Below are 281369 nucleotides of genomic sequence, written 5' to 3'. Positions count from 1 at the left end.
TAATTGGGCGGCTAAGTAAAGTGTTGGCTCCACGTGGATCCGTATAGTAATTGTGTGCTAATTAAAAATACATATTATATCATTAATTTAAAAAAAAAAGGCATATTGACATAACAATATTTATGTTTTTATATTTTCGTACTTTTGTACGTTACTACGTTATACATATATATTTATAAATAGGTAGTATTATGTACTATTTTAAATTAAAAAAATGATTTATTTAGTTGCACATGACACTACAATTATTCTATAATTTCGATCACGACGACACACGTTGGTGCCTGGTTCCCTCCGCTTTGTGCTGAATCTTTTTGCATAATGGCTTTGTGCCAAATTTTTTGCCGTATATTCGTACTCAATGTCGGCCACATAGCCCCAAATAGGCGGCCGCAGTACAATACGGAAAAAAAAATTGGTACAAAGCCATTATGCAAAATGATTCAGCACCAACCGTTAACGGTCCTGTAAACAAAATTGAGTTTTGCTTGAACGACCGATAGTGTTAATGGTTCTGTAAATTATCGCTTGCCTGACCCAATGGCGCCAAACTCATACATCAAGTGAAGCTTCTCAAATGGGTGGGTGAGTAGATATAGGTGAGTTGTAGGGAGTATAATATAGCTGTTAATGGGACTTAGCCACTTAATTTAGACTTAACATATACTTGACAAAGTTAATGCAGGTGTTTTATACAACATTTCTGTATTTTTATATCATAATATAAGATGGCTAAAAAAATGTGAATGGGTGGGTGGGCGTAAACAATTCTAGATTTTGCTTCCTAAAAAAATTTTGAGTTCGGCACCGCACTGACCGGATCTGTAAATAACAGAGCAGATTTTGGTTTGTTAACTCATATATATAATTATATATATATATATATATATCATTGCGATGTTATTTACAATGTTAGTAGTGGTTTAATAAATTATTGGTGATCACGGTTATCAATAATTTAATATTTCTTTATGCAACACTACACTATCACAGTTTTACACAAACATATTATTAAACCTTTATGATTCAACTGTTCTTTATGGAATTTACCTGCCCTTCGGCGCAGATGGACATTTGAACAAGGGGGTGCTTAAGTTTCAGGTTTTTTTTGTGACATAATGGGACCTAACTTTTTAAACAATTTCTCAGGGTGCTAATTTTGAGTTAGGGGGTACTAAGGACCCAAAGCAACCCCTCCTAGTTGAAACAATAATACCCATCCTAAGGGAGACGTCCATAAAGATTATGCTATTATAGTTTTTAAAATTTAAATTTTTATATATGATTATAAAAATGTTTTTAGGATAAAATCTGAAACTCACGATCAGAAACTTACGACGGCTGGCTATGTGGTGCTGACGTCACAAAATGATAATATAGTGTTAAAAAAATTCATAGTCCGTCGGCAACAACGGCCAAAAGGTATAGACGGTATAGTTGTGAGTGGTGAGGTGACATAATTTTGTGTCGAGTGCATCAAAAATAATGATAATAATTGTATATTAGGTATCAATTAACGCGCGTTGATAAGCCGATTTGATGACTTTTATATTTCCGTCGGGCGTTTGTAATAATATTATGAAAAGCTGTTCGCAAGTAAGTTTTTATCATTCGTGTACAACTTACTAATAATAAATTATCATGCGATTTATGATATTAATTCAAACAGCGTATAGAGTCTTTGTCGAATTGTCGCGTATAGCATCGTTTAAAAGCGACGACGTTTATACTTTATACAGTACCAAATCATTTAAGAGTTTAAGACTGACTATGGTAAAACGTTGAAAAATATATATTATTATTTTTTTTTACATTAAGCATATTCTCTTGGGTAGAACTCTTAAATAGATATACCTAGGTTATTGACAGAAAAAGTTATTTCTCCTTTCCTCTTAAGATTAATTAACTTCGAGGTCCTTCGACGAACTATGCGATTCCACGCCCCTTTTTTTCTTCTTTGCCCTTTAATTATTTAATTAACGGACCACTAAGAAGATTAATGTCTATTGGCAATATCGACATCCAATCTTTGCCATAATAAATAATTTGAAATTATATGATATCATTACTTTTTGTTAAACACAAGTGTTCATAAGAAAATTTGTACTTTTTATGTGATATGTTTAAAATTTAAAATTATGCTATAACAAACCACAATGGTTCATATTTTATAATAATAATAACTAACATAACGTAAATGTACAATTAATATCTATCCCAAAATTATAATTTCGTTAATCGTAAAATTCGAAACGACCTATCACATATTATGTACCTATAAATATATCGAAATCATTTTTGAGCGTCATATCGGGTTTGTTTTTTTCGGGCGTGCAAGTATTAATGTAGTCCAATTTTTAATTAGCGACGCAACTTCAGTGTATATTATATTGTATAGTTTTATGTTCAATTCGTATTTAGGTAAACTCGACGCGATCGCTGCCGGAAGACAGATAAAAATATAGCGAAAATCAATATTTCAAACACGTATTTCTACCGTGAAAGAGAGGTTATTTTTATGTCTCTGCTCGACCATCACCAACGACGGAGAGTACCAACTCATACCTACTTAAATTACGGCGATTTGATGATGAGTGTATTATGTATGAGATCGAAAAACTACCGAGGGCGGGAAAACTATACCCTCGACCAGAAAATATTTTATTATTGTTTTAAATATTTCATCAGCGCTCGTACCAGCTATTTTCCGTGTAGATCTTGCGTGTACCTCACGCAGACAACTACAGTTTAAGTGTCTATTTTCAAACAGTCGTGCGCAAAATATTTTTTAAGCCATACATCACGCACACATCTTATAGTTTTACGCGTCAAGTCTTCACCAGGACGTATTTGTATGCATTACGTACAAGTGTGCTCTACGATTTGAACGTCGTTCAAAGACCGCTGAAAACGGTATATACAAAACAAAAATTAAATATTATACCATATAAACAGCGTATAGGAAATATGCAGAGTATTTCCTGAATTTTGTTGTTTTATTTAATTGCATTATTAAACTATTATTGTATATCCAAAATAAAAAAATACTATAAAATTGTATTTCAATCACGATAATGAAATTTTCGTTTAAATCGCAATAAAATTAAGTGTGCAGTCCGAAATTTTACAAATAGTAGGGCTTGGTCTCCATCCATTTTCATGAATGTTCACAAATCCTCTTCGGGATGGATATAACTTTCGTTTCGAACGGTCTTTGGTGTTGAATTATTGTCAATCTATTCGAACAGTCTGTTTTGAAAGCCAAATGTATTTGTACTAATAATCGACCTTTATATTATTAACTTTCGAAATTTCGTTAAAAAAAATGTGTATAGATTATCTACGATGCGATAATGTCAACCATTTTATAGCTTTAACTCTGATGAAATTTTCAAGGAACAGTAAATACTGCAGAGATCGACGATATTTCTTGGTACCTACCTAATAATAAATGACAAACAATATTAATAATTTAATAATAAAAACTTAAAATGTTCACCTCGTACGATTGTAAAAAATTTCACATTACCAAATGTCCAAATCTGTATATGTATATGTATAGTACGATAAAATGTAACTCGGGTCATAACATTTATTCGAGAACATATAAAACAAATAAAAATAATGCACCTAGCTGAAACTTCATGATAAAATCATATAGATAATATCGTCATATTAAAATCAGAGCTTGAAACCGTACATTTTCGATTATATAATTATTTCACTGTCAGTTATCAAGATTTGTTTTTGTCTGATTTAAATTTAAAGGTTAATGTCAATAAATAAGCAGAATTGGGATTTTATAGTATTTGCATATTTCTTATGAGATGCTTAAGAAATAGCAGAGTAAGCTTAAAATGCCTTTTATGATACAAAGAACACAAATTAAAAATTTTATTCTGTTATTTTTTGCTTATTTTGCAATTTTTTAGTTTTTAGTGTTTTTTTTTTTTTTTGGATTTTCACCCGTTTTGAATCAAAATCGGTCATATTTTATGAAATTGTATTTTGTTAAACGTGTTTTTAGATTTTTGTCAATCGAAATTGTAAATGTATAAAGTATAGAGTAAGTAAATAGACCGATTACACTGATGCAACGCGTCGTTATATACAATTACAGCGATAATATATAAATATAATACAGTCAAATTCATCTTTTGGGGACCTAGGGAATCTGAACGTTTTAACTATAGGTGCCGGGATTATATTCTTTTAGAATAGTCAAAATAAGATGCTAATATTCTTTAAAAAAGTTCAAAATATTCTTTAAAAATCACAATAAAATATACGAAAAATATGCTTTTTTATTAATATATTCTCTTGAAATAAAAATATTCATTTATATGCAAAATAATATTTAAAAAAACTGATATAAATAAGAATATGATGAAAAATAATATGCAAATAATAAGCAAAATAATACATGCTAAAAAAAATTGATTAAATTATGTTAATAACAATAAGGTATTCTTAATTACGAAAATTTTTGAGAACAGTTAACAACTATATTTCGCTCCATGTGTTCTGGTGTCATATTTGTACCATAGTCTGTTAATATGTTTTTATACGTGCTAAATGAACGTTCGACGTCAACTTTACTGAAGTTACGGGAAAATTTATTAAACATATAGATATCCTCAAATATACTTTATTGTACGAAATATTCTTTTATCTTGAAATATTCTCAAATGTGCTAAAAAAACTTTTGCCATTAATTAACCGGTCTCACGATTTTTAAAGATTTCGAACCCCCACCTGACTGCATAGCCTCAAAAAATATATGCAAAAGAATATAATTCCAGCCCATAGTTATAACTAAACTTCGTTATATCCGGATCATGAAAAGTAACATGATTATTTTGAAAAGTGTATTTATTAAACACGTTTTTTAGTGTTTAATTTAATTTAAGATTACATATTTTAACATTCAAAGTAGGCATTTATATGAATTTTACTTAAAGTACATATATTATAATATGTAGCATATGTTTACGATTTGTTTGAAAATTGTTCTATTTACGAGAAATCTGTCAAATACCTAGTTTGTGTGTTTCATCATATTTGTCGTCACGTAAGCTGTGGAATGGGCCTAAGAAAACAAAATATTTTGTACTACTTATAGTTATTAGTTATTACTTATATTAGCTATAACTGAAAAATATTATACACCTATCGTCAATTTGTTGAATTTCATATCGACTATTTATTTTAGATTCTGAACGATTTTACAATAATGTGTGTTTTTTTTTTGTGTCTGTGTATACAGCATAACTAGTCGAAATAATGCTTAAATTTCAAACCTTGGGGGTGGTTTCCGATGGGAAATTGAATATCCCTGGTGCGTTATACAGGTCAAAAGTAAACATTTTCCAACAGTTTTTAAAAAAATCGAGAAAAACAAAAAAAAAAATGACAGAAAAACGGGAATTTTTACGCAAAATCAGTTTTCGACCAAATCGATTTTTTTATATGGTTGTAATTCAAAAACTAATCACTGCAAATACTTGAAATTTTCACCAAATTTTATGTTAGTGTTATCTATATACAGTTTAATTTTCAAAAATGTTTGACTTTTTTGAGTTATTTATAGTTTATAGACCACTGAAATTTTCAATTTTTTTGAGAATTTTTTTTTGAAGTGTCGGTAAAAAAATGTTGGACGACCATAAAAACTTTAAAATTTAATACAAGGTTCCTTGTTTTTCTTTTTCTTATTATAGCTAAAAAAAATTAAAAATCGTAAGTCACAATTTTTTTTAATAAGCGTTAGACGAAATCTGTCGAAAACGCGAAAATTTGTAAGTAATTTTGAAGTTGAAAAATCATAAAATTTTTTTCGTTTATAACTAAGGATTAAAAATACAACACTAAGTTTTCCTTCTAGTAGCTATAGAGGAAACTCGAAGCATCACTATAGGAAAAATTTTAAGTGCGTTTGAATTTTAAATATTTACGAAAAAGCGTATCGATAACAATTTATCCTGAAACGATTTTAAATATTTGTTATTATTCAAAAAGTATAAGTCGTAGATACTTGAAAAGTTTACCAGTTATTTAGATTGGCATTTTCTTTATAGTGATTAAAAAATGTTAAGAATACATAGTCACAATTTTTGTCTATTAGCATTTGAAGTTCAAATATTGACAAAAATTCGTCAAAACCATGAATATATTTTTTTTGTATCTGTCATCTCGTTTTGGGTGAGTAAAAGTGCTTCGATTTTTGACTTCAGTACCTGATTCGATCAAAAAGTGAATCTAGTTGGTACTTTGGTGGTCAAAAGTAAAAAATTTTTATATATTTTTCTAAATAATCGGGATAAAAAAACTAAAAATTAAGGAAAAAACGGGAAATTTTACGCACAATAAGTTTTCGACAAAATCGATTTTGATTATTGATGTAACTTTAAAACAAATGACCATTGATACATGAAATTTTCACCGAATGTTTTTATAAGTATATTCTATCCGCCATGAAATTTTCAAAAACTTTTGACTTATGTTGTACTATTCATAGCCTCATAGGTATATGCAATTTTCGATCATTATTAGTTTTTTTTAAATTAATATCGATAAAAATTTATTTTTTGGGTAGAAAATATTGAAGATTTAATACAAGGCTCTTAATTTATTGTTACAATAGCAGTTGAAAAATAAAATAAATTCATAGACACTATAAGCATTCAAATTTTGAATTTTGACATAATACGTAATAATCACAAAAATTCGCAAATTGTTTTAAGCTAGAAATTCATAAAAAATTTTCTTTTTAAATCTAAGATTTCAAAATTTAATACAAGATTCCTTTAAAAATTTTCAATCTTTATCACAAAAAAAAATGTCCACCGGAAATTCAAATTAAATTTTTATTAGCATTTGAATTTCAAATATTGACAAAAATTCGTCAAAACCATGAATATATGCAAATTATTTTGTAGTTCAAAACTCATAATATTGTTTGTATTTATATCTAAGGTTATAAAATTTAACACTAAGTTTTGCTTCAAATAGCTATAGAGAAAATTTGAAGCGTCATTATAGGAAAAATGTTTTGAGCGTTTGAGTTTTAAATTTTTATGAAATCGCGTAATGATAACGATTTATCCTCAAACCAGGTATTCGTATATCTATGATAATATAAGGTATATTATGATTTATGAATTATGATAACTACATGATAACTACACTAATTGATTAACCATGCCCTATTCAAAATGCGTCCTAATTGAAAAATAATTTATTTGTCTCAAAATATAATAATATATGACAATATTTAAATATAATATATCCTAGACTGACAAATCATCTCCGTTCAGAATCGTTTTTCGTATACAATGATACCTATCATTGCATTCAAATTTAATCCCATCCATTACAGTAACCTACAGTACAGCAGAGCGACATCCACGACTTACCCGCTTTTTTTAAATTTTAAATCGACTTATGTATAAAAATTGTTATAAAACGATTATTATTTTAATGTATATATTATTTTTTTTTTTAAATATACATTTTGACTATCATTGAAAACATTAAATTTTAATATAACCCATGCATTTTTTTTGGTAAGTATTTTAAAAAGATTTCAAGCCTTGAATTTATAACACCTACTGTAGTTATTCGCTAATAAATTAATATATTACTGCGGGAAAATACAATTATTTTATAACGCAGTTAGTATATTATATACATTATAGTATTGTACGTCCGTAGAGGTTCAGTAGACCGAAAACGATTATTTAATTATTTTTTTTTTACTCGTTCGGAGTCCAATAGCACAAAACAATTCATAATAATAAATACATTTAAATTATATGAAATTAAAAATTCCACACATCCATGGCCCTATCCGTCGTACTCCTCAAGGAAAATAGAAACCGCAATAAACAGAATGCGAATAGGACACACATGGTTAACACACCAATATCTGATGAAAAAGGAAGACCCTCCCATTTGTGCCAGTTGTGGTATTCCTCTCACAATTAAACACATCATATCCGAATGCCGCATATACGAAACAAACGGGAAGCTGGTGTAGGTATCCAACATTTTATCAGAAGCCCTACACCCAAACAATATTAATAATTTGATAACATTTATAATTAAGTCCAAGCTTATAAATTGTATATAACCTGTAAATAATTGTATATATATATTATGTAACCTATTGTAAACCAACGCCAATGGCCTTTGACGCCGAAACTTAATATAAATAAAAAAAAAAAATAAATAAATAAATACATTTGAACAACATGAAGTAGTAATCATAGAATAAGTAACAATAGAATGAGCAGTTAGTACCTACCTGTTGCTCGATCGTAATTTAAACGACTCGTCTTCACCGTTTGAGGCCGTGTGACAGGTGGGTGACTTATCGCCACGTTCTATCTGTTTGTCGCCTACCCATCGAATGCGACTACCATGATTTTGTTTTCCTGAATGCCGTTCAACAAAAACATATGCTATGATTTAAATGTTGAGCCTAGGTATGATGCTTACCCTTGCTTACCCACGTGGCATCATATACAATTGGAATATATTATGTATTGTTACTATTTTTTTTTTTAAACTCACTACCTATGTAGAGTACGATTAAAATATTGAGTTTCTCCGGAAGCTTGTTGGTCATAATATTTACTATTTAATTTAGCATATTTTTTAATAGCTTAAAAATGTATCTATATAATATTATAATTTACTAGCTGAACCCGTGCACTTCGTAGCCTGTTAAAAATTCTATCTCTTTTATGGTCCATAGTTCATATTGTGTGTTAAATTCATTTCATGTGATGATGCTATTAGTATGTTTTTATACATAATGATAGATAGTGGTTAAAATATATTATAATGTTACAACGATATTCAAATCCGTATATCATTATGTAATTATCTCCGTTTTTTCAATATAATGTTGACAATTTAAATATTCAATTCAATTAGGCATAACACTTTCTAACTTACCATATCTTCTGCCCATATGTCTAATAAAATCCTGTACCAAATTTTGTTGCAATCGGTCCAGCTGTTTAAGAATGTATATAGGACTAACATCATAAACATATATAACCATCAGTAATAACCATCACTAAAGCAACCATTTATAAATAAACAAAAATGTCCTTCCTAAAAATAAGTCCAGCTGCTCTCGATAGCACTTGTTTGTTTAAATGGTTGCCTTTGACTACCAAAACATATTATTATTATTTATTTTATTTTTTACTGGGCAGATGGCGCCACTTTAATTTCATCACACCCTCATCATATTTCTCTAACCCGATAACTTTCTCAAATTTTTCATCCGTAAGAACCTTCTCCTGGCAATTACGACCAAACAAAAAAAGAGTGAGCGAAATCGGTTCAGCCATTCTCAATTGATGAATTGTTATACATTTTTATATATATAGATTTATAGTGTAGCTCTCGATGAAAATAACTCCCTGGGGGCCTATACATTTATTTCGTGAAAAAAAATGGAAAAAATGTTTTACTCCATGGCGGCATTGCACCTTAACCCGGCTCTGACTGTACTAAGAATATAATAATTATATTCATTCGGACAGATGACACACAAAGTGTATGATAGCTACACAAATATCAAACAGGTACAGGGCATAACCGACTGTCAATTTTATATCAAAACTACAGTAACATATAATATAATTTATTTAAATATCTCAACGTAGTCGTAGTCTTTCGCTGATCACTCTATACATATACAGCTTCCTTGTGAATTGAATTATTATTGTTGTTGATATTGTTCTCCACAATAATTTTATTGCCGTGCTTCGTCAACCGCACTACTGAGATCCGACACCAACGCGTGAACCCCGTTAAAGTCCCTATAATAATACACTACCCACATTGAATTGACCGGTAAACACGAGTTTATGTCGATTTGTTGTGCACATTATTCACTGTGACGCACGCCGCGGCCGCGTAGCGTCGTTTTTAGTTTTTCTGATAACAGGTCACGGCTTTAAACGGAACACCCACACATGTAGGATTGGACAGAAGCATTTTTAATAACATTGTTTTTTTTTTTTTTTTTTTTTTAATTTTCTGATCTACACTTACGAGTAAGGTTGTTTGAATTTCGTTTTGAAATTATATACCTGCAGATAAAGCTAAAACCATGCAGATATTTCCGTGTCTTCTTGTCGTTTTCAAAAACTCCAGTGTAGCGCTAACTTATATTAAATCATGCACAATACTAAAACTGAGCTAGAACTGATCTTCCTGTTTCCTGCAGAGGTATATAATATATATATATATATTATACGAGATTTTTATATATTAGATTGTGACCTGATAGATTTTTATCATGAAACTTTAATAATAAAATTACAAATTACAATTTTCTAAATATTCCTTTCACACTGTGAGAAACATCCCGATGGGTATTGAAAAGGTCATCCTAGTTTCAGAGCCAATTATAATTTATATTTCCAACAACAATCTTTTTTAAGATAATTTAAGCATGTGTATTGTGAATTAAACATAATAGTTTGGTCAAGTTCGCGAGTCCACAATCGCAAATATTATGAAACCGATCGTTGGCTATTATTTTCAGCTGAAAATTGTTTTCATCAATATTTTTACTGAATTCAATTGTTATTATTATAGTGGTGACTAATGATCATGTTTTTTTTTTTTTTTTATATATATACTGTATCTGAATAATACGTCAAGTAAGTAAAAAAGAATGTGAAGAAAGATTAATGATTCACCGAGCGGGTGTGACTAACATCAATGAATTTATTTTTCACACGATAATTCATAATATTTGTGTTTTTTCCTTCAGATGATAAATTAAATGGATAGAATAAAACGTGGAATTAATAGTTGTAAACAATATAATATAATATAATTATCTAATGTAATAACATAATGTAGACAAATAAATTAGTTATTATGTAGTTCCTTTATACAATCAATAAAATGTTTATTTAACGTCATAGATATTAACTACTAAATAAGTCATCTTAAACAATGTTAAATAGCAAAAATCATATTTTATATAGTAGGTATTAATTTCATGCTACGGTAATCTTATTAAAAATAAATTAATCAAAATTTAACGTATTTCTTTTTCGTCGAAGAATTTAGCCGCCACCAAAGTTCGCTCTGAAACAATAAATGCATAATAAATAACAATCGACATTATTATACGTATGTTAAAAATCGGCCGACCAACAATATTAAGTTTTTAATCATAAAATTTGTAAAAAAAAAAAAAATGTAAGGCACGTACGGATTTAAGTGAGTATACATTCGAACAACAATAGGGAAACAATCAAATATTATTTTGGGACCAGCACGCGTTAAGTGCGTGTTTTTAATAAATTTGTCATATGCAGTGTGTTTTGTTATGTACATTGAGCAATATTTTGTTTGTGAAGCTAAAAATTCCGACAGACCTCATGATTTAAGTTTATAAAAATTGCACCTACCTATGTTTATATAGACTGGTAAACTTCAATAGATGTATATATATATATTATATTGCACTCATCCAAAATTAATTAGTTAGTGTTAAATGATTAAGATGATAATATGTAATACAACCTATATAGGGACAAAAACCTACAAGAAAAATCTTGATTTCTCGAGGGCTTAAAAAAAAGCGTATTAGTAAATTATTAACTATTAGGTATATATTATATTATATTATCGTCACCCAAAAGATGTCAATAAGAGGTCGGTATTATAAATAGTTAATAATATTTTCCGACAAAAACTTTTTGGAACTTTAATTTAAAAATACGTTGATCGTTATGTATCATACCAAAAAATCTATACAGTTTTTTTTGTAGCTTAGTCGTTAATAGTATGTGAATATTATATTATGTACCTATAAATCATGTTCGTTTTATTGTACCAAAACGTATCTTGTTTATGAGTACCCAATCATTCTCTGCTTTTCTAGGAAAAATTATGATTCCATATCCAATAATATATATTTTATGTTATATTTTTATGTGTCCAAACGTTGTCTATTTGCACCCAAATTGCCAAGCGTGTAAGATTTTGAATCAAAGTGTCCAAACTTCCAATCCACTTAGTAAATTACTTAGTTTGAAATTGTGTGTTTGTCTAGGTTATAGAGAAACTCTAGTTAAATCACATTCTAATAAAATATGAAATACATTAAACTGCCCGTAAAATGTTTATACCAATAACAATTAGTATTATTAATATTGTCCATGGAATTTCACTGCACACAGATTGAGAAACACTACTCAATATACAGCATGGCATAAAACCAGTTAACGTCTAAATCGCCTACAAGTGCCACTTGTCAAGGGATAATACTCAATAACAGTTAAGTATTCAATATACTCGTATTACTATCATTCTACTAGATATAAGTGTTCAAGTGGGATTGTAATCCTTATAAAGACAGAACCGATTAATTTATCGCATTTTCGTAATAACCATATTCATTTTAAATATTGCATTGATAATGCAAAATGTAAGGATTTTGTTGTGTATAATATTGTAGTGACGTGATGTTTAAGTAAATTGAAAAACATTATTAATTCAGTTTTATCGTAAATTTATTTAAAATTAAGTATAATTAATTTCGGTTAATTTTTTGTTCTGTCTCGAACCTTACTCACGCCTCATCCATAAATCGTATCGAGTAAACCGACGTTGCCGTTGTGGTCAGTAAATACATATTAGTGTCGTTGTCGTAAAAATAAAACGCTCACCCCGGTCAGATAGTTCTGACTTGAGTTCGTCGATGATCCTGTACAGGATGTATATCGGAGATCCTTGGACATCCGCGTCCACGGTGTCCTCGTGGTCCGGCCACTTCTTGCCGCGGACGCCGTAGAACGCGTTCGCGGACGGAACCTTCTTGCCACGCATGCCGAAGAACCCGGCCGCCGAGCCCTTGTTGTTGCTGTAGTAGTCCTTCTTGCCGCGCATGCCCATGAACCCCATGCTGGCCCGCTTGAAGCCCTCCGCCGGACCACCGCCGAAGCCGGTACCACCCTCGAACATCGGGTGCCGGAACACCAGGGTCCGCTTGTCCAGGTCGACCGCGGTGGAAGTCTCGTCGGCACCACTTCCTCCGCCACCACTACCCTGGTCTCGGTCTTTTTTGCCCCGCATGCCCATGAACCCCATGCTGGCCCGCCGGTCCACCGACGGGTCGGCCAACACGGCCGCCGTCAGAGCGGCCAGCGCCACGAGGCCCACGTTGATTTTGTGTGGCATTTATCGGGCTCTGCTGTACGCCTCCTGTGCACCGAGAATTTTAATGACAATTATTCATTTATTTGTATTTTTATAATTCAGTGGTCGGCAACCTTTTTGGCAAAATTCACAAGTTAAAAAGAGTCGGACGAATTTTTTTTTTTAATTGAAAATGGAGAAAAAGACAATATATATAATACACATAATTTGTACAATAAGTCATTGCGATAACAATAATATTATATTATATGAAACATAAAATGGGTCACTTGATAGGGGAAGTCACCCACAAGCAACACCTGCACCCCTTGTAAAAGTTTCTTAGATTGAATTACTTATCTATAGGTGTAGAAAAGGTGATTGTGTGGTTCTATGTTTGTTTTGTCAGAGTAATATTCTAGTTTCTTTTCAGTCTGGTGGAAGTTGGTCAGGGATAAAATTTGAGAACATTTTTTGAATCAAGGGGTTAATGTTCGTTGACAGTTTTATTCAGTGAGACTTATAATGGCGTTTTGAAAGTACATTTACTGTTTCTATTAGTAAGTCGTTGTGTAAAGATTGATTTGTTACATATCAGGATGCACCAGCGATGGTGAGACAAAAATAAAAATGTCATATTCCAAATTATTAACTATGAAAATAATAACCGTTTCAAACATTAAAATAATAAAATTTAAGAATTTAATTTTTATAGACGTTTGCTCAACTAAATAGCTCTTGTGTACATAAATAAATGAATGGTAAATTATCCTGTCTATAGATGGGTCCCTAAAGAGGATAAACTTTAAAAATTCCAGATTTTGATGCTAGAAATATAATTAAATTCAGTTGAGGGTACCTACTGCCTATCACAGATGCCTGTTCTAAATTTTTTTTTTTTATTGATTCAGATAATTATTTATTTTTTGTATATTCATTTTAATTTGTACAATCTGTAAAAATATTTTAACAATAAGCCTAATAAAGAGCTTGGTTGGTTCGATTGAAGAAACTATATTCAATAATAGTACCTACCTACTTCATGGCGTGAGCAAGCACTAGTAAGTAACGGTAAAAGCTACGCTTTAAACGTAGGCCAAGGTCACCTGGATTCACATATTAAATTTAAAAAACACATCACTGTGAAATCAATACATTCTGCTCAGAATCTAAAATTAGTCATTTACGCATTATGAATAGCAATAATTCAATATTCCATCTCAATGCTAAACGGTAAGCTACTGAACCACTTAGTCGGATTAAAAATAATATTTAAAAAAATAATTTATGAATCTGGTCAGCATTCACTTATGATATTCGAGTTAAAAACACTAATAACAAAAATGTTTTTCAACATAAATGAAATTATACGATAACTATCAATAAGTATTTTTTTAATTTTATTTACCCGATAAGTAATTTCATTATTTGAATAAAATTTTTGAAAAATTAAGAAATATTAAAACTACATTTATCAAAACTAATGGTAGAAAATGAAAAGATTTGCATTTTTAAAACCACGGCCATTGATGAAAATATACAATATTATATTTCTAGTTTATTCTACTATAACTTAATAGTATATAGAAAAATATGAAACGTTTTATATTGTTGAGCCGCCTTATTAACAATTAAATACTCATAACTAATAAGTACCTAGAGATTTGTCTATTCAACCTAAGATAACTATGTTTCACTATAATGTGCAATGTATTTGATTAGCACAGGACGACATTTTATAGAAATGTTTATTTGCATAAACGTTGATCAAAAATAATTACTTACAGTTGCCCATATCATAATATTAAAAGCGTTGGTTGTATATCTTCTGATTTCAAAATTATAGTGAAAATTAATTGTAAATTTATAACATGGTGATGCACGATGGTATTATAATATTTAGTTGTAATGTTGTTACTACTGTAGCGTTACAGTTGCAATGTTTAGGTTATGTCTGTGTGTTATTATATTAATTGTATACACACACACACACACACACACACACACACACACACACACACACACACACACACACACACACACACACACACACACACACACACACACACACACACACACACACACACACACACACACACACACACACACACACACACACACACACACACACACACACACACACACACACACACACACACACACACACACACACACACACACACACACACACACACACACACACACACACACACACACACACACACACACACACACACACACACACACACACACACACACACACACACACACACACACACACACACACACACACACACACACACACACACACACACACACACACACACACACACACACACACACACACACACACACACTCACATACTTTTTTTTTTACTTATTTAGTATATTTCTAAATTAATATACGAGTATTCTCTTCTTCTTTATATAGCGATTGTAATTCTTTGTTAAAATAATATTTCATAAAAAGCAATGCTTTCAATAATGTTAGTGTTTTTTTCATTTTCATTAATTGGCATAATACTTATATTATATAATGTAATAATATAATAAAATAATAATAATATAATAATAATCGATCTAAAAGGAATTGCAGTCGATTTTCGTGAACAGCCAACGATGGAAATGTAATGTAATAAAATGGTCAAACAAGCAACAGTATCAACCAGTTATTTGCAGTCGGGAATATCTCATTGATACGTTAAATTATCCATATTTCATAATTCATAGTAATATTATAAAATATTATAATTTAAATATTTGATTATTAAATATTGCAAAAAATTAGATCTCAATAATTTGAAAATAGGTTTATATATAGCGGCATTGATAGCCACGGTCAGAGCATATTTTAAGCAATGTGAAACCAAAATGCAGTCCTAGTGGTGACTTCAGTGGTGGGGGGGGGATAGTGCCACGAAATTTGTATGTTAAAATAATATGCCACTGGCCACGGTAGACGTACATGGAGTATATGTGCATAAATTTTTTGCCTCAAAAAATGCTAAAACAAAAGAAAAACGCTATATACATATATACACGTGTATGGTAAATTAAATTAAATTTGTATGCGTTTTTTGTTTTACGACCCTTGTCAGTGTAACGACGAGATGTGTGCAAGGAGTGTTATCAGCACTGTAATGCTATACGCAGGCCGTCCTGTACGGTTGTACGTGATGCTATTCCCTGCTGGACCGTTTATAAGAGCTGAACGGGCGAAATGGAGAAATTCATTGTACACGTAAAAGATATGGTGGCAGATGATGATGGGGGTGGTGGTGGTGGTGGTGGGAGGCGGGAGGGTACACCGCCATGGGTACGATACGGCGCTCTGTACGGAAGTATAAATATCATAGGAATGGGTTTTTTTATTTTTTTTTTTTTTTTACCGTACCTCGAAATTAGTCATGGATGTTAATCGAGTTGGCCTCTGTCGGATCTGAACAAATATATTCCTAACGGTTCTGATTAATGGCCAACGACGGTATTATACGAATCGCCACTCTGGGAGAAGTTAGATAAAAACATTTCACGAAGCTTGCATTGAAAAATGCTACTTACACGTAGGTATTTACGTAGTTATTTTTCTATAATTATTCTTTTATTTTTTTTTGAACCTTTTCGACTACACGATATATCGGTTCGAGCTATTTGGAGACAACACAGTACCTAAACACGAACTCTGAAGGAGTCAACCGTCAAACGATTATATTTCGATTAAAACGTCAGTCCAAAAGAAATTTACAAGTAACATGAAACGTTCCTCAATCAACATAAAAGCGCATAATATAATCACGTGACCTTGGCATATTTTTGGTTTTTTCGTTTACAGCTTTTTTTTTACGGCTATCATCATAGCGTTTTCTTTGATGCAATAATACAGTTTTGATAGACGGCGTCTTGGGTAGGCAATCTAATTACACTGTCAATAGTTTTTTCTGGATAATATTTAATATTTTATCCTCTCGTATATTTTTAAAATGTATGATGTATGTTTTTATTTCACTATTAATTTTAATTTATAACAGACGAGCACACTGGTGAGTATGCCGCTATATCCGATCGGCTACGGATGGATTACACTTTTACCATCAATTTATCAGTATGGAACGTCCGAACTTGACCAACTAGGATATATAGGTAAATAATATTATGTACTTAAAGCCTGTACCATTTGACTCCGTTGACCTGGCCATATTGACGAAAAAAAAAAAAAAATAAAAATAAATATTATGTACCAGGTGTTCCGGAGCTACAGTAGTATTAGCGAGGGACTCTAAATTTAATGATTTACCAATATTTGTTCAAAGTATTAACATAAATATAAAAAATTTCGCTTTCAAAAAATACAAAGAAAAATTCGTATTTAAACGGGTGGTATTGTATTAATAAAGTATGTTTATATACATTGCTTTAAACAAACACCTCTTGGTGGTTGAGACGAAATATAATGTTGCTCAAACGAAAGCCTTTTATACATTTTATAAAATGTTTAAATAGTTACTGTAATTTGTAATGTCAATATATTACTATGTTCAATAATTTTATTATTTTGTATAACCACTGAGTATTAACGTTTTATTAATGCACACGTGCATATATTTTCTAGAGCGGAAACCATGATGGAGTTTTTCATATTTTTATCATTATATATATTTTCTTGGTAGATTTAGTATAATTAACTTTTTTTCATATATAAGAGATTTCTTGGACAAAGAGCTGCATTATAGGATTTCGTTTTATAACTACTCATGTTGAGATTGATTTGTATGATTCGAAAATATTTCTCATCGCGAATAATATTTTTGTTTAGATGTCAACTTATCCAAACAAACGTAACTATTTTAAAATTAAAATAAATTTAATATGTTTCCAAGTCATTTATATTACCGATTTATTTGAATATTATCGATAGATAAACACCCTGTAACTATGGTATGTATATGGATCTATACTATTCTTTAAACGTCATGATATAATGATGTCTATGTAGTATGTAAGTATTTCGTTTTGTATAAATATGTTGAAAAGAATTGTTAACAACAAGAATTATATTTGAAAAATTTAAAAAATCAATCATTTTTGTTACTATTTTTACCTAACTAATTGTAATTATAATTATCGACACGCGTAATTATTTCGACGTACTCACATATTATTCAGATATATAATTACATAGTCTGTGTTATTTATCATAGAAAATATGATTACGTTTTGAATACACTGCAATTTCTATCAACTAATTGTAGTTCATTGAACCAACGAAAATGTCAAGAAATTCAATAGGTAAGAGCAGTACACAACAGAGTGTGTAAGTTTGTAATTAAGTGGGCAACAGTTTGATGAGATCAAAGAGTTGGCTTGTTTTAAATCCAAATTTGAAAAAAAATAACACATAGTTATTACACGAATTCTCTATAAATAAACCGTAATTGATGAATTAATCCTTATAATGATCGTCAAATTTACAGACACGTCTAGAGAAGTGTTTGAACTTGAACATTCCACACATAACGTGAATTCCATCAATGAATAATTTACATAGTCATTAGTGCTCATTCTATTAAGTTATTAATTACCTCTACATGGTAATTAATATAACTGATTCATTTTACTAATTAAACAATTTCTATAAAAAAATTGCACTGCTTTTCATTATTTCAACTGCTGTAATACTTTAGACCAAACTTAATTTTATCCCGCAATTATTATACAATATTTAATCGATTCGCTATACTTTAAATGTATGCCGTGGGTACATCATACAATTTTAAATAATTAAACGTTTTATTTGATTCACATTCATTTTTATTTTTTATTATTTGGAATATTTCGCTATAATTATACATTCATCACTCAAATAATACATTTATTATAATCAAACTTTAATGATTAGAAATGGGTTTTTGATATTTGACTATGAAAATTTAAAATTACCTAGCTTTTCTCTAAAACTCCTAGAAATACGTATTACGATATTTCAAAGTGAAACATATATTTTCATTGTAGTCTGCTTAAAGTACCCATTTATTGTATGGTTTATTAATAAATCTACGTTTATAAACACAATGAAAATAATAAAAAGCTGACCTTTATATTTATTTGAAATATTTTTCTACCGAGTTCAGATGATAGGGAAAAAAATTTCCGCGTAAAATCGATTTTAAGAGACATTTTATTGTGATTAAACTATATTGAAAGAAGATAATGCGGAAAGGTTAAACAATTTTATCTTTTGAAATCAAACATTTATAGAATTTTAAATACAAAGTGAATGAATCAAATAAATATAACGAATGATAAAAATGTACTGTAGTAAATTTAAGTTAGATATGTTTTATGAAACAATATAACTGTATCTATATCTAAAGCCAATTTAATGTTTTATGATTGCAAAAATTTATTGTGGTCGTACGTGATTTCGCCGATTTAACGTCTATGGTCACAATATACACTGTATGTAAAGAATGCTTTACTGATTTAATAATAATATTTTAATGAACAAATTAAAAATTAGTACCTACAAAAAATAAATATATTTTTGGAGATGAGTTATGACATTTTAGTCAAATCATAAATTGTTTTAATTATTATATTAATTAAATAAGTATTTAAATCATCAAGTTACTTAATGAAACTTCTTCAAACATAACAATATTACTACATATGTATTTCAAAATTATTATTATAACTATGTTTTAAAGACCAAACATTTTCTAACCTAAGAAACTCGACCGATATCTTTAAGTCTTAAAACGTTAACAATAAATTTCGGAGAACGTCATCGTTTTCTGCACAAAGGAATCAAATAAACAAAATTGATAAAATGAAATGTCGAACTAACAGAAATTTCCCCCATTAGTATGTATGTATAATAGTTCACTTGTTTAGGTTATTTGAACATTTAAGCATCACTTATCGGACTTCGAATTAAATTTTAAAACTTGTAATAAACTGTTCAAAAGCATAAAGCGTTGTCTGGGGAATCAAATTTTTAATCGTATATAGAAAATATATATCAATGAAGGACAACTACAATAGTTTGATTTAATTCCAATAGTTGAGCTGAATTTATATTATTTCACGAAAATACATTGGCATGCGACGAAATGTGTTTGATGATCTACTTACAAACAAGTTTTGAAGTATTCTGTGCAAATCAAAATGTTTCATGTAAACAATATTGACACATTTTGAAATGTACTCTACGTTAATATTTTAATATATTTCAGCATTAACTGCAATTTGTTTTTATTACTTATTTCATATATATATACAATTAAAAGTCATAAAAAATTAATTCACGATTTTAATTACTTTTTAAAACTATTTTATTTATTATTTCGGTATATATAATTAATCTACTTTCATTTTATTAACTTTGTACTTTATTTTTAATTCGTAATTTATTATGTTTAAAATGTTTTGATTATTTCACTTTTGAAATACATTTTATAATCTGATTGCGATAGTCCGGATTAGAAAAAAAAGTTACAAGTTTGTTATTTTTTATGCATATGGTTATATAATAAATTATTGTAAATTGTGTTAAAAATTCGTTTTCACGTTTTCGCTATAACATTTATCTATAATACTGTCACGGAAACTTATATATTATTAATTATTAGTATTAATGTATTACTAATCATTCGATAGTCAAAAAAAAATAAGATTGAAACAGTACTGAATAATAATATCCATAAAATCGAAATAATGCGCATTTATTTTTAAGTTTGTAAAATAACATAAAAACTATTCGTGACCAAGCTAAATGTTCCTATTGAAAACTTCATACGAGGTTGTCTATCTACTCATTCAAATTCTCTCATCATGAATTTGTTATCTCTTGTCATCACAGGTAGCCCAATCCGACTGAAAGATAAATGGTCCATAGATTTATTACATAAAAAAAAAATATTCGACCATCATAAAAATGGCAATTTCGAAGATATCAACAAAATGTAAAGATCAAAGTTGTTAAAAAAAAAATAAAGCAATCTGGAGGAGAAAATTATTTCACACTCGGGGGCGCTAAATTCAAGGGGATCATCCTTGGCCTACAATGTTTCACTCTGAGAGCGTGCATTCTAAATTACGTGATTCACGGTCACGATAAATAAAAACTTCAGGCTGCTAACTATTAATTCACGATTGCGCTACACCCACATTCAACCTACCCCAGAGCCATATTGCCGACTCCCTAACCGTGAAAAGCTAACGCATAAACGGTCTGGACGAAAATACTCTCTTTCCAAAAACCACACAGATATCCATTACAACCACACAAATGGACGTTCATAATTTCCTCTGTTTTGGGCATGGAGTTTGCTGGTTTCTAAAAGCCACACGCTTGTCATTGCACAATTAACGTTAGGCGAGTAAAACGAGCGGGGCAAAAAAATAACCATACGGAAACAAAAACGATTTACTACCCGCCGTGGTCGGGCTTTGCACGCGATTGAAATGCTTTACAGTCGAAAAACACTGGAATAATAAATATAAAGAAAGAAAAAAATACGAGAAAAAAAGAAACATACAATTTTAATAAGACTATTGAAAAAAAACTAAATGTGATCAAATATAAAAACCGTTTAAAATAATAAATATATAATTATTGATTTGTCTTATAAATTACTGTTGGGAAATAATAATCTAAAAAAGTGTTTGCTTATAAAAAGCGTGAAAAAATTAAACCCGAACCGCTTATTAAAACCACATTATTAAAACTAATAAAAGGGTAGGTTTTAAATTGAATTTCCACTAACAAAAAAAAAAAAAAATTAAATTAATATTTCTAAACAAAATAAACTTGATGCTATAATAATATAATCGTATATACCTACTGTGATTATAAATTAATAAAGGCACTTTATGCTTATGTTTCTATAAACTCAATAACAAACAAATATTACTTAACAAGAAACGCATTAATTTTATAAAAGGTCATTAAGTCGTTAAATTAACAATGTTTAATAGTCGAATATTGATTTAAATCAAAGATTTCAACTATTTATGATATTTCAACTAGATTTCCCCTGACGATAAATTTAATAACATATCAAAATAGTAAGAAAAAAAAAAGCTGGTAAGTCGTGGATGTCGCTCTGCTGTACAGTATAGGTTACTGTAATGGATGGGATTAAATTTAAATGCAATGATAGGTATCATTGTATACGAAAAACGATTCTGAACGGAGATGATTTGTCAGTCTAGGATATAATATATTTAAATATTGTCATATATTCTATTTTGAAACAAATATTTTATTTTTCAATTAAGTCGCATTTTGCATAAGGCATGGTTAATCAATTAGTGTAGTTAGTGTACTTTTGCATCGGAAACCACCCCCAAAGTTTGAAATCGAAGCATTATTTTGACTAGTTTTGCTGTACACAGACACAAAAAAAAATACACACATCATCGTAAAATCAATACATTCATCACTTCGTTCAGAATCTAAAAAAAACGATGAGTAACTTTCAAACATTGAAAATAAGTTATAGCGACGAATATTGAACAGGTAATAAACGAATTCAGTGTTCTTAAATTGAGCAACTTTTCTTGTTAGAATTGTATGCGAATAGGTACATATACAATTAGGGCAACAAATTCCAATTTCTTTCGAATTATACGAATATGTCCTACAGGCAGACTAAAACCAACTATAGAGGTAGGACGGAATTACACTAACGTGTGCTACGCTACAGTTCTACAGAAATAATAAATCTGAAGTTATACATTTTTAAATTTCGAAGTTGGAGTTAATAGGTCAAGACAAATTTAATATTTTATTTCGCTATTTAAGTGTTATCTACCCATTAATTCAACTATATAGGATACATTTATTTATTTATTAAAAACGGACAGTTAAATACTGTTGAATGTAAGATATTACGTGTCAACTAATGTACTATTTTACGCATGGACTGTAGTAGAACATAAAAGAAAATATAATACGCGTACCTAAATAAAGAACATAAAATCACATTATCAACTTATTGTATAATAAAGTTGACTTACACAATTAACAATAAAAAGGCGGGTAAGTCGTGGATGTCGCTCTGCTGTACAGTAGGTTACAAGTGGATTACTGTAATGGATGGAATTAAATTTGAATCCAATGATACTATATCATTGTATACGAAAAACGATTCTGAGCGAAGACGGTTTATCTGTCTAGGATATATTATAGATTATTAAAAATTTTCAAATCTTAGATTTAAAAAGAAGATTTTTTATGAATTTCTAGTTTGAAATAATTTGCAAATTTTCGTGATTTTTACATATATTGTCAAAATTCAAACTTTGAATGCTTGTAAAAAAAAATTGTGACTACGCATTTCTTTTATTTTTCAATTGCTATTGTAAAAATACGATAGGAGCTATATATTAAATTTTCAAATCTTAGATATAAAAGGAACATTTTTTATGAATTTCTAGCATAAAATAATATATGAATTTTCGTGATTTTTACGTATGTTGTCAAAATTCATACTTTGAATCCTTGTAAAAAAAAAATTGTGACTATGAATTTATTTTATTTTTCAACTGCTATTGTTAAAATGTGTTAGAAGCCTTGTACTAAATTTTAAAGTTTTTCTACCGAACAAATAAATTTTTATCGATATTTTTAGAAAAAAAAACTAAAAAAGTTGAAAAATTAAAATGTCAGTAAACAGCTCAAAACAAATCTAAATATTTTGAAAATTTTATCGAATATATGAAATTCCTATATAAACATTCAGTGAAGATTTCAAGTATCTGCGGTCATTTGTTTTAGAGTTACACCAAAATAAGGAAATCGCTAAAAGTGAAAATCCAATGTTGTAAAAATTTAAATTTCAAATGCTCATCAAAATTTAATTTGAATTTCCGGTGCAATTTTTATTTGTGATAAAGATTGAAAAACTTGTAAGGAATCTTTTATTAAATTTTGAAATCTTAGATTTAAAAATAAAATTTTTTATGAATTTCTAGCTAAAAATAATTTGTGAATTTTCGTGATTTTTACGTATTTTGTCAAAATTCAAACTTTGAATGCTTATAAAAAAAAATTGTGACAATGAATTTATTTTATTTTTCAACTGCTATTGTAACAATATGTTAAGAGCCTTGTATTAAATTTTCAAGCTTTTCTGCCTAACAAATACATTTTTATCGATATTAATTTAAAAAAAACTAATAATGATTGAAAATTTCAAATGCCTATGAATAGTTCAACTTAAGTCGAAATTTTTTGAAAATTACATGGTGGATAGAATATTCTCATATAAATATTCGGTGAAAATTTCATGTATCTACGGCCATTCGTTTTAAAGTTACATCAAAAACCAAAATCGATTTTATCGAAAAATTAGTGTGCGTAAAATTTCCTGTTTTTCTCTTAATTTTTAGTTTGTTTTTCTCCATTATTTAGAAAAGTATATAAGAATTTTTTACTTTTGACCTCCCAAAGTACCAACTAGATTCACTTTCTGATCGAACGAGGTACTGAAGTAAAAAATTGAAGCATTTTTACTGCCCCAAAACGTGATGACAGACACAAAAAATAAAAATAAATAAATACCTAAATAAAAAAAAAACACACATTATGGTAAAATCATTTAATGATATTATATTAAATCAAAAAAAGTACGCTTATTATGCAGTGAAAAATTAAATGTCGAGTAAATATGTAATTGTAAATACAGATTTGAAAATTTGATAGATCAACATGAAACAATTTTTTTTATATTTACACTATAACGAGCGCTGAGTACTATACGCATAGTTAGAAGTGAGGTTTTGAATTAGTCAAACGTATTTAAATATACATTATGTTTTAAGGCACAAAGTGAATAAATAAATCTAAAAAAACTTTTATAAAAAATAAATCTACGATATCGAGCAATTATTCCGATTTTTGTTTTTAACTATTTGTGAGAAACAATTAATGAGGCGACATATTATATTGCATTATTCTATTAAAGAAACAAACTTTTTTCAATAAAATTCAAACATTCTATGTTACCTATAGAAATAATATTTTTTTCATAAACCTTCATAATATAAAAAAAAGGTTCGAAAAAATGCAAATACCTGAGTTCTCAATTTTTCAAAGTAAAACTTTAGAACACACAGCATGTTATAAATAATGTGTGAACATTATTTATTTATATTTCTGGATATTTATTGATATAATAAACATTGGTTTAAAAATACTGTTATATTTATATCATATAGGAGCATTCAAGGTAGATTGGCGTGTAAGTACATATATAGAACATAATAAATAATAAACAATAACACAACTCTGCATTGAACAAAAATGTATTTTTCACGATAACACGTTATATACACTACAGATATTGGTTTTGGACCAACAATTTATTCATAACGACATATTATTATTAACGCATGTTGTGCGTGAAAAACGAACACTTAACTTGCGACACAAGTTCCAATGGTTTGATATCGTAATAAAAACTTGCTAGGTAACGCGAAGCTTGTTGTTATTAAAAACTTTTGATTTAAGTTATGCGCATTTTTATTTACACGCGATAAATGTTTAAGAATGTCATTGTGTTTTTTGTTTGAAAAACTATGTAATATTATAACATTATAAAAATACATAACCAAGGTAAAAAAAAATATTAAAAAGTGATTTTCACAACAAAAAAATTTCGAATAAACAATATAATGCTTCGTAGTGCACGCTATACATAATAATATTTATCTCTTCGTTTACCATAATATTATTTTTATTATTTGTTTTTATAAGTTACCCATGATATAATATAGTATTTAAAATTGTGTGTTTTCCTAATTATTATAACCATAGCCTATAAGTTAAATATATATATATATCAAACCTTATATTGAAAAAACTGAGTGGAGTGATATTATTATTATTATTATTATTTGAAATAATTTGTTATTATTGTTATTATTATTTTAGATTCTGAACGAAGTGATGAATGTATTGATTTTACAATGATGTGTTTTTTTTTTGTGTGTCTGTGTACAGCATAACTAGTCGAAATAATACTTCAATTTCAAACATTGGGGGGTGGTTTCCGATGTAAAAGTGAATATCCTTGATGCATTATAAAGGTCAAAAGTAAACATTTTCCAACAGTTTTCAAAAAAAATGGACAGAAAAATGGGAATTTTTATGCAAAACCAGTTTTCGACTAAATCGATTTTTTTATATGGTTGTAATTCAAAAACTAATTACTATAAATACTTGAAACTTTAACCAAATGTTTATGTCAGTGATATATATATACAGTTTAATTTTCAAATTTTTTTGACTATTTTTGAGTTATTTTTAGACCACTGAAATTTTCGATTTTTTTGAAGTGTCGGTAAAAAAGTTGTGGATGATCAAAAAAGTCCAAATTTTTACGAAATCTGTCGAAAACGCGAAAATTTGCAAGTAATTTTGAAGTTGAAAAATCATAAAAATGTTTGTGTTTATAACTAAGGATTAAAAATACAACACTAAGTTTTCCTTCAAGTAGCTATAATGAAAACTCGAAGCATCATTATAGGACAAATTTTAAGTGCGTTTGAATTTTAAATTTTTACGAAATAGCGTAACGATAACGATTTATCCTCAAACGATTTAAAACATTTGTTATTATTCAAAAAGTATGAGTCGTAGATACTTGAAAATTTTACCAGTTATTTAGATTTGAATTTTCTTTACATGATTTATTTTTCAAAATATTTTGACTTTTTTGAGGTATTTATAGACAACTAAAATTTTCAATTTTTCTGAAAAATTGTTTTTGAAGTGTCGTTAAAATTTTTTTGGCACTATCAAAATAATTGAAAATTTAATACAAAGTTCCTCATAAGTTATTCTTATAGTAATTAAAAAATTATAAAAATACATAAGGACAATTTTTTTTTATTAGCATTTGAAGTTCAAATATTGACTTAATACGTAAAAATTACGGCAATTTTCAAATTATCTTAGATAGAAATTCATAAAAGTTTTTCTTTTTAAATCTAAGTTTTGAAAATTTATACAAGGCTCCTTTAATATTTTTACAATAGCAGTTGAAAAATAAAAGAAATGCATAGTCACATTTTTTTTTTTACAAGCATTTAAATTTTAATTTTGAAAACATACGTAAAAATCACAAAAATTCGCAAATTATTTTAAGCTAGAAATTCATAAATAATTTTCTTTTTAAATCTAAGATTTGAGCATTTTTAATAATCTATAATTTATCCTAGACAGATAAACCGTCTCCGTTCAGAATCGTTTTTCGTATACAATGATACCTATTACTGCATTCAAATTTAACCTACCTAGTCAGAGGTCCACCCCACCTCCTAATGTACAGCAGAGCGACACCCATTTACCCGCTTTTTTTTTTTATTATTTTTAAATGAAATCTTAAAACAATTGAAAGAACACAGGGGTTTGACGATAAAAAAATGGGTACTAAAAAATGTTAGATTGACGATGAAAAAATATTAAGAAACGCTGAATTCAAAATAAAAGATTATAAATTATAAATTTTTAAAATTTTGATCGTTACGAAAAACAAAACAAACCATTTCATTTATTTGTGTATAAATCATGTCTGCATAGCTATTTAATTTTCCGAAGTAATCTGGCCGTCAAGAAAAAGCCAGATCTAGATACATATTATACACGAACCGGGATTTCAAAAATTGCATGTTGTTGTTTTTTTTGTTAAACAATTTACGGTGATTTCATAGGTTTGAACAGTGCATGTCCGAATCAAAACAAAATGGTAATTACATTGATTCGAATATTGTTAAACTATTTGTCAATATATTTTTTTATTAGCTTTTAACAATACTATTACAGATAAAATATTATGTACAACACATAATTAACTTAACGATAAAATATTAAACGAAGATAAGTACAAAAATTAAAAAATTAAATACATAATATATATAACCACTTTTCAATCAGTGCTTCTAACTGAAAAAATATTATATGATAAATTGATAACTACTGCAGCAGAGTTGGTTATTGCCACTTGCACAGCTATACTAGCCTACACGGGCTTCATCTATGGATAACGTATCTGCCAACTAAGATATAAAAAATGAATAGTAATATCATTGTCAAAAACTAATTTGTTCGTCACACCGCTCGGGATCCAAAGCTGTTATTATGAAAGTACTTTTTCGAATAAAACTATTCGTTAACAAACTATAAAAAAAAACACTTAAGAAATATGTCGGCTCTTAGCTGCGTAATACATATAGTCGGTATCTACCATAGAAAATTCGAATTTCCAACGTGACACGTCTGTCAGTCGTCGCATTGAAAGCTCTCGTAATGTTATTTTAGTACTTTAATACATTAAAACGAGTTTTTAATATATTATGTGAAAAGTTCTTTTTTCCAATATTTCACCATAAAATACTCAATAGAGTGATTAAATATAATTTACTCACCGCCTCACCGTGTATCGTCTATATATTTTACTATACGAAGACAACAAGTCGTGACTGGTATCGAGAGTTTCTATACATAATGTTTTGTAACGTAAATTATATAGCTTTTAGTGGATAATTATATAAGTTTCGATTAAAAGAAAAAAGAATGTTTTAACAATCGAAAATATATGTCTTAATTGATTGAGTGTGTTGTCTATTAACTGTTGGTAAACAGCGGTGATTCAGCGAGCATAATATACTAACCCCAATTTTATTATTCATATAATAACCAATTTATTGAAATTCTGGTTTTCGGAAATTAAAAATTAATTTAAATGTTGTTTTCAATACTAATATAGAGTATTTCGTGGCAATACAAACTTCTTTTTTCAATAATTTTGGATTTTTTGGATATTTTTTTTGAAAAATTTGATGCAATTATGTAAGTACCAAAATTAAAAATTTGAATGTGTAGTTTTTCAGTTATTGAAATGTTTATATTACCGATATAATAACGTGCTTAAAAATAGTTTTACATATAGTCATATAGATGTTCTTTTCTATAACTATTGACTTATTATTACCAGTAGTAGTTACACATATAGTTAAATTACTCAAAAAAATCGGTCGTTTGAATATTGATTTTAATACGTGAAAATAAACAAATAGTTTAGTATGGAAAAGGGGGTTGTCATTTGAAAAACAGAAGTTTATGTCTACACTTTAAGTAGTACAAAAAGAATTTTAAAATACGATATTTAAGTATATAGGTAACTAAGTATTATTAATTTTAAGGATTTCAAAAATCAAATTTTGAATAGCAGCATCATCGAAGTTGAAAAAATAAGGGTAATATGTTTCATGAATCATTTTATACAAAACCTTATTAGAGCTAATATAACATGTTTTTTCATTCCAAAAAATAGAAAAAATATTTCATAAGTTTTGACATTTTTTTCTAAAACTGTGATAAGAATTAGACCGAAGTTATATGGCCAATAGTCAATACCACTATATCGGTATAATACCACTAGTCTATAGAAAATTCGAACGATAATTTTTATGTAAATTTTAAAGTGCACATTCGTTAGTGTTCCATTTATAAATGTGTGTAATACGAAAAAAAAACACAAAAAAAATTGGCGCACACTCAGTAAGAATATAATAAAATATGCATGTTTGTGCATTCAAAGAAGAATAACATTAATATTTGACTCTGTTTAGGGTTTACCTTAAAACAACGTTTAAATGTATTTTTTTTTTACGAGCTCTGACATCACGAATAACATGCTTAACGTGACGTGGTTACGTGACGTGTTGACCTGTAGGTTGATTTTTTTAAGACCAGTGTTTTTACACGATTGTAAGACCAAATCGAACAATAATTTTATTATTATTTTAATTTCACACATTAAATACGATTTATCTATACCGACCAGTAACCTCAGAACTTTTCCGCGATGGATTTTTAAAATAATTTAAACTATTCAAAATATGTACGACTAGTGTAGGCATGTGTACATTTTCAGTAGATGCCTTCAGTAGGTAATTATTGCTTTTTAGTATTCAATGCACACGTTACACTCAGCTTTGTATTATTCTATTGACGAGTTTTCTGTATATTTTAAAATAATAATTGCGGTGCGCGTGTTTTGCCGACGACGCGATAAAATATTATGTTTAAACATGTAGGTAGAATATATTATGTATACTGTATAGACTTTTAAAAAGTGGAAGCATTTTTTTCCATTCAACTCTTTGATTTTTAAATTTTAATGAAATAATTTAAATAGAATGTCTGCGCATTATTTCTTTCCTCTCTCTCTCTCTAACTTTTGTGTAATATATATCGAGTTTGCATTCATCAGGACAAACCTATAGTGTTGTTAGCTTTAGTACCTATTATAGACATTGATGGTTCTAAAATTAAACTGTTGTCAAACTTAAATTTAAGAACATTATCTATTTTTGTTTTTTCACGATCTTTATTTTAAAGCGAAATTTGAATAGATATTCTTTAGTCGTAACACTCTGTATAGGTACCTACCTGGCTACCTACTCTTAGCTCACATTAAAATTCAAATATCGTAACAAATCTAAATGAGAACACAAAAAATATTAAAAAATATAATTATGATAACAGATTAATTCACTATATAATACAAAAACAAACGACACAAGGTTCTGCTAACAATAATTTAACTCCGCGTGTTTTGCATGGGTTAAGAGAGAAAAAATAAATAATGTGCTGACATCCTCTTAGAAAACTCTTATGATTGGCTTTGATTAAAATTATTGAATGTCAAACGTCGAGTGCACGATCGATATAACTGCAGCAGCAGATGCAGTCATGTTGTCCACGCCAATGAAGCAGAATTTTACATTTAAAAAAAGAGAGTGAGTATCCACACTCTGTGCAAATACGTCGGTATATGTATACAAGGTGTAACAGACGGAACTGACATTTGGAATAACTTTTGTTCAAATTAATATTTTTTATTGATTTTTTTTTTTATTAGGTGACCCTAAAAACCTTGAAAATAAAAAATTTTAATTTAATAAAAAAATGTTTGGGTAAACTAAAAATTGCATATTTGTGAATCTGATTATAAGAATAATTTTAATGGTAAAAATATTTATCTAAGTCAAGTAGTTTATTTTTTAGAATTTTTTTGGTTAAATTAATTTGGAACTTAATACATTTAAAAAAAAATCGATTTTTGAGAATTTGCTGACATATTTCTTAAATACAACAATATCTGACTCTGTCGGTCTCAACACGATTACTACACAATTAACACTCTCGAGGTGTCGCACAAATGTATAGAATTATCCCCGAAGTCATAGGACATAAACATGTTAAAAAAAGCGGGTAAGTGGATGTCGCTCTGCTGTACATGGGGATGGGGTGGACCTCTGACTAAGGTAGGTTAAATTTGAATGCAATGATAGGTATCATTGTATACGAAAAACGATTCTGAACGGAGACGGTTTATCTGTCTAGGATATATTATAGATTATTAAAAATCTTCAAATCTTAGATTTAAAAAGAAAATTATTTATGAATTTCTAGCTTAAAATAATTTGCGAATTTTTGTGATTTTTACGTATGTTGTCAAAATTTAAATTTAAATGCTTGTAAAAAAAAATGTGACTATGCATTTCAACTGCTATTGTAAAAATACGATAGGGGCCTTGTATTAAATGTTCAAATCATAGATTTAAAAAGAAAAACTTTAATGAATTTCTATCTAAGATAATTTGAACATTGCCGTAATTTATACGTATTTAGCCAAAATTTGAATTTTAAATGCTTATAAAAAAAATGTGTGACTATATATTTCTTTTGTTTTTCAACAGCTATTGTAAAAAAATGTTAGGAGCCTTGTATTAAATATTTTCAAATCTTAGATCTAAAAAGAAAAACTTTTATGAATTTATATCTAAGATAGTTTGATAATTGCCATAATTTTTACGTATTAAGTCAATATTTGAACTTCAAATGCTAATTAAAAAAAAATTGTGCTTATATATTTTTATAATTTTTTAATTACTATAAGAATAACTTATGAGGAACTTTGTATTAAATTTTCAAGTATTTTGATAGGGCCAAAAAAATTTTATCGACACTACAAAAGAAAATTTTCAGAAAAATTGAAAATTTCAGTCGTCTATAAATATCTCAAAAAAAGTCAAAATATTTTGAAAATTAAACTGTAGATAGATATCACTAGCAATTAGCATAAACATTTGGTGAAATTTAAAAGTATTTATAATGATTGGTTTTTGAATTACTACCATATAAAAAAATCGATTTGGTCGAAAACTGGTTTTGCGTAAAAATTCCCATTTTTCTGTCATTTTTTTTTTTGTTTTTCTCGATTTTTTTTGAAAACTGTTGGAAAATGTTTACTTTTGACCTCTATAATGCACCAAGGATATTCACTTTGACATCAGAAACCACCCCCAATGTTTGAAATTGTTGGGTGGTCAAACATTTGGTATCGCACAGTTTTGTAATCATCCAATGGTTATTAATACAGAAAAAATGTATTTTATTTAAATTCATATACATATATCATGGAATTTTATTTTTTTTCTATTTTCAATTACATTTTTATCAAAAAAAAAATTGTATAGATATTTTTATGATCTAGATAGTAAAGATTTTTATGCTGCTGTCAGTGTGGAAATAAAATCAAGAACATTTTAATTTAAATCATTACTTAACATTATTATTAATTAAAATCATGATATTGTTTTTAGGCGATTTTCATTTTTATACCGAAACTCCCACACGATGTTGTAGTATTACCCGATTCGATTGTTTTTTTTATCTTAACTCCATTATTAAGTACAATACAGAACTCTATAGAGAATTCAAAATATTAAATTTTAGATATTTAATAATCAAAAAAATGTATTGTCCTATTTATTTATTCCAAGCCACTCAATATATTCCACTCGAGGGCCGTCCCACGCATACCCTAAATCCACCGCTGGCTATGACCATCTTTGACATAAACATAATAATAATAATAATAAAATAATATATAAAAGTACAACAATGGGGTTTTAAAATAATCGAATATTGTACGGTAGGTATATTACTACGGAGGTAAAAAAATGAGATAAACAATAACCATGGTAAATCGTATAAAAACTGATGAACCATAATATCATGACGGACATACCATATTCATCACAAAAACTTTCCTTAAAAATAAGGACCAAACGGTGACCGACAAAGATCAAATCCATATCAGCACAATATATTTACAACTGCAGTGATGATATTGCGGCGAGTTCGATTAGGTGCGTAGTCGATACTTCAATATTGAACTGCAGCAGAGCTCTATTTAATAAATTTTTCATCAATTTTTAGCACGAAAAACGGAAAGGATCTAAGCCCACAATGTAAGTACCTACAATACTTGACAGGAATTCGAAGTTTTTTTGATAAAGATTCAACTTGAAATACTCTGCAAGTACACAACGCAGCATTGTTACCATTAGTCATTACTATTGTGCGGTTTGCCGATTTGGTTTCGCGAAATATATTTTTTATTCGACTAAAAAATACACGACCAACATTTTTTTTTATTTAGCGATTTTATTTTAATATTTTGCATGCGGAATAATATAACCGTTTTCGCTTCTTAATGGTTTTATAATGTTGGCGTAATTGGTGTTTTTCTTATTTATTTCAACAGGAAATAGTGTTCGCAATGTCTGTTTACACGTCGGACACTTTAAAATTTTTACAAGTACGCAATAAACATCGCTTTTAACGATTCGTCGTTTAAGAGACGAAAAAATATCATTTCCTCCGCGTAAATTTTATTCTATACATATACAACAAGATAGCACATATTATTTTAACAATAATTATTGCGGCAAGAAGTCTGGTTGGATTCGAGTCTTGGCGAACATAAGAGTTTAATGAGTGAAATATCATTCTCGATAGGTATATAATATAACATCATAAACCGAGCTCTGTTATTATGTAGGTAAAAATCCAAACCAACTTTTAAATAAATGAATTGGACGTTTAAAATATTTAATGTACAATTACCTATTCACTGAGGTTAAATGTGATGGAGCAGTAAAGATCTCCGAAGAGTATAAATATAGCAAATAATTAAAGACCATATTTACTGACGAGTAGAGGGAATAGAAGCGGAAACGGATGGTTATCGAAAACTGAATGAATAAGTACATCATAAATAAGTGTGTGCGGAGACCGCGTAGAGATGTGAAAATTACAAAAAATATATTCAATTAGGTATTTCACTGCCATATGTTCAGCGAAATTTCTGTAAAAACAAAAAAATAAATATTTATTTATACATATTATACTCCACTATAATTTACTGTCTTAAGACCAATATTCTGTAATTATTACAGGCTAATGACCCCAGTTATTGGAAGCCTTATTAACCCCCCCCCCCCAAAAAAAAAAAAAATTATAATATTTATAAGAAGGTTTGCAGTTTGCCCTACAAATAACGGAGTCTGCGTTGTTTCCGTAGATTAAAAATTTTCAACGAAATACGTGTATCGTTATTAAATTGGGTTCTGTAAATGTTGGATGAAAAATTCAACAATGAGTAATGACTAATTGAGTACCGTTTATTCCATTTGAATTTGTTGCACAAAATTAGTATTAACGGAAGCTTTTTTTTTTTTAAATTAAAAATCAATAATACGTATACATACATAATAATATATACAAATACATATATTTTTTTAATACAGTTATTCCGATTTCGAATTAAAATAATTTTGATTTTTATAGTATTTACGATATTTATGATTTTATTATGGTCTAATAAACATAAACGTATTACTCAAAAAATATCAAAAATGTTAACAAACAATATTACTCAAAATTAAATTAAATTAGCAGATTATAGTTGACCTGCAGGCTGCAGCCAATCAGTGCTATATCGCGTGCATAATATTTTAAAAAAAATCCATCAGCGGAATACATTTATAAAAAAAAATTTTACATTAACATAGTATATACCACAGCGCGCTGTTTACCTACAATTTTCGAAACAAGTATGTTTATGTTTTAAATTGATAATACAATAACCGTCATAACAATGAAAAAAATTTTAAACATTAAAAAGTTTTTCTTGTGTAGTTTTTTACACAAAGAGTCGTGCGAGAATGTGCGCAAAAACTTTGAATTGGTATTTTAAAAACTTAAAAACAGCGATTGTACCATTGATAGAAATAACTTCGAGAAACTTGATGGCATACAAGATACAACAGATTATTTCTAGTGGATTTAATTTTCGGGAATCGTTTTCCTCGCGATACATATCCTCACCAAATAAAATGAAGTACACAGGGTGATTCTTTTAAGTGGGCACACTAATTATCTCGAAAAGTATTTACTTTTTTCAAAATATTTTTTTACATGGTTTCAAGTTGTTAAAAAACCAACGTTTTTATTAAAAAATTATATTTTTAAATATTTTTTTATCCTTATCATTTTTTAAATTTTTTACTTTTTTGAATGACAACATAGACTTTTAATTTCATATTCCAAAGCAGAATATTTTTCTAAGTATTTTGATTCATAAAAATCGTATTTAGGACGAGTAGTTTATGAGTTATATGTATTTAAAGTTTAGTCAAGCGGAGTAGTGGACAAACATTTTGCGGGGTAACCCCGTACCACTCCACTCTGCCAATTTAAACTTTAAATACTTATAACTCAAAAACTACTAACCCTAAATTCGATTTTTATGAATCAAAATACTTAGAAAAATATTCTGCTTTGGAATATGAAATTAAAACTCTATGTTGTCATTCAAAAAAGTAAAAACTTAAAAAATGATAAGGATAAAAAATATAGTTTTTTAATAGAAACGTTGGTTTTTTAACAACTTGAAGCCATGTAAAAAAATATTTTGAAAAAATTAAATACCTTTTGAGATAATTAGTGTACCCACTTAAAGGAATCACCCTGTAGACAGATCATAGATCATATATACAGTAAAATATCACGTGCTACATACATAGGTATATTACATCGATGTTGAAAATTTTATTTATAAAATACAATTTTGTATTACAGTGAAACCTCCTTTAACGGACACTTCCCAATAGCGGACACCTCCAAATAGCGGACGTCATTTAAGCGACTGAGAGTGTCCGGTATTTAGAGGTTTCACTGTACACATTTTATACAAAAAACTCTCTATAAATGAATGTTATACGGATAGGACGAGTGCTGTTTTTAACGAATAAAAAGATAATATCTTTGTGCTTAATTTAAATTATACATTACAATTTGTACCTCTGAGCGAGTAATGGGAAGAATGACAATTTATAACGGAACCTGTATAATATTTTCTATTAGATACTTAGATGGTAGGACAATATAATTCATTTAAAATTATAAAATATTACGTTAAGTAATATTATGGTGATCAATAAGTTCGTTTACTTGCAATTAACAACAATTATTTTAATGATAATAAAAATATTTAAATATTTAAAAAATACTAACAAAACGTCAGTTTTACAGATTTATCAGTACTGAAGTGTAGTCCACCGTCGAATGACGTTCAAAGTTTGGGTATTGGTGTACAATGTAGAAACACGAGGATTGAATAGATGTATACTTATCGATTTATTGAATTAAACACGGTATAGAATATAAATGAATAAAATATTAACACTGATAAATTAATACTATGAGAGGCTCTGATTAAAATATACGTGACGCTCTGTAATAAAACTTAAAAGATGCTTTGCAGAGTAACGCTGGCGTCGTTCACTCTTCTCATCAGACCTCACTCGACCGACTCCCGGGCACCGCCCGGGCCCGTCGCAACGGTCTGTGCGGGGACTTTGGTATGTGCTGACCCAGCCGAAAATGGTCACGTAGGCCATCGTGAGAACCAAAATGGTCACACACTCATTTTCCCCTGAGTCAACACAACTGAGCGTTTATATGCAAGCCTCCATACACACTACGTACATACATGTATACATAATATATATATGTACACACATACATACTTGCCTACATACACACTCACCCATATACAACATACCCCCAGCGTTAAACTGGAGCAGTCCCTGCGACCTAATTCATTACTTTTACAAATCTCTTAAACTACGGGTACACCTAGTTACAATACCGCCACATGGTGTCTGTAATGCTTAAATTAACTTAACTTAACTTTTATCTTAAGGCAATACAAAATATATATATTTTTTTTTTATATAAACTTAAAGGTTATCTTGGTCATTATTTGAAAGATTGTCTGCTACCTCTGGACTATACATTTTTACAACCTTATTTCTAAACTTTATAACTATTGTACCTATAAATATTAATAAAAAGGTTATTGTTACATAAAGAATGGTTATGTGGAATTCTACTTTAAATATAAACAATGGTGCTATGGTTTTGGGCTCGAGTTTACTCGATTCTATCGCTTTATGGGCTAGGGAGTTCAAATCCTTAAAAATTTTTACATTAGTGAGGTTCTGCGGTAATACAGAGCAAAGAGTTTCTGTCAACATTGATTCTATATTAAACTTTCGATTTTCTGGAATTATATCTATCTGTATATCTCTATTGGTCTTAGAAAATGGTACGAGTACACAGCTGTCCGTATGAACTTCGCAAGACGGCGAGGCGGTCAACCTACCCACACCCGAGATCTCAACTCTAAAGGTCTGCGGAGGATCTGTGCACGTAATTGTACATAGGTCTGGTTTAGTATAATACAGCCAAGAGTTTGCCTTTGATAACCGATGCCAAATAGGTGTCTCTAATGTTACCAGTTTGAATCTACAGTCTTTCAGGGGGTTAAGAAAGTTAGTTAGATGTGACAATTCACACAAGTCGGATCCCGTTCGGTAGTGGATCGGTTGATCACCCTTACAAAGTGTATATACCCCCACCTTGACACATGATTCCCATTGACTAACCTCTAATGCAATAAAATGTTCGTTATCATTACTTAATGCCAGGTAGTCGACCTCAGGGGCAATTAGGGCTATGGTATTTTTATCATATTGGATGGGTAGTGAAATAGGGTGGTACATTGTATACTCCTCAACAGATATTAAAGGTATTCCTATATAGAAAACTAAGTATTGCTCTTGATGAAAGATTGTTAGGTCCGAAATTTGGAGGAATTCTGTTAGAGATTCTGTTTTAATGTCTAATGGTAATGCTGTTCCAGCTGGTAGATTCATCTTAATTTCTCTCAATTCTGTAAGGAACCTCTCCGATGAAAACACGCTAGTATGTATTTTTCCATTCATCGCTGAATTGATTATGGACATTAAATTTTGGGTTTGGTATGAGTATTGGTTAAGTAGAATTTCGAAAAGAAGTGCCTGTTCTAGTAACCTTGTCTTGAATTCTATACGGTCGAGTTTTTGTACTATTACTTTCGTTTGCTCCTGTAAATATTGAAGATTTTCTTCGAGTTTTTCCTGATGCTGTGAAATCTTTGCTATCTGATTATCTGTTTCCACCTGCATGATCCTCATTCTTTCTGAATTTAGGGTGATGTTCTGACTTTTGCTTTGGCTCAGGGCTAGTATTTTGTTAAATATGAATTCCATATCGATATTGGAGCACATGCCATACAAAACGTTTACCATCCGTTGAACTGTGTGGACCAAACTTCGTCGTAACCTAACTTCCCTCGTGTCCTTATTCCCAATGGAAAGCAGCATATTACGGTGACTGGTTTCGATTTCATATAGGTAAGGTAATGTTGCCCTTGCAAATAACTGCACGAATTGTTCACATGCATCCGATATTTCTGTACTTCCGAATCGCTGTGTCATTAGTTCGCAAATTCTTGCCGTAGCTTCATATTGTGACATTATAGCTTGGTATTTATAGCCTGTATCTGCAAGGTTCACGTAGGCCACTAAATCCCAGTTGAAGTGTGACATCTTCACTAACCCATGGTTTTCAAAATACAACCCCTGGTGACCTTGGAACGTCGTGATGTTGTAAGCGTTATTGACTAATTGCAGTTTCGTTTCGAAGTTTACTTGTCCCGTGGTAGGTACACTGGATTGAATCAGAATCTTGCGGACGAATTGCGACTTGATGATATCCACTGGCGAGGTCTAGTGTGGTGTAATATCTGGAACGTCCTAGTTGGTCCAGAATCTCATCGATTCTTGGGATTGGGAAAGCATCCCCGATAGTTAACTGATTAAGACGACGGAAGTCTACGCAGACTCTGAATTGCGGTTTTCCATTCGCATCTGGCTTCTTAGGTACTACTACAAGAGGTGCATTCCACGGTGATTCTGATGGTTGAATAATGTTATCCTCTTCCAACTTTTCCATTTGTTCGACTATCACCTGCCGATGAGCGTAAGGAAGCCTATATGGCCTGATGTTTACTGGAGCTGTTCCCTCCGGAATTTTAATCTCATGTTGAATTGCTGTGGTGAACGATAGTGGCTCCCCCTCGAGATGGAACAGATCCTGATACTTTTTACAAATTCGCCACAGGCTGGCCTGTTCTTCAGGATTTAGATGCTCCGTCTGGATATATTTTGCTAATTCTGTCATTCGGTTAGCCTTGCTTTCCTGCTCTTCTATTTGATTACAGAGATAGACGCTTGATTCCTTGAAGACTTCATGTTGTACACCTCGTAGCGGGGGTGGGGAGAATTTTATGGAGTCCTCTGATGGGTTTATTATTGTAACCACAACTTGTCCATCCCTTACACAATTGATAATGTTTCCCAATAAAATTCCCTCTTCTCCGATGCTCTGTGCATGTATTATTAGGGTTGTTCCCTCTTTTTCGTCTGTCAAAACAGGTACGAGAGTTTCTGAACGTGGTTGGATGATTAATGTTGGTGAAAACTTCTGAGGTTCTGGAGGTTCTGGAGGTTCCGGCTGATTTATAGGTTCTATCGACAGCGTAGAGGTTCTGAAGTTAATATTCATTTCCTTGTCCCGAAGGAATGGGGTGCCCAAGATTCCTGCTTCTGATATCGGAAAGTTGTCATGTATGACCTGGAACGTGGCAGTCGTGACATTCGTTCCAAGTTGGACACTTAGGGAGACTGAACCTAAGGTGAACACTGGTTGTGAATTGATTCCTGTTAGCTTGTAGATGGTGGTTTCATCGACCAGAATATTTTTTTTTAACTCTGAAAGCTTTATCATGTTGACTTCACTACCGGTATCCACCAGCAACTTTACTTTTTCCTTTATACATTGAGCAATCCTGAGCGAGATCGAATTATTTATTAATGTGGCTGAGAAGTGGAGGGCCGTTGCAGGCTTAAGACAGCGCTTTGAATCTGCTGAACCGAACGCGCGCTGATTGTGCTCGGCTCGTGCCCGTTTTCCGCTTCCTGATTCTCTGTTGCCTTCTCTTGTTGATTCTCCTTTTTGCTGTTAACATATTTCCTTTTCCGGCACTCTTCCAATTCATGTCCTACTTTCTTACAATACCGGCATATTAATACTGTTTTAACGGCATTTTTTGAATTTTGGTTTCCGCTCTGCTGGCTGGCTTTATACTTTTCTTGGTCCCATTGTGAGGCTCTGCAATCCTTAGCGAAATGGTTAGTTCTGCCACACTTGAAACAACCTTTATTGGCGCTGACGTTCTTTCTGTTCTCATTTTGTTTAGACGTTCCGGGGTTGGGTTTGGGCGAATGTTGCTGCTGATTTTTGGCATTAAGTTGCAGGCTAAATAATTGTGTTTCCTTTGCCAGGTTCTGTTCCGTTTCCTCCTCTAAAGCGAATATCAGTGCGTCGCTCAGTTTTTTAGGGCTTCGCGCTTTTAATAATATTCGATAAGACTCGGGTAGACCACTTATAAACGCGTTGAGCACTTGATTGTGTAACAGCCTGTCAATGTCCGTTTCGTTCGTATAACCTCCCCCTTCCATTGTTGCGCCGATTAAATCGTGTAACAGTTGCTCCATTTTGTTGTAATACTCCTGTACCCCTTCGTCAGGAATCATTCTACATGTTAGTAATTTCATGTGTAACTGTGGAAGCAGCTTCTTCGTTTCCGACATTTCCACAATATTTTTCCGGAACTCCTTATAGGTCGTTATGTCCTTGTACCTCAATGATCGCAATGCTCTTCCTGATAGCTTTATTATCAATCCCTGTACTAGCATCTCTATCTGTTCTGGATTGACCATCCTGACTGCAAAATCGCATGCCCTTAAGAAGTGGTATGCCTGGTCGGGGCTCGCCCCATCAAAGTTCGGTACTACTCGCATTGCTGCTTCGACACTTACTCCAACCTTGGGTGCTTCCGTCATAGAATCTGAAGTTACAGATTTGTGCTGGTCATCCATCTTTCTTATTTGTTGCTCTGGGTTGTTCTGATGTTCTGTCTTATGTGAATATTGTTGCTTTTCACGATTTGGTCGAGGTTCTGGATGCTCTGTTTTTCGCTGATGCTTTGGAAGTTCTGAGTTTTGTTGATTTTCTGTATGCGCTGCTTGTTGTTGATTTTCTGGATGCTCTGTAATTTGTTGATGCTCTGGAGTTTCTGTGTGTGGCTTGGTCTTTCGACTCCTTAATAAATACCTAGTTGACCCTAGCAGTTCGTCCGTTCGGTCTATTGTATCCCTTGCCCTTTGTAAGACCCCACTACTTGGTTCATAAAATTCACCACTAGACGGCTCACTACTAGAGCTATCCAAATCTATTAAATTTAAATCAATGCCATCATTTGACCCTGAGTTCGACATGCACTAGCAAAAAGGCCTGATTATTAGATAAATTAAATATACTGAAGCCAATTATTATTATATTTTTTTTTTTTTAATTAAATTAGCAAAACAATACGAGCAATACTAGATAAGGAAAAAAAATAATAATAATAACAATAATTATTATACTAAAGAAATAAGTACCAGATAATTTTACTGCCCCAAGTAATTACAAATAAAACTTACGAAACGACGTATAGTAAATACTGTTGCATCATGATTGTGTTGACACTTGATTGTTGTTATCTACCGCGTGATAAGATTGTGCGCTGTATAATTGAATTGTTCCACTGACCTACTGCTTGGTGTCGTTGACCCACTGCTGGCGACGTTGACCTTGCCCCTTCTCGTGCTGCGACGGTGCGTACCGAAACGAAGACTCCTCCCTGACGGTGACACCGTGTAACACGGCGGCGGCGACGACGACGACGGCGGCGACGACGACGACGACGACGACGACGACGACCGAACTCTCCCGTAGATGTGCTCGGAGCGCTGTCTAGTATCGTAACGTAGTAACGGGTTGTCCCGGCGGCGGCGGCGGCTGCGGCTGCGGCGGCGACGACGACGACAACGACGAAGCCGACCGAACTCTTTTCGCCCGTGCGTACGGTGCGCTGTTTCGCAGCTACTATGTATTAGCGACGCCGCGTATTAAGATTTAAATATTATATACGGCACGCGACAACGAATGTAATGACGGCGCGTATGGTACGAGTTACCACTATTTTTTTTTTTTTTAAAAAAAAAAAAAGAAAAATCTTACGAACTCTGCGAACGGGTAGCCTTGACGACGGCGCGGGACGATAATGTCGGCGCGATCGTCCGGTGATATAATGACACTGAATATACGTATAATGTATATACCCGAGTGTATATATATATATATATTTAATATCGTATACTCCGCTGGTCAGATGTAACGACAAGTAGCTACGACCCTACTGGCAGTAGCGCGTATGTTATCGATAAACACTAATACACTATATTACTTATATTATATGTATATTATATACCTTATGTCACTCGTGTCTCTGATTACTGAACGATTTTCTGTAGGTTTTCTGACGATTTTCTGTAGATTTTCTGTAGATTTTCTGATGATTTTCTGTAGATTTTCTGTCGATTTTCTGTAGATTTTCTGTCGATTTTCTGAAGATTTTCTGTCGATTTTCTGTAGATTTTCTGACGATTTTCTGAAGATTTTCTGACGATTTTCTGTAGATTTTCTGTCGATTTTCTGTAGATTTTCTGACGATTTTCTGAAGATTTTCTGACGATTTTCTGTAGATTTTCTGACACCAAAACCGATTGAATTCAGACGGCGGTAGCTTACGTAGGTTCTTTAGAGATCTCCAAAATTGTACTATCGCAAAATAAATTACGACAATTTTTCCCTTTTAGAGATCCCACCGCTGCCACCAATGAAGTGTAGTCCACCGTCGAATGACGTTCAAAGTTTGGGTATTGGTGTACAATGTAGAAACACGAGGATTGAATAGATGTATACTTATCGATTTATTGAATTAAACACGGTATAGAATATAAATGAATAAAATATTAACACTGATAAATTAATACTATGAGAGGCTCTGATTAAAATATACGTGACGCTCTGTAATAAAACTTAAAAGATGCTTTGCAGAGTAACGCTGGCGTCGTTCACTCTTCTCATCAGACCTCACTCGACCGACTCCCGGGCACCGCCCGGGCCCGTCGCAACGGTCTGTGCGGGGACTTTGGTATGTGCTGACCCAGCCGAAAATGGTCACGTAGGCCATCGTGAGAACCAAAATGGTCACACACTCATTTTCCCCTGAGTCAACACAACTGAGCGTTTATATGCAAGCCTCCATACACACTACGTACATACATGTATACATAATATATATATGTACACACATACATACTTGCCTACATACACACTCACCCATATACAACAGTACCTATACATAACAGCACTATTATGGTGACAAAATTTATGTCATTATCAACATCAATTGGATATGGTAGTTACGATGTTTTATTGGTAATATCGTATTGATGTCTTTGAATACGTCATCGAGTACAAAATCAGCTTTCTAAATGCATTCTGATGACGCGTATTTGAATTAATTCAGCCCGACCGGAATTACGAGCAGTAATTTAAAAATTTATACTATCGATGAAACCATTGATAACACGAAGAAAAATAAAACGTTGGACGTAAAAACGGAGTATAAATAAAACGTAGGATATTATTTTCTAACGTGGCTGTCCGTTTAAGTTCGAAGAAAACATGGTGGCATGAAGCTCGCATGAACGATTCGATTCCGGTCTGTTAAAATATTTGCCTGGAGGCTATTTTCGTACACACTCCGACGATCACGCGGACCTATCGTTTTCGCACTTCTTGATGAGTATACTCGTGGTTTATTATTATTACACGCATGCTACAGTTCTCGCGATAGTTCTTTTTATTTTCGTGTTTTCGACTCTTGCAGTACCCCACCAACAACCCTCCCCCCCCCCAAAAAAAAAAAAAAAACCCCGGGTAGACATGTCCCGCGTACAGGATTTGATTAAAAAGAAACTTTTACAACTGTTTTCTACCCACACACATACCCACAAACGCATTACATCGATACGACTTTGCAGCCCCGGTGCGCATCATATATATATAGAAGTTTACAAGAGTGCTCCGTCCTCTGATACTCGTCGTCATCAAACTCGCTGGTCCCTACTATTAATCCCCGATTTCGTGCATTGAAACACACTCGCTTGTATCCGGTCAAATCGAATTGTTGTCGAAAAGTTTTCGGTACACATCACGATAATAACAGTATAGGTACCTATAGTCGTCCGATGAATAGCACGAGCTCCGACCAACTCCGAGTGGATTATACGGTTCGGCTAATTCGTATACACATTGGCGTTTATAGAAATAGCTGAATAATATAAGTGTCGTTTTTTTCTCGCCCACCCATACACGACGCGACTCGTCGAAACATCCACTTATTGCGGTAGAATAGTATGAAATAATCTGTCGCATTTTAACATCGTATGGTGAAACTATGTACTATTTTTATTATGTATATATATAATATGAAGCACCACCACCGACACGATTTTAAACGATCTGTGGACGACTTACTCTTCTCCCAACCCTACTCCACCTCGCCATCCATTCATTCAAACTTGCAGAGCACTGTAGTCACTGTAGATTCATTCTCACACGCACTCTATCGTTGTCTCCCCTCGCTCATTCACTCGCGCGTGTTTGCTCGGTTTCTCGACTCCCACGCATAATCATTACCTAAGATTAACGAGAAAGTCCATCAAAGCGAGATTAATTAAGAACAACATGATATTACGTACATCTATTACCAAGAGTACCTAATACAATTATTTGGCCGTACGTTGGTGGTTTTTAAGCTTTCACACGTGATTTAAGAAAGAAAGAATATCATCTCCGCTTAAAATTCAGTAGAATTGTGTCTAATGATAATATTCGAAAATTATTTCATAAAAATTACATTTTTTTATTTTTAGGAGTTTATTAACACACTACGTAGTGTACACTGTTATATATTAATTAAAACGTTAACACATTAAGTTTCATTTAAGCATTAATAACGTGTATAGATTATATTCAAGGAGTATTTAACAACACGATAATTCAAATATTTTAAACAGTTAATAGCAAAATCGTATTTACTAGAATGTATTTCAGTTATGAGGCAATGTCATTTTCATATATTTAAAACTTTTTAAATAAAGATTTTCAATTCAAAAAACGACATTCAATTTATTTTGAAATTAATAATTGTGAAGTATATATATACAATATATTGTATACCACGACCAAAACTTAAAATTAATAAATCATTAGTGTACAAAAGATGGTTCATAATTATTATTTTTTATTAGATATCTAAGTATATATTATTTTTTTTAAGCTCTAAGATTAATATATGAATATTAATTAATATTATTATTAAGCCTATAAACCGCAATTCTGGTAATTGTATAGATAAATATACGTAAAATAAATTATAATACTATTTACATCGACGGAGACTAAAAAATAATTACATTAATAGTATTTTTACAATAACCAACTTTGAGGTACTTACAAATTTTCATAGATAATAAAGCGAATACTATTGATTCGTTAAATACAGTTGTGTTAAGCAAACATTTTACTCGTGAGAAAATTTAATTTAAAAATTGGTTACCAAAGAAATTAATAAATAATATAGGTATCTAATAAAGAACACATTACTCAAACTAATTCTAAACGTTTTTTGATAAGCTTATTTTTATTACAATGGAGGGAAATTTTCCTTTAAAATTAAGATTTTTTTTTCTGATACATAAAGTTCAGTTTAATTGTATTTAATTTGAAAATCTATTTTAAATATATATTTTAAGTGAGTTTGATTGAAATTATTTTTAGATTACTGGTTATAATAATATGCGCAGGAAATTATAAAACACAAGCAACAAAAGAGTACGATAATAAATTGATACCATAAAATATTTGAATAAAAGTATAAAATTATATTATATTTTCTTACACGTGTTATTATTATTATTGCACAACCCCTATTATATAATGTTATTTGCATAGAAAAAAAATATACTATAATATCCACCAATACCTCTGTGAACATAAAAATAAAAATGATTATTATCGCAACACATAGCGATTTAAGGACATAGCTATATGTTCAGGGTATGTGTACAAAATTATTAACTATTATAATTTTACACATTATACAATAATAATAATAATATAATGTATATTATATTTTGTATTGTTGTGCACACTATTGCTGTAAGTTGTAACTTGAAGTACACTTTATTAGTATCTCATTATTGCTAGACTAGAAAAACACGTCATGATAAATTCTGAACGGCAATCGGATATATGAAAACCGGTAGTCACTCCACTGTATATGTACTAGGTAGTAAACAATATGATATACGTAAATGTAAGAAGTTTCAGGTCCTTCTCGGCTACCAGTAAATTTAGTTTTAAATAAATAGTTATTGAGTATTAATTGTAACTTTTAAGCTATAATTTCTAGAAACAAAGTCTATTTTTGTCGGAAACAGGTTTTTCGTAAAAATGCACACTTTTTACCAGACTACTGAAAAATGAGAATCCTTATTATGAAGAACCATCTAATTTGCTACATACCAGCAAACACCCTAAAAATAAAAGGTTGAAGTATTTTTACTGCTCCTAAAGGTAACGTTGGGCAAAAATAAAATACAAACATGATTGTAAATTTGTTCATCATCGGTCCACTCAAAATATAAAACATAAAACTAGCGAATTCGTAGAAACGACCAACTTCCTTTTAAATATATTATTTCATATATATATATATATATATATATATATGTACTAAAAAGTGAACAATTGCTTTGCAAGGTAAACTTCTTCGGGTCTCAAATAAAAGGCACGAAAAGTAAATGTGTAATGGTGCACTGCTCGAAGGCGCCGAATTCCCAGTGGATATATTCGACATAGTGGAACGGGGTGGATGTCACTGAAGCTCAAAATAAACGAGGAGAAAAAAAACCATTTAGACTCGTGTGGCGTAATGTTAACAGTTTAACACTTTTTTTCCAAGACAAATAAAAACCAAGCGTATATTAATTTAATAATATTCTTCCGTTACCGATATATATATATATATTATTTTTTTTATAAAAAACTAACCACGAAAATACAATAATATACTGGGAAGATAAAAATATTTTACCAATAGGATTTTGTGTGTATAATAATACTATAAAAAACAAATATATAGTTTGTAATGCTGAAATATTTCAAGAAGTGTTTCACAATTTTAAATTTTGTGAAATTTTCAAACACTAAATTACTATATTATTATGTATACTACGCATATACTAAGTACTGAATTAATTATTATTATGATGATTGGTGTGACGCGGCGTTTCGTGTATGCAATTTTAGTGCACAACTGACATTGATGTACCTAATACCGACTACCCGCGGCTGCGTAGCGATCGTCGCACGCACACAATAATAATAATAATAACAATAATGATGTGATACATTACATTATCCTCTCCGCCGCCCGTCAAACCACGCGTAGGTATATTATTATACACTAATTGAAAGCGTGAGATACGGACCCCATTTGCAGTGGCTCGGTATAACAATAATAATTATTATTTGAGTACTACTACACTAAAAAGCAGTTAAATCCGAAATCCACCACCGGCGGGAGTGGCGTCTGGGTTGATTTATGTGTGCGTGGTTTTTAAGCACCCCAAAAATCGTCCATGGCAGATCCAACCACACATATCGACCGTATACCAATATTAATACACACATATACACAATAATATACGGTTTGCAAGCTCCGTCCACATCAATCATTGCGTAGATGCCAAAAGGTTTGCAGCCAGGCGATCATGTACCGATCGTAATATTCGTATGTATAATATATTATCGTATTTTGTGATGCAATAAAAGAATATATATCACTGCTGCAGTCGATGATTTATATGTTTCGCGCACACGCTTGATCGTGTGTAATATTATTATGATATATATACGTGCGAGCGTGTGGCAATCGAAAATTTGCATTTTTCCGGCATTGTCCGTATTAAAATACGTCCCGGGACGTATAATATATATTAAATATAGGGCGATTCGCCAAGCACACTTATCCACATTTTCCTTTCATTACTGAGAGTTTAATCACTTTGTGATTTTTGGCATTTTTAAATATACTTTAAGACTAAAAATCATATTTTCAAGTTCATCAAATTCTAAGTAGGTACAACAACTTAAGAAATGTCCTGTGATGATAAAATAACACATTTGTTTTTCAAATGACAACCCGGCCCCTTTATTATATTTTAGTGGATAACTTTTTTGAAAATTTTAATGTACTTAATTTTAAATTCGAACTAGAAGTTTTTCGGTTATCGAAATTCATATATTAAGGATAGCCCTTAAAAATGGGTTAATGGAAATATAAAACAGGTTTAATAATGGATTTAGATTTATTATATTACTGGGGCCATTTTTACAAATTATGAATATTGATAAATTAATATTAATTACTTACATTTTCAAATCCCCATAGTCCCCGTCTCTTACAAATCCATTATCATTAGTACAAATAAAAGTTAAATAACTCAAAAACTACTCGTTAAAATTTTGACTTTGATGCATCAACATTTTAAAAATTATTCGTAAAAATGGTTGGTTTTCGTTGAAACAAAATAACTTTGTTATTAATATTATGTTAAATAGAACCCTATTTAAATGGTACAAAAAAAAAAAAAACAAGATTTTCAAAATATGGTCTTTAAGTATTTTAAAAAATTACAAAAATCAGAACTTGAAGACATTATTAGATGAAAAATAAAATAGCGTTCTCGACGAATAGCCCTGTATATATATAGGTATGCTGCTAAAATCATAATATTTCGGTGATTAAGTGCTACGGCGTACTCGCGATAGCTGATACCAATATATTATTATTATACAATAATAAATCGTTTTCGCACGCGCACGATGATTCGAATCGGTGACACGAACAATGCGTTTTACAACACACATAAACGCGATTAATCGAAATTATAATCGCGATTGTTTAATAATTATTGTTTTCATTCACATATCGTGTGTGGACTTAAATATTATGTTATAAATTATATATAAAAGCGATACACACGTCATTATAATTTCATTATTATTATTACTATACGAATAACACTAATAAAAATATAATTTCATAGCTAGGTATCATTATCGTACACTTACAAAATAAATCACGTAAAATAAAAAAAAAGTGACAGTGTTAATATTGCATTTTATACTACGCAGTCACGACGACAATAATTTAGTCATTAACAGTCCCTTTGAGCTTCTCAAAAAATAAATTAAGAGCGATTTTACATGCCAATTAATAATGTATGAATTTTAATGGGCACAGGACATATAATAATATAATCACATAATTTTATTTTTAATATTTACCCCAACGCGTTATTTGTGCACATACTCACATACATAGTCCTAACCTATTCAAATTTTTATTAATATTTATTTATTTATACCCTAGGCAACCCAAGAATGGGGCTTACAGAAAAAATAATAAATTACAAAAATTATAATATTATACCTGCTATTGCTGTCCTATTTTTCGAAATTAAACCTTCGTAAATAAGTGTTATTATAGGACATAAGTACGATTTCAGCTGATTATCGAGTTTTCAAATAAACCTATTTTCAATGGCAGTGGACCGAACTCTGCAAAACAGTGAAAGGATTTTCATGTAAGCGCTTAATATTATGATGTCTTCGTTTTTCCGGAACAGATTTTTATCAACGAATCATAGCCTGTAGGTACATAAAGTGGTTGTCAATTGACTGCGTTGACTTAAAAATCATTTCAACAGCAAACTGCGAATGACGGATCACATCGTCTTTGTGAAGTTTTTTAAAGAAGTATAAGTACTCTATAAGTGACACACCCACACACTAACTGCACACTGCATTTTTTTTTTTTTTAACGGACCTATACTTGACTTTAATTGTGTGACGTAGCAGTGGTCTAAACAGTATAATATGATACAATGGATTCCATAATTACTAATTAAGTTATATTTAGCAAACGAACTAATAATAACATTTTTGGATAAAATTTAAGTTATTTACGTAAAAATGTTAATTACATTTCACGTATATAACTTAAATGTTAATTTTTATTTTTATTACCGTTAAATAACGTCATCATGATCATATACTATTTACACTCATCGCCATAGATACGTAGGTACTACAAGTATAATATTATGTCCGTAACTTTTTAATCATTACTTCTATATACAGAACAGAACTTACTTAATGAAACATGTGGTACTCAATAAATACGTTAATTAAATTTCTGAATTCCTTCGACACATAACTTACTGAACACATCGTGATAACAACTGTTAAAATCACATCAAAGTTTAATACACTTTACTGCGGTCGTATTATACGTGTACATCGGATACCGTTAATTTTGAATTCCTTGCATTTTTGAAAATGAAACGTATCACGGCGATAGCATTTTTCGAATGAAACTATTTTCCATACCATTTCAGTACTTGAATATCGAACATATATTATTAAAACAAAACTTCCGAGTTAACTTAAAATTTCAGTAGGTAGCAAGAAAGTTTCACCTTAAATAACATTATGCTAATGGATGTGAAAATAAACATCATGCATGTTACTACATAATATTGTAACTAAAATGTTTTGAAATCCATTTTGTCGTGAATTAGGCGATTGACAATTATAGACACAGCATAAAATGTATTACGATGTTAGCCTTCGAGAACCGAGTTAAATGAATAATTCACATCAAGTACTCAACAATGTACCTAATAATTAATTTGAGTTTTTGCATAATTTTCATTTCCCCTCGTATCTTTATTTTTGTGCAACAGGTTAGGTGAAATAAAGACAAAAACACTTAGTGCAGTTTAATAGGTAATTAGATAGTAATTTACGAGACATTGCAGTGACCTGCAGTGTTCTCAGAAAATATATTTTTTCAATACTAGTATTGTATCGAAATAATATCCAAAATTTCAAAACTTAACGATGGTTATCATACGTTAATTTTTATAACGTAGCCGAATATTGGATAAATATTTTAATCATCGTTTTGCAAAAAAAAATGTAAACCAGGATATCACTGAAAAACGAGATAAAATACTTCATCGTCTTTACCCCTAATGTAAGAACTAGTGAGTATAGAGTAATGCTATAAACTAATATAATTTTACAAAAGATAATAATATATGTATAATAGGCAGAAATGGAAACTATAAATACCTACTACTCAACGATACACGTTAAAATTTTTAATTATTAATTGATATGATTTTCGTGTTGTTATGATATCATCTTGAGTAACAACGACACAAAGTAAATCTTTAAATAGTTACAATATTAACAATTATGAGAAAATTTAAGTATAATTTCACAAATGTTTGATAATTGCAATCTACTAAAACATAAAACTCAAACGAGTCTAATATATTATTTAAGGGAATTCTTTAAAAGATATAAACTCATTTTCTCGAAAAATATTAACGTTTTTTGTAATTTTTTTTTACACATTTTTAAGTCACGATAAACAACATATAAAAAAGTGGTTATAATAATCTGATCATTTACTTTTAAAAATATACTGATTTCGCATACAAATCATGCACAATGTACTTTTAGAATCTTTTAGAATTATTGTTTTTCTGGCGGCGACGACGACGGTCTTATCGCCCATATCATTCAGATCGGTGTGGGTCACGTTGTCTGCCAATAATACGTGGACAAAATGGCAATAGACAGGTGGTCGTCCCGCGCTCAGGAAATTATTTCTTGTACACATGCGAACATCTTATCGAGATTGTCGATTAACGGCTATTAATCTTGCTGCGACCGTACAGACGAAAATGATTTCCCTGGAGGAAATCACATATATCGACGTCAGGGCAACCAAGTCAGGACAAAAGAACCACCGAGTGATGGCTTTTATTAATGTATGATATTATTGTATACTCAATGCTGGAGATTTTAAAAAAATACGAACGGACAGTGCGATCGCGAAAGTATATTTTAAAAACTATTCAGTGTGATCGTTACTATTGAATATCACAGTTGGGTGACCTCTTATTGAAATGGGGTTTTAGGGAGGTGATTGGTAGTACTTAAATACATACTTTCAGACCAACATCAAATTTTTAGCTTTATCGGTACGTGCATGTGCAATACAACTTACTTTTTTTTAAATGGTAACCCAAATTTTTTTCTTTTAAACATTTATTATATAAACAGTTTTTTTTTATATTTTCAAAACTGACCTAGATAGAATAAGTCAAAATTTGAGTACAATAAATGTTTAAAAAAAAAATATTCTATTCGAATCTGGAGAAAAAAATTTGGGTTGCCATTAAAAAAAAAGTTAGTTGTACTGCGCATGAGCGTACTGAGAAAGCTAAACATTTGAAATTGGTCTGAAAATATGTACTCCCTATTACTTCCCGAAAACCCCATTTAAATACAAGGTCACTCAGCTGGGATATTCAGTGGTACCTAATATCGTGATCACACTGTATACGATGAAAACCAGAGATATATATTGCCCCTACATATACTTTTATTACGGGTTTTTATTTTTTTCATTCGTATATACCTTTTTTAAGGTGGTGGCGAAAATAAATATAACGTGGTCAGGTTTTGTTGTTGTTGGACGATCGTGAATAATTTCAAAACACAAAAGAACGGGTACCCAACGTGATGGGTTCCTGCAGCGTACAAACGCATAATAAATACTGTTTTATTATATATTTATAAATACAGTTTTATTTAGATAATACTAAAATAGGTATACATTAAAACTGATATATTATATTATATATTATATTCACATATATATATATATATATATATATGTATATGAATGAGTGTATATGTGTAAGAGAATAAAGTATAATATATAACGGCCAACGGTTCCGCCATTATGTATATATATTATAATATGCAAAAGGTAACGTATTTAAGTTATTTCTTAGTGTATTAAATGACAGCGCTTTTCTGTATATCCGATGTTTACAATATTATTATAAAATATTATGTCTTGTGTTAAGACTCTCTTCTGGTCGTGTATTTCTGAGTTTCGAAAAAATATAATTTCACTTCAAAGCGTATTTAAAATAATATTTAAATCGTTATCGAACATCGTTTCGATATTACCTACTCGGATAAAATTACAGAACAGATGTACCATGAAAAATGTAAATCATACAGGTGTATACAAAGAGATTCTCAGAACATTCTCAGTGTTTACCCCTCCTTTTTTGTCAATTATTTTATTCAAACTCTAATTTTACAACATCGCATCTTAAAATCATTGGATAGGTACAGTTTAAGGAACAACTTTTTTGAAACGATAATCTTTTTTCATTCTGCAAATTTTTATTTTCACGCACGTGATATTTGCAAGTAGTTTTTATCATTTTTGAATTATTTAACGTTGTGTATAGCTATGATATTTAATGGTTTCGAATAAAATATATGTTTATCACTCTCAGAAAATGTTTATCAATTTTAAAATATTTATTTTTATAATAATATAATAATAATTAGGTATTAATAAATACAAATAAAATAAATGTTTCATATTATAGGAAATATTTGGATGGAATCATGCATATTATAGTGAACCATCAAGTAAAAAGTAATACAATAAAATAATTTGAGAAATAGTTACGTATTGTGCATACCAACTTAATAATGAGATAATAGAGTATTAAACACTTAAAAAAACGCTTCAATAGTATAATTACGCATATTAAGTTCATAATGGTTTCTTTTTTTTATAATAATATAATAATAACGAGCAAATTTCAATTAAAATGGATGTGTTTTTACAATAATTGTATGTTTAAAGGTAGGTAGCATATTGTTTTAAATTATTACAAGCGTATTCGTTAAAATTACAAACAAATAAGTATACCTATTGTATTTAATAAAATCAAAATTTTAGTAAAGCAATAATACATTATTTAAAATGTCTAACAAATTATGTTATAAATGTACACAAAACAGCAACAAAACATAACTATTTATGTATTATAGAATTATATTATACATATTGTGTGTTGGTAACATGCCACCTACCTATACGTAAAATATAAAAGTCAGTTGGAATCAAAATAAGTAAAATAAGCGAAGTTTAGAAAAACTCTTTTTGTCGTTAAATTATTTAAATGATATCAAATTCATTTGAGAGAACAATTTATTATGATTAACGCTTCTACGAAAGGGTGAACAGTCATCCGGTCATTTGGAAATACGTCGTAAATAATTAAGTGACTATCATAATATTATATTCAGAAACCATAAATTATGTCTACGCTTAGGTAATTATTTTAAAATACAACTACGCTCTCTTCTAAAAACCAAACTAAGAGTTAACAAATTAATAGTTAATGCTGAAATATTCGATTCATATTTTTGATCAAAAAACACAAATACGAAGAAGCGTACAATAAATTAAAAAACAATTTTTCTTCAGTTAGGTACCTAACTATTTAAAACAGTATTTTTTGTATTTTATAAAACTACAAATTTTCAATAGTTTATCTGGCTTGGTGTTAAATATATAGATATTTGTATTTAAGATATACTCAAATCTTTTCCTACAGGTATTTAATGAAAAGATACTCATAAGGTTGATATTAATTTAAATTAAAGAACTGCACACAAAGTTTAAAATAATGACTTTAATTTAAAGAAATTAGGGTAATTGTGATCGAAGTCTACGAAAAAATAAATTTCAATTTTAGGAATGAAAAGTTCGATTACCTACACTAAGTGAATGTGAAATGTTATACAAATACAAAATCATTATTTAAATAATTTTTACAATGTTTTCGCAGAGTTTATATTTTTCCATTCATCGTCTGTAATAAACCTTTGTTCCTGCCATAGGTTTATTGATAAACCTATTATATGCATCATACACAAAATAACATATTTCTAAAATCGTATTATAATAATTCATGCAAGTCTGAAACAAAATAACTTTAAAATTAAAATGGCCTTAAAATTATTTGTATGAAAATAAAACACGTTCGTAAGAATTAGATTTTTAGGATTGGTCGTAAGAAGTTATTTTACTATACCAAAATCGTAAATAAAAAGCACTATACAATTTATGAATTGAATAGAACATAACTACGTAGATTACATTTAATATGGCAAACATGAAACAATACTATGCATACCGAATCAAGGAATCGTAACCAATTATTCGATGACATAATATACGACATACTTAGACCAGTTTTTCCACACCAGACATATTCATTTTCCTCCAGGAGACAGTATTGCACAAACTAATTTAAGCTCCAGAATAGTATACTATTTTATAGTTTAAGCTCAAATTGTTTATTAGTATTTATTATTATATAACCTTTTTAATGCTATGGAATACCTTTATTAAATACTTTATATTCTCTCAATGGCCACGATGACGAGGGTTGTCTTTGGAAAAAAATAAATACATACTATGCATACATCATAAATGTATGGTAATTTTCACTTGTGTAAAAAAACAAATTTTTGAATTTGAAATACTATTAAATATTACGACGACAACTTACATACATGCCGATACGACCTGTATACTATATTCTTCTACATCAAATCAGTCGAAAATCAGTCGAATATGCACAAAGTCGACACACTTATCTACGGTTTAATATATCGAAACATTTGAAGCACGCACATCGAAAACACAGTCACAATGAGGACGTCTCCTTTTTGCCCTATACATCGCCTACAACATTTCTCCGAAGAACCATTAATGCGTAACGCTAAATGTGTTAAAATATGTTTCAAAGTCGACGATTTTGTGGGAGGAGGTGAGGGGGAAGGGTTATAGGAGAAATTATATGAGCAACACATCCGACCTAAGTCGATAATTTCGTGCATCACCATATATGCAATAATGAAAAATTTAGTTCGACTAACAAAGTTTAATACATTTTTGAAGTTAAATCGACATAATACCATTATTAATACCTATGCATGAAGTGTCCCAATTTTGGACTCGTACTATAATATCGTCTGGCTCGTGTTTAACTCGGGGCTGGGTCAAATAGGAGTGAACAATTTTTATTTTATTTTTATAAATGATTATATATTTCACACGTGGCTCACTTGCCATCACGCAATTATTTCGGTATAGACCAATCATCACATCGTTATTCTATTTCACTAAACAAACTTTTTTGTTTTTTTCCTCAAACTCTCAATCATAGAAATATAGAATACCTAATATGAAACATATTGAACTTCAAATCTTTTAAGGTACCATTGAAGATTTTATCCATAGAAAAAAAAATCGTTCATAAAAACATAAAATATTCATGATATATTCTTAATCGAATTATTATCTTTCATAGTAAATTTATTCAAATTCTGATTTTTAAATATTGAATTATCTATACGGCTATAAACCTATACCTATATGTATTGTATATATATAAAAAAAATAGAGTATACTTGGAAATGATGAAAATGTAATTTGTATAAATTATAAACTGTTCATTATTAGCACATTCACTGATAGAATGTCGACAGTTCAATGAAAAGCGCATCGAACAGAAAATACCGGAAACCGTTTATTATTAGATGTCACCACCCACTCACGAGACGTCCAAAAAACTTATCAATTTTGTCAACAAAACAAAACTGCGTCATCTCATTACAGAACTTGAAATAACAATGCACAAACTATGTAAATATATGTAGTAGGTAGAAATTGAGTTATTCAATGTAATGTAATTTAACGTAAATTTTTTAAAAATGTAACGCCGCGCCATCTAATAACCTTATGTTTCTGATGCCTTAAACAATTATTATTTAACAAAAAAAAAATCATTATTAATGATAAAAAATGGAGGTGAGCATTCCTATCACGCCCTATAATATATGATATCCACAAATACGATTTTAGACATTCCGATGGGGCTGGTGTAGTTGTATTCTCCAATCGACGAACTACGTAACCTATATTAATAATATAGGTATCTATATAGTATATTATATACGTACTAACAGTAAACGCATATAATCTAGGCAAGTACTCTAAGTAATTATGTGTTCGCGAGCTGGCCGCCCCTGACGAATCGTTCGATTTGAAAAATCGGTCAACAAGTGCAACACTTGGCGGAACGACATTCGCGCGGGTGGGTGACGATGATTACCAGAGTAGAAAGTACGTTGTACGCATGTTATATGGCTGCGGGTTAAACTGTTTTGGATTAAATATTTGAAACCGTCCACATACACGACACCGTGGTTTATACCGGCACACTGCTTTGATAACCAAATACTCGGTAGTCAGTCGCGAAAACGATAACTGCTGAATCGCCAGTAGCAGATCCTTAAAACGGCGAGAATCAGCGTATTACAGACCGCGGGGCCCAATAAATAAGGCGTTTTTGTCCTTCTACCCAACTGCAACAATTTTTTTTTGTGCATCCTATTTTAAGCCTCTATGGCTTCTCTCTCTCAATTGGTTAAAAATAATAATGTAAGTATATCGCATTTGTCATTAATACATCGATTTTGATATTTTTATAAATACTATATATTATACTAAATGCCAGTATAGATAAATCTAATGAAAACTAAAAATAAATATAGTATTTTAATATTATTGTTGTAAAATTGTTCATTATAAAATTTGTATATATTTACTTATTTGTAAATATGTTTTTAAGAAATTGTCCTAACCAGTAACCACATGTCTTGTCCAAGTCTTACTAACGCAATAACGTCACAAATTTTACTCTGTTGTTTTTAGTATTATAGTGAATTGAATTATCATATTGAAGATATACATGCATATTATTATGTACTTTAGCAAATATTTTAAAACTTTAAAAGAATGTTCATAACTTATTTTAAAATAAAAATATTAAACAACCACCGTGGGTCCCTGAAAACAATTCTTCAATTCTTAACTTAAAATTTGATGAGATATTAAATTCTTCTAAAATGTAAAACACGAGAATAAAATGAACAAAACTTAAAAACCTGAATTTAAAATTTACACTCTTTATTTCTCTATATTCTAATATTATTGTAATAAAAAATAGATCAGTGGCGGGAAAATTAACAATAAGAATTAAAAATCTAAAAAAATCTAAATAAAAGCTATGATTGCTGATCCCTCAATCCCTCTTGATGTTAACCCTGCACAGAGGCGTAATTACGGGGGGGGGGGGGATTTGGGTGTCGTATCCCCCCCATGACCTTTTTTTTAAGATTGATTAACTACATACCTATGCGTACTTCATTATCTAATAATATTATTATTTTTTTTTTTATATAAATGTATATATTGAAATCAAATACCTCGGCGAATTAATATTATTATAAATAGCCTATATTTTATACTTTATAGAAATAATACAAAAAAAAACAAATCCTTTATGCTAGTTGTACATAAATACTTCATACCTAGTTCGTTTTAAATGCAGCCACGCAAGTTTATAAGTATCACTATTGCAATATGAATATGTTTTGTGTAAGTTTTGAGTTTGTTTATGCATTGTGTAGTGGTACAAAAATAAACCACCGAGCAGTAAAGTGTTATTTTATCGTGGATCGACGACGATCGAAAGAATATTGTCATATCTGTCCTATCTTATCCTATCCTAATATTTTTCCGTAGTCCTATTGAACTAAAAATAACTTATCGATTTGTACACTTAATCGGAATTTATTCCATGTCTCACGTGTACATAAATAAATTACTCTGAATTCTGAAAGGTGCTTATAATAAGTACTTTTTATTTTTTTTATGGGAAAGGGTATAGCCGTATAGGTAAAATGTTAAAATATTTTATCCCCCCCCCCCACAAACATGGTCAAATTACGCCACTGCCCCTGCACCGATGTGCATATTATATCCTGAAAAATATGATGACATCATAAAGAAAATATTTAAAATTCAAATACGCGACTAAAAAATGTTTGAAAAAAAACCTTTCGGAGGTTAGTGCACGGGTTTCCAATTCGAGCAGATCTCGCCAACTAAGTAGGACTGTTAATTGAAAGACCCCAATCTATTCACTAGCACCAAAATCGCTCCACTGATCGTGAACATATTTTATTCTAAACAACACCGCCAATGACGACTTACAGCACTGCAGCAGTCTCGAACAATCGCGTATAATAGAGGTTAAGTGATCGAATAATAATTAATGATGATCTACGCGCATCCACATCATTACACCGCCGTATAAAGTCCGCGAGCTTATTGACCGTCAAGTTTTAAATTATCGCCATACGGATTTACTGCGGTGTCGCCGTCGTTTGGTGGCAGAAGATTTTATGGCGTCGTCGTGTCTGCAGCAACGATGATCGCAAGAGACGCCCTAAATGTGCGGGCGCCGAACGCGTGTGTGTTGGAAATGGTCTTCGGAACAAAGTCGGTGCAATCCGCCGCCGCCGTGAATGCTGTGCTGTGTGCAGTATACACAAATACAGTATAATTCGTACGGCCGTTTTATTTTTATTAGCATTCGAACATCGTGCGATCGAAATGGTCGCAAATAAATGCAGAAAATTATAAGCCACGCAAACATACGATAATAATAATATAGGGATTAGAGATGTCGAGGTTAACGCATCTGCAACTGCCGTTAAGAAAATGTTCAAAACTATAAAAGTATAAAACGAAATCGCGATAACGATACAAATGAGTTGATTTTTTTTTTTTCATCAACGAATCTTGCCATCTCCCGTTACAAATAGCTTCCCTGCATCTAGGGTTTTGATACCTAAAAATCGTGAAAACCGCACTACAAAAACGAAGTTAAAAGTCTCAAAAGATAAAAAAATTCCCATAAAGCATTATTATGAATTTAAAAAGTAAAATCTAATTAACTTTAAACGTGGCATAACATATGTAATATTACCTGCAACTGTGCAGAAATCAAGATACTGAAAAAAAACTATAATATAGAGTTGATTGTTATCGCCTTTTTTTATAGTTATTGTATAAATATCAGAACGGTGTTGATGGACTTGACGAAAATCTTACATAATATATTAATATACTACTTATCTACCTAAGACACATTCACCACTATCTGCAGGCCCTTATGCACTCAAAACAGTAACTAGGATTGGTTTTAGTTATAAAAATGTATAATAATAAATTTCAACAACAACTTGCAATCGATATTTTGTGAAAATTCCATAAGATTAGTAAAATATGAAATTTGTTAAAAAAATTCCAAATAAAAATTATTTTGAAATAATTACTATATCACATACAACACATTTTTTACTTACGAAAATATTATGATTAAAAACGCCAAAAGAAAACCAAAATTACATTGCATTCAAATTATAGTTTAGATCAATACAATTTTTTACGATATTTATTTTAAGCAATGATTACTAAATATTATGTTAACAATGATTTCAAGATTAAGATAGATGTGTGCAATTTTCATAGTTATTACATACAACAAAATATTTTTTTGAATTTAACAGCTTTTATGAAATAATTTGGATAGTATATAAAATATAGTAATCGATTATTAGTTTTTCCTCAATAATTACAGATATAACTGTAACTACCGTTACCTTTTTCGTATATCCTGTGTTTGTTTCTAACATGACAAAAGTGTAAAAGTTCACAGCCAGTAAGTTACTGGCTACTGACTACTAACTAACCGGTTACACATTTACTAAGACACTCAATAAACACTGTTTATTAATTAATCATAGTTTACGAGGTAGCGTTAAAAAAGTAGGTTTCTATACCAAAACTACCTTTTGGTATATTATTCGATCTGAGTACTACACAATAATATACTTTTGACGAGTCAACAGATTTTTCAAACTGTAAATTATAATTAATCGTTCAAATACTTAGTGTCATTATTTTTTTTTACATATATTTCTCGTAAATACGTTAATTAGGTACGACGTTGGCGTCATGCTGTCATTGCACATTTACTACTTTATTAAATTATGACTTATATAATAATGCATTTTATTGGTTGTTTGAAATACCCTGCACTTTTATAGACAAGAGAAATTTTCATCAAACAAAGTCCAATGAATACTTTTTCACTATTATACGTACACTAAGTTACCTACTCAAACACATCATTACATAATAATATAATTATTAATTTGATATGATATAAGTACATGAATTATAGCGTACAGGTACACACACTTCATGTCTTCATCTATATGAATGACATGACACAAGTGTCATAAAAATCTCGAAAAGAATATGAAACTTGATGAAATGCGTACAGCATTATACATATAAAACGATATTCCTAATTATTATTTAATAAAATAACTTCGATTTGAAGGGAAACCGGAGTTAATAAAATAATTTAATTCGTATAAATTAATTTTAACATACCTATTTAATGAATATATGATATATGATTCCAATTCTACGCAAACGAAGTTACGGGCGGATGCTATAATTAATATGGCAAAACGACGTTTGCCGGGTCAGCTATCTAGTATACAGAGAAGTGTTGAACAATTGAAATAGGTAAATATAATATCAAGAGAGCCGATTGAAGTGTTGAACATATATGTCACATAACTGTTACTTAGTAAGTATTCACCTACTGCATGGACAACGCCGGGTGGGACAGCAAGCAGACGTGGCAGAACCATAATAAATGTTTATGTGTAAAAAATATTATACTCATAAAAATAATAAATATGGCTATATTGTTGAAAACTTATGTATATTTTCAATAATAAACGATTTAGTAATGTAATTTATTTGAAATTATTATTATTAATATTAAAATAAATATTTTCCAAGAATGCGTCAAATCTGATTGTCATATTATATTTCCATTTTTTTAGGACAACGAAATGCACGGGGTCAGCTAGTATATGATTAATAGGTAAAGTGGAAAATCTCGAATCGGATGTGATATATGTATTTTATAATCCGTTCAAAATCTTTGCTATGATTTATGTATATTATGATAAAACCATATCATATACTAAGATAAATAAGGGTATGATTTATAGAAAAATTAAAATAAGTGCACAGATCAAAGTTAATTCTTTGCACTCGATGAGTTAATAATTAAGTTAATGATAATAAAACAAAATTAACTTATATTAAGTTACAAAGTTAAATTGACTTAACTTTAACTTATTAACGCGTTAATGCCCACCCTCGGATGATAAGATATAATAATATTATAATTTTTTATTGATTTATTTCGTAACATTTCCGTTAAACAGAATAAAAATTTAAAAAAATATATTATTATTTTTAAAATAAATGAATTTGTAAAATTAAATCGATTTAATGTTTTCATTATTAATTATATGATGAACTGTACACAATGCAAATATGACATCGACATCTTTTTATGTATTTCTTTATGTGTTAATCTAATAGCTTAGAAATAATAATAAATTAAATAAAAATAAAGATGAAAAGTCTTCAAGTTTTTTGTCAAATAGAAAAAAAAATGATAATAATATACAACAAAAAATACATTTTTAAAGACTGAAAGTCATCTAATCTTGGGAGTTTTTTTTTTTTTGATACTATATAATGTTAATATCCCAAATTATTATTGTTAGTTCTTATATCTGTAAAAACTTAATCAAAATTGTTTTAAAAATTGTTCTTACTCAGTGCCCTTAGATTTATATTTTTTTAATTTATTGATGTTAATGCGTTAAACCATCTGCACCGGATTTCATCGGTTAAACAAACTAAAACAACATACCTAATAGTTGTATAAGGATTATTTTTTGTTCGATATTAAAATATATTATTCAAGCGAATCGTTTTGAAATTTTGGAACGTCAAATCAGAATGTTTTACAACGTTTTTCCCTTACATCGCTATTATAGTTGTATAATACTTCGTATAAAATTAATTTACAATCGTCCGCGTATATATAAGTGCCCCAGCACTATTATAGGTACCTACCACACCGATATGAGCTAAAAACGTTTTCAATAATTATACGTACCTATACCTAGGAGGAGCTAAGGACGAACTGATTAACGAAAAAAAGTTTTTTTTTTTGTTTGGCATCCTAAGTAAATATTCAACGCTCGATGCAGTGTTATCGCCCCACCACATATAAAAAACCGTCGTACGTATGTATATACACGACTCACCGAGTAGAGAGATACCTCTACACAATAACTGTGATCCCCGAGGTTCGAAAAGGTCTCTGCCGCCGTCTCCCCGAGAATACATTTACTCGTCCTATCCGCGATAAAATAAGTTGTTAATTAAATTAGACCCGTTAGTGATGGTAATCGCACGCCGCGCCGTTCCTGTACATGGCCAACGACAGTATACGCCGTAGGTACACTGCAGTCGACACAACTACTGTATAATATATAATAATATATATATATCAGTTGTCGCCGCAATATATGAAAGCATTCATCGAATCGACGTCGCGGCCCTCGAGAGAATTGATTAGGTTCGATGATACAGCAACGACCGTGCAGGCGTATCGGACCGTCCTACTACGCGTGGGAAAAACGGATAACATCCACATAATATTATGCATACAGATAGAGATGCGAGTACGTCATACTAAAATCAGTATAATAATATAATAATGTGTTATGTGATACCAATGTGGATATAAGTAATACAACAATTTGTATAGAAACGGTTTCAAATAAATTATATATATTATGATTACATGACAAATATCGATCTCGTAAAAGGTACGCGCGCAATAAAATAATTTTAATACGGTTAAAAAATATTCGTCCTCGATATTGATATTATGCATGATATAATACGATTAATAATTTTATTTATTGTACAACGGGAGGGGAGGGGGGCGTGTACGACGGAAGAACTCATTTTTAGTGGAGCATAATAATAACATCATGTAATAATATGTACAACGACAATAATAATAATAACAACAAAAAAGTTACGAGGGCGGCACGTCATTCAGGCTCCGGATCAAATCCAACAATACCGTCCTCGTAGATTTCGGGCTATAGAGTGGCCATTATAATACATCATCATATTAATATTATATCGAAGTAATTTAGTGTACGAACGTACAAATTCATTATACGATCATACTATTATTATCATCAGTATCGTACATCGACGAATATTATACAGTGTGTATAATATAATAATAATAATATACAGAGATATGGCGAGATGAAAATACCATATTACATCTTCCGCCTATATACAATTGCATATTATAGAGCATTGCGATTTACGTTGCATGTATTTTTCATTTCAGGCACGAGACAGACTTGGGATACGCCTTTAACTATTTAGCCCGAATTTCCGTAAATTTCTCGTCCACGAAATTGAGGCAACGCGTATAGGTGACAATGTGACATACGTCATGTAAGTTGTTAAAAAGTAGTTAGTAAGTAGGTATAACCGGAAACGATCGTATATACAAGTAAGATCAGTCTACTTGACCGCATCACAAGTATTACTGTAGGTGCATATTATTTGAAAAATAGAAAACAAGACTAAAATTTGCATGCTCGAGCATTTTCACGTCCAATTTTTCCATTAAACAGTGAACTTATTCAAATACTATAATATTATTTAAAAATCATGTTTTCATTTATTTAGATACGCGTAACAATGTATCATGCCGTTCTATAAGAAAATTTCTGTGGTTTTACAAGTTTAGTCGTTTGTAACCTAACAATTAGAATGCTACGTATTATCTCCGAGTAACATATTTAGCTATATTTATATATAGAAAAAATTAGGGATACCAACTAAAACTTCGAATAATGTAACCCAACGTGTAAAAAAATTAGCCATGAAATGTAGTTCATCGCATGCGCAGTTGAAACTATTGATGATGGAACAAAAAAATGTTCTACAATATTAAAGAAGAGCGCCCATCTGTCAAAACTTACGGGGGTAACAATCATTAAATGAATAACTAGAAAACTAATAAGAATAAATCAAATTTATTATATTAAATAATGAAACAAATATACATTTTATGTGTGAACAAAAATAATATTTTAAAGTATAAACTGTAAATTGCGTTTTTTCAAACCAAATTTTTCAACAACTTTTTACAATTGCAATATTTTTTTCTAGGGGTTGCCCTTCCACCCACTTTAGTGGACTATAACTACTTTTTTATATTATAAAACGAAAAACTCGTTTCCCTGACATCGGTATTTAAAATTATGATACGTTAAATCTATAAATCCGAATATTTAAGAGGCCTAATAAAGCAATGATTCTCAATCAGTGCGCCAAGTATTGTATATTGTTGAAAATACATATTATAAACTATTCATGATTCATATTATAATCGTACATATAAGGATAATGTGTATAGTGTGCCCCAGAATTTTCATAAAACACTCGAGATTCCGTGAACAAAAAAGGTTGAGAATCGCTGGTCTAAGAAACAAAATATTCGGAAGCCTAATCCCTTTATATATATACAAAAAAAAAAAAGTCATCGCGGTACTGCTGTTATTACTATACATACCTACACAGTTTTGCTATGTTTCCCTATTCCCCATTTATGTTTTTAAAACTTGATAAATGATTATGATTCCCAGAGGCAAAATTCAGTTAAGTCCCCTGACCCCTTCCTCCCGTTTTTCGTATTATAAATACATGCGAAGAACGCGGGCGGAGTATTCGCAAAGTCCCAATTTGACGACGAAAAGAATTAGCGCCAGTTTTATATTTCCTTATTTTAAGCCCGTCGCGTTTCAACACTTCCTCGAGGATCTCTGCATTTCCCCGTTTTCATTTTCAAAAACTAGATGATACGCCAAAATAGTTCCCATTGCTACTATTATTACACTAGTGTACCCAATAGTTTTTTATTTAAAAAAAAAAAACCAACATTGCAGGTTTCGAAAGTCGGAAATACGACGGACAGTACAACATGATTAAAGTTATCTCCTACGAAAAAATTAATAAATACCTACCACAAAACTACAATGGCTATATTACTATATTCATTTTAAATCTTTTAAGTATTCCGTTTCCTTAAAAATAATAATTCAACATTTCTAATGTATAAATATTTTCATGAATATATTTTATATTAATTCCACATTATAGTTTTTTAACTGTATTTTTAATATTGAAAAATTCAAAAGTATGTCTAAAAGTTAAGTCTATTTAAAAATTAAAAATAAATACATTTTAAACATAAACCGAATTGAACTACAAAATATTTTACTACTTAATTAATAACATGATTTTTATTATTATAATCAAAATAATAATAAAAACTAATTCTTAATTCAGTGTTTCATAATATAAAAAAAAAAAAATTCAATCATTAAAGGAAAAATGGATTCTAAAAGAAATAATATGTTTTAAGTAATTCAATGTTAAACATTTTAACTATTCTCAATTTAAAAATTTTGTTATTTTGTACCTATTGCCAACGTAAATTCTGTTAAATTGAAATTAATATATTGGATACGAAATCTCATAAAAACATTTCTATAATATTCTATAATAGGCATAATATCTGCACCATAATATATAATATAATATATATTATTTCTATGTAAAAAACTTAAAAAAAAAAAATAATATGCTATTGTTTGAACTGAGCAAACGTTCTATTTGATGGGGAAGTGAATTAAGTGGTCTATTTCTAAGACTGACAATTGAAAGCTTTCACATTGTCACTTGTGAGTTTAAGTTTTTTACTTTCATTTCTTGATCGTAAAAAATTGTTTCACAATTGCATCTTTCCTCGAACAACCAGTGGTACATAAACTGTACTTTTACACAATTCCGATACCTTTGTTTCTTTTAAATAATATCACACGTGTAAAAACAATCAAATTACCTAATAATTGACTTTATTTTATTTTTATGAACAACTACAGAAATAAAACGGTGGCTTGGTGTAGCCACTCACGTGCGGGCTCTGAGTGTATGCGCCGACTAGCGTAAATCCCGGATGGGTGACCAGCTGGGATTTTTAACAACAAAATCCATGTCACACATACATTATGTATTCCAAATAAACCGCTCTCTCATAAAAATAGCTATTGGCCATAGTTGCCGGGATTATGATTAATAAAAAAAAAAAAAACTGATGACATTTTAAAGACACTAAATTTCGTAGTGGTATTAAGTACTCATCAGGTATTTCATAAATGAATGTATGTTATTGTAGATAATTATATTTTCGATTGGGTTACGTACGATAAAATATGATTTAGGTTTCTGGAAAAATACACTAATTGACAATATTATTGTATGTTTTGTTTAAAAAATATATTTATGTTAGAATAAAATGTATAATTCTTTTACGACTCAAAAAAATGCATAGATGAATATACATAAAAATAAATGTCAAAGAATTTATAACATACAAAACACTAAATTAAACGGTATTAAAAGAGATATCTTTGACATATCTGTTTTCTATAAAATCGTTGTCAAGCACCTGTCGAAGAATCGGGAAAATTGAAACTATATTATATAGCCGGTAGGTATAATTTGTTGGCGAACCGAGACCTCGGCAAATTAGACTGTCGGCGAAATGGGAACGCTTTTGAAATATTTCAAAACTGTTGGCCAGCTGAGCTGTCAGCGGTTTGGGGATTCGGTACAGTGGGCATGGATCTTTTATACCAATTCCTCAAAAAACATAGTGCAAAACGCACCAGTTTCACTAAATATACTATACTATTACAATATAAAGTACCTGGCTTAAAATATAAGAGGTGAACATGTGACAGCATATGTCGTTTACACGGTTATGGTTAGGTTAGTCTAGTATTGAATAATGAAATTATAAAAATGCAGTATTTTAAATTTTTTCGACTAGCGTCATACATTGATGTGATTTATCAAAAAAAAAAAAAAAAAATGAATAAAAAAATTTTCATGTCTATAATTACCAATGTTGGTAAAATTGCACTATATTACGACGTTAAAAGGAAATTGGTACATTTGCAGATTGAGGAGAAATAGTTATTTTTTAAGTGCCGAAAACAGCTGTTGAGAGAACTGGTCAATGCTCACTTCAAATACCTATTAACACACTAATCTCGAAAGAAAAATTACATTTTTAAACATTACTCTCGTCAGCAAAGTCATTGATGTCTAGGACCAACTTCATGAAATATATACAAAGAATTACGTGGCAAATTCAGTATTATCACGATCGAAACGCAGGTAAACAATGCGTGATTGTGCGGAATAGACGTAACAAGTTTTTCCATTTAACTTTTAGTAAGACTTAATCGCGCGTTTACATATTATTTAACATTGATACTATGTATATATATTGTAAGGTGTATTATCCTATATTGTACTCGGAACACAGTTCGAGAAGTTACTTTAGTTGCTTTATGTATGCGACCGCATCGTTTGATAATAATTTATTTAATATCTGCAGAGTTCCACATGCCACATCACACGCCATATTCAACCATAGCCATAAACCATATAGTTACAACCTAAAAGATTTATGTGTTCTATTCGAAGTACTAATAATATATTATTATTATTACGAGTATTATATTATATATATTATTATATGGACGAAAAATAAAAAGGACGAATAATGCGCAGGTATATAATATATAGCTAACAAGAAAATATATGAGAGGTGATTCGACAACGAGCTATGATCTTTATTTCATTTTGAAATTATGAATTTTTGAAATGTTCAAGTTTACTTTTGTCCATCATGTTTTCAGGTATAAATATATTTTCTTAGTAGTATAATGATGCATAAATTTATTAACACAGTATTAACTATAGAAGTACGTTCTAATTAAATATTAAAATAAATCGACATAATATTTAAAAAAAATCATCTGGGTACAATAAAAATGGGAAATTCTCATTTTATGGATAAAAAGTGTTCACCTATCTCTAACTTACTCCTCGAATTTCATAGAAGAATTGTGAAAATGCTCAAACAATATTATAGTGTTTGAATGTATATGAAAACAAAAATCAGTCAGAATATTTTACCAGATTATGAATAGAAGTGCCATGCTTGGCGATTCAACTTGTATATTATATCATTATGTATATTAATATCGGTCATAATATATAATTTTTCCTAATATGCCACGATCGAGAATCGAACTATACAAATAATTATGTTATACAGTTAAAAGTTAATACGGTTATACCGTTAACAGTTTTCTTGGTAACATAATTCATCAAAAACTCATTTAGAGTACATTATTATATTGTATACTGTTTGAGATGTCGCGACCCTACACAATTAAGTAGTAAAAATTAATTATGGCGTGAGACTTAAATTTATTATTACGATGATAGCATAATTTTCTTATACCGCTGTGGCTTCTGTAACGATGGTTTGAAAGTCCATGGTGTTGCAGGGGTGCCATTTTTTTTTTTGGGAGGGGGGGAGCAGGGTGTGCAAGTACACACCCTGAATTTATTATTTGCTATTGACCTAGGCGTCACTGATACACGGCCTTGCTGCCTTGGCCTTAAGTTTTCCTATCTTTAACTTTATGGTTTAGGTCATAAACTGCTTTTAATGATTGATTTGTATTTTCTATTTTTAATGATATTCTAATTTCAAATATAGGTAGGTACCTAACTATTAATTAAATGTATGCGTTAAAAAATTTCAAAATAGTAATAGTTGAATGGTAAGATATCTAGTACCTAAAATATTAATATTAAATTTATTAATTTGTAATGTTTTATACTTTTATGTATGAAAGTCAAATGTTTTTTTGATACTAAAAATTGTATAGAAAAAATACGATGAGAGACGTTTTTTTGACAATTGGCCTGGTGGTGGGAAAAAATTTGCCTCTTTAATTGCATGCACACCCTTAAAAAAAACTGAAACGGCGCCCCTGTGGGGTTGTTTTTATTATAATATATTGTTACGCAAGGCAAAGCTTCGTCGTTGTTAGGATGACTCGATTGACGGTGTTGTTTTTATTGCAGCTCGTTTTAGGTATTTTATTTTTTTCGAGAAAGTTTCATCATTTCCGGATAGATTAATATATATATATACATTATACATAATTATAAATATTGGTCGAAAACTGTTTCCATATAAATATTATGAAATCTCGAAAGTAAAAACTAAGTTGCACGATACGACATAATAATAAACGCCGAAAGTCGAGACCCAGTACCGGTCGGAAAGTAAAAATTCGTAATACGCGCGATATAATATCACTGGCTGCAACTCGGTGAAAACAAAAATTACTCAAACATAAATGTGTTTATTATTTTGAAACTCACGCCCCAAATTTTTAACGCCGATTACTCTTCGAGGGCAATTCCTCTCACTGCTCGCAGTCGTCTTTCCACGACGATTTTCTATTTTTCGAACATTAGCTAAAATCATTTTAAGCTTCACATAATAATTTATAATATGTGCCTCTCGAAAGTTTCGCGTTTTTATTGCACTGAAGTTAGTTCGCACAGTTAGTTCGTAACAGATTTTATACGGCACGAAAGCACAAAAATTAAAAATTATTGCAATTATAAATACTCAGCAGTTGTGCGACTGTCGATTGTTACTGCAGGTCAAAACATAATATTTTTTTTTTAATTTTTAAACGCTGCAGTCGTGTTATTTTTGAACATTTTATGTTTGCTGTCACTAACTGTAAGTTGTATATGATTGTATACGCAAAATAAATCACAAACAAAATTTGAAAAAGACCGTTTTCTTGCTAAAAAGTCATAGCTTTTTTTTTATTCTAATAACGCAATGGCGAGACAAAGATTTTAAAACAGGTTATATTATAAATTCTTCGTCTAGTCTTCTTTAGATCCTATACTTTCAGATTTTAACGAGTTTGAACTTAAGCTTATCACAATTTATTTTAAAAACTTTCCAGCATAAACATTTATAAATAATATTCAACTGTGAATTATGATTTTTCCAATAAATAAATGGAATTCAAGGAAATACATAGAATTCAATTACGATTTAAAATCCAAATTTATACAATTGTTATATGATAGAATAAAAATTAAACAATTTCTAATTTCTAGTATAAATGGTCCTTACAAAATGTGAATTTCAAATCTCCTTATTATTTATTTATTATTAGTTGTCATAATAAAATGTTAGGTCTGTTTTTGCCTTTTTGGTAATCCAATCGGCAATCATAAAATCGTTTATATCGATGGTGAACAATTTTAATGTCTAACTAAAGTTAATTATTAATTGAATTACCAGAATTACCAGTAGATGCATACTAATATTATACTTATTAAAACACGACTACGGTATTTAATAGTATTAATAAATTTCAAAAAAAAAAAATGGTAACTGATAATTAATATGCGATGGAAATAATAATATTTAGAACAGAGACAAATATGACGTATAGGTAGTTTAAATATTTATATTATATTTAAATTTCAATTGTAAAAAACTGCGAGTGTGTTATGGGGAATGTTTCGATTCCGTCATATTCAATAACATATTTTGTAAAGATAATACCTGAAAATAATTAATATCACCAAATCGATTTTAAATACATGTACATGTAATAATAATATTATGTTTGATATAATTTTTTTTTAAATTTACGGTATAATTAATAACAGGCATTTTTAATAACGTTATGCATTTTAGGAATTCATTGTACTTAAGACCACTATTAGTTTTATATATTGTAAGACATATTATTAAACCAAAATAATGTAATTTATACCCATTATAAATTGTGAAAAGTAAATAAAGTATACTCTAATAATGTAGATTGCAATCAAATATTGTGTATGTAGGTATTTTATTTCGGTTATTAAAAATAATAATATTATAGCAATATGTAAACCGTCCTGAACAAACACGTGAATATAAGTAAAAAATATTGTATACTTTAATAATTAAAAAGATATTTTATAGTCGTTGGAAAATACACAATTTTTGATTGCATAAAATATTACTCTTACCTACTTTGAGATGTCAAAAACTTAAAAATAATCTAGAAAAATGTATCATTCGAATTTGATATATTAGTGTAAATGGATAAATAATATTGCTGTTAGGTATAAAGTTTTATGAAAAACAAAATATTAAGTTTTAGTGTGAAAATAAAACAATATAACATACTTAGAATACAACAATCAATTATCTTTTTTATTTTATTTTTTGTAACAGAGTTAACAGAGAATATTAAAAATACAATTGAATCGACTTAATTTAAATATGTATATTTTTTAAATTATAATTGTAATGTTCTAATTCATTAGTATTTTTTTCATTTCAAGTTTAAAATTCAAAGAATATTAAAAATCTAAATAATTTTGATTCTTGAAAATTAGTGTAAATAATTTAATTGAACCAGAGATACCGTGGAGAGTAATAGCGGCAGAAAATAGAGATAGATGGAGAGAAATTTGTTTGGCGGTATGGTCTCAATGACCGCAAAACCAAAAAAATTAAAAAATTAAAACTGTGTGAATCAAAAGGTCCGTTTTATAATATTGAACCTACTTTTTTTTTTTGGACAAATTCGAGTGATAATCAAAAATAATAATCAAAATAAATAACCTCACACTTTATCATAAATCACATCATTGTATCATCATTCACAATACTAAACCGAATGTTTGTGCATTTAAAATACGGACTAAAGTGGATATTGTGAAATTATAATTAGATTAGGAATAAAATTCTAATAATAAATGTTGACAGAAAAAAATATATATATAGTATCGTAATATATATAAAAACGAGTGTAATAATAATTATAATCAATTAATATATATATTAATATATCTAGTCAAAGAAAATTAAAAATAAAAATAAATATATATTATTGAACGTTACCTTGTTCACTAGTGTCCGGTAAGGCGTATATGTTACCCCGCAAAGAGTTAAATAATTATTAAATCACAAGCAGCCCAAAAGCCGGTACTTTTGTAGCCGCGTACAACGGTCTCGCGCATCTCCGTCCACGCACCAATCGCGTCAGCACGTACAACTCTCCGCTCAAAGCGCCTTCAAACTTTCGGTCGTTTTGATATTACACGTCATATAAATAATATAGGTATACGCATGCATTTTTTATATTTTTTACGAACACAACGGCGGCGTTTAATGAAAACAAATATAAATGAAAAAATGGAATACGCATTGGAAATTAATCTAACGACTAAATACATATATATAGTCAATAGTCATAGTATATAATATTATGCGTATGTATTTAATAGCAGTTACAGCGTGACAAAAAATGATAGAACTCGTAGCTCGGGAATAACGCGGAATTTTACAAAAAAAATCATCACAACGAGCCCGTATACCTTGGGGCCGGGCTTGTGCCAAGTTTGATTTTGATAATACCTGGGCATTATTATGTATATTTTTAATTATTATTAACGATTGTTAATCATTATGAAAAAAAGCTTTTTTTTATTATTATTATTGAGCATATTTACATCGACAACAAAGGCCATTAGTTACACTTATTTATACAGTAATTATATAATATAATATGTATTGATACAATGGAAAGTTATTAATTTGGATAAAACATTTTTTTTTTTTTTTTAAATAAGATTGAACAATTTTGTTTTTCTTAAAAAATTAATTATATCTAGGTTTTTATCATGAATAGGTCCGCGAGTTTGGAGTCGAGGTTGAATGATATTTTATGTTCGGCGCGTTCTTGGATGTAGATTAGACAGTCGGCTATTATATGTTTTACTATTAATGCAGTACCACGGGTTTGACAATAATAGGGGGATCCTCTTTTGCCATAAGGAAACCATGGGTGATTCTGGTGTGTCCTATGCGAAGTCGGTTAAGGACCGTCTCCTCTTTCCGGGTGAGTTTTAGGTTCGTCCACCGGCGGATGTCTCTTTTAATTTCGTTTAGTTTAGTGTTTTGTAAGTTCCAGAGTCTTTGCCATACGATAACGATATTTTCATTTTATTTATTCAATAATAAATATATTAATTTATAATATTATATGTATACTGCAACATTTATTTAATGGGTACCTATAGACCGATGTACCTATTGTTTTTTTTTTATGTAGTCGTCTTTCTGATTTAATATTTTTTTTTTTTGAATTATTGTAACTGTATAGGTACCTAGTATACGCAGTAGCAGCGCGTTTTATTCTATGGGTCAACATTTATAATTTAAAACATCATATTTTTAATATTATTTATCCTGCATTATATTATACTAAACAATATATATTTTATCCTCCTGATAGATTTTAAACGTTTACAAAAATTCAATAATATTATAACTGTATACATACTTCTGAACGCTAATAATTTGCATATAAAATGTAAGGTCGAGTATATTATCTAGAACATAATAAAATTAGGGTATTGGTAACTATATATACTATATTACTAAAAATTGTACATATATTTACATATGTACGTTCGGCCATACGTCGTTTTTTACGAAAACTGTTTATAAACGCATACCTTTAAATATCTTCCTTTGCATAATATACTATATAATATATTAAATTCAGTTAAATACCTCTTGTAATATCACAATTTTATTTCGTAAAAATTTTGTACCACCGAAGCGTGTCTCACGTTTAAAAACAATGCGACAATGATATTGAATTTAAGTGTATAGAATAGAATAAACTACAAGTACAAAAGTTTTAGCCTGTGTAAATCGAACAATGCATTTAAATGTAATAAATTTATCTCTTAGAGTTAATTGTGCACACTAATAGATAACTTGAAAAATCACGATAGCTATTAAATAATGACCAAATGCAGTAAACTATATACGTCGACTTTAATTAATTGAAAAGGTGTACCAAGGGAGGGTGGTTGGAACTGGAGTATTGAGGCCCACAAAAATTATTTGTAATTTTCGAAACTTTGATAGGAATACTTTATTTTGTTTTAAATAATAATAATAACAATAATTTTAAAATATCAAAATATTTTAAGATGTAGATTTTTTTTTTTTTTTTTTGATTTTTTAAAGCTCTCAATATAAAATTATTACAGCTTGACAATTAAAACTAAAGATACATTAATAAGAAACGGTAAGGATGTAGATTAATTATCTAGAAATTATCGTATATGGGACACTATTGTATCAGTCATATCGCTTGTAATGAGTTATGTTTTATCATTGAAAATTTTGTACTAATTATATTTTCAAAAACAACACTAAATATAGTTAATAGAAATGCAAAAATAACCGTATTATATATAATAGTGCACAGAATTCCTCTAAACTTTATCAATATTGACCGTTTATGAATAAAAATGTACTCCTGTGATATTGGATTCTGCTATTATATACCCGGCGATAATTGCACTTCAAAAAGTCATGTCAGCAAAAATTCTTAAAAAAAAAAAACCACTACATAAAAATTACTAAATGGTAGAATGCGCTCTTTTAATAATTACTTTTTAGTATTGAATTGCACAAGTACTTACGATATGTGGAAAATGCGAAATATGTAGTACAATTTAAATCTGCAGGAAGAAAAATCAAAAGCTGTATCGCCTGTATCAATAGAATATTATATTCCGCTGGATGATTCAATAGAAACACATGTATATGAGTATATAACGCGTAATATATTAATCAGAAAAACTGCATAATTTTCAGGTTAAGACGTCGTTAGGTATAATGTCTCACTGAAATTTATTTTGACATGACGTAAGCTTGAATAAGAAACCAAAGTGTTAGTTGATTAAATCAGAACATTAAAATACTAATCGATTAAAAATCTTATTAATCTTATATTATTAAATCTTACTTTGAACCCGTCCAACCGATATTAATTTATTAAAACACAGAGTTAATTTACCACCCCCCCCCCCCCCCCCCATAACAGACAAAACTTTATACCCTATCAGTCTATCACTTCTAATTCGATAGCATTCAATAGTAGCAGCTATGAAATAAATGTATCCCTTTAATAACCTAAAAAACACAAACATTTCATCTAAACCGGTTTACGTATATGGATTAAATTATCTTTACTTCTTTAGTTATTCACGTATACCTAACCGATTACCGACCATTCTTATGAATATTATTTGTATCACAGCAGCTATATAGTACAGCCAAGGAGTAAGGCAAATATCTTCTTTTGTCCAGTGCCGACTTAAAGTTGTTGTAAATGTTAGACTAGGGCAAATGACCAAGCTGCCCCCCCCCCCCCAAATGACGCCACTGGAGGTAACTCTTGATACAGTTAGGCTTTATCATATCCACTTCTTCTCACCTTGTAAGGGCTACAGACATTGTCTGAAATGTCTATATGATAATGATATGCACACTAAGATATTATATATATCATTATTATTATCATCGTTGTCGTCATCGTCTAAATGTGAACGTTGAACGTACATTGACTAAAAGCGTAACTATACATATTATAATTTATATACAACCAGCTACGCGGGAGTTACATATAATTTATATTCGTTATCGTTGACTTTCCGCTACTAGTGAGCCATAATTGATTCCCGATAATATATTACCTATTATTCTGTCGTTCAAACTCAGTTCATGATATCCACGGCGCGCGATTTTGTAACGATCGCAACTTTTTAGTATATAAAAATATAGCTTTAGGTTGCGTTGTCTTCGATGGATATAATATAAAAGTACAATAAACATAGGTAGATATAATAGCGTGCGTATCACCACAAATGTGTAATATACGCAATGAATTGTTAGCGTCACTTGATCAATACTTCGTCTTAGCGTAAGACCGTTTTTATTTTCGAATTGTTTTTGTTTTACATTTTGTGTCTCGTGCACAAACTATATATATATATACATCAGATACGTTTGCCACTGGATTTCCCCGCAATGAATCGACGAATGAGACTGGTGGAGGTGTAGGCGATTGTGTTGGCGGATGAAGTGGAATACTTTTGTTACAATCTACGTCAAATCTGACCACGACTTTGGATGCCAAATGATGTGGTGCTATATCCATCCTGTTATTCGATCTTTGTACGAAAAAAGTGTATATACATCTTTATTTCGATAATATTGATGTACCTATAGTTGTTATCTCGTGCAGTTTCGATACAATCCGTAAACTATATAGGTATTTTATCATAACGCACCATTAGGAAAAAAACCTCAATTAAAGACCAATTATTATGATGTTTTATTGTTTTATAATAATGTAAAAGTTAGAACTTTTATCATTTATTATCGAAGTCTCTACTAACTATATATTATCTAACAAGCGATTAATACAATAATATTGTTACCTATAATATATTCTGCACTTTATTCATATATTTATTTGGACACGATATGAAAGTACAAATTCAATGTTTGTCTGAGCCATTTAAGTTATAAGAAAAAGTAATATATACTACCTAATGAATGTTTGAATAAAAAATGAACATTTATAACTAAAGTTTATTTATAGATTTATCAAGAAAACCATGGTTAATTATAACAATTAACCATTAATATTTGATAAACCATTATGAAAGAAACCTTTTATAAAGTTTGACACGGTACTCCCATGAGTTATATTACAGTAAACGATCAAATCCTGATGAACTTTTCGTAAAAAGTTAATTTTGTTATATAAGTATTATAATAACAACCTATTTACAAAACTGTATAAAGTTTTGTTAAATTATTACACAATTATTATTCTAGATTTTAATCCAAATATAGAATCTCTAAACTGAAATTGACATTTAAAGTATTAAACAGCAGTTAACTGAACAGATCGGTTTTAAAAAATAATTTAATGTACCTAGTTAAATCAATAACACAAGTTAACTTATATATTTCATTTTAATTCTTCACTTTTTAAAATTATTTCACAAGACATATATTATAAAAATAAAAATCATATACTTATTACTTATCATACATTCATATAAAATGTAATAAGTACATATTTATTATCCGTTGTCTATTAAATACTTCATAATTTTCAAAAACATGTAATAAATACTATATTTCGATGGATTCAAATGGGTCTTATGTCTAAATTACCTTTAAGTTTAAATCGATAAAAAAATAAAAAAAATAAAAATACTATTACCATATATTATATAACAACGAAATTTAATTCAACTATGCACATATTATGTTTTCTAAAAATAAATATAATGATTTTCCGGAATATAGTAAAATAATCAAATAATATTTTGTAGGTAGCATAATGTAACTTCTAATTGTTTCTAAGACAATTATAGAAGAACTGATTCCAAAAATGAGTCAAAGAAATATCATAAAATTTTGATAAGAAATTCGAAACTATAATACGCGTAGTTCAAAGACGCGTACCTATAACATTGTAACAAAACTTCTTCTCATTTATGTGTACGAATTGACTGAAAAAAACCAAATACCTACATCCTTCTTAAAAGATTTTGAACGCATTGTTGGCATATATACGTACAGAAAGTTTCTTTTGTATACCAACACTACTGTAATATGTATTGCCTATTATTACAACATATAACAACACTCGTGAAAACAAATTTGTCAGATTTCTCGCACTTGAAAAGGCCATTGGTTTTAATTACTTTATATCCTCACGTTTTTAACTCGACGAAACCCTAACTCTGGGGTACTTACACACATGAAGGAAAAAGTGGAAAAAAAAAACATAAAAGGTTAACCAAGTTCACTTAGAACTCTCTCGTGTCCATTGTTAATTAAAATTTTTTTTCTTCAATACGTTAATTGTGTAGTCAAGGTAACCAAACAATATAAAAACACATTTCATTTCCATTATTATATATTGCTAAAAAAATGGACGGCGACGTAAATACGTAATGCATTGTACTCGTTGTACATATTATAATTAAATATATAATTATTAAAGTAATAATATATTGTAATGGTTTTCGAAGAACTACAATGTCAACGCAGAAAAAGATCGTTTACCCGGAAACAAAAATCAGAAGTGTATCGAGTTAGTCTCGAAAGTGATTATTGGGGCTTCTATTTACTGCTGCGGCAGTGGTCTTTTAATAGTACCTACACAAAACAGTTAATGTCGGTTTATTGTGTTTTATTTTTAATTTTATATAATTTTGACCTTCCAAGTAGAGTTCACAAAATGTAAAATGTTTTTTTCACCATCCATTGCTCATGTTCACACCGTGCATATTTTGTGAACGAAAATTCATCCAAGTTTTGATAGATCAATTAAAAACAAAAAAAAGATAATTCCTCAGCAAGAAGGGGAAATGCATTCTTTAACTTAATAATAACAATGTAGTCCATTAATTTTTATTTTGACAATCAACGGATATACTCATTCTTGAAAACCAACAGGCTAACTTTTAATTATTTATAGTTTTTAATGGAACCAATTTTCCCAACGACGTGTACCACGGGAAATTGATAAGCGGATCAAAATCCCCGAGAAATTGAGCAATTTATTTTAAAGATAACAGCTTTACAAAAAAATATTTTGTTAAAGCCGTTTGAAAAAAAAATACCTTGTTAACGAAAGCTTTTCATTCGAAAAGAATAATAATACCACCGTTTAAATAAATTATTTAATTGTAAATCGTGAATTTATATAAATTTAAATTTAAAAATCGAACTTCAACTACATGCGTTTTAAATTTAATAAACCCATGGAAAAAAAATAGTATTAAAAAAGTGTACCCATTTATTTTTTAAAAATACAATAAAAATGTATAAAACAGCAGTTAGTTAAAAAAAATGTATACAGTAATAAATTGTTTTAATGAGTGTGAAATTATTCGTTATATTTGAAATTCAACAGGTACCTACATACATGACGAATATAGCTGGTACGAGCATGTTAAGATAAAGCAGACGAAAAAAGTGCATAATTATTATTATACAACTCAAAACTAATTATACCACATATATTATATTTACAATAATAATATTATCTGTATACATTTATATATAGGTATATTTATTCCCATACCTCAGCTGTGGTTAACCAATGATGAGCGTGTTTATCAATGTGGTAAGCATTACTGCATTAGTCTAGTTACACATTGCGTATACATGCATACATATACCGTGGAAAATGGATTGGAATATTCATGTAATCAACGAGCGTAATTTAAACACTATGACTGCGCAACATATTATTATTATTATTATGCACAATCAATTTTGTCCGGCACTCAACCCACGCAGAAAGATTAATGGAAGGCACTTTTATCACGTGGTGTAAATTTTACAGTATAAATAAATACTAAATATTAAGTGATTTTTTTCAATGAGTTATAATTTCTCGATACGATTGTAATTTTTCGATAAACAATTTTACTCAAGTCGTTTTATGAAAATATTTATGAATAACAAATAATTTTTTATCATTATTTCGATTTTCATGATTTTTATTTTTTAAATATCAGCTAACATTTTTATTTTAGTACTTCGTAGGTTTTCGAATTTGTTTCCGAACATTTTGATAAACATTAAAAAATAAATTTCGACCCAGTATACACCTATATAAGTGTTTAAGTTTTATGTTTAAATTAAATAATAAATATTACTGAGCACCTAGTAATTTAAATAAACCTAATTTAAGCAGTTGAAGCTTACATGTATTGCACTGTAGCAGTCTTACATTTTACCTAACTTATAACACGACCGTTTTAACTTTTAACAATACGATTTAGTATATTTTATTAGTAATCGTATTTTGTATAATATTGTCGTTTTAAATTGAACGGGGATGCCTATAGTATATATTTTTTATATCTTCTAGTTTCAACTAAAATTATATCCCTCCAATCCTATCTAGATCGTTTAACCAAATCTCTATTGCTCTATCCGATAATCCTTTTAACCACGTTCAAACGAAATTTAGGTAGGTAGGTAAAAACTTTCGGTTTAGTCCTGCATATCGTTAAAGTTTCTAAATTACAATAAATAATTGAACAAAAGTTCATTGCATATTACTTATAACTTTAAGCGTGTTTTGTGATACATATACATATATCCATGAAGGTACTGTAGTGTTTGAACATATTTATTCGTTGCAGGTGTCTAATTTGTTAACTACAACAATACGTCTGATTTAACTTGGAATTGCATTTCTCGCCGCATACGCAGTTACTGTATGCATCTGTTTAAAACAGAATTTAGTCAATTTTATTTTCTCCTATTTCAGGCATTAACATAAACATTATTTTTGTAGTTTATTGTGATCCTTCGACAATAATATAGCCTTTAAATTAGAGTGTCTGAAAATGTACGATAAAATAGAAAATCTGGCATAAAAATTACTGAAAACGTGATTAAAAATAGATAAAAAAAAATATATAAGAACATATTTTTTTATTTTAAATACATTAAAATGTAAATAAAGACTTTAGATTCATGTAAATCATGACGAATATTGATAATTTTAAATTATATTTTAATACTGAAAAATTTAAAACATGCATGTATTTACGCCCTAATTTTTTTCAGAGAAATAACTGACAATTTTTGATTTTTAAACAACAACCTTGATATGCATCTAGCTACTTATAAAAAGTTGTAGTTTCTATAACACATTATAACTAATTTAAAAAAAGTAGCTTAAGATATCTAGGTAATAAATATGTAAAATCTAATATATCAGTAAAAAAAAAACTGGCATGACGTAATATAATCCATATGAATATATGATCATAAACGTAATAATAGAAAACTAAAAATGAAAAAATAATGAAGAAAAAAATTTGTCAGAAGTGGGATTCGAACCCACGCCCTCAGATGAGGACCAGAACGCTCAATTCAACCTACATGATAGGCCAAGGGATACCCTTGAGTCTGGCGCCTTAGACCGCTCGGCCATCCTGACATGTGTAGTTTTCGTGACATTTTAGACTATGTAGGTTAATGGCTAATTAAATTAAAAATAGCATTAGGAAAGTGTTTTTAAAAAAAAGTTTACAATGTCATAATCAATGTTCATAATTTTTTAATAACTTATATTTTAACTCCACTATAACAAAATTATTGTAACAAAAATAATTATTGTTTAATGTGCCAATGCAATCATGTAGATAATATTATCATCGTTTGTAAATAGTTATAGTACACAGTACACACCATAATATAATACTATTATGAGCAGGTATTAGATGCATAAGTGTTTAAATTTATATTGGATTCTCGAAGAAAAACTAATTATTTGGATTTAAATAACTTAAGTCCAAAACATTAAGGTTTTTTATTACTATAACGATGCGTTTGATAATAAATTATGGATTTAACCCTGATTAGCTAATCCTAATTTTAGATTCATTATTTCGTTCACTGGAAAGTATTTTTTATAGATACATCACCAAATGTTTATGGATATCATGTGTAATATAATATTAATGAAACAAATTGAAAATCTTGAAAGTTTTCAATTTTTAAGTGTGATAACCTATATAATATGATAGTAAATAAAAGAAGAGATCGGAGGTCGATTATTAAAATTATAACTTAAACAGGTAGGTATAGTAATTACGTACAATTGAAAGGTTATAAAAATTGTTATGGGTTTTTAATATACATTTACTCTTAAAATATCTAATAGAATTTAATAATTTATAATAATATTTTGTTTAAGAAATGTGTGAACTCTACTGCCTACTGGTGTATATTATGGATGGCACACCTTTAACCAAATTATGAAATGACAAGCGGCAATATGTGATGTCTAATATGAAAAATGTATAGGCACTATTTTTACAATAAATTTTAGATGTGATGTTCACACATAACTTAATATCTCTGATCCTCAGATTTACTAATATTCAAAAAGATATCAAAAATGTTTAATTCATTTGAACCATATCTAATATTTTTATCATAACAAAACAAACATTTGAAGGTAATATATAACAGCGACTTTATACCTAACTACTTTGAACATATATTTTTATTATTATTATTTCATATTTGTGTTTTTTAGATACAAGTTTTAAAAGTTTAGCGGTACTTTTTTAAATATAATAAAAATAATAATATAAAACCTGCCAATTTTTAATAACTACACATTGCACGTAAGTACATATTAATATGCCAGCTATAGCTTTAAATTATCATTATAATTTCTACATATAACCATTATTTTACGAGCATTGATAATACATATTTACTAAACTATATTTAAATAAATATTATTTTATTGTACCCATGCATGCCTAAACGGGCTAAACGGCTAAACGATATCAATAAAATAAGCAGTTCACTATTTATAAATAAACCTTTAAAAATAAAAATAATTACATTTTTCCTATATCTATAGTTATATATTTGTCATTAATTCTTTAGAATTCTATTACATAAATGATTATGAATAAAATAGCTAAATTCTGTGCCATTTGATCACTCTATTCTTCATTTCAAGTTTACTCAACATTGCAACAGACGTAAATTTAAAATACACACATTGAACAACAATTAATATTATAGCATTTTCTATAAAAGCAATCAAACAATGTTTTTGTTGATGTTTTGTATCTATTTCAAAAATAAAACTTGTGTTATTTGGTTCAAATGTTTAATATTGGAACAGATTTATAACAAATAGAAACTTGTTTAATATTAATTTAACTTTACCATGACAATTTACAATACTTGCTATATAAAAAAATAATAAGTACTTAGAACACAAACAAATTTTAGAATTTATCTATAAATACGATAATTTTTACCAGTAATATACTTATATAATCATAAGATGATATAGATAATTTATATATTATAATTGCATTTCAAATAGTTATAGTATATAATTTGTATATTAAAATTTACTACAAGATTTTAAAATTATATATACTTCATTTGAATTTGGAGTTATATGGTTTATAAATTATAATCGATTTTCATTTCTATTTGAATTTTAAATGTTTTATACAAACTACAAAGCAATATTCTATTTAAATATGTCTAATTGTCTAAAAAATGTTTACTTTATCGATGCCCAAAACTTATCCAAATAATAATGAACAATTTATTTGGTTTTACATTCTATTTATTGTAAACTATTATAGACGGGAAATTATAATAGATATTGAAATTTACTTACAATATCAGTTGCTTCCACAGGCGTAGATATTCAAAGCCGCACTAAAACAAAAATTATTTTCAAGAACTTTTGAATTAAAAAAAAAAAATCATTTACTCACAAGAGTATAGTGTTTAAAAACACACTTTTTAAACTTCCACTCAAATAAACACGTTTAGACATCATTAATAAACAAAATTGTAATAATTATTGAAAATAAAAATATAGATATTAATATATGAGTAATAAGTAACAACTTATAATATGTATATAATAAAACTGGAAGACTTAAAAAACACAAATCATATTTTAAACAATAGATTATTCATTAGTAAGTGTAATAAAACTTTAAAACTTACACGATATAGTAACTGCCCTGAATATAATATTCATATAATAATTGTGCTGCAATTATTAGTTTATCACAAACGACGACCGTTATGATTTCAATTTTCAAGCAATAATTAGGCTTCCGAAAACTAAATTGTATATTCAAAAAATAAACGTAATTAGTAATTACTAATTTGAAATGTAATACCAACATACATTTTAAATGTTATAAAATCAAACCAGAGCCTTGCACCCGATTTAACCTGAACCCCTAACCACCCCTAAACACCTTTGAAAAATCAAACACCCGAAACCCGTATAACCCGAGTGATTCTGTTTTCAAAACACCTGTATTAACCAAAACCCGAATAAATATTCGGGTTAACCCGAAATCCCGAATAATTTTTTTTTCATTCTTCATGCGACAAATCATTTCGTATGTATTTCTTGTGGTGAATTCGATTTTGTAGTTAAATAATCAATAATAATAATATCAGGAACAATCTTACAAACAATCATAGGTAATTTCTTGAAAATAAAATCCATTAAAATGTTTAATAATTTAATTGATTCTGATTAAAATATTAAGTATTTAATTATTTTTTATACCTATTATATGATATAATTTATTACATTATTAGTAAAATAAATCCAAATATATCCAATAGCAATATAAAAGACGTCTCAACAAAACTGGAAGTATTGACAGCCGTGACCAAAATACCAAACACTAATAACTAATAATAACACGTGTTATTTCATTATTTGCGACGAACTTCCAAAGCGGAATTACCTATGTCCTATAATATCTAATTTAGTATCTCGAATATCGTAAAACGCGGCTATATTTATTATTTACCAGTTTTTCGGTAATCACGAAATCATAATTTATATTTTATTTTATTTGTCAATGGCTCAGCAGTCAGCGCCCCTATGGCCATATATTTTAAACATTTTAATATTTTATTATTTATTATATCCGTTGGCTTGGCATGTGGTAAATTGTACATTTGTAATTTGTATCACATTCGGTCTACGAGTCTACGACTATTTAAATAGCCATTGAGCTCCAGCTCTGGTTAGTAGTTAATGTAGGTATTTGTTAGGTTATTTGAGTTAACACTTAATATCAATGTTTGAAATAGAAAACAGATAAGTATTTGGAAACTTATATAATGTTTGTTAAAATGTTAAGAACTTAAGGTACATATAGATATGAAAAAAGGAATTTCGTGGACTCTAATGCCTATAATAAAACGAATTGGTATTAAATAATTAGTTTCCCATTGTCTTATTTCTTATAATTCATAGAAAAAGGTAACTACTGTACATTAATTAACCTATAGTTTAGTTAAAAACAAACGTTGTGAATTTGAATAAAACATTTATATTTTATTATAAATAACATAAACATGAACACTTTCTGTTGTTTTTTTTTTTGGGGGGGGGGGGTCATCAAAAGTTCTGTTTTATCCAGATTTCTCAGCACCCATATTAACCAATATTAACCCGAATAATAACGGTTTTGAAAACCCAAATGCTTATTTAAATTTTTCATTCGGGTGTTTGAACACCCAAATACATCCAACACCCGAAACCAGAAACCCGAATAAATGATTCGGGTGCAAGGCCCTGAATCAAACATTATATTATATCCACGGTAGTTTATCTTATATCTACCGTTATTACCTATATCCAACTCATAAAATATTTATCATGACATTTATTATTTAGGTACTAATAATTATTGTTAGGAATGCATGACTAAAAATTTGGTTGTTTTCGTGTTGTATTATTGCGAGTGGCTACACTGAATTTTAAATATAAAATTGTCCCGTACGCGTTGTGGGCTGTGGCGTGCTGGGGTTTTTTTTTTATGGTATTTTAATACTTTTTTAAAAAATATCAACAAACATGGCAATTGCGTAAATTTAAGATTTGCTCTTTGATATTATATACCTTTTTAATAGTCCGACCGAATTATAATTATTTGTGTTTCACCTAATCACAATATCATTATGTACGTTTTGCATTACGGCGGGCAGCATCTCTTCATAGAATCGCAGTAAAAACAAATCCAAAAGAGTACGGTTCATAATTTATAATAATGGTTGTCTATAAGACTATATATGATAATCTTATCTTTAAATTTTATTAAATGTCAATTCAAAAAATAATAGATACCATGGTAGTGCTATGTCATCGGTGAACGCGATAAACATTTAAAACCTCTAAGACTTTATAAATATTTATAACTACTTATACCTATAATAATATACCTATAAAAGTATAAATCTGTGGCACAGACAATTTAATATAATCTGTTCGGTTAAATGAATAATCTCATAAAAATCAGTATTCAGTATAGGTATATTAACATCCATTTCAAAGCGGCGAAGATGATGCGTTTAGCGTTCGTAACCGCACAAACAAAAGTTTCACTAGAAGAATCAATGTTTTTGTAAGTTTTTTTTTAATATTCTTTTGTTGCAAATATAATATTAATATAAATATTTCAAAACGGACGAGCGTCTTAAATACCGAAGCGCACAATACATAAAATACACGAAGCAACTATATACAGCAGCTCGGCGATTGTCGAGTTATTTTTTACTCATTATTTGTACGACATATCCCACTCATAGAATATTAATAATTATTTTTGTAAATAGTATTAAAAACGGTAATCCATAGGTACACCCTTATGCCGAGTAAAATTCAACAATTACTATTTATATTTCACGCGTAGGTACCTACATTTTATTCTAAACAGAAAGTTTTCATATTATTTCCCCAAACCAAAATAAATAAATATGCTTAAAATAGGTATAAATAAATCGTATACTCACGAAATATTGTAGATTTTACTATTTATGAATTTGTGGACTATAGTTTGTACGGTTAAGTTTGGAATCCGACAGCAATTTATTGTTGTATTGTTATTTACTTATAACAGTTATAAGTTTATAAATTATTATCGGCGACTGACGTATAGAAAATAGTTCGTTGTCTGGTTTTGGACCAAGACTTGTACCGACGTCATGGCTTATGTTTAGTTCTTCTCTTAGTTTTTCATATATTTTGCATTCTATGAAGATGTGTTTGTTGTGATTGTGATGGTTTTTGCCATAATTGATTTATTATAATAAATATTAATTGTTAATTTCGTATTCGGAGAAAATGTTTGACTTGGAATTTTACAAAATAGCTGGCGTCCGACATGGTCGGTACGGAAATTTAATGCATACACTGTAAACTTTAAAAATCAGTAATCACGTTTATTTTAGTCAACATTTGTATTCAATAGCTTATGAAAAATATGTATGGGCTTCTAAAATTCAAAAACCATCGATAATCTATAGTCAAATAAATAAATTTAAAAAAAAAAATAATTAAAATAATAGCAAGGTACTTTATGAATATATTGTTATACGTAATTTTAATTTAAAGTTAAACATTATTTTATTAGTTATCACATTTCATTATTTCAATGAACAAATTGTATACACGGACATCGTTGATATAAAAGTTGTGTAATAATATATTCTGTGGATTTATCTGATTGATTTAATATAATATAATCTATGGCAATTGCCAAAATCGTTGCGGAAGACGGAGTCGAAAAAAAAACATGATCGATTCTAACATTTCAATTAGATAGCAAAGCAGACATGGACGAAAAACATACTGCTTTCCGTATATTTTATTTTTTTTCATAAATGGCATTATTTTTAGACTTCAATTCAGTAATATCTGATGCGTTTCCATGTCAGCGTCGGAGTGCATACACATCACGGACTCCGACAAAGCCCGAAAGAATTCATATTTAAGGTAAGTTTGTTTTCATACCAATTCTTTTGCGGCTTAAAATTATAAAAAATTGAGGTACACGTTCGTACACTTTTACAATGGTGATTTCGCAAATAGTTCTTTACCTATGCATTTGAAACTAATAAAGTAATAACATTAATACTTGCAAACATATTTTATATTATGACTTTTTCAAATATAATAAAATACTCCCTTGAACCCAAAAAGTCAGACTTAAGGCCTTTTACAATTTTTTAAGTAAATTCTAGACTGCCATATTTGATATGTGGCTGTATTGCATACATAAATTGATTTTCAGACATACCAAAATATGGCATTATTGAATTTAAGCTATGTTTATTTTTGTGCCATACCTCCAATTATGGCAGTATTTAACTTTAAATTACTAATAAATAATAAAATATTATTAACTGTAAGTTTTTTAAAATTTGATTAAAATTGTTATATCATCATAATCTTACAGTTAATATGTATGTCAATTGATTATTTAATAGTTGTATGTAATCAATATCTTTTAAACAAATTTACTATAAAACATTAAATAAAAAAAAATAATTTTTGTCATTTAGTTAATAATGTAAAAATTAAAAAAAAATCTTACTTGATAATAACTATAAAATTATCAAATGTATTTGAACAACAAGACTAACATTATGTATACATTTGAATGATTTATTATTATTTTAATAATATAGGTAATATTTTTTTGAAATACAATGTAAAAAAAAGAGAGAATAGTTATTTTTTATAATTATCATGACCATACTAATTTAATAAGTATAATTTTATTATATAAATTAATCACTATCTTCGTAGTTTTTTTTAAAAAGTTTTTATAAAAATGATAGTAACTAGGTATAGGTATTTAGAATAAGTTTTGCTTGGCATAATGAAATTAAATCTTTTTTTATTACTCTGCGAGATTCCAGGCTCTTCAGTAAATGCAAATTTCAAAATTATGTTTGATGGTATTATTTTTGAATTTCTAGTTTTCTTTAAAACTATAATTTCTTTAAAATCTGCTTGCCCATGATTAACTTAAGTTGTTGTATAAAACAATCTGTAAGGGAATTCTTTTGTAACTTTAAAAAATTTTAAAATCTCTCCATAAAACCATTTGACTCATACTGTTTATGTTAAAGTTGTTATCAAAATCTTTACTAAGGAACCTTGTTCATTAATATGATCACTAGTTAAAATGTAATCACATTCTGATTTAGACCTTACTGATGATGTTTCTGAGCTTCCGTCTTCCTTATAGTCCTTGTCTTTAATAGTTTAATACTATCATCAATTAATTAATTACATTAAGTATTTATTAAGGTAATATACAAAATATATTATTCAAAGAAATGTTATATATATTTATATTCATATAAAATTAATAAGTTCTTGAAAAAAATATTTAAAACACTAATTAACACATAATAATAAGATAGATACGATAAACATTAAACATTAAACGGGTTGTTTAGCTATATATTATCTGTAATGGTTAAAAATGAATAGGTCATAAAATATTATTGAACATTTCATTGAAATTTCAGCGATGGTATTCGTCAGTGAAAATTTGCCAATTAAATATCATATTCAGACGTGTGGCTTGTGTGAAATGTGTTAACAATGTTTCGAAGATAAAGTTTTATATTAGATATTCATTCAGATATGGGGTAAGTAGTTTTCTATTTTTAAGTAGGTTTCTTTTTGTTAATGGATCAGGGGATAAATTGCATGCAATCTTAAGTTAATTGTTCTGTAACCATTTGTAAACACTATATTGGCTAACAATAAATTCATGATAAAAATAAGGAAGTTGATCAGGTATAATATTTAAAAATTTTCAATATTTAATTTAATAATTCCGAATACGTAGGAAAGGATCTTGAATTGCAAAGGTCACTTGACCCTTTGAGTCAAACTACCAGATTAGGTAAGGTTGTAAACCTTCGACTTATGGGATAGAATAAAAAGAAAAGGTTGGATAGGCAGGTTAAGAAGATGTCGGTGCAATTTTTTCTCTCCGACCCATGTGCAATATATCAAATTATTTGTTCACAATAATTTTGATATTCTTAATAATTTCTAAAATTAGAGTGAAATGAATGGTTAAATTATTATCTAGAGCATATCATAGGCTTTTTATTATACTTTAATTATTAAGTGAGTTATGAGTATTTTAAAATATTCATAACTCGCTTCAAAATTTAGCCTGTGAGATGCTCTAGAATCATAAGTACCTTAACATTTTAAAAGAGGTAATTTCACTCTAATTTTAGAAATTATTATGATTATAGTGAACGTAATATTTGCTATGTTGTGCGTGGGTCAGAGAGAAATAAATAAATGCACTGACATCCTCTTGAGTGTTATCAAGTCAAAAAAGCTCTTGATTGTTGGTTGTTTACATTATTATAAGTCTTGTAAAAAGTATGATTTTGGTCATTACATTATATTTTGTTAAAATATCACATCAATCAAATGAATATTTTATTTAAATATTTAAAATAACAAATTTTATTTATATTTACAGATTTACAATCTCATTAAACATATTATAATTTAATTTGTCTAAAAAACAAAAACGATTTTACAACTTTGAAATAAATAATATTAAGTTTTTATAATTTTTTTTGAAAAAAAAATGTTAACTTGTTCTTTGAATTCTTTAAAATAAAAAAGAAAACATTAAAAAAACGCAAATACTATTCCAATTATGAAAAGTATTGAAATACTCAATAAAAAATTATTACGTGTTTTCGTATGATTAGTAAAAAAATAAGCTTGAAAGTAGGTATGATTGGAAATAAAAGTAGCAATTAATAAATGTAAAGCGAAGACTTTTAAATTATTAAAATTTCATCAAATATATTATGCAGTTGAATTTTTTTTTTAAATGGAAACCCCTATTATTAAATATCATTTTCGGATTAATCGAAATTTTACAAGACATTTTGATGAATCGACTTGTGTCAACTGAAAATTGTTATAATATAAAAATCTTGTTAAATTTAAATGTTTTCAAATTTTCTTTTTTAAAATTCTTAGTATTATTTTCTTCTAAACACCGTAATGTAATCAAAATTATTATTAATAAGTAATAAATTATTTACTATTTATAAATTATTATTCCATTTTATTAATACACGTCATTATGAAATAACATAATTTAAACAAATATTTTCAGGAAACAAAATTACAAACTTATAATATTATAATAATTTTAATTACATCACAGTATATAGAAGGAAAAAATACGAACAATTAAAAAAAAAAAAAAACATTCATATAAGATTTTTAAATTATATCAATAGATCTAATTTACCTAATTTTGAGTTAACAACACAAGTTGATTCATCAAAATGTTTTGAAAAAATCGATCAATTCAAAAATGATATTTAAAATAGTGATTGTCATTTAAAAAAAAAAATGAAGTTTTGTAGTGCATGTACAAAATACACGAGTTAAATGAATTTAAAGTCATATAGAAATTTATGATTGATTAGTCAATGTTTAATGTTCCGCAAACAGAATTGAAAGATATTTACAGGGTAATCAGCGATTAAGTGTATCCTGTTTTTTGGGACACATATATTTAAAAACAAAATTAAAGAGCAAGTAAAAATTTCATTTTTCATTCATATTTAATATATTTAATATAATTATACCTTAATTCATAAAAATATTTACCAAGTCCTTGATTTTCGATAAACTATCAAAATATGCACTAAAAACATTTATAATTTGATCACATACATTTTGAAATATGTTGTGTACTACTACTAACTTAGAAATAAGCATACAATAAAGCTTACAAAAAAGAAAAAATACACAAAATTCATAAAAAGTTCCTGCTCTAGTATACATACATAAAATGATGTAAAATAAAAATTCGTAATAGTAGTTTATCCAGATAAAAGAAAAACAACTTTTGAAGGTGATTAAAAATCATAAAAATTTCGTTACGAAATTAAAAGCAACTTCTATAAATAGTTTTTTTAAGATTAATCTAAATCTATAATACTGGGAAGAAATAAGATCTGGTGATAGGTAAATTTTCTGAGAAATACAATCATTTTTAAAGTATTATTTTAGTCAAGTGCTAGAATCTATACTAGTTTTAATCGTTTACTTTTTTAACTAGTCTAATTGACTTTTTAAATTTAAGATTTTAGACATTTTTAAAAAAATTATAGTTTTTCACGTATTTTAAATACATACATTAACTATATTCAATATTTTAAGTGACATACGTGTTGTTATTATTATTAAAAAGTTAATTTGGGACCTGCAGGCGTGGTACGGTGGATGGCCGAAGTCATTTACTTGTAATGAGGTCAACGCATCGCATGGCATCACTAGCTCCTGGATGCGTGACCACCTGGGTTGTTAGTGAAGAATCTTCGTTCTATTTAAATGTGTTTTAAACCGAATAATAAAATCAGGCTAAGGAGTTGATTCCTTGAAAAAAATTGCCTCTGGCCTGGTATATGTATACAGTAGTCGTATACTAATGTAAGAATACCAAAAAATAACATTTATATTTATAATACACTAAAATGTATTTTGGGGCCTGGTGTGGCGCGGTGGTTTGCCGTGGTCAAACATCGCCTGGCGTCACTAGCTCCTGGATGGGATGACCACCTGGGTTCTTAGTGACGAATCCTTACCCCACATGCTCACGTGTTTCAGAAACAAACACAATATGTAATATGATGGCCATAGTTGCCGATGGATTTGTTAAAAAAAACGTATATTATGTAATAATAAAAATAATACGGATCAAATTGTACATCGATTAAGTCTATATAAGATATTATAGTCTATAGTATAACTTTTCATTAATAATAACTAACAATAAGTATGTAATTTGAGATATTTTAAATGATTAAACTTTCTTCTGGACACTTGATCTTTATCACATAAAAAAATACAGAGACTGCGATGTAAATATTACCTATCACACAGCAAAATGTTATGTTAAAATAAAAAATAATAATATTTTATCGTAGAAAAAATTGCGTAAAATTTTTTTTATAGTTCATTTCACTTAAAAAATATTCAAAATTGTAATAATTCAGCTTCTGGTTTCGAGGGTCGTTTTTTTAGGTACCATATGAAAAAAAAATTATCATGATGTCACATGACATTTTTGGGGCCAGAAAAGCATAATTACTATAATTTTAATGTGTTGGAAGGGGCCACAATTTAGATAATACCCCATTTAAATAATTAAATTACAAAAGTTGTTTTGCTTTAATGTATTCAGTTATTTTTACAAGTGCAAGATATATTAAAAATTATGTTCAGCAATTACCAATAGGATAATCGAGGTTTTTAATAATAATAATAATAGGTAAATTCTCTTCAACAGGACTTTTGTAAGTCGGAGACAATACAAACAGATAAATTTTTAATACTTATTAGTTATTATACTTCTACAATTTACATCCAATCACATACTTCCGTGTTTAGATCATATTTTTTGATTAGAACTTGATAGTATGTACCTATGGATGAGCCTATATTCACGACAGTTCCCCTCACGTATACGCATATATGCACTCATCATGACTAAACACTCGTCTTATAAATATGTGCTTAATATTATATACACAAACATGTTGGGCATGGCTCTATCCATAATATATACGTATTATCTAAGAGGAAGTGGCACCGAATTCCTAAAGATCTAGTATTGGATACTAAGATCTAGTAAGGGTATTGGAGTGTATAATACTGTATACACTATTTCCCTCTCCAAATCCTAACCCTGGCTACGGCACTGCCTTCCCCGCGGACGTGCAGATGGTTAAATAAGTCATAAGAAGGTTAGTTTAGGTTAGGTATCTATAGCAAGGTAAGGTTAGGTATAGCAAATGGTAACTTGAGCTCAGTTGATGATAGATGACTATCATCACTGGTCGTGAGCTTTGCATTGATCTTTTCCTACTAACTATCAAGGTATTCGATATTGTAAACATAACAATGAAAGAAAATACTTAAAAATTAACGAGGAAAATATTAATAATATACTTAATATATTAATAAAAAAAGCAGGTAAGTGGGTACTGTTCTGCTGTACATTAGGGGGTGGGGGTGGACCTCTGACTTGGATAGGTTAGATTTGAATGCAATGATAGGTATCATTGTATACGAAAAACGATTCTGAACGGAGATGATTTGTCAGTCTAGGATTTATATTATATTTAAATATTGTCATATATTTTATTTTGAAACAAATATTTTATGTTTCAATTAGGACGCATTTTGCTTAAGGTATGGATAATCAATTTCTCCAAAAACATTGCATGTAGTTATCATAATTCATAATACCTTTTTTATCATGTATATATACATACAGGGTGTCCCGCGAGGATTTACCCAATGTGATATCTCACGAAATAATGGAAATATTAAAATTCTGGTTTTATAATAAGATTCAGAGGGATAAGAACTACAATTATTTCAGTTTTTAATTTATTTTAATGTTTTTGAACAAATTTAAGATATTTACTTATATATTGTAACTAATAATCTATATGAGTTTTCAGTTAAATGTTTTAAAATAATAACACCACGACTTGATACAAAACATTTATTATTCAATAATATTACAACCTCGATTTTTATATAGAGAAAAACTGGAATACCAACGGGTATTTTTTTTAATGAAATTATAGACTATTAAACTGTATAAATAACATGTACAATTAAATTTAATTAGGTAAGATATTATACTGCGGTTTATGACATTAATTGATGAAACTACTTTTATTTTATTGTTAATTGTAATTAACAAAAAAGTAAAAGCAGGTACATGAATTAAATATCATACACCAGAGTAGATACTTTACCTAATTAAATTTGAATTGTAAATGTATAAATATACAGCTTAATAGTCTATAACATTTTCATTAAAAATCATCTTCTTCATCAAAAAAATAATTGAGTATTAAAACGGCAATCTTCTTTTTGGCTGTTTTTTTTTTATGGTTCTACAAAATTAAAAATTAAAGGTAATGTTAACTAATTATTATAGAACAATTTTAGATATCAATACTTAAATTCATCCAATACAATACAAAAATATTACCGTATGCACAAAAAGAATATCCATCTATCACACATTCCACCTTGAACTGTGGTGGAGAATTTTTGGCTAGAGTTGTGATAATGTTTAAACAGGGGAATAACTCATTTAAAAAAAGCACTGGATGGTTTTTTCTTTTATCATCAAAGTTCTTCGTCTTCTAAAATAAAAGAGCTCAAGTTATAATATTTACTATTAAATAATATTCGTAAAAACAAACATTAATTAACATTCATATTCTTAATCTTATATAAAGTATATTCTTCGACATTCTTGGTCTCGTGCTGGATATACTCGTAATTGATTCGGTATCATCTTGTATGTCCTAAAAAATATAAAATACCATTTATAATGATGATATTTGCAATAAATCTGATAATTTACACAAGTAGTTTTTTTTTTTAAATCCCAACTCCTATTTTATATATAGTTAGATAACGGTTAAAATATACTAAGTTATAATCACACATTCAATGATATTCAATTTAGTTAAATTTAATGTAATTGAATTAGTTTTATCGAGAACAGTATGGACAATTCAAATATTTGATTGAAAGATATTTAGGTCTATCGATATTTAATTTAATCTATATTCTGACCATAAATCTAATATATTTCTGTACCAAATTTTTTTCATAGCAATACTTTCAGCCATTTAGAAATGCATATAGAACAAGCAGACAGAATTCCATTTTTATAAAGATAGGTTTATAAATATAGCTTTAGAAGTCATCGTCCAAGGATGGGGAGCCGGACAGTGAACGAAACAGTCCTGTATGTTTGCATGAGTAATTTCACGGGATAAACAAAACATTATACGTACCTATCGTATTTATTGCATATTCAAAATTATTATGTTTATATATTAATTCGTATAAAATGTTACACACAGTAATAAGCTAGGTAAAATTTTTATAAAAATAGTATACTTTTATTATATTATTATAAATCATTGTTTCTCTGCCATAACGGCCATTTATAAATTACCGTATCTACATTAAATTCATTATTTGAAAATAAGAATAATACAACTACAAACATTAAATCATGTAATATACTATTCAAAAAGTACTACCTATAAAGTATAAACTTTCTATTATAATCTAAAATCAATTGTTACCACGAATGTTGGAGATGGAGACACTGGTCTTGTAATCTCTTTCACTATGGATGATTTTGATGGCATTACTATTTTCGTGTTGGTTGGTTTGGTCGGTTGATCGATTTGAACACGCGAGTTTGGTAGATCACTATCTTTTGACAATTGCTTTCGCTTGGTTAAGTAATGATACAATAATCCTACAGCACTTATAGTGCCAAATGTAAGACCTGCAAAGAAAATCCTTTTTGACATTTTTTTAACGTTTTATTCACAGTCAACGGATGTATTGAAATGAACAATATTAAGGTTTCAATTGAATGAAATATTAGCTCATTCGTAGTTATGTATTTATTATACAGTAGAGTCCCGCTAATCCGGACTAGATGGGACCGATTGATTCTTAGTTCGAAAACTATAACAATTATTCAGGTTGTAGGGACTAATATGAAAAGTGGACCTATCCAAAGTGGATCACTTTCTGCAATTAGGGATTAAAATATAATAATTTATCTTCCTCCTATGGCAATTATATTCCATAATCTGTATGCCGTAACCAAAAGCAACTATTGATTTTCATCTTAAATCTCAAAATATTATTTCTTAAACGTTCAATGAATATATTGAAGGTAGCCTATCAGGTTAAGATTGTTATGACTTATTATTATCAGTGTATTTGTAATTGTATGATCCCTATTATGTCAAAAATTATTTATTTTTTTTATTACTTTAAAACATATAAGTTATTACAAATTAAAATTACACACACATGATGTGGAGACACTGGTCTTGTAATCTCTTTCACTATGGATGATTTTGATGGCATAACTATTTCCATTTTGGTTGGTTTGGTCGGTTGATCGATTTGAATACGCGAGTTTGGTAGATCCACTTTCTTTTGACAATTGCTTTCGCTTGGTTAGGTAATGATACAATAATCCTACAGCACTTATAGTGCCAAATGTAAGACCTGCAAAGAAAATCCTTTTTGAGATTTTTTTAACGTTTTATTCACAGTCAACGGATGTATTGAATTGAACAATATTAAGGTTTCAATTGAATTGAAATAATAGCTCATTCGTAGTTATGTATTTATTATAATAATATTTGTCTCCAATCAGCGTTGCCCGGACAAAAATTTGTTTTTGTTTAAATGCATGAGCATTGATTATAAATAATGTACAATAACATTGTTATTTTTTTTTTATTGATTCTAAGTTCGAAAACTATAACAATTATTCAGGTTGTAGGGACTAATATGAAAAGTAGACCTATCCAAAGTGGATCACTTTCTGCAATTAGGGATTAAAATATAATAATTTATCTTCCTCCTATGGCAATTATATTCCATAATCTGTATGCCGTAACCAAAAGCAACTATTGATTTTCATCTTAAATCTCAAAATATTATTTCTTAAACGTTCAATGAATATATTGAAGGTCGCCTATCAAGGTTAAGATTGTTATGACTTATTATTATCAGTGTATTTGTAATTGTATGGTCCCTATTATGTCAAAAATTATTTATTTTTTTGATTACCTTAAAACATATAAGTTATTACAAATTAAAATTACACACACATGAGATGGAGACACTGGTCTTGTAATCTCTTTCACTATGGATGATTTTGATGGCATAACTATTTCCATGTTGGTTGGTTTTGACTGTTGATCGATTTGAATGCGCGAGTTTGGTAAATTCTCGTAGAAGGGAATTTCAAGTTTATTTTCTGATTCACTTCCTAAACGAACGATACGCTAAAAATATTGTTAATTACTATTGTAGGTTGGTCGATATAATATATATTCAGTATTACTTTTTATAGATTCCACATTATTGTTGGTTACACCATCGTCCTATTAATAGAAATGATACTGTCAATATTTAGTTCTACAAAATAAGTAATCTCATATATCAACTGCTTTACACATAGTTTTTACCTATAATCTAGCCAACCAAACCCTCTAAATGTCCATTTATACAAGACTGTACAAATCAAAATAAATATGGCACAAATAAATAAATATTTTTATTACCTGTACAATTTGAACGTAATTATCATTTGATAATTGTAAAAGTAATTTAATTCGTTTTATCGAGAAAAGTATGGACAATTCAAATATTCGATTGAAAGTTATTTAGGTCTATCGATATTTAATTTAATCTATATTCTGACCATAAATCTAATATATCTCTGTACCAAATTTTTTTCATAGCAATAATTTCAGCCATTTAGAAATGCAAATAGGACAAGCAGACAAAAATCCATTTATATATATATAGATTTATAAAAATTGCTTTAGATGTCATCGTCCACGGGTGGTGAGCTGTAAAGTGAACGAAACAGTCCTGTATGTTTGCATGAGTAATTTCACAGGAGCAACAAAACATTATACGTACCAAACTTATTTATTACATATTCAAAATTATTATGATTATATATTAATTCTTCTAAGATGTTATACACAGAAATAAGCTAACATTTTTATAAAAATAATATAATATTATTATATTATTATAAATCATTGTTTCTCTGCCATAACAGCCATTTAGAAATTACCGTATCTACATTAAATTAATTATTTGAAAATAAGAATAATACAACTACCAACATTAATTCGTGTAATGTCCGGCTCTTAAGATAGTTATTAAGAATTTAAATTTTTAGATACTATTCAAAAAGCACTATAGAGTATAAACATTCTATTATAATCTAAAATCAATTGTTACCACGAATGTTGGAGATGGAGACTCTGGTCTTGTATTTCCTTTCACTATGGACGATTCTGATGGCATTACTATTTTCGTGTTGGTTGGTTTGGTCGGTTGATCGATTTGAATACGCGAGTTTGGTAGATCACTATCTTTTGACAATGCTTTCGCTTGGTTAAGTAATGATACAATAATCCTACAGCACTTATAGTGCCAAATGTAAGACCTGCAAAGATAATCCTTTTTGACATTTTTTTAACGTTTTATTCACAGTCAACGGATGTATTGAAATGAACAATATTAAGGTTTCAATTGAATGAAATAATAGCTCATTCGTAGTTATGTATTTATTATAATAATATTTGTCTCCAATCAGCGTTGCCCGGACAAAAATTTGTTTTTGTTTAAATGCATGAGTATTGATTATAAATAATGTACAATAATATTGTTATTTTTTTTTTTATTGATTCTTAGTTCGAAAACTATAACAATTATTTAGGTTGTAGGGACTAATATGAAAAGTGGATCACTTTCTGCAATTAGGGATTAAAATACAATAATTTATCTTCCTCCTACCTATGACAATTATATTCCATAATCTGTATGCCGTAACCAAAAGCAACTATTGATTTTCATTTTTCATCTTAAATCTCAAAATATTATTTCTTAAACGTTCAATAAATATATTGAAGGTCACCTATCGAGGTTAAGATTGTTATGACTTATTATTATCAGTGTATTTGTAATTGTATGGTCCCTTATGTCAAAAATTATTTTTTTTTTTATTACCTTAAAATATATAAGTTATTACAAATTAAAATTATACACACACACACACATATATATATATATATATATATATATATATATATATATGTTACCGTCATTGTCGGTAATTCCGGCCATAACGGTAATGCCAAGGCAATGTCAGTAATGCCGGTGCATACCAGTCACTTATTAGCTGTTGTCACCGATGTTCAAGATGGCTTGTACAAATTATGTAAGTGGTTAAATTTAAAAATGAGAAAATTATAAGAAAAAATTAATTTTTTATTTATACAATATTAGGTACAGAAAATGGTTTCTTAAAGCACAGATACACGAGAACAGAAATCGTACCATGTGACGAAAACTTTCTCGATTTGAAGGAGACTACAAATTCAGCAAAAGAAAAGGAAATTACTCTCCGAGAGGCTGCCGGGCATAACAGTATTGCTGGGACTCAGGGATATGAAAGGTGTCATTGTAAAACAAAATGCCAAAATAATCGATGTGCTTGTCGAGCAGCTAAAAAATTATGTAATTCAAAATGCCATAGTAGTTTATCTTGTGAAAATAAATAAAATATATTTAGATGATAATAATAATAATGGTTATGTTGATTTAAATTATATAAATAAATAAATAATATATTACACAAATTAACTATCGATTGTAGGCATTTTATATATTGCCTAGCCATTGTCAGTATTGCCTTAACTAATTAGCCATTGCTAATATTGACTAGTCATTACTGATAATGGCTTATTTCCGACATTGACGGTAACATATATATATATATGTATATATATATAGTATACAATAATATGTTATCCGCTTAAACTACATGATAGCACTTTTCTTATAGAAGTTAAAGTCAGAATTATTTTGATAATTAATATTTACTTTAAAAGTAAAGCCTGTTTATAAATAAAAATTAAAAAAAGCGGGTAAGTGGATGTCGCTCTGCTGTACATTAGGTGGTGTGGTGGATGTTTGACGGTGGAGACTCGTTTGCGCACATTTTAATATATTTTTTAAATTTACGACAACTCGTTTGCACACAAAATAGTAAACAATGAAAACCAGCTTTTAGGTACAGTTTTGGGTGTACAGGATGTCTTAAGCTGCCCAACACGTTCAATATTATTGATATCAATGATCACCCGTTAAAAATATTGAAGTACCTTCAATACAGCCAATACACGGTCAATATTGATCGTGTATGTGACGCTTTATCAGACAGGAGTAGTACCGTATATTCTTAAAGCATAATGTGATTTCACATCAGTTTTTATGTATCAAAAATTGCATTAATGCTCGCCAAGTACACGAGTCGTGTAGGACAAGCTATAATCTTTATTATTGATATTATTGCTATATTTCCACAATACAATTTCTAATCTTACACAATTTTTGTTAAACGTCTCCGGTGATAACTGATAAACCTTATAAACAAATCTCTTCTATACATTTTAGTTTAGTCTCCGATTGCGATTTGCGGTGTAATAACAATGGACGTTATAGATGATACTGAAAGTCCTAAGCCTTTTAAAGGGTGAAGGAAAATGTTGTTTGACTATAATAATTATTGTCCACTATCAGTGTTGACTAAATTGAAAATATGGAGGTACGCTCAAATTATGTACACCCTATTCGTGGATCCATTTCTTGGAAAAAAGGTTTCTATTGTTTGTAAATTGTGCTCAAATGAGTTATGTTTTTGTGCGCAAATGAGTTGTAAAAAAGGTAAATGTGCGCAAATGAGTTGTAGCCACGTTTGACTAGGGTAGGTTAGATTTGAATGCAATGATAGGTATCATTGTATAAGAAAAACGATTCTGAACGGAGACGGTTTATCTGTCTAGGATATATTATAATAGATTATTCAAAATTTTCAAATCTTAGATTTAAAAAGAAATTTTTTTTTTGTATTTCTAGCTTAAAATAATTTGCGAATTTTCGTGATTTTTACGTATGTTGTCGAAATTATAATTTAAATGCTTGTAAAAACAAAATGTGACTATACATTTCTTTTATTTTGCAACTGCTATTGTAAAAATATTTTAGGAGCCTTGTATTAAATTTTCAAATCTTAGGTACAAAAAGGAAATTTTTTATGAATTTCTAGGATAAAATAATTTACGAATTTCCGTGATTTTTACGTATGTTGTCAAAATTAAAATTTGAATGCATGTAAAAAAAAAATTGTGGCTATACATTTCTGTTATTTTTCAACTGCTATCGTAAAAATATATTATGAGCCTTGTATTAAATTCTCAAATGTTAGAATTAAAATAACTCAATTTTGAATACTTCTGAACTATGTATCAACATTCAACACCTCCTCCTATTTGGGTCTAGACTTTTTAATCACTAAAATAAAATATAAAATAAATATAATCTATTTCTTTTTATGGCAATGGTTAATTTTGCCAATAAGAGGAAAGAATAAGGTTTGGGAATAGACGGCCAGTTTATCAGCGTATAAGACAAGTACAGCGGCGCTTACTATAATCAATAAATCTTTAAGGATACATCAAAGGTGTAAAAATTTAAATTTCCTTTATGATTAAAAAAATAATCATAGAGTTAAGAAACCATATTCAAGTAAAAAATTATAATTGACGAACAACTTTGAACAAGGACTTAACCACAAGGCAAAAAAACAATTATATAGTACGCAATGGGAGCAACCAACGAGAGTTACATGTGCTTAAAATTGATAAGCACTTAGAATACATCATAATATGAATAGAGTATAGTAACATAATTTATTAAAATAATCTAAAAATATAGTACAAAATAAGTGATAATTTATTAAAAGAGATAAGTATGTCATACATCATCAAATAGCTTAAATATAAATTTTAGGTATACAATTTCATAAAACATAGAAGACAAATATTACAAATGTTAGCAATATTAACTATTCCTTTTCCCTTTAAATGTTAATAAAAGCAAAACGTTTTTTCACGAACTCATTAATTTAGCTAATCCTAGTCAATATAATTAATTAACATGATATTTACAATACATTTGTCTTACTAGATTTTACTATCAAATAAATAGATTTAAGAATTTTAAAACAGGTTTATGATAAAAAAATAATAATATAGTATAAAAGTAAATGTTTATAACCAAACTATTAAATTCTTCAATGGCATCAGTGTTCTGAAAAAAAGAAAAATATGAATTTTAATTCGATATTTCCATTAGAATGGATAATTAATAATCACAAAGTAAAATTGTATAGAGTAAATATAAAGTAACTCAATACACCAATATTACATAAATATATTTTATTTATTTTCACAAGATAAACTACTATGGCATTTTGAATTACATAATTTTTTAGCTGCTCGACAAGCACATCGATTATTTTGGCATTTTGTTTTACAATGACACCTTTCATATCCCTGAGTCCCAGCAATACTGTTATGCCCGGCAGCCTCTCGGAGAGTAATTTCCTTTTCTTTTGCTGAATTTGTAGTCTCCTTCAAATCGAGAAAGTTTTCGTCACATGGTACGATTTCTGTTCTCGTGTATCTGTGCTTTAAGAAACCATTTTCTGTACCTAATATTGTATAAATAAAAAATTAATTTTTTCTTATAATTTTCTCATTTTTAAATTTAACCACTTACATAATTTGTACAAGCCATCTTGAACATCGGTGACAACAGCTAATAAGTGACTGGTATGCACCGGCATTACTGACATTGCCTTGGCATTACCGTTATGGCCGGAATTACCGACAATGACGGTAACATATATATATATATATATATATATATATATATATATATATATGTGTGTGTGTGTGTATAATTTTAATTTGTAATAACTTATATATTTTAAGGTAATAAAAAAAAAAATAATTTTTGACATAAGGGACCATACAATTACAAATACACTGATAATAATAAGTCATAACAATCTTAACCTCGATAGGTGACCTTCAATATATTTATTGAACGTTTAAGAAATAATATTTTGAGATTTAAGATGAAAAATGAAAATCAATAGTTGCTTTTGGTTACGGCATACAGATTATGGAATATAATTGTCATAGGTAGGAGGAAGATAAATTATTGTATTTTAATCCCTAATTGCAGAAAGTGATCCACTTTTCATATTAGTCCCTACAACCTAAATAATTGTTATAGTTTTCGAACTAAGAATCAATAAAAAAAAAAATAACAATATTATTGTACATTATTTATAATCAATACTCATGCATTTAAACAAAAACAAATTTTTGTCCGGGCAACGCTGATTGGAGACAAATATTATTATAATAAATACATAACTACGAATGAGCTATTATTTCATTCAATTGAAACCTTAATATTGTTCATTTCAATACATCCGTTGACTGTGAATAAAACGTTAAAAAAATGTCAAAAAGGATTATCTTTGCAGGTCTTACATTTGGCACTATAAGTGCTGTAGGATTATTGTATCATTACTTAACCAAGCGAAAGCATTGTCAAAAGATAGTGATCTACCAAACTCGCGTATTCAAATCGATCAACCGACCAAACCAACCAACACGAAAATAGTAATGCCATCAGAATCGTCCATAGTGAAAGGAAATACAAGACCAGAGTCTCCATCTCCAACATTCGTGGTAACAATTGATTTTAGATTATAATAGAATGTTTATACTCTATAGTGCTTTTTGAATAGTATCTAAAAATTTAAATTCTTAATAACTATCTTAAGAGCCGGACATTACACGAATTAATGTTGGTAGTTGTATTATTCTTATTTTCAAATAATTAATTTAATGTAGATACGGTAATTTCTAAATGGCTGTTATGGCAGAGAAACAATGATTTATAATAATATAATAATATTATATTATTTTTATAAAAATGTTAGCTTATTTCTGTGTATAACATCTTAGAAGAATTAATATATAATCATAATAATTTTGAATATGTAATAAATAAGTTTGGTACGTATAATGTTTTGTTGCTCCTGTGAAATTACTCATGCAAACATACAGGACTGTTTCGTTCACTTTACAGCTCACCACCCGTGGACGATGACATCTAAAGCAATTTTTATAAATCTATATATATATAAATGGATTTTTGTCTGCTTGTCCTATTTGCATTTCTAAATGGCTGAAATTATTGCTATGAAAAAAATTTGGTACAGAGATATATTAGATTTATGGTCAGAATATAGATTAAATTAAATATCGATAGACCTAAATAACTTTCAATCGAATATTTGAATTGTCCATACTTTTCTCGATAAAACGAATTAAATTACTTTTACAATTATCAAATGATAATTACGTTCAAATTGTACAGGTAATAAAAATATTTATTTATTTGTGCCATATTTATTTTGATTTGTACAGTCTTGTATAAATGGACATTTAGAGGGTTTGGTTGGCTAGATTATAGGTAAAAACTATGTGTAAAGCAGTTGATATATGAGATTACTTATTTTGTAGAACTAAATATTGACAGTATCATTTCTATTAATAGGACGATGGTGTAACCAACAATAATGTGGAATCTATAAAAAGTAATACTGAATATATATTATATCGACCAACCTACAATAGTAATTAACAATATTTTTAGCGTATCGTTCGTTTAGGAAGTGAATCAGAAAATAAACTTGAAATTCCCTTCTACGAGAATTTACCAAACTCGCGCATTCAAATCGATCAACAGTCAAAACCAACCAACATGGAAATAGTTATGCCATCAAAATCATCCATAGTGAAAGAGATTACAAGACCAGTGTCTCCATCTCATGTGTGTGTAATTTTAATTTGTAATAACTTATATGTTTTAAGGTAATCAAAAAAATAAATAATTTTTGACATAATAGGGACCATACAATTACAAATACACTGATAATAATAAGTCATAACAATCTTAACCTTGATAGGCGACCTTCAATATATTCATTGAACGTTTAAGAAATAATATTTTGAGATTTAAGATGAAAATCAATAGTTGCTTTTGGTTACGGCATACAGATTATGGAATATAATTGCCATAGGAGGAAGATAAATTATTATATTTTAATCCCTAATTGCAGAAAGTGATCCACTTTGGATAGGTCTACTTTTCATATTAGTCCCTACAACCTGAATAATTGTTATAGTTTTCGAACTTAGAATCAATAAAAAAAAAATAACAATGTTATTGTACATTATTTATAATCAATGCTCATGCATTTAAACAAAAACAAATTTTTGTCCGGGCAACGCTGATTGGAGACAAATATTATTATAATAAATACATAACTACGAATGAGCTATTATTTCAATTCAATTGAAACCTTAATATTGTTCAATTCAATACATCCGTTGACTGTGAATAAAACGTTAAAAAAATCTCAAAAAGGATTTTCTTTGCAGGTCTTACATTTGGCACTATAAGTGCTGTAGGATTATTGTATCATTACCTAACCAAGCGAAAGCAATTGTCAAAAGAAAGTGGATCTACCAAACTCGCGTATTCAAATCGATCAACCGACCAAACCAACCAAAATGGAAATAGTTATGCCATCAAAATCATCCATAGTGAAAGAGATTACAAGACCAGTGTCTCCACATCATGTGTGTGTAATTTTAATTTGTAATAACTTATATGTTTTAAAGTAATAAAAAAAATAAATAATTTTTGACATAATAGGGATCATACAATTACAAATACACTGATAATAATAAGTCATAACAATCTTAACCTGATAGGCTACCTTCAATATATTCATTGAACGTTTAAGAAATAATATTTTGAGATTTAAGATGAAAATCAATAGTTGCTTTTGGTTACGGCATACAGATTATGGAATATAATTGCCATAGGAGGAAGATAAATTATTATATTTTAATCCCTAATTGCAGAAAGTGATCCACTTTGGATAGGTCCACTTTTCATATTAGTCCCTACAACCTGAATAATTGTTATAGTTTTCGAACTAAGAATCAATCGGTCCCATCTAGTCCGGATTAGCGGGACTCTACTGTATAATAAATACATAACTACGAATGAGCTAATATTTCATTCAATTGAAACCTTAATATTGTTCATTTCAATACATCCGTTGACTGTGAATAAAACGTTAAAAAAATGTCAAAAAGGATTTTCTTTGCAGGTCTTACATTTGGCACTATAAGTGCTGTAGGATTATTGTATCATTACTTAACCAAGCGAAAGCAATTGTCAAAAGATAGTGATCTACCAAACTCGCGTGTTCAAATCGATCAACCGACCAAACCAACCAACACGAAAATAGTAATGCCATCAAAATCATCCATAGTGAAAGAGATTACAAGACCAGTGTCTCCATCTCCAACATTCGTGGTAACAATTGATTTTAGATTATAATAGAAAGTTTATACTTTATAGGTAGTACTTTTTGAATAGTATATTACATGATTTAATGTTTGTAGTTGTATTATTCTTATTTTCAAATAATGAATTTAATGTAGATACGGTAATTTATAAATGGCCGTTATGGCAGAGAAACAATGATTTATAATAATATAATAAAAGTATACTATTTTTATAAAAATTTTACCTAGCTTATTACTGTGTGTAACATTTTATACGAATTAATATATAAACATAATAATTTTGAATATGCAATAAATACGATAGGTACGTATAATGTTTTGTTTATCCCGTGAAATTACTCATGCAAACATACAGGACTGTTTCGTTCACTGTCCGGCTCCCCATCCTTGGACGATGACTTCTAAAGCTATATTTATAAACCTATCTTTATAAAAATGGAATTCTGTCTGCTTGTTCTATATGCATTTCTAAATGGCTGAAAGTATTGCTATGAAAAAAATTTGGTACAGAAATATATTAGATTTATGGTCAGAATATAGATTAAATTAAATATCGATAGACCTAAATATCTTTCAATCAAATATTTGAATTGTCCATACTGTTCTCGATAAAACTAATTCAATTACATTAAATTTAACTAAATTGAATATCATTGAATGTGTGATTATAACTTAGTATATTTTAACCGTTATCTAACTATATATAAAATAGGAGTTGGGATTTAAAAAAAAAAACTACTTGTGTAAATTATCAGATTTATTGCAAATATCATCATTATAAATGGTATTTTATATTTTTTAGGACATACAAGATGATACCGAATCAATTACGAGTATATCCAGCACGAGACCAAGAATGTCGAAGAATATACTTTATATAAGATTAAGAATATGAATGTTAATTAATGTTTGTTTTTACGAATATTATTTAATAGTAAATATTATAACTTGAGCTCTTTTATTTTAGAAGACGAAGAACTTTGATGATAAAAGAAAAAACCATCCAGTGCTTTTTTTAAATGAGTTATTCCCCTGTTTAAACATTATCACAACTCTAGCCAAAAATTCTCCACCACAGTTCAAGGTGGAATGTGTGATAGATGGATATTCTTTTTGTGCATACGGTAATATTTTTGTATTGTATTGGATGAATTTAAGTATTGATATCTAAAATTGTTCTATAATAATTAGTTAACATTACCTTTAATTTTTAATTTTGTAGAACCATAAAAAAAAAACAGCCAAAAAGAAGATTGCCGTTTTAATACTCAATTATTTTTTTGATGAAGAAGATGATTTTTAATGAAAATGTTATAGACTATTAAGCTGTATATTTATACATTTACAATTCAAATTTAATTAGGTAAAGTATCTACTCTGGTGTATGATATTTAATTCATGTACCTGCTTTTACTTTTTTGTTAATTACAATTAACAATAAAATAAAAGTAGTTTCATCAATTAATGTCATAAACCGCAGTATAATATCTTACCTAATTAAATTTAATTGTACATGTTATTTATACAGTTTAATAGTCTATAATTTCATTAAAAAAAATACCCGTTGGTATTCCAGTTTTTCTCTATATAAAAATCGAGGTTGTAATATTATTGAATAATAAATGTTTTGTATCAAGTCGTGGTGTTATTATTTTAAAACATTTAACTGAAAACTCATATAGATTATTAGTTACAATATATAAGTAAATATCTTAAATTTGTTCAAAAACATTAAAATAAATTAAAAACTGAAATAATTGTAGTTCTTATCCCTCTGAATCTTATTATAAAACCAGAATTTTAATATTTCCATTATTTCGTGAGATATCACATTGGGTAAATCCTCGCGGGACACCCTGTATGTATATATACATGATAAAAAAGGTATTATGAATTATGATAACTACATGCAATGTTTTTGGAGAAATTGATTATCCATACCTTAAGCAAAATGCGTCCTAATTGAAACATAAAATATTTGTTTCAAAATAAAATATATGACAATATTTAAATATAATATAAATCCTAGACTGACAAATCATCTCCGTTCAGAATCGTTTTTCGTATACAATGATACCTATCATTGCATTCAAATCTAACCTATCCAAGTCAGAGGTCCACCCCCACCCCCTAATGTACAGCAGAACAGTACCCACTTACCTGCTTTTTTTATTAATATATTAAGTATATTATTAATATTTTCCTCGTTAATTTTTAAGTATTTTCTTTCATTGTTATGTTTACAATATCGAATACCTTGATAGTTAGTAGGAAAAGATCAATGCAAAGCTCACGACCAGTGATGATAGTCATCTATCATCAACTGAGCTCAAGTTACCATTTGCTATACCTAACCTTACCTTGCTATAGATACCTAACCTAAACTAACCTTCTTATGACTTATTTAACCATCTGCACGTCCGCGGGGAAGGCAGTGCCGTAGCCAGGGTTAGGATTTGGAGAGGGAAATAGTGTATACAGTATTATACACTCCAATACCCTTACTAGATCTTAGTATCCAATACTAGATCTTTAGGAATTCGGTGCCACTTCCTCTTAGATAATACGTATATATTATGGATAGAGCCATGCCCAACATGTTTGTGTATATAATATTAAGCACATATTTATAAGACGAGTGTTTAGTCATGATGAGTGCATATATGCGTATACGTGAGGGGAACTGTCGTGAATATAGGCTCATCCATAGGTACATACTATCAAGTTCTAATCAAAAAATATGATCTAAACACGGAAGTATGTGATTGGATGTAAATTGTAGAAGTATAATAACTAATAAGTATTAAAAATTTATCTGTTTGTATTGTCTCCGACTTACAAAAGTCCTGTTGAAGAGAATTTACCTATTATTATTATTATTAAAAACCTCGATTATCCTATTGGTAATTGCTGAACATAATTTTTAATATATCTTGCACTTGTAAAAATAACTGAATACATTAAAGCAAAACAACTTTTGTAATTTAATTATTTAAATGGGGTATTATCTAAATTGTGGCCCCTTCCAACACATTAAAATTATAGTAATTATGCTTTTCTGGCCCCAAAAATGTCATGTGACATCATGATAATTTTTTTTTCATATGGTACCTAAAAAAACGACCCTCGAAACCAGAAGCTGAATTATTACAATTTTGAATATTTTTTAAGTGAAATGAACTATAAAAAAAATTTTACGCAATTTTTTCTACGATAAAATATTATTATTTTTTATTTTAACATAACATTTTGCTGTGTGATAGGTAATATTTACATCGCAGTCTCTGTATTTTTTTATGTGATAAAGATCAAGTGTCCAGAAGAAAGTTTAATCATTTAAAATATCTCAAATTACATACTTATTGTTAGTTATTATTAATGAAAAGTTATACTATAGACTATAATATCTTATATAGACTTAATCGATGTACAATTTGATCCGTATTATTTTTATTATTACATAATATACGTTTTTTTTAACAAATCCATCGGCAACTATGGCCATCATATTACATATTGTGTTTGTTTCTGAAACACGTGAGCATGTGGGGTAAGGATTCGTCACTAAGAACCCAGGTGGTCATCCCATCCAGGAGCTAGTGACGCCAGGCGATGTTTGACCACGGCAAACCACCGCGCCACACCAGGCCCCAAAATACATTTTAGTGTATTATAAATATAAATGTTATTTTTTGGTATTCTTACATTAGTATACGACTACTGTATACATATACCAGGCCAGAGGCAATTTTTTTCAAGGAATCAACTCCTTAGCCTGATTTTATTATTCGGTTTAAAACACATTTAAATAGAACGAAGATTCTTCACTAACAACCCAGGTGGTCACGCATCCAGGAGCTAGTGATGCCATGCGATGCGTTGACCTCATTACAAGTAAATGACTTCGGCCATCCACCGTACCACGCCTGCAGGTCCCAAATTAACTTTTTAATAATAATAACAACACGTATGTCACTTAAAATATTGAATATAGTTAATGTATGTATTTAAAATACGTGAAAAACTATAATTTTTTTAAAAATGTCTAAAATCTTAAATTTAAAAAGTCAATTAGACTAGTTAAAAAAGTAAACGATTAAAACTAGTATAGATTCTAGCACTTGACTAAAATAATACTTTAAAAATGATTGTATTTCTCAGAAAATTTACCTATCACCAGATCTTATTTCTTCCCAGTATTATAGATTTAGATTAATCTTAAAAAAACTATTTATAGAAGTTGCTTTTAATTTCGTAACGAAATTTTTATGATTTTTAATCACCTTCAAAAGTTGTTTTTCTTTTATCTGGATAAACTACTATTACGAATTTTTATTTTACATCATTTTATGTATGTATACTAGAGCAGGAACTTTTTATGAATTTTGTGTATTTTTTCTTTTTTGTAAGCTTTATTGTATGCTTATTTCTAAGTTAGTAGTAGTACACAACATATTTCAAAATGTATGTGATCAAATTATAAATGTTTTTAGTGCATATTTTGATAGTTTATCGAAAATCAAGGACTTGGTAAATATTTTTATGAATTAAGGTATAATTATATTAAATATATTAAATATGAATGAAAAATGAAATTTTTACTTGCTCTTTAATTTTGTTTTTAAATATATGTGTCCCAAAAAACAGGATACACTTAATCGCTGATTACCCTGTAAATATCTTTCAATTCTGTTTGCGGAACATTAAACATTGACTAATCAATCATAAATTTCTATATGACTTTAAATTCATTTAACTCGTGTATTTTGTACATGCACTACAAAACTTCATTTTTTTTTTTAAATGACAATCACTATTTTAAATATCATTTTTGAATTGATCGATTTTTTCAAAACATTTTGATGAATCAACTTGTGTTGTTAACTCAAAATTAGGTAAATTAGATCTATTGATATAATTTAAAAATCTTATATGAATGTTTTTTTTTTTTTTTAATTGTTCGTATTTTTTCCTTCTATATACTGTGATGTAATTAAAATTATTATAATATTATAAGTTTGTAATTTTGTTTCCTGAAAATATTTGTTTAAATTATGTTATTTCATAATGACGTGTATTAATAAAATGGAATAATAATTTATAAATAGTAAATAATTTATTACTTATTAATAATAATTTTGATTACATTACGGTGTTTAGAAGAAAATAATACTAAGAATTTTAAAAAAGAAAATTTGAAAACATTTAAATTTAACAAGATTTTTATATTATAACAATTTTCAGTTGACACAAGTCGATTCATCAAAATGTCTTGTAAAATTTCGATTAATCCGAAAATGATATTTAATAATAGGGGTTTCCATTTAAAAAAAAAATTCAACTGCATAATATATTTGATGAAATTTTAATAATTTAAAAGTCTTCGCTTTACATTTATTAATTGCTACTTTTATTTCCAATCATACCTACTTTCAAGCTTATTTTTTTACTAATCATACGAAAACACGTAATAATTTTTTATTGAGTATTTCAATACTTTTCATAATTGGAATAGTATTTGCGTTTTTTTAATGTTTTCTTTTTTATTTTAAAGAATTCAAAGAACAAGTTAACATTTTTTTTTCAAAAAAAATTATAAAAACTTAATATTATTTATTTCAAAGTTGTAAAATCGTTTTTGTTTTTTAGACAAATTAAATTATAATATGTTTAATGAGATTGTAAATCTGTAAATATAAATAAAATTTGTTATTTTAAATATTTAAATAAAATATTCATTTGATTGATGTGATATTTTAACAAAATATAATGTAATGACCAAAATCATACTTTTTACAAGACTTATAATAATGTAAACAACCAACAATCAAGAGCTTTTTTGACTTGATAACACTCAAGAGGATGTCAGTGCATTTATTTATTTCTCTCTGACCCACGCACAACATAGCAAATATTACGTTCACTATAATCATAATAATTTCTAAAATTAGAGTGAAATTACCTCTTTTAAAATGTTAAGGTACTTATGATTCTAGAGCATCTCACAGGCTAAATTTTGAAGCGAGTTATGAATATTTTAAAATACTCATAACTCACTTAATAATTAAAGTATAATAAAAAGCCTATGATATGCTCTAGATAATAATTTAACCATTCATTTCACTCTAATTTTAGAAATTATTAAGAATATCAAAATTATTGTGAACAAATAATTTGATATATTGCACATGGGTCGGAGAGAAAAAATTGCACCGACATCTTCTTAACCTGCCTATCCAACCTTTTCTTTTTATTCTATCCCATAAGTCGAAGGTTTACAACCTTACCTAATCTGGTAGTTTGACTCAAAGGGTCAAGTGACCTTTGCAATTCAAGATCCTTTCCTACGTATTCGGAATTATTAAATTAAATATTGAAAATTTTTAAATATTATACCTGATCAACTTCCTTATTTTTATCATGAATTTATTGTTAGCCAATATAGTGTTTACAAATGGTTACAGAACAATTAACTTAAGATTGCATGCAATTTATCCCCTGATCCATTAACAAAAAGAAACCTACTTAAAAATAGAAAACTACTTACCCCATATCTGAATGAATATCTAATATAAAACTTTATCTTCGAAACATTGTTAACACATTTCACACAAGCCACACGTCTGAATATGATATTTAATTGGCAAATTTTCACTGACGAATACCATCGCTGAAATTTCAATGAAATGTTCAATAATATTTTATGACCTATTCATTTTTAACCATTACAGATAATATATAGCTAAACAACCCGTTTAATGTTTAATGTTTATCGTATCTATCTTATTATTATGTGTTAATTAGTGTTTTAAATATTTTTTTCAAGAACTTATTAATTTTATATGAATATAAATATATATAACATTTCTTTGAATAATATATTTTGTATATTACCTTAATAAATACTTAATGTAATTAATTAATTGATGATAGTATTAAACTATTAAAGACAAGGACTATAAGGAAGACGGAAGCTCAGAAACATCATCAGTAAGGTCTAAATCAGAATGTGATTACATTTTAACTAGTGATCATATTAATGAACAAGGTTCCTTAGTAAAGATTTTGATAACAACTTTAACATAAACAGTATGAGTCAAATGGTTTTATGGAGAGATTTTAAAATTTTTTAAAGTTACAAAAGAATTCCCTTACAGATTGTTTTATACAACAACTTAAGTTAATCATGGGCAAGCAGATTTTAAAGAAATTATAGTTTTAAAGAAAACTAGAAATTCAAAAATAATACCATCAAACATAATTTTGAAATTTGCATTTACTGAAGAGCCTGGAATCTCGCAGAGTAATAAAAAAAGATTTAATTTCATTATGCCAAGCAAAACTTATTCTAAATACCTATACCTAGTTACTATCATTTTTATAAAAACTTTTTAAAAAAAACTACGAAGATAGTGATTAATTTATATAATAAAATTATACTTATTAAATTAGTATGGTCATGATAATTATAAAAAATAACTATTCTCTCTTTTTTTTACATTGTATTTCAAAAAAATATTACCTATATTATTAAAATAATAATAAATCATTCAAATGTATACATAATGTTAGTCTTGTTGTTCAAATACATTTGATAATTTTATAGTTATTATCAAGTAAGATTTTTTTTTAATTTTTACATTATTAACTAAATGACAAAAAGTATTTTTTTTTATTTAATGTTTTATAGTAAATTTGTTTAAAAGATATTGATTACATACAACTATTAAATAATCAATTGACATACATATTAACTGTAAGATTATGATGATATAACAATTTTAATCAAATTTTAAAAAACTTACAGTTAATAATATTTTATTATTTATTAGTAATTTAAAGTTAAATACTGCCATAATTGGAGGTATGGCACAAAAATAAACATAGCTTAAATTCAATAATGCCATATTTTGGTATGTCTGAAAATCAATTTATGTATGCAATACAGCCACATATCAAATATGGCAGTCTAGAATTTACTTAAAAAATTGTAAAAGGCCTTAAGTCTGACTTTTTGGGTTCAAGGGAGTATTTTATTATATTTGAAAAAGTCATAATATAAAATATGTTTGCAAGTATTAATGTTATTACTTTATTAGTTTCAAATGCATAGGTAAAGAACTATTTGCGAAATCACCATTGTAAAAGTGTACGAACGTGTACCTCAATTTTTTATAATTTTAAGCCGCAAAAGAATTGGTATGAAAACAAACTTACCTTAAATATGAATTCTTTCGGGCTTTGTCGGAGTCCGTGATGTGTATGCACTCCGACGCTGACATGGAAACGCATCAGATATTACTGAATTGAAGTCTAAAAATAATGCCATTTATGAAAAAAAATAAAATATACGGAAAGCAGTATGTTTTTCGTCCATGTCTGCTTTGCTATCTAATTGAAATGTTAGAATCGATCATGTTTTTTTTTCGACTCCGTCTTCCGCAACGATTTTGGCAATTGCCATAGATTATATTATATTAAATCAATCAGATAAATCCACAGAATATATTATTACACAACTTTTATATCAACGATGTCCGTGTATACAATTTGTTCATTGAAATAATGAAATGTGATAACTAATAAAATAATGTTTAACTTTAAATTAAAATTACGTATAACAATATATTCATAAAGTACCTTGCTATTATTTTAATTATTTTTTTTTTTAAATTTATTTATTTGACTATAGATTATCGATGGTTTTTGAATTTTAGAAGCCCATACATATTTTTCATAAGCTATTGAATACAAATGTTGACTAAAATAAACGTGATTACTGATTTTTAAAGTTTACAGTGTATGCATTAAATTTCCGTACCGACCATGTCGGACGCCAGCTATTTTGTAAAATTCCAAGTCAAACATTTTCTCCGAATACGAAATTAACAATTAATATTTATTATAATAAATCAATTATGGCAAAAACCATCACAATCACAACAAACACATCTTCATAGAATGCAAAATATATGAAAAACTAAGAGAAGAACTAAACATAAGCCATGACGTCGGTACAAGTCTTGGTCCAAAACCAGACAACGAACTATTTTCTATACGTCAGTCGCCGATAATAATTTATAAACTTATAACTGTTATAAGTAAATAACAATACAACAATAAATTGCTGTCGGATTCCAAACTTAACCGTACAAACTATAGTCCACAAATTCATAAATAGTAAAATCTACAATATTTCGTGAGTATACGATTTATTTATACCTATTTTAAGCATATTTATTTATTTTGGTTTGGGGAAATAATATGAAAACTTTCTGTTTAGAATAAAATGTAGGTACCTACGCGTGAAATATAAATAGTAATTGTTGAATTTTACTCGGCATAAGGGTGTACCTATGGATTACCGTTTTTAATACTATTTACAAAAATAATTATTAATATTCTATGAGTGGGATATGTCGTACAAATAATGAGTAAAAAATAACTCGACAATCGCCGAGCTGCTGTATGCCTGTATATAGTTTTAAGATCTTTAAATTTTGTTTATTTAATTTTATTGAACATACAATATTTGCATAGGCTGATGAAACAGCTTTAAAACTGGCAGTTATTGAGATGGATGACTTGGGTGATTTGGAAACGGGACCTAAACATCATTAGCTATCGGTTTGTCATTTTTCAATATTTAATTTATATTTTTTTTTTAAATTTTTTTATACTTATTAATGTTGAGCAGGTATATCCCAGAACACAATTTGGTCAGCAAAAAAGGTCTTTTAGTAGTGAATACTTCAAAGAATACCAATGGTTAGAGTACAGTATTAAAAAAGATGCTGCGTTCTGTTTTCCTTGCAGAATATTTGGTGGAGGCAGTGTTAATGGAGATACTTGGACCAAAAATGGATTCAACAACTGGCAAAAAGCAAGTTAAATATTATGTTTATATTGTACTATTATATTGCTTTAATTTATCATTGTGTTAGGTATTGAGCTTTAATTTTTTTAATTTATATAAATCATAAATTATAATTAAATAAAAGTGCAAGTTAAATTTAAATACTTATGATGGATTAATAGTGTAATTATTATTATTATTATTTTAATCAAAGTGTTGTAATTATTGTTTTATAGTTGTGTGAACGATTAAAAAAACACAATATTGCTCTTAGCCATATTACATGTGTTACAAAATTGTCATCATTTTATTCATGTAAATCAAAAGGATCTGTTGTAGCTCAACTTTTGTCTGCACACAAAGAACAAATTAGAAAAAATCGTCTGTACATTTCACATCTAATCGACATATAGTGTTGATTTTAGGAAAACAAGGTATTGCCTTTAGAGGGAATTATGAGAATGATGAATCAATTAATCAAGGGATATTCTTCATAATATAATAAATATTGCTAAAGTTTTTATTATCAGTTGATTTTGTGTTTTAGGAAATTTTAAAGAGTTGTGCAAATTGTATGCTAAATCTGTACCAGATTTTGAAAATATGTATTCTAAGGATACAAATTATAGTAGTTGGAGAATACAAAATGAACTTATTGATATTTATGCCAGTTCTATAAAGGAAATCATACTTAATGAAATTTCAACCACTGGTTTTATTGCTATTATGTGTGATGAAGCTAGGTAAGTATTTTAATAATCTATAAATCTAAGGAAACCAAATTGAAATTCTTTTTGTGAACTAATAATAATTGTATAATATAGAATTACATAAAATTATGTTCATTTTTGTCTAAAAATTGAAAATACATGTTTTAAAACAATAAAGGGTTATGTAATTAATAATTGTCAATTATGTCATTAGGAGTTATGAAGAAGAACAGCTCTCATTATGTGTACGATATGCTGTAGGATTGAATGTTTTTGAAAGATTTGTGGGTTTCATAGACGTTTCCAGTGACCAAAATGCAACACAAATTTATTCAGCTATAATTCATTACTTTGAAGAACAAAATATAAACATGGAAATCGTTCATATAGTGGTTCAATCTTACGATGGAGCTAGTGTCATGTTCGGTCATCTAAACGGAGTACAAGCTAAAGTGCAAAAGCAATATCCAGCAGCCATATATACACACTGTATGGCACATCGACTTAATTTAGTTGTTTTAGATTTATGTAAATCAATAAAGGTAATTAATTTTAAAAAAATGTGAGTATTAAATATTGTAAATGAAATATATTTTTTTTATAGAGTGCACAAAAGGTATTCAATATATTAGAATCAACTTATATTCATTTTTCTCGACCATCTAAAAATGCTGAACTACTTGATATCCAAAAACAACTTGATCTTAAAAAAGGTCAAGTAATGAGAATTTGTCGTTATAAGAACTGTGAAGCAATTATTTATAATCATAAAGCAATTATTGTTACTACTCTCCAAAAAGAAGTTGAAGATCAATATGACAAAGATGTAGTGCAAGCAATGGGTATTGTATAGAAGTTTTAAATTTTATTCGTGAAAAATTAATGATACATTTCTTAAATTACACTATTAGAATAGTATAGTTACTGTCATATTATGTATGAAATAAATAAATAAACAATTATTTATAGGTATTTTAAATTCAATACAAAACGGTGATTTTGTTGTTGATGTATTCGTATTTTATGAAGTTTTATCAATCATAAATGTGTTAAGTCAGCAGCTTCAAAGCAAATCGGCTACTTTGGGTAAATCTGTAAATGTCATAAAAAGTGTTATATTGTCTTTTAACAATTTACCTTCCAATGATGCATTTTCTGTATTCTGGATTAAAGTAAAAGATTTTTGTGAAGTGAATGATATAGTATTAACAACACCATCTACCAGGGCCGAATTGGTATATATCAGCCCATCGAGATTTTCACTTCTAAGCGGCCCATTTACATATTCACTGGCCCAGAATTTGGGTCTATTATTTTGTATTGGTTTATTACGTCTAAAATCATTACGAACTTATTTACTTATCCTAACATGTATTTATTTTCACCCACGCTCTGACACTACCGGCCCTAACTTTAAGCGGCCCACCGAGATTTTCTCGGTAGCTCGCCTAACCAATCCGGCCCTGCCATCTACAGGAGGAGGTTAGTTAAACATATTATTAAATTAACATCATTTTTTTTTTAGATCTTATTATCTTAACTTTATAATAATTTATATATATATATAATTTATATAATTTATATATATATGTATAATTTTATATAATTATAAATATAAAATATAATTTTATTTATTACTTTTATTATTATTTTTTTTGTTCTAAGTTCAAAGTCAAAAACATAAAAGAAGAGAACCTGTAGCACTTCAAAATTATGCTTTAACTACTCCAACAGGGGCCGCATATAATATTAATGAAGATGCATGTGTATCTGTTGATATTTATTGGCGAAGAACTGTATACTGCAGAATTATTGATGATGTGATTTCAAATTTGAATAAAAGATTTTCAGATGAAAGTCTAGAATTAGCTACATCTATTGATAATTTTTTTAATTTGAATATAAATGATAGTTTATTTTTTATGAACAGATATATATATATTATATATAATAAAGTATGTTGATTGTTGATATAAATGTATAATACTATGCTATTAATGTTTAGTTTATATAAATATTAAAAATTATGCTTTTTATGCATAATGCATAATTTATATTTTCAGGATGTTTTAGGAACTTCATACAAAAGTTTACACGCAGAGATGATGGTGTTAAAAAATAGTCTAGTTAATAATTATTTGCTAGAAGATCTCATGTGTGCATGTAATCCAGAAATATATCCGAACCTGTACAAATTAATGTAAGTTGTGTTAACCATACCAATTTCATCGGCAACATGTGAAAGGTCATTTTCGTCAGTGTCCCGCATTAAGAATTGGTTACGCACCAGTATGATGCAGAGTAGATTTACTAATCTGTCATCATTATGTATAGAAAGAGAACTAACAAACGGGCTAAAAAATGAATGTACCTATATATAATAGACAAGTTTGCTAAAAAATCTAGAAGATTAGACTTAATATAATTTGTTTGTAATTCTTTTTTAATATTCGGTATTCCTATACTATAATAATATTTAAGTATGTCATACATTAGGTAATTATTTCATAAATTTGTATAGTATAATATAATGTAACTATTGTTTATACATTAATGTTACCTATATCGTATATAAATATACAGTGTATTAATTAGTAAAAATTGTAGTTAATTTATTTAACATTTTAAAGGAAAGTATTCAATAGATTATATTATATTGGACATACAAGATTTTTTTTATTAAAAATTTGATTTACTACTTTAAATATTTTAAATGTAGTAGTTAGTAATATTATTTAAGATTTAAACTACTTATGGCTGGTATGTATTATTGTTTAGGGGAATGTGGGGGGCAAAGCCCCCCACGGGTCACTTTAGGCTAAAACATTTTAGCACTCCCAAGTTTAAGACTGAATGTGCGCCTATATGAATAAATTATAATACTATTTACAAAAATAATTTTTAATATTCTATGAGTGGGATATGTCGTACAAATAATGAGTAAAAAATAACTCGACAATCGCCGAGCTGCTGTATATAGTTGCTTCGTGTATTTTATGTATTGCGCGCTTCGGTATTTAAGACGCTCGTCCGTTTCGAAATATTTATATTAATATTATATTTGCAACAAAAGAATATAAAAAAAAACTTACAAAAACATTGATTCTTCTAGTGAAACTTTTGTTTGTGTGGTTACGAATGCTAAACGCATCATCTTTGCTGCTTTGAAATGGATGTTAATATACTGAATACTGATTTTTATGAGATTATTCATTTAACCGAACAGATTATATTAAATTGGCTGTGCCACAGATTTATACATTCTATACCTATATAAGTAGTTATAAATATTTATAAAGTCTTAGAGGTTCTAAATGTTTATCGCGTTCACCGATGACATAGCACTACCATGGTATCTATTATTTTTTGAACTGACATCTAATAACATTTAAAGATAAGATTATCATATATTGTCATTATAATATAGACAACCATTATTATAAATTATTAGCCGTACTCTTTTGGATTTGTTTTTACTACCATTCCATGAAGAGATGCTGCCCGCCGTAATGCAAAACGCACATTATGATATTGTGATTAGGTGAAACATAAATAATAAATAAATTTTTAGTTCTCGTGGGATCTCTAATTTTGTTCATTGTTGGTAAGATGCCTTTCAACTCTTTTGAATTTACATTTGCTAAGACTAAAAGTCACTCTAGTTACTTCAAGTTCACATTAACCCCTAGAGTAATTGATTTAAATGACTTTAACGGCTTTTTATGTAAAAAAAAGTATTTATCATTATGTATAGGTTTATGTATTAATTATTATCATGTATAAAATAATGAATATTGAAAAAAAGATATGTTTTATCATATATTAAAAGCTTATATTTTTGCACCACCAGAAAATCATAACAATTTGTATAGGTACCTATAGTTTCTATTTTCAAAAGCATATATTAGTTAGGTAATTAAACAAGTATCTGTAAATATATTTTAATTGTCATCTAAAGTATTAGAATAAAATCATAAAAATTTCCAAACTATTTTAAGTTAAAACTTCATAAACATTTTAGGTTCTGAGCGGAGCGATGAATGTTATCATTTTACAGTGATGTGTTTTATTTTTTTATGTCTTTGTAAGTTAATTTAAAACAAATGACTATAGCATTTTCTATACACGATACAATTTTCAAAATATTTTGATTTGTTTTGAACTTACTGTCTACGGACATTTCCAGTTTCCAATTTGCTTAGTTTTTTTTGTATGATTGTCAATAACATTTTATTTGTTTGGTAAAAAAGATTGACAATTTAATAGAAAGCTCCTAATATATTGTTACAAAGGCAGATGAAAATATTAAAAATACGCAGTCACAATCTGACATTGTCAGCACACTATTTGTTTTCTCTCTCTGGCCCACGCGCAACTACATAGACAAAACGCATTTACGCAGAATCGTTTTTTATATGTTTTTAAGTAATCTTAGAATAAAATCGCCCATTACAAAAATGATAGAGAATAATATTTTTGAGGGAGTGAAATATGGATATTATATTTTATTGTTATTTGATTTTGTATTTTATTTTCAAAATACACAAAATTTTTTTGTAAATTTAAATTATGTTTTAATTGTTTTAAGACAATATTTAGACAAATCGATATGTCATTCTCTCAAAAATATTATTCTCTGCTTTTTTGTAATGGGTGATTTTACTCTAACATTACCTAAAAATAAACGATTCTGCTTAAATGGATTTTGTCCATGTTGAGAGTGGATCAGAGAGAGAAAACGCATAGTGTGCTGATATCCTCTTAACAGTTAATTACTTTATATATTGTATGAATAACTATAAAGGTAATTTAATGATATCTTATTAACTGTAATAACAAAATTGACAATTTATGAATAAAACAAAAATTACATAAATATTTAATGTAAGAAAAAAATATTGGATCTTAAATATAGTGAAATAAACAGAAATATACACTATAGGTATGGTGACCAGACGTAGGTACTCTTTTTCGCAGGACAGTACTCTTTTTTTGATGTGTGTCCTAGTGTCCTTAACAATAGTGTTAAGTACATGAAATTGTACTCTTTTTAAAAAAAAATATAAGCTAATACGTGTTTATGTGTTTTATGGTTTTTTATATTTTGATTATTACCACCGTTTAGATATTTACAACAATGGATATAACCAAATAACTAACATACCTGAAGATAATTTTAGAAAATTTTACACGTGGTATTTTTACCTTTAAACAATAATTTATACTTTAGTTTAAGTTTACCTAAAAAATTTTAAATTTAAAGTATTTTCATCTTAGACACACGCCAAATGAGTTGACATAATTTCAAATAATAAGTTTTAATTGTTGATTGTAGGAAAAAAATAATAGAGTAATTAGATAAAAAAACAAATTATACAAATAGAGATGACTCATGGCCGCTAATAGCTATGGTATGGAAAAAATGGGTAGAAAAGCACAAACATTGGTTAATTATGACAGAGGAGGACCTAAGTTTTAAATTGTACTTTTTTTTGGATTTTTATATCTGGTCACCTTAACTATAGATATATCAGTCGAATATAATATATAAATATAATATAATAACAATAATATTTACCTATATATATTTTATTCGAGATGGTGCAAAAACAACTGATTGAATTATATGAACTATGTTTTTTTATACTAAGAAACAGAACAGAAAACTAAATATAGAATTTATTGAAATTTTAAAAAGTTATGTATGTTTATGTTATCTATTATATATTTAAACGTATTACGTTATAAATCAAATGTCAATGTTTGATCAAGACTATTGATCCAAATACGCAATCGCTGCATACACTGCAGTATGTACCTATATTTTTAATTTTTGCGAGTATTATAATATTTAAATTTTCAATAATGCACATATTATAACGATATAACACACTATTTAAAAATTATATGATTCAGAGTTTAGGTGGGGTCTAAAGCGTATTATATCAAAACATTAAAAACTAAAATCGATCACTATTTATTATATAATAGTAGGTATTACATTAATTTTAAAAAAAAGCGGGTAAGTGGATGTCGCTCTGCTGTACAATTAAGTGGTGGGGTGGACATCTGACTAGGGTAGGTTAAATTTGAATGCAATGATAGGTATCAATTGTATACAAAAAACGATTCTGAACGGAGATGATTTGTCAGTCTAGGATAATATATTATATTTAAATATTGTCATACATTCTATTTTGAAACAAATATTTTATTTTTCAATTAGGACGCATTTTGGATAAGGCATGGACGCATGGTTAATCAATTTTTCCAAAAACATTGCATGTAGTTATCATAATTCATAATAACATAACATGCTTATCATAGATATACATGTACCTGGTTTGAGGATAAATCGTTATCATTACGCGATTTCATAAAAATTTAAAACTCAAACGCTCAAAACATTTTTCCTATAATGACGCTTCAAATTTTCTCTATAGCTATTTGATGCAAAACTTATGGAAAACTTAGTGTTGAATTTTATAACCTTAAATATAAATACAAACAATATTATGAATTTTGAACTACAAAATAATTTGCAAATATTCATGGTTTTGACGAATTTTTGTCAATATTTGAAATTTAAATGCTAATAAAAATTTAATTTGAAATTCCGGTGGACATTTTTTTTTTGTGATAAAGGCTGAAAAACTTATAAGGAGCCTTGTATTAAATTTTCAAATCTTAGGTATAAAAGGAAATTTTTTTATGAATATCTTTTAATTTCAATTGCTATTGTAACAGTATGTTAAGAGCTTTGTATTAATTTTTCAAGATTTTCTACCAAAAAATAAATGTTTATCGATATCAATTTAAAAAAAAAAAAGGCGGGTAAGTCGTGGATGTCGCTCTGCTGTACAGTACTACAGTAGGTTACAAGTGGGTTACTGTAATGGATGGAATTAAATTTGAATCCAATGATATTATGTCATTGTATACGGAAAACGATTCTGAACGAAGACGGTTTATATGTCTAGGATATATTATAGATTATTATAAATTTTCAATTCTTAGATTTAAAAAGAAAATTTTTTATGAATTTCTAGTTTAAAATAATTTACGAATTTTCATGATTTTTACGTATGTTGTCAAAATTCAAACTTTGAATGCTTATAAAAAAAATTGTGACTATATATTTATTTTATTTTTCACCTGCTATTGTAAAAATTTGTTAGGAGCCTAGTATTTAATTTACAAATCTTAGATTTAAAAAGAAAAACTTTTATGAATTTCTATCTAAGATAATTTGAACAATGCCGCAATTTTACGTATTTATTCAAAATTTGAAATTTAAATGCTTATTAAAAAAAATCATGCCAACGTATTTTTAATATTTTTTAACTGCTATTGTGACAATGTGTTAGAAGCCTTGTATTAAATTTTCAAGCTTTTCTACCGTACAAATAATTTTTTATCGATATTTATAGAAAAAAAAAACTAAAAAAGTTGAAAAATTAAAATGTCAGTAAACAGCTCAAAACTTGAAAATTTTATCAAATATATAAAATGCCTATATAAATATTCAGTCAAAATTTCAAGTATCTGCGGTCATTTGTTTTAGAGTTACACCAAAATAAGAAAATCGCTAACAGTGAAAATCCAATGTTGTAAAAATTTAAATTTCAAATGCTCATAAAAATCTAATTTGAATTTCCGGTGGACTTTTTATTTGTGATAAAGATTGAAAAACTTGTAAGGAATCTTGTATTAAGTTTTTAAATCTTAGATTTAAAAAGAAATTTTTTATGAATTTCTAGCTTAAAATAATTTGTGAATTTTCGTGATTTTTACGTATTTTGTCAAAATTCAAACTTTGAATGCTTATAAAAAATAATTGTGAGTATGAATTTCTTTTATTTTTCAACTGCTATTGTAACAATATGTTAAGAGCCTTGTATTACATTTTCAAGCTTTTCTGCCTAACAAATAAATTTTTATTAATATTAATTTTAAAAAAACTTATAATGATCGAAAATTTCAAATGCCTATGAATAATTCAACTTAAGTCGAAAATTTTTGAAAATTGCATGGTAGATAGAATATACTTATATAAACATTCGGTGAAGATGTCATGTATCTATGGTCATTTGTTTTGAAATTACATCAAAAACCAAAATCGATTTTGTCGAAAAATGAGTGTGCGTAAAATTTCCCGTTTTACCCTTAATTTTTAGTTTGTTTATCCCGATTATTTAGAAAAATATTGAACATTTTCTAGTTTTGACCTCCCAAAGTACCAACTAGATTCACTTTCTGATCGAACGAGGTACTGAAGTCAAAAATTGAAGCACTTTTACTGCCCCAAAACGTGATGACAGACACAAAAAAAAATTATTCATGGTTTTGATGAATTTTTGTCAATATTTGAACTTCAAATGCTAATAAAAAAAAATTGTGCCCATGTATTCTTATAATTTTTTAATCACTATAATAATAACTTATGAGAAACTTTGTATTAAATTTTCAAGTATTTTGATAGGGCCAACAAAATTTTATCGACACTACAATAAAAAAATTTTCAGAAAAATTGAAAATTTCAGTTGTCTATAAATACCTCAAGTAGTGTACCTGTAACAAGTAGTATCGTTAACAACAATTTGAATCAACGTTTAAAGAAAAATTATTTCGGGTATTAGTCGTTCCCCATTACATTATAAAAAAAAAAAAAATAGTAGAGCGGCTCTACGTAGTACTCACGCGCACTCACTCCCGTCAATTTAAGCTCTGGTTATAAATAAAAATCATTGAAAAAGTACAAAAATTTTATATTTGTCAGAAGTGGGATTCGAACCCACGCCCTCAGATGAGGACCATAACGCTCAATTAAGCTCGTATTAGCAAGCCAAGGGTTACCTTGAGTCTGGCACCTTAAACCGCTCGGCCATCCTGTCGTACCTATATATTACTTAAGCTATTTTCAAACTTTTTATTATTCTGGCCTCTGGAAGTTTGAACTACAAATAACACGTATTAATATGAATATTGAGTGAAATTCAAATGTAAAATTATTATATTTTCTTATGTTTTGTTAAAATTAGACGAATAATTTTCCATAATAATGCCCATAGTGTAATATTACGCAATTTAGGTTACAAAAATGTGGAAATGTTTAACTTATTTCAAAATATTGTAAATATAAATTTTAATGCTATTCCTTTAAAATTTGACTTTCTGTTCATAATTCAAAACGCATAGAATTGATATATTATGTTTTAGACTTCCCTGGTATTAATTTAGATTTTAGATTAAATTAGATTAACTTTCAATAAACAGAAGAGTACTTACATAAAATGTAGGTAAATAATATTTTTCTTCTTTAAAATCAAGTTGAGTAGGTATATTTAAAGTATGATTTATTTTTAAACACAAAAGCATTTACCAACATGGAAGTCTCAATATAACTCTCAATGAATTAAAAAACTCATAAAAGATAATGTGAAACGTAAAAACCTTAGATTACCTACTATAAAAATATGTGAGTAAAACATTTTAAAATAATTGAAATAATAATTAGTTGACATAAAAATTTTGATACTATACACTTAGATAAATATTTATATGCCATATTATGTGTATGTTGTTGTAAATACAAATATAATAATTCAATAAAGAACACATTAAAAATATATAAATCGTTAAATCAAAACAAATTAAAAACCTAGGTACTCAAACAACAATAAATTATTATTATTTTTGATGAAAACAAAATTGTAAAAACGAAATAAGATTTTAGTCGCTTGAGTGTGATTCACAGAAATCTGAAGATATCGGTATGTAATAACAATACGTTTTAATGTATACATACGATTTCACAATCATGGATCAGTGTCACAAATGTGAAGGTGTGGCATGTACTTGAACAGGTAGTTTTGAAATAATGATTTTAGTAGGTATAAATGCTTTAAATTACTTTATTGCATGTACCAGGTGCTTATTAAATTTTTCTTTTATAACACAACACTTAAATATATTTTATGTAAATACTTAAAGTTATACCAAATTACAATGTGGTGTAGGTACATTAGAAATTCTCAAACCATACGGTTCGCGTGATCGTTGTCAACCTCGTTTTTAATTATATATCTAAGCACAATCATAAAAATATGTATGAGTAATGAATTTACATCAATCGTGATTATTATTTTTAAGATGAAAAATGTTCATGTACGTATTATTGTAATATCGATTGAATATTATTATATTATACTCTAATTATATATTAATAAGCTAATGTGTATAATTGTTTAAAATATAAGTGATTGTGATGTTGTTTAATAAAACAATAATTTACTGTTCGTTTTCAAATTTCTTTCTATTAAAATTGAATGAAATAAAAAAAATAAAAATATTTTTTTGATGTAACATCTAAGATAATATGTACTCGTGTAATATGTATTTAGTTTTTAATATTATACATTTATACATGTGAAAATCATTAGGATCATTTTAAATAGCAGTTTATATATATTAAGTATATAACTCTATCCTGTGGCGAATTTAAGAAAAGGCGCGCGGTCTCTGATAAATTCTCACCCAACCTATTTTTTTGAATTTTATTTTTGGCGTTCCAAAATCAAACAAAACATAACTTAAACATTTATAAATTTACGGTTAAAATTATTTTCAAATATATTTTATTTATGGGTAGTCAATCGTGACCCAAAATTGGGTCGCAAGATTTGTGTCGACTCGCAACACATAAGTTGGTAGTTGGAAAACACTACACACTACATGTTCATACGTCATACGTCATATACGCAAAGTATTTACTTGTATATAATACACAACATTATCAAATAATAATACAATAATGTACGGCCTGGTGTGCATTAAGTTGTCGCAACAATCATGATGATATGCGTTAATGTTAGGGTTAGCATGTCCATTACCGTATTATTATTGATGACGATGACTTGCCGTGTTTAATATGGATGTGGACACCTTTCAACCAAAAGTGCAATTAGCTCATCGTCTACTAATAATATAATATACGATTGATATTATCTGTATTATATCTAGGTGCCTACTATACGATTAATTCAAACTATATCGATATGTTTATTGCAACCAAAATATTAAATGTGGCCAAGTTAATGAAATAGTTAAAATAATTAACTCGAGTTAAGTCAAGAGCGCACGTCATGATCGATAAGTTAAAAGTTAACGACAAGTTAAAATGGAAAAAAATATTAGCTTGACTAAGATTAAAAAAAGGGAATACCTATTCTTTGAAAATTAAAATGTAAATCGCTTAAAGAGTCGCTGTGTTTCTGTCTAATCTAATAAAACATAATCAAAAATTATTCTATCAAGAAAAATAATAGAAATGTTTGTGTTATTATATTATTGGATTGTTTTTATTTTATGTTAATATTTACGTATAAAAGAAAAAATTTCAAAATGTCTTCAATTTAATGGATTATTTTTAATTCAATTGAGAAAAGCTAAGTTATTTCAACTGTCAACTGTCAATTAAACTAGGCAGTTAAGTTCATATAATAAGTTGATTAGAAAATAAACTAATGAGTTAAGGTAAAAAGTTTAAAAAAATTACTTTTTTAACCTAACTTTTAACTAGTTAACGTCAACCTTTGATTAAAATAATACGGAATAATCATCACACAAGCTCAAATGTGTAATTATTATTATTATGTTCAAAAATTCTTCCCACAATGCTGTTGCACTACTGAATTTTAATAAAAAAAAATAAACCTATAGTATTATTATGAAGAAGAAATAAAATAAAATGTTATAGAGTAGAATTAATCTTGAACAATAAATTATTGATAAAAAAGTTGATTTATTTATATCGTGAAAAAAAATGCAAAAAAGATTTGTCAGAAGTGGGATTCGAACCCACGCCCTCAGATGAGGACCAGAATGCTCGAATCGACCTGCATTACAGGCCAAGGTGTAACCTTGAGTCTGGCGCCTTAGACCGCTCGGCCATCCTGACATGTGAACAATCGTTGAAAATTATATCTATTAAGCTAAATTCATAAAAAATCAAATCTTTTATAATATCGTTACGTTACGCGAAGTCATAATATTATTAGGTACAACGTGTGTAACAGACAACCACAAATTAAGATATTATTATTTATTATATAATATAATATAATGACTTGATTCGTGGTGACAAACTATCAACTAACAACAGCAAACAACAATATTATATTTCTGTTATTTAACTATAACGGTTGATATAGTGTTGATACCAATTAAATTTATATTTAAATATTTAATGTTTAATCCATGATATTTTACCCTTTCACGTTGATCACAAAAACTTTACTTATTATGAGAAAAATATTTGATAGGACTTACTCGACAACGACCGTTTGCAGGTGCACTTTTTGTGACCTTTGCAGAATCTGATGATGATGGAAAAAAAATTAAAACATACAACCTGTTCAAAAACAAATAGATGTGTTTAAATCTCACTATTTACAATATTTTGAAATGATCCGTTGCACGGGAAAAAGAGGTTTTCAGAATTTATTTGTCATTTGAGGCAATGAGGCTATAGTAATAAATTAGATGGCAGCAAATATGCTTTTAAAAGGATACATTTTCAATCACAGTAAGATGATTTCTAGGCAATTGTATGTTGAATTTTTTCTAGTATCGGTTTAACTTTTATGACTCATAATAAAGCTTTGGACTAATGAAAACAATTTTTTTCATGCATACTTAGACAAAATTTTAAGTCTACCTTAGGTATATTAAAAAATTTAATTATTTACCTACAGTCTTGAAAGTCTTTTCAAAGTGTAAAATTATATTTTGTTGAGTATTACATTTTATGTTATCGATAGAAAAAAGGTAGGTACTTAATATTATTGTATTAGTACATAAAATAAAGTTTCTTTGACCATTTGAGATGAGTCCATAGACCACCAGTTGGAAACCACTGCTTTAAATCCTAATTTTTGCTTTTGTACATAGATACTTAAATATTTGCACTTGATAAGGGTTGTTCGATTTACATAGCGCTAAAAAATTATATTTGGTAGTATTAATTAAATTATTTTACATTAGTAAACATTTTATTCCTTTGTATATTTTTAATTTAATTACATTGTTATTGTAGGTAGTACAAACATATCTATAAATTATTTATCAGACATCAGTATAATAATTTTAAAACCTATGTCGTTATAATATTTTCAACAAATTCATTGTTCTAATACCTACTTGAAAATACAATTATTTAAATAACCCTAATAAAAGAGATATAAAGCCTGCACTCTAGTGGTAGATTTAGATCTACCAGACAGTTATTAATTTATTATAGTTGAAGAAGCTAAAATGTCTTACAGAAAATTTAGTATTATTATTTATCACACTATAGGTATTATTGCATTAATGTAATAAAAATATTTACAATAATTGCATAATACTATATTATAATTTATAATAGAAAAAATAATAAATATTTTTTAGTACACAACAGGAATATTATGATGCAAATAGTTGGTAAATACTGATATAATCGTCTGTTACAATTTAATATCGCTCTTATTCAAGGGCGCCGCGAGGGGGGTGCAATTGCTCCCACCTGGCTTGAAAAAAAATTTTTATGGTATTGAAAAGATTTTTTTGCATAATAAATTATCTATTAAAAACTTTGTATCCGACAAAAAAACAAAAATAACTTTGTATCGTCATATCTCATATAATTTGAGAAAAAAATTTCTACGTATTTAACTAAAATAATTTAAACATTATTTAGAAATCAAAGTATACTATGCACGATCATAGGCGTGCGCAGACTTTGTTCACAGAGTATGCGGCTGATAAAATGTGCCCCCCGGGCCCCCCACAGATATAAATGCTCGTAAAATGAATGTGCATAACATTGTATTATAAACTTATGGCTGCTACTTTACTGCTCTTCTGTCACTTCTATTATATTCTATATGGTATCAACTACTCAACTATAATAAACATTATACATTATTATATAATATATTAATTATATCAGTATTTAGACATCATCTTTTCTAGGAAAATATAAATAGTAAATACCTACCTATCCAAACAATAAAACCCATATTCGGCAATATTCCCTTAAATTATTGAAAAACGTCCAAAATGAATTTAAAAACAATTCCATACTCCATATCGATGTCGTATTACTATTTTATAATCCAATCAAAATTATGAACTGAGACATTGTTCATGTGCCCCCAAGCGTCTGGTTGCAGGGTGTGCAGGCGCATACCCTGCATACCCCGTGCGCACGCCTATGTGCACGATGCACCCCCCTGACAAAATTCATGGCGGCGCCTATGCTCATATTACGTATGTCGAGTATTACTTCTTAGTAACTATAATTCCCCTCAAGCATTCACTAACATATTCAGTAATTATGTTTATAGATTTTATATATTGTAATAAATTTGGGGTATTCAACATTATTTTAATGTAAATACTGAAACTCATAATTTTTATATAAAAAATATAAAAATATTCTCACTGTTACTGCTTTAACAAGCAGACAATTATTTAATAAATGATAAAAAATATTAATTGCTAAAACTTTTCTACTTTAATGTAATATTTTGATGGCAGTTATCAGATCCTTGCACCTCCTCACCAGTAACAAGCTTAACTACAACATTAAAATATAAAATATAATGATATTACAGATTATATTTCCTTATCCGTAATTACAAGATATACACTAAAAATTTCCAGAAAATTTCAGGTGTTTAGTTGTTTTTTAAACGTCAATAGTGTCTAACGAACAACCCAAGCTGCTTAAATTTTTACTCATTACCGTATGCAACCAATAATATAATAATTTATAAAAAAACATGCTATTGATTTTCTTAAAAAGTTATAACTATAAAAAATTCAAATGAAAATAAAAATATTGATATTTAAAAAAAAAATTGTTTAGGTTGAGGTTCCGAATTATTCTGATTTGTCAAATCCGGATTTCATGGATTATCTGGAGTATCTGGATTATTCAATCCATTTTGCTGTTCAATGACTCTTTTTTATTATACCTACTAATAATATTTTAATTCTATAACATAATTTTTAGACATAGGTATACCAAATTTTGAATGCATTTTAAGCACCAATGATATCATAAAACTTGAGTATTTTTTTTTTGTTAAATTTTCATTATAATAAAATAAAATAATTTATTTTAACATACATTAAAAATAATTGTAAGTCTTCAGTTGCATTAAGCAAATCCATAATTCCGGATAATCCGGATAATTCAGTAAATTCGGATATTCGGATAATTCAGATATTCAGATTTCATGCCCATCCCTATGAAATACATCACGTAAATATATTTTTTCAAAATGTATTCAATTGTCTTTATTACTAATACTAAAATAAATTACTTTAATAGCAATAATGTACTTAGTACTATAGATTGATAAAAGAATCATCTTAGCTCAGAATAATTTTTTTTATTCTATGATTTTATATCACTGATTTCAAATGTTACATTAACATAACAGTGATCTACTCAACACCAACCATAAAGCAGAAAGTACCTACTTAACCATCTTTTTTTTGATTTGTTTAACATGACAATTTGGGTTGGTCAGTCATTGTACAGTAATTAGCTGTCCTGCCTAGCATTGCTTGTGAAAAGATTTTTTTTATAAATATTTTTACTAAAAAAAATGGCATGTGCCATATTACTAGTAATTATTATAATAGTAATATAATATGTAACCAATGGCAACCATTTAAATAAACAAACAAATTATGTGTGACTGTGAACTACCCTTTAGTATTACCTGTAGGAGTTTAAAAAAATAACTTTAAACACTCTCCAAGTCTCAAGGCATCAATTGAAATAACATTTATTGATTTTTATATTATAACAGTCCAGTAGCTTTTGAGTCTATAAACTCTACCTGCCCGAGTGTACAACTTGACTTCACCTGTGGCTGTCCCCGTCGCAAAATAATAATTATTTCATTGACACAGTGTTTTAGCATAATATATTAATATGTAGTATGTACCTATAGTTAAACAATAATACATACATGAACACTTAAGTGTCTCAAGTTAAGGCTGTTTGGTTTCAATTATAAATGATCTCTTTATTTAATTATTTAAAGTTGTATAGTGTATTATCAAGTAGATTAGTAAAATACAAATACATTACAGTTACCTTATGGCTTAGGTACACTTATAAATAATACAAAATAAAATAATAGTTACTACACATATTATACATAATGAATGAATATTAAAATACAACATATTACTTATGTAGAAACAATTAAATCATTATCAAATATTTAAATACCTATAATGAATACAAAATAATAAATAGTAAAAATGTATGTTTAATACAAAACTGGAAATATGCTTAAAATTACAAATCTAAAAATTCATGTGATTTAATTATTCTGAAATTTTTACACATGGTGAATGTGTAAAAAAAAAAATCCCGGAACAGATTCAGAAAATAATGACAGAGAGTACTCAAAAGGTTAGGTAAAGTATTAAAGGTATTGTAATATATAATTTTAAAATAAAGAATTAGTTTTACCTTTCTATTTTAGATAATGCAATTTTGAATACAAATTTATTTCATTGGTGACTTAGACAACAGAGGGTGCCCAAGCACCTATAACCCACCCTTTTGTTAAATAAATTGAAATTATCAACTAATTCATACACATTGTCATAAAAATCTCACCTACATAATTTTCATTAATTTCTATATTAATTATTTTATTTACATGCTTCATCCGACTTCCAAAACGTAAATAGATATTTGCGCTTCTGTATATAATATGATAAATGTTTTCAAAAAATAGAAGTGTAAACTGCTATATATATATATAATTACAAATTGCCTATCTATCATTGTTGATGAATTATGTGGACTCAGAGCTAAAGCATCATCGAGCAAATACTTTTGCTGGTTTAAAGCATTTGAGAACATTGTATTACTTCCATAAATTATCTCAATTAATGTTTTATAAATTAAACATCAGAAGCACAATATTAAATTGAAATCCAGAAAAATATGTAAAAAATTTTAAAAAAAAACCAAATAAATTGTCATAGAAAATGTTTTAATCACATAACCTGGGCGCAACTTATTATATCAACAGTTTTCTTTAACTATGGTTTCCTTTCGTAATATTAATATCTGAGATACAATAGAATACCAATGATTTTAAATTCACTTTTCATTTTATCTGCTTCTAGATTTAAGGTATTTTTGACTTTCAGCCTAGCTCTTCTTAAAAAGATATTAATATTTAAATTACTTAGAAACTCTTAAGAATCCTCTTCTATAGTTCCATAAATATTTAAAGGCTTGATCAAAACTTCGGATTCACTGTTTGCTAATATCTTCTGTACAATAAGATAAATACAGATTGCAGATGATCAATCTCAGCCATTGGCACAAATTCAATTCCAATGAAAAGTGTTGTTTAAGTCTTTCATTTTCTTCAAGATAAGAATTTTTATCAAGATACTTGATTAGAATTGGAATCTTGAAGAAGGCGTAAATGAAAAACAAAACCAACAATTTTCATTGAAATTTTATTTGTGTCAATGACTGAAATTATTAATCATCAATCTGTTATTTACTTGATTGCACAGAAGATATTGCCAAACAGTGAATCCAGAAGCTTATATCAGCCATTAAATATTTATGTAACTATTGAACAGGATTCTGAAAAGTTCTAAGTGATTAATTAATATCTTCTGAAGAAGAACTTGGTTCAAAATTAAATATGTATGTCAAAAAAGAAATGAAAGAAATTTTTTGGTTTTAAATAGCGTAATTACAGGCTTAACATATACAATTGAATCCATAATTACTTTACTATTTTGGAAACTAGACATGAACATAAAGGATATAAACAACAAATGACATTTTGCAAAAATACAGAACAAGCAAAAATGATGAGAGATGTAAAATATTTTTGCGGCCATAACAATTCCAACTAAACACTGTCTCTCCAATTTATTTTACTTCATGAATTAAACTGCTAAATTTAAATAGCATGCAATATGTGTATGACACTAATATGATGATAAAAAAAAATTAAATACAGGAATAAAATGACCATCCACATTAACACGAAAAAAGAATATTTAGATTTATCTTATGAATCTTTAAAGGAAATCATGTAGGTACCTATACAATAAATTTATATGGACTTCTTAAACACAAAGGTCTATATTAAATACAATTAATGTTACTACAATCATACACATACACATCAAAGATAACAATACCCATCTATAGAAGTATCAAAGAAAACGTAAAAACACGAAAAAGCTCTATTCTAATGATTTAAACTTGCATACTGAAAACATGTTGAATGGGTTAATATCAACTAAACCTACAGAAATTCACAAAATCTAATACTAAACAAAGGATACTTATATGTTGGAATAGCGTGTGTTTCAAGTGACAATACGGCAAACAGAACCATTCAACTAGAAGTTGTGACCACAACAAAAATTATGAAATGACAATATTAAAAGAGATATAAAATAGAGAATCTAAAGAATTATTGTAAAATTGAATCACTTAGATGAAATATATCAAGTAAACAATATGAAACAGCTATAGATATTATTTTGTTGGACTGGCTTATATCATTAATTGTTATTACATTATTAATTTACTTATTAAATATGAGTAAATTAACTTATGAACACTATCAATTACATTTTAAAATTCAAATATTAGGCTCTACGAATGGAACGACTCAAATAATTAAAACAAAGAACAAGCTTATTGTTTAGAACTAAAATGAACTAGAAATGATGCTTAAAGATATATTTGAAAAAAAACCAAAATTACCAAAAATAATAAACATTACAGATGAGCCATGAAATATTGTTGCGCCACGTAAATCAATAATCAACGTTTTAGGGGACATCATATATAATGAAGTAAAAAAGTATATGAATACAAATGATGTAGACATGGTATTTAATAATATTACTGAGCAAAATCTTGAGGAAACGAATGAAGATTATTTTTACACTTAAAAAATAAACGCCTTGAGAGCAACTTAAAACAAATTACATACAACAATATTTTGAACAACATTATAATGGATACTTAACATAATATGGTGTGGACAATTGATGAACACAATGTCCAAACGGCAACTTGAATTTACAGAAAAATTATCAATACTATAGCTAGAACTGGAAAAATTTTAAAATCTATTTTAAACCTACTTTCCTTAGTAAAATGTTTGTTTACAATTCCAAACCATGTGGTATATATTGTAAATCACATTATATTATTTAAATTTAAAAAAAAAATGCATTCTATGACCTATGAGGGTCGTTTTACAAGAGAAATCTTTTAACATAAAAGTACTATTAAACTGTTTGATAATACTAGAGCTGATTAACTAAAAGAAAATTGTCCATAATTTTGTATTATCAAGAACATTTATAAATCTTGGACAAAACTTTTTTGTAATAACCCATCTAAAGCATCTTAAACCCCAATTGATTAACAACAAATCACATGTTTTTAAGATTGAATAGGAATCAGATTTATTAATTATTATTAAAAAAAAAAAAAAATAGTGCAATCCATTGTAGACTAATATTGTTCAATAATATTATCATATTGAGCAGTGACTTACCATACTTACCTACTACTAAGTTTTTTTCTTATTTTTGTCCACCACCTTTGACTTTTGAAATTAAGCTGACAATAATTTTCATTCTGTACTATGCATTTTAGTTCACTGTGGTCTCTTAATGGAAATGTTCTTTTTGCTATTAATCAAATGAGGCTTAATTGCTGTTGATTGATTAAAGATTCCAAAAACTTCTTGAAATACAGCATTGTGTAAAAGTTTGGTATCATCGAACAGTATAATCTAACTTAAGAGTTCCTCTTGCAAAGCACCAATAATAGAATGCATTTTTTTCTGAATTTAAATATTATTGTGTGAGTTACACAGACCGCACAGACCGCATAGTCTGTTCAGGAAAGTAGATTTGAAATAGATTTTTCACCTCTTCTAGATCTAAGCTTCGTTTGTTTGATATTGATTTTTATAAACTTTTGTAGGTTTATTTGAGGTCTACCCATTCTACATATTTCCAGTATGCAAGGTTAAATTGTTATTATTGAGCTTTTTCTAGTTTTTGCGTTCCATTTGATACTTCTATAGTTTGGCACTGTTGTCTCTGATGTGCCTGATTTAGTAACTAATAATAATTGCATTTAAATATTTGTGTTTAAGAGTTATATAAATTGTATACATGATGGCCTTTAAAGATCCATATGACGAATCTAAATATTTTCCCATCTCGATGTGAATGGACAGCTTATTACTACATTAAATCCTTTTAATTATTACCAAATTCGAATCATACACATAGTGCATGAAATTTAAATTTAGCAAGTTAGTTCATGAAGTAAAATTAATAGGACTGACAGCGTTTTGTTTGATGTTGTATTGGCCGCTACAATATTGTTCGTCTCTCATCATTTTGCTTATTCAGTGTTTTTGCTAAATATCATTTGTTGTTTAAAGACTTCAATTTCAAGTCTAGTTCCCAAAATCGTGAAATAATTATGGACTCAATTTTATATGTTGAACCTTTAATGACGCTGTTATAAACCAAAAAAATATCTTTCACTTCTTCTTTGACATACATATTTCATTGTGAACTTAATTCATTTGTTATGCTATATTACATAATTGTGTTGAAAACTTGTAATTATATTGTTCTGATATCAGTTTTATTATTAAACAAGCCTAACACCAACATTAAAATAGATAGTACTATGCGGTCTGTGATGGGTCTGTGCCTGTAATGACTCTTAGATGGTGAAGTCTTAATAACCCAATAAAGAAATTAATATATCACCTTCATCTTTTTACTTGAGTAGATTTTATCTCCATGATTAATTTTGTTTATCATTTTGAAAATTTACTATTTTTAATTTCTTTGATTTTTTATTTTCATATTCAATGTTATTACGATGATTTAAAAGTTGAGATTGGTGACAATTGTGAAGACAACTTGTAGCTGGATTGTTCTGTTTTTCACTTATTTTGGAAGCACACATAACACCAACATGTAGGAATTTTTTATTTGAATAAAAGTTTTTGAATTTTGATGGGTAGTTGATGTCAACAAAAAGTGTTGTTTTATTTTGAGTTTGATCTTCTTTGAAATGAATTTTATTTGTTTGTTTTTTTCACCTAACATGTCAGCCTGAAACAATAAAATAACAATGAATATATAAAACTAGCACAGATTGGCTAGTAAATATATAAAATGCTAATTTCTTCAATTATCAATAAATATTAAATATTGAAATGCAAATAATTGAAAAATACTATTTTAGATTCTGAATGGGACAACAAATGTATTGATTTTCAATGATACTTAGATTTTATTTTATTTTTTTGTGTGTTTGTGTACATAATTTATGCTAAAATAAAATGCTTTGATATTCAATTGAATATAACAAATATAAAAATAGCCAATAATACTATTTAAAGTACCTACATTTAGGGTAATTCAACATATTTTATATTAGACATTTTATAACAACATGTCTAAATAGTAAATATTCTAAATAGAGATAAGTGAAGGTATACATAAAATAAAAATTTTTTGATTTTGAAATTTCTTAATATGTGTTAAATTTTATATTTTAAGGGTAGTTTTGAGAAGTCAATTTTTGAAAGTCAATGGAAACTCACACTTTTTTCTCAAATTTAATATGAAGATATGTTTAAAACTCTATGCTTGAACGCTTGAAGTTAATTAAAAATTTGAAGAAATTAGTAAATTACTTTAAAAATGCATCATATAACGCACAATATTTCCAAAAATTTACACATGTAATCATAGTATTAATACATTTAGTGTTTATCTAAAATGTGTAATTAACACTACATATGAATAAAAAAAATTTTAATTCAAGGTTTTAATTAACTTAAAATTTAATTTAAAATGTTCTTACAAAAAATCGAATTTGTATTATAGTTTTGTTAAAACGGTAAAAAAAAAACCTTAAGTATATTTTAACTTTTATTGGTAATTAACTCATTAGATACTAACAATAACACAATACAGCAGTGACATGGGGAGATCTTATGTAGTAGATACTTAGGTAAAATACATTGTGATTTGAGATTCTATACTTGAGTACTATGACTAGGACTTTGGATGTTTATGAAATTGAATATGTTTTTCTATTTATCTAATTTAATGCTAACCTAGGTATAAATTTAATTCATGTTCAATTGAATCAAAATATAATACTATTTTTATTTTGCACATTTTTGCATATTTAATGGTTTTGTATTTTAAATTTAAATTGTATATTTTGAAATTTAAAAAATAAAAATGCATATTTAAATTCACTTTAAAAAAAAAAAAAAACAATTCAAATTAACTATCTATACAATTAATTCCACAATTAGTGTATAAGTTTTTTAGGTGGTAACTGCAATGTACCACACATTGACGTTAAACATAAATGTTTCATTATCGTGTTTGTTCAGGACTACGGTACTTTATTAGATACTTAATGTATCTAGCAATAATATAATTTTATATACAGCAATGACTGGACATGTATTAGTACGACTTAATTGTCGTGTCGGTCAAAACGTGCATTGTTGTTGTTTAATTATATTAAAACAAAATAATAAATTAAAATAAAATAATTATGTTTTATGATTTATAATAATTTTTTATATATCATTGTGTTTTTATTGGCTAAAATGCATATTTTATAATTTTTAGCGCATATTTTGTAATTTTTTAGTGTATAAATGCATGCATATTACATTAGTGCATAAATATCCGAGCCCTAACTAGGTTAGGTTGATCAACCTAACCTAACTTGAAAACAAATATTTGAAATCCTAATAAATTAGCACACAGGGAATAAAATTGGCAGCAATATACTACATAACTATCCATTTAGTTTAAACAAATAATTTTTGTAGTTTGAAGATTATGATAAAAAGAAATGTATATAATTTAATAATATTGAGTTAAATAAATAAATCACAGTTTTGCTTGTAGTTAAGTAAGAAATTACTTAGAATTATTAAAAAAAAATAGTTTGAAATATATATATTAATATTGTTATAGATGCATAAAAATTGCATGTTAACATGATTTGTTGTTAAAATTAGAGTTCAATTTATGAACTTTTTTCTTTTTTTACACACAAAATTACTGATTATAACAAATTATTAATCACTTAAACATTTTAGAAAGAAAGGAAAAATATTGAATAGGACCTACATTTACTATAGGTTGTAAAAAAAAGGTTATTATTTACAGGGCTGAGAAAGTTAAGAATTTTTTTTAACTTGATAAGAAAATGTAAGTTACATAAATTAAAAGTTACTTTTCTTTTTTATAAACTTGTGAAAGTTACAAGTTGACTAAAAATAAAATAAACTTAACTTAGTTAAATATCAGTTACTTATTTTTAATATAAATTAAAAATTATACCTTTTTTAAAGCAAACAAATAACATAGCAATTTTATAGAGGTCTTGAAGTTTTAAATAAATGTATGCATTAAAATTATTTGTTATAAATACTAATATACCTTACAAAAATTACTTTACTAATTTACTTTAATAATTTATCAATAACAAATTACAAAATCCAACAAAATAATCATTACAAGTACATATTTGTTTAAATACATTATATTTGACAAGTATGTCTATTAAATTGTATTGTGTAGATTGTGTAACAACTACCTATACTAAATTACTAAAATAAGTTATTATTTAGACCCCAATATGAATCCCTCATTCCCTCCCTATTTAAAATTCCTGACTATGCCACTGAGTCTTGAATTTTTAGCTGTAATTATTTAAAATATATTATATGTTTACAGTTTTCAGTTTACTTTATCTACATCAAAGCCCCAATAAATTAAAAATTGTTCAGAATCAGAATCTAAAATAGAGTACATCTTCATTTCATTTTAAATCCAATCTTATACGCTTAATATTATCTTTTTCTCTAATGAAAATATTCTTGTTGCATTTATATAATTTAATAGGTAGCACACTACATCTTACTATTTTGCACGCTAACAGCAACAACACATATCTTCGCATTTTCGATTTTTATGTCATCACTTATATTAAATAATTCAAAATGTTTCTATATGTATATTTATTTAAAATTTTTGATTATTGTAAATTAAATATAAAATATGTTTATAAATTATATTATTTTCAGACAAGTGATTATGTTTTAATGTTAGGTTAGCTGTTAGCAACCCTAACATGCAAACATATTTATAGTTAGAAGATAAATAGTTTTTAATCATAATAATTCTTAACCAATCGTTTTTCAATTTCCACTAATAGACATAACAAATGAGTCAGTACACAAAAATAGTTACGGATGAACAAGTAGGTATACCTAATAATTATATTGTATTAGTATTTTAATATGATGGTTTTGGAACACGCTATTAAAATCATTTATCTAGTAAAATTAGACTTACATAGTTTGTGAGGACGGGAGTTTTCGATTATCGAATTAAAAGAAATTTTGAAGGGACTGGACAGCTTTCCAATGGGGGTCACAGATTCCTCTGATACTCTCCCATTTGTGGTTAACATCGCCCGATCGCCTGATATCTACGTGGATGCCAGTCCACAACCATAGTCCAGGCATATCCGAAACGCAACCGTAACAAAGTCCCATAATAACTATTGATCACTAGAATCGAACAAAAAGGTTCGGTTAAGTAATTGAATGACAAATCATAGTAAAACAAAAATCAGTAACGTGTCAACCATTTTTTAGCGTGGGCAGTGAGCAGTGGGTGCAACAGGTGGATGAAAACACTCGCTGCTTGCACACAAATATAGGTTGCAAAAAATGGTTGACATCATACCCGCAAATTAGCGTCGGGTACCCGAGAACGAGTAACATGCGTATACAATATAATAATGTGGATTAAAACGAACTTACATTGTTGGAACCGATGTGGTTGATGACTGGAGCTTTGAAGTATTTTTAATTGGATAAACGGGCTGAGGTGGCTATTGATCTAATGACGCTTCACAATTTGTATTTTATTTCATTACGATACGTGGACGCCTGAAAAAACAACAGAAATACATATAATATGTATAGACAATCAGTGATGGGCGTGTAGGTGATTCGACATGCCACTTAACCGATGGTGGGAGAGAGGGTGAAAACACGTCATACGCACCAAACACAGTGGTGTCCAAAACTATCTATTGTTTAATGGCCGACGGGATCCAAGCGCAGCGACCGGCCAGCCTTTCGGTTGTTTGGTGGCCGCCCGATACTACCGAGAACTATCGAATTCTATACAATATTAAACGGGCATACGTTTAAGTAAAACAGACTTACGTTGATGGAATCCGTGATGTCCACGATCAAGTTATAGAGGATTAAGTAGAACAGCTTGCTAATGTTGTTTACGGGAATCAGGATACTTCAATTCTTGTGTTGACGTCACCGAACGTCGACTTTTCCTCGAACACCAGGCACAATATGAAAATGGCAGCGATTCTCTTGATCTGCACTAGATCAGAACAAAATGCGTTGGTCATATAAATAATGAACGTTAAAAACATGGTAAAACAAAACGAACGTCAACAAGTTGGTCATTTCTTTGTATGGCAATCAGCGGTTGGTGCAACAGGTGAACGCGTCAGTTGATCGGGTGTGGGGGGGGAGGGTTAAAAACGCACCATCCCAACAAACACAGGAATGCCAACCACTGGCTGACGTGGCACCCACTGAACAAAAAGCATTGGTCACTATGTTTAATGTACATACGTAAAAACATGGAAAAAACCGGTCCGCCGACGGCCATTTGCAAGCGCTAGCAAGCCCATTGCGGTGTGCACCACAGGTAATTCAATGGGAACGAAAAAATACATGCCACACGCATCCACACGAAGGCTCTATAAACTGTCCGACATATATCTGCCGAAGGGCGTCTGGTACCCGGCAAAAATCGAAATTTAAAAAATTCCATACGCACCAAATACAGTGGTTTCCAAAACTATCCAATGTTTAATGGCCGACGGGATCTAAGTGCAGCGGCCGGCAGGCCAACTGATCGGTTATTTCGTGGCCGTCCGATACAACCAGGAACTATCGAATTCGATACAATATTATACGGGTATACGGTTAGGTAAAATGGATTTAAATCGATAGCAGTCATCGATGACCAAGTAATAATATAATTTGAAATATAAAATAGCTTTCCGACGGCGATAGTTTGAGTGGCGCCATTTGTTTGCATCGCCAAACATGTGCTCGAACGCTAGGCACAACAACGACGACTCGGAAAACCTAACCTAACCTAAGGACGACTTTTCATTCGACACATAGCGTCGGCTACAATAATGAACGTAAAAAACAAAGTAATACAAAAGTAAGTCAACCGATCAGCCATTTGAAAATGTGACACATGGGAAAACTGCAATAGGTGATTTTACAGTGACAAAAAAAAAAAAAAAACTCTATCCTAGCAAAATGTGTAATTGTTAAATAGCTAAGTAATACAGACTTACGTTTATTAGACAGGTGTTGTCAAAAACCAAGTTATGAGTTATTTTGAGTTGAAACGACTTGCTGAAGGTCACCACTGGCTCCGAGATGCTCCACCATTTTTATTTCATGTCGCAGGACTCGTGCGCGAACGTCTGCTGACACAACAGAAATACGATGTGTGAGAGTCGGTGGTGGACGCAACTGGTGGTTTGACGCGTACTTGGCAGTTGGTGGTGGCGAAGGGTGGAAACCACCCCACGCACTACAGTGGTACCAAACTGCCAACATATAATATAGTATCAGCTAACTGGGAACTCTAGCATCCGGTAGGCTTTCAGTATTCGGTGCGTCACGGACGTCCAGCACCCAGAGGGCATTTATCGAATCTTTAAATAAACTAACCCTTAGGTAAAAATTTTAATGAAGACTCATTCTAAATATTATCCGCATTATTTTTAGATTCTGAGCGGAGCGATGAATGTATTGATTTTACCATGATGTGTGTGTGTTTTTTTTTTGTGTCTGTCATCACGTTTTGGGGCAGTAAAAAAAAATGCTTCGATTTTTGACTTCAGTACCTCGTTCAATCAGAAAGTGAATCTAGTTGGTACTTTGGGGGGTCAAAAGTAAAAAATTCTTAATACTTTTCTAAATAATTGAGAAAAACAAACTAAAAATTAAGGGAAAAACGGGAAATTTTACGCACACTCATTTTTCGACAAAATCGATTTTGGTTTTTGATGTAACTTTAAAACAAATGACCATAGATACATGAAATTTTCACCTAATGTTTATATAAGTATATTCTATCCACCATGCAATTTTCAAAAAAGTTCGACTTAAGTTGAACTATTCATAGGCATTTCAAATGTTCGATCATTATTAGTTTTTTTTAAATTAATATCGATAAAAATTTATTTGTTAGGCAGAAAAGCTTGAAAATTTAATACAAGGCTCTTAGCATATTGTTACAATAGCAGTTGAAAAATAAAAGAAATTCATAGTCACAATTTTTTTTTATAAGCATTCAAAGTTTGAATTTTGACAAAATACGTAAAAATCACGAAAATTCACAAATTATTTTAAGCTAGAAATTCATAAAAAATTTTCTTTTTAAATCTAAGATTCTAAAATTTAATACAAGATTCCTTACAAGTTTTTCAATCTTTATCACAAATAAAAATTCCATCGGAAATTCAAATTAAATTTTTATGAGCATTTGAAATTTAAATTTTTACAACATTGGATTTTCACTTTTAGCGATTTCCTTATTTTGGTGTAACTCTAAAACAAATTACCGCAGATACTTGAAATTTTGACTGAATGTTTATATAGGCGTTTTATATATTTTATAAAATTTTCAAAATATTTAGATTTGTTTTGAGCTGTTTACTGACATTTTAATTTTTCAACTTTTTTAGTTTTTTTTTTTTATAAATATCGATTAAAATTTATTTGTTCGGTAGAAAAACTTGAAAATTTAATACAAGGCTTCTAACACATTGTAATAATAGAAGTTAAAAAATATTAAAAATTCGTAGGCACGATTTTTTTTTTATAAGCATTTAAAGTTCAAATTTTGACTAAATACGTAAAAATTACGGCAATGTTCAAATTATCTTAGACAGAAATTCATAAAAGTTTTCCTTTTTAATTCTAAGATTTGAAAATTTAATACAAGGCTCCTAACATATTTTTACAATAGCAGTTGCAAAATAAAAGGAATACATAGTCACAATTTTTTTTTTAAGCATTCAAAGTTTGAGTTTTGACAACATATGTAAAAATCACGAAAATTCGCAAAATATTTCAAACTAGAAATTCATAAAAAATTTTCTTTTTAAATCTAAGATTTGAAAATTTTTAATAATCTATAATATATCCTAGACAGATAAACCGCCTTCGCTCAGAATCGTTTTTTGTATACAATGATATAATATCATTGGATTCAAATTTAATTCCATCCATTACAGTAACCCACTTGTAACCTACTGTACAGCAGAGCGACATACACGACTTACCCGCTTTTTTTTTTTTTTTGAGAAAGCATTTAAAAACCGTATTTTTATAGTGGTGGGGAGGGGGGATTCAATGAAGTCTGATTAAGTATATTTATTCCCAAATTTTGAATAATAATAATAATCCTGGAACACATCTGAAACCCACCCGTTGTGTCCCATGTGATAGCTGGGGCGCTGGGCTCATTATTTATTAATTAAAAAATTACTGTACGTATACTAGTAGTGCTGGAAATTTGTTTGTCTATAATTTGGAGATTCTATAAAAAATAATTTCTTTTTTTTATGTATACTGTTACCATTAATTGCAGACAATAAAATAGTTTTTGTCAATTGGATAAAACTTTCATTATTGAAAACGAATTTGCCACACATTTTGAAATTATTAAACTTATTAACTCTTCGAAATCAGGTTTTTAAATTTTTTAACATTAATAATTTTAAAATGTTAATTACATTGAAATTCAAAAATGTAAGAAAATCGTAATCAAGTAAATTTGATAACAAACTCAAATATGTTTTCAGAAATTTTATCGGATAAATAGGTTAGTAAAATAATATATGGCTGGCGTAAAACGGCCACACGAATGCTGTAATGGAATGCGTCCGCTAGCCAGCTGTTATGATCGTCATCAAACTGTGGTGTTTGGAGTGCGACTCTTACCCCCGACCACCATAATAGGGATTTATTGGTATTCTTATTTTCCTGTTGCCGAAAATCACACATATTTTTACACAATTATATATTATTATAATTTATTCAGTAATGATAAAATTGTAGGACTCATACTAGCAGTGGCGTATTTTGGGGGGTGTCCTCCGTGTCTTGACACCCCCTCGACATTTAAAAAAAAGTCCTAATATATTGGACATTAGTGATGTCATTTATTTTATAGTATACTATTTTTATCAAATGTAAAACTTCTTGTCAATTTCTAACATGTTAATTTGTTAAAAAATTAATTCAATGTCTTTTTACATTAGTAAATAATACTAAAATTTTTTTTTGTGAGGTTCAATAAATGTTGACACCCCCCGAGAAATCATCCAAAATACGCCAGTGCATACTAGCCTATAGCATAATTTTTTTAATATTATAATTAAAAAACTAATATTTTTTTATTTTTTACAGTGCTAGGCATTACAGTCACAGGCGCTATTTTTTACGAGGCTCTGGGAAAATTTTTTTTTTTTTTCATTATTATTTTAAGTTATGCAATATTTATTTATTCGTTACTTGTATAGGCTAACCTAATTCATAATTACCTATATTATAAATAATAAATCAGATTGGATACTCAAAGCCATTTGAGCCCGAAATCTTTATGGGCCCCAAATTCACATAAATTACATTTATTTTATAATTTTACATACGTACTTTTTTTCTTAAAATGTTTTTAATATAAATCTCAAACTAACAAATGTTTAAATTAGTTTTGTATTCCTAAAAAAATACAATTTGATTCATTTCCATAAACCAGACCGTCGCAATTCACATAAACATCTAATTTTTCCGTGTGTGTGCGTTTAATTTTAAATTGAAAAAAACTAAAGGAATTTGTTTTGCTAAAGTAGAATTTACTCTTAACTTAACATTGAACAATTTTTTTATTATTATAATTATATACTGAAAAATTAAACACTTAACTCAATTGAAAATAACTATTTAAAATTTAAATGCGATTCCTATTATCAGCATACCTATCTAACAGCTTAATTTGTTTTGAAATTGAGACACAATACGAACTCGATAAAGCAGAATCCAGGAATCCAGAATACTATACCATACTATAACAGCTTAAACCAGTGGCGCCCACAGGTTTTTCACGAACCAGTGCAGTTATAACTATAGGGCCCCCAAATTTATTCGTTTGCATATTTGGCACTGCCAACTCTTTACGCTTTATTCAACGATCTAAATATTCAGACGGACCAGATGAATAGTTATGTATTTATAGTGTTTGATCAAAAGACAAGAGTGGGGCCCCTGAATGTATGTAGGCCCCGGGACCTATGAGAAAACAGTGCAATTGCACCACTTATTGGTACCCTACGTGGGTGCCACTGGCTTAAACAATAAACAGTTTTAATCATTTACTGATAAAATGATGACGCTTACATATAATGGCATACGACTGTGAAATATAAATCATAATTAATGAAACCCCTGTTAGAATATTTTGAGAAATATTACTAAACATTACTATATTAGAATAGGCGGTAATATTGGTAAAATGTATCAGTTATTCTTTTGGGATTTATCATCATTCATTTTTAATTTGAATAATAACGATATTAACGCGATTATGAATTAAAAATCGAATGAAAATAATAATAATATAATAAATTAATGTTTAAATAGTTTTTCACGTGACAAAACTATTCTAGGTGTCAAATGTTCTATTTTATGATATTCTAGTTCCAACCATACCGAGTACTGACCACTAGTTTTCAATTATTAACATTTGTATTATCAAAATATTATATTAGAATATATTATATACTATTAAAAATGCTTGCGTTTACATTATTAGAATATTAAATATTAAAATGTTATGTTAATTTGTAGAACCATTTGGAAATTTCACTTATTCCTTGGACGTTATATGTTAGATTAAAATGTTTAAATGAAAAATGTTGCGATTCGAACTCAAGTGTAAACCGCTGGTAAAAACATAATACGTCGCAAAAAATATCTTGTTTATAGATTATGTTAAAATATATATCGATGAAATTTCTTAAAACGACACCATAAATCCGATGTGTTCCATATCAGTCTTACATACGTTCAACATCGAAAAATGTGCGTTAGTTCCAATTTCAGTGTTGTTAGTTTTATTATCAAAGCGAAGAGATTTATCAAACCCAAAGGAATAAAGACCCATAATCAGATCTGTAATCTTTCGTTAGTTTTTTATGATATTTTAATTTTTAAGAGAAACAATGTAAAAATGCTGATATAAATAATCGACAGAGAGTAAAAATATTGTTAAAAATCAATGTTCCATGTTGTGCGTTTGCAAATTTGTAATGCGTTTCTTAATTATGACAAACTAATACCTTAGGTATTCAAAATAGTGCCGAAGCCCGACGGAAATAATATTTTGATTTTTCGATTTTTTATAAAACCCACAAAAAATAGCTTAAAAAAACTTAAAATGATTTCGTTTGTCCATAAGTATAAAGATAGTTGGACTCATCTTTACGAGAGGTGGCGTGTTAGCCAAATACGCTTTTTAATCCAATATATTTATTTTGAGACTTCGGCGACTGTAGGCGAAGTAAACGAGTTGCAAATTTTGTAGGCATTATTGTTGATTGTGGTCATTATTAATCGTTTTCAATATTTATGCTACCTAGTGCTAATGACGGAAAATGCAGTTTGTACGTACCTGTTTAAACTTATATGTAGGTAGGTACCGCGACTGCAGCAGTAGACTTGTTGTACGCGTCTTATTATTATCCATATACTCATTATACATATTATAAGTCAGTTGGTTTACCTGTTATTTTTAACTGCGTGTTTTTTATATCGTATATTATTTATTTGCAACATTACGTTTTTTTCGTTAAAAAAAGTTCGTTTTATTTATTTGTTTTTTTCCAGACGTGAATAACAGGCATGACCTGCGAAATTTGTTCAAACTTAAATTGTAAATTTCGGTGCATAATATAAACCTTTTTTTTCTCAATTTCTTAGTTCATATATAATTTTTTTTTTTTTGATTGTGGATGATTCAAGGGTCCCAAATCCTATCAGAAATTAAAATTTTTTTTTTTGAGGGGGGGAGGATTGGCAGTTTCCCCATCCCTTAGATATGTCACTGACCTTTGTTGTGCATGACCTGCTAATGAGATCTGGACTTGCCTATGTTCCTAGGTAACCTCGGTACTTTTTGTAGCTGGTGCCTGGTATACGATGATACCTAAGTGTATAACATATAATACCGAATCAAACCAGTAGAATAATAATTCGTGGCACTACGCGTACTTCCGAGTTCATAAAATTTATAAATAAAAAAATATTATAGCATTGAAAATTGATTATTATATTTCGCAACATACGTACTATATATATATATATTATATAGTCTAATAATTAGATAATAATATAGTAATTATTACTAAACCAATAATACGAGAATTTTATTTAACGAAATCATTGTTTTTCATACTACAGTTTTTATCATAGACCTAAAAAAGGTGTGTTACCCTGGCACCCCAAGGTCAAAATTTCGACTTGAAAACTGTTTGGTATTATGTTATTTATTATGTAACATTTTGTAACCGCAAAAAAAAATTTTGTAACCACATCAGTGCCTCGGAAAACGGCGTTACGAGTGCCAGTGTAACATTACTTTATTAGATGTATAATACAACAGCTCAAAATGTTGGTAGGTTAAAAAGCTTGACAATTTTATACAAGTTCCTCCATAAGTTGTTATTGTTAACATTTAAAAATATGTAAATACTTAGACTGCAAATGAGCAAATGCTGCATAGGTACAATTTTTTTTCACAATAATATTTGTGTATTGTGTGGTGATACTTGAAACATTTAACATACATATATTTTTATATTTTATAATAATTGTGTTATATTTTACATTTTAATGCAAGATTTTAGGGAAAAATGATTGCAATCTACCTATAATACTATAATAAATTACTTTAATTACAATATTATCATAAAATACTTTGTAAATATATTATATAGGCATACAGGCCGGTTGTTGACTAGTTTCCCTCAACGGCTGTTTTTTGCATTTTAAAATATACCATTTATACCCTCAACCAAATGTACTATTTGTCATTTGCTCACAAACTAATATACCGGTGGCGGATACTCTGACATATTTTAAATTCAGGTTTATAATACCAACCCGTAAAATAGAGGAGGTAAATAGGTAAATAATAATCAAAGTATAAAAATAATAACTCAACTGGTACAAAGAGAATATTTTAACAGTAGAGTGCTTAATTTTAGATGTGTGTAAGTGTAATTATCATTATTGTTTTTATTATTTTATTATATCTACCTATTCATATTATTTTTATAAATTTAACCTATCATTTTATACAATTTTTTTATTAATTGCGTTTTTTTTATGTATTTATTTATGTATAAGGTCTATGTTTTTTATAGAAAACATATTAATCATCATTTTATGTATCTGCTGGTTTTAGTATATGGCCTGCGCTCTAGTGGTAAAATGAGTTCTACCGAGCTATTGTAGACGAAGAATCTACAACGAGAATTCCGCGATGACTATTATAATATTACCATCGTGATTTGTAATAAAATATAATGTTATACTAAATACCAAACAGTATACTTGCACATATTATCATTTATAATAATTTAGCAACAATTACAGTCCTAGCTCCCCAGGTAAACACCACTTACGGACAATAATTTATTGTCCACTTTACATTAAAACAAAGTTATAAGAAATAATTTGTCGTAAATAATAATATATACAAAATATATAGATAATATGGTAAAAAAATAGTGGTTAAAAGCCAGTTTTATACAAGAGAATATCTATTGGTCATATTTTGTCATAAATTTCAAATATTCTAATTTAACTTATTTTGTTACGAGTGCAAATTTGTAATTTACAAATATTCGGTGGATTGACAGTCGGCGCCCGGCGGAGTCGAAACGCGACACAATCAATAGATTTTTTACAAGTAAAAAGGTAATTTCAACATAATTCATATATACACCCTATTGTGCTATATATAAGTGTTATTTACGTATTTGGCCGGTACAACGTTTGTGCACTATTTTATTCTATCTAATATATATTTGTTTTCCTCGTCCTGTCGACAACCGGTGACCGTCTAAATGAGCTATTTTGTGGTTATTATTACTATTGCCTAATCAATAAAAAAAGATACAATTCATAATTAACGATTGACATTTATTGCATTATTAATTTTAAAATTAATATCACTAACTCGTTTTGTTTATACCTAGCATAATTATTTTATTTATATTAACATTTATAGACTATATTACATCACATTAAACTTTTTTGGTGATCTTATATATTCAATAAAAGTACATTTTCATGCAGTAGCGGATCTGAAGATCATTTGAGGAGGGGGCGAATTGGTATCATATAGATTGGATAAGTGCTAACAAAGACGTAACTGAATACACATCTCCGATTTTCATATTTAAAAAAAATACCTACCTTTTTTTATATTATTTATTCATGAGTTTGAAGTTATGGTTATGACTTATTAATTTCATATTAACTTTATCATACGGCGCTATAATTCAAGTAAAAAAACAAAAGTCCTAGGTATCGCCACGCCATCCTCTCCCCTCAAATCGGCCACTGATGAGTAATATCGATCATCATTCATCATCGTCGTACATTATACCATTGATTATAAATTCGTAAAGGTGTATAATCAATGATTATACGTAAGGTATAATAGGTAATGCATAAAATAATTTTATATTACACTGTTTAAATGTACATCATTGTGTGACCGAGTGATCAGATGTGGTGTTCATTTTATTTTTGTTCCCGATTTACTTTAGTCCACTGCTGTTAAACATAAGGATCAAACAATATTATTTATTATTATTTTTGGCGATCTGGTGTAGGTATTTTTAAGACCGTCGCAATACTAAACGTAAACTAGATGGCGTCTCGGTGTCTCGCACATTGTGTAGCATATACATTAGAACAACAGGTGTCGCTGAAGTGACCGAAATACGCATGAACAGTCTTTTCTCGTTCTTACGACGTCCGTACATAAAAAATAATTATATTTGACGATGATATCAATAGGTACCTATAATTTGTAAATACATCGAAAACACCAAAAACGCAAATAATATCATAAAATTAACCTTTCACATTTTTATTATGACGGTTTAAAAAAAAAAAAAAACATATAACACACTGAAAATAAATCTTTTTAAATATTATACACGTTCGATTTTTATACACAAATAATATTCATTGAAGGTGGTACATAATAATATTATCATAAAGGTACTGTACACAATACACATTCTATACACAATATAATAATAAACACAATCATGTGCGTGCAGCGTACATAATAAATAGATGTACAATATTAATCATGGGCACGTAATTATCGTGGTAATAATCTGGAAAAGTATCGCGAAAATCATTCTGTTTACCTAATTAATATTTGAAGATATACCTATTATACAGTAGAATCGATCGTCGTTTAGGTCCTGTTGTAGACCACACATTATTTTTTTTTGTTACAAAAAAAAAAAAATACCTACCTTTTTTTTACACATTATTACACCTACATAAAAACATACAAGATATCCGTATAAACGATAGATACAGTCTAAACAATAAAAAATATTTAAAATTATAACGGTAGATCATATTAGGAATAACGTACAGCGATAAGTTATTATTTTAGAGAGCATATTATGAATATATAGACGACGTTAAGATAGAGAAAGAGAGAGAGTGAGAGAGGTAGAGGTAGAGGTAGGTATAGGTAATATTCGAACGTTAGAGAAAAAATCACGATGTTTACTGTAATAATTCTATATTTTGTACATTACAAGTCGAAAAACGAAAATCCCGCGAACAGACGGGAAATGTCGACGTTTTGTCGGGGATAGCCAATCAAAAACTTGGACCACTCTATTAACGTGCGCGCGTCATCTACTACGTCAATAGAATGATATTATAATAATTATTTTATTATATACAAAACGAGGAAGGAAAGAATATTTCAATACAACAAACCAGCAAGGACCGTATTTGAGAGACGTTTAACCCGTGAAAACTAAATTTCGCCTTATCGTTTATTGTTATCATTTTCATACCTATATATATTTTAGGTATAGGTATACTGTAACTAAATCGTGACAAAATAATATAGGCGTAGGTATTCATTTTTTATTTTCGATAACAACCACAGTGATCGTGAAATGTTTAACTCTTTAAACATATAATATTTTCATATTTCAGAGTGCGTCAGATTTTTTTTTTTTTTTTTTTGGAAAATTGGGGGAGGGGGCGCGTAAGTCATTTGCGATTTTTCAAGAGTTTGAGGTAAGAACATAACGGCCTTGCGTCAACGTTTTTAATATTATAAATATTTTATTACAATAAAAGATACAATCGCGTATAATATAGAAAATAATGAATATGATGCACACGTCTTTCCTTCTAGATCGTTTTTAGTTAACAATAATATTATAGGTACTACAATCGAAATACACAATATTATAACAATGAATAGTGCGAAAGTATTAGCGAAAACGGTTGTCACGATGTCGTAATATATTATATAGGGACAGTGTGGGTCCGCGAGACGTTTTTTCCGTTAAAATGTCGATCAAGTATGGGTAAAAATCGGGCAAAAGACCCGATATATATCGTTTCTGATCACGCAGTACACATTTATGCACGTTTTATAATACTAAATGTTAGGTATCTAATGAAAAAAAAATACATAATAATAATAATAATATGTATAATAGTATACCATTAGTATAGTCTATATAATAATAATAATAATGTTAAATCATTTTTTTGTTTTTTTTTCCCCGAGTCGCTTTTTTAAAAATTATTTTTAAATGATTACTTTTTCACTACACACGGACAATTATTTCAATAATAACAATTACGATTATCATTATCATTATTACACACACCGAGGCTAAAAAAAAAAAAAAAAACAAACACAATAATATTAAAACATACAACAGCGGGCGATCATCCGTTCGTTTATGCATTTGATCGTTAATGATTATTATTTTTTAATAATATTTTAATAAAAACTACTGAGGTTTTCGCTCTAACTGGGCGCCCTGGCCATGGCGGTGGTCGTAGTGGCCGTGGCCGCCGTCTCGTTGTCCGTCGTCGGCGACGTGGGCGGCAGCGACTCCGGCGTCCGGGCCGTGACCACCTTGGACTCGGCCGCGTCCACGCTGCTGTAGCAGCTTTCCGAGTCTTCCAGCGACGAGTGGTCATCGCCCTCGCTGAGAAACTTGGCGCCGGCCGCGGCCTTCGGCGAACACTTGGCCAGCCCGCCACCGAGTGCCGCCGACACCGCCGCGGCAGCTGCTGTCGTCGGGTCCGCCGATTCCGTCGTCGTCACGGTGTCGTGTTTTTTCCACTTTGTCCGTCTGTTTTGGAACCAAATCTTCACCTGTTGACAACACGAAAAACCGTTAGTTAATAAAAAAAAAAAAATAGTTTTTTTTTTACCATAATATAAGCCATCATCGTATAGGTGGTACCGTTTGGTTGGGGTTGGGGGGACGCATCCCGAAACGTAAATGAAAATTAGGATTTTTACATCACTTTCATCAAAAGCAGTACGTTATTAGACACTAGGATCTTAGTGATCTTACAGTTTTTACTTTTCACACGTCACATCATCGTTGATAAGTTTGTAAAAATAAGCCAAAACCCCATACTATTATTATTTATTAGTAACAATAATAATGATTATAATAATGTGTAAGCTTTAATTTATGTCGAGTTAACACGACAGGATATTATATTTTAACATTTTTACATATATATATATATATATATATATATCATTTATATGTCATAAATACTCATAATACATTAAAATAAATGCATTGCAACGAGTAATAATGTATTTATTATAACATTGAATTTGATTTGAGAATATTATTATTTGTATTTTTTTATAATTGGATAGTTGATATGCGTAATATGTAATTCATAAAATAGGTATATAATATTTTAAATAAATATTAAAATGCATTTCACGCAATCAAAAATAACCCTAAAATGGTTATGATATTATGAACCTTTTAGCTCCAACTCTGTTCAATGACATTCGACGGTACCTGCACACTGCAGTTTTGTTTTGCCATGGTTCCCCAGCGTATACCTAATAAATTAATTACGTGCAGACGATAAAAAATATTATTATATTAAGTATATATTATTATGATTTAGATAATACGATCATATTTCGTCCCTTATTTGAACCGTGCCAAACGTGACACATATTGTTCGATATCGAGTGCAGCTATACAATATAAAATAATGTATGTACATGCATTATGCACATATTATTACAATTGGAGAGGTATACAGTATATAAGAGGCAAATATAACATAATATGGAACGGACGAGGGTATTAAAATAGGTAGCGAGTAAGTAATACACAAGCACGCGAAATGCACTAAAAACACCGTATTGCATTATTCAAATCCGAGTAAACATCTATGTCATATATTATGTATATTATAAACCGACACCTCTCAGTATAATATATGTATTATGCATGCATTATGTTAACACCACCCCCGAAGGTCAACATTTTTTTTTCTCCAAATTTCCAAACAATCACGTACACGCCAAACAGAAGATGTTATTATCCAACAACATGTTATATTATAATATACTTCTTTCGACGAACATACGATGAGCTGATGCGACATCTGCAAAAGCCGGTCGCCGAAATTGCAGTTATTATATATATACGAAGATAATTGCATCAAATATAATACGCTGCAACATGCTATTATATTATGAACACACCAATACCGTTGCTTGTAGGAGAGATGCCATTAAGGACTTATTGAATAGTTTGGGGGGGGGGGGGGGGCTAATACGAATTATCGACTACTTTACAAGAATTTCCGTAACTATCCCTAAAGAAATGTTTAGCAGTCCGAAAAATTTCGGAAACAAGAATTAGTCCTATTACCTTATTTAATTATAAATCGTAGAGTAAACAATTATTGTATATAATATTATACATATTATTATATATTGAAAATATGTTTATGAATATTACATAAAAGTTTATTTTTATAATCTACCATCTTTGATTTAACATCACCATTATCATTACGTCCCACTCAAAGCTGATAGATAAAAGTGGCCCCACCCTCACGTTGAAAATCCCTGAACCCGCCTTGACATAGGTAGGTCGTAGGTATTGTTGTCCTAAACTACCTCCCGCATGAATTTAGTAAATATCGTTTGTTCAATAATTATAAAAAAAAATCCAAACACAGTTCGTTCATAAAAAATTCCACTAATGGTCTGGATTGGACGTCCGTTTGAATTGTGTAAAATTGGCGTATTCCTCCTTTACTATCGGAAAAACGAATTACTGCACGGTGCCATTATTATTATTATATACCATCAGCCGAATGAAATTATTATGATCGTTTGTTTTTATATTTTATAAATCAAGAAACAACGTATACCTACGACGAAAATAATAAAATGCTGCACTGTTTTATAGAAAACAGTTTTCCAGTTTTCGATTCTTCATTATTTATTTCCATTCGATGTTATACAACAAAACGCAATGGGTATTGGGTATATAGAATCGCAACAAGCAATTTCTCCGAATACTTTTCTGTCAAAAACAAACATTTGTACTGTTTTTGTCACGCCTATATCGGCTATATCGATTTCACGAAACGAAACTATATTTAAATATAAAATAGCAATCGAAGAAGAAAAAACTTGTATTTATTTTATACTTCTCTTTGAGTAAATAATAAACATCTGACGACAAATGGCGCTTAAATCAATGTATTGTATACTTTAAAATCGCATAAAAAAATAGTATAGGTAGGTTAGGCATATATGCTACCTACTTGGCTTGTTTTTTTAATGATAATAGATAATAAATTGTAAATAAATATAACGATAAGCGAACAGCATCGAGTAATTTATTTATTTTCGTGTTTATAATAATAAAAATGTCAACAATACCTATGTGTACTTATTAATAAAAAAATTTGTGAATACAATTAATAAAAAAATGTAGTAAAGCAGATATTATATTCCTGCACAATTTCGTGGTGTTTATAATATCGTATATACAAAATAAAATATACATTTTTGAAAAAAAATAATAGCTACCTAATAATATAATGATTAGTAACTTTAAACATATTATATGCAGAGCTGTAAAGTATTTGAATATTGGTATTCAAATACTTTTTTAAGTATTGAATACTTTATTTAAATACTTTTTTTATTTCTTGTATTTAAATAGTATTTAAATACCTTTTTATGGTATTGAATACTAACGTATTTGAAATACTTTTATACTTATGAATATATTATTTTATTAAAAATCAAAATGTCACATCTCGCAAATTGTCAACGAAAAAAATATACCTATATATTATAAAACTAGATAAATTAAATGATTTATTTCATAGATAAAAGTTTAAATGAAGTGATTATGAATTTTGAGAACTAAAATATTATGTTTACGACTGCGTGTCGCCGTACAATAGTACAATAGTACTTAGTTATCGCATAATATTATCTATAAGACTATACAAATATAAGTATTGTATTGCAGCCTTTGGGTAGGTACCTATGTGGGCTATGAGTTATGACCTACCTAATAAGTAATAATATATTAAATTTGTCCGTCACCACGTAAAAACCACAGCGGATAATCCCACAACTCACAAATAAACCTATTACCTACGACTCGTTCTCGGCTTTATTGCACGTCGCACGAAACACAAGCAGTTAGCACATCAGCGTCTTTGTAGTTTGTACTGATATTCCGTATTGACCGTATTCGTTTATTAGTTTATTACCTACCTACTTTGTGCTATACGTTTAAAATGAACAATATTGTTGAAAATGTACCATTTCCATTTCCGATGTATAATGCACATTTTAAAGTTATATGTGTACTTGAAGACAAAATTTATTATAAAAAATTAAAAGTAAAATGTGTGAACTGTCCGGGAACAAAGGAACTTACAATTGACACACGCTCAAATTCAAACATTCGTAAACATTTATCAGTAAGTACAGGACAATACTCAATACTAGTTATACCTACCTATATTCTATCATTATTAGTTATTACTATTATTATTCATAATTGGCTTTTTTTAACTTATAGAATCAGCATCCAAACATTTTGGCAGATATTGATAAGTTGGACAAAAGTCTCTGGAATAAACAAGGACGTTCTACAAAATCAGCAGATTTGATAAAAAAGCACTGTGGTGTTTATTTGAAAACACCATGTGAAACACGTTGGAACTCGTGGTATGATGCTGTGTCATTTTTATACAAGTATCTCAACAAAAATGAATCTAAGTTCAGATTAGCTATGGACGAATTAGATATTGTCAGGTTAGAAATTAAATAATTTTAATTGTTATTTCTCATAATAATATATATTTAATATATTTTAATACCTAGGTTTAACAAAAACGATATTGAGTTTTGGGAAATTATGAAAAAGTATTACAACCAATTTCCATAAGTCTGGACATGCTTCAAGGAGACAAACATATGAACTTTGGATTTTTACTGCCAACAATTGAAGAACTCTCTTCAAAATTTACACTTATGTCTCGAGATGATACCATTTCTAAAAGTATACAACCTCTTGTGTCTGCTTTGCTTACTGGTATGTTTAATTTTAACAGTAAAGTTAGTTTAAGTTAGTTTCTATACTAAGTTAATACCAAAATAATTTATCTTTCAGGCATTAATAAAAGATTTGGGGATTTATTACAAAATAAGTTTTTAATTATTGCATCAGTGAGTAATCCTTATTTTAAAGTGGCATGGATTAAAAATGATGTAAGAAAGCAAATGGCTATGGATGCATTTAGAAATGCTTGTTTACAAATATATGAAAAAGAGTGTGTTTCCAATACTCAAGAACCTAATATTGTAGAAAGTTATGATGAACCATCATTGGACTTTTTTACGTGGTCTTCTTCAAACAATATGAATGGTATAGATTCGGTAGATATTGAAATTAATCAATATTTTAGGACTTCACCAACAAAAAACTTGGATTGTTTGCAATCACTTCCTATACTTAAAAAAGTACATATACATTTTTTTTGGTTCTTATGATAAATATGATAAATTTAATTAATTTTTTATTTCTGTTGACAGGTATTTATTAAATACAATACACCTCTCCCCAGCAGTGCTTCGGTTGAAAGGGTATTTAGTGTAGGAGGAGCTACGTTAACAAAAAAGAGAACATCAATTAGTGACAAGCATTTTGAACAAATAATGTTTTTAAAATGTAATAATCAATGCAATAATAAATAATAATAAAATGATGAATAAATTGTACATATTTTTTTTTTTATAAGTATTTGAAAAGTATTTCAAATACATTTTTAAAGTATTTGAGTAATACTCAAATACGTTGGATAAATAAGTATTTGAATATTACTTTAAATACTTTTTTCAACAATATATTTTTTACTTACTCAAATACTTTTTAAAAGTATTCTTTACAGCTCTGAAACATAAATTATTTATATGTTTGTAAAATAAATACAAATTAACCATTCACAGCAGAATTTACCGTGAATATTAATTACTTTTAAAGTATTATTTGTTATATAAATAGTACCTATTTATCATAATATTATTTCTAGAATAATTTACTTATATACTGTGTAAAAAAGTTGTTTCCTTTTGAAAAAAATCAGTCATCGCCATATAAATATAAAATAGGTGGGTAGTACCAAAATAATCTAAAAATCATTTAATTATAGACTTTAATATTTTAATATATTATAGAGCATAATATAAAATATTAAGTGACCATTGATAAATGACGCACATTAGTGAGCTGGATTTCGAAGTGTAATATCAATACTTTTTAATATGCAACGAGAAAGAGTATAACAATTAATTCCATCTAACAAATGGGGTCAGCATTTTATTTTTTCTAGACTTTTCGATCGCATTGCTCTTTATTTTTGCACGAAAGCTTGTTCCGTTTCGTGCCCATTTGTAAACACCCTTACTGCTGCAGCAACTGGACCATAACGGTTCATAACGGGTTCGTAAAAAAAATACCACTGCAAACTTTTTTACCATCTATTATTTTATACACGGAGAGCATTGTCTAAACACACAAACACACGCACGCACGCACAATATAGGCACACGCACAATATATATTTATGAAAGCCCCATAACTCACTAAGACATCCACAAGTGTTATTTGCAATTCAAAACATTTCTCGGTATAAAGCTAATTTATCCAAGATCATAATTTTTTCGCATGAATATTTTTTTAACATTAATATGTTTCCTATGAGTACACACAAGTCCTAAAATAATGTGAAAAAAAAATTAAATAGTTTTAGCCAAAAAACTTTGGAACATTTAATTTTAAGTTTAACAAGCATATTTACTGTTAATAATTTAACTTATTTTTCAGGACGTACCAAACCAGATATACAAACTATAATATTATATACCGATAGTTTGTTCAATATATATATATTTATAATATATGTACGGTCGTTTATGTAGACACGAATTAAAAATATATTCAGGCATAAATTATAATTTACATTTGATTTAATTGAGAACTAATAAAAAATAATTAAGTCGCAAGCCCCCATCAAAGTGGTTTTGTGATTTTTAAATTTTTTCTCTCTATATATAATATATTAATTATACAATTCGAAGTTTATAATTGAAACGTAAATTGTACGAATCATGGTATAAACAATTCGCAAAGAAAATCCGTTTTGTGCTTAAATCGTATTGATTAGTGGTCGTGTTACAGTATAATATTATAATGTCGACCTGTATAGAAGGTATAACGAGCACCAATTAATTTAAAATTTAAATTTAAACTAATATTATAAAGAAGTTAATAATTAATTTAATGAAATTAAAATTTTTTATAGCCTTCACTGCCGTAATTCATTTCTATTACACGAAGATAATTTTATATTAATGATATATTATATGCGTATAAAATAATTACCGGTAGTACAAAATACAAATAGCATAATTACACATTTTATTAATTAATTTTTACGTCGTATTCGTTTTAATTATTTAATAAACGGTTTAACGGTGAGACATTATTTGAATGAGTAGATTATTATTTTTATTCGTTTTGATGGTTCAAAGTATTTATCGATAACACTTGAATGATATATAAGTAAATCGTATTATAAATAAATTGCCTTAATAACTCATTCATATGATATTAGTTTATTGGTTTATTACATACCAATGTTATGGCTAAATCGGTACCTAACTACCATATAATTATCACTTGATGGTATTACGCTACCTACATCAAGTCCTATTAAATTTATTATTCATTTTAATAATATTGACACAGTCGGTATCATAATAACAATCTCTTCTAATTCACTTTTACATTGTTTAACGCGTTTGAAAAATGACATGATATATAGGTCAAAATTGTTTCACCAATAAAACGTTACCAACCGCACTGTGTGTGGGTCACATTTACGAATACCGTTTTTTTCAACCGCGACCTGTTGGTACAATATAATATTGTTACTTTAAACGAAAACAAAATATTAATCAAAATAATAACCACTTGACAATATTATATTATAGCTTTGAATGCGTAATGCGAACCGGTAGCGGCGGCATTGCAGCAAGTGTTTAATAGGGTCTCGTTAATAAAATATTGAACAGCAAAGTAAATTGCTCTGCACACGTCATGCACTGTAACACAGCGAGCACAATAATCTAATAATATATAACTATATAAGTAAAGGCAGGTAGGTAGTAGGTACCTACCTACAACATATTATCATAATATTAATAATAATAATAATAATCGTCGTTTCGAGCAGCCACAGCTCTGCTACATAACATGTAACCCAAATCCGCAGTTCTTTAATAATGTATGATGGTCATATAACCTAATCTACATACAGAGGCAAAGATACCACTCTTGTTATACCACTACGGTTACACCCACCCGCGTTATTATTATTATTATTATTATATTGTTAAACGAGTTAACTTAATATACTAATATATAGTAATATAGTAACAATGCTCTCCCTCCACGGAATTGAACGTGTTGGTTTTTTATAATTATATTATTTCATAAAAAATACTTTGACTTGTTGTACTCGTACCTATATGACTAATAATAAATAATATTATAAATACATTTTGTACTTGTATATCAATTTACAACATGTTTGGGTATAATTATAACTTATAACTTTAAAAGGTTGCAATAAACATACCTGGGGTTAAATCGCAGACAAAAACAATGTTATAGGAACCGATCTAATCAGCTTTATTTGATATATATATTTTTTATATATAATACAGGTACGAGTTGAAGGATGTAATGATTTTCAAAAATAAACTTAATACTATACGGCACCTTTAATAATAGAAAAACGTAGAAAATAATATCCCATTAGGATATTATCGACATAAAATGTATATACCTATAATACCTATGTAATGTATATTTTAGAGGTCTTCCGTTGATATTTCTGTCACGTGGATTGAAAATCGTACAACACGAAATCGAATACTATACACGTGCAGTGTATAATGACGTCGATTTTTATTTTTCTATATTTTTCGGGAAATCGTGCGATCGTGTTGTATCCTCGACGATTTTGTCTTTCTATTATACGCGAAGATCAATAAAATAACATAACTGAAGCTATACAGTTATGGTAATTTCATCAACAATTATTATTAATTATTCTAATTAAATATTACAGCATTAATATACCATTTCAGTTAAAACTCTTACACTATGATATATATATATATACCGCATGTTCACCAATTTAGGGAACACTGAATTTCTCGGCCAGATTATGTTGGAAAAAAAAGAATTTTTTTTACAAACCAGTGGTATATAAAATATAAATACACATTTTCAGATAAATTTCAAATTTTTAATACCAAATTCGGACAAACTGAATTTTTTTAAGTCATTTTGACCAACCAACCATGGCTCTAAAACCAAAATTGACTGAATGAGAGCCATTCAAATTTGAATAAATCGATCGGTTTTGCGCGAAGTCTAGTGACTTTTTTCCGTACCTATTTACACCTACCATTATTATACAACAACAACAATAACTAAATTGATTCGATAACACGAATAAGGAATAAATACGGAAACCCTCTGCAGACGAACACCATCACGCTACACCGCACGCGTTGGCACCACCACCCTTGACGGCGATCGGTCCTCCATCGGGCACATGACGATTGCACGCGGTTTGGTAAATACGCTCACGTTTCGATATTTTACCATTAGCGTAATGAACCGCGCTTGCGCACAAATCACAACTTACGCGCCACCTCGAATAATGTTGGAATCATATAATATATATTATTTATTTATTTATTTATGATAATTAAACGGACAAAGTCCTTAAACAAATGGTTTAAATTACAGCAGTAGGGTTTACAATTATGATAATTATTAATTAGTAAAGTATACAATGAGAAATATACAAAAATCAATATGAATAATAATTACAAAACTACGTGTTATCCAGGAAACATAATAATAATAGAGATAAAGTTAGACAATACAAAATGAACTTAACTAGTTAAAATTAAAAGTATAAGTATTTCCAGCAATCATTAACTGATTTGCAGGACTATTTAATATATAGTTTTTATCAGAATGGATAGGATAAAAAAGTTCAGGATTTCTGGTATTAAAGGAATTGATTTTAAATTTGATCAAATAAAGTAAATCAGGACAATCGATTAAGCCATTAATTAATTTATGAAGATCAGTTGTAAACGTCTAGTTTTAAGTGGAATAAGATTTAAATAATTTAAAATATTATCGTATGAACCATGTGGTGGCCTATGTATGTTAAATTTAAAAGACATAAATCGCAAGAAGTTATTTTGCACAGCTTCAATACTATCATTTTGTTTAGACATGTACAGCTGCACAGCGGTTGCACCACAGGGGAGAACTCCGCTCGGAATTTCCAGCACGGATTGATGCCACAATTTATTATATTTATTTTTCAACTCAATATCACGATAATGATAATACGTCACGGGTCTATTGAATCTGCTCACTAAACTAAAAAACGTGTCTACACGTCGTGCCTGCAAAATTTATTGCATCGAGAAGCAACAACTGCGATGGTTTTTTGAACTTACGAAAAACTCTTTTACACACAGATGATCGTCTTGCAGCTCTTCCAGACGACATGTACAAATACGACTACTACTGCGGCCAGAAATGTATTAGAAAAATAAATATTGTTTTCAACAACGATAATAATGATAATTGAAAATCGGGCGCAGAGCCAGATGATTTGACGCCGGCCAACGGATCAATTAGAGCGGTAAAAATGTTTTTGTTCCGATATAAATATGTCCCCAATAACATATTACTACGATTTACGATAAATAACATTTAAATTTTTTTTTTCCGAAACGTTAATTGCTTTATGATGATGAGACGTCGTAGCGGCGTAGCGCATATAAATAATACCTTAGTCATACGGTAATAAAAACATAAAAATATAATATGAATAACACAATAATATAATGCATAGTTGTCAAAAATATTATGCACCTTTATCGCTATAATAAATAAAAACAGTAACAAAAACATCAACTAGGTATAATGAGATATTGCGTGCCGAAAACTTGGTGTCAAGTTTAAATAGCTGGTACGCAGTCCATTTTCAATATTAGGAGGTGATACACGTTTAATAAAAATAATTATATATAATAATATTTAAAATATTTTCGTAATAAAACACACTCGAGAACATTATTATTAGTTAGTCATCAGTCGAGATTAATATAATATGTGATGTTCAATCGTTCTCAGAAACTTTGAACGATATTTGATTAACTGCACGACGCGTATTTTATTATTTCGTCACCGCTCATTTGGTATTTAGAGAGTACTTGATATCCAATAATCATGATATTATTATACAGTTTCATATTTTTTTTATTATTCCACAGGATTTATCGAAAACAAATATTTCGTAATTATCGCATTCGTTGTGCTATAAATACGCCTATGGGTAAATACCTACCAGCGGTCTTTCCGTGAACAGTAATTACAATATTATATTTACCTAAAGTATTATAATATTATGTCATAATAAATAATAAAACAAGTAATATAATATTATTATGTACCGTAGTAGGTATTATAAAAGTATAGTTTCGCATTTATTATTATTATTATAAATCTTTATAAATCCAAAAATGAACGCAGTCACACACCGATATAAGTACAACATAATATTAGATTTATACGACGTATATACTATATAGTTACTAGTTATTAGTATACGCGAATATAGTTCGACGACAACGATCATTATTGTGCGAGTTTTTATATTAAATATGTACGTACTACATAGATTGCTGCTGTATAAACTATAAACACGAACCGCACGCGATTTGCCTTTAGTTATTTTTTATTTTTATTGTTTTCGTAAAAAGGTAAAACACGATTTCGTGGAGGATAAAAAAAACGAAATCCAATTACCATAATGGTGATTCCTATATATCTATATATAGGTACACAGAATTATGTATATATATGTGTGTGTGTGTGTGTGTGTGTGTATATTGTAATTTTTTTTCGGCGTGCTTTAATCGTTCCGGGCGACGAGGGCCAATATATAGTGGTGAGGGAAGGGGATGGACCGACGCGATTGATTACCTCCTCGGTAAAAATAAAAAATACGACTACCGACACGGAATATGCCAACCGATGATACTATGTAGGTTCAACGGTCTGAGACCGGGCGGGGTGGTTATAATCGTGTCAATCCCGCCGACATCGCCGGGGCCGAATTAATGATCTCGCGCGCGCGGAGAGTCGCCTCAACGCCACCACCTCACCCCACCGCATCGTCCTGAGCACATCATCGCCAGTGCCAATCGTACTTTAACTGCTGCTGCACAGTGTCACTATTATTATTATTATTATTATATATTTTTGAGAGAGATCCTTCGTCGACGTCGGAGGGCGCTCTGCGCAAAGGAGGAAGTGCAGGAAATGAAATGGCTTCGGCGGCAGGTCGGGGTCGTTAATTCGTATAATATGTATACATACGAAAAATGTCTGTGAGTGTGTGTGTGTGTGTGTGTGTGTGCGGCGCGCGTATTGAGCCATTAGCGTGTTTTATGTAGTTATAATAGTCGTCGCCGCCGCCGTACCCCTCGCCGCAACCCACCCCGAAACACTTTGCCGCGCCACCCTTCGTTGTTATATACTCTCTTGGCGGCGGCGAACAGTTCGTTTTATTGATCTCCCTCCGCCTCCGCCGCCACCGTAATGCCATCCCCACCCTCCCCGCCACCTAAATCGTCCGTATACCCCCACCGGAAAAGGGGTGGATAGGAGAAGGTATACGAGTGTGTGTATATATATATATATAAACGATATTACTACGAGTCTTGTTAGAAAACCGTTTGTACCGAATAAAACGCTCGTTTTAACTCTATTATATATTATATATATATATATACCTTTTGTGCCACGCGCGTGCTACACTTTCGGTGTATGGAGATAGGGAGGGTGGATGTGTACAGTGAGGGCAGGAGCGGTGGCGAGGGAGGAGCGGCTTTGTCACGGCGCGTACTGGCTGCACGCGGAGCACCACCAGAAACTGCGAGCGGGGTTGACGTGGCAGTAAAGTGGGCGGCGGCGCAGCGCGGTCGTCCGTCGTTTCCCGAAAACTCTTTTACATTATTATTATTATTATTATTTTATTACGAAAAAATAATAATTTTATACAAATGTATTGAACGAGAATGATTATAATATTATATATAGCGAGTTGTATACGTCAGCTGCAGTGGCTTAACGCAATAACGCCTACATTATAATGTCTGTATCGTACAATAATGATATAATTTATTACACATATATGTGTAGCTCGGACGATTTCGCCGCTAAAAAATAATAATCTCACACGATGGTAATTAATGTCCGTCGCGGTTTTTGGCTGAAAACACATTTTCGAATGATATTTATATTGTTGTGCGGCGAGAATCATCATTAATATAATAGGTAGGTACACGTGCGCAATGCTGAGTGCCCTCTCATATTGATTTTTTATTTTATTATTATATAATACGAGTAATACGACCGACACCGACGCCGTTTTATTAACAATAATAAAACTCATGGGCCCGTGAAAAACGTTTTATTTGTTTTCCACACTCGCTCACGCACGCATCACATAATACGTACATAACGAACGAGCAAGTTTATTATGACATGTATACATATATGTATGTGCGAACTTCAGTAGACGAGAGTGGTGTTTTTTTTTTAACGTTTAAGTGTTCGATTTTTGATCCGACCGGCACACACGGTATGTGTATGGGTAATAAATGGAATAATATTCTACTGCGGCTATTACTACGTCGATATTATAATATGTACGCAGACTCCCCATGTTCACAAATCACAATAATAATAAACATATATATCCGCTAGACATCGTCGTCTGCTCTTTAAAATTCTATCGTATTCGCTCCCGACACCTAACCATATGGGCACATATTATTATTATATTATACAGAGTGATTCACCAAGCATGTTCATCCCTTTTTTTTCTTTAATAATGAATATATTCAAAATCTGATTTTTGGAATCTTTAAATATACGCAATGACCATATTTTCAAAATTCTTGAGATTTTTTGCACCACTTAATGAATGTCCTACAAACTTTTGTTTTTCAAATGAGAACACTAATTTATTACTGTAAATTATTTAGCGGTAATTCTTTTGAGAATTTGTTGCAGATGTATTGAAATCAAAATTCTAATGAGTAGTTTTTAAGTTGTTAAATTTTGTGGTCTAAAGATAAAAGGTCCACATGGTTTAGGTTTGTAAGATATGTAGTCACAAATATTAGTCATTATAATATTAATCTATCAACATTAATAATTTGTGTAGAAACGACCCGAGTATTATAAATATTAGTTCCAATAGTTCGTGTATTTTATAAAACGAGTTTTAAGGACCTTAGTACAAACATTTTAATAACTAGGAATATATAATAACATATATAAAACGTATAAATCTCGCGAGACTGTACCCGTCTAACCTATATACATATTATATATAGGGGCTTTAACAACCGCAATATTATTGTCGTAGTCTTGTCGTTGATTATAATATAATATAATATAAATCATAATACGGTCGTTGTGCTGCAATTCGCATTTGTCGTTCTCTATCTGACCGTATTATGTATATATACTGAAAAAATCGTACAAGCACAAATACGCATTTATCAACAATGAGATTCGGTCATAATGATTTGCTTCCTAGTGTTTAGAATGTATTTTAGGGGCTACGAAATCGACGGCGGCCCGGAAAATTTGAGAGAAGCATTTATTTTATTATTATTTTATTATACTTGTGGCGCGTAGAAAATCGAAACCGTACAACATATAAATAATAAAAGCGAACGTTTTATCGGTATAAACTGTTATAACTTTATAAGCATTAAGCATGTGACGACCTGTTTGTATTATATACACAGGTAAGGGTAATTATAGGCTATTATATTATAGCAGCCTGCAGTAGTCCCCTTTTATTTGAATATTTTAATTTTTTGACACCGAATAAATAATTACTAGCACTGCGTCATACGATAATAATGAAAATATTTTAAACGGCGCATTCAACAGGTCTGACGTTGTATGATGTACGTATAATACGCTCGAAATGTCAATGAAGCACATAAGATTTTCGTTCACTTAAAAAGAGCAATATTTTAAAATCGGTAGCATAAAATCTAAGCTGCAAGTAAAAAGTTATATACATATTACATAATAATAATATTATACTTTTGTTAAAATTAATGATTTTTATTTATTTTCATTAAGTGACCCTAGTGTTTCATGTATAATACATTTTTTAATGTTTATTTTTTAGTACTGAAAATAAAAAAAGCCTATTTGTGAATCTGATTATAAGAACAATTTTGATGGTAAAAAGATTTATGGTAAATTCATTTATAAATTGATACCTGAAGGTTTCTGAGTATAACCAACAATGATTTTACACAAAATGTAAAAATTATATGACATTTATAGTCTAGTGATCATCATATACAGACTATAAACAATTTACATATATTATATTCAGAGAAATTTTACATATCATACAGTTTTAAAATATTTTTAATCATTATACATTATTAATTCGGTTCTTAGTACTCTCTCAAATATCACAATTTTTAAATTCTTTTCACTTAACTTTGACTGGCGTGTTCCGTTCTTGCACTACCTACTAATTTATTGAAATCTCCTATTTTATCTATCCAATAATCATTACTATAATTTTAAAATTATTATGATAGGTCACTTTAGGAACTATACTCGTTCGAATCTCGATTTACATCGACATTTTCTATAGAAAGTCATTCCCTTAGATATAAATTTTATATTAAAATAAAAAGTTCTATCCATTCAGTCCTTTAATTGTATATGCAGTCTAAGAAAAATTGATCTTTGGGTATGCTTAAAAATTCTAAAATCCAAATTTGATTAAAGGAGGGATTATAGGGGTAGTTTTACTTTGTGAATACTGACGTATGTAAATTTTCTGAAAGTTTGATTATGATACGAACCCAATTAAAATACCATTATTTTAACTGTCTGTGTGAATGTGAGTAAAAAGTAGGAATTATATACATATTATAATATTTAAGCTATCCAGTTCGTTTATACATCTACGTTAGGGACTTGGTTGGATATCTACGCGTTATATGTGGGCGCAAAAGTGTTGGCTTATACAACGAAATAAAAACAGGTTGATAAAATCATAATAACATAATATACAATTACTGAATAAATAATTTTCGACACTTGTGTAATGTCCCAAGAGAAAAACAACATAATAGCAGCTGTGTTGTATAATTTCAACATAATGGTAATGTTACAACAATAATGTAACTGATTTTTTGTCAAAATTAATAACAAATAACTGAATAATTGAAATAAGAATCGTATAAAAAGTCGAAAACACTCGAATCGTCGTAAAACAAAGAAAACACAGTATTGTTATTATTAAGTAAGATACAGACAACATTTCATTTAAACTCTTTAAATAATTCCAAACAATATTACCATAAATACATAAACGTTTATCTTGGGGTAAAATAATATCACCTATACACATGAACGCAGTGTATATTATATACATATTATATGTATTGATACGCCTATATGCCAGGGGCGGGTCCGGAGTCTTGATTGAGGGGGGGAAGTAATAATTTCACAAAACTTTCCAACAAAAAAAAAAACAATTTTTACAACATGAATTACAGTCTTCTATTTTTAGAATTAGTAAAAATATCAAATATATTATGATCTATTTGATCTGGAACATCTACTTCATTATAAACATAAATTGGTATTGATTAGTAAACAGTTAGGTTATGAATCATAAGGTCATCATAACTTATGATCAATGATATTGCCGCATTGGACAAACAAGCGACGCGCGACGGTCTACAACATTATTTATAAAATAAGATTTTAGCAAATAACAATAATATAATAATAATAATATACTAATAAATAATGTACTGTTACATCCAATGGCCATAGACGCCGCGGATAGTTGTTTTATAAAACAAAAAAAGAAATAATTCTTATCAGTTATCTAGATAATATTCTTAGTATTTCCGTAGTTCGTACAGAAATGTGTGTTACGCAATTCATGTTTCGAACATACTATCATAGTATCATACCATGGTATATTTTATATTAATATATATAGTTTATTAATAGTCTTACAGGTTCTTCATAATATAAATAGCAGGTACATCATACATACCGTCATACCTATATCTGCATACTTGTGCATGTCGTACCTATGCTTTCTTTTAACAATATACATTTTTTTTATATATATGGGCTTGGGGGGCTCTTAGGGCCCCCTGGAGCCGCCCCTGCTATATGCATCGAATACTTACCATAACAAGAGTTTAAATCAAAGTTTTTAATTTGATAAATACTCTCGGTTAAAATGTTTTAACGTTTTAATTACAACCATAAAAAAGTTACTCTTGGTCCGACTTATTTCAAAACAACGCATTTATTAATAAACTTAATTCATGTGACTAATGGTCATTTAATTCTGCACGAGCGAGCTGCCAAAAAAACGATTTAGTTTATTTTAGTGTTACTAATTTATTTTTAAAAGCTACCATAGTAATACAATAACGTTTACCTCGAACGCATATAACATCCAGTTTATAATATTATACGATGATGTATTTTAATAATTATTATCATCATCATTATAAAATTGTCTAAATTGTCTAAATTGTCTTGATTGTAGCACCGATCATCTTTTTTACACCTGCAGCAACAATACGGTAACATAACGGTCGCAGGTTTTCACTTTTCTTTATTCAATCGCTGCAACTTTACTGCGCTCGCTGACAAATGAATCGCTAACTGCAGAAAGGTGACAAGTCCATTTTTATCAATTCGATTTTATTATAATATATAATTAAGCACGCATAAAAAATACATTGTTTACTGCAGAAAAGAGTCAAATCCATACGCTAAATATAATATACACTACACACTATAATATATACTTGCTCTGAACTGGAGTATAATAATTATGTGTGTTTTGAGTTTCATTTAAGTGTTTAACAGTCAACATCAAACCTATATATATATAATAAACGGACCACTCGAGAAATAGTAAATTATTGACCAACTGCTCTCTCTCTCTCTCTCTCACACACACACACACGCACATAATCTTATACAACATAATATATAATATATGAACTGCCGTAAAGGTACGACCTCTTAGCATATTAGATATACTTTTTCTGTTGGTTACACTCTCTCCCTCGGTATACATTATATCAAGTCGTTCCCGCGCGCACATAGAACAATGGAAAACAAAACGAAAAGCAACCCCTTTAATACGCCCGCAGACTCTTGGAGCGACATCTGAACAATTTTACAAAGAACATAAAAGGAAGTTACATTTAAACGTAAACGTGACGTCAACAAACGAGTATAATTCAAGTGATGAAATATAGTGTTTTCCGTGCGGACGTTTCACGGTGCAGAACCCATGAAATTCTTGCATATTTTTTTCTGGCACTTTCCGAATTTCATTTCGAGCATTTTAACACCAAAAAAAAATTTTCGTAGCCCTTTTCGACGGTCCGTTGCCAAAATATGCAGCCCGCATTCTTCCGTTTTAAATATTATTATACGTAATCCTCCACTCCTGCAGCAGATTCGTGCGATAATGATTTAAAATCATCTGCGGGTCTTATGGACTTTTGCCCGCGGCCCAAGTCTCCGAGTTAATATTGATTATATACAAACTATTCAATAGTGTACTGCAGCAGCGAGAAAGATAATTTCTGAAATTCAACATATTATAGTCTACATTCTTATACGATAATGTACCGTATCTCAATAAATGTATACAACTGTGCCATCATTATTCAATTGTATTATGACAATTGGATAGGTGTCGAAAACGGCGGGAAAAATTAAATTTATTAAATAAGACCACGATTAAAGATATACAGGTTGCACATCGTCCTATAATAAACGGCTTTCAGATTGATTTACAAAGTGACTATATAAAAGAGCTGTAAATAATTAACTACTAGCGCCCATGTGTCAAAATGCAAAACTAATTTTAAAGTATCTCGCATATTATTATGATAATTTGCAGGTGATATAATATACTTTACCGCCTTTTTATTTATTCGAATGACAAGTATTTCGGTATTCGTAATATTTGTTATTAATCGTAGATCGGTATTCGTAATATTTGTAAGTGACTGTAAATCGGTATTCGTATTTACTGAATTTTAATAATATTAAGAACACGATTTAAGATATACCTACATTACAGCATTTATAATATGGAATATTTCCGCTTGGAGCGCTACACATTAATTATTGCAATAGTCATATCCACGGTCTTATATACGACCGTGGTCATATCGTATATCACCTTATCAGTAGTCGATGTGCAACCTATATATCTTTAATCGTGGTTAAGACACAACGTCTCTCGAGTGCGGTGACAAACTGCGTAATAACACGTCAATCATGGCGCATAAAACTGCAGCTTTCGCGTAAATATAGTCATCCGATTCTTTAACGCATTACAAGCCGTGAAAACCCCAATAACATGAAAATGAATTTGAATATTCTATTTATATAGTTCTTTTCGTCACTGAACATAACCGAGTATTATGTAAATTATATATTTTAATACTTGTTATCTGTGTATAAAATATAAATTATGTATATTATACATTTCGTGCGTGTTTACTGTTTATTATATATAAATACTATTAAGCGACGACGACGACAACACACTTATACCAACACACACATTTAATATAGGTACCTATATGAATAATAAATATACCCGTTATACGAATATAATATAGTATACGATAAATACACTGCACAGTCAACAGTAAGTAAGTGTTCTAAAATATGAACCATGAACGCGGTATAAACAGAGGTTAGGTTAGGTTATCAGAGGCGTATTTTAAGGGGGATTCGCTCACTCCCCTAAGAATGATGTAATAAAAATATGATTTTAACGTCATTAATAATTAAGAATTATCAAATAATTCATTTCATAGGTATAGCCGGTATAGGTTAGGTATTGTATGTTTTGTTATGGCATTATTATAACATCTTTCGAATGAATTAATATTATATATAGGTATGAGTAAAACATATTAGGAAATATTATGTAACTATACACTTTTTTGTACAAGAATTTATTCAAATTAAAAACAAAAACATTATTAGGTATTATGTATAGTATGTTATGGCGAAATTGTTAAATAATTGTACATTATTTAATGTAATGAAATTATAGTTGAATTTTTCATCATATCTTGGCGATTTAAATGAATCGTCATAAAGTATTAGATTTCTTTTAGTTCAAATACATAAAAAAAAAACTTCGGTTGCAATTATCATTGGCAAGTGCGGGTAGAGAATTAGTCACTTCCCTCCCCTACCCAATAAATAATTTACAGTTGAAAAGGGCTTCCCGGTTCTCGTTTGAAAATTAGAAGTTTAAGACTCTGCAATATATATATTCTTATGGATAGTAAGAAGTGTGAAAAATCTCAAGAATTTTAAAAATATAGTCAGTAAATATGTTTTAAAATTCCAAAAATCAAATTTTGAACACACGATAAAACATTATTAAAAGATACAGCATAAAGTGAGCTTGGATCATACACCAATACACTATTGCTCGTGATCAAAGGACATGAGGAGGTAGTTACCATGCTTAACGAATCACTATGTATACACACGCAAGAACCGTTGTGACGAAGCGTATACGAAACGGTTATAATGACGAAGATTGGGTTCGTTGTGTTACCAGCAGAGATGATAGCATATAAACGGTTTGAGAGAGTTAGAGAGCCGAGAGAGGGAAAAGTGGTTTTAGATTGCAACCATAATATTATAAACGGACTGCTGCTGCGGTAACGTGCGGTTATCTCTGATCGGCAATTAAGTACACCGGCCTACCTATTATAAACATTAAATTGTTATAGCTGCCTACCTACCTACCTATAATACCTACTTAACCCACCCGTAACGATGTGGCGCGGGACTCGGCTATATGGATTTGCCCTCGTCCCAAATCACGCGCCTTACACACGTAATTTTCTATACATAAATAATGTAATAATATATATGACGTATATTGTAACAAGTATATTTATATATTTCATAGGTATCGAGAACGCACTACACTCGTATAGGTATACACAATGTATCTATATATTATTATAATGTACCAACAACATACTAATAATAATAATAATAATATTGTAGGTGTGGGTATAAATAGGTATTATAAAAATATTATATCGAACGGTCGTTACGATGATATCTTTTCGTCGATATTCGATCGATCGGTACGCGTATACCGCCAATCATTAATAAATTATTATAAAAAGTATATACTCGTATTATTACTACTAGGATCCGGATTACAATACAATGTGCATACTTATTTGGTATCTTATGCACAATGCTTTTTAAGTACATAATTGGTTTCATGTATAACGAGTGTTTCAAAGCTAAACATTTTATTTCGTATTTTTTTTTTTTTGCATTTTTCGAGTATTTTTATAACATTATCGGGCCTTTTTGTTGGGTATATCTGTTCAATATACTATATACAAATTTAACCTATCATACAAATGTATATTTTGGTATGTTTACAATGAATAACATTGCCCCAAAACATATGCGTGTCAACTTCATAGCACCATCAAATCAATTATTATATGTTATTTATAAATTCCAAATTAAAATAACAATTTTTTTATATTAAAAATATATATGGAATTTTTAAGGTAATTTTTTTGGTAAAATGCATTTTTGGCTATTGTTTAGAGCATATTTGTATAGAACTGAAGTGCAGCGTTTAAATCGGGCTCTATAGTTATTACTATAAACTGCACGGTATACACGCGAGCATGAATATTTTATTATATTATATTATAATATTAGTTTTTTTTATTTTATCTCCTATGACTTTTCAAACATCCGTCGACGCTGATCCGACATGCCATACACTAAACAATTACTCATAATATATCGATGTACCTAATAAAATATATTATTTTATCGTCGTCCAAACATCATTCATGTCGAATGTGTATTTTTATACTATCCAATATCATTTAGCGCCAGTCGAGCGATTCGCCCGCAGTAGTTTTTCTTCTTTTTTTTTATCGTTCTCGTTGTCGAATCGGAATTGGCAATTTTTTTCCGCTTCCGTCCGACGGCGGAGAAGCACACTCACTCAGAATCTGTGCCCGAGGTCGTCGTCTACGAAATACGTTTAGCGCCACGCGTGTGTCTAACCTATTGGTAACCAACCCGCCACTGATTCCACCAACACGAGCAATTACGCGTGTATATATATATATATAATATATATGTTTCCCACACTCGCCGAACTATAAATCCGTTTTTTATTTATTTTTTTTATCATTTGAAATTCAAAAATCACATCACGTATCCACAGACACGACCATTGTTCCGTACAGTATTTATTAGTTAATAATGATGATGTTCAAATGATAAATCTATATAGGTACTGCAGGGCTCCGGGAAAAAAGGTGATGTGTTGTTGTTGCAGCTATTGAGCTACAGTGCAAACCCGTGGCCGGTGCAGTGTGATTTCGGAGAGGGGTAGAAGGGTGTATACTATAACACTGTGACTGTGCCGTGCACTGCACACGACGATTTCATGGCACATGGCACGTCATGTTACTATGGCAATAGGACATGAACCCTTCGGCCTGCACCACACCACCAATCGTCACGACGTCGCACTGCAATTTATACAAAATTATTTTTACAAAGTTCTATAATGTTGTACATTAGACAATATGAATAATCACGATACCCGTATATACGTGTATATGTATATATAACATAAACTCGTCCAACAATAATTAACCCTTTCCGAAAAAAAAGAAAAAATGAGAGCGACGACGTCAGCGGTGGTTTGACGGGTGGAGAGTGTGGGGCGAACAATTTTTGTGAAGGGGTGTTAAACGTTTAGACCAAAATCGTAGGTACCAATAATAATATATACTATAATTATACTATTCCGACACCTGTAATGTAGACTAATAGTAAACTAGAGAGTGTTTGATGGTAAAGTCTATAACCCTCGTGATGGTGTATTTCAGTATTTGTTTTTAAAAATTCGCCACATGCCCCAGATTTCCATAATCATTACGAACTCCATCATGTATACGGTTATACGTTAGTTATCATAATATTATAATCTATGCAATGGATAATAATATTATTTATAAGACATATTTTATAACAACGAAAAGCTGTGTTCGTCGTCCAGTTCAATTCGGTCAACAAAGGTCGACAATATGGATGACGAATTTTCGGAATATCGAAATGACATGATGGTGGATGTGGGATTATAGCATCGCTTTAGTTCCGACCGCATACCGCCAACGATGCTCACATCACATTGCATAACTATTATATTATGTTCGTCCATGTACACATAATAATAATAATAATAATAATAATAATAATAATAATAATAATGATAATGATATCCTGCAGAATATCGGCAGGGCGTGCGATTCCAACGAGGAGGAGCTATTATAGAAAAAAGGCCGGGATGGACCGGCTGATCGGTGTGGGCATTTGAGTTGTGTACGTAACGCAATGTCGCAATATACATCATTATTGTCATGACCTAAAATGCTCGACGAACACACGTGACAGGTAATTCACTCACAGTAATATTAATAATAATAATAATTAACCCCGAGACCGGAATACTTTACCATAATTAGCGGCGTACAGATGGAATGTTCGGCTCGTTAGCGAATTAATATCCGTAATAGCGACGAAACTCGTTTCGGCACGCAACGCTCCGATGCACATCGCATCGACACGAATATCTTACGCCTACGCCCCCCTCCTACCCGACAACAATCTATACACACGCGCGTAGGCTTAACTTTTGATCTATATACACCTGAATGTGTGTGTGTAAATTACACGATAATATATTATTTACACGAGACAGAGCGAGTTATCAAGTTGCGACGCGTTCTACAATAATCGACGCACTGACGCCGGCGCCCGACGAATTGGGCGTCGGTTAGGGGCTGCAGTTATCTGCCATCCTGTTGTTTATTTCACGATTACGAACAATTGTTTTTGTTTTAAATTATATTTTTATGGTCGTATTATAGGTATACAGGGTTGTCCGAATAAGCTGTTTGAAAATTTCTAGGGATTTTATGCGTTAAGAGGACGCTACACCTGCATGTGTTGTCTCCGTCTTACAAGTAAGTAACATTGCAAAAACTGTTTCGCGCGGGAAAGAACCGAGAAGGCTACAGTCATAACTAAGAAACGAAATTCTCACAACAGATAAAAGGGAATTTCAACTGTGCAACGTTGTTTTTATTTTTTTGATATTAGAACTGAAAAAAGTTATTCGATTTTGAAAAACGCAAAAATAATGAATTTTGAAACAATAAGAACTATTTTTCTATTTGTGATATCGAAAAATTGAAAACAACGTTGCACAGTAAATGTTCTCCTAATTATGTGGTGAAAATTTTGTTTCTTAGTTATAACTGTAGCCTTCTCGGTTCTTTCCCGCGCGAAACAGTTTTTGCAATGTTACGCACTTGTAAGACGGAGACAACACATGCGGGTGTAGCGTCCTCTTAAGTTACCAACAGTTTTTGTATAAAATAATGCATAATACGATGCGATAAACGAATTGAAAAAATGACAAACCGTACTAAACAAAAACATGTTTTTGATCATAATTATAGGCACATATTTAGGTACATATTTGACAAATTATCTTCTATATATAGGTTACAAGCTGCTAGCTCAAAAGATTAAACTTATTCTATTGGTTAATTCATGTTACAACGGATTTGGAGGCGATATATCCCGCCATGACCTTTCGTCAATATTAATAATAATAATATTATACATTATTGATATATATATTTTTATGTAGTTTGATAAAATTTGGATAGCTATTTACGATTTGTTGTAGATAACAATAAATATAAATACTGTAGAAGTTTGCAGTATTTATTAAATTTAGTGCACATTACTACATTAGTCTTTAAGCTAAAAGAAAATATTTGTAAGAATAAAATAAGTATTAAATTAACTGTTGGAATGTAAGATATTTACAAACAATTATTAAACTATAACTTTTTTGGGTTTTTTTTTTAATTTCTTGTACATATATAGTTAAGTCAAAATTGTAAATTTTAAGTTATTAAATGTTAATCATTGTAAAATGGTCGTGTTATTCTAGATGAGTCATATTGGCTAATTTACGGGCTGTTCATTGCGGAGTCGTAAATATAAGCTCACGTGAAGTATAAATTAACTGGAAAAATAAATAAATATTTACTAACAATATAGGTATAAAGTTGTTGGCTATTGATTAACTTTGTTAGTTTTCATTTATAATTAATATAAATCGATCTATAATTCTTAAATTGTGTTTTTAATTGCCCAAGTGCACGTTAAACAATCAGCCAGCTCAACGCTCCCCGTGAAAAAATAATTTGACCGCTACTAATTGTCTGGTCGGTAAATACAATAATGCATGTATTTGGTAATGAAGTATAAGCGACAGACCTCCCCAAAAAAACGATTTAAAACGCGCGGGTTTTCGCTCAAATGGGTATATCATAAATGTAATATACTTTGTTTATATATATATTTCTATCAACGCATTCTAGAAGTATAAATAAGTGTTAATTTTCGTCCGTCAAAGCGTAGGCGTGCGCAGAGGGTGTGCAGTATATGCAGCTGCATACCCTGAAGCTCTTTGATGAGGGTCGAAAATCGATACTAGAAAAAAAAACATTTTTCGTGCAAGAAAAATAACGTAGGTACGTATTTTAAAATATTTATAATGATGATAAATTATTAAAAATGAGAGAAATTATATCAGACTAACAGCAGTGACCAACGTTTGATTAACGTTTATAAAATCATAACAAGGCATTTGATATGCTAACCACCGTCCGACGTATAAACCTATGACCGGAGGTTATTAGCAAATTGAAACATCCAATTATTAGTTATTAACTACCGAGTATTTGTGAAATACATATTTTTTGTATTTGTTCGTGGTATTTGTTACAATATTTTTTTTTTAATTAAACAGTAAAACTTTTCAACATTTGTATATTGTGTATATAGCTATAAAAATTATCAGAATTTTACACGCTTTAAATAACTTTCGGGGTACGCCAGTTGCAGTCTTTCGCATACCCTGAAAAAGAGGCCTGCGCAAGCCTGTGCATCAAAGTATATAATATATGAAGTAATTTATTTTACTATTATTATATTATGTTACGACTTACAACGGATGAGAATATAATTAATATAATACGACACGTGTTACACTACATAGCTGTGTTTGATATACATAATATGAGTATATTTGTATTGATGGATTTTTATTTTTTATTTTTTTTTTTGACGTGCGCACGTTAAATAACCAAAGGATAGACAGCAAACCACTTTTTTCTTTATCATTCGAGAACGATATTGTTTTTTTTCGATAAACGTTTGTAATATTGTTCGAAAAAATATTAAACGTCGTCGTGGGCGTACATGACGCGCAGCTCAGAGATTATCGCCCACTGTGTGCACACACGTTGCTATAAATATTATTATTATTATTATGAATCTTTTTCTCACTCGGTATTATAATTTGTTTTAATTTGATAGTTTTTTTTTCCTGTCGGACCATCTCGATCGTTATCATCCATCTCCTCTCACTGTGTGTACGTAATTTTTAGTATTATTATATATTTCAGCCTATATATATTATATATGTATCGTATTATAGTCTATTCGGCACGATATAATAATATTATATTAACAATATATATAACATAAAATATTAAACCTCATAATAAACCGTCGTCGCGTGTATATGTGCGTACGCCGCATATAATAATAACATAAAGCACATACATATATATATATACGCGGGGGAGGGAAATGTTTAACATACGACGACGTCTAGATAAGATAAAGGTCCATGCGAAGAAAACAAAAATTACCATTTAATAGTCCACGTCCTTATACATATATGTATGTTACAATACAAGTGGGCGACGACATAAAAATGCTGCCGAGACGACAATATCGTATTGTTCGATACAATAATATTACACTATATAGATATTATTATTATTATTTGAATATATGTATGCGACGTTTAGAAAGCGAATGATGGTGATGACGTCATTTTTTGTGAACGATGATGCATATATCATGGGGATATTATTATTATTATTATTATTATTATTATTATTATTATTATTATTATTATTATTATTTTCGTATTTCGCGCTGTCGTCTGTTGATTAATTTTGTAATACTATCACACCTTTGGAACGTCGGCAAAAATATCAATAATAGGTAGGTATATTTAATTGGCCAAATCTGTTTTTTTTTTTTTTTGTCCAAGACTGAGCCACGTGCATTTTGGGTAAACGGTTGAAATGCAGCTGTGTGGAAACTACTGTTGCAAGCGCAGTGATGAATATAATATTATATAGTTTGAAACACGGTTTTACAAAAGCTAATACGTTTAGTGGGCGGGATAAAGCGTTATAGGCTGGACACGTTTTTATTGTGTCATAAACAGCTTACATAAATGTAGGCACGTAAAGTAGTGAAATGGTATGTATTATTATATGATTTAATAAAAGTATAATAACCGTTGCAAAGCGATTTGAAATTATTTGACGCATAACACGATGGGACGAAGTTGTAATATATACATATATACGAGCTGTAAGTAAACCAACAACAATTTTATAACAATTGCTTTTCTATGTATATCGTTATAGAATGTATTAAATAAAATAATATATAATACTTGATACCATATTTGATTGAATATATAGAGGAAGGTACCAGCAGGTATGCGCGAGACTCGATAATGGATAAAGTAAAAGATTCAAACGCCGTTTTTACAGTGCAAAAATAAGTCTGTGTCTTACAAAAATGTGTGTGTGTGTGTGTGTGATAATATATTTAAAAAGCGTCTAACGGGAAATGATATGATATACCACCTATTATATATTCTTCTATTGAAATACGATTCGGAATTTACACATCAAACGAATGACAAATATTGTCGTATACTTGAATAGCATTGTAATTATAGTAGTAAATACTGATATTCGGAGAAAAAATCGCCGGAATAAAAACCCCCGGAAAAAAAATCCACAGGAAAAAAAAACCCTGGAAAAAAAAATCCCCAAAGTTTACTTTGTCGAGTTTGCAAAGTTTACTTATATAATATGATTGTACATCCTAAACGGAGACAAACAAAATATGTCGGTGTAGCGTCCTCTCAATAAACGAATTAGTCAAAAGACAAAATGAAGACAACATAACCATTGGGGAATTTTTGACAGCTGTGAGTAATAACATACGCAAGAGAACCGATTAACTTTTTATTATATACATGGATATTATTTTAATTTTATGCGCAGTGTGATATTTTATATTTTTACCATTGTTCATTATTATCATAATTTTACTATTTTTAATTTTTTAATTTTTGACAGCTGTGAGTAATAAGTAATAACATACGCAAGAGAACCGATTAACTTTTTATTATATGTATAGATATTATTTTTATTTTATGCGAAGTGTAATTCAAAATTTTATATATTGTTTTTTATTATTAATTATTATTTTAGACATCTCTTTGTTCATTATTATCATAATTATTTTTAATTTTTGCGTAATCTAGCTGTGTGATCAAAATAATATTTTACCTAATAGTTATCATTCAAATTTTATATATTTTTATTATTATTAATTATTATTTTAGACAGCTGTATCCAACAATTAGGTAATTTAGGGATTTTTTTCCGGGGAATTTTTTTCCTAGATTCGTAAATACTATATTAGGTAATAGGTACCTGGTACATTACGTATATAGGGAATAATTTTTACGTACCACGTGTACATTTTAGATTCTGAAAGAAGTGATGAATGTATTAATTTTACAATGATGTGTTTTTTTTTTTGTGTCTGTTTTTGAGTACAGCATAACTAGTCGAAATAATGCTTCGATTTCAAACTTTGGGGGTGGTTTCCGATGTAAAAGTGAAGATCCTTGGTGCATTATAAAGCTCAAAAGTAAACATTTTCCAACATTTTTCAAAAAAATCGAGAAAAACAACAAAAAAATGACAGAAAAACGGGAATTTTTACGCAACATCAGTTTTCGACCAAATCGATTTTTTTATATGGTTGTAATTCAAAAACTAATCACTGTAAATACTTGAAATTTTCACCAAATGTTTATGGTAGTGCTATCTATATACAGTTTAATTTTCAAAAATTTTGACTTTTTGAAAATTTAATACAAGGTTCCTTATGAGTTGTTCTTATTGTAGCTAAAAAAAATTAAAAATCGTAAGTCACGATATTTTTTAATAAGCGTTTATAGTTCAAAATTTTACGAAATCTGTCGAAAACGCAAAAATTTGCAAGTAATTTTGAAGTAGAAAAATCATAATTTTTTTTTGCGTCTATAACTAAGGATTAAAAATACAACACTAAGTTTTCCATAAGTTTTCCTTCAAGTAGCTATAGAGAAAACTCGAAGCATCATTATAGGAAAAATTTTAAGTGCGTTTGAATTTTAAATTTTTACGAAATAGCGTACCGATAACGATTTATCCTAAAACGATTTTAAATATTTGTTATTATTCAAAAGTATAAATCCTAGATACTTGAAAATTTTACCAGTTATTAGGATTGGCATTTTCTTTACATGATTTAATTTTCAAAATATTTTGACTTTTTTTGAGATATTTATAGACGACTGAAATTTTCAATTTGTCTGAAAATTTTTTTTTGAAGTGTCGATAAAAATGTTTTGGCCCTATCAAAATACTTAAAAATTTAATACAAAGTTCCTCGTAGGTTATTCTTATAGTGATTAAAAAATTATAAGAATACTGACTTAAAATATTGTTTTAAAATACTTCAAATATTGACTTAATATTATGTAAAAATTACGGCAATTTTCAAATTATCTTAGATCGAAATTCATAAAAGTTTTTCTTTTTAATTCTAAGATTTGAGAATTTAATACAAGGCTCATAATATATTTTTACAATAGCAGTTGAAAAATAAAATAAATGTATTGCCACAATTTTTTTTTTTACATGTATTCAAATTTTAATTTTGACAACATACGTAAAAATCACGAAAATTCGTAAATTATTTTATTCTAGAAATTCATAAAAAATTTTCCTTTTATACCTAAGATTTGAAAATTTAATACAAGGCTCCTTACAAGTTTTTCAACCTTTATCACAAAAAAAATGTCCACCGGAAATTCAAATTAAATTTTTATTAGCATTTGAATTTCAAATATTGACAAAAATTCGTCAAAACCATGAATATTTACAAATTATTTTGTAGTTTAAAATTCATAATATTGTTTGTATTTATATCTAAGGTTATACAATTTAACACCAAGTTTTCCATAAGTCATTATAGGAAAAATGTTTTGAGCGTTTGAGTTTTAAATTTTTATGAAATCGCGTAATGATACCGATTTATCCTCAAACCAGGTAATCGTATATCTATGATAATATAAGGTATTATGAATTATGATAACATTGATAACTATATGATAACTACACTAATTGATTAACCGTGCCTTCTGCAAAATGCGTCTTAATTGAAAAATAAAATATTTGTTTCAAAATAGAATATATGACAATATTTAAATATAATATATCCTAGACTGACAAATCATCTCCGTTCAGAATCGCTATTCGTATACAATGATACCTATCATTGCATTCAAATTTAATCCCATCCATTACAGTAACCTACTGTACAGCAGAGCGACATCCACGACTTACCCGCTTTTTTTCTTTTTTTACAAATCACGTGCTACAATATAATATACACAAGTTAAAATATTTACGGTATTTGTATTGTATACCTCGGAAGGGTGTAAGGGCACAATCGTATCAGTAAATCGCGTCTCTTCACTTCAAAGAAAAACCGTTTCCACGTGACGAAAACACGCCATTACTGCACACACTCGCAATATCACTACATTACACATAATATTATTGACATAATTTTTTTTCAATATTGGTTATATATCATAATATTGTCGATATGTTTCGAGTTAAAATCTCAATAAATGGAGAAAAAAAACATTCACACGCAAATAAGTACAAACAGATTTATACACGACGTCCGAACGTATAACATTCTAAGGCCTCTCCGCAATAACTGTGTTTTTCGCATCAGAGATTATATATATATGTTTATACGTATTTAAGTTCCGAGTATATATAATATATTATTAAAGGACATATTAATATTATGGACTTTGCCGACGACTTGCAATATAGCTTCCTGCACTCCACACTGAACACTCCTTCAAATCTGCACAGTACATCCATTTCCGTTTCCAACAACGGCTCTAATAGCAATAATAATAAAAATAATAACGTGTTTAAAAACGTGTTGATCGAACACATCGTAGAAACGTCGCCGTTTATCTTATGGCCGCGGAAGTAGTTTACTCGTTTTTTTTTTTTTTTAAATCGTCGGAAAAATGCGGCAGTGATAATAATAATTATCATTGTCGTCTTGGCCTGACTATACAGGGTTTACCGCGAGGATTTACCCATTACCATATTTTCCGTAATAATGGAGATATCAAAATTCTGGTTTTATTATAAAAATCACAGGGATAAGAACTATAATTATTTCATATTTTAATTTATTTTAATGTTTTGGTAAAAAAATTAAGAAAATATATTTTTTATATAATTATTTCCAAAAAAAAATAAGTATAGCCATTTTGTAGTTTATTTTTCTGAAAATGTTGACGTTTCAAAATTTTATTTTCCCAATTTTCAATTTTTTTTTTTTTTTAGTTTCGAGACAAACTGCGAATTATTTAACACCGTAATGCTATCAAACATGTGAAACGCCACACCACACGCTTGCTATTACGGTCGGTCGAACGATTTCAGTGTGCCTATAGTTATTATTTTATTTTATTTCTTCAAAACTAGAAAAAATATTAAAAATCGGGAAATTAATGAAATAAAATGTCGAAACGTCATTATTTTCAGAAAAATAAATTCTACAAAATCTGTTTTTAATTTGTTTGAAAATAATTATATAAATACTTATATTTTTTTAAATTTTTTATCAAAACATTAAAATAAATTGAAATAACTGTAGGTATTTATTATCCCAGTGAGACTTATAACAAAACCAGAATTTTGATATTTCCATTATTTCATGAGATATCGCAATGGGTAAATCCTCGTGGGACACCCTGTACAGCTGCAACCCGTTTTGTAAAGTGACGTAGGTAGGAATAGACATACATAATATACGATATACTGTCTCGACATTATTGTCACTATTATTACGACGAATGCCAATTATATTATTATTACATCGATTCGACTGGGAATTGTTGTGCGGAAGATTAGTTGAAGAGTATACAATATTATAATATGCGTGCACTGTGAAAATATAGCAAACGTCGATTTCTATATATGACATAATATACGCATTCAGCTCGTTAATTTGAATTAATTGGAGACGAAGACTAATGACAGCGTCTAAAGTCAATAGACATTCGCGATTGGTCCATATTATTACAGTACTTCTGCATATTAAAATGATATAAAAATATATTATATATATTATATAATATTATCGAAAATAAGATTGGCACGATGATGATTTTCAACATCACCCAAAATGATGGATATATAGGAATTACACAAGTCCGGCGTACAATTATTCAACACTATATAGTACTTCGTATCCCGTTAAAAATCCTATACCTCAAATGTCTCAAACTGCAGAGTGTTAAATTCGTTTCCTGTGATTAAGCTAGCAGTATATTTTTATACATACCTATAAACAGATAACGGTTAAAATTTACCAAGTAAATAATCTTACAACGTTATTCAATTTTTAGTTAATAATTGTGTAGTTTTATTCGTTTTATCGAGAAAAGTCTGACAATTCAAGTATTCAATTGAATGATATTTGGGCTTATTGATTTTTAACTCTGCCTATATTCTGCCCATAGCTCTATATTAATATGACCTATAATAGACAAAAATTTGCATATTGAATAAAATAAAAGGTTCGTCGAAAGAAAATATATAACAAACAGGCGAAACATCTATCTAACTAGTGAAAATAGTGCAGGTGGACATCATAATAATAGTATAAGTAACTGACAAAAGTCGAAACCGACCAAACTTCTTCTGAAACGCACAGATGAGGCAAAACAAAAGAATCTTTTCTCACGGTAGGTATATTTGTGTTATCCTATTCACTGAATAATTAGCGTATATGTAACTTCAGCTTTATGTCCGGATTAAAGCTTTGTTTTTTTTTTTATGTTTCCCAGTTGTAGGTATCATTAAACAGTACTATATTCTATCGTAAATAATAGTAAATAATATATAAATACCTCGAAAATGGAAATTTCTGAGGTTTGTAAGATTTAGCCCGTTTAATGTTATATTATACCGTACGTACACATAAATTGTTATTCATTATGATCATGGGTATACGACAGAAAAAAAATAACACAAATTATTATATTATTTTCGGACGACAGCGGGAAATGAAAAGTAAAAGAAAAAAAAGTCGAAAGTTAAAAACGTACAGCTTCACAAACATCACATCAACATCACATACCAATTGTCTATATAATATTGATTTAGGTGGACCTATACATTATATAATATAACTGGATACGCCGCCGTTGTTAGGTTTAAAACTATCGATAAAATGGCTTTATTAACCTCTCACGAATAATAATAATAATAATACACATATACCTATATAATATATATATACAACATTATAATTATATACATTCGCGAACGTTTTTTCATTTGTACTTTTGTACAGTTATTATTCGCATATAAGTAAACACGTGTATTATTATCTGATAATCTGATGAATATATTCATTAATACAATGAATGTTTGCACACGTTGAAAATGTTCTTTGAACACGCAACAATAATGTAACAAAAACTATTTATAATATAAGCTCTAAAGAGTTCTAAAAACATTACATCCGGTCATTTTGGTTTTTAATATTATAAAAACATAGCACGCCGCACGCGTGAACAATGGAAACGTTTTTAGTCGCGACAACAAGCACTTTATTATATTCGATTATATAATATATATTATACCTATACAATACATGCACACATTTTTGCTTATAGAAACGAAATTAAATGGTATTTTAATTGAAAAATAAACATTTATTTTTAATCTCAATCATAATGTAATAATGTATAGCATAAACGCGCATTATAATATTATAATTATACATACCTACCCACCTACCTACCACCTATTATGTCCAATAATATTGTTATGATCATTTTGTTACATAATAATATATAATAATATGTATTTGATTAAAAATGTAGGTACATGTAGTTATAACGTTGTGTAATTGTGTTTGAAACAACAACGGTGCAGCGAAACAAAATATGATCGTTTTATCGTTTGGGACACGGCGCGGCGGCTGCAGAATTACGTTTTATATAATCGAAACGGATTTTCCTATATATAAGTGTGAAATGAATTATGGAATTTCACATTTTTGTTTTGACGGTGATTTATGCGTCCGGTGGACCTATATATAAAATAATGTAAATATATAATATCAGAAATATTATTATAATAACAGTTTTTATTTAAATCTTTTCATATCGGCCCGATCGGATAATAAAGGATAAATTCCCAATTATTCCTCCTCTAGAATCGCGGGATTGAAGAAATCATTATTAAATACATTGACAAATACCTGTAGTTCACTTTAGGTTGTACATCATTAAAAAGAAAAACTACCGTAACCGGCCAACAATGTAAAATTATTATTATATTATCATCACTTCATCAGCTGTGCTATCCGACCCAGTCGACCAACTCAATAATAGTATTGCCACCGCCGAGGTTTTCCTATAAATGAAAAATAAAGTAGTAATAATAATACGCTTATATACAGGGTGTAACAGAAAGATAAAAAAAATTATGCTAATTAAACGTACAACAAAAATTGTTAATATTATTATATGATGGGTAAATAATTAAAGATCTATAATATATTCACCACAAAAAAATTCTCAAAAATCATAATTTAAAAAAAATTTAAAAAAATAAAATTACTTGACTTAGATAAATCTTTTACCATTGAAATTGTTCTTAAAATCAGATTCACAAATTGGCTATTATGAATTTATCCAAACATTTTTTTTTCAGTACTACCTAACAAATAAACAAAAAAAGATATATTATAGGTACTTGTAGGGCTAGGGTCACTTAATTAAAAAAAAACTAATAAAAACATAAATATGAATAAAATTTATTCCAGAAGTCAGTTCTATTTGTTATATTACTTATTATATTATGTTTCATTTATATATACTCGACTGGTGGCGTATATAGAAATAATTTTGATACTTAAAATAATGAGTATGATCGAGCACCTCGAGACTAGTAGGTATGTATATTTAACAATAATTACGCTTTGTAATTTCGGGGGGAGGGTGGTGGCTGCAGCCCAATAGGTCCCCCTTATACTCACCACTGCAGTACTCTGAGTACTCGACGAATATTCAGAAAAATACAAACAACCTCCTGAGTGGTATAAAATAAAAATAATGGAAATCGATAATCTCGTATTTATTTGATAAAAAAGTGTGAGTTATAAACTTTTAATTTGATGTGCATGTGCGCATTATAAACGTATTTTTACCAATACATATAACTATATAAGTAGAACGTGTTTTTTTAGCATCCAAATTTGAATATTATAATATATACGCAGAACCAAATCAACAAAACTCAAACGACCGACTTGGCGACTTATACAATAAATAATCAATAATTTTACATATTCAATTTTATATCTTTATTGGTGTCATATATATTTCATATCGAAACCGCCGAACAAGGTCAATTCACCATATTATTATGCATTTTTTATTTTTATTATTTTTATAGAGGAACTGTATGGTAGAATTATTTTTTTTGTATATTATATACAATAGATAAATATATATATATATATATATAACCAGTTAAATATTATGTTTAATCGGACAGTATTACAGATACCTCTCATTATGATAATATTGTATATTTATTATTTAATACGTCTTCAAAAGGGATTTTTTAAAACCGATTGCGATATGTTCACGAATACTATAGCTATAGCTATAGCACTATAAAAATATCACACTGCTATGTGTTTATGCTCGTAAATGCATAAAATTGTTTGTAAAATTGATTTTTTTTTTATTTCGTTAACACATAATAAAACCACTTTCGTCCACGAGACCACGCGTACAAAAAAACTAAACACGAGAGATAATTATTAAACATTTTGATTTCATATTCAATTTCCATTGTTTCAACAACACCCAGCTAGACTTAGTTATCGCTTTTTTAGTTTTTTATATATATATATAAGCGAACGTTAATTCGATTACGCGTGTATCGCATAATTAAAATTCAGCGTTCAAATAATTATTTTATTGGAAATCTGTTTTCCGTCCAAATACTTTAAACGATAATCGATAAGTGATGATGTAATATACTACACTTATAAGTACTTAAATTTATAACTCTACAAACGGTCGCTTTTCAACTACACACACGCCATTTGTCGAGTTCTCACTTTATTACTGCTGCCAACTTATAAGACCATCATGTAAAGTTTCCGAAAACTTTTCGGTATAATTAAGTAGTGAACTTGTAACTTATGAGTATTATATACTGTTATAATACATTTAAAATATTTCACCCAAAGTCAATTATTTCAATATTGAATATTTAAAGCGTTTCATTTATTTATAAAATGTAATCAATAAAATTGAAAAGGTACTTCTACATAATATTCAGCCAAGTATAAAGTACATATATTATTATCTACGAATATATAATAAAAACCCGATAAAAGTAAAGTTCTAACAAATTATACATACACTATTAGATAAATAGATGATTAAATAATACATTCAATTTAACAAATAAAATGTTATTTTTTTTATCACCTACTCTAAATATACCGCGTAATGAATGAAAATTCCAAAAACGATTTTAAGACTTTATATCGCTAATATAATATTATATCAAACCGAGATATCGCTATGCACGCTGCAGTATATACCTAATATAATCGAACGAAACTTTGAATTTTAAGATAATAATAAAATAGTTTAGTAATTATTTTGTTATATTAAAACGTTTGATACGAAAATGACAGTATACGTAACACCTGAGATTCGAAATAAGTAGATATATATATAGCTAAGGCCAATGATGTGTGATTATTACTTCTTAATCGTCATTATAGCATTTCACAATTCGGATATTATTACGTCTAACAAAATATATAACATAATATGAAAAACAAGGACGTTTGAAAATTATCGAATTATCGATTATTACACATAATACGGCTGCAATATCGGTGTCGGTAGAAAAAAAAACTAACCGAGGCGTGAAAAGATTATTACTTCTGCAGTTGTACCTATATGGTCGTATATTACCATATAACAATAACAATAATAATATAATCGTATTTACCTATATATATACCTCCTACACGTTAAATTGACAATACGGTTTAGTGAAAGCAACTGATTTCGTGCCAAATAGATATATATTGTTAACAAAACTAACTATATCTGCAGCTGAACAGTATTATGTTTATTATATTATTTATAAGATATCATAGGTATAATACCTCTATAGTATTCATATACATGCTGACCGAGAGAATGTTTAGCGATTAATAATTATTATGTTATTGATGGACATTTGATCGCGAAAAGTGTAATAACTAATAACCTAACCTAACCGGCGAATTATAATAAAATAAAATATAATAGATGAAGATGACTGGTTCCTGTCGATATCAAAAATTTAAAATATAAACGAGATGACGTGTTCATGATATATTATGTTTTATGTAATAATTGATTGATTTTTACAAACTCAAAAAAACAAAACGCGATACCAAAACACATGTTGTAATAAAACGCATTATACAAACGAAATCCATCCAAATACATATTTTATTATAGCCTTTCGACGCGTCCTGTCACGCGTTACTATAATATTTTAAGGTGGTCACTAATGGTTGGATCAGTAGATTCATATAATAAAAAATACAAACGATATATTTTTATTCTGTTTTGACAGGTGCTTTAATAATAAAGATTTAGATATATTTATAGGAAGTTATTGTTATTAATTATGTTTAGAAAAAAATCGATTTTTAAACGAAATTGATTAACTTATAATAATATGCTAATGTATTGTACACCATAATATAATATTATGCACTATTTCTATACACTCGGAAAACATTTATTTTGTTATTTTTATTTTATTAATGCTGTATATAGCCTGTTGTTATTATTTCTTAACTACACATTATTTAAAACGATTTTAAATTTCATTACGCTTTTAATATTTTTAATGTAATAGCAGGTACCTACCTATATATTGTGTATTAAGAAAATACGTACAACGACGTACCTACATACCTACGTCATACACCATAATTGAAATATCTTTAAGAGCTCTCGAAATACGTCGGTACTTATGTTACAGAACCTCACATGACATATTATTGACATTACGACGGCTCTGAAATCTGAATGGTTATGCCCTCTCAATGTAAACGAACGTAAAAAATAAATAAAACATTTTTTGAGGAATTACAGCAATATTTTTATATTGAGATACCAACAGATGATGAGGACTTCGTTTCATCAGATATTATTCCCAATATGAACCTTTTATAATAGCTACTGTATAATATAATATCACCAATATGCTTATAAAGACCTACATAACAAATTATATAGGTAATAATAATATAATCTCTCGATAATATTGTACATTATAAGTATATAGGTATATTATAATTTAATTGTATACCGTCGTCGAGTGTATGTTCGAATACACATAATATTACATATATATATATATTAATATATATAGCAATATAGCATAGTGCGAAAAGGTCGTCGACATCAGACTGCAAGGGTTTATTTATTCTTTACGATAACCTCCGTCAATATTATATATATATATATATACGCCAGTTTAATTCCTATTATTATTACAATGCGTATATATATACGTAGTACGTACACACACATTATATCAGCACGAAAACCATCACATACATATTATATATATATACCTACGTTAAGTATTATAGTAATTAGCGGAACAAATGCTATATATTGTTATATGCGATATATTATGTACATATATGTACGATGTAGAACGCCCACTGAACGTTAAATAACTTTATTTACATTAATACCTATATAGCAATATTAACCATACCGGGAGAGAATACCTCAATCTATACGTAATAATAATAATATATTGTACACACACACACACGCGCGCACAACATATTATCATATGAATATAGATTGTATATATTAACCTGCAGTAAATGCCTATGAGTACCCGTAATATACTATATATACATTATTGTCAGTATTTAGCAGTCGTCGGGTATTAAACACTTCAAATTATTGGACATAATTTCTGACTAACGTTTCCTGCTGCAATCTCTTTCTGCTAATTACGTGAAAATACAGAACCGACGATGGATTTCCAGTCATCATAATGGCATACTATATATACGGGGTGATTCTTTTTAGTGGGTACACTAATTATCTCGAAAAGTATTTACTTTTTTCAAAATATTTTTTTACATGGTTTCAAGTTGTTAAAAAATCAACGTTTTTATTAAAAAAATACATTTTTAAATATTTTTTATCCTTATCATTTTTCAAGTTTTTTACTTTTTTGAATGACAATAAAGAGTTTTAATTTCATATTCCAAAGCAGAATATTTTTCTAAGTATTTTGATTCATAAAAATCGAATTTAGAGCTATAGTAGGTAGTTTTTGAGTAATAATAGTATTTAAAGTTTTGATTGTCAGAGTGGAGTGGTACAGGGTTACCCCCCAAAATGTTTATCCACTACTCCGCTTGTCAAAACTTTAAATGAACCTAGCACTACATGTATAGTAAATTTTTTTGTTTTTATTTTTTAGTAATGAAAATAAAAACAAATTAATTTAATAAAAACAAATTTTGAATAAATTCAAAATAGCCTATTTGTGAATCTGATTTTAAAAACAATTTTGATAATAAAAAGATTTATCTAAGTCAAGTAGTTTATTTTTCTTTGAATTCAATATTTTTTTGGTTAATTAATCTGGAACGCAATAACTTTTTAAAAAAATATGATTTTTGAGAATTTCCTGACATGAGTATATTTCTTAAATTATTTATTTATCATATAATATTAAAACATTTTGTCATACGATGAATTGGCATAATTTTTTTTTTTTTTTTTTTAGTCAGGTCTTTCTGTTACACCTTGTATAGGTAAGTACGAATATGATAATTCCTGAACATTCTCGGCATTATCATCGCCACGGATTTTCCATGAATGCGATGATTGGGAAGTAATACAATATATGATATAGTGCCATAAATATTTATAATATATAGGTACATATAGGGGGCGTAATTTACGAACTGTACGTGGTATGCAAGCGAAACCAGAGACGAATTCTCTAAATACTTTAAGACCCTAAAATTATTAACATTTATAAACACAAAATTTCAAAATATTGTAAGAGCAGAATAATCATTTTTTGATGATAAACACGTAAATGCATTATTAAATGCCGAAATATTAAACATATATTAAACTAATTATAAGAAATCCTTGACAAACATACAAGGTATAAAAAGAAAGATAGTAAAAATTTAAAAATGCTCATTATAAAATTGTCTAAATGTTTGAGTTAGAAAAGTGTCTATATCAATTCTTTAAACTAATCTGTAAAATATACAGATCGGTACACACAGCACTAAAAATATATAGCACACTAATTGTGTCATAATTTCGTTCGTAAAATTATTCGAACTTAAAATAAATAGGCCAATGTTCGGATATTATCATATTAATTCATAATTGTGGCGATTTAAGCGAACGTTTAAGTCGTAATATTATTATTCAGTATATTCTACATAAATGATGATATTTGCTGAAGCCCCGCAGGCCACGGGTGCAGTATTCTGTACAGGTGGCATATATAAATTCATACAATATTATTTATTTTTACATCAAAGTGCAGTTCAACAGAACAGATTTCAGTAGGAGAAGAGATCCTTTTGAAGTTTTGACACCTCGACGACTACTAAATAAATGTCATCTCAATCGCATATAAATAATACAAGTAATACAATAATTAAATGTATACGTTGACACGCAGCAATTAATACAGTATCGAATAATAATTATAGTAATTCAGATTATGATTTAAAAAGTTATTTTTATCTAAAATATTTAAATATTATAATATCATATTATTATTCGAGTAGGCAGTTCGAATCTATAGACATAATATGTATAATATTATACAATTCCCGGTTGCGATAAGATAGTTTTTTCAAAATAATCACCGAATACACTGAACATTGTTAAAAGGTCGAAACTCTTAAAACCAGTGCAAACACAAATTATTATTATTAATATTATTAGGACTGAGATTTTTATGCAAAGGCGTCTTTTTTTCTAGTGTTTTGAAACGTCAAGTCCGTATAAGTGTAAAACGGTGTTTTGGGCGATACTGATTATTTAAAAGTATTTTTTTGACAATATTTTAGTGCATTTTCTTAGTTTTTAAAGCATTTTTCACTACTTGTTCATAGTATGAACGAATATTGTTGCGACTGACAAGAGACTTTCGACAAACAACCAACAGTGCGAATAATAAATTATATATAATATAGCGTCAATAAAGGTTTTATTATAGCTAGGCCTTTCAGTTCGAATTATCGCCGTAATATATAAACCTACCTATTTTTAAAATTTTTTTTTGTTATACCATACATAAAGTGAAAAAACGGAAAAATTCATTACCGTGGTATCATTTTAAAAAGTGTTTCCAATATTTAAGCTATAATAATTTAAATGCAATTTTTGAGTTTTTAAGTATTATTTAAAGGGTATTTTTGAGATTTTTTCAGACATGAAAATCTTAGCCCTAATTATTATATATAGTATCTCATAGATACTTATTTACTTTTGAATAATAATATATTCGTTGGGAGAGAAAAAAAAACAACGATTTGAATTTAGAAAACCTATTTTATCTATCGTTGCATGCATCATAATGCGTACCTGTTGTACGGCCAAGACGACAGATAAATAATATGAATCCTCTATGTATAGGTATCTCCTTGCAGAATAGACCCAAAGTATATAATATAGAAATAGGTACCTATAGCAAGAACACGCAAGAAAAAAAGTAAAAAAAAAAATTGTTTTTGAGCGAAGGAGGAGAAAAAGGACCTTGATGCAACTCGGGCGGGATCGTTTTACGCGCGATCCAGAGTAAATCGGATGACGCTCGTGTGGGGCCGTCCTGTAGCGGCATCATTCGAAAGACATACACATACTGCTGTAAATAATAATAATAATAATAATAAGATACACACCCGACGTGTAGTTTTGTGAACACACAAAACGATGAGGTTCCGGGAAAAAGAAAAAAAATACTCCCAAACGGAATTCCAGATAAACAGAACACACACACATGAGCTGCAGAGTTGACTTTATTACAACATAATAATATAACACGTATAAAAAAAAAATCGGAATCAGTCGGGACGCCGACAACCGCCGCTCCTCACCCACGCTGACCACCGTCTCCTCATCGTATAATAATATTTTAAACCGATAAACCTACTTTCTTTAAACGCATTCAGTTAGTTTAATGGTTTTTTCATTTTCAAAACATGTTAATTACCTATGTACAATGTCAAAATTAAATAGTGGAATGAACTCAAAACACCTGTTAATAATGTGCTTATGATAAACCAGCGTTCTCCGATTATGAAAAATTAAAAATATTCTACTGCCGGGACAGTCGGGAAAAATTGAAATCCCTAAACGACGGTCACCATGACAACGAAATGTAGGTAAAGCGAAAATGTTATGCCGTTTGCTACGCGCAAACACTGTTCATACAATAAATGTAAACAATGTTTATATGGGTACTTAAAATTAATTGAAAACACAAAAATTCGATTAAGAAAACGGTATAATACTCTTGTTAAAAAAAATAATAGCTGTGTAATTAGCAGCTATTTACTTTCGACTAATTAGTATCAATAATAATTTAAGTTATTATTACCGGTTGTCGGAAAACTCGCGCCGTGGGTGGGGGAGGGGGGTACGGATGTACGACGTTTATTTTATTATTATAATAAATCGTTTAAAATTCCATTTCGGCGAGCCGCGCTTATTAAAACTATATGCGATGATTAACTGCTGTTGCCGGCCGTCAAGTATAATAATAATAATAATAATAATAAACGCGTTCAAAAATATTGTTATCACCCTGTATAACACACACAAAATTACAGTTTTAAATTATCAAATTTTACGTTATTCTGCAGCTTTAATTAACCAAGAATAGAATAACACAGCATTCTTGCTCAGTGCATTGAAATTTTTCATTTCGGTTAAGCTACTAGGCTAGTAATTTATGATTTTTGCACTCCGTATGTGCTAGCTATTATATGTATAGTAATGTAATGTATAGTAATGCGTATTGTTGTGAAACGGCGGTAGACAACAAAAGGGCGCGAGAAAAAGTTACTAACCTTTGAAAGGAAGGTCCTTAGAAAAATATAAGGCCCTATTTACTACGCGGGGACGGAGCAATATGAATACCGAACAAATGTGTAGATATCGAGAGACTTTAATATGCAGCGCTGGTTAGATCGGGTAAAGGTAAGTCAAATCCAAATGTAGGAAACAACAAGTATATGCGAAATGCAGATTACTGCAGAGACAGATGGAAAAATTTGGTAAAATCAGCAAAATGCCTTATACTGGCATGCAAACAAGCTTAAAAAAATAATAAGTGCAATACGGTTATAATATGATATAGTTTGTGCAGTGCATTCGAATCGCGGAAAAATGGAGTGGGCGTAATATATATATATATTATATATACCTATATATTATATTTAATGTGAAAACCGTCCACCATTTGGGCTCGTGTGATGCATAAACGACGACAACAGCGGTGGTGCCAGTCAATTGGTTTTTTCCCACTAATTGCCCCCTCAACCCCCACCCTCGAAGACTGATCCGAGCGCGACGAAAATAATAATAATCAATCAACGCTCTGGGCCGCCGTCGTCGCTGCTGCTGTTACTGTTGCACTCTGCTGCAGTGCAATGCAGTCGGCGGCGGCGGCGTCTCAATTACACAGCGGCGGCGGCGACAGTTGAACAAACAAACCGAAACGAGAAAACGTTAAACGCACTATTATATATTATTATTATGTATGTGAATTCGCCTGCGGGTCAGATCGGGTTCTCTGCTTACGTTATTTATTATATCTTTCCACGTTGTATACCGGTGTTGCATGCTTGCATGGGACCTATATTATGTATATATGACCGGTATAGGACGGTTGTAAACATAAAGGTACCTACATGTGTGTCGCGTTAATCGATTATTGTCCCCGAAGCGTATCAGGATTTTTTTTCTCCCTCGTGTTTTCTTATTCACATATTCTTATTTGCCATGTTTAACGAAATACATATACCGCAATATTATCAACGCGAGTTTTAAGCGCAAAATCGACAATTTCACTTTGGTACGAATTATTTATAGTGTACATATTATTATATTTTTATAGGGTAGCCCGAACTATGATTTTGCGATTTCCAATCAAATTAGTTTTAAAATATTTAAATGCGAGAGCATCGGAAAACTGCAAAGGTAACCTACAATGGCACATACATATACATATTATTATGCGTTTTGTTATTAATATAATAAAACCCGTTATCGATACGTGCACGCGACTGATTATGACACATCATAGATTACCATTTAACTGCACAATAATGTTATGCTGAATTCAATATTATAATATAATATATTGTAAATTAATATTAACGATTGTGCGACGACGCACATCCCATAAAAGGCAAAACTCGCGAAGAAAATCGTGTCCAAAGGTTTCGATAATAACACATTATGAAATACAATATTATATTATGCCTATATTACAGATTATAATATTATAAATTATGTAGCGACGTATCGATGACAGAAGACGTAAAAAAAAAAAATATAATATGCTTAAGATATCGATAAATTATTATTAATACTACGCGTGTATTAATTACGAAGGTATATACAATATACATACCGTGTTATATAAATTGTTGTCCATCATTTACATAAAAAATAAAATCGTGTAATGACAAGAGTAAATATTACGACGACGTGTAGTCTGTGAGTTTGCTGGTTCACCCCCTTGGTCGCCGCCCCTAATGTTCGTATAATAATGCATAAGTGCATACTTAATAATATATATATATAAATAAGTGCCCCCGTACTCTATATTTTACGTATATTATTTTAATGTGCGAAGATTTGACTTTAAGCGGTCTACTAATCGACCATAACATATACATTATACACACCTATCTAAACGCATTTCTTGACTTTAAAGTTTGCTTTTTTTCTCGTATTTATATATATATATAGTTACCATAGAATATAATGTACTATTGTATTACAGTTATATACCACTACGCCCCCATTTAAGTTGTTTGTGGTGAGACATGTACATATAATACTGCAAGCGTGTCAGTAAATATATAAGTGAATCGAGATAACGCATTAAATTTAACGATCGATGATGAAACAGAAAAATAAATTTAAACCTAGTTTTAAAGATCAACGACGATCGTCGTGATGCGAAGCAATAAAACCACTGCAGAACACACATACTTATATTATTATTATTATACTATATTAAATCGTTGTTCAGATTTTTATTCTTTCGTTGAACTTATCATTTTAAATCTCAATAACATCTCGGTTTATTTATAGTGATGAAGCTCGTTAAAATATCAGTCAAGAAATCAATCGTCACAAGTCGATTTGATGAACGAAACCATCGAATATTATATGTGCAGTGTACCGTACACTGTGTACGTATATGTATGTATGATGTACATGCCCACAAGTTAGACTAACAGTCCACACTAAGACAGAAAACCCGTTAAAAATATATTATTTTCTTTAATATTATTATTATTATGCATAAAATATATCGCGGCAGAGGCAAAAAAAATAAACGTCACTTATAAATATTGAGATTGTGTACGGCCGGTGTCCGTTTCGTTGGAATATAATATTATTTATGTTTAGTGGGTAGATTACGATTACGTAATTTTTTATACACATTTTTGGCGCTGAGTCGTTGTCGGTCGGATCAAAGAAAATTCATATTTTTTTTTATACAAAAAAATTACTCGAACGAGCTAAAAAAGCGCAATGCGCAATGTTGTTAGATTTCTGCAAAATAGCTAAAATAAGACATAGTATATACATTATATAATATATAGTTACTGAATAAACCGATTGTCAGTGTATATTTTATTATGTTCAGATGGATCTTATGAAAATATTAAAGGAGTGGTTGTTAAATATTTCAAGTTCCTGCAAACACTGTTCATATAATGTATATAAAATATTACCATATATTTTGATGGTCAATAATGGGCATAAACTAAAACTATAATCATATAAGTATACAAATACTATACTATATGTATATATTATTACATGTAGGTATTACAATTAATCACATATAGGTGTTAAAATTAATTTTCTATATATACGCCAATATTGTAATAATATTTTAGATGTTTTTCCTCGATATATAATATGTAAATAAATATGTAATAAACTAATAAATATATACAAAACAAATCCTATTTTGAAACAAATCTCAGCCGCACGATCGTGCCTATAATACGATACAAAAGACATGCATATATAATAAGAATAAATTAAACGTGAACGCGAATAAAGGGACAAGCTCACACACACGTCCCACTCGCGTGTCAAAAGGCTCGACGACAAATCCGTCCCAAACGAACGATCGATTCGACGCGCGTGTCTATTTGTGGGTCCAGGTGCAGTGCACTTATTCCTCCTCTTCGACGTACAATATGTATATTATATTTATATAGGTACTGTATTCACACAAACTTATATAGAGCGCATGTAATCCGTCGGCGGCAAAGAATAACGACTGCCTATTATACTAACACGCATTTCACAATCAGTATAATCAGTTCATCACTCGCAAAGTTTATTGTTTAATGTTTATTCTAATAAAGTCTAAAACCACCACCGGAGCGGATCTAAAGGCAATACGCAGCAGTTCTATAGAGTTTTTGTGAGGGAGAAACGACGGAAATATTTGAAATATTTCAGCTTACGTGTTGATTGTCCACAAAAACATAAACTCAGACGCCGAAGAAGTTAAATTGATGAACTATCAAAGAAAACATCAAAAATTAAATCTCGATTTATATAAATCGTGTTTATTGTTAATTATTGTGTACGTATAAAATGTGTTGTTAAATAATTAGTTTCAATTTAAATTGTTTTTCTGTATTGTATTAAAAAATATAGATCTACTGCAGCACGTGAATGTGACGAAACCTCAACAATATACACCAACAACAGTCATATACCTAATAATATGTGAATAAAATAAATATAAATTTAAGGTGACTAAATAGGTGTATATATTTTGAAGTGATAATGCATAAAAATAAAGCATAATATAATATAACTATGTTTATTGGTATTTACTATTTGTATAATAATATGCTGATCACCTAGAAATTTACTTTTTTCTAACATAAACTATTAATGATTTGGTTTCCCAATGGTTGTATAAGTTATTAGGATACATAATATGCAAACAAATTAAAAAACGGTAATCAGGACGATATAATTAATATTATTCAAAAATAGTTTTATTTTTTTTCCGAGAGGAAGTCGCGTATACAATGTTTTATATGCGTGTATGCGTTATTATTACAACCGGGACGACGACGAAAAGGCGCACGGAGGTGGTGGTATAGCTGACGGCGCAATGAGGGTATGTATTTATTATTATTATTATTATTATTATTTTACGAATATATTATATAATAAGGGACAGTTGTCGCACAAATAGCACGGGCCGCGCGGGAAGAAGGGCAGGACAGCCGCCGCCGCTGCCCCGTCGTCATCGTTCGGTCGTGCTGCAACTAACTCCCTATGACGGGTCTCCTGCTCGGGGCGGCTTAATTGGAAGTGCAAACTGCTGCGCGCAACGAGAGAAAACGTTTAAAAGGGTCGGCCACGACGACGAAATCGGAGTGTGAGAAGAACGAACCGCCGGCGGTCGATGGTATATATACGGTCGTGTATTATATAAGGGACGACGAGATTACGCGCTCCGTCCCGCGCGCGCGTAATGCATAATTGCTTACAAACAGCGCGCGCCGTAGGTCCTTCCTACCCGCGCGTCACTCACTCACTCACTAACTCATTCGCCTTTGCCGAATCCGCGCGAGTCGCGCCGGCCATAAATAATTCATATCGCGTAGTTATATCCGACGCCGCTTCGTTCTCTCTTCATCCCCTTGGCCGCGACCGACCGACAGTAACACTGCACGACCATCAGAATTATTATAACATCATAATATACGAATATACAGGGTGGTCATCAAAACTCAAATACCATCATATTATATATAGCCAATATTATATATCTGCCATCGCGCAGTATGCGACTATTTATCAATCAGAAATTCGAACATGTTATTATTATTTAAACATAATACGAATGCGGCATTACTTCACCATATTATATTGTCGGTCATAACATGCGAGATAAAAAAAAATAACAATATAATTATTATTCCTAAATAATTAAGAACAATTTTTGCACAATCTAAAAATGTACGTTTTAAAATTAAAATCATAAAAACTTTTGTAATCCAAATAATTTTAAATAACTCGTTATTGATAGGTACTATACTACTCAAGGTGGATTGATATGAATTGAATATGGATTGAATCCACCTTGATACTACTATAAACTATATAGTATTCCTCAAGCAGAACGTCATAAATGATAAGATTAACTATAAATAGGTATAGTAATATTATTATCAACTCAATCTATACAATAATCAGTTATAAATATGATATTTCAAAATATATAATGAATTTGAACAATAAAATAAAACTCAATAAATCCTATCTATCTTTGTAAATATTCAAGATATAATGGCTGGAATTTTTAACGCCCCTGAAATCAACATTATGTATTTAAGGTTTTCGATATTTTATCGGCTTTGTTTGTTTCTCCGTCTGATGTAAGCGCGTATATTCCGATCTATAGATATAGCGAGTTTTGCTCGTCCAATCGAAAATGGGTTTATTTTTCATCTCACAGCGTTACTGCAGCTGCGTGCGCTACACCATCTTTGAAAAGATTTTTTAGTAACAAGAATTCTGAAATATAGAATCATTCGCGTATATATATTATTTTATCTACATATACCTGCAATAGCTGCCAAAGCGTATGCGCCCCTTTGAAATACACACACGATTGTAATAATTAATGTTTTTAGACACAATCGTTTGTCGATGATATAATCCACACGCGTATATATATAGGCGAATGGCGGCAGCGTTGCAAGTAGATAACACCCTAGGGTGCGAGTCGGATTTCATACTCATTTAGGGGGTATAAGTATAAATTATATATACACCGCGCACGAGATATCTCGCCGCGTGCTCATAATCCGCGTCGACTTTGCGCAACTCAACCGCCCTATATAAAAAATATATAATTATAATTATACATAAACGACGATACATAAACTACGTTTATGCACATTATCATGTTACCTAACCTATGGTATATACCGCAGTTATACCGTCTACACATCACACCGTCAACGACGCGACTGATTTTACGTACAATATATATATTATACCTTACCGTGCGCAATCGACGTGAACCCAATGGAGACGAATTTATTATTCGAAATACGTACAGCGTTATGATTTAAATTACAATATAATAGGTAACATTTTAGCCATAATACGCGCTTTTGAAATAGTGTATATCGAAAAATTTGATATCGGTAATATCTATAGCATAAGCCCGCACATAATATAATTAGCCTTTTACACTGCAGCTTTAACTGCATAGAGGTGCATACTGCATAGCCATGCTGCAGTGCGCGTGGATCGCGTAGATTATTGTTTTTAATTTATATAATACTAATGCGGAAAGCCAAACGATATAATAACATTTTTACCTACAGGTAAGTTGTAGATATATTTTTTATTGTAGCTCTGGGCTAAAAAAAAAGAAGAAAAAAAAACCGTTGTATTAATTATTATCATTACGGCCGTAGTTGTTTTATTATTGTTAGGTATAATACATATAATAATATATATTTCAGATTATCGAAAAGGAAGTCTTTTAAACAATATTGTTATTATTGTAGTCGTTCACCTTTATTCGCCGGCGGACATTAGGCTATTTTTAAACAGTTTTTAATTTAAACCATCAACACATTAATTATTCACAACTGCACACCACCGTCCGACCGCCGTGCATTGCAACAATGGGCCATTGTTCCGACGAGTATTTATAAATATAAATTATATGTATAGCTTATAATAATATTATATTATTTTATGTACGAGGTTAATTCGGTCGTCAAATATCAAACGTTTACACCGATCGATTATAAAATAATTGTATATACAACAGTAGTCTTTTCAACGTAACAACCATGACAAATCAATTAGTTGATAAGTAATTATTATTCGAATGCAAAATTAATTTATGTATAATATGAAATACCAGCTATGCATATTGCATTATATGTATATTATCCATATGGCACAGGGAATCGCTTTTTCGCCAGATTTCAACATGGCAACTTTGCAAGTATACATAAATCCCTGGAAAAGTGGAAACTCCACAAACCGATACAATAGAATCAATAGATACATCATCAGTTCCGCCACGAGGGACTTGACGCGCACAAACTGACATTATATTCACATTAATAGTCCTTACCGGAATATTTCCGACAATATTCGTCCAGTAGTCGTCGAAAAATATTATTAAAATTTCATAAACAATACATCACGAACGTGTAAAATATACATAATTTAACATCTGGAATAAGCAGGGGAAAAATGTCTTGTCGGTATAGGTCTTGTGTTTTTCGTCGTGAAAATGTCGTTTTTTTATAATATTATATTCCGATTATCAGCAGATAACGTTCGTCGATTATTATCGTACAATTTTTTGGTAAGTATTGAAGGCAAGAGCTACTAAGAGCAATTCAATACACGAAGTTACACTTACACAACTTATCGTTCGACTCCAAACAAAAGGAGAACAGCAAAGTACAAAAAAAAAAAAAATAATAATAATAATAATAGCTTGGCTGGTTTCATAATTTAAATTGAAAAACAAAATAATGATTTTCCAATTCAGTAGGTATTATTATATTCATATGTTTATAATTGTAATTGTCGAAACTAATGGTTCTCACCAAGTTTCTTAAATAAAAAAAAAATAATAATAATAAAGCAACGCTAATTCGAGTGTCGATAAACACGCACATTCGCGATATTGTGAGTACACAGGCGATCGGACGAGCACAGAAACTTCAACGAGTTAGTTGACTGCAGAAATGCGAATACAAAATCGATGAACGAAAAGGCCACGTCGAGCCAAACGAAAAAGGCGTGCTCGCGCGAGGCCGGTATCGAAAGAGAAAGAGGCATCGTCGATCTGGACAAACACGTCATGCGCTGACCTCTGGCTCTGCAGATTCGGTGGAAACAAACGTCTCGTTACGCAGCTACCAGCTCGGGCGGTCGTGGTTCGCGGGTTGAGCGAGGAGTCTGAGCACGATGGTGCCGTGTACCAAATCGGCCGAAGCTTGTTCGACGTCGTCGGGCACTTTGACTGAGTTGCGCAGCGCGAGTATAAGCAGCTTGGCTGTTCTGCACTGTAGCGGTGATTCGTGCGTGATGGCGTGCGGTGAAAACGTACTATTATACCATCACGTTAGCCAGAGGGTGATACGCGGTGTTCAAATGCGCCGGATGACGCCGAAAAGGTGATCATCAAAAGTGCAGATTTCAACAGATTCGAACCGTCGGCCTTGGTCGGTGATGGCGATGACGTCGGGTACGCCGAACCGTGCCATCCAGTTCGTTATTGTTAAGATCTGCTAGACTATAACGTATTAGGCAAACATATTCTCCATCAGCCAGCCTGCCACTGACAGCTGACGTTCTGTTCGAGGACTGCTTCCATGGCGTCGTCGGTAATTAGTCGTAGCGCGGCACGCGGGCTCAGGTGTGAAAATCGGCGAGCAGTCGTCGAAACTGGCTTGCGCGGTCGCCGTCCACTGCTGCTATAGAGTGGACCGTCCTGTTTATCGATCTCGGCTGCCGTGTCAAGCGCGGCTTGTTGTTAGCGAGTCGCATCGGGAATAAAACGATGATGTGAACCAATGGGACTTGTATATTTAATTTGAGAACGAAATTATTCAAAGTAACATATCATAAAATGCGGTGAAGGGCGCGAGGCCCCGGACAGCTGCCCCTTCTGCCCGGCCCTTTCGCCGTCGCTGTAAAAAGTAACAGTATAACACACCATTCCTAAATTGCATATAATTTTGTGGGAGTAACCCTTCCAAAGATGATTGTATGATCGCTGTAAATATCGTTCGTCTAGAAAATCCTTCTCCAGTATGTACATGCAGGTATACCATCATAATTCCTGAATCGCGTGAAGACTATTCTTTGCAGGAAATATATTGTTCCTCTTCGAAGATAAACGATATACTGATCTCTGTAAACAACTATGTGCATATTATAGTGTTGTATACCGCAGGTTAGTGCAATATGCGTGGCCCGCTGCCACTGAAGCCGGCCGAGACTTGGTCCGATTGATTAGTCAAAAAAAAAAAAAAAAAAACGACAACGACACGACGTAAGGTCGAAAAAGAGGAATAGGAGGCAGCAGTATAATGTGATGTAGTTTGAGAACAATAAATTTCAACCGCTGTTCAGTATGCCGGGCAGCGTGCTACCCGCGTCGTTACGTGTGAGCCGCGGAATACTTAAAATACGGTGCACTACGCGAGCGCGGAGATCGTTTTCTCGGTAAACCAATTAACGCGCTCGTCGCCGTCGTCCGTAAAAGGCGCGCCAACCGTCACAGCGGCACACGCGACCCGAATGGAAATGTCGGGCCACGACGACGACCACCGCCCGTGCCGTTCGGAGAAAACGGACATCGGTCGTCCTCGGACCCCTTTTTGGGTAAACGTGTACTTACGCGGCGTACTCGTCCGATGTTTGTGTATACACCGCGAGCGCCGCGATGAACACCTGACCGTACATGACGGTTTCGCGCGACAGTGGTGGCAAGACGTTATTATATATTATTATGATATATTTTTGATTGTCGAGGACACAGACTTCTATAATAACTAGATAAGTAACTCCGTGCATTAGTTGAAGCCGGATTCCGCCATTTTCTCGGTTGGCAAATAGTATGCAATATTATATATTATGTATTTATGGTAAATATTAATTGATGTTGTATTGTATTTTATTATTTCTAGACTTGTTGTTTGTAACAAAAAAAAATTATTTTATATAGATCATTTTGTCATTATTGTTATATATCACCTTTAAAAAAATTTATAATTTCATTTATTCCTTATATATTTTGTATGTGCCAACCAATGTTTTGCCAACCGAAAAGATGGCGGTCATCCCCGTGCAAGCTTCACTGATAACAATGTAAATATTATAAGAGTTACTTATTTAGTAAGTATAGAAGTCTGTGGTCGAGGATGACCGACTGTCCGGGCCAGAGGGGTGCAGCGTATAACCACAGAACAATATAGAATAGAGACACTCGATCGATCAGCTGATCGGGTTACTGTATCCCTACGGTTGAAGTATTGGAAATTGTACCGTATCCGTAATCTGATAGAACGTTAGCAACGTGTATCCCTCTTAGTTACGGAATCATAAAAACGGAAACAACCAAACAATGCAATGGCCAATGGGCATTACAAAACACCATATCAGTTCTGTCTCTTTTTGTGTGATAATAATGATATGATTTATTTAAGTGATAATGCATGCCACTCCCTCCTAAATGCCGTGTTCAAAGCCACAGTCACCAGATTTTACCATTACACACAGTGTCTATACCCCGGTATAACGTATATTACGCGGAATCGTCTAAAAAAAAAAAAAACCGTTCAAGTATTATATTTTACACCAGCTGTACGGCGGCGTTGCCCGTGACAAATTAAAATACAATTCCATCATTCTCTTGACACCACAATTATAACACACGGGCGCGGTTGGTTCCGATCTGCAGACAATACAAAATGCCGATCTAGCGAATTCTATATTATGTACGATATCACAATAACCTAATATTTTATCTTACGTATAATCAATTATATAGTTGTGGAACTGCAGTGATTGCAAATAGGAAAAAAAAAATAGAAAAACGAAGCAACAGTGTAAAAAAAATATCTGTGAATATTGCAGAAATGTCTTATTGATTGAAATATCGAAGGGGAATGCACAAATATTTTTTTTATTTTTTTAAATTACTCCATCTACCTATGTCCCTCTAAATTCAAGCACTGCTATACACAAACTATAAAATATTCGTGACTCGTGAGCCAACATATATTTTCTTGTGAGAGGCCTTTTATAAATTGCAAAATGAGAAAAATTGACTTTGAAAGGCACATCCTTGGGTATAGGAAAGTCTTTAAGTACCGGAATTTAAATAGAGGGGTTTAAGAATCATAATGTGTATAATAAACTTGGTTGTTGATTACTTAAATACACACACAGACAAATATGTTGCACATTGTAAATATATAGAATATTAGAATGTTACGTATTTAAAATTGTTGTGCCCTAAGTGGACTTACCATCACAATCTCTAAATATTAGTGACATATGTTACACAATTTAATATCGCATCAATCATTTCGTCCAATCTATTACAACTGACTAACGATTAAGGCTCGTTTAGTGATGAAATTATTGATTATACACCTAGTTAGGGCAGTTAAAAGTCATTTGAAAAATCGTGAAAATCATAAAACTGTCTCGATTGGATTAAACAGCAGTTATAAAAATATGTATTTTACCCTGAAATGCGATTAAAATTTCTCAAACTCATTTTATCTTAATATTTTTTAGCCTTCGGAACGTGCCACGAGAGAAGATTTATTGTATATCTATATTAAGACGTAGACGATTATTTTTTAATCTTTTACGAGTGTCGGCATCTAATTCCCATATTATTATACATCGTTTAGTACACAAAACATTAAGGCGTATAATATATTATATAATTGCTTTTGTAAATATGCTATCATTTATCGCACTATGATTAATTATTAATGTAATAAATTGAGTAATTGAGAACATTAATAAGAACGTTATACTTATTATATTTTCGACTCTCATGGCCTACACACTATAATGTGGCCAACACCCACGCACTGACACAAAACAAAGTACGAGACACCGAACAATATTACGCGTGTCGCTAAATTAGTATAATTCATTCTGGATAACACCACACTAATAAATTAATGTTTATAATAATACTAGGTCATATCACACTGCGAAATGTCAACAATACACGACTTGATGTTTTGAGTCTGTTAAGTCTGTTCACCGCCCCGTTTTTGCGGTTAAGCAGCATAAAATTACAACATCGCGCGGTACGGATGAGGAACGATGACATTGCATTATATTATTATATTTAAATCGTTTAATAATCGATCCACTGCTGTGAATTTATCGTGACACGCATACGAACGGTCACAAAGTGGTAATTATATTATTATAATACGATTTTCGCGAACCACTCTGTGTATGTCATACCTACTATTATATTTAGATATACACTCGGGGTGGTGTGGAAAGGGATCGCGGAAAGTGCGGCCTTGTGCAGTGCGGTGCAGTTGTATAGTTTGTCTGTTTAATGCCACGTCGGACAACAAACCGGGGCGGCGGCGGCTCGTATATTAATGCACGTGGGTTCTGTGCATATAGATATACGCATATAGTTTTAACGAGGGTGACACGAGCTCCAGCAACGATCCATTTGGCTGTCTGCGTGCGTGTGTGTGTGTGTATACAATATATTATTGCAGTGCGGTGCAGCGCAGCCACTTCTCTTGCACCACCGCCGCCGCCCGTAAATATATATTATACGTACCTATATATGTGTGTTTGACTCTAAATTGAACCTGTACCGCCATCGTAACGTATTCTTAAAACCATATACTATGTAGATTATATAATGAAAATGGGTACAACTGTTTTATGTATACGAGAATACAAATCACTGCATGCACGCCAGGCACTCCGACATAATATATAGGCAAGTACGAGTATATATAATAATTCGTCGCAGCATTGTGCTGCAATGTGCGATACAGCAACGAACACCGCCCGCACTGCACTTTTAATGCATTATATATAGTCGTATGTATAATGCACGTGTTATGTATTACATATGATGGGTGGTTTCGGACAAAACACTTGCCGGATGTCGCGACCTGAACGCTTTGTGTTTACGGAATGATCTGTTTGACGATGAGCTGCACTGATTTTTTAATATATAGATTGTTGCTTTTTTAAAAAGAAACGTTCAAATTGAATTTTTAATTATGTCTGTGAACAATCGAAGACCAACCACTCCTATGCAAACTTTAAACGTATATTTAGAAAAGTATATAATGATATATATTCTGCTTCTAGCTCATAATTAAATTGAAAAAATAGCTTTAATATTAATATTAATAACTTATATTACAACAATATACCTACATATCTGTAGTTAAAACATAACACTTGGTCGAGTTAACCGTCATCACATTGTTATTTATTGTCTAAGTTGTAATGGCCAATCGTTTAGTTGCCATACTATATATAATACAATAAATCTATACAATTTACAGATCACTACAGCTTCCCAACGGCGAAGATAACATCACACGTTTCTGCGAAGTGGCGTAAAATAATAATAATAATATCGTTCCGCAGTAAGTTGTCATCTCGCATTATGGTAGGCACCCGACAGCGCACAAAATATGGACAGTCCCATGGCGTATTAATAAATCGTTTCACTGCATAGTGGAAATGATCTAAATTGAAAATAACGATTTATTCCAAATTTTAAACTATAAAAAGTATGCCTCAGGCCCCCACACCAGTTAAATTAGTCCTCCCCCTACCGTTCGACCGCTTCGATCATCATATATTTGATTACTATAAATTCATAGATATTATATAGAAATATAGTGTCAACATATACGAGTTGACACAATTATGATAAATATGCAAACTTTACACATAATATGGGGCAATATTAGCACGGAATTCTTCGAGATAATATTATAAATCTGGCATGGTATATTATAAGAGTTTTATACTTCCGTGAGATTGCCTCTCGACATAAGTCTATAGGTCAATTAGGATTTTAGGGTTATGTCATTAAGTTGTGCGTTACAGCAGAAGGAGGTACAAAATAATGATAAATATTCGCTGTTAGCTATTAGTGAAAATTATGGAATTTTTAGGATTAAATCAAATACGTTTTTAAAGGTTTAAGGTTATTTTAAATTAAAAATAATAAATATTATATAATATGTATGTGTTTTCTGTATAATATAGTTATTTTACTTATTATAGTTACCATTTATTTTATAGTTATTTACTAGACCGAACTAATCCAAGATTACAGATCTGCGACGTGAATTTGATAAACGATTAAGTGCGATTTTATTTCTATAGTAATATTATAATGAACGGTAAAAGTAAAGTTGATTTTATTGCAGTACATTTTTGGGAATAACACCGTTTTATCGTTGGATATAAAAAAAAAAAAATTAAGAAGTTACACAATTTTGATTTAGTCTCGGTAAATTAAGATACAAACCGTTTTGTAGTGAAGAGAGAATCAATTATTATTGATTTATATTTATGTCGTACAAAAACATCACGACGTTTAAATTATAATAACATAATATCATAACTATATATTATGTACTCGCACTAAAGCTTCATACAATATATAAAATAAGAATTGTCGAATCGTCCACGAAAAAATATTATGAATACGTGTGCAGTGGTCAAATTGTTATAACACTATCCGAAATATTAACAGTTTATCGCGCGCATATTATAATATTAATATGCCATATATACGACATAATGAATGATGCATATTGTGTTTGAAAAAAAAAAATAATAATATTAAATTCGTTTTTTTTAAATCGCAGGTAGAGGACATTAACAAAAGAATATATATATAGAGCACACATTTATAATTTAGGTACCTCTGGTTTTTATTTTTTTCCATACAGGCTGGACGAAACACAACAATGACAGTTGACAAATCGCACTTTTGCAGGCTTTATACATTTGTGTTACAACTACACCATTACACGGCAATTAGTCTGTCAGTATTATTTATGTGTTTTTATATATATATATATATCATATTGTATGTATACATATATAGGTATATTTAAATAACAGTGAACACGAAAACTCGATTTTTCGATGACCGTTTTCGGAAAGGATTGTTCATTGTGTGTACACACAAAAAACATTAATAATAATAAATGTTAGTAACGCGTGAAAATAGTACTATTTACAATCAATAATGTACCTATGATATCATATTATTTAATATACAAATAGAACTGTTTTCCATTACTATTATACAGACTGTCTCTCGCTTGCTCTTACAAAATAACAATGATCGGCCACTTTCGCATCCGAAACGATTCGACACTTGAACACATTTACACCCGACGCATATTATATATCATTATGTATTAACGCCATTATTTACGGGTCGTTAGGATGCGAATTTTATTCAATATCGCAGAACCATCACATACCAATGATGTACATCCTTCGGTGATCCAACAATTCTTCGTTTTGGCAACGACTACACAAATACACGCACAAATAAAAAACGTTTCTCGCCACGGTCACTGCACCAGGCCAACTTAACTTATGCGTTGACCAACTAGTGCGATTGACATTACACGTACATAAATATTGTTTGCTAAAAACACCGTTGGGCAAACAGAAATTTTAACGGTCATTAACACTAATCAAATAGCTATTGTAAATTCGCGAGGCTGCAATAATCATGAGGTCAGTATATTAAACGGCGATGACATCCTTTAAAGAAGTAAAACCCCAAATGTGATGAGACCTCGGGCCATTTTTTAGTGATTATCCACAGCGTGATGCAGTCCACTACTCCTACCTTATTAATAAGTTTCACCAGTAGAAAAAACCCCCTTCCCTTAACTTAGTGCGACCTCTCTAGTTAGTCCCTTTTATAATCGAAGAAACGGAACGTTAAATATTTACTTAGAATATAATATAAGCCGAAGAATCTAAACAATAATAATTATATAAATATATTATAATTTAGTTATTATAGTTACTTACTATACTATTTATTCTTTTGGACACAAAGTTAGCAAAATCTTATTCCACTGGGTGTCAATGGACTTCTCTATGTGTCTATTTAGACACAGAAAACATCCTTAAAAATAGCCTGCGAGACCTAGATATATGATACGTCACATGTACGAAACGACACGGCGGCTATAGAAGATGCAAACCGGGACCTGCATGGCTGAATGTATACGTCACTTGGGAAAAAGAAAGTGGTAACATCTCTATATAATGACTATACCTATTTAATATTTTATTTTATGTACAATGTATTTATTGGTCGAGAAAATTGTTAGCAGTGAATATTATTATCATTATTAGCGATACTCGAACGCGCGCGCGACAAGATATTACTATATTTTATTATACTGCTTCGTCCGTCCGTACCGTTCAAACTTGGTAACTACCAACTAGTCAAACAGGACGCGGAGATAATAACAATAATAATCATAATGTGACCGAACGACAAATTAATGATCTGCCCACGGGCACCAACTACTACTATAATATATAATATACGACTATAATAATACGTCTATATCGGTACTATAATAATTAATAATATACGCCGCAGTACATAACATAATATATCATTATTATAGACACTGCACCGACTTGCAGCAGCACGTAATGTCGTTACGCTGAGCGACGACCGATTGAGACAATATCGACTTCAGCTCAAAGATAATACAAACGCGACGAAATCCTCACCAATCATCAGTAGCCGATCGACTCGGAAAAATTCCCACGGTATTACGTATATTATCGATACGCATTCAATATAATATACACAATGCATTGTATTATATCGTAATTATTATATGGTTTTGTTCACGGAACGCAAATACGTCGAAATTAAAAAAAAAATAATAATAAAACATTCTACAGATCTTATTATAGAGGCATATGTGTATCGAATATAATATACGTCATCGTAAGATTACGACGCGAATATTTTTAAAAATAATTTTTTTGTAAAAATAAACCGGGAAAAGTTACGCATAGTAAACGCAAGCAACATAATCATATAATGTATACCTGATTAATTAATGTAATCAAACCTATTATGGTGATTTCGATTACTAGCATAGGTTTTAAAATATTTATTTTTTACGTTTGTAGAAAGTATTTATAAGTGCAGCGCAACACATATATAATAGCCTAGATATACATATCGTATAATAATATAATCGGTAGGCAGGATTTTTTTCGACGGAAACAAATAAAACCGATTAAATTAGGTACAGGTTTTTTTTTTTTATTACAAATAAAACGGGTCGCATGAACGCGTGTTTTAACTCTTTAACGGTTCAAAAAGTTATAAAAACCCATCTCGCCTCCCTTCCCCCAACCGCCCATTCACTCGTTAACATGCCGTTTGTTGCAGCCTATTATATGAGTGTATATTATATGCTTGTGTGTTGCTCCTGCACTGTAATTTGTTCAGGACAATGAAATTTTAAGCACGTTATTGCGGAATGCGCTAGATGGTTTTTTTTTCCTGTAACGACATAATATAATATATCGAAACGTTAACTGAATTAAATCAAAAACAGACTCGTAAATTGGTAAGAAAAAAAGCAGCCGGTCAATCGGCTCAGTCACGACGTCTTAAATAAGTCATTATTATACTGCACTGTGTTATACTAATAGAAGACCACAGAATTCTCGAAAATTGTTTTTTTTTTACCATTCAATTTCGGCGGCGATTTATTTGGCTGAGTTTCGTTCATCATATTATAGAAGTAAAGGTCCTTTACTGTATGTTAATGTTGGGTCAAATTTTGATATCTTTACAGATGTTTTAGGACCAGCAGAATTTCCACAGAAGAGGACAAAAAAAATGCCGTTACCAATTGATGAAAATACCAGAGGTATAAGTTTATCAGAAGAAGAAAAACATAGACAAATTTATTTTGAAACATTAGACAACACGATTGGCGAATTAAATGAGAGGATGAATGGATTTTCCAAAGTCTTAGATTTGTTTTATTTTTTAAATCCAGATGAATTAAAAAAATTAAATATAGAAGATGTGAAGAGAAAGTGTGAAGCTCTTGTGTTACAATATGATAACTTTACTGTAAACGAACTGTCTCTTGAAATAATATCGTTTCAGAGTTATTATTTTGATTCAAAAGAATCAGAAAGCACAAGTAATATATTAAGTTATTTGACATTCATTATTAAACATTCATTGTCTGATGTATTGCCCCAAATGGAAACCCTTTTAAAAATATTTTTAACACTACCTATTGGAAGTGTGAGTGCTGAAATAGCTATGAGTGTACTAAGAAGATTAAAAAATTATCTTCGTTCAACTATGGTTCAAAATCGAACAAGCAATTTAGCCTTACTTTCAATGGAGTACGAAGCAGACCAAGACCTCAATATGACTGAACTTATCGACAAGTTTTCCAAGGCCAAAGTTCGCAGAGGTTCCCAGCTATAATTTTTTTTAATTTTATATACCTATTATAAATGTTGTTTTATTTGTAAAAAATAAATAAAATACATTTTCTATTATTTTATAAAAAGAATGTTGGTTCATGGCTAATATCGTTTTCGCGAGCGAAGCGAGTGGTTTTGTAAAATAGGGGTAAGTATGTTACTGAAATTTTTTACAAGGCCCCTCTTATGGATTTGCCGACTTTATTTAAACCCTTAAATCCGCTACTGGTAAAGGATATGCAGAAGTATGGCGGAAGAAAATTGTCGCATTCCACGTTAAAAAAAAAAAAAAAAAAACAAAAAAAAAACAAAAAATAAACAATCGGTGAATAAAAATTATTGCACGAGAAAATATTTTACGAAATGCATACAAAATATATGGACATATGGTAGAATTATTTTGTTGTCCGTTTCACAATAAACGGTTTCTATTGCATACAAAACTCAAACACAAATGCAAATAATGAATTAAAACTATAGATGTTATAACATTTAATAGTCGCAAACAATATAATTTTTTCGTGTTTATTATGGTTTGGATTAACAATAATTATACTGACTCAGTAGCATTATTTATTAGAACAATTCAAGAATTGTAATATTTTGCATCGTATATATTACGTAATTATACAATTATATATTTATATCAATTAGGTGTATATGGTTAATTACTAATTTTGACATTATAACGTCTTATAATAATTCATGTAAACATTTATAATATGCGTATAATAAATTCAAATGTTATGCCTCCCTAATATATATATATATACAATAGACATTCCTCTGTTGTCTGGGGCGCAACTAGTCCGCGTCTTGGCTTGCTGTAAACGATTCGGATATAACACGTGTTTGCAATTCCGCATTATAATATGTATACGAGTATACGACGTTTTATTAGGTTGCACGGGTATATGGATTGTGGAGTGGGCGAGTCGAGGGCGCCGAGGGACGATAACGGAACGTTTTGACAGAATCACTGCGAGAAATATTCAAATATTACGTGTTGGTGAAAATACGATAGTGAGAGAGAGAGAGGGAGAGAGGGATTATCAAATGCAGCAATACAATAAGCAAGGGAGGAGGTATAGTACGGATTTTTGTCAATATTAATAATAGGCGGTGGTCGGGCGATATTAATGATATTATGCGACGATGGCATGCCGAAGTGGGGATGACGAACGAATTATTTATAATTAAAATATGTCCAAACGCCGAGTCGCGCAATCGGAGATGACAAAGACGATAATAATAATAAAAAATAATAACATGCCATCGCCTTATAGTCGCCGCCGCAACGAAAAAAATATGCGTCGCGACATTTCCATTAAATAATATAATAATATAAATATATATTTCGAGTGTAACTATTATAAATCGAAAGCGAAAAATTATTTAATATAAATAATATTCATCGCCGACGCCGTCTTCGTCGCACATTGTTGTATATATAAAAATATTATATTATAATAGCGTAGTGTAGTATGCGTCGGGGGCCAGATTTAACCCTCGAGAATGGTACGATAAAAAAAAAATAAATAAAACATCCACTTTACATTCAGCGATTTAACATTGAGCAGTCGGTGCGGTGCGGGAACGAGTTGTTGATGGTGTAATGGGGTGATGGTGGTGGTGGTGGGTAGGTTCGAGAGAAAAAATGCGCAATCAAACGCACACGTGTTTTTAGTAGAACGGGTATATAGTAAAATATACGGAGTGATCCATTTAACAGCAGACTATAATAATTATATGCCACGCACTAATTTTCCATGAAGACTTTTGTCAGATTATACGCATCGTTTAGTAGTTTGAAACATTTAAACGGATAAACAGAAGAAAAGCGCAATGGTTTTCAATAATAAACCGCCAAGGATTGAACAAATAGTATAGTTTTTATGACCGCTTTATAGATAAGTAATTATATAGTTTAAGCGAGACAAGCGAAACGAATAAATGACAATAATTAATAATATCGCTCAAATGCTCACTAACCGTCAGCTAGTAACTCTAACTGCGTGAGTCTGCATATTATGATATAATATTTTTCAAAATCACAGAAGTCGACTAAAAATAAGCATAAAACGATAAAACCGACCGGTGATCACTCGGTATATACATATAGTATACCGCGGGAGCGGTGTCGTAGGCTGTACGAGGGGCCGAAAAATTATATTCCACCGTCGTCGTCGTTGACGTCGACGTCGTATATATAAATATTTAACTCCCGTGGGGCGGAGATAATATTTTTTTTTTTTAAGCCGGCACGTTTATTTTTTTAATTAGACAGAAAAAACAGTTCGAAACTTTTTTGATATAATAATATATTACACGTGCGATGACGAATTCGAACCGCCGCCGCAGATGATAATACTATTAACGTCAGCGTATATTATAAATGAACAATAATTATCATCATAATACCACGACCATGCGGTGAAAAAAGCACTACAAAAATAAATACACAACTCGTACGCGCACGACTTAAAATGTTTGATGATTATATAGTATTATTATTATCCCGTAGAAATATTTAACGTTTATGATGATGGAAACAATGGCGAAATGTGACTCTATTTCGCACTGTCTAATCGTGTTACCTACTCTGTGCCCTGAACTGGCCTGCGAACGACCACGGCTGCAAACCATATGCATATTTAACGAATCTATTTTGAAATGTCGTCATAAAAAATCGGTGATCGGCGTTTCGTAACGTCAAAAAAATTCACGAGTGTGTGTAGTTATCAAAATGTGTACTTTAATATTATATTGTACAACACGCAAAATAAAATATATATAAGATAATGTTATATGGTATCGATTGAAAACAAACCACAGAAATAATGGATGACGTGTCAATTTTTTTTTTTATTCCAACCAGAGTCCATTTTTTACCACTCTATTATTATTATTATTATTATTATTCGTCACTCCGCAAACTATAGGGTGCCGCCACTATATTACCTACTAGGTATTTCCGGTCCGATAGTATTTTAGCAGAGATTAGTAGCGGCCTGACAATATGTTAAGTCGTATAAGTGAGTTGCAGCCCAATTAATTATCATTAACCATTACCCCATACTTATGTACCTATGAATATAATATAATATTCCGTTGTCGTGTATAATCATGTATAATACTGTATAATATAATGTACGAGTACGTCCAATAGCCATAGAAGCCGCGGACTTTGTTTTGTTAATAAAAAAAAATTTATATATATATTTTTTTTTATTTATTTAAATAGTAATTAAAATCTATACAACAATTTAGTACAATAAGTAATTTTGATGAGATATTTACATTGCTATTAAAAATTCAATTTACATTAGTAAATAAGCACAATATAAGTTGACAAGAAATTATAATGTGCTTTTAAAATATTTGAAATTCTCCAAATATACAAAAAACGCATTTAAACCTATTGATATTTTATTCGTTAAATCTATATCGAATATGAAACTATATAATTTATAGGATACCTGACAATAAAACTAATAAGCCGAAAAAAAAATCTAGAAACAAGATTCAGATGCAACATCATGAAAGCACACTAGCAGGTATATTATATTGTTGGAATGCTGAAAACCACGAAAAATTGAAGTATAACAAAATTTCGCAGTGAAATGCATACACGTTTTATTGTATATATTTGTATCTTTGTATACTAACGTACAAAATGATTTGAGAACATTTCAATATAATTTAGGTGTATATTAGACGATTGCATATTATTATTATTATTACGTACTGTAAGCGCATACCGAAACAAAATTTGATGAAACTTCGGTGTTATTGCAACCGTATGCATATATACACATAATAGGTATATAATGGAATATTATCGTTGGAATGTGAACAACGACCACTTCTGGTCGCTATACCGTTTCAATATTGCATTGTTACAGTATTATTATTATTATTTTATACTTGTATATTGTATATGTGGTATAAATGTTGAAATTTCTAAGGTCGTTTCACCGCAACTCGCGATGATGGTACAATGTATCTACAAGCTGTATAGGTCCACGTGGCAAGAACGGCATAGATATAATAAATGTATAATATTATAAATTATAATAATATAGAAATAACACGACTGTCGCGTACAATACCTATTTCATATAGAATTTTCGTAAAGATAATGTTTTACAAATGCTAGTTTTTCATTGCGAAAATATTATGAAGTTAACAGTACTAGGTATGATATTGTAAAATTATATAATTTTTAGAGTTATATTTTTTTAACATCAAAATTGTATTAAAATTATTTTATCATAAGAAAAATGTTGATATAAAATCAAATAGGTAATCATTTTATAAATACTATGAATATTATATTATATTATGTTAAAACATAATATTACGCTACATTTAATTAGTTGTTATAAATCTTATCGAACTCTTAACGGTTGGAACACAGAAAATATAATATAATAATATTATAATTTATAATTTATCTTTGTTTTATTACTACATTTCTAACATTTATGTTATAATTTCGATAACTTGTATATATTATACTACCAACTATGTAATTTCCGATTGGCGTTAGTAACGCAAGGCGGCCTAATTAAATTGGCAATTTGTAAACGAAATATGTTTACATGTTTAACCTAGAAATAGTGCCTACATGTGACGAAATAATTTGTTTAATTTCAGAAAATAGGTTTGTAAGTTGTGGTAAATTAAACTTTAAATGTCTAACGAATACTGCCATTCATAATATTATAATTGTTAATGAATAATCACTAGAACAGTAGAACGATAATAATGATAATGAATAATTATTAGAACGATTATGACGCGAAATAAAAATTGGTTCGGTCAGGTTATCTGAGATTCGAAAAACCTGCAGTTATCTATATTATATGCATTTTTCGAATTACAAAATGATTATATTAATGTGTGTTTTTCGTTGTATTTATACAGACAGATCGATTTCTCGCGAATCGCTTCTGCTTTTGGTGTTTTAAAAAACACGATAAAATACACGCGCGAAACAAAAACAGACCGAAAACGATGCAAGTCCGTTGTTAAGAATATTTTATTAATACACTCTCACTGCGAGGATTTTTACTTGTATAGTATACAACAAGTAGCGCTTAAGTCTCGTTATATTCTCGTATAAAATGGTCATCAATAATTTATTAATTACCACAATACACCGGCAACAACACCGAGTAAGTATATACAGAGTGACTCGTGGCATGAACGTCCTCGTACACTCCACCCGTCAACACATGTACCCATCACTTAATATGAATTGGAAACTTTTAAAAAGATTCACAACAATTAAAATTTTTAGATTCTAAGTATTTTTATTGTGACTTCTGCAGACCAACCAAATTATTATATATAAATACATTAAAAAAATCTCTTAAGTCTACATCACTCTTCAGCTCTGTGTAACTCACTACGTATTAAAAAGTCGTAATATACAAGTCATAATATAACAACGAGTGTTTGTGTGTGTGACATTTTATTTTATATATATGTACACGAGGACCCGGATAAACTGGATCCGTCAGACTTTCTCTGTGTCGCCGCCGTTGTACGTCGAACAAATCGATAACAATAATAATAATAATAATAATAATGATGATGATATAAGCCGATTCGAGTCGGCTTAAAATAATAACAGCCAATAATAATTAGGGTGAAAATTTTAGTCTGTTTTCCGACTACGTCGGTTAACGGAGAATAAAAAAAGGAGCGCAGCAATATCGCGTTAGGAAAACAAAAGTACATTTGCAGCGAGTTAACGTTGTGGTTACTCATGTACATCGTACATATATATTATGGTGTTATCGTATATATTATATTATTATATGAGCATCAAAATAATAGCATGTATATGTACTGCAGCAGGGTTGCACTCGCACGAATTTGACGTGGTCGATTATTCGAATAAGGTCGTACATATGATGGTATATACCATATATATATATATATATATATGTATGGCCGTCGCAAGGGTTACGAAACGCCCTCTTCTTTTTTTGTATTTCGTTTTTAGTTTTATACGCGCCACAGAACTCGGCTTTACTAGGGGTTGGCGGCGTCGTCTGTTTCCCCGAGGAAATCGTTAGCTCGGGGTGGGCCTCTCTGCAGCGTTGTCTCACTCTCTGTTCTCATCACGCGCCCACCCGGACTCCAGAGGCCTGACAGTTTTTTGACAGCCACACATTTCATACATACTCGTACGATTCGGCCCTTAATGAATTACACACACTCGCGCGTTCTATATAAAATCATGTACACTACACGCCGGACGAGGGTGCGAGAGGACGGACATGAAGCGAAAGACGGACGGACGGATAGATGCCGCCGACGTTTTTAATGGGACCCCATTGTTGACACTATTACGTTATTATATTACATTATACGCGCACTCGCACAAAATATACGACAACCCATTATCACCATTATTATTATTCGTTATAATATTTATTTCATAAAATATGTATCCGCGGCCCGCGGGGACTAGAAGACACTATACGTTTCTACAAGTGTGTATTATACGCATTATTATTATATTACATATAAAAAAAAATATATAAGGTGTATGGCCTTGTATTAATTACAGACTTGGGTGTCAGCAGATGGTGAACAGTTAGCTAACGCTTTATAGTACTTTATATATACACACACACGCAGTTTAATTAGACGCGTGGAGGAAACCGGTGGTGATGCGTATGTCATATTATACGGGACGGGAGGAAAATATAAATACGATTTACGTGTTCAATGAACGTTAATTTTCTATAAATCGACCGGTCGCGCGATAATTATAATAATACTCTCATCCTCTCTTTCCACTGTTAATCCTGTTAGCTCTACGCACACACAATATTGTATACTATTATTATATTATTAAATAGCACCCATTTACGAGACGACAACAACGACGATCATAGTTTTTTTTTTATTCATTCAAACCTTTTCTGTGTAATACTATATTATGCCCGGCGTAAAATTACACAAACGGGACTTCTGTTCATTTTCTACAATAATATTATTATAATAAAACACGACGTGAAAACTATTTATCGTCATCTGTTTTTTATCGGACTTATTTAAAAAAAACCAGGCACGTTAATGACTATATAAGTATATACACATAGCTGTTTTGGTCGATAAGTGCAACGTCGAAAAAGGATGTTTTACGATTAAAGTCCATGTAAATTTCATGTATTCTTTTTAATCTCAAGATGATGCATTGTAATCTGCTACATTTTAGGATTGGATTTTTTTTTAGTTTTTAGTGCACCTCGACGACAATATTTGACTTTTCCATTTTTTTATGTAATCAGAAATTCAGAAGTCAATCGTCAAATTTTCCATTTTTACACTTAATAAATAACTTCTAATTAGATGAAAGTTTGAAATGAAATGCGATAATAATATGTCTAATGCCTACTAAAAATCGTATTGTCCAAACAAATTTTTGCGTAGGTTATTATTTGTCGATAAGTATAATATACTTATCGCGAAAAACAATAATTGAGTCAACAATTATTCGACGTTATTGGTTGTATATAATATTATGAACGACGATCATGACGTTGCATTTATATTATTCTAACTAGTTATATATAACTGCATGATATCATCTGCTATAATAGGTATACGTGCAACAATTATGTTATATATTAAGAGGTGCCTATATTATATCCATTTTAGAAACGCTATTATTAATTATAATTAAATAATATACTACGGATATCTGTATAATATATTATAATAATATAATATAATATTAAACTATAATTTCAGGTATTGTCACAGTGTAAGTTTTTATTAGATTAAATTAGTGCTGAATACAATAAGACTATATCATTTAATATTATGTGTCCGAACGCGTGAAATACGAACTGATTATAATAATATTATAAGGGACTGCAAACGTCGACTGTGATTTTATTATTATTATTTTTATGAAATAATTTTATCCACCCGAATCGTTTGACTTGTTCTCGCTGTCACTGCCAATATGCTGTAGGTAATATTATTTTTCTCTAAATACGATTTAATGTTTTAATGCATATTTACAGCAGCGTTGTTATGGTGACTAAAAACTAATATAATTTTATTAATGCGGTATAGAATCAATAACATCATTAACATTTATTTTATAGCACTATATTAATTTAAAAAATATTGACTGAAAAGTATTTATTACAATTATAAAAGAAAACATTTTTACGTTTACAGCATTCGATTGGAATATATAATATATATATATATATATATATATATATATATATAATACCTATAGGTACAAAGAAAGTGACCAGAGTCGAACGAATCAATTGCAATTATGCCAACAATTATATAAAAATATCAAGCACTCTCTCCCCGTCTTCTTCTTCAGTAATGCAGTTATTCAAAATCTGATTTTTAGGATTTTTATTATTATACTTAAATACCACAATTTATTTAAAATTCGTTGAATTAATTTTGTACAACTTAAAGTGACTCGCGGAGAAACTTCTGTTTTTCAATTGAGAACCCCCTTCTATTTAGTGGATAATTTTTCTGAAAAGATCAGAATCAGAATTTGAATAAATTCATTTTTAAATAAAAAATGGTGGTAAGCGTGCTTGGCGAATCGCTCTGTATAATACTGCACGCAAATACCCACTATATAATCGTCCAGAACTCGGAATATAAAAAGTTGTATAGTCGTAAAATTTACATCAATGGTGTTAATTGGTGGTAAGTTCGTACATGTACAGGAAAATATTAAAAAAAAAGGGTTGAGCAGCAGATGTAGCCTGCGGGCGAATCAAGTATTCGAACTAGCTAGGTGTAATGATACGACAAATTCGAGAAACGCAGAATACAGAGTTTAGAGTAGTTGTTAGTGCGTGTGTGGTGTGTTCGAGTGTATGAGAGAGAACAAACAAAAAATAATCGATTCTTTTGAAAACGATTTCTTTATTATCCTCTTTTTTCCTTCTCCGATAGTTTTTTTTTTTTTTTTTTACTATATGTTACTGCATACCTTCACACATAAGATCGCTCTTTCTCTCTCTTCTTTCTGCACCAGTATACCATAATATATAATATACGACTGTACAACGTGATTTTAACAAGGTTTTTTTTCCAGCGATTGATCATAACGACTGTTTTGTAGTGTGCTAGTGTGTTGTATATATACACACGTCATATAAGGGGCGATATAGAGAGGTATAAGTGGCGTATATATATGTATACCTATGTCCTATGTAATATATTATATATATAAAGGTATTCGCTGTGGTGGGAGATTGAACGTTTAAGCCGAGCGTATAATATGACGGAGTGATAAATCGTCGAATTGACATTTTTTTTCATGTTGCAATTTGTCGTATCGCAACCACCGTCACCGCAAACGACGATTTATCCGTACAATATTATATGTGTTTATTGCCACCGACGAGACAGATTTACGCCGGTTTTATACGTTTATGTATAAATTATTGCGGCAAACAAAAACAGTAGGTACGAATAGTACGATAACCACGTACGGTTTCGAAAACTGTGATAATAATTAGTCAAAAAAGGAAATCACGTGCATTATCCATTTTATCGAAATATAATGTCATATAGGTACATAAATTAAAAGTAAACACAACAATATATGACGTGGCAAACATACGGGAGCGATCGCTACTAGTCGACAAACGGCGAGCTTGCAATTGTTGATGAATACTGTTCGCGAATCGCGAAGTACATAAATTATAAGCTACCTATACGAAGTTATTGACGACGGTCGAAGAGTGTTAGTTTGTTGATACTCAATGTATACAATATACGAAAACGGAATTCAGTAAAATTGCCGAACGTACGACGTTGCAGCTATATATTATATTCTAATAACACCTTTATATAGTATTATAAAGGGTATTATATATGATTGATTATACTAAGTCAATCAGGGCCCTCACAATATTGGATCAGGATTTCAAGGGCCCAGCTATTATTTTAGGGACACGTTAAATGAATTCATAAGTTTTGAAATTTTGAATTTTTTAGAGGAATTTGTACTCATTGATGACGATTATACTATTATATTTTATTATATTATATACATAAACATAACTGATAAGGCAAGGAGGTATATAATAGCTGCGAGTCAGCTGCACTGCTGCTATTAGTCATAATTCACTGCAAACAGACAGATTTTGCAAAAAAATATATAAATAATCGATTTTTATGTCAATATTGGTTTAATTTTATGAGATAAATATATATGCGTACATTTGTACGCGAGTTATCTTCTGCAAAAGGCGATCGAAACGACTTGTCGCATATTATTTCTAGAATAATATTATCTGTATAAATATAAAAGTGGATGTCTTGACATCTATTCTAATTTACTAATCAAAGCGTATAGCCAAAACTACGTTAACTAGAGACTTGAAATTCACATTCACAGTTTAATAGCCTGCTAAGAACAAATCATTTTTTTGGTTATACATTATACATCGGGTATCTCGCCGGATATTGAATGTAAGACATTTATTATTTCAAAAGCTGAAACTTTTTTTTTTAAATAATTTTTTTTTTGCATCTTTGAAGTAATTAAATAACAACATTGTTTTAACAGCAAAATTTATTATTATAATAAATAATTTTAAAGTGACTTAATAACTATTGTGATTAAAGCACAATAGTATTTATAGTACCTTATATGTTTACTGATCAAATCAACAATCTCAAGAACGCTTCTTTAAAACTAATAATTAAATCAAACAAATAATACGCAATACAACGTACAAGTATTGCTATTGTTATTATTACGCTTAAATGTGTAAATATTTGTGTAGGGAATTTTATGAAATTGAAGACTAATGTTACATAATATTCAAATACTTTTACGAATCTACTCTTTACCTAATTCTATAAAGACTTAAGTACGTTTAAAGTATAGATAATTAATCTCACAATACCACGCTTAGAAAACAGATAATTACAGACACACTTTAAATTTTAAGGAACTATGTTTAAAATATATTTTTAATAATGTGATATTAAATATAGGTATTCAAATTAAAGTAATTTATTAATTTATTAAAAAAAAACAGCTTTAGTCTCTTGTAAATACAACACAATCTTGAAGTTAAAATAAAAATTACTGCGGTGAAATATTATTATTTTTTATTACTGACAATAATATTTTCCACGACTAATACTTAAACGTTGCCAAACAACTGTATGAGAAAAAATTCACTCGTGACCGGAGTCAAAAGGTCGCATGAATGATGAATCGTCCCGAATATCGTTTTTATTTTTTAGCCGTAAACTGAAGGGTCAAACCAAACCATGTATGCGTATTATAGATAGCATTCAAAGAAATGACATTGATCGACCGGATTTCGATAGCGAATAAAGATCAAAAATTTCACTATATAGGCGAGATTGTTCGAGTACCTATAAAATGATTAATAATATTGTAGGTATATTTAATTTATCGTAATATTATTAAAAACGATTTAAGTGTTTGCGTAAAGCGTCAATAATAGATACGAGCGTCGAACAACAATATATATATATATGTATAAGTAACCGATCAGAAGAGAGCTGCATCGAAAATGTATCGAATTAACCAAATTTATCAGTAATTCGGTTTTTTTTTAGTTTGTTCAGGTATAAGTAATAGGTATACGCCTGTCATCACTATTAACAAATATGAATGAATTTATATTTTATGAAATCAAAAATATTGGTATATTTATACATTTCCAAACAGTATATAGGTAATATATATTACATAATTAAGTACTAGGTATAATAGCTGGCTCTAAATAAAAAACTATTAGCTAACCTGATGATAAAATAAAAGTATGTCTATCTATTGTAGCACCGCTCGGCATGTATACGTTAGGATATCTAATACTTAAATCCACATAACTATATATAAATATATAACATACATTTTATATGGCACTGCAGTAGCATATTATAATACGATAATGGTTTACGGGAGTCAATCGCGACTGCTGGCGGTGGCAAACGTTGTTTAATTAATTAATTAATTGGCCGGAGATGGAGTTTAAAAGCAGTGTCGTTAAACCTCCGCCGCCAACTGCGGCAGTGAAGGGTAAAGAAGGCTTCGGCGGAGAGTTATACTACACGCCGCATAATAATAATAATAATAATATATGAAACAACTCGCGCGGCGGGGAGGGGATTGAATTAATTGAAGCCGTTCGCAATATTCCCTCGCCGCATCCCTTTTCAGACCGCATTTATACATCGTCCAAAGGTATACAGTTCCTCTTGGTTAAAATAATAATATTATATCAGTAAGTACTCCGCAGGCCGTATAATTTTGCACGGACAAATATTTTACTTCTATCTTGCCCCCTTTTAATGTATAAAACTAACTGTATTGGTGATAAATACAGACAATTGTTAAATTGTCAAAATGATCTACAGCACAATTACGAATTTTGTAATTCAAACAAGGCCGTGCAGTCTATACTGTTATAATAATCGTAGTTTGAGGACGCCACGAATATAAATCAAACATCATATTATTATAATATATAACTGATCAATATTTGCAGTTTTATTTGCCACCTGAAAATTGATTAATATCGGTATAATATACCCTTCAAGACGCCGTCGATACAATACTAATGTATAATAATGATAATATATAGTAAATTAGCAAATTAGATTCCGTTTCGTTTGCTGTATAGATACAGAACAATAAGAATTATTAATTACACATTTTATACACTTCCTCACCCATCACTCTGCCATATTAAATTATACTCGTTACAGCCAGACAGGTGAACAAAAAGCGCGTGGTAATAATAATAATAATAATATTGTAAACACGTATATTGTTGTATTGTTATACTTATAATATGCGGGTATCCCGTATTCATCGGAAGCCCATAATAATATAATGCGTTGTATTAAAAAGAAATATGAATTTAAATTTTTTTTTTAAATTACTAAACACGTCTATATAATAATATACGTATTGTAAACAATGTCATAATGTTGTGCAACGGTAAGCGAGACCATCATCACGACAGGACCCGTGGTGGAAGGACATGCGGGGCTACCCACCCATCTCGTTACCTCACACCACCGATACAACTACCAGTTACCACCCCTGATAAATCTACTCACACCGAGCTCGTATTATATATTGTAAGCGCACATAATAATAATATACAGACTGCAATAAAATTAGTCGTCCGAGCGGGTGGGGCGGTAAACACAAGCACCGAACACACATCCGTCGCCTACGGCAAATGTCCCCGTGTACGCACACACATAACATGCTGCTGCAAGTGAGTATATATCGTTTAAACTCGGATTTAATGTACACTGCATTGAGCGTTGACTGCTTGGTTATTAAGTATATGTATAAGAGAGTATTAGATAGAAGACGATGACGACGAAGTTTTTCCCGTTTGTCGGGTTCGAGAACTGGGAATTTAAAAAAAAGTCGTATGCCTATTTCGAACGAACAACGCTGTGAGAGGTCCATCGACCACCCTTCTCCTCTCACCACTAGAACGCGGGCAACGAACAGCCCGAGCATTGCAGATGTTGGCCAATTAAAACGCGTACCATATCCCACGTGTATACGATATTGTTCAGAATTCAATGTTGTTGTCCAATTAGAAAAATTTATGAACCCGATACGAACGAGGCATGCGCGTGTGCGATTTTGTAGTTTGTAGTTTTTTTTTCCGTATTCGAAAATCACATTTTGTTTGATTTGTTCAATGCGCGTTTCGTATTTAGAGTCGTCTACGGCAAATCACTCCAGCAGCAGTATATATAATTATTTATACACACATAACATATATTATACGATACGATTCACAAACGGACACTCGCAATACGCTTAAATACCATACGGTTTTTTCGGAGACGATTTCGATGTCGAAATAGCTACAATAATAATATACTGCTGCGACAGGTCCGTAGCGTGAAAATAACGAGTGCACGCATAAATCAATTTGTAGGTACACGCGCGATTCGCCTTCGTCACTTTCGTTTGGAAACGTGCCAATTAAAAGTTTCCCATTGTCGCGACTACCAGCGTGATTAAAAGCAATTATGCACATTGGTTCAGTTCATGAAATAATAATAATATATAAAATATAATGAATAATATTATACAATAATATATATAGAATACTCCATCAGCCACAGCGATTCATCTAAATATCGTGGCCACTCCGCTTAATTTCTCGAAGGTTGTACAAACAATTTACCGTCGATATACCAATAAAAATTTTGTATTGTTAAAATATGATAGAAAATTCAAAACAACATTACAGGCCGTTATTTAAGTATTGTATTTTACTCAACAAATTATACGTTCATCTGAGAAAAGTACTTGATACGTACCAAAACTGCAACATGTTCTTCACAGATGCTTCAAAAACTGAAAAAGGAGTTGGTATTGCAATTGTACACCCCGATACAACTATCAGATATAGATTACCAAATGAATGTTCTATCTTTTCTGCTGAGGCAATAGCCGTCCTCAAAACAATAGAATACATACAAAAACAAAACAAAATGCTAACAAATAATCTGATACTCGTTGATTCATTGAGCACACTACGAAGCTTAGAAAATACTACAAACCCATCTGACATTGCTAAGAACATACAAGAAAAAACCAACGAACTAAAGCTTAGGGGAACAAATATCACTTTCATTTGGGTACCAGGACACACAAATATTAGAGGGAACGAGACGGCAGACCAAGCAGCAAAGGAAGCGGCACAACCTAACAACCAGAATATACAGTTCCTGGACATAGTAACATATGACGACATCAAAACCCAAATTAAAAACAATACACTAATAAAATGGCAAGCGCACTGGTCAAAACAACGGACCAAACTCAATGAAATAAAAAACACAATCCTAAGTTGGAAAAATCAATATCTCAGCAGAAGAGAAAAAATTATTATAAATCGTCTCCGAATAGGCCACACAAGGATGACACATAAACACCTCATGGCCAAAGAAGAACCCCCTCAATGTGCAGCCTGCGGGGTTACGCTGACTGTGAAACATATAATAACAGAGTGTTATCAATATTTAGAAGTTATGGAGAAATACAACATTCCACCCAACTTGTATGGAGCTCTGGGACCGAGCAACGAGACTACATCGAACATGATAGCCTTTCTCAAAGGATCGGATTTATACAACAAAATTTAAACGTATTGATTAAAAAAAAAAAATTGTAACATTAACTTAAATAGTAACCATATGTAGTTAGCATCATATAAACATTGTAATACCCTTAACATTGTATCTTAACAAAAACTAATAACCTTTGTTGTTGATGTTTTTTTAGTTCAATAAAAAAAAAAAAAAAAATTATACGTCATTTTCAATTCAGTTAGACCTGCATTTAACAGACAATACTGTTTGTTTTCTTCTCATAAACAATAATAATTGCCTTCGTATTTCGAGATTAAAATTATTTAAAATGCATAACACGTCATCGCTAAAGGAAACTCGCACAGCAGCTGCTGTCGTTTCTCAAACATTTCGGTAACAATTCATATTCATAACAATATTATAATATTTTCACATGTGCATTATAAACTGCAACAGTGTAATCGTTTAAATAATATTTATTATAATAATTATGCTTTTGTAATCATAAGATTATTATGTAATAATATAATTGGGCAAATGAAAGCTGGGCTGCGAATACCTTTTTTGCTATAAATTCGGCCTGCAAATTTCAGGTAGATGATAATGAAAAAATTTGATTTTAAACTTGTCGCGATAAAATGTCAACAACATTATGGAACTCAAAAGTATTATGAGATAATTGAAAATTAGATTTGAGGTAATTTAGGCACATTAATATATTATTCGAGCCGACCTAACAGTAGAACTTTTTTATCTTCAAGCCAAGTTTTCAATAACCCTAATAATAATAATTATTGTTGTATATGTAACTCATAGTATAATAATATAAACTACCTAGCTATATAGTATAATCGAATTTCAGGTTTTAGCATAATTTAGATCGAATACAATTCAATTATAATATTATACTGATAGCAATGTATACCTGCCACCTGCAGCGTATAATATTATAATTCTTAAAGTATAGTTTATCATAAAAGTAATATGTTAGCAATACATAACGAGGCATTATTTATTTATATCGTTTTTTGTTTGGAATATTTTGTGACAGTAGTGATCGGCTTTTTACTTCGATAAAAAATAAAATCTTTCAAGAGTGTTTTTTCATTATTTTCTTCGACTCTTTTCAGTCCGATTGTTCGATCGACGCTATTATACGTCAACCTGTTAAAAAGGCTCTTCCGACAATGAAAACTGTGAGATTTGTTTTCCATAATATAATGTACACTTAGATACGATTATAATAATGGTTATAGGCGATGGCATAAAAATATTGCTGTATGCATGAAGAAAAAAAACGCAAGCACGCGGCGTTATTTTTAATTTAAAAGGGACGGACGACGGCCGTCGTCGTCGGCTGCTGACAGAACGACTGCGCTGCGGCCCTCGTTAAAAATACATCATTTTTAAAGTATAATAATAATATATAACGAAATATCAGAGTTTAGTTTTTTCGATTTGTCGGATTTTTTTGTTGGCATATCTTGCGATTTCCATCTTGATTTAAATCGACGTTTTGGCCAGTTTTGAAAAATAACAGTCAATCGCGGTTGCGGTATGGCCCGTTTCATATATTTTGAAGGTATAGGCTAAAATATGCTTTTGATAAATTATTAGGCATTTCTGGGACAGTTCAAGATCACGAGCGTCTGCAGTTTAGTGAATTTGATATATTTCCATTTCACAAAGGCGTAGATAAAGAAACGATCATGTTTTTTTTTTTTTTGCTGTTATAAATTATAATATATTTTATATCAAGTAGCATACATTAAAAGCAGTAGTCTCATTTAAATATCGAAAATATACAAAATTGTGTATAAACATAGCAATCATTAACAATCACGTCAATATAAGCGTATTTAAAGTAGGTTGTGTAAATCGAGCATCTTTTAAATCACGTCTATAAAATCCATAATATCAGTAGAAAAAAATAGTCAGTAATTATTTTAATTCGAAACCCATATAAAAACTCGAAGAAACATTCAATATTTCGCCTGCCTTCCACTCCATCCTTATGGAGTGTGGCTTTGGCACTATTATAAATATAATCTTCCGCTTTATTATACACATAAGGTGTACACGGATTAGTGTAGGACGACGACGGACAGACGAAAGAAACGTTTGGCAACAGGTATTTAATATACGCAGTGCAAGTGTGTGTGACGGCAGTGTTTATGAACTCGAAAATTGTTTACTCATCGTTTCGCGCGCGCGGTAAACGTGCCAAAAATAACAATAAATTGTAATCGCCCGAGAGGCAGAAGTTGATTACGTCGACGAAATAACGAAAATTAAATAAATAAATAAAGAACACATGTTCCGGAAAACGTCCGTCTTGATGTGTGCAACGAGTGTAACATTATTATTACTATTATTATTATTACTTCATTACCTACTCTGTGTGTGTGTTATCGAATAAGCAAAAGGCAGACGACAGTAATACAAACGAACACATAATAATAATAATAATAATAAGTAGATAGGTATACGCCGTCATATATAATATTACACGCGTACACGCGTTGAATCTAATTTCGTGCATAAATATATTTAATATAGTTGAGGTATTCGGCGTAATACGAGATCAGACTTGACAAAACATTTTGATGAAACGTATAATATAATATAAAAGAAATGGTATCAAGGTAAAAGAGCGGCATTTAATTATGGTTACTAGTGTTTCTACACGTCATATTATTAGCTAGTACGCGTTTTAACCTGATCTAGGTGACGACTTTACGTTCCCGAGCGATGATTATAACTTATAATTTATAAAGATCACCAATATAAATATTTTTGGACAGCTGCTTTAGAAATTCGGGAAATTGTTGAAGTTCATCAACATCCAATGCATATACCAGTATACCACGCGGTTTATCTAAAGAAAGTAAATGCAAAATCGAAAGATAGATTGAAAACCTCATCATTTATTAATTCACCGCGCCAAACTATTAATAATAATTAAAACAATAAATTTCATTTGTTTGGTGCACCGAATAGTATTCGTCCGAGGGCCGCCATTTGGTGACCTCTGGTATATTAATTCCTAGTTGACTTCACGAGTGCGGAGTTTTTATTAGTAGACCTTGTGTCGGTGGACATCAAAAAATTGTACTCATTACACAATGCAGGGTACATAATTTTTAAGGACAAATCGTCAAGGCACAGATTAATAATTTTAATACACAAGGTATATAGAAGCCAATTTTTGTGAATGGTAAGCTCATACAATATTTTAAAATATATCGTATAATATATGTACACGATAATTATTTTAGTGTTTTAATATTATAAAATTAATATAATATAGTTTGTGGATATAGTTGTTACGTATACATTTGTGACTTGTACGGTTTATCGCACGGTAAGTCAAAAAAAAAAAAATATACAAAGCAATGATAGACTGCACGAAACGTCCGTCCTGGCGTCGTCATTACTGTACGCGTATACTGTATCGCGCTAATTGAAAGCGACGACAAGCAGTTAAAAAACCGTTAACGCGTCGCAAGAAGATTAAAATTTACTCACGGTCGAGTGTATAATTAGTCATTATTTGCTGTACTATATTATTATTAGTACATCACACGACGACGACGAATTGGCGAAAAATCGTAATAGAGTTTTCACGGCGTGACGAGAGACATTATTATAATAAATGTTTTGATGTATTCTTAATTGCGAGTCGTTTGTAAATCGAGCGGCAAACGAATAATATTATGAATTTTTACCTAAAATTATTTAAATATGCCGGTTGGTGTCCGCGTATAATATTATAATATTATATGCTCGATGTGTAATTACGCGGAATTAGTTTTGAAATACATTTTTTTCATTTACTATCACGCAAGCATATTCAACAAGTAGAACTACTGGAACTCGATCAAAGACCGCTGCGGTGCTGCTACTGCTACGACGTATTATATAATTATGGCAATTTTGAGTAATTAACAAAAAATAAAAACTGGCGATAAATTAGTGTGAAATTAATGTCTTAAAATATAAATTGTTATGTGCTGCACTGCAGCAGCAGTGATGACACTAAATAATAATATAGCACAATGACTAATTAGCTTGCACATGTTTGCAAATGTACGTGTGGTATTTTTTTTTTTTTTTAAATTCGATGGCCATAAATCACGGAAACGAGGAGATATAGTTATAGTTATACGGGTATGCTCGTTCATGAAGCTGTTTTCGTTCGCTACCCGTTATTATTATTTGTTTTGTATGGCTTTCGAGACAACAAGCGCAATGGGTTATTTAGGATGCATTCGATACGAACACTATAGAGTTTTGCTCCAAACTTTTTCCCCGGACGATTGTAAAACATTCAAATCAGCATTTGAATTTTTTTTCGAGAAAGAGTGAAAAACTTTTTTACGCTTTGTATTATTATTACGCAATGTTTTTTCAAAAGATTTTGGATAGAAAACAATATGTTAAGGTTTGCATTGCGTAATAACTAATAAGTATATGGAAATTAGGTAGTGATGAGCCCGAAGCTCCGCAAAACTCAAGTTTAAAAGTATTTAAAAAAGTTAAGCGAAAAATAAAACGTAACTAGTATAGATAATTTCGTGATTTAAAAAAAAATGTTTTGTCATTGACATAATATTACATAATAATTAATAATAATAATATACTACCAAAATTTAAAAAATCCGTTGGAGCGAAATACGCATACTTATATAGTTTTATCATTATAATGTCCTATGCATATAAATTCACATGCGTAATGTCATAACAATTATTTCGCGTGTCTACACTCGTTCGCTCATAATAAATAATAATATATGTAATACCCATTAAATACATACATCGTTTAATTGTGTCAAACGAAGCGAAGTGCTCAACACCACAGTTTCTCGAATAGTTTATTGTAAAAATTCAAATTTAACTTTAGTCGCATATAATAACAATTTACGGCACAGAGCGCAACATTATTATTATTTGGGTCACCCTGACACGAGTCGATCCCAGACAAAAATCTCCGTCGTAGTCTAGACGTTCGATGAATATAATATTAAGTGTCGCAAATATATAAAGATTATGCATAACAAACGAATAATGTATAAGGATATATATACATACGTCACACATAGATATCGTAACCCTACAAAACAATGTGAAAAATTCACCAAATTGTAGCCTTTATACATACAATACGTATTAAAATGGTTAAACATGGTAACCCATAGTATAGAGTATCGAGATATAGGTATACTAATATATAAAATTATATTAAATATAAATACTATTAAATTTAATATAGTATACATGATATGTAACAGCTTAATAGTTAATATACAGAAAGCATCATCCACCTGCTGTCGCCATATGCCCCACACATTTGTATAATCAATTTTATGAATTCATTTTTTAACGGCAATAATAATTTAAAATTTGTTTTAATTTAAAAAAAAAACATATGGGGATTATTCAAATAATAAGCATACTTCAAATTAATAATAAAGTAAAAACTGGAAAGACACAATAATACAAGTGACACACTCCATCATATAAAAGCGCACTATATAGTAGGGCTGGCGGTATTCGAAATTCTGATACCGGTATCCGGTATTTGTTTACTACTGGTAACTACGGTATTACCGGTTATACGGTAATTACCGAAAATACCGAGGTGCGGACTACTTTGTTTCTTTTCTCTCTCAATAATCCTGTCTGTCTCTAAACGATGTCCATTAGTTTAAAGGTTAGGTCCTGAGCGGACGGGAGGGGGACACGGCTTCAATAACAAATTATAGTCGGCTATCTAGCTGTCTATGATTTTTTCATTATAATAATACAATAGGTATTATGGCATTATGACATTATAATTATCAGATTACATAAAAATAATGAAAAATAAATGTAGGTAGGTATTGTATTTTCGATAATTACCAAGGTCCTAAGAGCTAAGTGGCTAGGTACGGTATTTTTGGTAATTACCACACTTCGGTATTTTTAGTAATTACCGCACCTCGGTATTTTCGGTATTACCGTGGCACGGTATTTTCGGTAACAACGATAATTACCAAATCACGGTATACCGCGGTGTTCTGAAATACCGAAAATACCGGATACCGTGATTTTTAAATACCGGTAATTACCGGGATACCGAAAATACCGCCAGCCCTACTATATAGTATATACACAGACACCACATCTCTGTGATCACCTATCTTCAGAATGCGAGTTTTGGAAAACCTTTTCTTAATACGCCTGTTTAGGCGTAGGTCTCTATACGTAGTAGATAACAAGTATTGAAGTATATAATATGTGCGTGCACGCAGTAGTGTAATACTGGCGCTTTTCGTATTTAATTTAACCGACATAATCGCGGCGTGTTTAAGAAATCCGTCAACGCGATCACTCCTTGCAGCACCCGACGAAAAAACCACGTTCTCGGTATCTAATATTACAATAACAACACGTATATTATGTACGTGTGCATATATAGATAAATGCTAGCCACTGCGAACGTTCAACGGCTGTCTAAAAGATAAATCCGTCGTGTGTTTGCTTTGGCCCGAACGGCAATCGAGCGCGTGTACAACATCGGTGCACCCGTAATATGCACCCATAATATCGTATAATATTACTATGTGCGTATACTACATCATGATATTCGAAAGAGACGGACAGGCGACAAAGACGAAGAAACAAGAAACACACTTATTATACACTTAAATTAGTATTACAAGTTTCAAGCTATGCCAGTCGGTCGAGTATTTTAGCCGAAAAAATATTTAAAAATAAAATATTTGTTTGCTAAAATACAGTCAGCTGAAATATTTGTCGGTGGAAGTAATATCGTTTAAAACTCTGAAATATTGTCGTCTATATATTTGTCAGCTAAAATACTGGCAACTAAAATGTGGTTCTGTTAATATACATGATGCCCAATTTAAAATGTTTGGATTAAATTATTTTTCCACCGCAATATTAATCGGGCAAAATATTTTCGGCTTTTTTATGCGCTCTTAAAAATGATTTGTATAAGTGTTGCCACTTGCCGCAGGTTCGTATGATGTATCTGTCTATCGGATTTGTCTCAGATTTTATAATATTTTATTTTTCGCAGTTGAGATATCGATTTCTAGAAAAAGGTTAATTTTGCCGTACTTTATTACCAACTCCCAAAAAATTTTTTGACTACCTATAGAAAAAAAATATTCACAAATCAAAAATAAATATGTTACCATAACACTATAAAAACTATAAAATATCAATAGAAATAGAAATCAAATAAAAGTTACAACTTTTAAAACGTTGACGAGGAAATATATACATCGTAAAAAAATGTCTGCTAGAAAATAAAATGTCAAACTCTTATTTACGCGATGTCGCATGCAGGGTTCTAAAGCTAATAAGCTGTCTCATATCAAATATTATAAAGGTATAGGTGCATATATATTCTGTTATAATATGACCTAATCCAAACGTTGTATACATATGTGGTCCACATTATGTGGAAGCCGCTGGATTTTACCCGTTTGAATCAGTTAAATAAAAACATACATGAGGATAATTTTGTAGACTCATTTACCCTAACTATATTTTCCTTGCTAAAATAAAACTTATGAGCAATAAAGTTAAATAATTTTGAACTATCAGTAAATATTAACTTCTTATATCGCTTTGGCTAAAACCTGCACAAGACATAGACAACACAGGCCTATGGCTAGAGTAGGGCGGCAAATTTGTTTGTAGGTTAATGATTAAATAATTATAATTGTACAACATGGAGGTATCAAAGTATGGAACCCAACTTCATTATACTAGAATAGAAGACATTTTCATTGGCTTTTACTATTAAGTTTAAAATGAATGTAAAATAAAATATCTAATAGGTACTATCATGCACTTTATTCAAACATATATGAACAAATGAACATAATATTTACAATTAGCCAATAGGTTTGTAACCGGAGTCTGAAATTAAGCTAAAGATAACGCATTCAATGAACAAAATTAATATCGAATGCGTAGGTATATTTTTTAACCATTATTATTCCAATTCATAAACATGTATAAGTACCTAAGTATACTATGTGGTCATATAAATGATAAATCTAGTGCACTAGATCCGAAACGTATAATTAAATATATTAATGTGGTATCGGCCAAATCGAACATATTTAAAATGTATTTTAATATTGATTAATAACACAATATTGATAATACAAATATACAATGTAGGTATTGTATTTTAGGTCAATAAACCCAAACGCGTTAAGGCTGGAACTATATACGCAGGTATAGCAACGATGATTTTTTTTTTATCGGACTGGAAGACACTTTAAAGGTGTGGCGACCAACGCGCACGAAATAAACGCGTCATTCGTACAATATGGATACCAGCTATAATATTATACAGTATAATAAAAAAAAAAAATGGCGAAGTATATCTATATGCACGCGTGACATCCGAAATCGATTTATTTATTAATTAGACTCCACTCGACGGGATCTCGTGACATGCACACGACCGCGACGATTAGAAATATACGAGAAATATTGAATATAATATTGCATATTAATATTAGACTATTTTATAATATTCTTATAGCCTTAAAAGTGACAGAGGATGAGAACCAATACGCTCGAAGATTCACGTATAAATAGAAGGAAAAAACGTGACTTGAGTCCAGGTATTATTGTTTTATCAAACGATTTTCTATGGTATAGTGGTGTGTGACGTGTGTGATAATAATAATAATTATTATTCAAACATAACGAAACTATTGTATTGTAAATGTGATATCAAACTATCCGAGCAAACCGTTTCCATCCGAAACGTCGAGTCTCGACCGTTAATTTATTAATTTTTTGGTGATATTATGTTTTTATTTGTCTCTGGTGATTCGTTTGGAAGATTGCGTGAAAAAAATTGTTCCCAAAGCTATTCAGGCGAATTTTTTTTTATTTTCATTATTATCCGCTGTATAAACAACAATCGACATTGCCATAAGATATTCGAAAATTTTAGTTCTATCTTCAATTGTGTAACATTTATACGCGCATTGTTTTGTTTAAGATATTTAGATATATATTTTTTTAATTAGTATATATACATTATAGATACTCTACAATATCAATGTGATCATATTATTCTATAATATAACCTATATAGATATCTATTATTTATAAGTTTATTATATTTATATTAAATACGTGAATTATACATTACAATACTTCTGTAGCGAATTTGTCTCAGTTCGGATATTATAGAAATAAAAGTCATAATTCAAAATAATATGAATGTGTCCATGTTCCGAAAATAAAATTTTCTTTACTTTGTTAAAACCTATATTTTAGCATTAAATTTAACAAGTTTTCGCTACTTTTCTGGATAAAAATGCAATGTAAAAATGTTATCTTTGAAACGACAAAATGACGTGAAACAAAATATGCACACCTACCCATTTCGATTTAATAACACGCTCATATAATATTTAAGTTGTAACAAACGTAAACGGTTTGCGCTCAATCAAAAACCTCGTGCGTGCTATTACATAATAATAATAACACGATGAAGAAATGTTAGTGGCACAGAGCCAAGCAATTAGTCATTTTTTAACGTTCAATTTATTTCAAACGGCTTATTTTATATATAGTTTGAACTACTTATATAGGTATACAAAATATCACTGCGCATAGAAAAAGAATAATGACGATATTAAGTGATAAGACGTATTTAATATTATGCCAACATAATACTTGTAACAATAAAACGTCGCTGATAATTAGACAGAACGATTGGGAAATCAAAATCGTGTGAAAAAATATTATTGTTTTACTCGCAAAGGTTGAATATATGTAGATAGATAGTTAATTAGTCAATAAGTAGTGCACATGACGCACCCGCGCTGTTATCGAATTACGAATTACGTTACCTCCTCTGCGGTAGAACAACAACAATAATAAAAATTTTAAATTAAAAAATAAAATATTAATTACGAATATATTATATATAGCTTATTACAGCGTTTATTACGTTATTTATTTATCGTTTATAATTATTTGAAAACAAACGATTTTTGATTACGTCTATACAACATATTACAACACACGACCGTAGCCGATATAATAATATAAGGCACAACAGGGACAACGATAATAAGAGTATAATAACAATAATAACAAGAGCGGCGGAGACGACGGCGTTGGCGGTAATGAAGATTTATGAACAAGTTTCGTGACCCGTAACCGCGCTCACCGCTATTAAACAGAAGTTGTAGTCATTTTATAGCCGCCGACTATTACCAACAGCTCCCCGTGATTATAATTGTAATTATAATTATAATAATAAGGATTATTGCTATTATTACACGGGTGGTGTGTTATTATTATTTTTTTTGTTTACCTGTGTCTCGGTGACGCCCAACATTTTTGCCATTTCGGATCGCTCGGATGATGAAAGGTACTTTTTCAGCTCGAACTGCCTCTCCAGCTCGAAAATCTGTCGGCCGGTGAATGTGGTCCGAGCCTTCTTCCGCTTCCGATCGCCACAACCGTCTGATGAGTGTCCACCATCGCTCTCTCCGGCCTGCTGCCCGGCCGGTGAACCGGAAGACGAGCTCACAAGCAGACCCGGCGACGACGACGGCGGCACATCCTTCCGTGACTTCTTCCGCACCGGCGGCGGAGCGACCGTTGCCGTGACTGTGGCTGTTGTCGCTACCGCCGCTGTTATAGTGGTAGCCACTGCCGCCGCCGCAGTCATGACATTATTATGCGTGGTTGTCGACAACGACTGAAGGTGATGATAATGATTATGGTGTGGTTGATGGTGATGCTGTTGTAGGAGATGACTGCCATTATTGTTGTTGTTATGGTTGTTATTGTTGTTCAACATCACTGCAGCCGTGGGTATTACGTCCACTGCAATCATAACATAGAATATACTCTATTTAGTCTATTTTATTATACGAAAAAAAGTCATACATTTAGTGATTTAAGTCGTATATATACATTATACATAAATCATATTGTGGTACAACACATAGAATTATATAGGTTAGGTATCCTATCCTATCCTAACCTAAGGCAAACATTGATAAATTTGGATTTACTATTATACCACTCATTGAATTTATGAATGTATAATGTATATAGGTATAATATATGGATTAATATATTATAATGGAGCATATATATTATATTATAATTTATAAGTACAAAAATAAAGCAAAAACAAATTGATCATGTTGATGGTATATGATGCATTTCAGAAACTAGTTTTTCGTGGTATAAAATTGTATCTATTTGAATAACAATATGAATACATGAATACATCTTATTAATCCTTTAGTATTTATTATTTACAAATTCAATTAATTTATTGAATGTTATACACAAATTTTGAATATTTAAGTGATATATGTAGATAAACATGCAATCTACATTTAACTTCAGTCTTCGGTTAATTATGGAGATTTTTCTGAACATTTTTCAGGAAAATTAACCCCACCGTTCACTGATGACATAAGGTCGTATATAATTATTGTCTTTTTTATTGTTTTATTATAATTACGGAGACTTGTCGCATCATATGACTATATTGCAGGGATTTAGGAAGTCAATTCTATGCTTATAATAAAGAATAAATAGTACCTACCTTATAGGTATACAGATAAAAATTACATTTTATAGCTAGATTTAAACGAGTAGCTATAATAACCTGATTAAGAGATTTGAGGTAATGATGAAATTAATTATTATTATTTTGATCGAATCGGGGCACCTATATACGCGAGTGTTGAGAGCTGAAAATATTTAGTTAGGAAGTTAGCGTTTTATTTTTAAAGAATTTTTTTTTTTACAATTAATGATGAACTTCGCATGAAAGACACATTGTAAGTTCTATGTTATAAAAAATGAAGCTGAAATGTGGGAGATGGCCGATACGTAACCTCATTATTACAACTTCGAGTTTCCTGGGAATCTCTTGAGGATATGTGTCTATTGTGTTGCGTCTTGTTTTATTTGATTTAGTTGTTTTGCGTGGGGAATTTCAATTAATTTGCCCACTCTTGGAGTTGAGAGTTGTATTTTGATCTTATTCTAGAGTATATATACTGATTTTGCATAGCATTGAAATTTGTTATATGGTGCTATAAGAGCTTCTTGCAGCTTGATCGGCTTTTTCATTTTTCTAGATCCCATCACAATAATCATTTTAGTACTTACCCAGCATAGGTTTATTTTATTTTATCCTTTTACTAAATAATATATTGTGTATACGATTTTGTGCTTGTTTAATATTAATATCTGGATGGTATAAATATTGTGTTTTTGATCTTATGTTTATTTAATTATATCACAGTGAGACTGCAGATAATTTTATTGTAGGTAGGTACTTGGAAGGTGTAATTTTTGAATTTTAGACAGATTGCTTTTAATGTCACGACCTACATTATAAAAGGATCACTATAATAATTATGTAGCTTAAGTTTACGATTAATATTATCCATATTACTGTTACATCTACCTAATCTAGGTTTTATGATGTAATCTATTTGTATAGGTATTTTCATTATTGTCTTCTTAAATTGTTGGTAGGATATTTTGTTTATAAACTAAGGGTGTTTTTGATTTTTTTACGACGTAATAACTTAGTGTTTACAATGGCGAATGATAATCAATGGGGTCATTTTGAGGGCAAGTTGAAGCCTTCTTATTTTTAAAGAAGGAGTATCTTTAGTATTATTATCGTCTATGTTTAATATTATCCAATATTTCTAACGGTTTTTAGTTGTCGATATAAACCTATAAACTCCCTTTTTCGCATAAATAACGTCAAAGTATAGATAAATAAGATACTATTATAGTAATTTATAACTTAAAACTGACGGTGAATCACGACATAATATTTTATATATAATTTTTACTAGTACTTACAACTTACAACTCATTATATTTTACTTAATAGATGACCCACTTCAAAAATAAAAATTTAAAAAAGTCTACTACATTGCTGCAACTTTTTTATATATGATACCTACTTTTTAATTAAAAAAATAATATATTTATAGACGTTGGTTAGAAAATAAATAATTTCAAGCAAAACAATTTTATCTGACATGTGTGCACAAGTCACAGATTTGTACTTTTATAAGGACTGCATATGGCAGGGATATTATTATAATCACACAATTATTTTAACATAATGATATAATAATATATGGTCCATGACTATATGGTATTTTGTTATATATATATATATATTATAGTACAATGTGTAAACATTTTAAATTTAAAACTAATCTTATTTGTTTTAACTTGGGATATAATAGAGATATTTTATTAGTTAGAAAGTATATATTAAGGTTTGTAACGGATAGCTATTTTAAAACTGTTGTCACTCTTGCTAAATGCTATACTACCGAAACAAAATAGTACAAATAGTTCCCACTGTGCAATCTAAGTTACAAATCGTTGCCGCTATGTTAAGTTTCGATCACATAAAAATATTACGAAGTATCAATAATGCAATATTGTAAAATTATTCCATAAAAATAATATCTAATGTATCATAAAGTAACATTATTTAAATATTTTAAGCGTCATACGCATGTAATGCTACAAATGAACATTCGTGAAATGTTCATTTATTATTGTATTGAAATAATCTTGTTTACGCGTTAACATGCAATTATAATATTATTATTACTTTATTAATAATTTTAAAAATATACCCAAATAGTTTTATCTCATTGTTATAAGCAATATAGCATTGTATTTCTATTTCCGATTTCGGGAAAGCTGAACCCACATGACGCGCAACGGACGGCGCAAACAGCGCACTGTGTAGTGTACTAGTGTGCGGATATTATGAAAGTAATATTACACTACATATTATTATAAACATAAAATTCGTAATCATAACCCATGTGACATTGTGACCGTTTAAGTTTTCATTTGTTTTTTTCCGAGTTTCTCTTGTTTGAAATTGTTCAGTTATTGTTTTTCTCTTTCATTCTGGTTATTTTCATTTTACCTATACTTCACGTCTATACGGAAAGAAATGGATTACCAAAATAGCTGTGAATACTCAACTTCTGCAATTAATAGAAAGGTAATTAATAATTATACACCTATTTTGCATTTTAGTCTCAATGTGGTCATCAAAAAGTAAGTAATATAATTTTTTTTCTTCGTATAAATGGTTGTAAACTTGTAACTTTATTAAATAGGTAGGTTTATAGACAGTGTTGGGAAGTAGGTAACTTAAGTAACAAGTTACTATAACGAAATTACTTTTTTATTAATTTTCTGGTAATTGAATTGCATTTTATTGTAAGTAATTTATATGTGATTTAAGTTACTCTTTTGAAGTAATTATTACTTAATTATTCATTACTTTATTTGGTTTAATACTTTAATATAGGTACTAGGTATAACCTATGCACTAAAACGCGATCTAAAATTAGTGACTGTAATTTTTAATATGCACTTTTTTAAAAAATAAATTTGAAAGTGTGAAGAAATAACTAAATGTGTAGCAAAATGAGTATTTGTTAATAATTTCATATTGTTGGTTGTCATTATTTAATATATTTTAGTTTATGTATTGTCGTATTGAACACATGTGATATTTGCTCCAGTGATATTTTTGAAAAAAAGTAACTTTTATTGTAATTGAGTTACTTTTTAAACTCAAAATAAATGTAACTTGACCAATTAAAAAAAAAAAAGTGACTTAAAAATAATTTAGTTACAATTTTGAAGAGGAATTAGTAATGTAATTTAATTATTAAAAAACAGTAACTTCCCCAATACTGTTTATAGATAGGTACACACATAAATATTTATAATTAATTAATAATTATTCATTTTCCATACATTTTCATAGACACTAACGTCACTAACCAAAAAACGTTGGGTGATAGCTACATTTCCTGACAGTCAGGAGTATAGTGTCATACCAACTAATTGGGTTTTAAAAACTGTTGATGGACATGGCAATGCAATAGTAAAATGTATGTGGCCACCTGCTACATTACATGTTACAAGTGATGTACTAAAAGAGGCTATGGAACCATTAGATGATTGGAATACTTACAGAATAAAATTATTTGAAAATGGAAAAGAGTATAGTATGTATCTATTATATATCTAAAATTTTAAAGTATTAATGAAAATAAACCTACAAAAAAAAGGCTAGCATAGATACCTACCTAAATTTACTATATTTACATAAACAATTTGTAGGTGATTTTGGTAAAGCGTGGTATAGGCAGGCGCATTAACTGAAGAATCAGCATCCGAAATTGAACAGCAACTTTTAAATAAAAAAAATAAAAACAAAAGATTGTATGGTCAGTCATCATCAATGATGTGTGGAGATTCTGATACTTCTAGTGATGAAGGTAAACAATTCATTAATTTTTTTTACCTAATAGCTTACTTATTTTATTTTTAATTATAGGTATTAACATTATTCAACAGAAAAAAATAAATAAAGGTCCACAAATTGGTATGACAGAACAAACTGTTGTTAATAACATTTCTGAGCCTCAGTTTACTGAATTAAATAATATCAATTTAAGTCCTTCCACAAGCTCAGAGAATGTATCGTTGAATATGGCAATATCTCGCAGTTTTAACATACCTGAGGTAAATAAATTTAACATCATTTTTAGTTACTTAAATAATAACAGCTAATAAAAGATTAAAAATTTTAATTTTTAAAAAATAATTCTTAACATTCATAAATACTAACATTTTTTGTAATAGAATTTCCTTAGAATTTCTAAATCAATTATTTTTAGTTACCTAGGTACCTACCTATTCATTTTTTTTTAAATGTTTAACTCATTCTGATTTAATCCTAAATTATTTAAGTATTAGGTTTAGGTAGGTATGTTATTTAATTAACATTGCATTTTAAGCTATTATAGGTATGTAATGATAAAAATATAATTCATGTTTCATTTAATTTTTACCATAAATTTCATTAGTCATCTATTTAAAATAGTATTTTTGTTGTAAACTTAGAGTAGCAGTGCATTACCTCAACAAACTCAAATTAGCCCAATACCACATTCGGTATACAAATTAAATTCAGTGGATTGTTTGGACAAAACTCAACCAGGTTTAATGAAATATAATAATTCTTATGAATATTTTCCCTTGTTTATATTGCACTTAAACATTTTATTTCATATTTTTATATTTACTATTTATAGAAATCATTCAGATAGATAAATCAAATACAATTATGGAATTATTAAATGTAATTTATATGGAGCAAATTCAAAGTCGAATTAAGTATGACCATTTATTGTCTAAACTTAATAATATTGAAAGAGCTGTTAATAAAATTGGATTAATTAATAACGCTTCAACTGTATTACCCAATTTCGATGACAATTTTATGTCAAATTGGCCCATGAACAATGAGCAAATGTTTCAACATGTTTCAAACTGTTTGTTGGACGATTCATTTGTTTCATTAGTGGCACGTATATTGTTATAATAATAATAATATAAATCATTAATTTAAATTCATACCAAAATACCTAATTTTAATTCTATTTAAAAACTTCAGGAACATTTTTTTATATCTATTGGTGGGAACGCAGTTAAAGATAACGTAAAGAGAGTTCTTGCAAAATCTTTTACTGATGAGTTTGCCATACGTTGTTCATGGACAGGAAGAGGAAAAGATATTTCTACTAAATTATGTGATTCTAAAATTGTAGTTGTATTAAAAAGTAAATAAACTTATAAATAGTTATTTTTTTACATTTAACTTCAATATTTTTAAATTTATAATTATTATTACAGGGTGTATAAAGAAAGGCCAAAAAGATTATAGTGATGCTTTATTTGAGTCAATTTTAGCTGATTGGTTCCGTTATGCTACAACAAGATACAAAAGATCATTAGAATAATATTTCTATCTTTTTTAATAATAACTATTTTATTAAAATTAATATTTTATGCACAGTGTTCAAAAATTTTACATGAATCTAAAGTAGTTAACAAAAGTATAAAGACTTATAATTTATATTAATTAATAATTATATATAAAAGCTTAATTATGTTGGTATTTATGAAATAAATGTCAAATGTTTGATTGAAAGTAGAATATGTTTTAGTTTTTGTTTGGGATCTATTTTGTTAAGTACCTATTTACACTATTTCTAGAAAAAGAGAAGGAAAGAGCTTTGTCAAATGACAAGTCGTCACTTGAGGAGAATTATTCAAACTGAGCAAGATAGATGCATAACCAATTTAAGGTCCTCTCTGCAACAACCTACTTCCACGATTAATACAATGCCAGAAATTACAACTTCTCCTGTACAAAATGAAATTTCAAGTAACACATTGATATCTGATGATATCCCAAGTTTATTAACTTGTACTGATGATATTAATAATAGTGAAGAACCTTTAATTGATAATTTAATACCTGAAATAATTGTCAATAATTTTGACAGTACTATTTCAAATGATCAAATGGGTATATGTGATAAATTAAGAAATTGGAATGTAGAGTTTAATGTTTCTCATAATTGTTTAAACAAATTATTAAATATCTTAAAAAGTGAGGGTCTGAATGTTCCTAAAGATGGTAGAACGTTAATGAATACACCCAAAAAACATAACATTTTGTCTATGAAACCTGGCGCTTATGTACACTTTGATATTAACCAAATTATAAGTTCTTTATTACATAGGCATGAATTTGATTTATCTGACATTACTGATTTAAAATTAGGTGTAAATGTGGATGGTTTACCGATATCAAAGAGTTCAAAAAGCCAATTTTGGCCAATTTTAATTAGTATTTGTAATGTCCCAGTTTTATCGAGATACGTTTTACCCGTAGGTATTTATCATGGTTTAAAAAAACCTGATTCATCAGACGATTTTTTAAATTATTTTTTAAGTGATATTTTAAATATCATACAATTAGGTATTCAAATAAATGGCAAGGTATTTAATGTTACAATAGGACATATTGTGTGTGATGCACCAGCTAAATCATATTTGCTAAATGTTAAAGGTTTTAACGCATATTTCGGATGTAATTCGTGCTCTGATGAAGGTACATATATTGATGGTAGAATGGCTTTTTTGTCCATGGATTCTTCTTTAAGAACAAATGAAAGTTTTAGAAATAAAACAAATGAGTATTACCATAAAGGACCTAGTGTACTTGAAAAATTACCAATTAATATAACAGATGATGTGCCACTTGACAATATGCATTGTACATATATTGGGGTGATGAAAAAACTTATTGAATTTTGGGTGAAAGGAAAAAAAGATGTACGGTTATTGGATGTAGCAAAAAATGACATTAATGATAGTATTTTAAATTTAAAAGCTTATGTTCCATCTGAGTTTTCTAGACTTCCTAGGTTACTTGATGATTTTTATTTTTGGAAGGCTACAGAATTAAGATGTTTTTTATTATACTATGGGCATATTGTTTTAAAGGGAAAGTTAAAGAAAAAGTTTTATGTACATTTTTTGCATTTGGTTACTGCTATAAGAATCCTTGTTACAGCTGAAACATGTATTTCTTTAAATGAAACAGCCAAAATATTACTTGACACTTTTGTAAATGATTATGCTGCTCTATACGGTCAAAAGTTTATTAATTACAATGTTCATAGCTTAATACATCTACCATTTTTTGTTCTTAAACATGGCCCACTGGAATCTTTTAGTTGTTTTAAGTATGAAAACTACTTGCAAGAAATAAAAAAATTTATGAAATGTTCAAGGTTTCCTCTGCAAGAAGTTTCTAATAGAATTTATGAAAAATTAGACCAAATTAGAAATACTCCAGAATCTAAATATCCTAAATTGTCTAAAGAATTACATAAAACCCACCATTTATTGAGTGACAGAGTTTATGAAAAAGTGGTTTTGGAAAATTTTTCAACCATAAATATAAATACCATAAATAATAATTTCATCATGTTGAAAAATAATGATTTGGTGTTTGTTGAACAAATTTTAATGACTTCAAACAATGAAATCAAATTTCTTGTCAAAAAATGTAACAGCTTTTCATCTTTTTTTAATCTACTTAATTTTTCATCCAAAGATATTGGCTCATATATCATAAATCTTCAATTTTTAAGTACACCTCATCTTATCCAAGTAAATGATTTTAAATGTAAGTTTTTTTATATTCAAATATCAGAGAATAAAGCAGTAGTTATCACTCTTTGTCATAATTTAGATATACCACAATAATTAAAACAAAATTTTTAATGTGATTTAAAATATTTGATAAACTCCTCATGATAAATGAATTATATTTATTGAAATTATTAATTATTGTTTTTTGTTTATTAGAATTAAGGAATGTAAATATTTAATGAATATAATGTAGGTACATATCTAATCAATTTGGATTAAATATATTTTATATTATTTTATATATTATGTATTGCAATACCTATGTACAAATATGTTATTAATTTGTATTATTTTAAATGTAAATGTTTTATAAAATATTAAGTTTGCTATAATATTATAAAAATTATTTTAAGTTAATTAACATTTTAGTTAGATTACCTTTGTGCCACATAGACGTTAATTAATTCATATTTTTTTTATGTATAACATAAAATTATAGAAATGTATATTTAATAAAAAAAAAATTGTTTTGAAGTCAAATAAAACACTTGGTTATATTAATTTGTTTTTTAATTTTAAATAAAATGTGTATTCCTTTTCATATTTGATAAAGGTATAAAAATAATATTATGATACCTTAAAAGAATAAGCTATGAATTATGTAGGTATTATTGTAATGTTTTATTTATATTAATATTCTAAAATATATTTAGAATACGATTGAAAAGGTTTAAAATTATTTGATAACGTTTATTGAATGTTTTTTGGGAACAATCATTGAATGTTATTTGGTAACAATCAATGGATGTTATTTGTAACGTGCTTGGAATATTACCAGATTACTTGTATGGAATGATATACAGTAATATGCATGGAACATTGGGATAAAGCATTGTATTCATATTACGAATGAAGTTACTTTCTCGGGACATAAGCAGTTCCGTGCACATTGCAATCACACAAATGTAACTTAAAGTGTAACATTACAAGTTATAAATTAATATTGTAAAAACATCGTAAAAATATTCCATTGCACAGTGGGTTACTATTACATTGCTTTAGAAAAAATCTAAAATATAATGGGCTACAACTTCCAACCACTATTATTTTCCTTTTTGTACTTTGAAGTTTATAGTAAAACGTACACGCATAACCATGGGCAATTAGGTATTTATAGACCGCGAAAGTGTAAGTGTAAGCATATCTTATGTGGCCCTTTCAGAGTATTTTTTTTAATAATCAGTTTGGTATGTGTTATCTACAAAACTCTTTAACACAATTGGGACATAGGTACAAAACGTCAATAATAGATTAAATTATAATAAAAATATAAAATACTACACAGCTTTAATTTTAAATCACTTGCATAATTGCTTAAATTTTAATCGATGGTATTTAACAGCCCTAACGGCTAACACATACGGTCGTTTCTACACTCCACGGTGCGTATATTTATTTGGGTTATTGACTACAATGAAGGAATAAATATTATATTTTATATCTTTACATAATATCATAAATAACTATACAAATACTAGGTTATAATAATAATAATAATTAATATACCTATAAACTATATTTATTTAACAGGTAATATGTACCTAATATGGTTTTATATAGCCGCTATAATTGTTATTATAATACTTGCAATAGTAGCTTTTAAAAAGCTTATTTGGAAATAAATCGTTAGTAATGTTTCGTATTTATTATTGCTTCGAAGTATGTATTAAAGTAATATGATAAATTAAAAAAGAAAAATATTTTTTCTTTAAAAATTTTAAATTTCTATTTGTGGTTAAGCTTTTCGACTTATACACACAGAAATGGTTTGTCCATATTACGCTGGCTTTTAAATATTTATGTCTACATATAAACATACATATGTATTGGAGTAAATACATTTTATTGATTTTGGGCTTGTGACAAAGTTACACATGGTGCGGAGGGCTTGAATCAAAGAAACATCAACGCCGCATACTATATTATGCTTATTTCAGATAAAGCTAGACATTCTTGAGCTCGACACATACGTGATAAAAAATACATCTATATAAATTGTTAGTACATTATAATAATCGTCAGCAAATGATTGGCTATGCATGTGACCCTGTACTATAATGAGTATCCACGCTAATAATTATAATTTATAATAATATATATACATATAAACGGCAAAAACACTTATGTAGTTATGCTTTACTGGGTTCCGTAGACTTCCGTTGCGTAGAAATCAACACGGATCTTTAAATATTTTATAGACCCTTTTAGACATCAATTAGTCACCAAGAATCGGGCCATTAACGTTTAATCCGACCCGTTAAATGTGTATACAGTTTTGATTCAACCATCAGGCAACATATTATGATTTATGATAGGTACATAGAAATATAATATAGTTTTACTAACTGCATGTCTACAAATTACCCGACGTAATAAAAATACTAAGTAGGTTATAAATTAAAATCAATTTAAACACTAAGTATAAACTCACGTATACTCGTTGCAATAGAGTTCTCTACGAGTATTAACACAAAAAATTATTATACTATTTACCATTTTAATGAGTAGGTACCTCATGTTGTGTGATTTACCATTGACGTACCATGAGTACCATAAACATACTCAGGGTGAAGGAGAACTTCGAATTTATGTCCTTTAAATTTGATAGATAATTTAATAAAAACTAAAATAATATTCCATATTGAAAAAATGTATCATTTTACTTTTCGTTGCGAAACCTCCTCTCTTTCCTTCCACTGTATTTTTATGGCTATTTAAAAAAATAAAATGACTGAACCCCCTAAATCAAATGAAAATTCTTGAGAATATCTCAGTATACGTTTTCATTGTTAAAAAATGCAATAAGCGCGATGTTAATGCGCTCGAATACAACTCTATGTACCGAAGTAGTAAATTACGTAGTAAAATATTTATATAGACCAACAACTATCCTTTCTAGCCCTTGGAGCTAATAAGTTAGTTTCCGGGGATACAAGGAATAACTAAAAAAAAGGGTGTACGAGTTTTTTTTATTTTATAATAATAATAATTCTGAATAATTCAATCACACCTACGTACCACTACAGCGTGGCGTACGCACTACAACTGTCGAATGTCGAGCAGCCGATAATAATTTTAATTATCATTTTATACAATCATCGTAGACCGTAGACCGTAGACCATCGTAGTATCGTCATACGACATTACATTTGTGCATGTTGTACGATAAATTTTAAATATAAGATATAACACATACACACATAAATACATACAAAAACAGATTACCACATAATATATAAAGATATAAAAATAAGCAGCCGGCGCCGCGCCACACTATTTTATTCATATATACATACTTAACGGCGTTACATAATAAAAATACAAAAATAAACTTTCGGCTGAATTGTTGCTTACGAAATACTATCGTTATTCAAGCACTATTATTATAATATGTATCATTGTCTCGTACGGTGGACGTGAGCATATAACTAATACTTACGCGACTCGAACAGCGCATAAACGGTTTCTTGCGAGCTGCGACGGCAGGGCAGTTATATTAATACGAAACACAAAATATATATTATATTAGTTTATCACTCGCCGTTAAATGTGTTTTTTGGTCAAGTGGCGTTTAATTAATAATTATGTCCCGTGGCGTTCGGCCAAGTCCTTTTTCACATTTAATATGTACTCGCAAACGCACGTAAAAAAACCTAAAACCCTTATTATACACAATCCATATGCCAGCCGAAGCAAATGTTTGGCATCGTTAACTACAATTAATTTTTTCGGGTGCTATTCGATAATAACGATCGCCAAACGCTTGTATTTGTACTCATTCATTGAATAATCACACACGAATCGTTATAATAATGATAGGTAATAATATTATAATAGCGTATGATATGAATATGTATATAATATGAGCGGTCGAATATAATAAAATGAAGTTCTTAGCGACTGCAGTTAAAATAACACTCCGATTTTTATTACCGGTAAGGCGGTAAGTACATAATAATTATATTATGCAGCAGGGTATCCATCTTTTATTTTCTGTTATTATTTATGCGTGCGGCTTTTCACTCGGACAGATTATTTTTTACATCACTTAATTGGTATTCATTTTTGTGGCCAAATTTCGGTTAACATCAGACACGAAAACGTTGAGTGAATAATAAACAAAATTTATTTTATGAGAACGCAGTGAACATTTCTCCGCCTATTTTCGTATAACATGATAATAGCGGTGTTAACTTAACAATGAACGAACTCGCAATAATGTTACATATATAGTATATAATATTAATGTGTATATATTACACAATTTTGTAATCTATTTCATTATTAAAACGATATTATACAAATAAAATTACGAAATAATAATATATGCGTTGCATCTTGCATATTGATTTTCATTATTATTTAAAAAAATAAGAAAAATGTCTATCTACAAGACTGTAAGCACAAGATTACTTGGGTATAATATTATTTTAATTGATTGATAAAAAATATATAATTGCACGAAGAGAGCTATAATATATGTAGTTTTAGGAATGGACAATGCTAAAATTCTGGTCGAAATATTACCATAGCCCATAGGTATATACTAATATACAAATATCAAATTCATACTGCCGGCATATTAATATTACATCATGGATATTATCGATTGTATTATAATTGGGGATGGGAAATAAAAAAGAGCTCTGTTAAGTTCCTTCCAAATCAATTCTTAATCAAGTAGGTACTTAATTATTAAAATTATGGTCTGCAAGATGCGACTAAGAATAAAATATCACTAGTATAATGATCATTTTCATAATAAGTGCTTTAAAAAGTTTAAGACTTTAAATATATAAAGCTTGGAGATAGAGTAGATATATAAAAATATGAGTTATAACTTATAATAAATAACAATAATTGTCTTTCCCATACTACAGATGATATGATATTGTTCCTAATTAAAAAATATAAATAATATAATACTAAGATACAATAATTTCGTTCAGATTTCGATAAATATGGATATGTAGTAAGGGACTTATGCCCCTGTATTTTTTTTATAAATATTTTTAAAACATCAGCTATCTGCACATATATACTCGTATATATGAATATCATATAACTATATAATCGACAGGGGCGTCATTTCAGGTTTTTTTTCGGGTGTGCGAAGTTTCAAGCAGGCCATTTTAAAATTTCACCAGGCCATATAAAAATAGATAATATATACATACGTTTATGTATATTATTCCTGCATTCAATTATTTCCATACATTATAGACCGGTTATTACAATTTGATTTTAATCATATAAATAATTGTGCATTCGTGGCTCGTGGATTATTTTAGGCTCCAGCAAGGCGCAGGCCAATTGTAACATTCTAAAAGTAAGTGGTGCCACCGCTCACCCTGCCACCCCCTACCCACCCACAATTGACGCCCCTGTGCTGCGAAATTAGAATATCATAATATGTTATATTCAAAACGATTTATGTGAATCTATGAACTCCATATAATATAGCTATTATAGCTAGCTGTTATTATAGTTATATTATAGCTTGCTGTCTGCCTGTCTAAACAACACAAATTGGTAAACAAAGATATAGGTACCATTTAATATATAAAACCGAAAAAAAGCGAAGTGTATAGGAAATTTGTTTCTCTTAATCACATAGGTTTCGGCAAAAAAATCCGGTTTATATATATATATATATAATAATATGTATGTATGTACACACTACACACCTATGTAGGAGGTATGACTTGCACTCGATGACAATCGTACGGCGATGACGCGGCGAAAGTATTTCGTACACGAGGATTGTTCATGATGTGTTATAATATTATGATGATGGGTCCGCTGTGGAGAGCGAAATATTAGTATATTTATTCTTTTTACATTTCTTGGCACGGTGTGTTGTACACGACACGGAGCATCCGCGCGTACGAAAACGATTCGTTGGCAACCGACGCTCTGCTGTAGTACACGACCGCTGCTGCACGCGCGTGATGTGATTTTACCATTCGTTTATAATTATAGTAAAACGATTTTGTCCGTGTGTACTAATAATATTATCTTTTCTACTATAAAAATTATCTCTGCGGAGTGTATCGTCCCACCGGTCGGTTCCTGTTGCATCGCCAGCCCGTCCGCGTTTGGCAGCGTTTGGACGACGGAGACATCGCGCGTTTATATAAATCGTAAAATATTGTATATTCAAGTTTATTCTATCCGACGAAGAAGGTTCGTTTTTTTTTTTCGTACGAGATTAATATCCGTTTACCGATCGCTGCACGTTTACGAATATAGACAAGTTAAGTATATGATGTGTATTATTCGGCGTCACTATGGCGGCCCACAGCAGGAGAGAAAAACTCGGTGCCGAGCCAAAAATCATGCCGGGAAAACGGAAACTGCAGCAGTTCAGCGCGTGTCTTTGAAGTATTCTAACGGGCATCAACCTCCTCCATCCCCTCATTCCGTACAACTATATACCATATACGCCATGGCCATCACCACAGCAGTATCGCAATCAATTTCTTCGTCGTCGGAAGTTCCCCGAGGGCAGCAAGGAGGTTCATTATATGTGTATTAAAGGTATATTATTATAAATCAATAAAAAAAAAAATACATGGTGTACATACGATATACCTATAATATACTATTGAATATACCTCTCGGCCAGATTGATTATTCCGAGAGCTCAACAGTCAACACCACATCAACGACCGACACGCACTTTTATACATATATGATATTATGGGTATAATACGCTGGACGCACGAACAATAGACCACACGCAGGACAGGATATTACGATATATTATGACCGCGCGAATTACGATGACGGTCTTCGTATCGGACAATGGCGTTTTTGGTGGAAATAAAAAATGAAATCCCCAAACGAGATCTGTTCTCTGTGGGCATTTGGCCGATTTCGATTTTGCCGGTGCCAACAATAATAATACAACAGTGTCGGTTGTCGTCCCGCAGCAAATCAAAAAATAAATAAATAAAATAAAAAGTTTTATGATCATGCAGAGGTATAAAATTTTAAAAACTGATAAACGTATATTATATTTTAAAAAAATCACAATAATAATAGTATAATATGTATATCCGTATATTTTATACCATGATTAATTACATGACGTGCACCGCACGCCTGTTCGTAAAATTTACTAGGAGATAAAGACCAATTTAACAACGTGTAGTATAATATGTATTAATATTATAATATTGTAATAGCTATAATAGTCTTATCACGTTCATATATGAACTATAATGTAACACTAATGACTACCTCTCGGCAAATAAGCGCGCTTATTTGTTTTTCTCCTTTCATTCATCATATTATTATTCTTTATATAAGCATTTTTTTCTCGTTAAACACACATAATAATGTTTTAATGAAATACATTCGTTTGGTATAAATTATAATACCTACCTACAAAAAATCCTTGATTTTTGAAGTATGAAAATTCAAGTGGCGTTTATCGACGTCGTGATATTGTTATATTATTATTTTACGTGCATAATGCATATTATAATATATCAAGTTAGGTATCAAATACAAAAAACGTTATAATATGTATTTTATATTAAGAATATCATAAAATGATATACATATAATATGTGGACTTGTTGAAATTAAACTTGCTCAGGTATTAGAGGACGCGATCAACCTGCTACATACGATTGTTATTTGCTGCTTGTGGTTTGCAAATAAGATATCAAACTTCATTTACTTTTTTTTTATACATGTTATAAATAAGATTAACATAATATGGATATAAAACTATTTAATTAAAATTGATTACAATTGTATACGTAAAAATATTCAAAAAGTAACCAATATAATAGATAATAAATGGTTTTATACATTTTAAAATGAATTGTATAAAAATGCATTACTTATTAAAATTTTAATGGCTCTTATTCAGTCAATTTTGGTTTTATAGCCATGGTTAATTGGTCAAAATGACTTAAAAAAATTCAGTCTATCCGAATTTGGTATCAAAAATACTGGTTGCTATATAAAAAAAATAAGTTGCATTGCGCATGCGCGTACCGAGAAGGTTAAACATTTGAAATTTATGTGAAAATGTTTATTTCTATACAACTAGCCTGTAAAAAAAATTCGATTTATTCCAAGATAATCCGGGCGAGAAATTCAGTGTTCCCTAAATTATTGGTAAACACACGGTGTATACGATATGCCTACTTTAATACCAATGTCTACTCTAACCCGAACAAAAACATATCACGACGACGACGATAACATGAGCTATATGGTGAAAGGCAAACATTACATCACGAAATTTGAATATCATGGTGTAAATATATGTATAATATATATTCATATGTGACCATATTATCATCGCATACGCGCGACCACAATTGAAACGTCATTTGGCATATATGATAATACATTCTAACATGCGAGTAATCGATAGAGCGGTCAAATGCATGCATCAAGGATAAACGTACCTCAATGCGATTATATAGGGTAGGTATGGGTTGTCACTTATTATTATCGTCATGTGTTCGTTGTCTGCATAAAATATATAATATATACTTATAAATCGTGTGCGTACAGAGATAGACCTAGTTTTATACTATATACCTATAATATATTGTATTACTATCGTCCATCTATCTCCCCGTTCGATTGCGGTCATTATTGTTGCCGATAAACCGCCATCAAAGTCGTTATTAAAGTATAAACGCACCACTAGTCAACATCGTAGACGCTAAAAAAGAAACAAAAACATCGGGTAAAACATTTGTCAGATTTTTTGCGAATTCGCCGAAAATATACATTTACGCCCGTACAAATATAACCGTACCGAATTTCTTGAGAATTGAGATCTAATAACATATTTTTGTATTGTATCATCATAGTCGTTTTACTAATAGAAAATGCCAGATGTATATTCACTTGTATAGCGTTGTAGGTAACCTTATCAAATAGGTTAATTATCAGTATTAAAATTTAAACACTAAATACTAAATATGTTACGGATCACAGAAGATCCTATATTCGAGTAAATCGAGATAACTAATAAGTATTACGGAGTTCTTGACTCAAGTAGGGCATAATATTAGAATACGGCAAAGCTTAGGTTAGGTCAGAATATATTTAACGTTTTATTCAACCTAAGTTAATTAGGTTAGGCTAACCTAACCTAACATACACGTGCTAAAAGACTCCAACTAAATCTCCGACTTCGTATGCTTAAATCTTTACTAGTGAATAACAAATACACCAACCTTAATATAAAACTACTAATGTATAAATCCCTCATTAAACCCATTTGGACCTACGGTATCCAACTGTGGGGAAATGCCAAAAAATCAAATACAAATCGTATTCAGACTTTTCAAAATATAACATTAAGAAAATTAACAAACTCCCCCCCGTATGTTTCCAATCATACTCTCCACGCAGACCTAAAAATTAAAACTATTAAAGAAGAAGCTGCTATTTATTATAAACGATTTCATAAAAGGCTTGCAACTCACTCAAATCCTTTAGTCAAAACACTCTCATCATATGCTATTCCGGGAAATCCTCCTAGGCGATTAAAACGCAACTGGTGCAGAGATATGCTGACTTAATATCATAATTAAAAAAAAAAAAAAAAAAAAAAAAAGCAATCAATAAACATAGATGTATCTATGAGAAAACTTAATGTATAACTTCAATTTATAAGTGTCATCAATGGGTGGCTGCTTTTATCAAGATATTCATGTATTGTTTTTATATTTTAGCTAATACTCTTATTGTACCCACGAGGTACAGATTGTGTATGTAATAATAATAAAGAAAAAAAAAAAAAAAAAGTTAATTAACCTCGCATAAATCGCATGGTATTAATTTGTGTATGTGTTAATTTTAAAAAAATGAACTGCATACCAATTATGTAATAACAAATAATAAACTAGGCATTAAAAATAATAATAATAATAATTTAAATAATATTAATTAAATAAAAATTGGATTTTGTACAGGATTTTTATTCTCAGACTTCAATTCTGTCGTACTTTTTAACCGGTATTTTTTTCATCGGACTTTTAGATAGAATATGGCTGAGTTATATAATATTGATTATTATAGCCACTTTTTACACAGCGATTAAAAGGCAAGTTCACTATCGTCAGCAAAGAGTATAATATATAAACCTAATAATTTAAGTTGATAGATTAATGTTTATAATATTATTATAATACACGCGTTTGTGAATTTTTTACTTTTATAGCATCATTGACCTTATGGGTTATGGCCGGCATTTAATGGCGTTCCTCGTCGTATAAAATGAGTGTATTCATGTATTATAATAGGTACAAGCCCCATTACACGTTTGTGTATGTGTTTATCTAAGCGTTTGATTAATTTTAAATAGATGTAGTTTCGTAAATTACATTTTCAGAAATCAAAGATAATTTACAACGATAATTTACTGTTTATTATTTCAAGAGTTGGCATGGAAAGATTAAAAGAATATTAAACAGTGCGGCGACGATGATTCTTCAAAACCACCTAATTTATTTTCACTTTCCTTCGCAGAAACTTTAAGTGGTTAAATGTATAATGGGTTCGTAGTTTGTAAACTAATCTAATCAAAAACTGATTGTGTGTTACATCAACGTTTTCGAAGAAGGAAAATATGTTTTATTTTTATTATTAATATTTTGCAACTAACGACTTAACAAGTTACAAGCAATAAAATATTACCATACCAAATATTTTTGCAATAAAATATTCTCAATACATTAATATTTAATCATATTACCATAATAGTGATAAATGTTAAAATGTGTTATACATTATACTCATAATACAAGAAAATGCTAACCTCTACGTACATTTTTAAGTAAATCATGGTAAAGAATAATAATAAATTAATAACTAAAGAGGAATACTTAAGGCAAAAATATAGTTTGAGTACTTCATATAAAGTTCCTCTGTGGTGTTATAATAAATACCTTAAGTTAAATAGATGTAGGTCTGATACATTTTTTTTATTATTAAATTATCAATGATCACAATATTCTTATAAAAGATAAAATTAATTACTTTTTTACGAATACTTATATGTTAATAGCTAATTAATAATTATAAATGAGTAATTAATTGTGTAGTAAGTAATAACTAATAACATAGTTACATGGCTACATTAACTAACAATATCAATAGTAATTACTATTTACATCGATATGAACGACTTATAAAATACGACCTGTCAAATGTTATGTGAACACGGTTTATATGGTATACAATATATTATAATTAATGGAATTTAACAAGTAATGAAAATAGGAAAAGTGATGTTCGGAGTGTTTTATCTAAAAATTAAATGAGAATGTGTATTTCAACACTTGTATATCGCATGGTATGGATACAAAATCTATATTCATTTCTTCGATTTCCCTGTCGAAACTAAATACAAAAATAATAAAACCAATTATTGCATTGCTTATAACATGGTGGTTAAGTTTGAACGACATGTCACATGTATATAACGAAATAAAAACCCGTGGCTTTTCATGGACGTAAATCTTATAAATCAATTTTATAGGATTTTTAAAGTTTTAAAGAGATATTACATTATATTATTACTGTCGGTCTGGCCTTATCTTTTTTCGTTTTATGTCTTTCAGTTCCGAGGATAGGTTATTACATTATTATATACCTACTACCGTTATACGCACCACACGTTACCATAAAAATAGTAATATGCTGCGACGAGTGTTTACGGAGTCGTAAAAATTAAAAATGTTTTTGTTAATGACACTTTGAACTAAATTTAAATTTGGGGATAAAATAACACGAGTCGAAATTATTGTAACAATCGGCAATAAAAGTAATTTTCTCTCTTCCATAATAAAGCTTACTATATAATAGTAATTTATATATTACATACAGATAGTGGATTATAATATTCTAATATAGTCACACTTAAATTTAATTTTAAATATAATCCGGCACGTGTTTTTTTAAATAGCATACGCAAATCGTTCCGTTTTATTATTGTTCAATTAAATAGCTACCTATATAAATATATAATATGTAGCTCTATGCATTATAAATTATACTACAATATTTGCTGTACCTACATAATATAGACGTGTACGCCCAAGTAAGTCATTTGCAGATTCAGTGTGCGAGAACTCGATTATTACGGCGAAAACGGTTTTCAAAAGCCGGACACAAAAGCTTATCATTATTATTATTATTGCGGTACACTACGTAGAAATACTACAGTAAATACATATATAATATAAATTGTCAACAAATTGGGGTAAAACTGTACAGCACGCGTATAGCCCGGGTGTATGGTGGCGGAAGCCAATAAATGGGAAATTAGTCGAATATAAACACACAGACGAGAGAGAAATGTACTTAGAAGTTACACCGTTAACAATAATGGATAATTTAATGTTTATGAAATAAATATTACCGCCACTCACAACCTCTTTTGTAAGCGTGAGTGAGTGTGTGGGTACTTCTTATACCAAGTGACTCATTCAACGAAACTCATTATTTAAAAACTACAAACGTTTTTGGAAAATATCTTATTTTTTTAAATTAAAATCCAAAATTTGGACACAAGTAATTAAAGTTATGTATATTTAAAATTTAGATGGATCTAGTCACTAGACTCTAGTGGAGTGGTATAAGGTATACTCCAAAATGTTAATCAACTACACAGCTTATCTAAACTTTGAAATATACTTACAACTACTTAATAACCTACTTGTCCAAAATTTAATTTTTTAGATCAAAATACAATAATAACGTTTAAAATGGTAAAAATTGTTGGATATATTTCAAAAACTTAGGTGTTTTCTGAAAAAAACTATTGTCCCTTATATTAACCCTTAAAAAAGGTATACACGCAAGTGTGCGCCACGTTCAAATAAAACAGACGAAAATGTAAAAAAAAACCATTATGGGTGGAAGAAATAATATGAGATAGAATTAAAAAATGTAAATATTCCAAGTTCCAAAAACCAACGGCGGTCCTCCTCTTTGCGCGGCATCACGTGTATGCCCATTAGTATTGTGCAAACAGTCCGCTCGCGAAATACAGTAAAATGTACAAATGATAATGATGATGATGATGATAATAATAATAATACTATTATTAATAATGTCAAACTACCGCCACTGCCACATCGATGAAGTCACACACAACACACACTACGTTTATATTATTATATTGTAATATTACTATTACTATTACTATTATTTTTATTATTATTATTACTCTCCGTTTTACGTTAATGGCCTTAACCGCGGCACTTGTCACAGTCTTAAAATGTGCAACACAATAATTTCGGAAATTATTACACCGGTATCCTCGCGTACTACCTAACTTCACGTCTAATATTATTTATGTACTACAATAATACACCGATTTCCGGTTTACGGTATACCTATATTACCTACAATGTGCACACTTGTCGGTGGGCTTCTGAGCGTATAATATATAAATATATATATGTAAGATATTGTAATAATAGTAATGTTAACATATAAAAATGTGTATACCTAACATGTTGTAATAACAATGTATGCACATATATACGCACATGCAGTTAATTCGATTGTTACGATTTTGTTTTCGAAAATAATCAACTCTCATCGTTTGCCGAATCGTAAGTATAGGTATTTATTTTTTCTCCTCACTGTACATTTTTTTACCGTGCTTACACGTTTCATAATAACATAATATTACTATATATAATATTGCGACAACCCATGAATGTTTTCAATACACAAGTGTCCGCGATTTGTCAAATAAATTTTTTTTTAATTTTTTTATAAGGTCCGACGAACCAATTAAAATGCATACACACATATCTGTCCACGCAGTGTTTCAATTTAAATTTGCTGATGGCACGCTAATCATTATGCAGTGAGCCTTAGGACGGTTCGCGAACGATTGAAATATATATTTTAATCAGTGCGTTTCTGTATGTTATTATTTTTCCCACTGCATGAACTACCATATTAACACGAATCACGTCGCGAAATATTAAATTACTGTCGATGATAATAATAATATTATAACTTATATCAATGACAACTGGGAACTAGTTTCTATCTTATCGTCTCAGATTTCTCGTGTGATCCAAATTTCTGAACATTTTATCTGGTTAGACAAGTATTAGCAGTACATGCAGGACTTGCATTATTTTTTTTTGAAGTGGCACAAATATTATATAGCTTATTGAATAAACGTATATAATAAAGTATTATATAAATTTATAATACTATTAAAGTAATGTATATGGTAGTGACACACAAGCACATGCATATATATATATATAAAAATAATATAAAATATTCGACGATGTGATTATAAATATGAGGCAAAATATGAAAATGTATGCCACGGTCACAATATATAACAATATATATTATTCGCATATTACAATAATTGCAATAACTACTGAGTATATTATATGTTATCTTGAAATTAAGTACTTACATATACGTACATATAAAATAATCTTAACATAATTTTTGCAAATTTTATTATGCCGGTATCATATGTCATATTATACAACACGAATATTTTATAACCATTATTATAACAACGAGCTCATTAATGTATTAAACGATTGCCAAATATCCGAAAACCCTTGAATTCAATAAACATTTTATTATAAATATACTCATGACTCGACAACAAACAGAAAAGTATAAAATATGTGCATAAAACACCACATTGACGAGGTTTATATTATACATAATGGCTACGAGATAATACAATAATTTATTCATTGTCGTCGAGGAATATAATATAGACACTCGAGGAAGAAGCCGGTCGGAAATCACAGGCCACGGTCGACCGCGTAACATAATAATATACTCTCTCGTTAAATTCCAATAACAATTATATTATAAATTATAATATTCGTTTGCATCGTAAATCGGTCGGTCGATTGGCTGCCGGTTGTTGTTACACACGATTTTATCAAAACGATAATTAAGAGGATGTCGTGCACCATTGTCCATTTGTTTTCTCTCTCCGACCCATGCGCAATACAAAATTTACGTGCAACAAGATCCAGTTTTATGTAGACAGTCTAAATAATATTATAATGAATTGATCTATTATCAAAATTAAAGGTAAGAATATTATTATATATTATCTGTGCACCTTATATAGGTTTCTATTAGTATTTTAATAGTGTTATAGGTATTTTAAAATTATAATATAGGTACCTATTATCATATTATGTTGCATAATTATATAATCAACTTTTAAATTAAAATATCAATAAAACATTTAGGTATGGATTATGCGATGCTTAAGCTAGAACTCATACGTGTAAGTTTGATAATAGGTCAATACACTCAGATATTAAAGCTAACAAAATAAAATCGGAACTGCAGTTGAACAAAAATTTGCGGTGTTGCGTATAGGTCAGAGATACAAAACATATAATGCGCTTACATCCTGTTAGGGACGAAACGCTGTTGCCACTCACTATTTGCTTATCTATTTTAAATGATAACATATGTATTATGCATTACATCAACGTACCTATTATTATACACGGTTTGTTAATTGCCTTCTCCATGCGTATTTGAATGTATTACAACACCAAGACGATAGAATGGATATCAGGACGTTTCTCGTGGAGTTGGTGGCTTGAGATTCCTACATTCTCAGATAAGTATGATAAACCTAAACGATATAGATTTATCGTAGTCATAGAATTTTAGACAGTTTAAAAGGACGCCACACCTGCATGTGTTGTTCATCCGTCATACAATTGCATAGCATAGCAAATTTCACGCTCAGCAGATCACGTTTATCTCCGTGAGTTTAAAATTTAGAGTAAATTTTTAATTGTAAAATAGTAAATTGTTTGTATATCTAAAAATACTCATAACTTACGTTAAAATTAAAATATAATAAAAAAAAACCATCAGATTCCCTAGATAATAATCGTGCCTTTAATTTTATAATAGGTCAATTCATTCTAAATTTTAAACTCACGGAGATAAACGTGATCTGCTGAACGTAAAATTTGCTATGCTACGCACTTGTAGGAAGGAGACAACACATGCGGGTGTGGCGTCCTCTTAAATCTGATCGGTATCACTAGAACTGCGAACAGCGTGCAAAGAAAAATGTATTTATGGATTAGACCTTTTGTGTAACTTATATTATTATAGATGTATAGGTAGGTACCTAATCGGGCTAATAACATTGCAACCGCCACCAACCATCGATTAAAAATTATAATTTCGTTAGGTTAACGAATAGTATACCGAACATAATATGCGTAGTTGCAAACAATAAACAATAATTTACACACGAAGAGAATACACTTTGAACTCTTTCCATCCTCGTTCCGCGAATAATTACATTTCCCGTCTAGTGCGTATTTGATTCAATTAAACTACATTTGCATAAATTGTTTTTTTTCTTTTTACCAAATTAAAGGACATGATATTATACTATCAGTTATATTCTATAGTCAGTCAGTTGTAGAAATAGCCAACAAGAAGGTGGAGGCAGTTATGAATGAGGAGGCGGCAGTTATGAATAATGTATGGATAATAATAGAAATTACGAAATCGTTATTATTATAGTAACAATATTTTGATATGATAAAAATATGGTAGTATGTTACCACCTCGTAGACCACAATAATATATGGGCCTATAGAAAATAACTATTATGAATAGATTAATAATTTTAACAGTGAAAAACGGAAAACTCACGAGGGCAATGGACCATGAAGAACACAAAACAATATTTCTGATGATAGTACACAAAAACTCTATACGAACACTGCTGCCATACTGTAGGTACAGGTATAAAATATAAAAATCCAACAACTCAAGTAGGTATCACGATGACTTTAAAAAATACATGCAAGTCCCAAAAGAGTTTGTCAAAATGCAATAGGTATTTAACGAAATTTAACGTTATCCTAATGAGAGCCGACGGGTCATAATACTTTTAGATTCTGAACGAAGTGATGAATGTATTGATTTTACAATGATGTGTGTTTTTTTTGTGTCTGTGTACAGCATAACTAGTCGAAATAATGCTTCGATTTCAAACTTTGGGGGTGGATTCCGATGTAAAATTGAAGATCCTTGGTGTATTATACAGGTCAAAAGTAAACATTTTCCAACAGTTTTCAAAAAAATCGATTTTTTTATATGGTTGTAATTCAAAAACTAATCACTGTAAATACTTGAAATTTTCACCAAATGTTTATGGTAGTGATATCTATATACAGATTAATTTTCAAAAAATTTTGACTCTTTTTGAGTTATTTATAGACCACTGAAATTTTCGATTTTTTTTTGAAGTGTCGGTAAAAAAATGTTGGACGACCAAAAAAACTTGAAAATTTAATACACGGTTCCTTATGAGTTGTTCTTATTGTAGCTAAAAAAATTAAAAATCGTAAGTCACAATTTTTTTTAATAAGCGTTTATAGTTCAAAATGTTATGAAATCTGTCGAAAACGCGAAAATTTGCAAGTAATTTTGAAGTTGAAAAATCATAAAATTTTTTGCGTTTATAACTAAGGATTCAAAATACAACACTAAGTTTTCCATATGTTTTCCTTCAAGTAGCTATAGAAAAAACTCGAAGCATCATTATAGGAAATATTTTAAGTGCGTTTGAATTTTAAATTTTTACGAAATAGCGTAACGATAACGATTTATACTGAAACGATTTTAAATATTTGTTATTATTCAAAAAGTATAAGTCGTAGATACTTGAAAATTTTATCAGTTATTTATATTGGTATTTTCTTTACATTATTTAATTTTCAAAATATTTTGACTTTTTTTGAGATATTTATAGACGACTGATATTTTCAATTTGTCTGAAAACATTTTTTTGAAGTGTCGATAAAATTTTTTTGGCCCTATCAAAATACTTGAAAATTTAATACAAAGTTCCTTATAGGTTATTCTTATAGTGAATAAAAAATTATAAGAATACTTTGGCACAATTTTTTTCAATTAGCATTTGAAGTTCAAATATTAACAAAAATTCGTCAAAACCATGAATATTTTTTTTTGTGTTTGTCATTACGTTATGGGGTAGTAAAAATGCTTCGACTTTTAACTTCAGTACCTAGTTTAATCAGAAAGTGAATCTAGTTGATACTTTGGGGGATCAAAAGTAAAAAATTCTTAATATTTTTCTAAATAATCGGGATAAACAAACTAAAAATTAACGGAAAAACAGGAAATTTTACGTACAATCAGTTTTCGACAAAATCGATTTTGATTTTTGATGTAACTTTGAAACGAATGACCATTGATACATGAAATTTTCACTGAATGTTTATATAAGTACCTATATTCTATCCACCATGAAATTTTTAAAATTTTGACTTAAGTTTAACTATTCATAGGTATATGCAATTTTCAATCATTATTAGTTTTTTTTTAAAATTAAAATCGATAAAAATTTATTTTTTAGGTAGAAAATCTTGAAAATTTAATACAAAGCTCTTAACATATTATTACAATAGCAGTTGAAAAATAAAAGAAATTCATAGTTACAATTTTTTTTTTATAAGCATTCAAAGTTTGAATTTTGACAAAATACGTAAAAATCACAAAAATTCACAAATTATTTTAAGCTAGAAATTCATAAAAAAATTGTCTTTTTTAAACTAAGATTTAAAAATTTAATATAAGATTCCTTACAAGTTATTCAATGTTTATCACAAAAAAAAATGTCCTCCGGAAATGCAAATTAAATTTTTATAAGCATTTGAATTTCAAATATTGACAAAAAACCATGAATATTTGCGAATTTTTTTGTAGTTCAAAATTCATAATTTTGTTTGTATTTTTATCTATAAGGTTATAAAATTCAACAATAAGTTTTCCATAAGTTTTGCTTCAAATAGCTATAGAGCTTTTTTTATTTTAAGTATTCAAACAACATAATACTCAACAAATTGAGCAAATCGTAACAAATCGATTTTCTCTCCCTCTCTATAATGTACATATCTAAAATTTTCTATGGTCGAAGGGGAGAAGAATACGCACGTCAATTATTCCTTAACTATGAGTTTAAACACCATTTATATAATCATATAATGTTTACATTTTAGGATTGATCTATAAAATATACTGGTGTTTATGATTTTATTTATTATATTAAAATATTAGGTATATGTGCAAATACTTACTTTAAGGTGACTGGCCGTACACAACAACGACAGAACACAATATTGATTATTGTATATTGTCAAGAGAAGGGAAGGAGTGATAAAACTGAAAGATTCCATTGTTTTTTAAACGCACCGAGTAAATAACAGTGACATCGACATGTATAAACTATAAAACCGTTAATGGACATTTAAAAAAAAAAAACACGTTCAGCAGTTTTTGGAAATCACTATCGGATTAAAAACATATCTGTTTGAATGTGATATAATCCTATGATATAATTTTAATGAGAATATTATGTTTTATTAAATAACAATGTATTGTGCGTTATATAAAATAAATTAATAACTAACGAAGTCCGCCAGTAAAGAACAAACAACAATCATAGGCGATGTGGATAGATACTGAACAATAATAAAAACAATACAGCATTTTTGTACTTTAAAAAAAATACTAATTTCGATGTAGGCTATAAACAAAATATTATTATGATGTATGTCTACGAAATACGATTTATTATTGTCAAATAAGCTACTTATATTACATCAATGATTATAATATGTATTTAATTATATAGTCCACATAACTAGTTCACATGGTTTCAACGCCGTAATAATATTATGACGGCATATAAAAGAAAAAGATGAATTTAAAAAAAATTCTCAGAAATCCTTCACGCATAAAGCAAAACAACAATAATATCGTTTATATAAAAAAAGGGCACTATTTATACGCTAATATAACCGTTCCGCATATACGAACAATTTATTGACCATACCCGCGCCCTCCCGAGAGAGTTATAACATCAGGAATCCATTTAAATGGTTTATATTATATTATTATGTGTGTATTTGTATACAAATCCGCAACCGTAACGATTGCACAAGCGCCGTACGATAAATCCCCCTCCTGGGTCGCTGCAATCACTTTTTTAAAACTCTATAGTCATCTGTAAATATTGTGATCGATTTTTAATTTTCAAAAATAAAGAATAAAAGAATAAAAACAAACTACTTGTTTTAGATAGATATAAAAGTAATAACAGTAGCTCGGCATGACGGAGGTCGGCGGTACTATTTACGATATCTAAATTATTATTTATTACAAACTATAAACTTAAATTATTGTATTGAATGCTACCCATGTGCATTGTGAATATTGACATTGTTATCGAATAGTATTTCTATAAAATATGTTTGTTTAAAAAAAAAAAAATATGTTTGTTTACGCTATAATTAAAAATATATAAAACGAAACGCAACATGACGCCACAATGGCCGTCACACGATCAAATTAACCATGTAATACTTCCACAGTGAATTCGACTATACTGATTATACTGTACTGTGCTGTTGCTGCTGCTGCTGCTACTACACAGACAGGTGTGAGACTGATTAAAAAAAAAAAATACTCGACATGTTTGTATACAGAGGTATTCGGAACGTATAATACTAAAATGTGTGATGATAAATTCTTTATTGAATAAACATAAATGACTCTATTAATATCAGGCTTATAAGTTATAATGTATACCTATTGTATATAATATTATTTTAATAAGTACCTACGTTATATGGAGATTAATTTATAGTAAAAAGTAAACACTGTAGAAAAACGTTAAGAACGCTCGGAATTATATACACATTTGTGTATTTCTTCGATTCATAAAACGATTTAATTTTTTGATAGTTTGTTTTGCACCTAGTAATTAATGCATATAGCCATGTAGCTGTAAAATTTATATATAATTTAGCAGCCACGGTTTTAGTGAAAATCACATTATAATATTATGTCCGGCGGATATGACGTCACGAATTATTATTATTTGTGGTTTTTGGTGAATGTACATGATTTGAAAGTTTGCACAGCGTCTTCTATCATTTAACATTTAACTGCGTGTAAAAGAGTTTTTGTATATTCAATTTTAAATACAACACCACAACCTAATTGACCATCGTTTTTGTTTCCAAACAAAACACGAAGACGACGAAGTATCCCGCGAGACAATTGTACCGCTACATTATTGTCTCTATATAGAGAGACGATTATTGAATTATAGAATTTAAACAACAGTAATATTAAAATATGTGCACAATATATACTTTATGAGTACCTAGACACATGGTTTCATGATTGAAGGTGTCAGCAGGTATTTTTCGATCACAAGCGAGAGAAAGGTAACCGACAAGAGTTGAAACGATATCGTTTCCATGAGATTTCTGAAACTACCCTACACAATGTTTTTTGATGCCAAGCATCAACGACGGATTCGTTTTTTAATTTCTAAAACCCTTCGTCATTATATTGTTGCCGTTTAATAGGCGTAGTGTTGCGCACGTTATATTTGAACAACGATGAGCAAAGCAAATATAATTTTTGTGCCGTCTTAAATATGGAATAACACATAATACAATATATTGCAGCGTATGCATATACAGACACGTCCTCGTACGAAAAAGGAAAAAAGGATTACAGTGGCGAAACGAATTACCATCAACAGCAACAACCGCCCCTTTTGTTTGTTTGTCATATTACGCACCGAGAATAAAATAATAATAATATAATAATATGACGTGCAAAACGTTCGATGGTATACAAAACGGAACTTCGACGCAAACAATAATACAATAATAATATTCGCTAACCTTTGCGCGCCAATAATATCATCTCTTTCTCTCAATGGCCAGGCCCGAACATTATTATAATATTATTATTATTCGGTTAGCAACCGCCACCGCCAATTACGCGCACGCCTTTGCATCAATATATAACATATATACGTATATACATTATACATATTATAAAGGACGCGTGGGTGTACTCTTTGTTTTGCCGTATTAAAACGACTCTATAATATTATATTGATTCTCCGAGACCACGTCCCTTCTATATTATATCCTCCCTTCTAGCACTGGAGTAATCGATTTCAATTGCTGTCGGTGTGAAAAAATAAAATGAAACGTCCCATACAATATGTGTAATGTGTATATTGTGTATAATATATGATATGTATATAACTGCAAACGGTTAGCGAAATATACGATTGCTCTGACCGACAGCGAGCGTGACGTGTACACAACACTTGAAATTTAGTACAACGCTGAAAGACAACGCGTGGGATGATAATAATGATATATTATAATAAATATCATGTAGTTCATAATATGTCATAGCGGGATCCACAGAATATATAATACCACAAGTATTTATTTCCAGAGAAAAAACTAATAATATCACATGGTCTGATTCGTCGAAAGCCGTCTATATTTTAATATTTGGTGTACACGCCAATTGCATTCCATGCATATCAAAATATTTAAAAATTAAAATTACAATCATTATATCATTATAATATGTGAATCATTGAAATATGTATGTGTATAGGTACATAATATAAATTAATACTAGGTTCGATATACGAATATATAATGGCGTATATAAATGCGCTGTACGTAACCTATGTAATATGTTTTTAAATTTAACGAAAAAAAGTAACAAATACTAGTAAACTTCGATATTAAATAATAAACTCATTATTTTGTATCTAACTAGTTGAGATTGAACACTATATAAACTACTGGTTATCAAAAAAATAATAATTATGATTATTATGTGTGGGTTTGGCAATACATAAAGCAGAATGGGCATTTCTATAGCGTCCGTAAATAATTTTATATTTTATGCGGACGGCGACGACCAACTTTTTTATTTAATGAATCACGCGAAATGACTGCAGAACTATGATAATAATTAGTCGCCGTCGTGTTTGCTTTCCAAAACGCTTATTAAACACACAACAACGACGTGGTAATAGTATAATATTCATTGAATCGAAACCGTAAAAAGTATAGAAAAAGAAACCACCGAGTGCGAAATACCGTAGCCGTCAACATAATAATTTAATAATATTAATGGCATTACAGGATTGTTTGATCTTGATGTTTATATTATATACTTATTTTAACTTTTAACTCTATTATATATTTTAATACAAGATAGGTTAGGTATTAACCTATATTAACTATTATAATGAGAGTCATCCGGAAAGGTTATTCCGATTTCCTAGAATATATTATCTCAATAACGTAATGCAGCGTAATAGTATACGTAAATAGTAAATAATACCACGAAATATCTTATATATACCGCGTTTGAGTAAGTCTCACACATCCCAATTAACTCTTCGGTTAATCAATGTAATTTAAAAGTGGTTTTTTTCTAAGATAATCTATATCAGAAATGTATGCCATTTAATTGAAATTCTCCAACATGCAGGGTAGTACATTGATTTCTATTATGTGACGGCATATTCTAACAATGTGGTGATCCATTTTTTGGCACTCGTTATTTCAGAAAACACATACGTTTTAGAAGTAATCTAATATAAATCGTTATACGAAAAAAATGTTCTAAAAAAACATATTTTTGGTATTTCATCGCTATTATTTTTAAGTTTAATCCCCATTCCATACTATATTTGTATTAACCGTAATCTAAACTTGTAAAAGCATGATTAATATGCTGAAACATTGAATTATCAAATAAATGAAAAAAAAAATTTTTAAGTTTTTCACTATTTTTAATGATAACATACATTTAATTTCATATTTCGAAGCAAAATATGATTTGGAATATTCTGATATACAAAAATCGAATTTCGGATAAGATTAATTGTTTCCTAATTACCCATGTTTAAAGTTTTGATGAGCAGAGTATAAAAATCGACCGACATTTTGCGGAGTAACACTCCACCACTCTATCTTAACCTTTAAATACTTAAAACATATAAGTTATAACTAATAAACTGCTTATCCAAAACTAGGTATTTATACATTGAAGTATATACTTTAAAAATATTTTACTTTGTAATGAGAAATTAAAAATGAATTAAATTATTTAAAAAAATTATATTTTTCGTTAGAAATATGTTACTTTAAAAGTCTTTAACAACTTAAAATTACAAGACAATCTTACAATATATGAATAACCGGTGTAGCGGTATATTTAAGCGTATAACACATAGTTTTATTGTATATAATATAAACTTCGACGGCCAAAAACCGGTGTAAAATCGTTCGATGTTTCAGGGTTTCTTCGAAATTTCTCTTCTCCACACACATAAAGCAAACATGTTTTTTTTTTCTATTTAAAATTAGATTTTTCATCTTTGGCGTATATTATGGCGACAATATAGAAAAAAAAACAAAATAACATGTCGAATAACGATTTCGGAATTGTATGATGCCCGCGAACCGGTCGAGGGAATGAGATGAGGTACCCTATACCTACATTAAAGAAAAAAAAATATCATTCGTATTATAAGATTGCGACGATTATGGGGTAGAATAGTATAGATTGTGTGTATAGATATTATATATATATATAGATATTGTCGGTAAGTTTTATATAGTTAGGTACCATTATATAGCACAGTCGTGTGTCGATGGGTGGTACCTATAATATATATATATATATATATGTGCGAGTGTGTATGTATGTAATGCGCATCACTCGGTAGACGCTAACAAGCCGGTCGATTATCAATTATATACGGCTTGGCGTTCAATTATTGTTGGTGAGATAGGACGGGTGGGGAATATTAACCGATCGATTATACTCGACTGGCAGCCGCCACTGACGGGCCTACACAGTCATCACGCGCTAAAATTACGGGATAATAATATAACGTAACGTTTACCCCACCTCGGGCGTACTGTACCGCGTGCTCGCAGAAAAACCTGTCACGTCGCTTCGAAAACGGTCGATTGTTAATGTTTATTATTATTTTCTACACAATAGTACAATACCACGCGTGTGTTTCCCGCATACATCACATGGTTTGAAATTATTATATATTATATATTATTAATTACTGCGCACCAAATCCGAGACGACCTTTCCTATTTATTAATAATTGACGACAATATTTTCAATACAACATCTACAAAATTTTTCCCAAAATGTATAATAATATATTTACTTTATAATAGATACTTTTTATCTTTATTTTTACAATTCGTCAGATGAAACAATAAGCAAATTCAATCAAACGTGTTTGACGTTTGTTTAACGAATCACGTTTGACGGAAGTAGCCCGCGCCCATTGAGACTGCATAACCTATTTCAATACCTAATTTGGATTTTCAGGATTATTGGTTTTCAAGTCATATTAATAATATATCTATTACGGGTTCTGTTGAGTAGCTGTGAAAACGTTAATAGAATAATAGTTTTGATTCTTTCTGAAAATTTTAACTCTGAGATCCAAATTGTGTGGTTACAGAGACATAGGATGAGAAAGGTAGAGAATTTATTAATTGCGCTTGACGCGATATTTTGAAATGTTTCAATTTTGTTTATGTTGGATTTTTAACGATAAAAATTAAACGCGTCTAACGGAAGATACTAAGATAGCTATAATTGCACCTAAACAACATTACGTACATACAGTTAACTCGTAATAGGATTATATTATATTACTATTTTTATTATGGTAATGCGCTTATAGTCCCGTATGCGTTTTATTTGTTGTTTAATTCTAGTTGGCGCCTGCACAGCACCTGAAACGATACCGCTGCACTCCCGCAGTGCAGCGTAAACGACATATTGTTAAGACGTCAATGAAATTACACCTTTACATCGAAAACTCACACTTACACACACTTATGTATTAATATGACTATGCATGCGTACCGTATAGTTTTCAAATAGTATTTTTATTGTGCAATAGCACATGCGGTATGCTACTATTTAAACGGTTCGATACAGAAGAAAAAAACTGCAACTATATTAGGTTATTGATTATAGTACATTACATGAAGATAATTATTAACGTCGTTTGACGAAATAGGTTTGTATGTAATACAACCACCAGCCCGGAGAGACGGAAAAAATAGTTAATTGTAAAAAATGCGACAATAATATTATACTGTAGCGCGAAACTACTACTACTTACGACCTACATATATATAATTTATATAATTATTATTCTTATACATATCTAGTTACGGACGGATTGGAAAAATAAACCAAATTTAGCCTACGCCACGGTATATAATAAATAATTAAACTTACGGATTTGAATTGAATCGGTCGGAAGGAGAAAAACTTGAATCTGGAGATTGTTTTCTTGGGCGCTGTTATGGTAAGGTCGTAACCGGAAACGTTTTTCGCTTGTGACATTATATCAAATCGGTGATGATCTATAAATATTATTCCGCGACCGCGAAGGACGTGATGGCGCCGCCGCCGTGATTTGTTACGCGCGGACAATAACGGCGCGAGATAGAAAAACGAAACGTACAGCTGCAGTCAAGGCGAAGGTAAAAATATTATAAGAAACGATGAAGGAAAAAACAAAAGCAGCTAACGTATAGGTACGCAGCGTTTTGTGTCGAGAATATAAAAACAGCACAGTCACGACGAGCAACGAAAGAATGAGTGGAAAAATTCCACGACTATATTACTGTACATAAATAACCATACGCTTGCAAATCCCTGCTGATGTTGATTACCACGGTATATAAATAATTATATAACACGGTTAGGTGCGAATATGTAACTAATATGTTACTACGTTACCTATATACGAGTTTGGATACATAATTAATCAACGCTACGCGACAACGGGCAGACGTCGTGGTGAGGCTAACCTGGCTCTAACAAGCGACCAACATTTTGTTACCAGGGTCCAGGGTATGTATCAAGCCATCAAATATACAGAACACGATGAGTATGTCGTGAATGCTGTTTAACAACATGACAATTATGTGGTCGTCTTACCTTTGCGTTTCATCTTGGTCAGGTCCAACACAGTGCCGTTTGGCCGCTTGGCCGTCGACAGGTTCAGTGGCTGTTCATCGGGGCCTCCTTTGGTCCATCCGAGTATATCGGCTACATTGTGGGCGGTTGGCGTCTTGGGGGGGTTGCCGTACACGTGGGGGTGCCACGTGCCAACAACGGGCAGCTCCGGCGACGACACAGCCGCTACGACCACGCCGGCCGACAGGTCCACTGGCGGCTTCCTGTTGCTGCAGTCCATCATCATCAACATCTCACACGGATCGCGTCACACCGGTGCGAATAACGACGACAAACGACGACGGATGACGACGACGCATCTCACGCGCGCGACACACACTCGCGCGCACCCGCAGACAACGCGAAACCACCCTTAGCGCACACTGTACGGTAATATTAAATTATAATATGGTATTATCGAAACTCTTTGTTGGTAAACGAAGACGAGTCAAAGCGCGCGTAACACTAGGCCGAAAAAAAAAATTTAAAAACAACCCGTCGCGAAGCAAGAGAGACGACCGGACACACGGTTCGTGATTTAAGATGGTAAAAAATAATTATAACGACGACGATGATAGAAAATACCGTATACGAAAATAAGACACGCGAACGCAAGTACACTAGTGCAGAGTGAGAGAAAATGATATTATTTATACTGTTATTACTATTATTAAGACGACGACGACGACGACGAGGACGAGCGCGCGTATATAACGTCCGTACGAACGGTCGGCTGATGACTATAAACGTGACTGTAATGCGAGTTTAACAGCTACTGAACGGGTGCGCGGGGCGTGCGCTCCTCTCCACCGCGCCGTCTCGTGCCGTCGTCCCCACCCTTTTATAGGGTCCGCTGCCGCCTTCGCCGCCGCTTGTTGAAAGCTAAACGGTTCCACCTTAAATTACTTTTCGACGGGTTATATATATATATATGTGTGTGCGTGTGTATGTATGTATATCACATGTATATTCCATATATATTATATATTATTTATACGATTTTCTGTCTCTGTTTCACTCTAACTCTATCTCTTTATTCTGACACAGTTTCTCTCTCTCACGTTTTCTTCACTCATTCCTGGAGACGTATCTCTCTCGCTCTCTCTCTCTTTCACAGCCTCAATCACCGCGGTGCGCTTATCTGTCTGTATAAATTATTGCGAGACTCACCCTGACGACGGTGAACCCCAAGCTAAATTTATATAATAATATTACATATTATAATATGTAATATTGTTATAATTATTCTCTCCGTGCATCTTATTTATCGTCACTAAATGGGCGACCGTATTATACTACCATTTTCAGTTTCTGGAAATGATTCACTTATATAATAAATAATAATAAAATACTTAATGACCGCCAAAGAAAGTGTTTATAATCACGTCAACACGGCAATAGTACATATCTACACACACATACCAATGTATTTAATGTTTTTCACATTTCACATCGAGTTTGCACCAGAATCATATCTTCGTCCAGGTATTTTTTTTTAACTCAACGATTTCCGTCAACGATTAGCGCACCTCGTATTTTTATTAGGCGGATATTCATTTAAAGTTTTATGAAAAAAATAAATCTCTGAGTTTATTGTCTAACGAATTAATAGTTTTTACTTGATGATTGTGGCGTATTTAGTGAACTTTTGTTCTACGCTATATATATTGTATGTATATATATATATACGTTATATCAATTATTAAAACGTCTAATTCTTTATTGACAGAATATTATCGCTGTCCACTGCTGTTAGTTCTGTTACTATAGTTATATAAAAACTACTACACCCGTAATCAATATAGAATAGCAGTGTGTTTATTTGACCATGAAATGGCAGTTGAAGCTTTTAACTTACCGTAGATACATTTTAATTTTGTTCTTATAATGGTCTTGACGACTTATATATTATATAACATATATTACATATATATATATATATATAATATATATATTATTGTAAATCGCAAGAGTCATATTAATAGTATTCAAACATTTTATAACCGTATATATCATCGGGACTTAGTATAGGTATATTGGTATACATATGCTATTATGCATGTAGGTATTTCATATAATATATTATCATTATTTTATTAAGACAGATTAAAAGAAAACAGACATAATATTTCTTTTTATAAAAAATATGTTCGTCATTATTATCTTCATTCTATCGTACTTTTTGAATTTTCTAATTTTAATAGTTAATGTCGTTAATTACTTATACTAATACCTTATAATAAATTGTATATGCTATGAGTGATTGAGTTAGATTACATAATGAATCTTATTTGATTAGGTAATTTGGAATTTCTTTTATGGGTACCTACAGTAAATAATTTGTTTTGTTTTGAATACTTGTCCAAGTTGTCCACAAAAGGTTTATCATTTCATTAACGATTTCATTTTAATATATTAATAATGATTTAACATTTCATTCAAATGACTATATAGTTCTATGTTACACATCTTAAAAGTTAACATTATACCATCAAGTTTCTTAAAAAATAGTGTAATATATTGCAATATAAAATGAAAATATTGATTTTTAGATTCTGAACGAAGTGAAGAATGTATTGATTTTACAATGATGTGTGTTTTTTTTTGTTTTTTTTTTTTGTGTCTGTGTACAGCATAACTAGTCGAAATAATGCTTCGATTTCAAACTTCGGGGGTGGTTTCCGATGTAAAAGTGAAGATCCTTGGTGCATTATAGAGGTTAAAAGTAAACATTTTCCAAGGTTTTTCAAAAAAATCGAGAAAAACAAAAAAAAAAATGACAGAAAAACTGGAATTTTTACGCAAAATCAGTTTTCGACCAAATCGATTTTTTTATATGGTTGTAATTCAAAAACTAATCACTGTAAATACTTGAAATTTTCACCAAATGTTTATGGTAGTGCTATCTATATACAGTTTAATTTTCAAAAATTTTTGACTTTTTTTGAGTTATTTATATAGACCACTGAAATTTTC

General features: G+C 29.7%; 8 protein-coding genes, 1 long non-coding RNA gene and 3 other non-coding genes across 13 annotated transcripts; 5 read left to right on the top strand and 7 right to left on the bottom strand.

Annotated features, from left to right (window-relative positions):
* Nucleotides 1-10835: 10835 nt before the first annotated feature.
* Tk (Tachykinin) lies at nucleotides 10836-73366 on the bottom strand. 2 transcript variants are annotated; one of them, XM_089222823.1, is made up of 3 exons: nucleotides 73258-73366; nucleotides 12714-13248; nucleotides 10836-11124 (listed from the first exon to the last, which is right to left on the bottom strand). In XM_089222823.1, exons 2-3 carry the CDS (start codon nucleotides 13222-13224, stop codon nucleotides 11075-11077), a joined length of 561 nt encoding a protein of 186 aa, XP_089078949.1. In that variant the 5' UTR covers nucleotides 13225-13248; nucleotides 73258-73366; the 3' UTR covers nucleotides 10836-11074. The 2 variants fall into 2 exon arrangements, with proteins under 2 accessions (XP_089078949.1, XP_089078950.1); XM_089222824.1 differs by lacking the exon at nucleotides 73258-73366 and adding an exon at nucleotides 42043-42524.
* Nucleotides 73367-82092: 8726 nt separating this feature from the next.
* Nucleotides 82093-82213, bottom strand: TRNAL-CAA (transfer RNA leucine (anticodon CAA)). The gene is made up of 2 exons: nucleotides 82176-82213; nucleotides 82093-82138 (listed from the first exon to the last, which is right to left on the bottom strand). It is a non-coding gene; the product is annotated as a tRNA-Leu (tRNA).
* Nucleotides 82214-100365: 18152 nt separating this feature from the next.
* Nucleotides 100366-100821, top strand: LOC149056901 (uncharacterized). Its single transcript, XM_089223226.1, has 2 exons — nucleotides 100366-100478; nucleotides 100547-100821. The coding sequence occupies exons 1-2, from the start codon at nucleotides 100403-100405 to the stop codon at nucleotides 100819-100821; spliced, it is 351 nt and encodes a 116-aa protein (XP_089079352.1). The 5' UTR covers nucleotides 100366-100402.
* Nucleotides 100822-103539: 2718 nt separating this feature from the next.
* On the bottom strand, nucleotides 103540-103995 carry LOC149056900 (uncharacterized). The gene is made up of 2 exons (XM_089223225.1): nucleotides 103883-103995; nucleotides 103540-103814 (listed from the first exon to the last, which is right to left on the bottom strand). The coding sequence occupies exons 1-2, from the start codon at nucleotides 103956-103958 to the stop codon at nucleotides 103540-103542; spliced, it is 351 nt and encodes a 116-aa protein (XP_089079351.1). The 5' UTR covers nucleotides 103959-103995.
* Nucleotides 103996-118153: 14158 nt separating this feature from the next.
* On the top strand, nucleotides 118154-120341 carry LOC149056899 (zinc finger MYM-type protein 1-like). The gene is made up of 6 exons (XM_089223224.1): nucleotides 118154-118170; nucleotides 118352-118679; nucleotides 118742-118979; nucleotides 119107-119364; nucleotides 119800-120092; nucleotides 120201-120341. Exons 1-6 carry the CDS (start codon nucleotides 118154-118156, stop codon nucleotides 120339-120341), a joined length of 1275 nt encoding a protein of 424 aa, XP_089079350.1.
* Nucleotides 120342-126910: 6569 nt separating this feature from the next.
* TRNAL-CAA (transfer RNA leucine (anticodon CAA)) lies at nucleotides 126911-127031 on the bottom strand. Its single transcript has 2 exons — nucleotides 126994-127031; nucleotides 126911-126945 (listed from the first exon to the last, which is right to left on the bottom strand). It is a non-coding gene; the product is annotated as a tRNA-Leu (tRNA).
* A 2944-nt stretch (nucleotides 127032-129975) lies between these two features.
* Nucleotides 129976-130096, bottom strand: TRNAL-CAA (transfer RNA leucine (anticodon CAA)). Its single transcript has 2 exons — nucleotides 130059-130096; nucleotides 129976-130021 (listed from the first exon to the last, which is right to left on the bottom strand). It is a non-coding gene; the product is annotated as a tRNA-Leu (tRNA).
* Nucleotides 130097-134498: 4402 nt separating this feature from the next.
* LOC149056896 (uncharacterized) lies at nucleotides 134499-144945 on the bottom strand. The gene is made up of 5 exons (XR_016191161.1): nucleotides 144704-144945; nucleotides 143529-143703; nucleotides 143118-143246; nucleotides 142645-142862; nucleotides 134499-139359 (listed from the first exon to the last, which is right to left on the bottom strand). It is a non-coding gene; the product is annotated as an uncharacterized LOC149056896 (long non-coding RNA).
* Nucleotides 144946-153556: 8611 nt separating this feature from the next.
* On the bottom strand, nucleotides 153557-279155 carry LOC107165117 (uncharacterized). Its single transcript, XM_015513202.2, has 3 exons — nucleotides 278376-279155; nucleotides 242662-243179; nucleotides 153557-155877 (listed from the first exon to the last, which is right to left on the bottom strand). Exons 1-3 carry the CDS (start codon nucleotides 278644-278646, stop codon nucleotides 155524-155526), a joined length of 1143 nt encoding a protein of 380 aa, XP_015368688.1. The 5' UTR covers nucleotides 278647-279155; the 3' UTR covers nucleotides 153557-155523.
* Nucleotides 159719-160812, top strand: LOC107165118 (uncharacterized). The gene is made up of 4 exons (XM_089222397.1): nucleotides 159719-159846; nucleotides 159916-160126; nucleotides 160205-160554; nucleotides 160627-160812. Exons 2-4 carry the CDS (start codon nucleotides 159988-159990, stop codon nucleotides 160786-160788), a joined length of 651 nt encoding a protein of 216 aa, XP_089078523.1. The 5' UTR covers nucleotides 159719-159846; nucleotides 159916-159987; the 3' UTR covers nucleotides 160789-160812.
* LOC149056895 (uncharacterized) lies at nucleotides 246325-249246 on the top strand. The gene is made up of 7 exons (XM_089221943.1): nucleotides 246325-246375; nucleotides 247153-247396; nucleotides 247696-247916; nucleotides 248298-248394; nucleotides 248489-248760; nucleotides 248851-249016; nucleotides 249090-249246. Exons 1-7 carry the CDS (start codon nucleotides 246325-246327, stop codon nucleotides 249194-249196), a joined length of 1158 nt encoding a protein of 385 aa, XP_089078069.1. The 3' UTR covers nucleotides 249197-249246.
* Nucleotides 249549-251519, top strand: LOC149056894 (uncharacterized). Its single transcript, XM_089224513.1, has one exon. The coding sequence runs from the start codon at nucleotides 249582-249584 to the stop codon at nucleotides 251517-251519; it is 1938 nt and encodes a 645-aa protein (XP_089080639.1). The 5' UTR covers nucleotides 249549-249581.
* Nucleotides 279156-281369: the final 2214 nt, after the last annotated feature.

This window comes from Diuraphis noxia, unplaced genomic scaffold, assembly GCF_037042655.1.
Source record: "Diuraphis noxia isolate RWA-SAM2 unplaced genomic scaffold, SU_Dnox_SAM2 contig0003, whole genome shotgun sequence".
NCBI lineage: Eukaryota > Metazoa > Arthropoda > Insecta > Hemiptera > Aphididae > Diuraphis > Diuraphis noxia.
This window is presented reverse-complemented; position numbering and strand designations above follow the sequence as displayed.

Bases quoted from the DNA above. Each gene is read 5' to 3' on its own strand.
- Tk (XM_089222823.1), bottom strand. From the start codon at position 13,224: ATGCCACACAAAATCAACGTGGGCCTCGTGGCGCTGGCCGCTCTGACG. The intron at 11,125-12,713 runs GTGAGCGTTTTA...TTATTGTTTCAG, and splicing joins GTCAGAACTATCTGACCGGG to AGCGAACTTTGGTGGCGGCT.
- LOC149056901 (XM_089223226.1), top strand. From the start codon at position 100,403: ATGTCAGTAATGCCGGTGCATACCAGTCACTTATTAGCTGTTGTCACC. The intron at 100,479-100,546 runs GTAAGTGGTTAA...ATACAATATTAG, and splicing joins AGATGGCTTGTACAAATTAT to GTACAGAAAATGGTTTCTTA.
- LOC149056900 (XM_089223225.1), bottom strand. From the start codon at position 103,958: ATGTCAGTAATGCCGGTGCATACCAGTCACTTATTAGCTGTTGTCACC. The intron at 103,815-103,882 runs GTAAGTGGTTAA...ATACAATATTAG, and splicing joins AGATGGCTTGTACAAATTAT to GTACAGAAAATGGTTTCTTA.
- LOC149056899 (XM_089223224.1), top strand. The intron at 118,980-119,106 runs GTATTGTATAGA...AATTATTTATAG, and splicing joins AGATGTAGTGCAAGCAATGG to GTATTTTAAATTCAATACAA. The intron at 119,365-119,799 runs CCGAATTGGTAT...TTTTTTTGTTCT, and splicing joins AACAACACCATCTACCAGGG to AAGTTCAAAGTCAAAAACAT.
- LOC107165118 (XM_089222397.1), top strand. From the start codon at position 159,988: ATGCTTCAAGGAGACAAACATATGAACTTTGGATTTTTACTGCCAACA. The intron at 160,127-160,204 runs GTATGTTTAATT...TTTATCTTTCAG, and splicing joins TGTGTCTGCTTTGCTTACTG to GCATTAATAAAAGATTTGGG. The intron at 160,555-160,626 runs GTACATATACAT...TTCTGTTGACAG, and splicing joins CACTTCCTATACTTAAAAAA to GTATTTATTAAATACAATAC.
- LOC149056895 (XM_089221943.1), top strand. From the start codon at position 246,325: ATGGATTACCAAAATAGCTGTGAATACTCAACTTCTGCAATTAATAGA. The intron at 247,917-248,297 runs GTAAATAAATTT...TTGTAAACTTAG, and splicing joins GCAGTTTTAACATACCTGAG to AGTAGCAGTGCATTACCTCA. The intron at 248,395-248,488 runs GTTTAATGAAAT...TACTATTTATAG, and splicing joins TTTGGACAAAACTCAACCAG to AAATCATTCAGATAGATAAA.
- LOC149056894 (XM_089224513.1), top strand. From the start codon at position 249,582: ATGCCAGAAATTACAACTTCTCCTGTACAAAATGAAATTTCAAGTAAC.
- LOC107165117 (XM_015513202.2), bottom strand. From the start codon at position 278,646: ATGTTGATGATGATGGACTGCAGCAACAGGAAGCCGCCAGTGGACCTG. The intron at 243,180-278,375 runs GTAAGACGACCA...TTATGATTGCAG, and splicing joins GACCAAGATGAAACGCAAAG to TGGACGTAATACCCACGGCT. The intron at 155,878-242,661 runs GTAAACAAAAAA...TGTTGTCAACAG, and splicing joins TGGGCGTCACCGAGACACAG to GTGAAGATTTGGTTCCAAAA.